At 38.7% G+C, this 242,374-nt stretch overlaps 4 protein-coding genes across 14 annotated transcripts; 1 reads left to right on the forward strand and 3 right to left on the reverse strand.

The window, feature by feature from the left end:
* Nucleotides 1-3,379: 3,379 nt before the first annotated feature.
* ZNHIT6 (zinc finger HIT-type containing 6) lies at nucleotides 3,380-36,470 on the reverse strand. Its single transcript, XM_039727108.1, has 11 exons — nucleotides 36,414-36,470; nucleotides 35,708-36,039; nucleotides 34,465-34,530; nucleotides 34,273-34,379; nucleotides 34,103-34,188; nucleotides 32,782-32,885; nucleotides 25,155-25,223; nucleotides 24,286-24,366; nucleotides 23,698-23,778; nucleotides 8,442-8,566; nucleotides 3,380-4,258 (listed from the first exon to the last, which is right to left on the reverse strand). Exons 1-11 carry the CDS (start codon nucleotides 36,468-36,470, stop codon nucleotides 4,173-4,175), a joined length of 1,194 nt encoding a protein of 397 aa, XP_039583042.1. The 3' UTR covers nucleotides 3,380-4,172.
* Nucleotides 36,220-170,466, reverse strand: COL24A1 (collagen type XXIV alpha 1 chain). Of its 5 annotated transcripts, XM_039727204.1 has the most exons (61): nucleotides 170,374-170,466; nucleotides 169,092-169,191; nucleotides 147,385-147,446; nucleotides 139,739-141,036; nucleotides 136,521-136,574; nucleotides 133,270-133,323; nucleotides 131,201-131,254; nucleotides 129,123-129,176; nucleotides 125,631-125,675; nucleotides 124,425-124,478; nucleotides 123,300-123,344; nucleotides 121,520-121,573; nucleotides 120,775-120,819; nucleotides 115,907-115,960; nucleotides 113,473-113,517; nucleotides 109,605-109,658; nucleotides 109,469-109,513; nucleotides 109,034-109,087; nucleotides 108,359-108,412; nucleotides 107,511-107,564; nucleotides 102,180-102,233; nucleotides 97,757-97,810; nucleotides 96,981-97,025; nucleotides 91,392-91,445; nucleotides 90,296-90,340; nucleotides 81,363-81,416; nucleotides 79,583-79,636; nucleotides 78,912-78,965; nucleotides 78,116-78,169; nucleotides 72,624-72,677; nucleotides 72,254-72,298; nucleotides 72,096-72,140; nucleotides 70,949-71,002; nucleotides 68,032-68,085; nucleotides 66,969-67,022; nucleotides 66,698-66,751; nucleotides 65,551-65,604; nucleotides 64,854-64,961; nucleotides 63,283-63,336; nucleotides 62,730-62,837; nucleotides 61,779-61,832; nucleotides 60,951-61,004; nucleotides 59,547-59,603; nucleotides 58,578-58,631; nucleotides 57,491-57,544; nucleotides 57,331-57,384; nucleotides 55,178-55,231; nucleotides 53,432-53,539; nucleotides 51,596-51,703; nucleotides 50,021-50,128; nucleotides 49,880-49,933; nucleotides 49,522-49,584; nucleotides 48,362-48,415; nucleotides 46,767-46,802; nucleotides 41,900-41,935; nucleotides 41,777-41,803; nucleotides 41,543-41,608; nucleotides 40,627-40,795; nucleotides 39,824-39,933; nucleotides 38,505-38,720; nucleotides 36,220-38,023 (listed from the first exon to the last, which is right to left on the reverse strand). In XM_039727204.1, exons 2-61 carry the CDS (start codon nucleotides 169,154-169,156, stop codon nucleotides 37,877-37,879), a joined length of 5,079 nt encoding a protein of 1,692 aa, XP_039583138.1. In that variant the 5' UTR covers nucleotides 169,157-169,191; nucleotides 170,374-170,466; the 3' UTR covers nucleotides 36,220-37,876. The 5 variants fall into 5 exon arrangements, 4 of the variants coding, with proteins under 4 accessions (XP_039583138.1, XP_039583136.1, XP_039583137.1 ...); XM_039727202.1 differs by lacking the exons at nucleotides 169,092-169,191; nucleotides 170,374-170,466 and adding an exon at nucleotides 152,946-153,112; XM_039727203.1 differs by lacking the exons at nucleotides 72,254-72,298; nucleotides 169,092-169,191; nucleotides 170,374-170,466 and adding an exon at nucleotides 152,946-153,112.
* A 13,075-nt stretch (nucleotides 170,467-183,541) lies between these two features.
* ODF2L (outer dense fiber of sperm tails 2 like) lies at nucleotides 183,542-209,113 on the reverse strand. Of its 4 annotated transcripts, XM_039727241.1 has the most exons (18): nucleotides 208,732-209,113; nucleotides 207,875-207,940; nucleotides 201,195-201,311; nucleotides 199,767-199,916; nucleotides 199,378-199,440; nucleotides 199,076-199,147; nucleotides 197,193-197,309; nucleotides 194,205-194,390; nucleotides 192,795-192,904; nucleotides 191,206-191,341; nucleotides 190,545-190,655; nucleotides 189,266-189,370; nucleotides 188,516-188,662; nucleotides 187,920-187,976; nucleotides 186,746-186,831; nucleotides 186,500-186,662; nucleotides 185,476-185,601; nucleotides 183,542-184,832 (listed from the first exon to the last, which is right to left on the reverse strand). In XM_039727241.1, exons 3-18 carry the CDS (start codon nucleotides 201,297-201,299, stop codon nucleotides 184,704-184,706), a joined length of 1,863 nt encoding a protein of 620 aa, XP_039583175.1. In that variant the 5' UTR covers nucleotides 201,300-201,311; nucleotides 207,875-207,940; nucleotides 208,732-209,113; the 3' UTR covers nucleotides 183,542-184,703. The 4 variants fall into 4 exon arrangements, with proteins under 4 accessions (XP_039583175.1, XP_039583176.1, XP_039583177.1 ...); XM_039727242.1 differs by lacking the exon at nucleotides 207,875-207,940; XM_039727243.1 differs by lacking the exons at nucleotides 207,875-207,940; nucleotides 208,732-209,113 and adding an exon at nucleotides 201,855-201,882.
* Nucleotides 209,114-209,462: 349 nt separating this feature from the next.
* On the forward strand, nucleotides 209,463-231,407 carry SH3GLB1 (SH3 domain containing GRB2 like, endophilin B1). 4 transcript variants are annotated; one of them, XM_039727037.1, is made up of 11 exons: nucleotides 209,463-209,578; nucleotides 211,709-211,850; nucleotides 214,328-214,456; nucleotides 216,069-216,202; nucleotides 216,589-216,681; nucleotides 218,718-218,804; nucleotides 220,170-220,193; nucleotides 224,128-224,217; nucleotides 224,682-224,782; nucleotides 229,730-229,961; nucleotides 230,930-231,407. In XM_039727037.1, exons 2-11 carry the CDS (start codon nucleotides 211,814-211,816, stop codon nucleotides 231,035-231,037), a joined length of 1,035 nt encoding a protein of 344 aa, XP_039582971.1. In that variant the 5' UTR covers nucleotides 209,463-209,578; nucleotides 211,709-211,813; the 3' UTR covers nucleotides 231,038-231,407. The 4 variants fall into 4 exon arrangements, with proteins under 4 accessions (XP_039582971.1, XP_039582972.1, XP_039582973.1 ...); XM_039727038.1 differs by having other exon boundaries at nucleotides 209,466-209,578; nucleotides 218,718-218,756; XM_039727039.1 differs by lacking the exons at nucleotides 218,718-218,804; nucleotides 220,170-220,193 and adding an exon at nucleotides 217,332-217,376 and having other exon boundaries at nucleotides 209,467-209,578.
* Nucleotides 231,408-242,374: the final 10,967 nt, after the last annotated feature.

Genomic DNA, 242,374 nt, shown 5'->3' on the forward strand with positions numbered 1-242,374 from the left:
AAAGCATCACTAGAGCAAAGTCACTATACCATGGGTCTCTGAGACCTGCTGGGGTATAATGAGAACACACTTCTGTTATCAAATCACAGACAGATAACAGAACAACCACCCCTCTTTTTACCTGGTTTTACATGACATCTCTAACTTCCCTTGCAGTTTCAGTATTTCTTTTGAGTTATTTTTGCTGCCATTTCTTGTCTTGCATACATGTGACTTCTTTCCATTTCACCAGAGATTTCCAGCAAATAAAACCATATGCACTACCATAGCAACATTTTAACACAAACACAGAGCAATCTTTGTTCACTGAAGTACACAGTTCATTTCTTTTTCTCTTATTAACAGAACCTGCATCTGCATACGGTTTAACTGAATGTCATAGCAACAACATAAACATCAATTCAAGATATTTTTTCCTTTGGATGGCAGAAGAATAAATGTTTTCAGGAAAAGAGTGTGGGACTTCAAGCAGAATGAAATGTTTGTGACTAAACAGGGCCTGAAGTTACATCATCATGGCTGTATATTTACGCTTGGAAAGCCTGCTCTTGCACGGTGTTATACATTCTCAGCTCCTACAGATGTCAACAGAGAACAGCCATATCTGGCAGGGCAAGGACTGAATCCCAGCTATGCTGATACACAACACGTAGCTGGAACTTGCTATCAGCACTCCCATGAACTTAGAAATCCATGTACTGCTTCAGACTGGAGTCCACGTTCTGCACCGCGCTTTCCTCTACTGCAGAGTAAAACTGCACTGTTGACTGGAGTAACAAAAACTGCTCCAGCCTGCCTCCAAGGACCAGTGCCAGCCACACATTCTGTGGCATGACCCTCTTTTCCTCTACGGATCAACAATTCCTAATGCCAAGATAAATGTAGCAAAACTTAGAATTCAAATGTGTTCATTCAAAACTGAGCTGTTACACTGACAGGGGGTACAACGTTGTTTACCCATGACAACTCAATTATGCCTCATTCCCCCAGGAAGTTATACAAAAAAGGAAAAGAACCAAGTTCTCTCCCATGGCTGACTCAGTCCTACCTCCCAGCTATTGCTGTGTGCTTAGCTATGCTCTATTTTTGTCCTTTAGGGTTTGTGAAAGGGATGACATCATTAAGCTTTTAATTTTTTTAAGTAGTGTTTTCATTCAAGACAAGAGCCTTTACTCTTTGTAAGCTGATAGTCCTTCAGCTCAAGCATGCTGAAAAGTCTAAACATTAAAAGAAATGCTGTAACGACACTACACAGAAATAGCTTGTTCCTTCTGTGACAAATAGTTTATAGAGGAAAATAAATGAGTAAGCATAGTAGGCATAAAATCAAGCACTCAATGCAAGCTGGTGTTGAATGACGAAGATTAAAACAACATCACACAGTTCTCATTCACAGACATGATCTGTTCTGAATCAAGGCAGAGTCCTGTAGGGATCTGTGTGTAATAGGACTACAATAGTATGTTTTCAAAATGGACAGAATGGAAGCCTTCTAGGAAGCCTCAGCTCCGTCTTTTAAATTTCTAGTTCTTGACCAGAAATTTAAAAAATACAGAAGATGCTTCTTCTCTCTTCTGTTTATTAAAAGGTGCCTGTTCCAGGTTAAAAAAAAATAATTTAAGAACTTTCCTTAACTGCCTATGACAGTGTTCAAAAATATCTGCCTAGCACAACAGTGCATAAACTTTGATTAAATCAAGAACCTTATTATTATGAAGAATTATGACTAATATGAAGAATTTTGATTTCTTATTATAAAGAAAAATTGAAAACGCTTAGGAAAACTGAATAAAATATTTGAATTGCATTTTGGTTTGTATTTGATCAATCAGCTCTGTTCAAACTAGTGTAACTGTAAAAATAGTTAAGGAGTACCCTAGAAAAGAATGGCAAATGCTACCTTTTACTCTCAGTTTGACTGAACTTTGGGAGATTATTCCCTGTTTTGTCTGGGAAATTTCAGTTCTAGTAACCACCACAGGAATGCTCCTTAATAATGTTTTAAAACCTTCTTTAAGGTAAATCTGAAGGACAGATTTAAAAGCATCTTCATTTAAAAATGAATTATGTTCTGTTTGATTCACAAGGAAGCTTAAAGTAGATTTATATAAGGAAAAAAACCTCACAGGCAAACCCTTTGGTACAATTAATGAAAACCCCCAAGAGCACAGGAAAATAATGCAAATCACAAATCTGTACTACTCAGCCAAGGACTAATCACACACACATGCAGATCAACACTACTACTTGCAGCACTCTCATTTTCACTGTGCTCTGGATCCAACAGAAGTGCCATGCTTTTACTCCAGAAGAAGCATTTTCTGGCAAATAAACTGTGGCAGTTTTGCTATTTGGCTCTTTTATTGGTATTACTATGAATGAGTTCAAGACTGGTCTAAAGTAGTTTGTGGCTACCTAGTCAGTGTGCAGCAATCACTGACTAGGAAAAGCTTATTCACTTTCACTAAAGAAATATGAAAGCAGCACCTATAGCTAGGAATCCTGGTCCTTTAAAAAGGGTTAAAAAAACAAATGTTCAAACAAGAGATGGGCAGAGAACCAACAATGACTAAGAAAGAAAACAGAGCACAGGTGGCTTTTGCCAGGTGAGAAGAAAATCTTTCCTGTTTCACCACAAGTTGCAAAACACACGAGAAAGGACACATGATACCACTGGGAGAAAAAGTAGTATGTGACTACAAAGGTCTGACACTGGCCAAACTTCAGTGGAGAGCTGACATGGTAAAAATCTTATTAACTCAAATTTCTTTACAAGGGAAAAAAACCCCTTCTAAAACTTTGAACATCTCAAAAATCCTCTCCATGCAGCATGACTGGTGAGGAGCCAGCAGCCTGGTGCTCTGAATCCCAGACTGAGAGTCCAGAAGCCTAAGCCCTCTCCTGTACTGCTCCCCCAGCCTCCTGGTACCTCCAGAAGTCCCTTCACTGCTTTCTGTTGTGTTTCTGCCCCCAACATCAGCACTGGTAGAAGACTTATGACTGAAACACCACCTTCATGGCAATTTAGCACACACCCCAGGCTACCAAGACACAAAGGTGCTTGTCTGAAGCAGGAGACAGTCTGGGAACTAAAGCAGCAGCAACCTCAGAGAACTGTTTAGAGTGAACATGTCCTGAAGACAAATGCTGGCTTGGCCAGACCCTTGCAAAACTAAGGCAAAGGCTGGTGCTGATTCCTGAGAATGCCCTGGTGCAGTGGGGAGAGGGGCTCACCTGGCTTGCACCACCTGTGGCATTGCTGTCCTCATCCTCCAACAGACCCCACAGGCACAGAGGACTTGGATACAGGATAGGTGGTCTGTGATCTAACAACCTTTTCAAAAGGTAAAAACTGTCAGCCAACAATACAATACAGGAATTTCTTTTCCTTTACAATTTATTTGTTTTTAAGTAGGTAAATTTAGCTGATATGCCAGTAAATATTTAAAATAACTAAGTGCAGTAGGTACTAGGAATATGAGATGCATAACACAGGCACTCTTTAGAAGTCCAGTGTTATTTGCATTAGTGCCAGTCTATGCATCCATTTCTATGGATTTAAAAACTCATGCTAATTTAGAAGACCTGGAGGAAAGACTAAACACACTTGCAACATAAAAACACAGTCTGACCTCTCCATTAACACATGGAACAAGATGCAACCAAGTAAGGAATAACAACAAAAAAAACCCCAACAAAACTAGTATTGCATCAAGCACCCAAAATGTCACCAGAGAAGATCAAAAGTAGCTCAGTGTTACACAGAAATACTGTAAAAGGAAACTGATCTAATGAAATACCTGTACTTTTTTTTGTCCAGTAAATTTAAGCATTAAGACTCAAATCAACATATAAATACAAATATGTGATCAGATATTTAAACCCAAACATTTGGCACTGAGCTGGTTAGGGAAAAAGGAAAAACAATGGTGCAATTAAAGACTGCAATTAAATTAGAATAGTATTTTTTTTTCTGAAACCACAATCCCCCATCTTTTTATTTACATCTCTAAATATGCATTATTAAATCCAAAAATAGTCAAGCACTTTGAAAGTGCTACCTTTAGTAAAGGAAGTTAAGCCAAACCTCTAGGAACTTAGTTGTAAAAAAAAATTTAATTAAATAATTAAAAAAATAAAAGCTCATTCCATCCTGTTCTCTCAAAGAACTGTCATGAACTGTCCTGAATCTCCCCTTCCTCCGCAGATGAAAGGGATGAGCTTTCACTGTCCGAGTTCTCTGCAGGCTCACTGCCATCTGAGGATAAAGAACACAAAAAACAAACAAGCAATTAGTTTCAGCAATGTTGTTTGCTCATCAAACAGAAGCAGTTTCGTATCTTCTTTTCCTTTTAATCATTCTTTAGAACAGCTATTTCATAAGACATAACCACTTTCAGGACTTTATCATAGGATAAAGCCCTGGATAGGACCTCAATTGTTGAAGGAGAAAGCAAGACAATGTTGAGAATTCCTTTCACCTTTTAAATCTTCGTCTTTCAGTCAAGTAGGAAAGCAGACTATTCATCCCCCACAAAACTACAGATCTACTGAGAATTTAAAAGTATTCTTTTGGCTTGTTTTAAATGTTTTCTGGGATGTCACAGACATATATCACAACTGCAATGCATTATAAATAGTTCACACTTTTCTTAGCATTTCAGTTGAGGAACTACGGAGAAATTAGAAATGGAAAATTAAAATTCCACGTGTTCCAGCATCCCAAAGATAGTGATAAGCTATTTAAGTCCATAAGCTAAGGCTGGTGAAGTTCAAGGTACACAATAACTTGTGCTTTAGGGCACAGCTATTGTGCTCTGCTGAGATCATATAGTGAAATTCTCATCTCCAAAACTGGTCTTCAGCCTCACACCCCGTGGATCCTTCTTTAACAAGCCCTGACCCTGGTCACCTTGTGCTGATGTCATCAAATGCCACTTGGTTGGTGACACTCAAGCAGCACAAAAATAAACTACAGCAAAGGAGGCCCATGATTCACACTGCTCTCATTGTTATTTTCAGTATTTGATCTATGAATTTGAAATGGTTTTGAGCATTTAGTATCAGAGGTTTCATTAAGAGAATGTTACCAAAAGGGAGCTGATGAAGTATAGCTACTGTCTGGTCAAGATAAGTTCTACACCTGGCAAATATGGATAATACACAGGACACAGTGTGCACCTGTACAGTTTCCAAGGAATTTGTTCAAGAAAATAGAAGCATTTCACCCAGAAACATCAGAGGTCACATTTTGTCTATATTAAATCTAGTGTATAATCAATTAACATTTATATGTCAGATATGTACTGAGTAATGCACAAAGTAAGGCCTGTGAAAGCTTCCATAATCCCCTGCTATCTTCAGCCATGACTGACCTTGTATGCTGAAATCAGAGCACCTGTAGTTTTTGCTGTTACACAAGTCAAGCAGCAAAACATCACATAAAAGAATGTGGCAATCTTCTGACTCACAGCAATACTCAACAGATAGATTTTACTTCTGTTACAGTAATATTTAACAGGAATTATAGATTGACATCACTAAAAAAGAGCATACTTGTATGGTGCTGATAGCATTGCCTACAAATTAAGACTGCCCAGTCCATGTCACCATAAAACTGTCTGCATTTTAGTTATAATGTAAAATTGAAACTCTGAGTTTAAGTTTTTCAGTGGCAGTTTCCTTCCTCAATCTTTATTTTCCTTATGTAGTTGAAAGTTTCAGCCAAAATACGTCGGCCATTTCTGCCAAGAAGAATAGAAGAAACGGGCTTTATACTCATTAAGTCCTAGCAGCTTCTCTTTGAAGGTGTCCAGCTCTAGCTATCCTCCAGTCCTTGGGGGTTACTACTTGAATCTCAGGGAGAATGCTGATGTTTCCCCAGCATGTGCCTGTTGCTGTGGCCATGAAAACTTGATTCTGTTGTTCCTGGGGAAGGGGGCAGATCTGAGATTGCTCAGGAAGGAAGCAGTATTTTAGCAATTAAATTCCCACAAGACTTCACTGCTTGTTCTAGCCTGGGTCTCCTGCAAACAGGGTCAGCAGGGTTATGGCTGCCTGAGCCCATGCTCAGCAGACACCCTGCCACATGTCCACTCAGCAGTGTGGCAGCTGTTTGCCTGGAATGCAAAGGGAGGTCAGTGCCAGGCTCCCAAGTGTCCCTCGGGGCATGCCAGCAGGCAGAGAGGAAAGACAGCACTGGGGGCAGTAGGATCAGCAGGATGGATGGCTTGGGAGGAGAGGGCCACTGATACAGAAAGCCATACATGGCAAAGAAACTGGACTGCAACGAACACAGAAGATGCTGTAGCAGAAAGGTCACTTCTTGGGAGATGGGAAGGGGCTAAAATACTTCTCTGATTACAATAGACTTCTCCCTGGACAGGAGGTTAACGTAACATTTGCACTCTTAGCAATTATCTGTGAATACAGCTGCAAACTGAAAACTGCTTTTTTCCTCCTATATTCTGTAAAGATGACACACAAAAGAAAAGCACAATGATTGTGACACACTAGCTAAAATGGTACTTTGTCTTCAGGCAGAGTAACAGCAACAGAAAAGTCCTCCAACTTTTATATTCATGTTGTGAACATGCTTTTCCTCAGAGAACCTGAAATTACTGTCACATACTTCTACTCTGAACAGAAAAAATACCAAGAACACAGGTTCCCAACCTAACTCAAGGCCAAAGTTGATTATTAACATCTTAACCAAGAAGATGACAATAAGTTATGATAAAAGTTGTGGAAATCATGGTATTTTTGCCATTAGCTGTAACCTTTGCTATGTCATACCCAAGACACCTTAACAGGGAGCTATTCATTTTTATGGAATTTATAGAAACAGTTAAAACAACAACAATCAATGGTTTTCAAAACCTGAAATGGCTGTTAGTGTTCTCAGAACCCCTGCAGGGATGACTACTCATCAAACGATTCCTGCAGCAGAGGAAGGAATGATTCCTGTGGCAGAGCTGTTGGCACTTCCCAGCTATTACTGGCTCTCTCTCTCTCTTCCCCTGCTCTTCTGCCTTTTACAGAGTCAGGTAGGTGCTGCAGCAGCATGACCTCAAAATACCATTGTTTCAATCAACACTCCTTGAATCTATACCCTTAAAAGGACAACCACCCTATTAGCTCAGGAGACAATGACAACCCTATACAGATTATCAACTTAAGTCAATCAACTGTAATTCCCTCCTGACCTCTAAATCATAGGAGTACATCTGAGTACTGAAAAGCAAGACTCCTAGACAAAGAAATAATGGATGAACTCAAAAGCAGCCAGCTTCATGCACTGCAGTGTCTGTATGGGATCCCAGGGTGTGTATCACAGTTACCCAGACCCGACCCTGCCTTATCCCCTGGTGTGCTCTCTTACTCTCAGAAGCCCCTGCAGTGCACAGCACAAGGAATGCTTGCATGCCAGATCTTTGGGTGCAGATTGCTCTCACCTAGGGGATCACTCAGTGTAATCCAGCCAGAACAGCCAAGCTCCATGGAGGTCCAGTATCACTGGTACAATATTCTCAGCCCTGTATTTCATCAGTCAAATTATATACATGTAGAGCCATGGCTGAGCTGCTGCAGGGAAACAGTAACTGCAAATATAGATCAAAGCTTTTCTGCAAAAATCTGTAAGAATTAAAGACTGGCCCATCACTGAACATCACAGGATATGATAACTAAGGTGACTAGGTGGGTGACTAGGAGATGAGAACTGATTCCCTATTTCAACAGCTGAAATACCCTTTAGCAATCTTTTAGCTTTAGAAACAGATGCTAGGACATGAAACCTTCATACTGGGGAGAAAAATGGAAATCAACTTAAAAACTAAAAGCAAATTCCTGCCAGATGTGGATTCTCTTCCAAATTAACTCAAAGTTAAGTAAGTAAGTACTCAAGAAAGTAATTTTTAAAACATAATACTGTGCTTTTAACCCACCCTAAAAGAGACTTTGCCATTATGATTTCTAATAATTATCATCTCACAACTCAGAATTATTTGTCCAATGTTAGAAGCTATGCTAGAAAATAATGAAGAATGATTCCTTTGCATGATTACCAGATTTATTTAAAATTAATCTTCCCCAGGCAGCCTGACTCTTCAGAAATAATCAACTCTGTCAAACTTTGCTACATAAAAAAAGTTAGCACAAGTCTGAATAGCTGTTTCACCTTAGTGCTAAAAATATATAAAAGCCTCAGTAAAGCACCAGTAAACAAATTTAGAAAAACCACATCCAATACAGCTCATGGATGGATGCCATCAGCCAGCAATTTTAAGACAAGAGCATTTGTAACAGCTTTTTCTATAGCAATCTTTAAGCTTCAGAAGGAAATATAAGACATATTGCTCATTCCTGGCAATATCCTTAACTACTGTATATATAACTAAAATATCCAAGTATAACATAACAGGAAATAAATACATGCTCACCTTGGCCAAGGACCACCATGTCATTCTTCATTGTTTTCAAGACCACAAATAATGTTGGATACTCAATTATTACTTTGCCTTTCAGATTATCTAGAAGGCTTCTGTTGGCATCCAGTTCATTGTACCTTAAAAATAAAAATTAAAACAAGAAGTTTATTTTGGGTTTTAATACTTGCAAGGACATCATGTACATTTGCTGGGGGGGGGGGAAGTAAAAGGCTTTCTGGCATTTCACATGATTTTCAGGTGATACCATGTCCAGAAGAAATACCTTATAATTCAAATTGCATATCCAGTCTTATTCTCTGACTATATAATTTTTTTAAACATTTCTAATATCTAAGCACAAAGAACAAAAGGAGAATGAAAGCCAAATTTCCCTAAGGATTGAAATGTTTTATTATGTCTTAATGTATATGTTTAGCAAATCAGATAAGGACATAAAGGTTATCAAAATTGATACAGTTATCAAAATCTGATTCTAAATTAAAAATAACACTTAATATTTTACTCATGGGCTTTACCACTACAGGTTTAACTTACTCAATGAGTAGTGTACCTAATCTATCACGTTTTGCTTATGAATTACCAGTGAAGGCCTAGGAAGATGAAATAAAACTACAAAAGCACAGGTATACTGGAGCTCTTAGAGCTCTGTTTTTGTAGGAGAGGTATCCTTGTTCTGCTAGAGGAGCATTACAGCAATCATTTCTAGAAGATGATACAACAGCTGCTGTGCCAGAGCAAAGCTCTGCTCACAGCACCATCAGCGAGCAGCTCCCTGCAGAAATCCCCACGGGTGTGTGCTGCAGAGGCACAGCACTGATGTGCAGCCCCTTCCCAGGAAGGGCTCCTCTTCAGCCCAGACAGTGAAACCAGGTGCATAACAAATGATACCACAGTAAGGAAAAGCAAACTGAGCATCCTCTCCACAATTACTCTCTCAAACTGTAATGCTCTCTCCCAGCTCTTGAACTAGAAACCTGGAGATGGAATTTTGTGGAAAGGAAGGGAAGTATTTCAAAGGCTTCTGAAAGAGGGACCTTGTTGCCTTCATTTAGCAAAACTGAGGCATCCAAAGGATGCTCTGATATTATTATACTGCAATCTGAGTTATGCAACTTTCTGTATGCAGCATTATTAAATTATCAGTAAGCTAATGTATTGGCTAAGGGCAAATGAAGTTCAAAACCAAAATACACTGTAGGCAATTCATGGGGTATTTCCCATAGCTGCTCTACCTCCTCTGATCATTAACATATTATACAGTTGTGTTTTCTTTTGCCAAAACCAAAGGGATAGGTGAAGGAAATTATATACTTTATGATTTACAATAATGTGTGATTAAAATCGGTACACTACGAGTCAGCACACAAGAAAAATATTGGAGGTAAACCAGGAATTGAGTTCCTGGGATTTAAGGGAAACTTAGTTTGAGCAAAAATTCTCTCAATATTCAACTTCAAATCATCACGAAAATATTTGGTTTCATGTTTCTCTCAAGCCAAAGTAATTACGACCTCTTCTTACTGAAACCCTTGAAAAGGGATAACAGTACATTACATGTCTTATTGCATGAATGTATTCATAAGCTGTGGATTAACACACATGAACAGAAACATATTTACTGCTTTATTTACAGTACTCTAAATGCAAAGTATGGCAATACCTTTCTATTGGCAAGGCCCTCAACACATTCCTTTCTGGTTAAGCAAACATTTACCACCAAGAGGCTAAAGTAATTCACATGCCACAATACACTTTCCATTATCTCATATTTTAGACAAAACATCTTTAGCGTCCAGCTTGGCATAAGATAAAACATTCGTACTTAAAATTATTTTATGATAGTAAATTACTGAAGTGTTAGGTCACTGAGTCAGAGCTTTATCTTTTTTTGTTAAAGTAAATTTTATTGGTTGACAGTGACAGGAAAAACATCTAAATTTTTAGCCCATAATGTGGGCCATAAACTTCAGGAAGAATGCAACAAAGGAGCTTAATGCTTCTCTTATTTAAACTTGTCTGTTACTGTATATATTATCCAAAAGACCTAAGTCTACCACACTTTCTACTTCATACACAAATGCAAGTTGAGGTTTTCTGCTAATCCACCTGTCAGGCTCTTCTTTGACTGTGCATGCTTAAAAGATCTCAAAATAAAACTACTATTCGTCACACCAATTCCGAAGTCTACTAAAAAACAGCTCTTAAGTAAGACTGATTTTTCAGGCTATCTCAGAAAGACCAGGTCATGATAAAAACCTTCCCAATTTCATCCCAGAGCTAGAACAAAGTCATACATAGAGGGTCAGAGGGTGAGCAATAGAAATTTTGCCCCTTCTATGGGCAAAAGAAGACTGTCCTGTAGGATTTAACCAGAAGTGAGGATGTAGAGCGACACTTGCATAGTAGGCCCTTCCAAGTACGCGCAGCAAATTGGACTCACCACAAGCAGGAGATAGAAGAAGAAGAACACCACAATCAGATATTACCAGATATCCTTTTATCACCACTTTTACCCACTAGTTTTGTTTCACTGCATAGCTTGTGTGAGAAGAACCCATAAGGAGCTGTAACCATCTTCAAACCCATCCTTCACTGTGCACTTCAACTGACAAGCCAGTGAAATGAAGAACAACCAGCGTAAATCCATCCTTTCACCTGGACTCCTCCATGCTCCAGGACCACCTGCAGGAACCAACTTAACTGAGGCTGTCATCCTAAATAAGGTCCTTCAGCCCTTCATGCCAGGATGGATTTGAGATAAGCCTGGCTCCAAACTGACCATGCCAACAAAACCATTGCCTTAACCCATCTTCACATCTTTCTTTTAAAGCCTCCCTCTGCTTTCTCTTTTCTCCCACTGTCCCATTCATGCAAATTGTCTGCACTATGGCTTCCTAATCCCTGTATTCAGCAAGACTTCTCTTTGCATGCTCCCCCTCCATTGTCTTTCCTTCCTGGTATTTACTTTCCACATATTTTCTCTTTCCCTTCCTTATGTTCCCTCAGCCTCTCTGAACAACACTCACTATCTAATAATACACTTTGCTGATTATTTTCTTGCCCCAAGCAAAGCTTTATGCCCATGTTGCAAAGCAATAAATAGGCCTGGATTTTTTCTTAATATGAAATGACTCCATTTATAAGGACCACAAAGAGATGATCTTAGACAACCGCTTTTGATTTTAGCTGGAATGAAATAACAATAACTGCTTTTTGAAGAACCAAAATTAAGTAGAATTTGCCTGCTAGCAGGCAGTTTAAAAGCCTACAAAAATTGTGACAATTGAGAAAATTTAGCAAGATTCAGCAATCCCACATCAGTTCCCACACAAACTGTTATATCTGCTCTATGAAGAGTTGTTACCTTCCACAAAATACTGAAATTAATGTGTCTCTGCACTTCTGATAGCATCTGTGAGTTTCTGCAAAGACTAGTTTCACTATCTATAGTTATTCCACCACCTTCCAGGAATTCAACAATTCAGTCTCCTAATCTGTCTCTCACAGGCAGGAATGCCACATTAGGTCACTGCATCACAAGCTCCCCTCAAATGGAGCCTGTGGCTATAATCTCAGTGGCGTAACTTGTCTCCATGAATTCAGACAGCAGGAAATTCCCTGCTGATCAGGTTTTCCTGAATGTCATCTACAGGAATTTTTTATTATTTTATAACAATAAAAAAAAATCTGTAACCTGGAATTAAAGATAAATTGTAGCCATATTATTTCTTAGTTTGGCCTTCTATACACTGAAAAGAGAACAAACAAGTTTTAGCTATCTAAATAATTGTAAATATTACCAAAATGTGGACGTGTGTAATGACATTCATGATTTCCCTGTGAGAGTGATCAACTAAACTGCTTGCTTGCACATATTTTACACAAAGATGACTTTTCTTCCTAGAACTGAGTGGAAACATCGAGGTATTTACTTGGCATAACTCAGATACAATAAATCATGCTATCTATTTTGGGCCTAGTCCTAAAAATCCACAACCAAGCTTACACTAATGTATGGGAAGAAAAAAGGATTTTTTTTCACCAGACCAAAGAGGGTAGCATTTCCTAGGTATCTGCATATGCCTAGAAGGGGGCAAAGACTGGGTACAGCATTTAAAGTCTCTCCCAAGCACTCATTCTGAAGTGCTGCAGTACTGCAAAGATAATAACTAACAGATGGACTTTCATTCCTAAGTGGTGAATAACCTCTTCGTGTGGTTATGATTTGGTGAACATCGAAGTAGGAAAATGCTCTCTTGAATTAGGTATGAAAGAAAATTGTATGGCAGAAAGCAAATACAATGTATTGAAATAATGCACGGTATTTATATTTAACTTTGTCACTAGAGTTCTGACATTCTAAAAAACCTAATCCAGTGAATTTGATTAGTCCAGACACATGACAAAATTAGAAAACTCAATGCTCAAAACAGCAGAGATCTTAGAAAACAAACTAAAAAACCCCTCAAGACTTGCCATAATATTTCCTTTATAACTAACTCTTACCAACAGCAAAACAATATGAAGGAATACTCTCCCTGAACACTTTTAAGGAAAGAGACCTGCTAGCTTCTCCTTTCACTCTTGGTTACATTTCTTTTCCTGGTCTAGGACCTCCATAATTTGCATCAACAGATGTTCATTAACCTCTCCTCCATACTACTGATATCTGCATAACTTAATCAATACCAGTACAGACCAGATGCCTGAAAAAATTATGACAAGAAACATTCTCTTATCAACCACGTGGACTACAAGTCCTGCTAGGAACCAACTAAAAAAGTATAAGAAGAAAAGTTGCCAGCATAGCAGGAAAGCCTCTTGGACATCATCACCATCTCCTAACTATGCCTACATTCACAGAGCACATAAAGGCACAGCCAATTAATGAGACAACTATGGAGCTGTTCCTTTTCCTTGTTATATTTCAGGCATAGTTCATCCTTACAAGCTGTAACAATCCAAGGTCTCCTCTATTTCATGGGCTAAGAAATCCAAGAACTGTTAAAAAGTCAAGTGTAAAATGGGGAAAAGAAAAACTGAACTCACAATCCCCCTCTTACGACAAATGCATTTCAGGCAGTTTAAACATCCTGCAAGAAAAAAAAAGTAATACCCAGGTGAAGATAGCAGGAACAACAATTGTCACCTAAATTATTTGACACAATAGTAGATGTCTAGAAAAACTCATTGGTGTGTTCACTTCTACCCTAGAAAATATACAAAACAGTTAATGGAGAGAGAAGCAAAGTAAGAGTACAAGTATGTCACCATAGATGCACAAAGGCTGTCCTTGTTTAAGCTTCTTGAGAATGGGGCAATTGCATAAAGGAAAAAAAAAACATTAAAAGTTGTTTAATGGCAGTAATGGAAAAATATATCAATTGAAGGCAAAACCCATTAAGCAGATAAGGCAACTGCTTCAACAATTTAGTGGACTGAGCTTTAAGAGTGATGTGGTAAAAGGATTCAGGATCACAATAATGATCTAAAGATTAACTGAAGTACAGAACATTCTGCATCTTTTAGTTATAAAACAAAGTACAATAAAACAAAAGGAAAATGTGAAACTAGCAAATGTCAGTATCTTGCATTTGGCAGAATTTGGTGCGAAGAATACAGAAATAAAGTGATTCTGAATTTCAAGAATGCAAATACTTTCCCCATCTCATAAGACATAATAAAAAAAGAAGAAAAATCCAGCAGCAAGTAAAGATGTTATAACTCAAGTGCATCACAGCAATAGCTCTTTACACACATGGGAATTTACTTACTTTGTGAAGCCAGGCAGCTTCACAAACTGCTCAAAAGCTCAAGGTTCACAACTCTTTAAATACTATAGAGCTGACATATGAAAAAAATGTAAACCACAATCATGTAAGGCCATTATATGACTTAGATAAAGAAACAAAACAGCCTGAGTTAACACTAGCCAGAAGACTTCTTGTGAATATGAAATTTCACAAGAAAATAGTTCTGATTAGTGAGAGAGTGAGTTGGCTACTGCAGAAGAATGCTTTAAGTTTCAAACACTGAAAAGGTATCAGTGGCATATTTAGCATGAGTAAAAGCTATGCATGGCCCCCCAAAAATGCAGAGAAGTCAAAACATGAATCTTGTATCACTAATACAATACTGGCATGGTCACACGGAAAAAGCAATGTCATAAATCTACTTTAGTGACAGCATACTGATACACAGCCCCATGAAACCTAACTGTAAATAATTTCAGAGGTACAAGGTGTACCAAGCAGTATTAAGAGATGAAATGAAAAACACTTAATACATCAAGTTCAGAAAACTAATACATCAAATCTCATTTGACAAATTAATGCAAGCAAACAGTACACTGCTAAAATAAACAAATATAAAACTGATAAGAAATCAGTCACTGTAAATTTGAAATACTTTTGTTATTATGCTTGGGTTAATCTCATGAACCTCCACTTCAGGAAGAATTGATCCTTCTCTAATTTTGAATCCCTAAACAGCAAGTATTAACTTCTGAATTTAGCTCATATGTAGAGAGCCTAAATACCTTCCACACTCTGTATTGAATGGTGGAAACATATTCACCAATGTTATACTTGTTTTCATGGGAATCATAGTATCACAAACATTCCATTAAGGTAAGAGGTTACCAATGCTTTACAATGAAAAGGAAAAGCTATGAAGTAAAGAAAACAAATTATGCTCTTGGGAAACAAGCAGGAAGGTCAACTCCCTACTTGGCAATGTTAAAACAATCAGCCCTTGCTCACTTCCGTCAAAAGAGAGGAAAAAAAAAAAGAGGGATTCCCTTTTGGCAGGATCAGGAGGAAATAACAGGTTTTCTCCTTCCTGACAAGAACAGGGAGAAGTTGCCCTCTCCTCTGCCTCTTTAAAAACACTGATGGCTATGCTGCCATGCTTTTACTGTGTTGCAGATTTCAAATTCAGCTTATCACTTAAACTGTCCAGAGCAGAGCTTGTATCTTTGCTTCTAGAAGTCTTTTCAGCCTTTTCATACTCCTGGTTCCTGAAATTTAGGAACTATGCTAACTTTAAGTCAGCATCTCATTTTATTTTTCTTCCAAGAAACCAGCAGCAAATCCTCTTGTTCCTTCAAAAGAATATTTTTAACAGCAAGCCACAGAGTTGAATTAAGCCCCTCAACAGATCTCACAACTCTTATTCTATACTGGAATAGGACAGAGTTTGAACATCACTTTGGCTCTACAGCTCATTTTCACTGGCTCCTTCCCTCATCCAAGGGGCTACCAATTATTCAACAGGGTTTTCTTGAATTTCATAGCCTGTTTTCCTGCCTTCTGTCTGCCTTATGTGTGCATGCTACACAGCAGATAAACTTGCATGAGGACTTTTTCCATACTACATGTTACATAGGTACATACATATAGGGCAGTTCCCCTCTGTTCTCCAGTAGAAATGGCAGGCTGGAGCAAACTGCAAGATTTGTCCTTGAAACAGTCTTTTCTAGCGGCACATTCTGAGAGAGGAGGGAAAATTTGCCTGTGCATGTGCTGGGTAGGCTGCTCCTATACTTTAAACCCAGACACAGTGAGAAAAAGAGGGTACTGTGTACAGTTTTTCTGGTTTAGAATTTGGAGTCTGACTACCTGCTTTGCAAGCATGAAACGTCTGGGGTCTTCAGACCTGCCTGTGGTGCTTACAGAACATCACTACATGGCTGGACAGGCCAAACTACAGCTGAAGCCAAACAAAAGTAACACTTTTACTGTTCTCTCACCCTCCATCTCTTTGCTTACATATTCCTCCTCTGTGAGTTGTCTGGATTTAACTTGCTGTACTATAGACAGCAGAATTTTGGAGTGGAGGCTGTGATTTCAAATAAATCTTTGTGCAATAAATGTCTCAGTCAGCAACTCTCTAGCTGGGACACTCTAGAAACCCTAATGCAATACCATTAATTATAAAACAGTTCATCCAAAAGAATGCAGCATGGATTACAAAACACTGGATTGTTACTTTAAAAAAAACCAGGCGTCTACTGGTTCATAAAGGAATCCCTTTCAAGAAAAAATGATTGCACAAGATAGTAAGATGGACAAACTCTGGGTGTTTTTGAAATCATCCCAAAAATCTTTTGAAAGGTCAAGTAATTGTAGTCAGACATCACAAACATTTAACTATGCATGCTACGGATTCTGACCATACACACTTACTATACTCAGCAATGAGTAGTTTCTTGCTTTCCATCTCTGTTGTGTAACAGGATTTCACTGAAAAATGCAAGTAGCTAGGAAGGAAAGTGACTGTTTTTTACAGTAAAAGCTGTGTAACCTGGCATCTGCTGCTCTGCATTGCTTTTGTCAACAGAGAGAATGATGCTCAGATAAAGAAGGAGCATGTGAAAAATGACACTCAAAAGGCTGCAGTAACAAACTAGGAAGTCTGAAATGACCTGCAGGAAAACATAAAGAAGCATTCAGTAAGAAAAGCAAGTTTTAATTTAAAGAACTTCACAAACCAAAATGCAACACTCTGGGGGAAAAACAGCAGCAAATTTAAATACACAGGAGTGCTGTGTTTAAGAAACAGACTACAGACCAAATTCTATTTCCCCCTGAACAGCACGAAGTCACCGGTGCCTGACTACAGTCATGCAGAATGTGAAGAATGACTATTGTAAGCTGGCTCCCTGCTTTTGTAAAGCTGGCAGAGCTGCTTTTGTGCCAGCTGCTGCAAGCTACAGAGAAGTAATGAATTCTACTGTCAATCTTCTGGCACAGGTTAAAGCCAGCTTGGGGTCTGTTCCAACTCATGCCAAGGCCAGCAGTTCAGCCAAGGATTTGTATCCTTAATTCCTGTCTCACGTATATTGTCTACTACACAAACGTGAAAAGAAATTGCTTCCTAAGTAAGACTAGAGAATCCTAAATAAAGCACACCACTTTTCCACATTTGCAGAAAATGCAAAGAAGAAATAATGCCTGAAATGTGCTAATATATGCTTGTTCTGAAAGATGAAGTTTCTTTTTAAAAGAAATTGAGTTGTGTATGAAAAGCAGAAAGCAAAGACTGTAAGTTCTCTTGGTTTTACATGAAATTATTCACAAATAATGCAGAAGGAAGTGCCTAAGGAAGAGAGCATGAAAAACTAATGAAAACATAAATAGCTCAATACTTGAGGCTACTGTCAATGTATTTCAATAACAGGGTTCTAAAAATAATCTTAAAGTAACTGACAAAACAAGTATCTAATAGACATTTTTAAAGATAAGGAAATAAATTCATCTAAATGCTACATTAAAAAATGTGGTTCCATTTTATTTCTACTACTTTTTGAATTCCAGGATAATTTTCCAAAAGTATGTTGGCTTATCTGCCCATACTAAGACAAAAAGCTTCACCTTCCTAAATCTATTACTGCGACTACTGCAACCTACTGATGCGATCTAACCCATAGTTATTTAAAAACAATAGACTACAAAAGAAAATTCTCTTTGAGCACAGAGCTAACTCATCCAAGGAAATAACTTTCATTTCTGCCAGCTGATCTTGAGACAGGGAAGTGATCCAAAATTACTAACATCATCCAGCCTTCTGGAAAGCAACTGAATTAAATCAGTTAAAGCAAAAGAAGTTCACCACCATAAAACAATGGCATTTAGTAGAGGAGAACCTCTGATGGTTGTTTAGCAGATTTTCTTCCCTGTGGTCCACAAGAATTAAGTGCCAAACATGCCATTATTCTCATGTGCCCCAGCCACTGCCACCACAGACAGTTAAGAAGCCCCTTGATGTTGGAACAGGCACAAAAATCCTTTTGGTATTTTTTGCTTTCTGAGTAATTGAAGCATAAGCTACACCAGTACTACTGATACAAAAACCAATTCCACAACTGATTCTGTATCCATCCCTGTATGAAGTGGCAGTTTCACAACAGGAAAGTGACAGGATAAAGTCTGGTACAGTTCTGTACTACAGCTCCTTCATGGTTTTGCTCTACTGAAAGCAGTGGCCTTTGCAAAGCTCTTAAAGCCAACCAGACTGTATTTTCCAGGCTCCTAAATATTCTGCCAGTGCATACTCTGACCATCAAATCCCCAAAAAAGTCTTCTGCAACAACTTATTCTGAAACAATGCTCACATGCTACTCTGAATAGGCCAAAAAAGAACATTACCATATAAAAGACCTAACATTGATGTTTAAGAAAGCATTATTTTTCAATTCTGTTAAATCCTATCTATGTGATTAAAGTGTCAACTATCTAAATAAGATTCATGCAAGATGTCACTGAACCCACTAAAACAGATATTCAATTTTTGTGGCTTAACCTCATTTAGATTTATTTAATTGTCTCTGAAAGTATCTACTGCAAATAAAGTTTAAGTTGCAGTTATTTATCTTATAGAAATAGGATCATCTTATATGATAAGGCTGAGTAAATTAATTTCTCATTAAGTATCTACAGTTACAAAACAACCTAACTCTGACTACTAACTTACTGATGAAAAAGACCAAGGATCTTATTGATTTTGGAAGGCTGGTTGCTGTTTTGGTTGAGTTTTTTGTTACACAAAGCCTGATAAGGCTATTCTCAGGAAAACAAGAAGGTGTATTTCCCAAACCACACTGTGTCATTTGGCTGTTGCACCTTTCCTTTCCTTACTGGAAAAAGCAATACTCTTACCATATGAAGTCACTTTGAAGGCATCCCAAATAAAGGTCTGAAGACAGTCAGGACACTAATTTATTCTGAAGAAAGAAAATACTACTTTATGAAAGAATGTAGACTATAAAAATCATCCAAGAGGCAGAAGTTAAACCTTCCTTGGAATAGTTACAGGCAAGGAGAGAATGGACACCAACACTAACTAAATATTGCATAACAGGTGATCAAAGCAAGCAGTACCAAATGGAAAACTATTCTGACCCATTCAAAGGTAGATTTTTTCCAAACTTCATTTAAAACCAAAAGGTTTTAAACGAAGAAGAGAGTTATGTAATGCTTGTTTTTTGAAACCCTAAGTTGCAAGACTCCTCATGAAGTAAGTGTAGCAAATGAGAAGATAAACAAAGTGTAACTAAGAGTTACAGAGCATGAAATGACAGGTAAAGCTGAGAAGACATAAAGAGAAATTATGCTTCAGGTTACCCCAATTAACTGTGGAGTGCTACCAATTCATACTGAATGCAATCCTTACAAGCTGGTTTTAGAAAAGACAGAAATAAGAACTTATTATAAATTTCTCTAAGAACTGTCACCACTGATGGTAAAAGACACATGGCAAGAAGAAAGTAAGGACTGTGTTTGGCTGCTATCCAGTATATCTGCACACCAGTGGCTTTCTGAAGTTCCACAGAACTCCTGTGAGAAAGCAGAAATCAATACTTCATGGCTAATTTATATTTCTGGAGAAAGAAAAAAAAATAAAACCCCAAATATTTAAAGCATTCTAGAGAGGACCTTCAAACTAAAAGGATGATTTGCTGTGAAACACAGAAAACAGCCAAAACTAAACCACAAACTCCTGTTTCATAAACAAGTGCAGGAAATACTAAAATCCTTCTGTAACATACTTATCTTAAAACTAGAAGACTAACATTTTATAATCCTGTTTAGATACTCTCTGAAACACCACTGCACTCCCTCAATAATATAAAATTGTAACTATGAAAAGGATTTTTTCCCCAGAAGGTTCTGCTAATCCTAAAACCAACAACTGACATAACAACATATCTTTTCAACTTTTCTATCATCTAGTGTAGCAGGCACAAGGCCTGCACGGCCTCCTTGGAGAGCAGAAGCCTGAGAGCTAGGAAATACCAAAGTCAGCATGACTAAGGTTTTAGAAACCCCTCTCTTCCGCCTTTCGGACCCTGTTATCTCCCTGTATATCCATAGGTCACTTTTCCCCTGACCCTTACTATTGGACAGTTTTCAATCCCCCTGTAAGGTATAAAAACCCCAACTCTGCCCGGTTCGGCAGAGAAGAGCTGTCGATGGACCCTTCGCGGAGACCCCAATAAACCCTGCGGAACCCACACAGCGCTGCTCTCTCTCTCTCTGCGTCTGCTGCGGGCGATACCCGGGGTGACGGCCCCAGGCATGCTGAAAGAGCTGAAATCACTAAAGAGCTGAGCTGCAAATCACTATAGCTTGCCTGGGGTGCCTGAGCCCCCCCCGCTGGGCGATCCTGACCCTCAGTGAGCTATCCTGGACAACCGGTTCCCCGCTGGGCTTCTGCCCCCCAGGAACCATAATCTAGTGCTTGTGGAGAAGAAATTATTCTGGTGGGCACAGGAGCTGTAGACAACAAAACATTCATGTAGACTTACATGTATCAGTAGCCTACACCAACCCTACTCCTTCAGCCTGCCCTCAATGTGATGGAAGAGCATTTTGCCATAGTGGAATATACACCCTAAAATCATGCAGAATGATGAGGCACAGGATGAGAAATGACACTGAGCTGACAGTGATATTCAAGGCTACACAAACCAGCAATTAACACTTCTCACTGTTAAAGAAACACAGATCAAGAAAGGTGAGTGAGCTCTGTCTCCACTCAGTTTTTGATCCATAGGGAAGACCACTAAGCAGCAAGCTGGTCATGTTTCAATCACAAGTACTTCCACTGCAATTCCAGCTATTGATTCACAGAGTATGAGCCAGTAGTCTCCAATTAACTTAGGGTTGAGGAACCAAAAGGACAAGAAAATCAAAACAAATTCTCTCTTACTTATCTGTAACGAAACTACAGTAAAAATCTGAATTCCCTCACAGCTCTCTAATTAACTTAGGGTTTAGGAACCAAAAGGACAAAAAAAAATCAGAACAAATTCTCTCTTACTTATCTGTAACGAAACTACAGTAAAAATCTGAATTCCCTCACAGAGGCTTTGTCACAACAACCGCTCTGAGCGCCTGCTGCCACAGACACAGCTTATGTTGACAGAAGTGACTTTATGCTGACACAGCAGTCCCACCATTTCAAACAAACTTTGTTCTTTCCTTTCACAGGAGGAATTTTTTTTCAGTATGCTGTTTCCTTGACCTGTCTGCACTGCCCCAGCTGGGCCTGCTCCACAAACTTATATGAAGAGATTCACATAATTTCCAAGTGAGGAACTGCAGTTGTCAAGTCAAGATACACCTCTATTTTAACTTTTTACTGGCTTTCCTGTACATGAAACTTTACATTCACTAAGTGGAATGAGTACCAATTACTCCAACCTCATTATCAACCAACACAGAATACAGATGACTATAGACTTGAGAATATTTAGCTTAGAGAATTCCTGCTCAAATCTGTGACATAAGGAAATGCTACAGATACTTCAGAAGAGACAAATGATTAAGTAATGAAAAAGCCTTAATGAGCACATGAGACAGTCAAGTTCTATATTAAACAAGTCTCTTTCCCAAACCTTCTACGCAGCTGTTAAATAAACAACTTTTCCTTCTTTTGTAAAAAAAAAAAAAAGTGAAAGACCACTGTTTATACTGTCAAGGTCTTTTCAGCTCCTCACACCACCCCACCTGCAAGTAGGCTGGAAGGCACACGAAGCTGGGAGAAGACACAGCAAGGACAGCTGATCCCAACTGGCCAAAGGGATACCTGACACTGTATCACACATGGTCAATATTAAAGGTAAATTAAATTAAATTAAAGGCAAAGCTGGCTGGGCGCTGCTGCTTGGGAACTGGCTGGACACTGCTCAGTGGAGAGCAAGCAACTTGGCTGGGCATCACTTGTTTTGTATATTCTAATTATTTCATCATTCTCATCCTTTCCTTTTCTGTCCTATTAAACTATTTTTATCTCAACAAAAGAATTTTTTTTCTTTCTGAATCTCTTCCCCCTCCCCCTGGGGATGTGAGGTGTCGTGTGAGTACCTGAGCTGTGTTTAGCTGCCTGCTAGGTTAAAACATGACATCCAGTCAACAGGGGCCTCCTCAGACCCCAAGGCCTTTAATACATGATCAAGAGGGGTCTTGCCACAACATCCAATACCTCTTTCAGTACTCTGGGATGAAACCCATCAGGCTCCATGGACTTTTGAATATTGAGTTGAAACAGCTGGTCCCTTACAATTCCTGTGTCCACAAATGAGAACTCACTACTCCCACACTTACAACACTCATAGGGTACTGGGTAGACCAAGGCCTTTCATGTTTTCTCCCTGCATATAAGAACCAGGGCTCTGTATCTTCAAATTCACTTAAAAACAACAGGTTTCTAGCTGCCAATTCTGATGACAAATGTTACAACCATATATCAAATAATGACTGCAAAGAGAAAAAAAAAATCAATCAAAATCTTTAAGAGTTTGCACTTGAATTTGAATTGAAATGTACATTACACATTTTTTAATATTACTAGGAAAAATCCCCAGCACAAACTGGAAGCTAAGTTACAGCAAAATTCTTGCAATATACCCTTATTTCCCCCTTAGAAATAATGTATCATATTTTAGGGAAGCATATTATTTACACTTGTTACATTTGAAGACAAAAATGTAATTTCAGATGCCTAACTAGGAATCACTGGTGAACCACAGTACATTATGCTCCTAAGCTGATACATATCTGTTTCAGTAACAATGACAACAGGGTGGAGTGTTCAGAATGGTATTTATACTAGCAAAAAAATATTTCTTTGAAGCTTAATTTTGAAGTTCAAGATTATTGTCTGTTCCGAAAAAAAAGAAAACAATTCTGCACAAGTCTGAATTCTGGAGACATAAAAGCCTACACCCAGAAATCTGGTAATATGAAGAGTGATGAGCAAGTAACTTTGAGAAAAATGTGTCATTTCAAATGCAGTGACTGGATTGTGATAAACACATAATTTTTGCTGCACTAATTTAAAAAGATAACTCTCCTTGACTATCATTTCAACTCCCTCTGGAGTTAACACATCCACAGCAGAACTTCCAGAAAGAAATGGATGTATGCATTTCTGTGGCTCAATACAATTATTTAGCATTTTAACACAAGGCTGTGCTCTGTTACATTGGCATGGACTGCTGCTGAAGCAGTTTAGGTATGGGCACACTCATTCAATAACTGCACAGAAATGTCAATGCTGACATAATAAAAGACAAAGAATTAGCATTTCTGTCAAATCATTTTTGTATCAATTCGTAATTACTCACTGAAGTTTAATCCATGAGATTATGTAATCTCCAACTGTAATATTAAGGACTAAGAAATATGTTAAATATTCTTGTTACTTTTAATTAGTAAGCATATAAACTGAAGAACCACCTTACCTGACAGAGTTTCGGCTCCTGTTTTCTATTTTCATTAAAATTCGTACATCTGATTGAGGAGATGCTGTATAGATTTTTAATCTGAAAAAAAACCCAGCAAAGATGCAGAAATTATGTACAAATGACTTTTCTTCCTGTCATCCATAAGAGATGGATCTCTTACCCATGTCAACAGCCAAAGTAATGTATTTTTTTAATTAAAACAGTAATTTGTCACATACTAGGTGTTTTCTATAAATGAGGGTTATAATTATTAGCATGTTTTTCTAATGATTGTGAAGGTTTACTGTCACCTCCACTGAAGTTAATTATGGTTACATTTTTCAGAATTACAGTTGCTTTATTTGGTCTTTATGCCATGAGTCAATTTCTTAATTTTTTTGGCTGTTTAAATTTGATGGCTGGACCCAGGGTTAGTTATTTGATGAATGTCAGGATGGTTTTCGTCACAGGAATTAAAGGTGTACTGCTGACTGGGAACTCAGCTCTGCAAGCTGATAGTGCAGCTAATTTAAGACATATATTCAGAACCATTCCCTTTTATTAGTGCATTAGAACAGCTCGGCAGGAAAGTTATTCAACACACACCTTTGACAAACTACAGGATCTGACTCCACTGGATCAATGTATGGCTTGAGGATATCAGCAAGCGTTTTGTCGTCAGGCACCCTTTCAGCAAAGATAAAAATCAAGCATGTGAGACATCCTTCATCATGTACACAAATCTATTGTGAGTCACCTGGAGGAAGCTGTATGTTAGCATGCTACAGTGGCACAGCTGAGTAGTTTATGGGAGGATCATAAACGTGTATCAATACTGCACAGATATGGGTAGCTTTATCTCACTTTCAGCACTGGGATTTCACAGGCACATATGAGGAGTAAACAGATGCATATCTCTAGTTTCTAACCCTGAGAAAGAAACATGCTGTTCCTGCAGCCCTAGGAGCAGACAAGCACATAATTCTCATCTCCCTTCAGGCTAGGAAAAAAGGAGAAACATTTGTCAATAAAAGCTTATTTTTTTCCTTTTCAGAATGTATTTGTGGACTTTCCTACAAAGCAAACAATGTAACCATTTCACCCTGTATGAAGGTCAGTTCCAGAGTGCAGGTGAGGAGGGGTGGCAAATTGTGCTGAACATCTGCTCCATGAGAAGAGAGTATGTCAGGTGTAGGGGTTATGAATATTATGCATATACAAACTCTCTATTTACACAGAGAAAAGGACTAACAAACATTATGCCTAATTTGGAAAGTTTGCTAGCTTTCAGAGAAAAAAGGACTACACAACTTTCAATATTTTTTAGATTGAAATGCTCTTTTATTTAAGACTAAAATTAATACCTGAGTTTACCTTGTATAACTGAACTCAGTAAGAACTGATCAAAATATTTTGCAGTACAACTTCAGCAGATTAATTTAAACTTCATAAAAATATTTTTTAAAGCTCTGTACCCTTTTAAAGTGTATTCAGCATGACAGTGAGGAAATACGAGCTTCAAATGCCAGTAGAACTTGTTCTCCCTGAAAACAAAAAGAAATTAATTTCAGAAAAGGAAACTGCTTTTTGGCATATCACCCAGGGCAGATGACCAAACCTCTACAATGATCATAGCCAGAGTCCCAGGTGAGGCTGGGTCCTACAGAACACAGGGGACTCAACCTTTTCCAGCAATGATGGCCTCAACAGAAAACGTGTCATGGCTGGGGAAGGAAGCTGCCTTCTGGCATAACATGGATAAGAGAAGTTAGAAAGAACAAACATTTTACAGAAAGATCGTAAAACTTCTGGTAGAGACAAAGTGATGTCACATTCCTTTCTTCTGTATGTCAGTTGTTATTTTTAAAACCCACCTTCCCTTTCCAGCTAGCATAAGTAATACCTGAGAACAGAAGCTACTGGAGCATAGGCTGAGAGCAGTATCATCTTAGGCAGTATTCTAGAGAATACTTTGCTACATCTCTATTTGCCTTTTTTCTCATTTGCAAAAAATCTGCAGAAACTTTTCTGAAAGAACTCCCTAAGAGAAAGCACAATCTAAAAGGCAGGGTCCTGGCCTTTTGCTCTGGTTCAGAAATTCACACTCATGACAAACAGCAAAGATTTAGAAATTGGAGCTCAAACACCTGTGAAGCACAGGGACATCTAATGGTGTCTTTTTTAAAACTACTTTTTAAAACATTATTATGATGAATCATTGCATCCAGGATAATCACCCTCAGTTATGCAAAGTTTCTGCTCTACAATAATAAGTAAACATGGTGTTGTTCCAACATGTTGTTTAATTTGTTTATTAGGCAAATGAAACATTATCCAGCAGGTTCTAGCTGGCTGCAGAGAGAAGTGTACGTGCATTCACTAGCAAAACAACAAACTTAGCTGCTAAGATCAAGTAACTGTGATATCAATTTTTAAATGCAAGCACTTTTTATAAAGTGAGCTTACCAAATAAGTAATTCCCTTACCTAGATGTTCCTAGGAGAAAAGTAAGCTTTGCAGCTGAACTACACTTTCTGGAGTATAAGTAAAATCATATGCATTAGTATTTACCAAATAAAAGAACAAGCAGGAACCCCCAGCTCCAAGAAAGTAATAATTAGATTAAAACAAATTAATGAAGTCCAGGGTCCCCAAAGCAATATATGCCTCAGCAGAGCTGTGCAGCATGCCTTGTGATTCCTCCCTTCTCTCTGCTCGTGTTTGTTAAAAGTAGAGAATGAGAATGTGGAATTAGAGAACATTAGGTCTGGAAGACATAAGAAGACTCTACAGCCAGAGCTGGAGGGTAACACAGAAAACATTACTAATAATATATATATGTATATATATATAAAACTAGAAGTTGACATAATATTTGGACCCATGAATTTTATGCTCTTTTGCACATTGGTATGACGGGATGCCCCCAATGCAGTCTTAAATTACCAAACTGCAAAATGTTTTGAAACAACTGAAAACCACTGAGTGGAATTTTGGGAGTTTTTGCAAGATAAGTAAAACAAGGTTTTGCAATTCTTATCTTGACAGCTGAAGGAAGCACCAATGGTACCACACACACAGCAAACAAATATCAATAAGGTTATGTAACCAGTTCACTTGTGATTAACAAGCTTGTGATTCCTCTCAGACACGTTAATATCTGCCATTTAACAGGGAATGGTGTTATTTCAAAGCACTTTCCCAGAGAGACTTAGTAAAAGTTAGTAAGCTTTAGACACAGAAATAGGGTCACCAACATTAGCCGAAGGAAACGCTTATGATGGGCACATTTACTAAAATGTTCATAAGGATTGTTCAGGTCAGGGTTTTGTTCTATGATATTAACTAACATGAGGCTTGGCAGCATGTTTTCATTTAATTCACCATCTTCCACAATTTTTGCAAACAGGCCATACTCATCTATTCCAAGTGATCCTTTCTGTGACACTTTGATCTTTAAATCAAGACAGCCAAAGCATGAGAGAGACAAATCATGACACAGCTCACAGAAACATGTACGTGGCCCAAGGACTGTCTCTAACACAGGCACTAGAAAAAGAAATACTGCAAAAAGAACTTCTAGCTTCTGCTACCTGTTGCTAGGAACACTCTGTATGTGTCTGTAAATGGCTGTCACACAGCACATCCTCATTTCACATGCAAGACTGATTCCCTGTGGGCTCACTCAGGCAGACTCAGTTCATCACTGCAGCTGTAAAATCAGCTTAGAGGATTCTTCCCAGACTTCCGCCCTCCCCCCCCTTCCAGGCACAATCTAGTCTATGGAATAGTGCACAGAAAGTGCTGTGAATCAGGGAAGCTGAAGTTAAAAAGCTCATTTCTCATAAAAAAATTCCACTTTGCTAAAACAGAAATGTTGATTTTTTTTCTCAGCAAACTAATAGCATAACTAGCATTTACTGACTTCATCTCTCTTCAAAGTACTTTTGCCTGGAAGTAAATGGCAAGCAGAAAGAGGCAAGACAGTTTAAGAACAGGATAGAAGTAGGCAAGAAAAAAAGAAGCTTGGAACAGGAATAGCCTCATACTCTTCACTGTATAATGAAGTCTTGAAAAACAACCTGCCGGGTGCCTGTTACTGAAGTGAAGCCTCCCTCACCATCACTGATGTGTGCCCAGAGAACTTGATGTCAGCTGTAGATGCTATCAAGGCTGCTTCACAACAAGTTCTGATCAAAGTTAGATATCCTGGCTCCAGGTCTCACTGACTTCATTTTCCATTATGGCTCACTGGGGTAATATTTCCTTCAGACACAATGGACATGTAGTATGTTCATTTTCTAAATGAAAATGCCTAATTGAGTAAGTCATCTGCATTTGAGTAACAGCTCACTCCATGAAACACTGCATGCCATTCTGCTGCCACGGAATGCCCCTCCAACAGTGCCCTGGTTTTTTGGATACTGACTTTAAAACTACCAAACAGCAGAGATGTGGGTGGAGCACAAGCACCTCAGTGATGTCAGCAAAAGCAGCATCACAGCCCATCCCTGCACTGCTTGGCTTCATCTCCTATTCTGGCTACTTCAGGAGCATGGAAATGGATCAGAGGGAAAAGGGGAGCCAAGCACCTCTCTCTCTGCATGAGATATAGATGCAAAATACACTGAGAACTGCACAGGCTGTTTCACAACTACAGTTTTACAAAAAGTGACTATCTACCTTTCATTTCTCTTAAAACTTCCAAAAACTTCCTTTGTCTTCAACCGTAGTTCCCCCAGAACTACATGCAGATGATTTAAAATTTTTTCACAGCAACAATGGAAACACTTTTACTTCTGATGTTACAAAGACAGCAGCAGTATATACAAAGTGGCTGTCTCCTCCAGCCGGCTCTCAGAAGAACTGCAAAAATTTTCACCACCTTTACAGTTACAGCAATACCTAAGAAGATGCTCAAAAAACTGTGATTGTAGACAGAACAGCTGCTGGGAATTAAAGGACTGATCTAGAAAGGATTCTGGTCATACCTGTCATACCTGTTAAGTGCCTTGGCTTAAGGCAAGCATAAATATTAGACACTTCCAGATTTTCTAGAAATTTCTAATATTTATGCATTTCTTTAAAAATATGTTAAATACCTCATAAAGCTTAATATTGTCACCTAGGCTTCCTTTGAGCATTTCCTCTCGGTTTTGTCTAGAATGCAGTAGAACTGTTTTAAACATGTTTAGAAGGTGTTTTTAAATGTGTGTGTAAATATATATACAAAGTAAAATATTGACAAACATTCCATATTCGTCACATCTTAAGATATCAATTGCAGTTCTGGCTCTACAGAAGTATTTCACTGGCAGCCTGTCAAAGATAGTGATTCACTGATGATTCTGTTTCAATTTAGCAACTAGTATTCTTAAAATATTAGTACACAGGATATCTTACGTCAAAGTGCAAATACTGTAGTATTTCCTGTCTCTTTCACTTTGAATCCATAAAAGTGATTAAAAGGACATGAAGTTTAATGACAGACCAGTTACCCTTTCATCTGACAATACCCAGTACTCTGTCAGAATGCACTGAAGTTTAAATGAAGTACTGGGCATTCAGCTTGTACAGTTTCAGATAATACTGACTTCCTTTAGCAACTTAACTTTCTCCTTCATGGGTCCAAGAAGGCAAGGAAATAAGTAACAACTAAATTCAAGTTTAACAGCTCCAGTGGTGCTATATTAAGTCAAAACCCAGCTCAGAAAACTCCTTGCTATATTCTCAAAATCAACACTTCACACAATAATTGGAATTATCTCCACTTAGCTAAGGATTAGAGCTGACATTTTAGATCCAGGGGTACCTCAAAGTGTAACAATAATGATCTAAATTATGCTAATCCCAAATCCCCACACTGTGTTTTTTTCTCACAATTACATCGAAGAGGTGAAGTAATGTAAAAACTTCCTCCTCCCACATATACCCCTCTGACCAAATGCTCCCAGGCAAGACAGGTTTGTAGACCTCTGGTCCTTCTTGGTGGGGAGGAGAGGTAAAAACGATTTTGTCTGGGAGATACATGCTGTGGAGTGTGGAGGAAGCTGGCTGGAGATGTCTGACAGCGCAAGCAGCAGGGAGGGCTGGAGTAGGGCAGCACAAGCTGCAGAGCTCAGGGAACTGCACTGCCCCATTTCAGCGTCTCACTACATCATCTCCTGCCAGGGAACAGGAGCCATGGACTTGCAAGCTCATTCCCCTCTTCCTGTCTGACCTGCTGGCTGGAGCTTCCCAGCTGGTGCTCCTGCCCTTGGTTTCAGCCTGGCTTCACCCTTCACCCTTTTCCCAGAGGCCCCCTATCCCAACAATTCAGCCCATCAACTCCATGGAGGAATGTATCCAGGGGGGAACTCTCAGCTGTATTGAAAATAAGGGCACCACAGGAAATGTAGGGTGAAGAAGCCCTTTAAAAATAATTTATGGATAAGAAGTCAGATGCACCATGAGTTCACACTCTGGACTCAGACACTACTTTCTAATGACCCTCCATTACCTAGATATTCAATATTACACATTAGTCTAACCCATCTGGTGCCCAGCACTGGCACGGATGCTTCCACAACATCGGATTTAGCACACAAATTCAGGGAATCCAGGAAGTGCAGAGTCTGGCTAACACTTCAAAACAACACTGATGTGTCCTCCAGCGCTGGCACAGGCAGGGGATGACACAAGAATACATCTTGTACTTCCTAGCTCTGGACTACTCTCCTTCCTGCCTTGTACTGCCCAACAGCTTGGCTCGCAGGAGGGTGTCAAGAGGACACTGGAGAAGCCTGTTCTCAGTTTTCCACACACAGATGTTGAGCAGCTTCCAGCCTCCACCCTCTGGAGCAATCTGCCTACAAATCTCAACTGACAAACAGAATGAGAAGGGGCTCACATCTACAGGAGAGCAACACACCAGGCCCTGAGCACTGTCAGGTGCTGAGCCCATATAATGGATATATGACTATTTGCACAGCTTTACCTCATTTCAATGTGAAGTTCAAAAAAATGTTATGGGTGTCATGAAGTCCTGTGACACAGGTGCTAAATGCCTGATAGTCATTGGTTTGATCAAACTTGATTCCTTAGAACCCATTTAAAGAGAGTAGGCAGAATATGCCAATTAAAAAAAACCAAACCAAACAATCAAAAACCAAAAAACAAATTCCCAAAACCTGGTGTTAATTTTTAATCTGCATCTGCATCTGCATTCAAACAGTCCATTCCTGACTGAATAACAGCAGCAGCAATAGAGAGGAAATACATCCTTTGTGTAATAATCACTGAGCATATTCCATACCCATGGACAGCATTTGCAAGAGAAGGACAGTGTTTTCTTATGCTCTTCAGGACAGAGAATGTTATCAAGTCCTTTCTGGGGGGATGTAAAAGTTCTATAGAAGCTACTATTCCACAGCAAGAACAAAAGTTCCCCAGGATCTTATGAATGACACCAACCAGTAAGGCATTTTACCAGAAAGCCTGTGAAATATTTCCATGCCTATTTACCAATAATTCACCTTCCTTGCCCCATTCTTAATCTGTCCTCAACACAAGCTACACTTCAGTGTGTACCAAAAAAAGCTTTCTAGAGGAAAAAGAAAATGGTACATGAAGCCAAATATCTGTTATTACAGCACTGTACCATGCTCAGGATCTTCCCAACCATGTCAAAGCTGCCTGTGTCTGTGTCCTCTTCTGTCCTCTTACCTACTGACCCCAGCATTCCTGGGCTTCCTGCACTTGCTCTTGAGGGCTGATCCTTACCCTGTACTTGTTAAGTGTGTTTATGTCATTTTATCTGTAACACTGAGGAAATTCCCCATTAAAGTGAAGCTCAGCTCTAAGCCTGAGGTATTTTTTCCAGCATGAGACTAGTAAAAGGGATCTGCATAAGGAACAGCATGCAGCCAAAGTCAGGGAAGTCAGTGCAGAGGGAAACAACCTCTGCAAAGTCTGGGACAGGCCTGGTCTGTTCTGAGAGGAGACCTATAAATCTGGGGCAGAGGGAGGAGAAAATACCTCAGATATCCTTTCTTTCCATTGGTTCAGAATGGGTTTTCTCTAACAGAACTGGTAAAATATATAACTTTAAAAGGTTACATTCTACATCTATTTGATGTCTAACATTCTGCTAAAATGCACTCTATGCACAAAACCAAACCTGCCTGTGTTTTTCCCTAGAGCAGCCTAAATGAACCAGGTGGGTGTGTTGAGCAGCTTCCAGGTGGGTTATTACTCTGTCAGAGACAGACCTCTGGTGGCCAGCCAGAGACCAGCACCATGGAGTGTACAGCTCCCAGCACAGAGGGAAAACACATCCTGAAAACACAAACTGCCACCAAAACTGAGACCATGAACAGAACAAGTAAAGGAGCCATCATGGCCATATGAGCCATCAGGGGTGTCACTGCTGTGAGATGCTCAGAAGGCATTTATATTTGACCCCAGTGTACCACTGAGCTGAACTGTACACCTGATCCCTGTCACAATGAAATATTTCATAATTTCTTTCCTTTTCACTGTGAAAATACTTTAAAATACAATCTCTGAATATCGGAGAAAAACCACAGCATAGATAAAGGAAGAAATATTTCAATTTTCCTCAGCCTTCTTCCTGAATTTGTATCTGTCTGCACTTGTCTCCCCAAGCTGTGCTGTACCAAACATTTCCATTCTCCAGCGCAGGAACTCCCACCACAGAATGCAACTCAGGTACTGAAGCACCTCTTCAGGTTTGAAGTCAGCCTTTTCAGAGACAGGGATTTGTGCAAGCTTTCTACATCAATCAATCCTCTATCATAAAACCTCCAAAGAAGCCTTTTCTTTTTTCAGAAAAATCCTCAAGTGTTAATTAAAAGAAAAGATTCTTCGTTCTGTTACAGTGTTAGCATTTTTCAAAAGAAAGCATAAATTATGTAAGCTGTTAAACTGAGCTCAAAGAACCAAAAGAAAATGAAAATGTAAAGCATGAAATATTAAACAGCTTTTGCAAAACAAGGTGCATCTAACAGATTTCAAAGCAAGCATATTGGTATGAAGTCAATTATCATTATATCATTATTATATGCTCAAAATATTGCTAACTGTAGCCAAATGAAGACTCACACAAAATTGAAGGTGGTAGAATTTTCTCTTCTTTTTGTGAATCCAATAGGCAGTGTTTTTAGGTCAATATTACACCCTCGAGCCTTGTTCCTCAAGCAGTATAACTGGAAAAAAAAAAAAATTGAGTATATAAACCCCCTGAAAATTAAACAATAAAAAGCTAACGAGAATTACGAGAATATTATAGAAAAGGCCATATTTAATGAAATCTCTAAATTTTTAAAAAACCATCCTGAATGAAAAAAATTAACCACACCTAGAAACTCTCTGAAACATTTTTGTAAGTTTTTCTACTATTAAAAAAGAACATGCCAATGACCTCCTCATAGCAGAAGTTCTTTCACATACCAAGGATATTGCAGTGTGGCCACTGTGGGTGTAATACCACCACAAGGATGCTTTTTGGCTTACAAACCTGCTGGCAGAATGGACACACAAGCACCACCCCAGCCAATGCCAAATTCTGATTGGAAGGCATCACTAAGGGCTTCATCCCATTAACATGCCCAGTACCACACCCCTAAAACTGGCACCCATACAGCATCTCACCATCTTCAGCACACCCTGTCAGGACATCACGGTGCTGAATACACACACATGGAATATGACTCCAGCCAGAGAGGAAAGTGGAGTCTTCTAAATTTATTCTGCCATCAATGTGAGTCCTGAGTGTAGGCTATATTTCAAGGTATCTTCACAAGACTAGAAAACAAAATGGCCTTGATGCTTTTTTGTGATTTATCAATGAGTCAAAATATTTTGAAGTAGAGCTGGTTGGGCTTTTTTGGGCTTTGCTTGTTTGTTCATTGTTTTTAGTTTGGGGAGTGTGTTCGGTTGCTGAAAGAGCTTCAGCAAAAACCCATTCTCCCTTAGAAGACTATCTTTTATGTCACTCTTAGTCTCTGAAGAGCTCCAGCTGTCTCCATTTGGTATATAGGGAACCACATGACAATTTTTAGGCGATTATTAAAAAATCCATTGTTTACCTGGGAAGTGTGTATTAAAAAATTCAAAAGTTGTGGAGGTATAAGGAAACAAACATTCAGACTTTCTTAACACACATCTATCATCCAACAGCAACAGTGTTCATACATAAATTTCAAGAAATGTTAGATATCTTTCCCTCCAAGCAACTTCCAATCAATACTATTGCTGCACAAACCTACAGACTTCTTTTGATTTCTGGCTCTAAAATTCAGGATCATTCATACCTTCATAAGAGAGGTATCAGCTCTGGATTCTGGACTGGGACTACCTCAATGGGAATTCAAAGGTAGCCAACCCTAATTCCAGCACAGCAAAAGGAGGATCAAAAACTTACAAGTCTTTTTGTTGCTGGACTGTGCACAATACAATGTCGAGCAGCAGCATCAGCTGTCCTTCCTACCTCTTCCAGGAAACGATAATCTGAAGGTTAAATAGAGCAAAGAAAAATGTAGTGCCAGCCTAGTAAAAACAGGGAGTTTTAGAACACACACAGTATGTTCTTACCACTCAGAAGGTTCAAGTCTGTAAATTCATTTACAGAGACAAATGCTGTTTTATCCCTGACTCCGTTACAGCTCAGTGCAAGCTTATGTTTCTTTACACACAAGAGGCTGAAACGACAAAAAAAAGGAATTAGCATGTTCAGTACATGAATGGGGGAAATAATCAAAACTATTTAGTTCAGATAACAGATACCTGCACGAATATTTCATGCATCGTGGACATCTGTACTTAGCTTCTTCTTTGCTACAGGTTTCACACCTGAAAGAAGTAAAAAACACCTCTCAATAAAGGAACGTTTTTGCACCTACTGGCTTATGGAAGTACCTGCTCAAAAACCAGGCACTAGGCCATTCATCAGCATTTTCAGGAAAAGCTATTTTAAGTCCATCTTGAAAGTAGAGAGAAAATGCAAATATCCTGAATTAGGAAAGGTGGCAGACAAAACAACACAAGGGAGTATCTCCAAACACACACATTACAAAACTGTAGATGCTTGAAAGAAAAAAAACCCCACATGCTAACTGAAGAGCTGGAAACATAGCAAGCCCTTACCAACTTATGTCTTGTAGCCTGTGCTTTTCTCCTTTTGCATCACCTGCACTCTACCATGCTGGCTTATAATACTCCCAGCTTTAGGCAGACGGAAAACAAATTTAATGGATTCACACTGAACCCTGGACAATACCTCCCATTTTTAGACTGGAACAAAAAGAGCATGACGACATGGTCAGCCAAACAACTCCTGTCTGTCAGCAGGGCAGACTCCAAAGTCAGGGAACCTTTCAGGCACAATGTGTAAGACTTATCAATTTAACTAATAAATATCAGTGAAAAATTATATTCCTCTACAAATATGACCACATGTTTTTAACAAGGCTAGCAAAACAGCCCTTTCTCCCACTCTTAAGAAAAAGGTCTATATATGTCAACTGAAATAATCATCATTGTTATTGTAAATCTGACAAACAGCAAAGAAAGAACAGCTCAGTAAACTTTCCAGAACAGTACAAACACACCATTTGCAGCTCCCAGGGGTAAAGGCCAGCCCCAGCCCATTTCCCTTCCTGTCCCCAGCACGTGCTCGCTGTTTGCTGCTAGCGAGGGCCTGAAGGACAAGCCCAGCAATCCCACCGCCGGGCGAGCCCTGTGAAACAGCAGCACAAAGCCATGCTAGGACCCGGGGAACAGGCTTTCAAACACTGCAAACCAGAAAGGGGGAGTTATTCTGAACAGGGATTCCCGTTCCCCTTCCTGCAGGATCTCAGCCGAGCCCGCTGCCCATCACCGCTCCAGCGAGGCTCTGCCCCGGGCGGAGGCAGCGCGCAGCCCCTCGCTCGGCCGGGCCTCACCCGCGCGGGAGCTGCAGGCCACAGGGCCACCCGCCGAGCCCGGGGAAGGCGCTCCCGAAGCCCGTGCTGCCGCCGCCGTGCCGTACCTGTGCAGGGACATCTTCCCGCCGCCCGCCGCTCGCCCGGGCCCGTCCCGCTCCCGCTCCGCCATGGCCGCGCCGCGGGGCCGCACGGCGCACGCGCCCAGCGCAGCCGCACGGGGCGGCCCCGGGCCCTGAGGGCTCCGGCACCCGCGGGGATCCGGGACCGATGTTCCAGCCAGGGAGCCTTTCCAGAGCACGGAGCAGCTTCCCGAGCCGCACACCAGCACGCTGCCGCTCCCCGGGCAGGTGACGCGGGCACCGCTCCTCACCTGTCCGCGTCCCGCTGCACCGGCCGCCGCCCCGCTGTCTGCGTGGGGTGTGCGCGTTTGCCTCAACTACGGAAATGCACCCCGAGCAGCCCTGTAAGACCTTAAACCCCTTGCTTTGAAAATAGATAATTTAGGAGATTAAGAACTCCGAAAAATAGGACAATGAGATGAATAAATATATACCTGAAGCAGACGTTTTCTAAAAATTTATAATTTTAGAAAATACCCCCAACATTTGCCAAAACATCACCTCCAAAGCCCAGCTAAGAGCAAATGTCAAACCATAATGTCACTGTATTGATCATGAAAATGCATAAAGTGAGACATTTTCACATTCTTCTGTAATCTTGCTTTGTTTTTTGTTTTATCAGATTTTTCTCAAAGTGGTCAAAAATGATGCTTTGATAAAAAATAAAAGATGGGATATGCACATACATTACTTTGTAAAAGCAAACGTTGTCCCTCTGGCAGTATTCCGTGGCACAGTGAATGTGCATTTCCCCTTGGGAGGAGAAACACTGCCACCTAAGAAAAGTGCCCTTCTAGAGGATTTTCACACCTTCTAAGGATGAACTGTACAATATGAAACAAATAGTAAAAGACAAAGAGACAGCTTGGAAGCTTATTTTATTATACTTTGGTGGTGTGGTTTACTGCAGTGAAGACAGGTTTTTTGAACACTCCCAGGCTCCCTCAAATACAGTCCAGTATCACCTTGCCATGTACTGCTGAGCACACTTTGAATTGATAATAGACAGAGGCATATCAATATAAAGAGTGCTTTTCCTAATAGTAAAACTCTTCTTTTTTACTTAAAAAACCACCTTCACTGAGCATTTTAGGCTTAATTTCAAAAACCTAAAATGATCTAATAAATTTTGCAAAAAAAAAAAAAATTCTAAGAGGATGAAATGCTGATTATAATTTAACAGGAGCCATTCAGAAGACATTATAGTGGATCTTTTCAGAAGTTACAAAATATATACAGAATATATCATCTTAAGATGGCTTTGGCATTAGCAATGTTAACTGAAATACAGAATTTAAAAGTCAAAACTACTTTAGGTAGAAGTTCTTACAGTTTTCACAATGGCTGTAACAGAAACATGTTATATGCATCATATACAATATGCTGTCTTATACACCATTTCCAAAATAGTACACAAAAATATTTTAAACAAGAAATCCACATAAATAATGTTTTCAATTACGTGAAGTATGTGACCAACGGTTTAAAATAAGTACCTTCACAACAGAAACATATCCTGATGTAACCAGCACATACAGTCTGAAAGGTAAAAAGGGACTCAATCTCTGCTAAGGCCACAAGCACCCTGTGTTATGAAGAGCACCAAGGCAACACGGACAGGAAACACAAAAGAGGTAGTGTGCCATCTGTTCAGATGTGTGTGTCCACCAAGGACTGGAATAAAGCAATGGTTAAGAAAAGAACACTTATTGTACTGTGGCATGGTTCACTTTTCATATAAAAGCTATTGCACATTTAGGAGCACTAGCAGGTATTGCTCCTCAGTATCATACGTCTCCAGCTTTCCTCAGGATGGTTTTTGTGCAGTGCTGTTGAAAAGATTGCTCAGAACACCTGACGTCCTGAAAAACTCCATGTTCAGATACTCCATTCCAGAAAATTATGCAAGAAAGCACCAAGAAATTTATTTTTAAATACTTTAAGAAAATTGCTTTAGTATTTTCTTTCTTTTATTTTTTTCAATGTCATTTCTCCTTAGGAGGAAGTCTTTTTCTTCCTGAGGTTCTTTAACCAACAACACTTGAAATGATTCTTCAGTTTCCTAGTAATTTTGCCTGCAATGGATCATTACATTTATATTCAATCTGTGCAGCAACTCCATGGTGATGCCACAAGAAACCCAGGACAGAAACCCTAAAGGAAGCATACGGAGCCACTTTCTATGAAGTGCTGCTGTCCTGGTTTGAGGTGAGGAAGTGCATTAACTTGAACAACTGGAAGCTGATTCGTGTCCTGAGTGTGAAAAAAGAACTGTGTCTTATGCCAGCTGCCATCTACAATCTGAAACACAGGAGAAACATATTAGAATCATATAAAAGATGAGCTTCAAAACACAAATGAAAATTGTGCTTACAGAATGAAAAAGTAGTGTACAGAAACATTCTCTCAGCAGGTCCTAAAGAAATGGTGTAATTTAACAAATGCCATTTCTGAAGCCTGAATTTTCATTTTGAGGGTAACTGTTTCTAAATTTTCCTGGAGGACCTCCCTATTTCTGTGCTGATGTCTCTGCAGTGTCTTTGTACAGCCTCAAAATACATGAGACACAATGCAAACAGCAAGTATAGATACCCTGTATCACTGCCATTGCTTTTACCCTTGAAGAGATGATGAATTCAGTATCTAAAGGCTGGCATATGCAGAACTATGTAAAGAAGCAAACTTTAAGAGATGTGAATCTAAATGATTATTTATTTGCAGATGGTTAGTAATGTCATCCCTCTGTCATTCCTTTGATAAAGTGATGCTAACAGGAATTTACCATGCATTCATCCAGCAGCACTTTGGGTTCCAGTAGCGCATTTGCTTTAAATATTTGACCATTCCATCCCTTAAAGGTAATTGATGTCTTCTGGCCACCTGCTGTGGCTAATCCCCACATCGGTGTGTTCAGACAATGGATTGTGATGCTGTGGGTTGCTTCTGAGCTCAGTAAGTGAAGGAAGTTCATCTGCACTTTTCCAACACCGAACTCCAGCTAAATTCCGAGAGAAAAGCATTGTTAGACTTAGAGCTGGACTGTGCTGAATGGCTCAGCAGCACAAAGTGCCATGGACGTGTCAGTGTGGTGTTCAGGCACGGGAGCATGCATACATGTTTATATACATTGGGGTCAATGCCAAAGAGCACGATCTGCATTCCTCAGCAGGATGTTAGGTCCTATTACAGTCATTACTATAAACAGAAGCTTTCATAGGACATTTTCAAAGCTTAAATATAAACATTGCTGATGCTTACAACATTGCTGAAGCACAGCTGGTCAGAAAGCAGTGTTTTTAAATAAGGAAACTGAAACAAATGCTTTTGTGATTCAAACAAAGATATTAGCAGCAGCAGTGTTTTAACTGAAGCCACATCAGTCTGCTGTTTAGTCTTCTTAGACCACAGGTTCTGGCAATACTGATAGTCCATTACAAATGCAAAAGATCATAAGTGTATTCTGATTTTAGATAGAAAATATAGTAACTCATTATCCAGAAGAATTTCTCCAAGACTGTTTCATATTCAGGGATCTTCCAAATATAGGAATGCATATGTGAACATCACAGTATTTCTGAAGCTCTTCAGTGACTACAGTGTATATACAGAACTTCACAAACATAAAATTTCTATTCCCAAAAGTTCAAGAACTACATGTAAAAAGGAGCATTAAGTAATGATGTACAGAAAACCAATCCCTCCCCAATGGCATTTAAAAGTTTCCAAGTGTTGGAAAGCAGTAATAATTTTAATTCTTTCTATTGTAACAACCTCAGCATCTCTATGCTTAGGTGTCCTGAGTGATGAGATACCAATGGAACTTAGAAGTATTTCAGGCTTATTTTTATGCCTTGTAAAAGAAAGTATAAAGCAAAACAAAATAATTCCATCAGCATACATAAGTTCTCACACAGTGAGAGTTACTAACATAAATAATCTCCAGAAAATCTGTAACTTCTGTACCAGAATACATAACATCCTTCCACAAAGATGCACAATAATGCCTCCCTGAAATCTAACTCTTTCAATGAGTTATGTAAATAAGCATGCATTTGTTTAGAATTCAAGCACAGACACAGTGTCTCTAAAAGCAATGCATACCTTCGTCACAGACAGTGGTGTTAAACATGTCTGACCACCTGCAGTGAAGTTGCAGAAAACTTCAATGGCATCAGAAGGACATCCAATATTTGGGTCAATCCAGTATTTTCCTAGTAGTATATAATTCCAGATAGAAAATAAAATCAAAATGTAATTACTACTAAGCAATTTGCTAAAAATATTAATACTTCTTGGCAAATATTACATGTATTTTCACTATACCTTCATAAGGAAATGAAAGGAACATGAACATGTTTTCACTATTAAAATTTTACTAATAACAGATACTGAGAAAAATTACCATAATAAACCATTTCTGACTGCAATTATACTGACATTACAGCTTTAAACAGGAGGGTTTTTTAATTTGAAATATTGATTCAGGAAATTGTGAGATATAACGACGGTCAGTGTATCTGACAGTGGTAATGTATGGTATACAATTTTCTCATTATGAAATTAGAATCTGATCCACACAAAATTCATTGCAAGATTAGCTATAAATACTTTGAAAACTTTGAATCGCAAAATTGCATTCAGTTTCAAATTTTCTGGATACATCTGTTTACTGATAGACATTACCTGTCTCATATTTATATATTAAATAGGTACATAGTTCCACCTTTAAAATTCAGAAATTTTATCTTAAAGATGAAATAAATATATTTGTGATAGGCACACTGCAAGAGAATACAATGAAAAAGAATAAAAACATTAAATCTGTCAGACCAGAATTTTAATGTAGAAAGCAACACTTGGAAGCAGCACCTTTCAAAGGTCCTTGAGCGCAAGTGGGCACTTACCGTCTGACACTTTCGGTTCACAATGGAGCAAATCCCTGCAGATGCGTGCTGGGTTATCCCGTGTGCCAAGAGGGTTCTTGATGCTGTGCAGTAAATTGCTAAGGTAGTGGAGCGTTTTGAGTATCTCTGTACTCTGATCTAGTAAAGTTACTTCAGTATTCTGGTATTTCTGCCAAGGGCCATTAGCAAATGTGTTACCACAAAGAAGCGTCACAACAACAGTATATGCAGCAAGAGTCAAATGTCAAATGGCCTTTGAATAGCCAGACACAATCAAAGTGTTTATATGAATGCAATCAGCCATGTAAAACAACGTAAGGGTAACATATCCCAATAAACAAATTAGAACATTTTATTAAAATTGTCAGAGAGGTGACGTTAAGGCAGCTCTAAGTCATGCAAATTTGTCATTATGATCTATTGACATAAAAATATGGATACAAGGAAAAAAAAGGAAAAATTGGTGCATTTTTAAAGTAAACTTAGAGGTTTCAGATTTGAAATAGTGAAATTTACTCTAAGGCTTAACCTAAAAAATATATGCAAATTTATTTGACTTCACCTACATAAGGGATTTTCATGCAACCAATGCAGCCAGACACCTATATGCTGATTTTTGTAAAATCGAACCCTAAATGCTGCTATTGCTATCTGTGTCTGAACAGATACAGTCCACTACGTGTGACAGTCAGTAAATTTTCACTACTGCTAATTATCACAAAAGGTAGAAGTCTTTCTGCTTCTCTTAATTTCATTTCAACTCTACCCTGTAAATCTTAGCATGTTTCATTACATTCTATAATTACTTGTTATCTATTATTAATTTAAACTACGTCTTTGAAAAGAAACCCTGTTATGTCCTCAAAATTATAATTGCATTCCCTGTATGATAATGTAAATACATTGAAATATATACCTCCATCTGCAAGGCAGCATTTGACTCAAACAAAGCTTGAACAGCAGCATTGAGATCCACTTGTTTCTAAAAAACAGGTATTTCAGAATATAAAAAGATGAACAAAAATATATGAAGGTGCATCTGGTAAATTCTTTGAACAGTGGAGCAAGGAGTACATTTGAAGAGGATCCTGTTACTTTCCCTTTCAATAAAGTACTGATAAGGGTAGGTTAGGGTTGTTACAGAATTTACCCTTGGTCCTGGTGGTCCAGGTGGTCCCTGGAAAATGGGAAAAGACAGATATTAGGTGCTTCACATCTTTATATAGTGCAATCAAAATGGAAAAATATAGGCACATTTTTTTAATGCACTTACAGGAGGCCCAGGCTGGCCCTGCCGTCCCTGAGGCCCCTAGAAGAAATGGAGATAAAATGCAATGGTTATACATTAAAATCTCTGGGTTTACATTTATGTATTTATTAAATCACAAACATGTCCCAGTCTGTATAAGGAAGAAGGTGTGATATCAGCTGTGGTAAATTTGTGGATTATCAGTTACTATTTTTAAAGCACCTTGCTCCATTTACCATATGAATATTCATGTTGGAATACCTGTGTTGTCTGGTTCCTTGTTTCTCCAATTACTTCAGATATGAAAGGAACAATAAAAGTAACAGAAAGTATTAATATATAACGTGCTCTGCATTGTGCCAGTGTTATATGTATGCTGACAATATAAGTACTAGAAAGGGTAAATAATCACAAGAACATTGTAAATAATGTTATCAGTAACTGCAAAAAACTAACTGATCCACTTTAATCCATGAGTTTGTGCCAGGCTTTTATCAGTTTAATTTATCAGCAGTGTCAATTTTCAGCCAGAACATGTTATGTTTATTGTTTTACAGTGATATGGCAGACTTCCTCTTTATTCAAGAAGTTATGCCCTTATTTTAGTGTGTAGGATGATTGCAGAGGAGATGAGGAGAAGGAACTGCTTTTCCCTAGCTTACAGTTCCTACAGTGCACATAAATCTGAGTTTTAGGCTGCCTTAGGATTGAACATGGACCTTTCTGATACAATAAGCCCATCTAAATAATTCTTTCTTTATTCAACTATTCACATTGAGCTGGAATGGTTGTGGACATTTATTAATATGCAGTGATACTTGTGTCTCTGTTAGAGTCTTATCTTCAATACTCAAAGCTTCTAGGAGCTATTGTAACAAACAGTGGCACAAATGATCACAGGAGAAAGAATAGGTGGCAGTGCCTCAAGAAGAGAAAAAGAGAAGGAATGAAAGGCATGGGCTAGATCTGCACCTTAAATTACTAAAACCCTTTCAACACAGCTAAGTCAATTTAAGCAGAACATTCTTTTGTCAGTGCTGCTTGTACCAATTACTTGAGCACAATAAGCTGTTCCAACAAAAGCCCACATACGTCAGTACGGTCACGCTAGTACAAAATCTCTGCCAAAAGAGAAATAATCTGATGTGACGTGGTCACGCTGACAAATGTTGTGAAACTGATCTAGCCAAATAGGAATTCAGCTGTAAGTCACTTGATATAGTAATAACAAGTGTTTCTGCTGTGAGATTTCACAGCAAGCAAGGTCTGTGTGAATGTCACTTCATGCTGCAACTGCTGAACTCAGGTTGTGCTCAAGCTGCCAAAAGCAAGGGCAGCTGAAAATGGTTAAAGAAAGACCAGATTCAATCTAACATTAATTCATGTATAGTTTAAAAAAAGGATCTCAAACCAGATAGAAGCAATGTACCTAAATAACCGAGGCGACAAATGTATCAGTTCTTAGGTCCTAATGCAGAGCATGCAGTAGTGCCAGGGAATGCATCTGCTGGGGGTTACAGGGACAGCTGCACGACTGAATTATGTCTGCACATCACCTGCCCTGGCCATGCCGAGGGGCTCAGGTGCTGGATGATGAAGAATGTGAAAACTGGGGGCCACCATAGAATTTCTAAGCACTAGCTCTATGCAAGGCTATGTTGATGGCTGTGTTGCCTCAAATGGCTTTGAGGCAAGATCCATGTCTTGTATGTGTTCTTTGGAGAATAGAGGAAATTAAAAACTGAAGCAATTTCTGGATGTTTAGGTAGATGATTTTCTGATACTTAACCAAGAAGACCTTAATAAGATAAGGTCTATGGATTGTAAATATTGTGAGCTTTTCAACTGACACATCCTGACCCCATTTATTTATATTTCATCCCCTTACACCTATTGAAGGGACTAGAAGCCATCTTTTAAGTGGATATTTAATGATTAGCATCTTTATAAAAGATGTTAATCATTAATGTTGGCAAAAGGAAATAGAAGAACAAGTAATTTTAGCATATGTAGTACTAATAGTATGGATATCCCTGTGGGTTCTGTGTGAAACAACTAGCTGTCATTACTTTTCTGAGTTTATTGCCCAGCTTAAAATTTTCTTTGAGATCCTAAATAGTAATATTTAATATTACTATTAAATATGCCTAAAATTTAGATTTATTCAGATTACATTCACTATTTTGGCATAGTTCCTCAGCTGTTGCAAATAAATTTGGTTCCACAGAGCTATGCTGTTGTATGCCAGCTGGGAAGGCTGACTCCACATTTAATTAATGAGGTCAGGTGCTCAGGTGCTGTTAGACTGCTCCAGGATACCTTCAGTCTCATGTGAATATATTACTGGCCTGTCTGATCATGCTTGGCCAAGTACGTTTAGAATAAAAAGAAAGAGAAAGTGTGAAAAAGAATCTTGAGAAACAAATTTGACATTGTAAGGATATATTTGTTTATCTTCGTTCAGGACTTGATTATGATAATACCAAATCAAGGAAAGGCACAAAGTCTTCAACAGTTTGTCCCTAAGTAACCACTGCTCTCGGATGAATAGGTGTCCTTGTTCTGAATGCTGAGATTTAGACATTCCAGTATATTTTTTCAGATGACTGAATGCTTCAGTTAATGTTCTATGTTCTTGGCATATGTCACCTTTTAAAGTCTCAAGACGTCTTGGGACAAGAGCAGCTCAAGTTTATAGTGGTTTCTGAGATAGAACTGAATGTTTTAAAAATAAAAACCTTCACTGTTCCAATGAGTTTAAGGTATTTTGCAAAAGAGGAATGTCATTTGTCTTGATCCACTGTCTCCCTGCCAGTAAAACCCATGGGAAAAAAAAAAAGAGGTAAATTGTGAATGCTGTTTGTGAACTACTTTGTGGAATATCACATTTCTTAAATGCATTAAAACTTCAGAGAGCTATAGCAATTATCTTTACAAATCTTTAAAATATAATGATACTGCACAGAGCAGGGATTTTACCAATGTTCTTTCTTTCTGCCGCAGAGCAGAAAAATGAGGCTAAATTACACTTTTCATGAACTAAGTTAATTGCTAAATGTTTTACAGGAATGTACCGGATTACTTTTACAAATCTACTTAACTTAACCTTTGGTCGCATGAGAATTTAAGTGAGAAAAGTGTAATTCCAGTCCAAGAAAACAACAGCAGAGACTAAACCAGTTATTTTCAGTGTGTTCTTAATTCTTTAATCACTCAATTTGATTGAACAGAAGTTCAAAGGCCAAAATCCCAATCTTACTAATGCTGAGAGGCCCTGATTTTACAATACTACATACAGTTAACTATGAAAGCATGAACAATCCCAAGGACATTCATATCTTCTAAGAATTTTTAAATTCTTGAGGAGTGTATTTTTAACAAAGAATGTGTGCTTTACCACTCAATAAGAAGACATGATTTTGCATTCCATGTCTTTCTGGGGATAAAAGGATGTTTCTTTCTAGTATGAACTGTGTAACCCTGACAGACTGAAAAATATAACTAAATATACTACAAAAAGGTTAAAATCTATATGATTCTAGGAAGAATGCCAACATAAATTTTAAAGATATAAATTAAAGCTCAGAATACACAGTTGGATGAAAAAAAAAATTCATCTCCTTTGTATGTGAAAGCAGTTGGAAATAAATCCCTTTCTTGGGGGAAAGAAATGCCACTGTATATGACTTAAAATTAAACATTCTTCTTCTGAAGACAGCCTTACTAGATTAACTCATCATGATGAATTCAAGAACTTACTTAGGAAATAACTTCTTAAACACCAGAACCAATAATGGAAACAGATGTTTCTTGTTCACCATTCTAGCTGGTTTTTTTAAGGATTATTTTTGGAGTTTTTTAAAGTGTCAGCATTTTTAGCTCTATGCTGTCATAACAATTCTCATGAACAAACAGAAGAAAAAGACAGCTAAGCTGGATAACAGCAAATTGAGAAAATAGTTTTCCTCTTATTCTGAGATAGCAATTGCCTCAAGAGCATTAGAATCAAAGGAGAGTTCTCCAAGACACAGAAAAGAAGCTTCATTCCAAGCTTTAGCTCTTCAAAATGTTTTGAATATTTCAGATTCATTTTTCAAAACTTTTATAAGGCAGTTTTATTGAATTTTTGGAGGTGGCTGCTAAAAGGAAAATAGAATAAGTGAAACTAAATAATTTTAAGTGAGATGGGATGAAAGGCAGGGTAAGAGAAACAGGAACAAGATCACATTGCTAGTTACTGGAAAAAGAACTAATTATACATCTGTCATAGAAGGTAATATCATAGTTATCAACTTTGTGTTCGTAAATTGCTGTAAATATGACAACTTAATGACTTTTCACGTAGCCATAATTAATTGGAGACTTTACTGGCTCTAACGCAAATTTAGTATTAAATCCAACATTCACGAATATACAATGACTTGCTGAAAAATGAAAGACAGCAAATTCATAACCCATCAGTGCTGCCCATAGTTCCTACAGCTGGAATGCATTGCATGGACAGCCGCCCGCAGGTCTGGGCTTCTCCTGAGCTTCTCCCTTTCTAGACAAGAGATCCAGATCTATGAACATGTGCAAGCTGTGAGGCACTAGATCTTTGACAGATCAAGATTTTCCTTTTAGATCTGAACATGGACAGATCTGGAGTATGCTCCAAACTGCTGTATGACCACGGCTCACAAGCTCACACCTACTAGGCATATCTGCTTAAGTCAACTTGAACAAGAAGGTCACACTTCTAACCCAGGCTACCAGCTTTCTTGGGCAGTGCTCTCCAGGAGCACAACACGACTGCCTGGCATGCACAGCATGCATGAGTACATTCAGTGTAACACAGAAATAGATTTTACACAGCCAAAAGAATAAAAGCACAAAAGTTGTTTCATCTTACCATTTCACCCCTCGTGCCCTTTTCACCTCTTGGTCCCTGTAAGAAAGAGCAGCTATTAATCTGATATGCTTTCTAGCTGCCTAGGACTGAAATAAGCAGATTAATATCCACGAGAATTATACTGCTCACATGAAAAGTCCACTCTCATCTGTGGAAGTATTTACAGCTCTGGGGGTTTAATTACCCTGTACTACTAGAAAATGAAATTAGTTGAAAACATCTTGTAATTCCTATATGTCGAAAGCTGTGTTCTTTAGCTTGTATGTATTCTCTCAGTAATTTTAACTGTTGTCTGTCAATCAGCTGTGTTCTCCACAATTTCATCCATATTCAACACACCAGTGCTTCACCATCTTTAGAGAACAAAACTCAATACTCTCCATCACTGAAGAAATCCTTTCATCACATATATGTTTCTATTATGTTATTAGTTCTACCCTCATAACCAGATTAGACACTATTCTTCTGTCCCCATTTTTGGCCAGTTTTGCTCTTGAATCGTGTTCCCAAGGATGGCAACAATCTTAAACTTCTTCTCTGGAAAAATTTTGTATCTTGTTGGCTGAGTTTCATAAAATGTAGAAGTAATCTTCAACTAAAATGCTTTCTTCATGATAATGACAAACTTTTACATTCAATATGACGTCTATTAAAAGCCTTCATACAAGTGCACACACTGTAAATTTTCTTTCCTCAGTGTAATTGAAAAGAATGGAGCAAGACAAAGTACTGCTTTTTCCAACAGGTGGAAAGAATTATAGAAGGAACATTCCCCTTCTTTCTATTTCACTTGTAAATATCTGCATTTATTACTTTTATTGTATATTTACTATTTTTATGATTATTTTGATTTTTAGACATTCTCATTTACTCCAAGTCTACTTGATCAGACAGAGAGTTTCATGATACAAAGAGTTCCTAAAACTGCCTTACATGGTTGGGTGGTCTGGAGACATGACCCACAGGGTTCTCTTGCAAAACAAATCTGGCTCTGACCGTGAGTGTGACAAGAGATGGAAACAGGGATGAGGGCAGAGCTTCCCCAGTGCAGGGAGCCTGGGGTGCATTGCAAGCTGTCAGAGAGGCCACAATGATGTTTGAGTTTTAACAGGGACCTCATCACCTGGAACAGTCTTACAAGGGCACACAAGCACTCCCAGCGTGTCTAGAGGGGCATTCTGGACAGTTCAGTTCACAAGAAATAAAAAATAAACTATATTGAAACTGAGTGTGGATATTTTCTAGATATATCTCAGTCCAAAGGCTGAGAAAGGATATCCAGGTGGTAATTACTGTGTGCTGTTTCACACCTTGGCTTGCCCACTGCCCCAGTACACATGCTCTCTGCATGCTGTACTCAGGCAGAAAGCCATTGCAATTACTTTTTTCATCACTGGTTTTGGTAATTGTTTTCTTGTTTGTACTACAAATGCTGGAGGCACATACATTAACTTACCAGCATGGTATAACAAGGAAGGTCCTGTTAGTTGCTATTTGCAAACAGAAAAATAAGAAGGTTGCTAGTTGAAAAACAAGATGATTAAACCAAAGGGTAATGAAATAAACAAATTATGTAAAAGTGAAGGGAAACTTACAGGCCTGCCAGCTGGGCCTGCTATGCCTTCTTGACCAACAGGGCCAATATATCCCTGTAAACAAGCAAAGAATTTATTAGTTCACCATGTTTCCAAAATGAAGAAAATCCTCATGACATGTCCTGATTTAAAGTTGCTCAGCACACAAACCTGTCAAATATCCAAAAGACCATGGTGGTACTCTCTAAATATTGAATGCAGGTTACAACAAAATCAGTAAGGTAAATATTTTAGTAATTTGTAATACTTGTGCTTGGAAAGCTCCCACACATTCTTTAATGTGAAAAGTGATGCACTAAAACCAGTGTAAACTTAAGTACTCTGATTACAAAAGGCCACATATTTATTGAGCTACAACCAACTCTGTCTTGACCTATATTATTGCCCACAAGGGCTCTTGTAAGGCTGCCAGTAAGTGCTGCTAAAATGCCACTTTTCAGTTCCATCTCACTTAGAGCAAACTGCTCATGCCCAATGTTTATCTCATATAGGAATGTTTAGAAAAATAAAGTAGCTATTAGAACCCTAAAGCTGCTGCTCTGCACCTGGTTAACTGAACAAACTCAGTTCTGTGGTGCCAAAGGCGGCAGTGAGAGAGGATGTTGTAATAAGGCCTCCCATGCTTCAGCTTTTCACACTTGATGCAAAAAATGCTAACCATGCTTCCAAATTTTTCGGTGAGTAGCAAAGCAGAATGGTCATGAAGAATGAGCTAATGAAGGTTAGGAACATTTCAGATGAAAAGAGAATCTTCATTAAAAAGGACTATCCATTAATCAATAATGCCTGAGCACCACTGTGTCTTACTGCAGGCAAAGTTTATCCCTATTTTCTTTTGCTGTAGAACACAGTTACACAATCAGCAGTTTTACCAGTAAGAAGAATGTTCAGTAGACAAAGAAATACAAAGTCATAAGATTACACTAGGAGATCCACATTAGCCAGCAGAGCCTGCATTTTCTTTCAAGATTAAGGGCCCAGCTCTGTTTGTGTGTCTGTGTTCATGATACAACCAGAGCAGTGTTGCACCTAGACTCAGACAAAGGTTTGGGTAGAGGCTTCTGGCCTTGTTAATAAGAAAAAAGATTATTTTCTATGTTAAAAATGTGTGCCACTTTTAAACCATCCTAACAATCTCTTTCATGTAGTGAAACACTTACAACTTGGCCTGTTGGACCTTTCGGGCCCAGAATTCCAACTAAGCCAATGTCCCCTGCAGGGCCCTGAAAATGCAAAGGAACAGTTTAAGCCAACATGGACATTAGCTATCCACCTGTTTCAAACTCTTGTAATCTCTGAAAGTAAGATAATTTATAAGAGCAGCAAGAGTGAAAATATCAAGTGCACTGACCTAGAATGTTTGTCCTCAGACAGGGAATACACAGTTCTGCCTACCATGTTCCAACAATTCAGAGATATTTTGAACAAATTAGTGTTAAAGCCGATTAATTCTATGCTTTCATAATGTTCTCACTCTGTAAATAGCTTACAATCTAATAGAAAAGAACAAGCACATACTTTTGGACCTGGGAATCCTTGAAACCCCATTAAACCTTGATCTCCATCTTCTCCCTGTAATAGGAGCAGGCATCCTTACCATTAGTTCACGTTCTTAACTCTTGGACTACTTGTTTTGCATCAAGCACTGTGATTACGTACAATCTGTCCTTTCAGCCCAGTGTCTCCTGCTGACCCTTGGTCACCTTGGGATCCTGGAAGGCCTCTTCTGCCTCGCTTTCCTGGATGACCTAGAAGCCCTTTCTCACCCTGCCAATAAGAAAAAATTACATCTTTTAATACAAGTATGGAAGTTACAGAGGCAAATACAGGTTTCCTGTCAGAAGTGTGGAACTTGCTTTCTCCTTAAGAAATAGACTTATTCCATTCCTTTTATTTCCCTCAGGAAAATAATTAAACATACACTAAAATGCAAATGTGACTTGACTGCCCCTTGAATTGGAAACATAAAAACCATACATGTTGGAGCAATTCCAGTATGGTATCTCAGTGTAAGCAGTAAAATTCACAAAATTAAATACAGAACAGACAGGTTAAAAGTGAATTTTAAAAATAATCCTCCGAGCAAGACACAGTGTACTTGTCAAACTCCCTGCTGTTAGACTAAAAATCCACATTGATTCAAATGGAAACTAGAAAGTTCCTGCAAGAGAAATCCTCTGAGGACTATCAAATGCACAGAAGACATGTCTAGCTCAGGAAGTTATTGAGGTGCAATAATGGCTGTGAACATACAGGTTTCATGCTTTGTGCTTATGCTCTTTCCTAGGTTTTATATTTGTGTTATTTGCCTTGAGTCAGTATGTGCATCATTAATGCTTATTCTGTAGTACATGTGGCAACAGTTTTCCCTCAACACATCTATTCCTTGCCTTTCTCAGATTGCAGGCACTTCTGAGCAGGAACTACCTCCTACAGCTCATTTTCTAGGCATAGAAGTAAAATTCAGACTAGAGGCACTGGCAATAAACACTGCAAATAATGAATACAGTTAATACTAAATAAAATTATAACAAAGACATTATCTCCAGTTTCCAAGTAACTTAAGGTTTTAAAGAATGGCTTACGAATAAAATCTCACAAAGAAAATGAATTTAGATAAAAATCATTCTTTTAGATTTAAAAAATCTATTCTAAATAAAGAAAATTCTATTCAAAATTAAGAAAATTATCTGTAATTGTTACTTGTTTTCTTGATTTAAAATTAAAATTAGTCTAATTTATATGAGGGTATGCTGATATCAAGTACCTGCGCACACTCAGATTTCTTTTTTGAAAGGGCTAAACAAAAACAGTTTAAGTCCTGTGATAAATGATGTACTTATTAGCCCCCAAACCAGGAACTTAGACTTGAAGTTATGGTAATTCTCTGCTATTAGATTGCTTAGATGTTTAAATAATCCTGACTGTTCTAGTAGCTACAGAAGTTTAGAAATAAGTCAGGCAACATCTGATCCTAAAGCTGGAGTGAATAAATACTGAGTGTTTTGATGCTTTCTGGAGTTGGAATAGCATTCAGATAGATGAGATCTTTATTTTCAAATTACAGTTTATAGAAATGTGGTAAACACAACTTGTAATCTTAGCCTCAAATAACACTTGATGTCTTTTGATTAACAGCAGTGTGGTGGCTCCACTGCCACCAAATGCAGCATGAAGAATAAGCAGCACCAGCAAAACTCTACTTGAACAACCAGATCCCATGTATGCACCCACCTTTAGTCCAGGTGCTCCCATGGGCCCTGGCATGCCTGGCAACCCCTTGGGACCTCGAGCTCCAGGATAACCTGCCAGACCTGGTAAGCCTGAGTTTCCTTTATTGCCCTTAACAAATTGAAAATAATGGTTTACAAGTAGAACAGCCAAGCATGTTTTTTCATTGTATGCTGAAACAGGCAAATAACATAAAATCAGCAAAAACCACTTAATACTGTCTGTATATATGGACACACAATGATAGTACATCAAAACATATAGAAAGACAATGATCAGCAATATCATGTGGATTTCTGCTAATATTCCAAAAGTAAAAGGCTGAAAGTTGTTTGAACTTCTCAGTATTCTTCTTTCAAGAAAAAGTAACTCCACATGAAACAGAATGACACTACCTTCCCAAAGAAATGTTCAAAATTGAACATGTTTATTTCTGAGGATCAGGCATACTGGTAATACTAGTATGGCTGTGTACACTCTGTAAAGATTCACACACAATAACATTACCAGATGAAGAAAGACCAGAACATTTGTTATGAAAATGTATGAGAATATCAACCTATCAACAAAAGCAAGTATTTAAAATGAAAAAACATGCTAGTGAGTACATGGAGCTAAGCCACTTCTGACATTTTCTGAAAATGGAAATTTGCTACCATACAAATGAATGTATGTGATGTAAGTTAATAGAAATGTAAGCATATATAAATCTTCCTTATTTCCTATGACATTCAGTTAAGCGCTCATAGAAATAAAAAGGTTGTATAAAACACAATTTTTGTATTAAATGTCATTTTTTTGGCTTTTGAATATGGTGATGTGGCTTATAGATTGATGGACTGATAAACTTACATAGCAAAAGTTCTGCTCTTTTTATTCATTGTGGCAAAAATCAGTTATAAGCCTCCTTTTATTACAAACTGTAATGGGGTAATGGAGTTGTCTTTACTATGATTGTATGACCTTTTTGGTGGAAAGACAAAAATGTAAAAATTCTTTGGGGTGATTCTCCTAAATCCAGCTCCAAAGAATTTTAAGAACTTGGAAGAGGCTCATGACCTGAGACTGGAGAAGCTTGAGTAGGGTGCACCTGCCCCCTACGGGTAACTTGTTTAATTTTCTCTTTGCTCAACCAGATTGGAAATTTATACCTGAAACAACAGTCCCTCATCCAGCATCTTGGTTAATTCCTAACTCCAAATCTAACTCACTAATCTTTTATAACAATCACTGGTCTGTCTGGGTAGAATTCTGAGAAATTCATGCTGGAAATCAAAATGGTCAGACTTTCAATGATGAGAACTACTCAAGAAATCTTCTCCCCCTCTCTGGAGGGACTAATTGAAGAGCTGTCACTGCTCCCAGTGGCAGCAGGTCACCACCTTTGGCCCACAGCAAAGAACAGTCAGACAAAAAAAACATTTCCAAGAATGCTTTTAGATACCTCACATGCCTGGCTTTGGACAAAGCTTCATAATTATTTAGGTGGAGAGACATGGATTAAAAATACTAAGTCAATAAGGAAATGTGGGACTATCTCAGACCCTAAGAGGAAATAGTCTCAGGTTAATTTTCAGGACCAAATGAAAAAGAAATTACTTTCTCTTAGCTGCAGTTACTACTGTCATATACCAATGAAACTTTTCTCACAGCACACTTCCCGTATGCTAACTTTGTATCTTGGCTGGAATATCAGGAGCAAAGAGAAAGAAAATTAAAAAATTGGTCTAATTTCCAAGATGCTCAGGGAACTGAGAATGGTCTTTTTGCTTTAAATACCTTAACCCTGGAAAATCTGTAATGCAAAATGACATGGAGGAAATGTGGAAAGCAACTCACCTTGGGGCCAGGCTTTCCTGACAGCCCAGTCTTTCCAGGGTTCCCAGGAATGCCTTCTGGTCCAGGGTACCCAACTACTCCTTTCTGTCCTGGTGGCCCTGGTTTTCCCTTGAAAAAAATTCAAATCAAATATAGCACTATTTGCTCCCTTCATCTTCACCCTCCCATAACTGGATTTCAGACACAGTATTTCCTAAACCCTGCATAACAGCAGACCCAGCGATATGAATGAATAGTTGCAGAGGGAGCTCTGAGTTAGGATGTTTGCTTTAGAGTTCTACTGGTTTAACCTTAGACTTGCCCTGCCATGGGATCTGAGCAACTTCAGCTGAAATCATGGGATTTGTGTGCCAGCCTGGAAGATGCCTGAGAGTGTCAATTCTTAAACTGAAGTGAGGAATCCTGATAAAGTAATCAATTTATCCCTGGAAAAAACTCAACCATATACCTTTTCAGCCTTTATTTTACTAAATCCTAAGTACTGGACTTTCATAAATTTATGCTGTTCAAATTTTAAAATATCAAAAATACAAATTTCTAATATGGCAAGTTTGTTGTAACTGTTGCTATACTTGCACAAAAAAGGCCTCATCCAACAGAGGAACACTGATTTATTTCCTTACAATTGTTTCCCTTTAGACTAACATAGACTGTCTTAAAAAGTTTGGAGTGCTGCACTAATCTCTCTATAAATGCCATTTCTCAGAAATGTAAAATGTTCTAACTACAACACATTTTGTCTGAAAAAGTATTGGTAGCACCAGCCATATAGAATATAAGAAGCAAGCCACCCTAATCTTATTTCTAATTTCTGGTTGCTTAAGTGTCTTCATTTGGAATGTGCTTTGAAACTTCCTCACATTCTAGTTTTACTGCCTTCTCCTAATTTCTCTGTGTGTCCCACTTTCCTTCTTTTCCTCTGCCTGCTGAATGATCCCTGCAGCTCTCCAAAAGAAAATGCTGAGTATTTACAAAGGACACACAGTTCCTTGTCTTCAAAAGGCTCCTCTTGCACTCTGCCCAGCAGGTACAAGCTCTGTGCAACAGCTGCTTTTCTCCAGTTACTGAAAATGTTTTGATGTGAGGTAGTAAAAGTTATTTACAATATGTGCTTGTGGGGCATTATTTATTAGGGGACCAAAATAACCTTGATGCATTTTGTTCTTCGTTATGTTTACAGGACACCTACTGCTTCCTGCTCTGTTTTCTCCCTCAGGGAGACAGGCATGCAAGTCAGCTCCTCTGCAGTAACTCAAGAAAAAACATTAAAAATTTCAGCTCAGGGCAAGCAAGAGAAATAAATAAACCTCAAGGCATTTGCCACATGTATCCATCATGGACATATGGATTCAAGCTCCACTGTAGGCTGCAGTGGATCAAAGAACTGCTGGGGTCAGAAGTGAACACAAGTACAGTTCTGTACAATATTACGTGATAACTTCCAAATGGGCTCCACAAATGAGCTAATTAAGTAACTTCACAAGTGGTAAGGACCTTGCTGTTAGTTGCACATCACTTCCATATACTGAGTAACTGAATATTATTCAGTATAATTTAACAAAATTTCAAAAATCATTAATAGTCAAAAATGACAGGGGTTCCTTTACACTTCCTGGATAATAAGAAGGTTCTTTAGCATGAACACAAGACCTTCTGGTAACCCTGACACGACTCAATTTTGGTTTTATTAGTTAGTATTTTCTTTGTTTTATAATTTGAAAATGGGCTGTAAATTATGTTACTTACAGGAATTCCAGCTTTGCCTGCTTGGCCTGTTGCTCCTTTCTTCCCCGTGGGTCCCTAGAAGTTACAAATATTTGTGAACTGACAAATGTCTTAAATTCAATCCCCTAAGAAGAGCTGGGGATTGTTCCCCTCTACAATTCATGTTCACATTGCCTGGCTTTGGACCAGATTATTCACATTTCAGGAGACAGCAGAAAGTTGTTCAAGTAAAAGCAAATACATTTTTGGCAGAATTGTGTGTGTTTTTTCTCCGTTGTGAACCAGTTTTTAAAACTTTTCCAACAATGATCATAAAATGTTTTTCATCATGAATCTGGTAATCTCCCCTGTATCAGCCCCCCCTCTGTACACTTTTACTGCATTTCCTGTACTCTTCGAAAGGGAAGTCATGAAAAGTAGGCAATGTAAATGCACTGAATGTCTGTGGAAGACAATACTAGAAAACAATAGTGTCACATATCACAGATGTGAACATTTGTTTTTACCTAAGATCTACACAAAATATAAAATTTGCTTAAAAACAGAATTTTTTTCATCTTGACAGATCTAGAAATTGGTAGTCTTAGAAAACTGAGAGATACTGGGCAGATAACATTCTTGTAAGTGACTCAGGAGGTCATGCACCAAGGAAGAAAAGCTTACAATGGTCAAAAGCTTCTCAGAGAACTTTGTTATAGGATAGTCTGCACAGAATATAAAGATTTACAGCATTTATAGAATTTTATTCTACCTCTAAAAGATGCAACCACTGAAGAACAGGGACAAGAATAACACTTGTTAGCACAGAACAAGTACAAAAAGTTTTCCAAGATTTTCCAAAAATTATTTCAAAAACCCCTCTTAAAGCAAAAGTTATGCTATTACTACCATGCTGCAATATGACACAACATGCAATAAGGTGAAAAAGCGTGGGTTATTTTAAGTGTAAATGTTTCATAATTATGTAAATACGACAAAAGCAGCAAAATGCTGTTCTGTTGTTAATTTGACACCTTTTTTGTTAAGAACGGCATAAAGAAGTCCACCAGTCAGAACTGGAATGTGCATATTCAAATAACTTAATGTTGTTTTCATTAAGATTTCTGGATGCATGTAAAGAAAACCCAGCTGATTCAGGGTTGCAGTTTGTGGGATTAGCTTTGTAAGGCTTGCTACAGCAGCACCAGTAAGGGCACTGGGGTTAAGACTGTGCCACTGTTCTCACTACTGACACTTCTGTGGAAATCTTTAAGCCCTCATGGGCAGCTCCAAGCTGGATATTGGTTCCACATTTGTAAATGGCAGTATTGATCTGAGGGGCATTTGCAAGACAAAGAAAACATTTCTTCAAGAGGAACTGCTGATTGTGTCCTGTGAGTAGTTTGTAAAAGCAATATATCTGAGTTCACAGCTGGAGGACATGTTCACAATGTCTCCACACCACGTTTCCTTTCTGTTACTTCATCCAGTCCCAATCTACTACAGATTCTTGTAGGTACCTACAAAATGCTTAAACTCTAACAGAGTCGCTTCATGGAACTTCTCAGACAAAATATCTCATTTAAATTGCAATGGTAATTGGTATTTTAAGAAATCTTTCAGCCTAAAGCTTTTGAAATCTCAAAAACCAATGACATTCAGTCCATGGAAGAACATAAATACTTTTGGCAATTGTCAACACATCACCAAGATGAGCTAATATTTCTAAAGAGAAAGATTTGGTCTTTGATCTTTGTTGTGACTTGCTCTGTCATTATTGCTCTAGTATTCTGTAGCAAATTCCTTATTCCCAGGTCACTGAAAACTCAGTGCAGTGCAGTACCAGGAGGCTTCATTTACAGATCAGAGAAGCAAAATCCCTCCAGAGCTACTTTAACACAAGAAAGTCCACTTTAGGGGGTAATTAAATATCACTTCAACGTTTCCAAAAGAGCTTCTCATAATGCTTGATATCACTCCAAAGTAAAACTACTTACCTATCAAATAACACCTATTTACTAACCAAGATCATTATGCAATTTTCCACTTTATATTTTTTTTGTCCCTGCAGGTATGAAAAGCAAACCCAAACACTCAGTTTTAGCCTTATGGAACAGTTTTCCAAGGGTAGCCAGTGAAAAAAAACCCTACAAATTCCAAGTAAGTGCAGTTTTGGTTTATTTTTTTCTACTTACTTCTGAACCTCTTTCTCCTTTTAGTCCTTGCTCTCCCAATTCACCTGGCTCTCCCTTTGAAAAGAGCATACATTAAATAAGTGCAATGAATCATTTTAATGCAAATGAAAACATATTTTCAATAGTCAATAGAGGACTCTCCCTTGTTTGAAATACTTACTGGAGGTCCTTGTTGTCCAATAGGTCCTCTAAGCCCTGGAAGACCTGTATGACCCTGAGGAAGAGAAAATAGAACATTATTGCAATAGAGTAACTCAGGCTGCCATGCTGAGTGAGGTGCAGCTTCCTGGTAAAGCCCATCCTTGGAGATGTCAGTGGACCCAGATTCACTGACACAACCCACATAAAGTATGGTCAGATCTCCAAGATCAAACTCTACAGAGATTTTATTCTTTACATTCTCTACTCCAAGCTGCAAGTGGGAATTGCATATTATTTAAACATTTCTGCACTTCTGTGAGCATAGATTTGGTTCATTAATTTATTACTGTGTCTGTCTGTATTACTGTGGAACTTGGATATTCCGTGTCAAGGACTGTCTCTCATATTTCAGTGAACTGCATCAGTGATAAGCATGAGTTACCATCCAATTTTTATGTGCTGAAAGACTGAATATAATTAATGAATAATTTTTAGGATTAGATTTCAAATAAGTAGTGCTTAAATTTCAGAGAAAAACGTTAACTAATACAGTATTACAGAAACACAGAACTGTTTAGGTTAAAAGTGACTCTTTCTCAAGCAAGGCCAGCTAGAAATGATTGTCCAGGACCATGTCCAGTCAAGTTTCCAGTATTCCCACAGGCAGAGACACTGCAATCCTCTGGGCAGTCTGTTCTGGTTCTCAGTCAACCTTCCAGTAAAAAAAAAAAAACAAAACAAAAAACCAACCAACCAAAAAAATTTTTTTTTGAATGGAATTTCATGTGTTTCAGTTTTTGCCCTTTGCCTCCTGTCTTGTCTCACTATAGAGACAGGTCTGTCTACCTCATCTTAATTTCCTCCCATCAGGTATTTATACACACTAAGGTCACTGGGGTCTTCTCCAGCTGAGGAGTTGCAGCTCCCTTTTCCCACAGGAAAGATGCTCCAAGGTGTTCCAGGAGTGCCTCAGTGCAGTGAGGAACCAGCACGGGCATCCCTGCACGCTTGTGAGGGAAGATGACACTGCTGCTGCATTACTCCACTGCACAAGTCTGCAGAGCCTGCCATGCCCAAACAAAAAGATAAACCCCAAAAGGTATTACCTTGTAGCCCTCATCACCAGGCTCTCCTCTATCTCCACGTTCACCACTTTGACCCTAGAGAGGAAACCAGGGAGCAAAATGAAACAGCTGAACTGAATATAATGCTGCAGTGAAATATGAACAGAAAGCTGGGATTTGTCTTAAACTATCCACTGAGAGGGAACTGAGAAATACAAACATAAAGGACAGCTTGGCTAAAGGAATAAACATGATTTTTTTCTAAACAGAATGCATTGCAGTCAGACAGTAACCACAGTTTAAAATTTTTTGTAACTGAAGACCAGAAGCTAAAAGATAAATATTACATGGTGCTTAATTGAAAGAGGAGGGAGGATTGACCTCAGTGGAACTTCTCCAGATTTATACTTATATTAAAAAAATTTTAAAATATATGAATTTAAAATCTCAATGGATAAATGCAGTGACTCTGGTTTCAAGACATGCAAGGAAACTCTCTTATAGCTTCTGTAAGACAGCCCATTAAAAATTGGATTCTTTTCTGAAATTACTTGGTGTCCTCAGAATCTGTTTTAATTTTGAAGTTTGTACTAATAATTTTGACAGGTTCATAAACGCTGCAGAGATACACTCCACATATGAATTCAGTACAAAAATGGAAGTTTCTAAATCAGCTGAATTAGTTTGCAGTGATAACGAAATAAGTCAAAACATATTTTTGATTAGTAAAGCAATGAAGTATAACTCGGGGTAAACAGGGAAAAATTATTTTCTAAAAATGGCTGATCTAAACACAGACTAATGGCATTAGTGTAATTAAACAGAGGGCACAGATCTTTAAGCAGGAAAGAGCACACAACAGCATTTTCAGACTGAGACTACTCATGAAAGAACCATCATTCTGTATTTTTGTACTGATTCCTGAGACAATGATATAAAGCTTCAGAAATAAATGCATTTGCTCTTGTCTTGAGATGCACTAGGATAAGTTTTTGAGAAAGAAAGACCTACTGGTTCACCTATGGGCCCAGGTAATCCAGGGACTGTATTGTCTTCGCCTGGGTAACCCTAAACCAAAGAGAAGTATTAATAAATGTTAACTTGGAAGTTCAACCTCATCTACCATGCACATAAGTTCAAATGCTAATAAGAAGCATTTGAACTTATGTGAACGTGACCCATAAGCATCATGTTCACTTTTAGCATCTATATCACTTTTGTATAGATGCTAAAATTGAACATAATGCTTGTGGTTTAATATCATGGATATGGTAACTCCATCTTAACATTCACCTAAATGTCCCAAAGACATTAAGGAATAAAAAAACCTAAATATTTGCTTTAGTCTCAAAGGCAGCTATAAGGAAACAAACTGATTAACTGAACAATATCCATGTCATCATGTCTTTATTTAATGAAAAAAAGGATAAACAGGATATTTGACAAGGGGAAAAAAGAAAATTTCTTCCACTACTTTGAGAAATACACTTAATAGAAAGAAAAACAAGAGTACAGAAGACTCCTACGTTAAGTCTGAAGCCAATTACAATTTAAATATGAAATAACTGCCATCCAAGTTAATAAACAAAAGATTATCTATTCCAGATGATACCTAGCAATAGTAATGCAAAGAGAATCACAATTTAAATATGATTAAAGACTTTTACAGCACATCAAAGTGGTTTTTCAGAAGTGACCCAGAAACCTAAACACCTAGCTGTCAAGAAATCAGTTTTCAGTTATTGTTTCTAAAATCATATCAAAACCTATTTACATCAGCCACTGAATGCCTATTTACAGTATTTATTGCAAAACTTGCTCCAGGTTCTAGCTCTGTGTCAGGACAACTCCCATCCAATCTTCATAAAGTGAATCCATGTACCTGCCCTCTTGGGGTCACATGGGTCTGAGAGAGCATACAAATCTGTTTTCAGCATTTGAGACTTGAGAGAAAAACAATAAATTTGACACTAAAATAGCAGTACTGAGGCCACATCCTGTCCCTAACATTTTATATTAACCACAGACATTTGTCCATCCTGGTTGGACTTTCAGGCAAATCTGTGGGTGTACTCACAGGCTCAGAGTTAAGTAAATATTTAGCTGGTTCTGCACTGATTATTTTTGTCAGCAGTGCTCGCTAAGGGCACTGGGGCTGTCTGATACAATAGACTGTGTTCTGTACAATGGGTACCTTGTGTTTTAAAACCTCAAACATTTTAACAGTATAATTTTGGACTCCAGCTCTGAATGACCCATTTCCTCACTTTGCATTTCTTTTCCTAGTCCTTGACAATACTAACAAATACTGCAAATGATGGCTTTTGCTGCTTGCTGTGGAAAACAGTGGGTGTGCAGTAACATTTCCTCCCTTTATAATTTCACAAAACAGAGCAGTAAAACCCATGTTCATACCTTTTCTCCTTTGGGGCCTGGGGGCCCTGAGGGCCCTGGAGGACCCTGGTGACCCTAAAGAAACAAACCAAACACAAATTATTTTAAAACAAATAATTAAAGAAATAGCTAATTCCAAAATTTCTTTTAGCTACTTGCTACATTTCTTTTTCTGCTTGACAATTATTCTAAATCTTGTTATGACAACAAAATCAATGGTAGGAAAAGGACTGTGTGTAGGAAAAGCTCTATGCACATTGGGAAACTACATGTTCTGATAGGGCTTAATGCAGGTGATGGGAGCTGGGCTGGCTCTTGCTTCAGGGTTAGGGTCAGTGATGGGTGTTTTTGTGTGAAAAAGAGACTGGACAGTCTGCTCTGTAAGAGGATGACTCAATCCATCTATGATGATTTTCACAGCTATTTTTCAGTGAAAGCCACAATATTTTTATGTCCTTCAACTAACCTTATTCAAACAGTTTCTGTTACTTAAATGGAAATTAAGTGGCCAAACAGTAAGCAGAGGTGAGATGTTTGCTGAACTCTCTTTACAATGAATAGCTGCAGTAGTTTCAGAGGAGTTTTATTCAGAAGGGGTGAGATACATTGGATAAACAAGAGTTTAAAGTTTGTGGTAAAACCCACTGCGAGCAAACTAACAAAAACCAGGCATCCTTGCTTAAGGCTAACATTTCTCAGTAGGCAAACACACCATATAAACATACGTGAGTATCTGGCTGTCCTGAAAATATTTGTGTAGTCTAGATATAGATTCTCAGGATATTTGAAATTATAGTACCACAGACTTACTTTGGGATGTATGTGTACCTGAATTCAGTAAAAACGTACCCCATAACCTGGAATTCCTGGCTCTCCTTCAGGTCCCATTCCTCCTAGATGTCCCTGTTAAATGCAGTAATCAGTGAGAGAGAAACGAGCTCCTTCGTAAAGTGCTACAACAATGCCTACTACATAAAGCAAGCACTTGCACAAATCTTGAAATATTGACATTTGACACCATGGACAACTTTCTTGTAGGTCCTACTTCATTTATTAAAGAATACTGGGCTTTTCATTCTTCTGTGGAAAAAATGGTCAATGTTTTGAGTCCTAACCTTATAGTCTTTGTGCATAATTAAATCAAAAAGATCTGAGTTTTGGGAGGTGAGGAAGAACTCTCTTTATAAGTGCTAGTATGCCAAGGGAAGCAGGGGGTCGTCATCACCTCAGGAAGTTGACTCCTTCTCTTGAAAACATTGGCCATTAGATAGTAAATTTTGCTTCTGTACTTCATGTGCTCAGCAGCACACAGCTGCATTCAGTGGCCACAGGACTGGACTGACACAGGCACTTGGCCTCTAGTGTGGAGCCTGGATGCTTCTGTGCATCTGTCACACTGTATGGAGCAAGCTTGGGGAGCTTACTATGAAAGGAGCTAAAAGTTAATGGAATAGACTTCATTCAGCTAACTTTGGAGTAGATTCCTATTTGACAGGAGTAGTAGCCTTCATCTGAAGTGCTTTGTTTCAGCCATGGCCAAGACTGATGGTATGTGACAGCAAACCCCTCGATTTTTTTTCTTGGAGCTGGAAAGGTTTATGAGCAGCCACAGCAGTGAGGCTGTATGTGCAGTGTGGGACATGAGTGCTCCATGGTATGCTCTGCCATCCCACCCACATCACTGTCAGATGACCAAAAGCTTGAGATGGCTCCCTCCAGATCCATGGCCCTTCTGGAAAGGTGAACAGGTCTCATTCTGATGCTGAAAGACTTCTGTAACTAAACAGGTTTTGTACTAACCGTGGGACCTCGAGTTCCTCTTGCACCTTTAGGACCAGTTTTTCCAGGTTGGCCAGAATCACCAGCAGGTCCAGTTTCTCCTGGAGGGCCAAGCTGCCCCTTTTCCCCCTGTTGGTATTATTGTATTAAAAATACCGAGAGATTGACACTAAGTTTCAAAATGCAGTTGATGCTTAATCAAAATGTGTAACAGCATTATTTAATAGGTATGACATTTACTGCAGTTTTTAGAATGTCTGAGCCCAGAACTCTGCAGTATAAAAGAGTCTCTGCTGAAGCCTTCCCATTATGTTTTTGGTTTTTTTTAGTCAAAGCTTAAAGCAGAAACTCTTCTGAGTTGCAAAACCACATCTTGATGCAAATTTAAATTTCCTAAGATCTTGAATGTTATTGATTACAGAATGATGACAATTCTAATTGCTATGGCTAACAAGTAAAAAATTGGCTTGAAGCATGACACACAACAGGGATAGTTTTGGTTCGATGGAATTCTGTAATGTAAATCTGAGTTTCAGATAAAAGGAAGGGAACTGGGGAAGATGAAAAATACTACCTTCTTTCCTAAACGGCCCCTCTGACCTGGATTTCCTGGTATTCCTTCAGGGCCCTATAGATTTATTAGGGAGAGAAAAAGAAATTATTGCGAAAGGCCTGGAAACATGTTTAACCTCTGCTCCAAAGTGCATAACTAAGTAGGCTTTGGTAAAGCAGAGAGGTGGGAGGAAAACTATCATAAACTGTGTCTTTAAGCAAGTTAGAAGGGCTGTCTCAAGTTTTAGGATAAACAAGTGGGCAAGTTTCAGGAATTATTTATCAAAGCAGTGGAAATGCACTGCAAATAAGGGAGAAAAAAACCATTAAATCTTGTCCACACAGAAATTATTACTTTACAGATTTGTGAAGTTTATTTGTCGCTTTGTAAGCTACTGTTTAAGGAAAATGTAATGTTACTCTCACCTCCAATGAAACACTCAGACAATGGGCTATAGGAAAATTATTTCCATGTTTAGACTAGGATATTATGATCTGTCTGCATCCCTAGAATGAGGTCAAACCAAAGCTGTGATGTGTACACTCCCAGATGCCAGGGAGGACAAGTGGAGAAGGAGGCAGCTCTACAGTTGCCTTTGGAACATGTAGAACAAAAATGTGAAAAATCCCTCCCTAACCACATCCTCCCAAAAATCGAATTGCCAGACCTGCCTGTCTCACTGAGGCACAGAAACACTGCTGATGTTGATTATTGTACACAAGTATAATTACATAAAGTAATGCCAGGATTGAGCTGTTTTGCAATAATGTCAACACATGAAACTTCAATGTTCCCCAAAACCACCAATTCAAAATAGAGAGTTGAAGAAGCAGAACTTGTTCTGCAGTGCACTAAGGGTGCCAACACCCAAAAGAACACTTTTTGCTTTCCCTAGAAAAGTAGTTCACAGTGAAGAAATCAGGACTAAAGACAGCAGAATGTACCACTGATGCTTAGAGGACAGAGTGGACAGTGCTCCCAGCCATGAACAGCTGGATTTCCAACCAACGTTCTGTCAGACCCCACCATCACATAAGAGCTGCACAGAAGGCAGCCAGAGGACTGCAGATGAGAACATGATGATTTTTGGTAAGGGAAGCTGATCTGATTTAAAGCTACAATCTTTGCTTTGGAAACTGTGCTCCAAAATTAGTTCTCATGAAGAAGTTGCATACAATTTCATGGATGGACTTTAGTTGCTAGGAGCGATGCCAGAACAAATAGGCAAACTGATCTAACAATGTTATCTGTGAATTCTAATGCTTGTCTACTATTTGATCTGTGTATGTTTGATGCCACATTGTTTGGAGAGGAGAGATCTGAAGTGAGAGGCTCCAGGCTGTGTGGTACGTGTGTCTGGATGACAGATGGTGAGGAATCACTATTTGCCAAGAGGTCCCATATTTAAGATAGGAAAAGCATTTGTCTCCTCTCTCTACTAATCCTGAACCACACTGGAAGCTTATTTAAATACAGTCATCTCTAATTATATAGAAAACCAGGAAAACCAAAAATAAAGGAAGAAAGAAAAATTAACTTTGTTTACTAAAAGCAAACAAGCAAGAAGTCCATTTCAACCAGAAAACACTTACAGGAATTCCCATTAGGCCGGGTTCACCAGGGGGCCCAGCAATTCCTGGTAATCCCATCTCTCCTTTCTCACCGCCTTCTCCAACAAGTCCCTGGTCTCCAGGGTCTCCCTAAAACACAGTAAAAAACCCTGAAAATCCCTTAGTCATCCTGCTGCTACAGAATTACTTGTTCATAAGAAAAGGGAATTCCGTATCTCTGAGTTTGGAAAAAAGCACGCTGAAACTGATGTGAACCTCACCAGTCAAATCCAGATCAGGCTCTAAGGGTAAAGCCTTTCTATCCCACTCCTGCACTCCTACAGCCACATTTTGCCTCATCCATCACCAGGTATCTGAGGTTGTTCTCCATGACATCCCCTGTCCTGGCACCTGCCACAGTCCCTGGCACAGCACTGATCTAATCTGGAAAGCAGAGCAGCCTTGGGCTTGCTTCCTCCAGCACTTCAGTCACCACAGACAAAGACTGTACTCAGGTAAAGCTTGCTTTTCTTTGTCAAGCCATTCAGCTCTGCAGCCCTTGCAAGCTACATATGTACCCAAAAGATACAGAAAGCCCGTGCTTTACAGGACCTCCTATGTTAAAACTAAGTGCACCAACTGGGCTCATCTGATCTGGTACTGACCTAGGATAAAAAGGGAGATTTGGGTCCTTAGACCAATTAGAGTACTTTACATCTGCTGCAAAAACTTAATGTACCTTTGGGCCATCTTTTCCTTGAACACCGTCTTCTCCTGGAGGCCCTGGCTCACCCTTATAGAAAGAAACAGTTGAAAACAAAGTTATTGTCTATATTTCTTGACTAGTTTTATACATGTTTATTATATTTTGGATAACTTTTAGTTGCTGTTACAGTTTATTTATCTTCAGTGTCACAATCCATGAATATCCAATCAAGAAAACATAAAAAATGATCAGCATTAGAAAAAAGAGGCAATACTATGCCCATATAACCCTGGAGATTTAGACAGTGGCACTGAGATTTTGTTTGGATTCAAAGTATATAGCATGTAAGTACAGTAACCTCAAAAATATACCTGTTCTGTCCTGAAACTTGCATGTTTATGTGGAAACTACTATATTTGTATGCTTACAGACTTACTGTATGGCCATTTACCATTAGAAATATTTCAACATTATAATCACACAGAATCATCAAGGTTGAAAGAAAGCTTCAAGACCACCAAGTCCGACCATCAGCCGAGCACCACCATAATCATATCCCCAAGTGGCACACCCAGATACCTCTCAAACACTTCAAGAGACTGACTCCAACACTACCCATGGCAACTTATTCCAATGCCTAACCACTCTTTCAGTGAAGATTTTACTCATAATCTGAAGGTTCCAATCTGAACCTCTCCTGGAATGCCATTCATTCTTTCATTCATTCATTTGTTAGCTGGTAGAAGAGACCTACCCCCACCTCACTACAGGCTCCTTTCAGGTAGTTATAGAGGGAAATGAGCTTCCTTTTCTTCAGGTTAAACAACCCCTGCTTTCTCAAGTGCTTCTCAAAATCTGACACCATTTCTGACACAGGCCAGGAGGCCACGGGCCTTCTTGGCCACCTGGGCACAGCTGGCTCATGTTCAGAACTGCTGACCAGCATCTCCAGGTCCCTTTCTGGTGAGCAGCTCCCAAGCCACCCTTGCTTGAAAGAGTAGAGTCAATACTCTTTCTATCTTGCTACAATATTACACTGTTTTGTTCTTTTTCTTTAAAAAAGAGGCTATCAGAAAATACCTTCTTATTGAATTCTTCTGTTAAAACAAGATTTCTCAACCTGCACTTCATTCGTAATATACTTCTCTGTTGTGGGAGAAGATTTGCATCCACAGCTTACCCTCAAACCTTGGTCACCTGGCTCTCCAGCCTTCCCAGCAGGTCCAATGTCTCCCTGGGATATCACAAGGAAAATAATTCAATTTGAAAGGACAACATCTGTAACATTGACAGGGTTTACAGCTGATGGAGTCATCACAACAATAATGGTATTTCTTAATGCTCTGTTTCCTGTATCACTGTCTACTTGGCTAATGAATCAGATCTCTCTGATTTGCTTTTATGAGAATTTGAAAATATAAACATCTTGAGAGAATGATTTCAACATTTACCTTTGTGCCTGGTTCCCCCTGCAGACCAGGTTCTCCCTCAGGGCCAGGAGGTCCCTGCATGGTACAAGAGCTACTGTTACATGATTACTAGTAATAATTTTGCAACAACTAAATGATACACCCAAACCTGAAGCAGAATAATGGCCTGAGACACTGGGAAAGATGAAAGGTCTGAGAAATCAAATCAAGACAACACAGTTCTTTGGTTTTTCTAGAGCCAAACCCAAAAGAAACGAGGGTATAGAAGGAGTTCAGGAAATACAGTGTGGGTCAAGAACATATTGAAGACTTAGCAGTACCATTAAGCCTGTACCTTTCACCATAAATTACTGCTGAGCAAACATTTATCTTCTGTAAATCTGACTGACAACTTCAGCTCTGTTTAGAAGCCAAGCAGACACAGCCTTTGGAGAACTAAACCCTTTTTTGAAGGCCTCACCCCCTAATGAGTTGATGATATCAGACTGCTTTTTGTGAAGTTTAATATAAACCTTTTCTTAGCAGTTAGTCAGAAGTCTGGACTCTGGGTGACTGAGGAAGAACATTTCTTTGAATAAGCCAAATCCCTACTGCTCTGAGTGAGCTCATCCCTCAGGTACTGCATTACAAATGTGGCTAATACATTCTGTCACATTTCTCTCAATTAAATATTAAAAATAAAGCAAAAAACAGAAGCAGAAGTGAGCAAGAAGGCTTTCTACAGCTGCTTTCCTTTATCTACAAATTGAAAGAACATATGATTAATGGTATTTTACTGCTAACTGCAAGGAGAACAGTGCTTTCAAAAAAATTGTTTGCTCAGTTAAACATTCACCTTCTATGACAAATGTGATAACTATATGCTCAAAGAGAGTGCTTACAACAGAAAAAGCTACTTATTTTAGACATTCTTTGGTAACAGCTTAAAGTAAGAGTCTCTGAGTAGCTCATGATATTTAAGTCAGCTGCTCATGATATTTAAATAATCCAATTTTTAAAATTAATATATTTTTTATAAACATTGTCCAGGACTAGTCATTTGTTTGAGTATTTGTAATTGCTATATAAGTGATTAAAATCTCACCTCAAAACCTGTTTCTCCAATAGGGCCAGCATCCCCTGGTTGTCCTCTTGGACCCTGGCATTAAACAAAATTTTGGATGCATTATTCAATTAACATAAATTACACTGTAGACTGCTCAATTTGTCTCTTCACAAGTCTTCCAACTGCAATAAAGAAATGTGTTTCATTGTCTTTCCTCCTGAATCCAACAGTGTATCCAAGCCCCATGATGGCATACAGTACCAACCTTGATGCACTGAAATAACAGATCTCGAATAATAGCACAGATGTCTTTTCTTTCAGATCAAAAATAAATTATTATCTGAACTAAGCTCTTCTCTTGACTAGCTGAGACTTTGTTTAATTAAGGTTTGTTAGACTGTCTGGTTTGCTTTGTGGAAAAGCCTACAGTCTGGTATGGAATTAACTGAAAACAACTACTTCACCATGGACAGAACAGCCACTGAGGCATGACAGACTAAAGGCTGGAGCCTTCTTAGCAATACTGATAACTACAGCATAAGCATTCATGATAAGCCTTACACGTAAGGAGTAGATTTACTGCAGTGACACCCAGGGATCATTTCCCAAAGTGGCATGTTCAAATTCTCTGCACATGTAAGAGCTGAGCTCACAGAGCAGGATTTGTGTGCTGGGCAGCAGAAGCTGCCTGTAACAACTTGGAGCTGATTCTACAGCCACTGTGAATGTATGTCCAGACAAATCAGCTCTCTGCACGGAACCAATCCTTGAACTTCAAGGAAGTTCATATCTATTTATCCCTTTGGGACTCATCTGTGTCTAAACATATTCTAAGTTCAAAACATTTTCTTGATCTACAATTCCTGCGTAAAGGAAAGATGCTGCTTCTATTTTATGACAGAAGCCTTTTAAACAAATATTTACTCTAATTTTGTTTCACTTCCTCTTACAGATTCTGCATATGGTTTTGCTCCTCCTGATGACCTGCGAATATTCTCTTCCCTTGTAAAAACAATGTAAATTGCATCTTACTGACAGAATTCTGGCAGATGCATTTATTTTACATTTTATCTGCATTTAAATATGAACAACTAAAACTGCAGTTACTTCCCTTTGATAATTCACTTGGTCCTAAACTAAGTTAATTGATTTTCACTTGCAGAAGCTCCTTGAAATTCCACTAGGCATGTGTCACAAAGCTTCAGTTTGCTTCACAAATCAAGTATTTCTTCACATTACCATGGAGATAAGGCTGCTGGATCAGTTACGTATCTTTCTCCCAAGACTTTCCAAAGCCAGAATTTTATAGCAGTATTGGAACTCCTTTTAACCATTAACATCAGGTAACTTGCAAAGGATTTTACTGAGATGTCTGGCAAGTAGATAAATTTTGAATGCAATTTAGAGCAATCCCATTAATACAAATAGTTCTAATTGCTCATATTTCTCTGCTCCTCCACCAACAATTAGGGCTTTTCTCTGTGTAGAACTAGTGACAGGCCCAGAAAAGCTCAGCAGCTGGCTTTCACACAGTGGCCAGCTGACAGAGGATGAAATCAAGCTGCTTGGATAGGCAGCTAAAAAAAAAGAGCTGCGTGTTTCATTGCGCAACATCTTCTGTCATTTTATCACTTCCTTCCAGCTCCACAGACCTTCTTCTGAAGACATTTCACTCTTTCAGCACTTGAAAGAAAAGATACCCTGTTCACAGGGCAAGTTTTTCTTCTGACAGTGAACATGTAGTTTCTATGATGGTAAGCACAAGAGAAATGTGGGATGCACAAGAGAAGACCACTTAGATTAGGTAAGGCAGACAGGCATGCTATTGATAGGAAAATTCAGACTTGGCCAGAAAATGGCAGGAATTTGACATATAAACCTTTCATTGTAAGGTTCTCAGATGTTGCAACATGAAAATATAATAATGGAAAGCAATGAAGTAACAAGAATCCAGTGATAACTACTGGAAAAACACATTTTTGGTGAAATATTTTGCCATTCCTACAGGTTGGGAGCTCAAGTTAAATATGCAATTTTATCCTAAAGAAAATTTGTTGGGGTTTTTCTAGCCCTGAAAATGTGCAATTACTTTCTATAAGCATGGAGTTGTAGAAATAATATTATAAATAACACTAAATACAAACAATACTAAAATTAATACAATTTTTATCAGCACTTCACTTTTGAGACTTAAATTAACTATGTGCAATTTACTTGCAAAATTACTTTCCAGAAGCAATGTAAACACACAATTTTTGACAACTCTATTAGATTTCTGCACCAGAAAATGGGAGCCTTATCCCAAATCCTACTTAACATATATTCTTTTACTGTATTTACATAATGTGATTTACCCCTAGAGATGGTGCTGCAATACTACTCCTGTCACAGCTATATCTTGCAGCTCAGTGCATATATTTGCTGCAGGTTCTGCCTGATCTTCTGTAACAATATTGGCCACATGAAAGTAAGCATGGCTTTGACACAATAACAAGAATCCATCCAGCAGAGGAATGTCTGAGGTTTATTATAGCAGTCTCTTCTTGAAAATTTAGCCTGCCAAACAGATGTGGTCCCTGTGTTCCTGAACAATTCTAATATTTGCCTAAAAAAACACCACTAAAGCACTGCCACATACATTTACCTAATACATAACACAGATATCCAGCTCAGTGTGGTGTAAAGCCACATTACACTGTAGTCTGTGCTCTGTTATGTTCTCTTATGTTGTGTCCCCCTTACTCCAGAGCTTCCCAACAACATTAACAGGTCTCTATGAACAAGGTACACTAAGCAAGGGAGGCAGACTCCAGCTCTGCAGTTTTGGAGCAGTCACCCCACAATTCCTACCTAACCACAGCTGGCAATGCTGGATCTTGGTAAAATGGAGCTTGAGTTGTAAGGAAGCTTGTATAATACATGGAAAAATTTGGAACAGGCATAAGGATCAACTTACTGGCTCTCCCATTGGTCCTCTGTCTCCTGTGGCTCCTGGAGGCCCAAGCAAACCCTGGAAGATTAAAATAAAATTTAAAAAATCACTGGAAAGAGGCTCCTTCATATTCTGAGCACAGCCACTTCCTCTCTTGTGCTTGCTCACACAGTAAGTAACGCAGAAACACTATGAAATATGTGCACTTTTTTCTGGTTGACATGCACTGACATATCACTGGCTTCTGTGGCAGGTGAGGAGGTCCTGAAGAAGTCCTTCCTCAGTTTCATTTACATACAAATGAATCTCAGCTGAACCACCATTTACCAGTTCATTGTAATTCTCCTTAGATCCAGGTGCTGCTTATATGTCCAAACTGCCCTAGGGGCTGTATTTTACATAATCAGGAAGGTTCACAGCACACTTTTCCTCTGTTCAACCTTTCTCACAGCATTTCTTTCTCACACTGTCTTCTAGAAACTGTAGCAGTAGGAGTAATAGATCAGTATTCTGTACTTTGCAATAATTGTGCCATTACACATTATTTCAGCCTAATGAGGTTTTGCTTCATTTATTTTTGTGTATATGAATACATCTAAAAGTTCTAGTGAATGAAGAGGTAATGAAAACCCTTTGTGTCAAACATGAGAGGCAACAAGCTCCTAAATCTGAGCAGAAAAGGCAAGAGAAGTATGGTGACAATCAACATTTTGAGTTTCAACTGCAGAACAAAATCACCACCATTACTGCTTTGTTTTTGTTTTTCTGCTTCTCTCTTTGTTGAAAATCCAGTACAATTTGGACTCACGGATAACCTGCTTTGTAAAAAAAGCCTCAAATACAACACATTAGATTTCTATTCAAAAAAGCACTAAAAGAAAGCATTTTCTCCTATACATGATATTCACTAAACACATTTCTACATTTAACCCTACATTGATAACACACACCTACCCCAAATTCTATCAAAGAAATTATTGTTCTATATTACAAAGACTTTCATCCTTAAAACTGCACTTCTGTCCCTGGCTCTTTGTATGAATAAATGCAAACTGTCAGAGCTTTCCAGCTGCTCTGAAATAGATAAACTTCCTCACACCCAAGTGTCAAACAAAGTATGAGATTTTCTGGATTTTTTTTTGGTAGAAGTACTAGTGAATTTCATACTCACAAGTGCACCCTGATCTCCTCTTTCTCCTGGATTTCCAGCTTTACCCTGGTTAAAGAGAAATACCAAAAGACAATGCTGGTTTCAAGTAACTTCCAAACAGCTCAAAAATCAGAGTTACTGTGTTAAAGCTTGCTAGAAGCACTGGCTCCAATACTTACAATGAGCCCAGGAACTCCTTTCTTTCCTGGATCACCTCTTTCTCCCTGACAAATAACAAACAAGGTGTAAATTCTACACACATTTGCTTGATAAGCTGCATACAGTTACTGTGAATTTAAATGCTGGGTAACTACAGAAAATGCTGAAAAGTGCCTGGAAAAGCCAGAAATTTGCAACTCTCTTGGATTAAATGGGAATCACTGGCTTCTGCCATGATGGGCTGGAGGTTTTTTTTTTCTTATTTACTTTTCTCTGTTAAAATCACTGGCTTCTGCCCTGATGGGCTGGAGGTTTTTTTTGCTTATTTACTTTTCTCTGTTACGGTCTACCTCAGTGTTTTATATAGTACTGAGCAATGCAAACACTCACCTTAACACCTTCTGTTCCCAGCTCTCCTGGAGGACCATCGAGACCTCTTGGGCCCTGAATATTGAACAAGTGATTTGGAATACTAATTATGCATTATTTTTGCTTGTCATTAAGGAGATGTTACATAAGCTTTAGGAGAGGAGAAATATTCTGTTAGCAGGAAAATCAATTCTCATTGAGTCAAGTGTGAAATAAAGCTTCAAAGAATAAAATAAGTTTCTGGTTTGTTGAATTATGAACTTAAGAAGAAAGATTTTTTCAAAAGTATGTAAACAAAACATTCAGTGTCTCTGTGGGAGCCAGATGGCAGGCTGATATTTTCTGCTCTTTTTTTCACCCATCTTGTACTCATGCAACAGACATGAACTTAGAGGGATTTAGATGATCACTGGATATACAGAGTGCTTGCTTTTGAGCACATTATAAGATGTATATGCAAAAATGAATCTTGCTAGCAAGACTCTAAAAAAAGCAGATAAAATTCTTCCACTAGTAAGACACTTTGAGGCAAGATTAGAAGAAATTTATAATTGTGAACTATTGTGCTCTATTGTTAGACTAAAATGTTTTTGTAAATTCATATTTATAAGCAATGGATGAACAAAGATAACCTGTTACATTATTGTAGCATAATATAGCAAATACCTATTGCCAAAACATTCAGAATTTTATTCTTTAAGATTGGTAATCTAAATCCATTAGTTTACAGGCAAATGAAAAATCCCTAAATAGATCTTGAGCAAAATGGAAAATAATATTTTATCCATGCTGACTTAGGAAATTATTTCCATAATTCTAAAAACCATGACTGTTTAGGTATGGAACATTAAATTAAAACCAGTTAATAACAACTTCAAACTAATGACCACTTCAAAGGAAGAGCTAGATAAGTATCAAGACAGGCTCTTTACAGCAGTGTGCATTGGGAGGATGAGACACAACAGCTTTCCTGGTGGCATTTGGGCTGGGCTGGCATCAGAAGGAGTTCGTGCACTACTATGGCAGTGCTAAGAGGAAAATAATCTCCATTTCTATGGTGAATTTCTGAGTTGTAGAGAACCTGACATCTTGGGTCATGGTTTACAGTGAAGGGCATCCAATCATGACTGATTTTCAGTTGTAAGACTGTTCTAAATGATAATAATAGGGGCTTGTAAGATGACTTTGTTGGAAGCACATCTGAGTTAATTTAGTTTACTTTTCCTGCAAAAATATCAGTGACTTCCATATCTCTCTTGAATATTTTGAGAAAAAACATACCAGAATTTGTTCTCTCTGACTCGGACTCACTGATCAATATCAAAACCTCTCTTGCAACACTTTTCTCTGGAGCAAAAGTGAAAATGACTGATTGGTAACTCAGGAGCTGTGTGTATCCAGAATCATTTAGGATTTCTCCTGAAATGAAAACCTCTCAGCAACAGGCCTTTCCTGTGAGCTGATATACAACTACCCCTGGCAAAGCCTGAAATGTCCCATGAGAACTCATCTGTCATCATTTCAGCACTGCCACTCCTGGTCAGCACAAAGGAGCACAGAAAGCATAGGAAAAGGAAAAAGGGCAGGCAGGCAGAGCTGTATGAAATACTCTGCAGCTTGGGACACAGCTTTTGTGAGGCAATCCTTGGGCTAGTCTGGCCACTGTTTTGTTTTGGTGTAAGCCAGGACTGAGCAATTACAGACATTTTTTTGGGCTAGAGAGGAAAAGAGGCTACAGAAGACAACACTGAGCTGCCACATGGCACTCAATGTGAAAGGTCCCAAACCAAACAATACCCAAGTCTATGGAAAAAAACCTGTGACTTCAGTGCCCTCAGAGATTAGAAACAAAAGACTAGTGGTGTTTCCAAAGGTGAAGGAGAATTTTATAAAAACATTTGTATTGGGACTCCTGTTAAGATTATGCAAATTGGGTAACTCAATTGTTGAATTACTGTATAGCATAATTCAAATGAAAGCTAAACAAATTGATCCAGTTAATTTCAGGTTACTGCTCTTCTGTTTTTTCTGTCACTGCTATCTGTAACACGGATATCAGTTGTGATGAAAATTCAAGGCAGATTTAGCAGGTTTATTGTTCCCTGATCTGAAATGTCTCAAAGAACAGGAGGAGAAGAGACAAGAAGAAACTGAGATGGATTGAGGACAGGTCATTCAGCTCTGGCCGTAGAAGGGACAGAAGCTCAGGACCCATGGAGGAACCACCTATAGCAACACAAGGAAGGGAGCAATTGAGAGCATAAAGTTAAGCAATTGCAGGATACTTTTTGATTTTCTCAGACTTTTTAGATATGTGACCTGTCATTTCTCTTTGTGCATTCTCCACAGGGGAGAATGACCAGAGGATAGAATCTCAAGATTAAATATTCAAGGAAGAAAAAGAACATGTTTCCATTTTACAGATTTGTGTAATAAGGAATTGTCTTTCTAGGTTTTATCTTCTATCGTTCAGAATTTCAGATAAATTATTTCAACACTTCCAACATAATTTTAATCATAAAGAGGATCATAGCTTGAGAAACAGGACTGCACAAGATTCTTAGTCCCTGTTATGCACATTACACACCACAACCTTTCTGGCACTCACACAGATCTCCATTTCAGTGGAGTTCACCTTGGCAGCCCATGACAACTGATCTGATCACTAACAGTTAAGCAAAAAACTACCATTTAAAACACCAACCTTCTACTATATAACTTTGAATTGAAAGCAAAGCAACAGAAAGCAACATGATCCTCTGGGCCATGCCTTCCTTTAGCCCACCACAGAACAAAGGGCAGGAATCCAAGGGAAAGGCAATTTAATATCCTGACAAAAGCACACAATAACATTCCTATAAATAGTATGGTGTGACTCCTTATTGGCACAGATGAATTGGATTGTACAATTTCTTACTAGAGCTAGTACAGAATGAGATATACTTGATTTGCCTGCTGTTATTTAAATTAGGTTCCAAAAGAGCTAGGGAGTGAGGCTGCCAAATGATTGCTACTGCTTTTTTTCTTTGGCATGTGTACAGCTCTGTTTCTAAAATGGAACATTTTACATTGAAAACTCTAGAATGATAATCTGAGAAAAAGTTCATCTAAGAAGGTAAAAAGCACAAATTAACTATTTTTATTCTTTCTCGTCCTGTCTCCCAAATGACAGAAGAGCAGAAATAACACAAACACAATATATAGCTACTTCTCTTTTTTTGGTGGCTGACATGGAAGAATATTAGAAAACTACATCAATTTACTCTCACTTCCTTCAAACAACTAAGAGATATAAACACTCAGCTATCAATGGACCACCAAGCACACTGGACAATTGTTTCACAAGTGCAAACAATTTGCTAAGTTCCATATTCCCTGTGAGAAATATGAAAGATATCACTCATTAAAACAAAGCACAGATGTCCTCTGGCAGCTGAGGTTCTTCATGCCAGTACGGATACCACTAACTAGGCACAATCCTACTGGCTGCTAGAGACATGAGCTGCTGCTGCCTGACCCCAAATTTACATCAGTTCACTGTGCCATTTATCTGTATTTTCAAGTACAAATTTCATGATCTGCATTCCAGGAAAGTAAGACCAGAAAAACTACTTCTTTTGCGCTTTAAAATACCAAATGCCAATATGAAGAAAACTAAATGTCAAGAATTTTAGCACCTCTTGGGAATTTTGCTTAGGTCTCACTTATGAAATGAATCCAATGATACAGATTCTCTTCCTCTCAAACTAGGAACTACAGTTGTGCTGGTCCAAGATTATGGTATGAACTGAAAGCAGTCTCTGATGTTGTAGTTTACATCACACACTAGCAAACAAAGACTATGAAAGATCATGCAACAACAAGTTCATGGCTGCTTATACTGCCAGACTTCCAGACTAATGCATTTCTTCCCTCTGGTCATGGAAAGAAATTATTTCTCCTACATATTGATACTCTCACCCTCAGTATCATTCTGCCATTGAAGTAGCTACAAAATGGTGTTCTCCCTGTGTGTATTAATGAGATTAACACTAAAAAATAAAGTGTAATAAACCTTCCACATGATTCTAGCCAAGTGCATCAAGTCCCAAGCATGAAGTGAGGAAGCTGTGCTAGTGCTGTGCTCAGTGGCACATTCCCTGACATCCCCCAAGGGTGAGATGCTCCACAGAGCTCCAGGCAGCCTGCCTTCAGCTGGCCAGAGCTCCTGGGTGTACTGGAGAGAACAGCTGGATACTCTCACACAGAAGTGAGCTGCTGGCTAATCCTGGATGCAAAACCATTGCTAAAAGGTCCAGAATTTATGAAGTGAAGGAATTCTGTTCTGTGACAGTGCACAAGTAGAGGGTCAGTGCTTCTAAGATTTCTCACAGATTCCAGCTGTGAAGACAGAGTATGTTCTTGTTTCCACAGACAATGAAGGAAAATTTCCATATGCTTCCATTTAACTTCTGTATCTGAGTGTGGTATGCATTTTCTGAGGCCTTCCACACAGAGCTCTGGGTTCTGACACTTCTCTTTCTGAATCCAGAGATGACAAACCCCAGGTTTCATGGCATCTCAGATATTTTCCTTATATGAGATTCCACTTTTGGTCTGACATTTTGATCTTGAGAGCAGATAAAATTCTCAGTGGCTTCAGTGGGAGTTTGTTCTCAGAGCCTGGGGACCTGGGTCTGTTCTGAGACCCTCTTTCACGAGACATTCCCAGTCATGCTGGCTAGAGGCAAAGGCATAAACCACAATTCCAAACTGGACTTTCACAGAGTTTTGGATATTTGGCATTTATTTTGAGTGATCTTTAATTATAAGCACTGTACTCCATGATGTGCTGCCAAAATCATAGAGACATTTATCAGGCATAATTGAATGTATCAGTGAAGACACACTGGTCCAGCCACTGGTATGAGCTGTACAAGTCTCTTGGGAATCATGGATATGGTGTCAAACTGGTGGGTGAGGTGAGAGACACTTCACTAATGTGGGCTTTGGATCAGTGTTTTGTGTACAGTGAAAAAATGGTTTCCATTTCCCTGATAACAGAGAAATGGAAATGACAATCTAAGAAGTGCAGGTTCAAGGTTCTAGCACCCACTATCTTCTGATTACACTTCTGCCTCCCTCAAAACGGTGTTTGAGAGATTTTTGATTGTATTTCCAAAGAACTACATGCAGGTGAAGAAAATTGTCCTTAAAACCTTGAGATAGTCCAGTGGTAGTTATAAATGACAACTTTTGCATGTTTACATGTACAGAAAAGAGTCAAGTGGTCATCTTGGTTCTAGTTTTGCTCTCAGCTGAAACCAATGGCAAAGCCCATTTCACTGTGAGGAGAAATGAAGATTCATGTTGTTTCCTACCTGGAAATACAAATATAACCTAATCTGATTTCAGCAGAAATGAGTTCAGTCCAGAGGAGAAAGGGAGCAGCGGTAAATGGGTTATATTTCAGATTCATGTTTGTAACACACTGCTCTCTGCTCTGGGTAACACAAAGGAGCATCAGTACTTACTCTTCTTCCCTTCGGTCCCTCTGGCCCCGATGGTCCTCGTGCCCCTGAAGACCCCTACACGTCAAACAAACTTATTATTCATTGTCTTCTAAACACAGGGTCCTGAAAATTACAAGGCTTATGCACCTTGAGCAACAATCAATGCAAGAAAAGCAAATAAATCACTTTCACTCATGGTTCAAATTGAATTCATCGTGTTTGTACAATTTATGTAGAAAAATCTAATTAACAGACTATGTAACATTCTTTTTACAAAACACTGATGTGACTGTCGGATAGATTACTTCTAATATCCCAAAATTTTTAGAAGATACTTGTATTTCAACAACATTATGTTAAAAAGCATGACTATTTTCTGAAAAAAGTTTCTTTTTTAATCTATATTGAAGACCCATATTAGACAAATTATAACAATTATACACAGCAGATTATAATATATATTTTTTTATTAACAATGAAACTAAACACATAATGAGTCTATTTATACTGCACTAGGCACCAATGAATTTTAAAAATATGATGCAATTATTAACCATCCTTGCAAAATTGCATTTCCCTACTTATCTAAACAGAGTGATTTTTAAATGGGTAAGTAAATCATATAATTACTTTTCCTTCTCTCACAGATCATCCTGGCAAAAAGCAAGTGAACAGATTCTTTCTGGATGGGTACATTTTCATGACAGTTTTATAGAATGCAGTACAAACTAGAAACCATTCTTAGCTTCACCAAAGCAAAAAGATAATTTGAAAATAGTTCATTTTATATCAAACCAAAGCACCACGCTATACCTACAGGTAGTCCTTCTGGCCCCACAGGTCCAGGGCCTCCTGGAGGTCCTGGATAGCCCTAGAATTAAAATAAACATAGAAAAGACAGAACAGTTTTATCTAAAATGCTATTACAGCAACAGCAAAGCCTGCAGCTCATTTTCTAGAGAACTTCAACCAGGACAAGGCCATGGGCACAGTCTGTCACGTCTGTCCCCCAACACCCTCCATGGAGTGACCTCTGGGCTGCATGGAGTGCCGTGTCCTGCTTTAGCACAAGGGTCTAGCAGGAAGCCAGTCCTCCCACCAGAGGGGCACCCAGGAGCTGTTTGGGAAGTGCTGGGCAGTGGAATTAGAGGTGATGATATTTACTAGTCTATCTACTAGAATAACCTGGGTTACACTGGTTAACAGAGGAAATGGTTAGTTTACTATCCCCCCTTTTAATTTTCCCTGCCTAGAGCCATTTTTCAAAAATGCAGTTGCTCTGCTGTTTCATTCAGCACATCACTTTGCAATATCACTGCTGCAGAGGGGATAAAGCCAGAAAATGAAACTTCGTAGGAACCATGCATCATAAAGACTACTCTCCCATGAAGTCTGCACAGCTAGAAGGGTGAGAACTTATTACTGTTCTGGAGACAAAGTGCCTTTGTAAGTAACATAATTGTGTATTTTACATTACTTGTAACTTACCATGACACCTTTTTCTCCAGGAGGGCCCACAGGTCCTGGGCTGCCTCGCTCTCCCTTTAACAACAAAGAAAGAGAAGAAAGAGAAAAGAGCATTGAATATTCTTCCCCTTCTTCCATGTCCACTGAGCAACATGTCAGTGCATCACACTACTGGTTGAGAGACTGCCCTTCAGAAACAGTACAGAGGCATTTTTTTAACTTTTCTTTTTTTTTTTTTAATTTCTGCATTCCTTCCTCCTACAAGCCCATCCATCTTTTGAAAAAATAACAAAACTGAATTTCTCTGTCTTCTCTTTCCTAGAAGACTGAAGAAGAGGTTTGACTACCTCAGTTTCTGAGAACTGCTGCTAGAAGATGTTTTCTTTCTATTGTGTGCATCATATTAATAGTATGTTCCTTAATCCACAATATTCAGGATAGCAAACAAAGAAAAAAGACAAATTTTTTTCTCTCTTCCTCTTTTCTTCAGTCTGTGTTAGGAAAGCACAGCTCTCAAAGGAAGGCCAGCCCTTCAACAGCTGGAAGCAACTGGAGTAGGGGAAGCAGGAAGGGTGTTTTTCTGGTCTTCCATACCATTTCACCTTTCATTCATGCCACATCCAGCCCAGACTTAGCTGTAGATTATCCTCAGAAGATTACACTTTTATTACAAATAGTGCACATGACATAGTAATAACACTATATTTTATATTGCATTCTGTAATTATGATGGAAATACATTTGTCATTTAAATCCACATAGCATGTGTTACCTTGCACTACTTAATCCATAAGAGAGGAAGACAATAAATGCTACAGGAACAGCATAGCAGTGACAATTATTGCACCATGAAGAAGCTTCCTTCCATTTGATGATGATAAATTAATTAGTCTTTTACTGCTTTTCCTCTCCTAGCTAAACCAGTAACAGTATCACAAGGTAATCTTTTTGAGTAAAGTGTAATTATGAAGAACAAGAATCATTTGATATGAAATACTATGATATTATCACTAAAACCATATGAGATTTGTCTAAATCTAAAACAGGGCTTTCCACTGATGTATTTCATTTCACAGATTATATAAATTATAATCACATTTTAATGGAATTTTTAATAGTAGATTAAGACTTCCTCAATACAATATCTAAATAGCAGACCAGTCTAGGTGAAATAATTCAGCCCTGCAGGAAAGAAATACAAATGGTGCTGCATCATTCTGACAAACAATTATGTTTTAATCATAATTAAAGATGACATGCAGTCCAGTAATAGTTTCCTGTTTTTCAGTTTTAAAATACTTCACCTAAATCAAAGCATGTCAAATACACTTAGGCTATTTATACTGCTCTAGTCACATTGAGCCTGCCAGACTTTGCTTTCACAAACACAACTGTTACTGCACAGCAGACAAAACTCAGTCTTGTCTTTTTTATTCAGTTCATGTATACAGCCAAGTTTTACCTTTCTGCTTCTGTCTTCATTATGTAGTAGTGCTACATATACAGTGAGTACTGTATAAAGCAAGTATAATTCCTGCCAGTTTGAAACAGTAGCAGTATAGTAAAGTGATATAAGAAAGGTATCACATCTATCAGCTCTAAATTAACTGTGGTGTAAAATCAAGGATATCAGATACACACCTCAAATAAGAACATTTGGATTACCAGTTATTACATCCCCATGCTCTGAAATAGCTGCAGGAATATTAGCTCTGACAGTGGTCAGTAAATGATCTCTCACCAGCACTTTATCACCCCAATGGTTTTCAAAGCTGCTGAGTAGCCAGGTACATTATTATACCTTTTCACCCAGGTTTCCAGATGGCCCAGCTTCTCCAGGTAAGCCAGCTGATCCCTGTATAAAAAGAAAGCAGACTTTAGCTTGCATGATGTCTGTACTAGTTGATGGTCAGCAGCTCTCCCAAGAGAGCAGGGCCCATTTGCTGCTGACAGAGAGCCCCAAGCCAGCCCAAGAGCACCCATGGGACAGCGAGGGCTGCACTGTGCCCTGGCTGCACTGCTGCTCACCCACTGCAAACTGCTGCTGCCAGAAGGGAAACTGCCTCCATTTCAGCACAATACCACCCCACCAACCCAGATCTGCCACTGAGCTCAACCTTGCGCTGCTAAAAGCTTTACAAAGGTACAAATAAAGGTGATAATTGCTCTGCTAGTGCTTCAGTCTGACCACAAATCTCAAAGGGAATAAATTCAGAGGAACAAAGTAAAATGCAGTCAAAACAATAATTATATTGGATCAGGTGTTGTCAGAATTCTCCCCTCAACAGTAGTAGCCCCAAATGCCTTTGAAGTCAGAGGATCAGAGCCTTTCAGGCATTCAAAAATGAAATAATTTTCTCCTGAGGCTCTCTCACAAATTTCCACTGGATAGAACAAGTACAACCATATGGGATGGGAAACAGGAGAGGAAGTACTTTTAACAATCTTATTCCCAGTAGTTACAATACCTACTTTTTTATGAAAGCTAAAAGAAAAACAAATTATAGCACAAAGTTCTAATTGAGAAAAATATGACACAATGAGCTTGAGGAAAAAGCACTAAGAGCCCAGAGTACACTGCACGACTGCTCTTGAAACATGGAAGAAATGGGGAAGCTCCCAGTAGTGATGTAACACACAACTGTATGATGTCTGTATCACTTTAAAAAGGGGGAAAAAAAGAAAGTGATGTCAATTCACACACTGGCATTGACATCTTTAGTGTGCAAGAAGGAACTAGCATTAGTAGCACTACAATGGCATTGGACTACAATTTGAAAAAAAAAAAAGGCATTACTTAAAAAAAAAATGCAGTCTTTATCTGTATAATCTGGATACAGTTCAGCCTCAAGTCCTTTAACAAAACAGGTGCAAAGTAAGTAGAGATTTTATGATTACTTGTTCTCTTGGACTGCTAGCTATGCTGGAAATCCCACAGTTTGAACATATGGCAAAGAGCCAGTGATACAGCTACTTTTGAGGCTGACAATACTGGCACAAATTACTTTATGGAAGGAACTAAAGAGATAAGCAGGCAGCTCTATGGCCACTGGACTGATATATTATGTGTGGGAACTTGTGTATTATATGTCAGAACTGAGATGTCTCTTGCCTTGGCAGCAGCCAAAGATGGGTCCTGGTGATACAGGCACTGAGGCAATGGCCCCGACGTCACTGGCAGCAATGAGGGACTTTTGTGATGAGTTCTGAGAGTGAGAGCTCCCAGCCAGAGCCAACAGGAGGCCTCAGTAGCAGGCAGAAATCTGTGGGACAAAGAATTACCCTGTACTCTTGCTTATCAAGGTAAGAGGCGTGGAGGTACAGTTTCAAAATGCTAAAGATTAATCACTTTGAGTCCCTTATTCCAGAAAGAACAGAAGACATAACGAGAGCCAAGGTGAAACTCAGAGCTATTCTCTTCCCACAGAGACACTCCTGATCTCCCACCCAATGCCATGCTGTTTACAGGACTGCAGATGCTGCTCAGAAAGATGGAGAGCTCTGCCTTGCCCCAGCAGTGAATCATTTAATATACAGCCTCTGATCAAATTCTGTTTTCAATTCAGAAGTACTGTCTTCCTGATTTGGTTGCCCTGAGCTGAAAGAGCAGGAATGACTGGGAAGCAATGACTGTGAATGTGCTCTTGTATTGCCTAGCACATGAGGGCAAGCTACGCACCCTCCAGGGAGAGGACAGAAGCTGGCTATTCAACAGAAAGTTTCTTATAGGTTGGCTATTCCCCAAAAGTAGTTAAGAAAATTTACGGCAAAACCACTAAGAAGGCTAAAAGGATAAAAAGATGCAAAAGAAACTTGGTATACCTGGTACTGTATAGCCATAGAAAGCAATACAATAGTCAAGATGACTAGAAGTGAAGTCAGTGAAATGCTAAAAGAACAGGGACTTCAGAAGGTAAGAAGGGGAAAGAAATTCATGACAGGTTAACTCAATGCACTTCCACCCCTCTATTCAAAACAGTGGTCAAGAATCTGAGACTGAGAAAATGCTAGGGCTGGTATGCACACAGGCAAGAGAGCCAAAATACTTAAGAATAGAATCTTGAATTTCAAACAATTAGTAGCATCCAGTGAAAAGAAAGCACAGAGAGCAAAACATCTTGTTCTGTCAACATATTAGCCAGAAAGTGATGTTTTCCCTACATCATTCCTGACAGACTTTCTGTAAGATCATGTGTCTTTTAAAATCCCAGATTTGGACTGGCTTGTTATAAAGATCAGCTACTAGGACTGGACTGAGGTTTCAACTCTCTCTCCATCTTATGTAAGAAAATGAATACAGTCCAAAGCAAATCTGTTGAATCAATGTCTTCCAGCATCCCTTCAAACCTCTGGAGAGCAGTGATGGATTCCAAATATAAAACTGAATGCATTAGAAAACAAAAAAGTGAAGCAAAAATCCTGAAGTGATTAAAAAAAGAAATCAGCAACTTATTAAAAAAATAGTAACCAACTTTCATTTACAAGGACTTGTGTAAAAGTCTCCAGTGACAATAACAGCATTTCAAAAACCTTCTTGACAGGAGCATTTTGTAGAAAATGAATCAGAGACCAGACCTCACAACTAATACTTGCCTGAGAAAGACAAAAACATCTTGCCAGGGCATATGCTCTGTGTTAGAAACTGGACTGTGGTTGAATAATTGAAAACACATTGTACACTTAATGCAAACCCAAGTATGGAGTAATCCATTGAAAAACCTGGTAGTGAGAAATGAGTATACAGCTAGTTACAAACATTCCCATGGCAGCAGTTACCTGCCAGGTTGTACTTTAATCTGTTCTTCTGTGATAGTTGAAAATTTTCCAATCCAGTGCTATTTCATTTACAGTTCAGCATTCTCAAATGTTTTTATTGAACATTCATTTAGTAAGATAACATAATACATTTAAAATACTATCTTGTCACAACGACATTTTCCTATTAATTTTCTGTCTGTTGAGAAAGTTAGTTCGTAATCAACCAGTGGTGATACTCTGAGTGAAAATCTGTGATTTCCTATGGCCAAATGAAGGAAGTGAATAAGAGCAGAGATGCACCATATTTGTACCTCGCAGCTGATATTTCACTCAATTCTTTAAAGGACTCAAAAATTCCACTACCCGAATATTTGAAAGGCAAAATGTACTGGCACCAATCACCTACTCAACAGCAGTTCTAAGAAAGAAATAAATGGATTAAATTTGACTTCCAGTGTACAGCAGGGTAATTCTGTTTGATAGCACTTGTAGGGGAATGCTTGCATTAAGGGAAGCTGCCTGGCCAGGTGGGGGTAGGATGTGCTCACCGACAAAACCTTGGAAGCTAAACCGCAGACACCATGTGCAGGCATTACCATGAACCCTGAAAACCAGCTGAAACCAAATGATAAAGAGAACCACTAGCAAAAAAAGCCTTTAAGAAAAATGAGCAACAGCTTGATAAAGCTAATTTCTAGACACTGTAACCTCTTTCTCCATGGGTCTCAGCAGGAACTGCAGCATATCAGGTCACACAGGGTAGAAACAAGAAGCACAAGGTAAGACACAGAAGTATCTTTATTGCCATTCACTGTTAAGTCCTTCATAGAACCCACAATAATCTCTATCCAACTGCTTTCTGAAAGCAGCTGAAGCAGTTCCTTCTTTGGAAGCCCTTGGCAATGTCCCATGCATTCACCAGACTTTGAAAAAAAAAAAAAAGACTTTCCTCAATTGACTTATCTTTTGGCCTATGGTTTAAAATTCTCTTTTGTATATCCCTAAAGCCCAGACTTTTCAGGATAATTCAAACAACTCCTTCTGCTGAGCATCCTGAACACATCAGTTAAAGTTCACTTAATCTTTTCTTCAAGCAAAAGGAATTGCATTTTCCATTCTCCCTGAATTATGCATCCCTGGTGCCTAATCCAGCTAATTTGTACCTCGCAGAAAGATGTGGTAATTACTTTATAGTAATTCTTCCCAAAAGCAACTTGGCTACAAGGCACATGGCCTGACTGCAGTATTTTATTGCCATTCACAGACTCCTGTAACTGCCATCGACAGCCTGAACATCACTGGTTTTCCTTTGCTGCATGGTAAGGTTTTTTTTTCATGGCAAAGCACTTTTTATTTCAGCTTGGTTTCCTTCTGCTGTTTCAAAAACTATGTGCAACCAGAGAAATTTGCTGACATGTAATTTCTGAAGATTATTTTTCCAGGATTTGTGTTCATGAACTCTGCCTTTTGACACCAGCTGCACATACTACAGCTGACAGTTCTACCCTTCTACTCTGTCTCAATGTGTGTAAAAACATCAAGGATTTCTAATTAAGAAGTCTACAAGCTGAATTTCTTTAGCACAGGTGGCAAGGAAAAATAGGAATTAACTTGAACTTAGTCATTCAGAGTGGTGCAGCCTGGGTAAACACTAGCATTATCAAAATAAAACAATCCTGGAAAACAACTGTTTAAAGCTCAGATGAATTCTGATAATAATAATTCAATAAATTATTTTCTTAAATCATCCCTAAAATTTTAATAAATAAATCCTTTGTATAAGGTGCTTGAAGTTAGTTTCAAATATTTGCTCTCCATCACTGAGCAGCATCTTATCTAAGCATGAAAAAATCCAGTTGCACATGTCAGCAAAGTCAGATTTTCCTCCCCCAAAATGTGAGGGGAATTTTCTCAGTAGCTGAAAGGGTTGTTTCTTTTGGCACAGCTTCCAAAAGATTTTGTCTCATCAGCAGTTCCATTTGTTCTGTCTGCTGTTCCCTTGCTTCTCACTATCTTAAACAACCCCTCTTCAACTGGACCTGTTGGTCCTGCAGTTAACCAAATATCCTGCAGCAAGGAACAGCTGCTGGATTCTACCAGAGCTCAGGGCTCTGCTGAACCAAGCAGCCCCACCTCAACAAACACAACACATGCAGTAGCCAGAAAACCAGTTTTTGTTGTAGGATTTGGTTAAGAAATAGTGTCTGAAGTCTGACTTGAAGCACATTCCTGATCTACTCTTAAATGTGTCCCATTTAAGCTTACAAGCACAGTGAACATTTTATAAATTTAGTCTACTCTGTTTCCACAGTGGACAAGCATCCAGAAATATTTTGGCAGAATGTGCTCTGAAGAATCAGCAGCTTCATGTGACCTAAGAAATGTTGGATGCTGTGGCTTCTAGCCTATTGACAGAGCTGTATTTCAGCACATATTCCACCTTACTAGGCTGAAAAACCAAGTGTTGTAGTCCAATCTCCTGCTGTTGAAATTCCCCTGCTTGTGCAGAGTTGCCATATGTACTTTTCTAAGCAGGTATTAAGCAGGAACTGAGAAAGCTGCTACAGAAAAGGAATAACCATTTTGGCACCTCAAACAGCAGTGGCAGATGTTTTAGTCAATGACAATGGTACCAGGGAAGTAAGCAAATTAAAAAAAATAGAAGAAAAATATTGGTACAACCCTTTGGTATCAATAGCAGACAGGCACAAGTGGTCATGGCATAATTTTCTATGAATTCAGCATTTACAGGATTTATTATTGCAAAATTGCTTCTTTGGACAGCTTATTCAGGAAATGCACTAGCTGTCATTTGGAGAACTGGAATGCTACGATGGAGTCCCCATTGCTAAGAACCAGTATAATATACTTTAACCATGGACTTAAAATATGTGTTATATCCTGTAATTTGAAGAAGTCTGTCCATAGAGATAATGAATAAACAGAAAACCATAGACAAGCCAAACAGGGAAGCTGATGAGGTCACAATGCAGAAGGGAGAAACCTTCTAATCTAACCTAAAAAATACACAGAATTTTTTAGACATTGGGCTTATTATCAACATTTTAGCAACTTCTTTTTCCTTTTGCCTTTAATATTAAATAAACTTTATGGTACTTGCACATTTCTACTGCTATTTGTACAGTTCCTTTCTGTATTTAGTATCACCAAGCACCTGGTGGCACATAAAATGCACAAGGCATCAGCAAGGACAGATATGCCCTTCCATACCCTTTTTGACTCAGTCTCAAAACCTGTCCCAGTGGTTGGTAGCACTTGTACTTTGCTCTTGCACTTGGTTTTTCAAAGTTTTTTTTTGTTTATGGCATGTTTGATGCCAGAGATCTCCTCATGGCACGGGAGCCAATTACTTGGTTTTTCAAACTTTCTTCTGTTTTTCAAAGTTTTTGTTTGTTTGTGGCATGTTTGATGCCAGAGATCTCCTCATGGCACGGGAGCCAATACTGAATAGCAGGGAGTGAATTAGGAAGTCCATACTCCACGTGCATGCCAAGGGAAAGAGAAATTATTTGTTACAAACAGAAGCTGTTGAGAAGCTGGAAGCAAAGTCTGTGTCCAAAGCATACAGAAGTGAATATTTTGCATCAGGACTCAAGTCTGGAAAAGCATTTTATGCATATGAGAAAAACCATCTTCTTCCTGTTAGTACTTTTCAATTCTTTTTGGAAAAGCTTAACTGTTACAGATTGCAGTGGTGAATAAGGTGAAGGAAAGGGGTTTTGAAAGGTCTAAGAGTTGAGTGTGCTTGTGTCCTCTCTTGGTGTTTCACCACTGGCCTCAATGACAACAAAATATATATTATCCCCCCAAAGATCGTGTAGTGGGCACAGGTCCTCTGCTGCCAGAAATTGCAAAGTTAATAACAGATCAAGGCCCTATGAATCTCATTTGATTAGATGCATGTACATAAATCAGAAGATATCCTACAATCCACAGGTAAAAATAAGAAATATTTATCAATAACTTAGGAACTATTTTGGTTTTCAGATATCGTGTGCCATTTTGTATCACATGTAAGTTCTCCAAATATCACATGTGGGAAATGGTAATTAATGATGAGCCATAAATATTTTTCTTTCCAACACTGTAACAGGGCTGCAACATCCCCTTGTTAGGCATAGAAAATATTATTTAACTCTTGCAGCTCAACCCTGACTACAGTTAGCTGGTACGATGATTTTATTTAACATCACTGAAACATATCATCATTGATTATGTGTTTGAGCTAGTAATTACTACATAGAATGGAGCTCTTTTAGTGGTGAAAGACACTATGCTCATACAAAATATCTGAGTTGTGGAAAATGTGTCCACTGAATTCAAGTTCACTGTGGAGCAAAAAAAAAAAATTCTGTGTGAAATTCAGAAAGTTAAGGTTAAGTAACTAGCTCCTGTGACTGTTTCATGTACTAGTATTGATGTAATGATTTAAGCTTGAGCCTAGCTTTGTCTTTTCTTGAGGGTTTTGGTGCATGTCACTGTAAAACATAGTAAATGCTATCAGTTTTCCCTAACATGTTACAGGCTGAAAAACAGAACTGACATGCAATAAAAGCTACACTCAGATATATGCTGGGTGACTTTCAAGGGGACCTCATGGCATGTCAAGGCACTGTTGGTTCCTGTGTAAGCAGATACTTTTAACAGACTGAGATTCCAGCTTCTCAGTCCCCTTCCCAAGAGCACAAACTCCAGAGTGCACAGTGGAGCAGACTTTTCCAACAAGCAGTTTGTAGCATTTCTGCAGTAACCCAGCACTGGATGAGGTGCCTCAGGTACATCTTAGTGGGGAGCTAACTCCGACTACCCACAGAGTTTGTGCGAGCAGCACAGCACTAAGCCCAAACCAGGGTGTGGTATCTCTCCTCAGCATAGGTTAACTCCAAAATAAAATCAAAAATCAATTTAATAGTGTTCTACACAATATTTGGGTAACTCAAGCATGGGCCAACAAGCTCACATCTGCTCATAAATCCCAGACAAAAGTTAAAAATACAAAAGGGCAGGGGATGAACTTAAGTAGAGAGAATTCCAAAGTGAGTGTTTCAGTGACAACTACCACCTTAAAAAGCACCTGCAGTGGAAGAACTGAGAGAGATCAGGGCATTAAAAATGCAGGATAGGAGGCTGTGAATCTAAAACTGAATAACAACTCACTACTGTAAAAGGGAGCACATCTATGCAAGAAGTAGGCTTGTAAGAAGCAATGTTTCCTTTATTCTTAGCAGCTTGGGCAGTGGGCTGGAGTCACAGAGGTTTGGATGAATTAGAAACAGACTAAAGGGGAGTTAGAATATGACTTAAATGATCTCAAAAACATAACAGGCTAATTGAATTGGGACTGTTAAGCCTGAAAAGAAAGAATAAGAGAGGCACAGAATAACAACCACCATATGTAAAATGCTGTTTCCAGCAGAAAGGAATCAGGTTACACAATGAAATAACTGTTTAAAAAATAGAGAAGCCCTGGTCTTGGCACTTTTTAATAAGTGGTTAGACAAATATTTGTCAAAAATTATGCAAAGATAACAGGTCCTGGCTAGGCAGAAGAGGATGGACTACGTGTCACCACAAGGGCACCTTGAGCTCTGTGATTTTATGGAGCATAGACAGAACAAGCCTGCAAAATACATCTCAGGCTAAACGCAGCCTCTCAAGAGATGTAGTGGAAAAGGATCACTTGTTCACCTACATGAACGTGCCTTGGAAAATCCCTACAACCACCTGCAATATTCACACCACATACTGGGAGAAAAGCAGAACTAATTTTGGAAAACACTTTAAATGGGAAATTTCTTTAAATAGTATGAATCTTAAAGACTACAGAGGTATAACTGACATACTACAGCTTCAAGTACAGGCAAACTTCATCAGACAATGTCTGCAACCAGTTATTAATTCGCTCTCAAATGAAACAGAGTTAAAAATTAAACCAGAAAGAGAATTCAAACTTACTGCTTCACCAGTTTTTCCAAGGTTTCCTTGGTCTCCTTGTTCTCCCTGTTAAATGTAGAAAACAGATGATCTAGTTCACTAGAAAAGTAATTTCTTTCATCTGTGTATATTAAAGTCCTCTGTTTTCCTAGGAACCTCTTTATTTTCTAACTTACATATGCCAATTAAAACTTTAAAAGCTAAAATTAAGTGACCAAAACCAATTTTGTCAGTCACTAATTTTGATTTGGTAAAATGATGTTCTAATGTATTCAGAATTTGCCTGCAAAAATAAAAACTATCAATTTACTGCTGATAAAAGTCATTAGGTCAGCAAACACTATAAGTTAATTATTCTATTTTTATTTAAATCTTTCTTTCAGCAAAGTACCTTCGCTATTTCACTACTGCTTCAAAGACAGATAGTGCCTGTGTCCTTTATTGATTACTGTAATTTTGTTATGAAATATTATGAAAACTGACATTTGAATGACATTTGAACAAACCTCTCCCACTTCTCCCAAAATCTTGAAACTGTCATTAAGTATTGATTAATTCTGTTCTCCAAAATAACAGTGTTACAGAACTGGAACGTTTTGCTGTGTGTTTCACAGGTGGAAGCTGGGTGTGCAAGCACTATTGATTATCTGGCTGGGACTATAATCTCAGTTAGATAACAACTGAAGAACAGTTATTGGCATACATCTGCAGATTGCAGATCAGCACTGGGAAATTCTGCTGCCAGGAGCTCCTCTTTTGAGCTGCAGCACTTCACTCATCCCCATTCACATTTGCAGAGTCCTGCCAGGGTAGGAACTGCCCTGAGTCCCTCGTTGCACCCTGGTCCAGGCACCCTCACATTCCCAGGCTGCTCAATTTCATTCTAGCAGGGGCAGTCTTTGCTCACACATCCCTGTCTCCTAGAAATCCTCTCTCCTGCACAATTTTCTCCTTTTTCAAAATGGGATCTTGCAAGAAACAGAATCACCAGTATGATACACACTTATATTCTTTGGAAGCATGAGTGCTCATATGCTTTCACTGATATGGCACTGTAAATAGCTGTGTATAACTCTGTTCCAAATACATTCTATTTCATAATAAAGCCATCACTTACCTTTAAACCTTCTGGTCCAAGATCACCTACATAACCTTTCTGTCCTGGTTTTCCCTAAAATAAGGATTAGAATAAAATACTGTAAATCTTTTATTTCAAAATGGTAATTTCATCCCAGTTTATCCATTTATCAAAATACATGCACTAAAAATGTACAGTTTAGTAATATTTAACACAAAAAAATTTAAGTGTATTTAGAAATCTGTATCTGAAAATACACTGCTGAATATTTCATCAAATACTGGAACAGTAAGCAAAGTTTGTATTAAGTAAAGTTTGTATTAAGTCCTACAGCAATTAACACTAAAGAAAAACTGTCACAATCCAAGACTGAAATACATTTAAATTTCACTTTGAAAAAACATATTAGGGAGACAAAAAAAAAAAAAAAAGGCAAGGCAATGTTCTCTCCTGGTTTATTCCAGCAGAATAGGGACTCAACGCTAATAAAATTTGATGCTTAGACTTCAGGGACTGGTGTCATCACAGTCCTTCCTCAACCAGACAAAATCACCCTCTCCTCTTTACTTAGAAAACTGATGATTTTGAGCCTCATTTCTCTCCACTAGCATTTTGCTGCTGACAGATCTTGTTGCTATGATACTGTGGTAATAACACTGCTAGCCAGAAGAAATACAGCAACATCAATCAGAGCAGGAGGCCACGAAGGGACAGGATCTTTGAAGCACTTTACAACATGCATCCCTCCCTCTGTCATCACTCACAAAGACTCACAAAGGCACACAAACCAGAAAGCTTTCCCCTTTAATTTTCAATTAGATGCTTATAAGGTAATTATGTCTCCCTTTTAAGAAATTGTTTTCCCTCCCAGTATACTTGACTTCCTCTACAACATAAAATATGGCCTAACCATTTGTCTATCTGGACAGCCCAGCCCTGCCTAGACAAACTTTCCCCATCTGCCCTGAGGAAAAGGCCCTGGTCCAGCAAACTGAGGTCCAGGGGACTGGACCTGGCCCCTGAGCAAGCTGCTGATGAGATCCCTGGAGGCTGACAACTGGAGAAAGAAAATTAATTCAACTAATGATTCAGTAACAAAACCATGCAGATTGGTCCTAAAAAGAAATCACCAGGGGCTGTTCCAGCAAACTGAATAACTGGAATCGCCAGAGTCCGTAATCTGAGTTTTCCATCCCACATAAGCTGAGAAAAGAGCAACTGAAGCAACAGACAATAAAACGTTTCTTAAAAAGAGATGGCATTTTTTCATTTGGCTCTTTTGCTTCAGCTGCTGTGCTCCTGTAATTCAGAGTACGTGTGTGTCAGTTTCTGGGCATATGAGAAATTCTCTATATGGCTTAAAATGGTATGAAATTGTCTTAGTGGGTTCCATGATTTCTCTTTCTATAACTCTCCGTAACTCTCTCCTAACTAATCCCATTCTATAACTCATTCTCTTTGCCCAACAAGTTCCAACAAATAAAATCACTTCAGGAACATACTTTTGTTTTTGCTAGTGGACTAATATATGCTAAAGCCAAGAATGCAGGGAGAAAAGACCACGAAGAGAAGTTCTGAAAGAACCAGATAAAGCGAGTCATGTCTTTCCACAAGGCTTAACAAAAAAACAAGTGATGGGCTTCTGCAGGTCACTACATACTGTTTGAATACTTTGTTGTCAAGAAACTTAATGTCTTTCTATACAGCAAGACTGTAACATAAAAATATTTTAAGTTAAATTCATCAAAAGGAAACTAGTGGCCCCTATTAACTGCCTTGATAATTTTAAGCCTTATGAGAGCTGAACTGGAGTTACAGCTTGTAAAGGTTTCTTGGCTGTCATTCCTCGGCTGTGTACTAGCTGCTAAGGACACAGAACAGATGGAAGTTGATCAGAAAATGGAACAAGTGGATTTTACTGGTAAAGCAATCTGAAACACATGGATTTGGCTTTAAACAGAAATACAATACACTTACACATGGAGGAAAAGCCACTGACAGAAGGGTAAAGTAGGGATGGCTGCTTTTCTACTTGCAAACCCCTGAGAAAATTACTCTTCCAGGGCAGAGTAATCCCAAAGGAAATGTCTGTTTCCTAAAATATTAACTGCAAGTTCTACCCTTCTCTTTCAGGAAACAGCAACTGACTGTGCTTCCTTTCACCTCACAAGAGGTAGGTACAGGTGTGGATATAAATATCTCTCACTATCACTCTACTTCAATCCCTCCATAAGCTTTGCACATGCCTTCAGCCCACAGGAAGGCACTTGCAAAAAATACTGCCCTGGGGGTGTGGGGCAGATCTGAAAACATTTTCACTATCACCAGGAGAAACTGCTCAGCTTGTGACTATATAAAATCCAGCTTCTGTTTAACACAGCCAGCTCATAAAGGAATCAACTTGCAACAGCACCTTTTCACTTTCTGGTTTAAAACAATCTCCACTCTTTTAAAGGCATTTTCTTCCCCAGCAATGAAGATACAAAAAAAAAAAAACCCCACAAAAAAACACCCAAAAAAAAAAAAGAAAAAGCATCAATGCTTGCATTGCGTGAGCTGAGCTACACTGACAGTCACAGTGTTAATATTTGGATAGCCTTTGAGAGAGAGGGTTAAGTGGGAGGACACTGAATAAACAGTCACATCTTTAGCAGCAACTCCTGTATTTTCATGGGACAAATGAGGAAGCACCAAAAAAAAATCAGCTTTTTTTTTTAATGTATAAGGATTAATTTAAGAGAATGCAAGTATTTGACTTTGGAATAGAATGGGTGGGAAGGTTTGGAAAGGAATTAATGAAACATCAAATGATGCAATCAGACTCAGCTCAAACACCTCTTCCAAAGCTGAGGCAGACTGAGGTCTTTGGAACTGAGATATATCCTGAGTAAGCAGGAAACATCCTCAGTTTTGTCTCTAGTTGGTTTAGACACTGGGAAATTCTTTTTTGAGTGGGGACTGAGAACCCCTGTGCAGGTTCATATTCACTTCTGTTCCAGCAGAAGATGATCTGTTTTGATGGCAGCATTGGTCAGGTGGGTCCCAGGGGTTTTTGGTCTCTTTCATGTTTTTTAAAGCAAAACATGATAGAAACAAGAGCAGGGGAGGGAGGAGGACGAAAAATGAGGTGAAATTTAATGGCTGCCAGCTTGCCACAAGCCTAAACTTGAACTAAGGATTGGATATTTTGACCCGAAATTGTAAAAGAGATGAGGATCCCAGAAGCACTAGAAACCTGCTCTGTTATTGTTTCAAAAGAATAATGAAAGCTTTACAGTACATCACCTACAAGGATACTTTACCTACCTCAGACAAGCCCAGAAAATTAAGATAACAGTGGCTGAAAAGAGGACTAACCTATTTAACCATGCCCACAAATAAAGTCTGTGGGGCAGGAAGCAAAGCTGTGGTGAGAAAAGGCAGGCAAGACTTTTAGATAGAAAAGCTGGACATTCGAAAAAAGGACAGTGAACCAGGCAAGCAGCTGAAGCAGACTGATGAGGAAAATGAAGAATTCCCACTCCTGGAGGCTGCAAAACACAAGTTAAACACATCTGTCAGCTAAAGACAGAGCTGACAGCTGATGGTGCCTTGGGGCCATGCATGGCCAGACCACTGCTTCAGGTCCCTCCTCTGCCCCATGGCTATTTAATAGTGCAGTGACAACACAACTGGGACAGAGTTACTTTGAGGTGTAACAGCCACTTTTAAAAACTCCTTTCACAGAAGATGGAAGCAAAAGCTATGTAAATCAAATGAACATCAAATTGCAATCAAGGAAGCATAATTTAAAAAGACAGATGTGTTCAGCAGCTTGTTGACTCAGTCCTGCTACACTGTGTGAGATCCCAGTCCTGGTTGTGATTCTCACCCACACAGCCTCAGTGTGTGTCACACGTGGGAGGGAGCACCAAGGACAGGCAGAGGTGGGAGCAGAGTGCACAGCAGCAGCACAAACAAGTTGGCCTGGAGCTGTGAAAGAGCTGGAGTCCAGAGAAGCCAGAGAATCCAGGCAAGAGCCTCTGGGCCCCTGGACAAGGAGGAAAAACAGGCAGAGCTGCCCATCAAGAAAAATTCCCTTTTCCCCTACCTCTCATTTCAGGAGGGGATGTTAGCCAGCAAGCTACTAACAAATGTCAAGAGCCAGCAGCCCTGGGGCTCACTTCAGATGCACATACTCTGCTCTCAACAACTTGTTGTGAGAGAGAAACCAGAGAGCCATACGACGTGCCAATGATGTGCACATTTCCCACTGAGAGGAATAAAAACCTAAATAATTTAGGTCAAATTGACCCAAAATACATTAAAAATATTTCAGTTTGCTTGACATGCCAATGATGTGCACATTTCCCACTGAATAATTTAGGTCAAATTGACCCAAAATACATTAAAAATATTTCAGTTTGCTAGGTTCCACAAAAATGTTTCCTCTGGGGTCACTTTGACAGCAGCTGATGGTGGCCTGTGCGTGCCTGGTGACGTGGAGGAGGGAAGGTGGGTGTCACTGCCCATGAGTCACCCGCTGCAGCATCTTCTTTTCCAATTGCCACAGCACAACATGGGAGCTGCTGTCCAGCCATGAAGCCCTGCCCAAGGAGGAGACTCAAAGGATGATGCAGCCAAAATAAAAATTTCCGTGAGGCTCTCGGCAGAAGCTCAGACAGATTAAACTCAATATTGAACTAAGTTACAGAATGTTTTGAAATTCTGTTTAATTTTTTGCATGTTTTCCTCAGCTAAAAAACAAAGAGACTTCTGTGGGAAGGTTTTGTGTTTGGTCTTTTGCCTTTTTTTGTTTTGGTATGGGTTTGTTTGTGTATGTGCAAATAAATATTTTAATATAATTTTTAACAGAAAGCAAATTCCCAGCTTTAACGAGCTACTGAACAGGGAAAATGACATATGCATATATCCACTCCAAAAGCAGAAAACAGTGGAAAAGATTCTCAAACTCATGCAAGAAATGGGAAGTCATCCAGAATGAAAGCCAAATCAGTGATTACCACACATAATCAAATCACGTAAAGGCAGGAGATCAAATTGCATTCAGTAAACTTAGAGACACTCCTGTAATCCCTAGAGCAGGTTAGCATCCATTTTAGCCTAGAAATTTTCTAAAAATAAGCTTGAAGTTCACTGAAACACTCTTAGACAATAGTATATTTTATAACTAACAAAAAAATTGGATGATAGCAGTTTAAAACTATCTTTTAAAACTTGTCAGCATAAACAGCATTGCGACCTTCCAGTTTATTGTTTTCAGTAATTATCTGCCAGGTTCCTGGTAGATTTCTTAGAGCATACAATCTTTATATTTCTCCCTGTGAGCTGAGTAGGTTCTTCCCCAGTTGAAATATTTTGATGTATCAGCTGGTGCAGTCCCTAGGAGGTTGCATCTGTCTCAGGGGAGCACTACATTTTGTGCACTACAGCAGTGATTTCCTTTCAAACTCTTTGTATGGAAAATCATTCCCCCTCCCAGCTCTGCTTTGAGCATGTTCTGAGGAAAAACACACATTCATTCAGGAGATGCCATTTCATCCCAGTCCCTTCTCACAGTAAACTTACATTTCAAAGCAGTACTGCTACTGAAAAACAGCCTGCCCTACCAAAATTCCTCATACTTACTCTTGGGCCGACTCCCCCAATGGGTCCAGCTGGTCCTACTTCTCCCTAAAAGAAATCAGCACTTAATGATCATGATGACAAGTCTAGTTTTAGAAAAGAAATTCTGCAGATAACTGTTCATATTTATTCCATCATCCTAAGCTTCATGTGTGTTTGTCTGAGTCCCAGCCTGATAGGGACTCTGACAAACAGACCATTGTGCCACTGCTAGCCTTCACTCACTCAATATCTGGCACAGAATCCCATTGTTTAGCTGCTTAGAAGTCTAGAGATCCATCTTCAGAATCACCAACTAAATTATTTTTAGTGTTAATTATTTTTAGCATACAAGATATAAGCCTTTGTTTTTATGATGCTGAATTAAGAATATTTGATGAATCTGTAAGATAAGGAACTGTCTTTCTCCCCTTTCAGTTAAGAGGGGTCTAAGTGTTTACTTAAGAGTATCTAGGAGACTGTAATTAAATTGGTATTTGCTTTCTATTTCCATACAGCTCCCATTCCCCTCCCTCCCATCTCCCCAGTTTAACTAAAATAACCACATACAGCTCTGGACATATATTATCTGAGACTCCACTGAAATTAAAATAAACCACATAATGGATGCACATCCCCATAAGGCTGCTAAAAACTTTTTAAAACACTTTCCAAAATGCAAAAGACACGTAAAATTTTGCTTGACAACATCATACACACTTAACCATTGTTGTCTAACCCTCTTAACCCCTCACAACTTTGAAACATAATCTCTTAATTGGATAATTTTTTCATCTTACCTCAACTCCTTTGGGGCCTTGTGGCCCTGGAGGCCCTCGGTCACCCAGAGCTCCCTAAACATCCAAACAAACACAGGGAGAACTTACATCAAGCGACAATCACATTGGTCTGGTTGCTCTCCTCTTACAAACCTGGACTGAAACCCAAAACTGAGGTAGCAGACCTAATCTCTTACCATTGTTCATAGTGTTTCCCATAGAAAGCCAGGCAAAGATGCAGAAAACCAAGCCTCCTAAAAACTTCCATATAGATTTTGCTGAAGCATTATTTTTTTATGTTATAAAAAGGAAGTAAGAAAATATTTGAACATGATAGAACAACTTCTCTCTTTTGGAAGAGGTAAAGTATATCACCATAGTAAGGTTAAAGCACCATCAATGTGCAGACCTTGTATTAGGGAAGTCTTTAGAATAACACATTTTGACAACATTGTAATGGGAAGAAACTACAAAGTGAATTTAGACCACTAGCTTGTCCAAAACTACTTATGATTTTCAGCTCTTACTTTTCTATTAGGATTAGAATCAGCTACCCAGAGATAAAGCACCTTAACCTCTGCCAGCTCAGAGTTTTCATGACTGCTCACAACATTTTCAAAACTTTGTAAAAAAGACTTTGCAGCTAGCAGTGTATCAAAAACCTCAGGCACCCCAATTACAATGGGATAATTGGGAAAAGCACTTGATCTGGCATAGTACAGCAAAAAAAAGTGTAAACATATTAATGTTCTGGGAAACCTAAGCTTAACAATAGCAGATAAAGCAACAAGAACAAAGAAGCTGCCCTTTAGGAGAGATATGATTATCCTCTGAGGAAAGCAATGGTGTAAAGTGTAAGCCTTATTAACTGTGTACTAATGAAGCTGAAGTCTAGACTTTGGTCCAGGCATTGGTCCAGCAACAATTTACTCAGCAGGCAAAGTAAAATGGAAGAGAAAAATGGATCAGGCCATCTCAAGGTAGTGAGTGTCATGGAAGAGCACATCAGCCTGGAAGGACTGGGGTGGAATGCTGGGGGACACACCACCACAGAAGTGACAGGAGGGCTTTCAGCAGTAATTAAAATATTACTAGATAAGTAATATTCTCCTGTGGTTAGCAATGACATTTTCTCATTGGCACAGCTGTTGTTTTATTCCAGGTCATCGGGAGATAGGGATTTCAGTGCAGTGTAACTGCACAGTGGAGATGGCAGCAGCACTGCTACTCTACACACCCTTCCACTGCCCTGAACTGAAGCCAGCAAAAAAGTTCCAGGCTGTAAACTGAAAATTAACACTAAATGACATTTCCATCTCCTCCTTGGGGTTTCAGGCAAGAACAGAATATGAAGGTAGTCAATACACATGAGCCAAAGTATCTGGAAAAAAAACGGGAGTCAGCAAATGGGGTATCCTGTATTTCATACACATAACTTCCCAGCTGACCATCCCTTCCAGAAGAGGTGAAACTCCTAATAATCACTTTATTAAAATGTGTTATACAAACAAACATAAGTTAACAGGGAAAGGAAGCTCTTAGCTTATTCCATAGTACAACACACACTGCTGGAAAACCTACAGCGGTAGTCAGGATATTCTGACCATCTTTTCCTCTCACTTTTCTTGGTTAGAGAGCATAAATACTTGCAAAGAATAACATAGGGAACAAACAAAGTTATTTCAGAACTTCTTTAAAACATTCTTATTCCCTTTTTTAAAAAAAATGTGTGTTTTGCTATTTTTTTAATAAGTGGTGGATCAAGATCAAACACCTTCTAAAATATTGTTTCCAAGCTGAGTAAGGCTCTGTAGACCAAATTACACAATAAATCCTTTGAACATTGAATTAGAAAGATCAGATTTGCTGATTATGTCACTAATTTGGGAAAAATTTACAATCCAGAACTTCTACTGGCATTTAGAGACAGCTGATCACACTCAATGGAGCCTAAATGTCCAAGAAGTTGAATTTGTCCCACACCAACTGCTAAAAAATGAAGTTTATCCTGCTTTCTTGGCTTTTAAAATGGGTATTGCTTCTGAGGAAGCATAAACAAAAACATGAGGAAAATAGCAGCATAATGAGAACAGTTTTCTAAAAATAAAAAGCTGGAGGAAAATTTTAGAACTGCAGTCAACTCAAGGCAGCTGGGAATCCCAAAAGCCAAACATTTCCAAAGTTATGCAGACCTTCTCCCTCAGTTCTAGGAGCAGTACAAGAGTTTTTCCAGTTTGGTAATCCTTCTTTTCAAATGTAAGCCATCAGTTCTCCCTGACTAGGGCAGGCTGTCTAAACTTTTTGTCTCTAATACCAAATGTGCTGGCGAGCACCGAATCTGGTTCAGCTGTGTAATTTCTGTAAAGGAACATGGAGTCTCAAACTTTATGGTCCACCTCTTAGTAACTTTTTTCTCTGGAAGCTGTGAAATGGCAACAAATCTGTAACATATGTATTAAACAGAAACAGAATTCCAACAGAAACTCCTCAGATATGATGTGCAACAATTTGATCTCACTGAAGAAACTGAGCAGCAGGAATCAGATCTGTTACACCATTCGTGTATAATCTTGGGCAATTAAATCTGAACTGCAGCACGAGAATTGTTGCATTTCTCTTCTAGTATTTTCCCCAGACCTTAGACAGAGTCTTTTACCACCACAGGGGTGTTTTTGGTGAACATTCTGGTAAATCAGAAACACAAGAGCAACAGCCACTGCAACGGTGGGACAAACTCACTCACATAAGGCTGCTAACATTATGCATACATGCCAGTAAACACGTTAGGAAAGCAACAAATCAGAATAGAAGGTGGACACCCTCTAGAAACATATTTTAACTTCTCAATTTGCCCCATCAGATAACTAGCTCTCAGCCTTCCTAGTCAATTCATGTCCATTTTGGTAAAAGGCTCTTGTCTTGGTTGAAAGAGAAGAGATACAGCAAACACTGGCTATGGCTTCAGCAACTGGATTATTTGAGAAGTAATTAAGAATGATCACCTTTGGCTTGGAGGTATTGTTATAATCTTTCAGGTACAAATAAGACCCATATCTTTAAATTATTTACTGCTCCCCATCCTTTGTTTTCTTGAGTAGTTTAATACAGAATTTCACACCTCTTGATAGAAAATATTGTAATTTCCATGTCTGTTTATTCATAGACAATCGGCATGATTTGTTCTTGGTCAAATGATATTGTGGGTCTTGCACAGTTCTTTTGCTTCACCAGTTGCTGCCCTCTGGTTTACTTAAGGGTCAAAAAAGGCCTTCATTTTAGTCTAATAAACAAACTATCTCTCAGAATAAAGCCATTCAAGCATTATTTCTGCATCTAGTCTCACCCGATTGAGTCCTTCTGGAATAAAAATGCCCAGTAATGGAGTATAGAGATAAAGCTTTCTCATGCTTTGAGCAGTGGCATTAACGAGACATCTTGCCTCATATGTTCTACAATTTCACTTAATTTCTAACTGCATTATTGTGCTTTCATTTCAAAGAGATCTGGCAATGTCCTTGGTCTAAGTTTATAATGGGATTTATTGTTTTAGTCCCTGCATGAATCAATCTGAAATAACTGAAGTGGGATGAATTCACAAAAAGTGCATTTTTTTACATAATCTAAAGATGCTCAACTTGGTTTCATATACAGATTTCATATATGAATACTTGTGCCTATTCACCACATAAAATACAACGTAAGAATAGTCCCAAGGCTGATGAGTAAGAAACTTCATTGGTATTTGCCTTTCAACAAGTAGTTAATCTTTACATATCATTCAATCATTTTCTTCTGGTTAATTTCTGAGCTACCTGCACTTTTTCTATTAGTCACTACCATTTCCAATTCAACAGAAATTTCCTATATCTGCTTTTATTCCAAGCTTCATTGAGAACTCTATCCACGTGAATTACTGCCTAAGCTGACTCTAAAATCTTAGTCTACTAAAAGGCAGAAGCTAAATTATTCTGGCACAGTTTTGTGGTTAAATTTTATCCTTAATTGTTATATCTATTTTATCTATAATTTAAGCTGGCACATGAATTTTACACATTTTCCATACCTTTAAATACTATTTCTTTTTAAAATTGTTAAAAACAATTCTTAGGGCAGGTGGAACCTGAATAATGCAAATATCTTCATACACTTGGCATGCATTCTATTTAAGTACAGGTGAAACATATGCTACTTTCTATCTACATAGCATTTTCTCAAACTTATTTTGCCATTACATGCTTCCACCTAACACTGTAATTACTCTCAGAACTGTGTGGACAGCATTAAACATTCAAATTACTCCCTCATATAAATACCTGAGGTAAAGTACCCAAATTCTGACAGCAGAATTGTCTTCTCATAATGCCAGTGTCCATTTCTCAGAGCCTGTTCCTCAGACATTAACACTATTTACTGTTATTTTTAATAGGTTTTCATATAATCTTACCTTAGGACCTTCAGGGCCATTTAATCCAGGTACACCAATATCTCCTGGAAAACCCTAAAGAAATCATACAGACAAATTATTTGCAGAGTAGGAATGTTTTCAATGTACTTGTTTTGATTCTGTTCATTCATTTAATAAACCTGAGTCACAGAAACAAGAAATAAATTTGTTCTACCATCCCAAAAAATGTCAACATCCATTATGTTTCCTTGAAAGGACTTGGATAAGTGACAGATTTTAGGCAGCTTTTGTTAAACTCAATTTAGCAGATGTCAGCATGGATTTAATTTCTCTTACGATAAGACTTTTTATCCGCTAAGCAATGTTTGAAATTAAACCATTGGACTGGTTTGGAGGCACAAAAAAATCACCACAGAAAAGCCTGCACCAGTTCCTGCACTTGTGAATTCAACCACTCTTCTCATGAAGTTGTGAGAGCAGCTGAAGCCCTTTAATCCATGGCCACACGTTAAGGACAAGATCACTGCAAGATTAAGAAAAAGGTAAGAGGCTTTTGCCTCCAATCAGCAGGTGGTAATCGAGGTCTGGCAGGCACTAACTTAAGGTCATCAGCATGTGGCATTATTCAGAACTGACCCTTGTGAAATACACTCCAGAGTAGGTCAAGCTGTTAATAAAGAAGAAGTACCTATGCACAGAAAAGGAATCAGCTGAAATATTCACTGTGAACCACCTGGCCAGTAGGCACTGACTTGGGACACCATGAGGAGGCCTCTGGGTCAGAGGAATTCAGCTCCAGTTAGATTGCTTTAGAAGAAATGAGTCTATTTTAAGGGAAAAAAATGGTGCCACTAACCTTCATGCAATACAGTAGTAGTTAAGTAGTAGTGAGTTAAATTTCATAAACATCCAGAGAGGATACATGATCTTACATTTGTAGGATAAAATAAAGCATTGGTAATTAACCCTTTAGTTAGCACACTGCTCATTCAGTCTCCTGACAAGATTTTGCTTTTTTAATGAACTTCCATATTTCATTAAATTTTGATGATCTGAAAACAGCAAGACTGTCACTTCCTCTAAGCAAAATATTTATTACTACATCTAAGCAAACCCATGGTCTAGCAGTAGGAAGAACAAGCTTCCTTCTTCATTGAGAGAAAATCATTACAGATTAAAATATATATGCATACTTTTTCCAATAATGGAAATAAAAATACACAGAATGATTTTTAAAAATCAGGTTTAGCACTTTAGCTAATGAGTCTGAAAGAAAACCACTAAAGAGTTAAAATGGTCTGAGTTTGCAGAAGAAGGGCAAAAACTCTACCACCCAGCATTTCACAATAGATCACAGTTTCCCTTTCATTTGCCATAAATCAGCAATTACAAGCAGAGTGTGCAACAATTCCAACATGCCTCTAGGTGGCACAGAGCATTTTATTTACATGTGACCAAGGCCCTGAGACTCACACCTAGAGCACTCACTTGCATCACCCTTGACTTCTACACAGTTCAAAAGAGGAGGTGTTGTTTTGAAAATCCTGGCCACTGCTCAAATACATTGAAGAGTTAGGTCAATTCCTTGGAACATTCTTTTTCTTGTCCTTTCTTAATTTTAAATTTACTTATTTATAGACCTTAAATAGTTACCAAGGGGTGAGTTGTTTCATATATCTGTAAATCTGCACGTTTCTAGTGTGTGAACAAGTGCTAAATTGCTGACACAATTTCCTCTTAGCAATAAACATTCCAGAAAATCTGCCTAGAAAAATGTTAGTTTAGAAAGATTCTAATGATTTTATAAATGAGTAGATCTATTTTATTTATTTATGTGTTTAAAATCTAGAGGGAATTCAGTAAGGACCATGAGATGTAGGTGCGGACAAGTACTATTGCAGGTAGGACAAACATGGTATATTGAAATCTTTTCATGTCAGGCAAAGTCTTAGAATACAAGAGGGTTACTGGCCTGAGAACATCAACACTAAACAATGCATTTAAAAATTTAAAATCCTTATAATTTTTATCTTTGCCGTGAAGATGGATTAAGACTTTTCTTCTTGAGCACAACCATGAAGAAAAGGCAGATGCTCTGACAGTATTAGAACACTGATCCTAAGATGTTCTCACATTAATAATCCATGAAATAAGTGTAATAATCCAGGACACAAACAGCCACTTTAGACAATTCCAGAACAAGAATGAACCAGGGAGGAGCTCTTGAAATACCTCAGCAATGGTGTTTGCCAGTCAGATTCCTCATAGTGAAGTGGGATACATCTCTAGCAAAACCTAAATTTGAAGTGAGTTATTCAGCAGCCAGCTCCCTGGGAAGTTTCTCCAGATTAAAAATTCATTATTCTTCCATAAGCGAAAGACCAAGAGATTAGTGTACAGTGTCCAGCTGCAACGTAATTTTCAGCAGAGACTATTCAGAACCAAACAGCCCTTGGTATTATGACTTGTAAGGAAATGCAGTCTTCATTTCCATCAGCCAGAAGCCCAGCAGCTGGTAGCATACAAATTATTTTCAAAATCTTGCTACAGATGTGGTCTTTTGCCAGCAAAGCACTTTAGAATCTGCTTCATTTAATCAAAAGAAATGTAGCATCAGAAAAACCTGAAGTGCCAACTATCTTAACACAAATGTGCTTTAACCTTGCTGTGGGAGTGTTTCTTTTTGTACTGAATACTTAAATATAAAATTAACATATTTATTGTTCTTATTTATAGATATAATGTTTAATTAAAAAAATGCAGAGATGACAAAGTTGTTACTATGTTGGGGCATATATCAGTGCCCCAGAGATGAGCACTCTGCCAAAGCTTTTTCTTTTCTGTTGTTTTTCTGTGTGGCTGAAAATATGGAAGCAGAATATCAGAAATATTGAGAGACATTACACCCTATTTCCACAGGGAATTTTCTCTTTGAAGTGGGATTTGCAGAATCCCACTTCAAACTGCTTTCACATGACATTTTCCAGCATCACTGGCCACCCATCTTCATGGCCTTGGCTGCCCTCAAGGGATCAGGACAAGCACAGGTGGAGGGGCACCATGGAGGGAAAATGTCTCCAGGGAGTGCAATAGTCCTTCAGTCACCAGGTTTCCCTGCTCCAATAAGAGTTCATCTAATCAAAGATTGCAATTCATTTCAATGAGAATTTAGAATAAATTTTCTGAAGCAAGACTGACTGGATGCAGCTATTCAACATCTTCAACAAGATGCCTTATTAGAGGTTCGTTACTAATTATTATAATAAAATCACCAAAAGAAGGTTTCTGCAAAAACCTGCAATTCTCCAATAAGTGTTTTTTATTCTTCTGAAAGCATATGTTATGCAGACATAGAACTTTGGGAAAGGACCAGATGAAAATTCTATGCAAAAGCAAGTAGAGAGTATAAGCAATTTCACAACAAGAGCATTTCCTCAGATATATGCCAGAACACACAATTATTCAGCCCTTAAATTATCTTTATTCCTATATTTCCTACAAGTCATTTGCATGCAACTTATTTGATGCAGCATTGAAACAGAAGGCTATATTATCACTGCACACCTGGCTTTGTTTGCAAAAACTAAAAAAATCATGTGATAATGCATGTGAAACAGGCACTAAAAGTAAAGAGACCTGATCAGACACATGACAGTAGGCTTTTCTTGTGGAAAAATCTACATTATTTGCTCATACTTAATATATTTGGTTGTGTCTAAATAACTTCTGGCAACAACAACTAGTTTATTTTTATAAGACAATGTAACTGGAGGGACACATACACTCTTGAGTTTTAAGCTGCTTCTTTTAAATTCCTTTCAATATAGAACTTCTAATATCTTCAATTTGTCCAAAATCCCAGTATGCTGCTATCCTACATCCCTTCTGTTTCTATCTTGCCATATGGTGACCATATTTTTATGATGTACAAAGTGGAAAAACCTCTGACTTTATTTGGAACTGTCTTGCATGACTGAAGTTAAGACAAACATTGCTTTGCAGTTTCAAACTGACCATTTTGCAGATAATTACTCAAAAAAAGTAGCTGGACACCCAAGTTTTAATTATCTAACACCATGCACCTTTTTTGCCTTCTAATGATGAAGCAATTCTGCACTCCTGAGCAAGGAGAAATGCTGAACTTTTCAGACAGAAAGATTCCCATCCATGTCTGCCCGGAGGGTAACCAGCCCAGGATGATCTTTTCCCCAGACACAAAGGAGTAGCACGTCTGCCCTGGAATAAGGAACTGTGAAGGACTACCAGCAGGACACAGGCCTCAAGACCAACAATTTGGGATTAACCTGCCTCAAGTCTCCCTTGCTGGAAGCTACGCAAAGAAATCATGCAATGAAGTCTCAAAAAGTCCAAAATGCGGAGCCACAGAGGTGGCAGCTGTGTACAAGATCCACAGGCTTTGTCTTCTGCACATCCTCTGACCAAATGAGAGAGACTCATTCTCACAAGACCACCTTGTGCTGCTACAATGCACTTCCCAGGGAGTTTTCTCCATGAGGGCTTCTGCCTCATAAGAAAGGTAGGAATATAGAACCTTGGTTTGAGGAGATGTGCTCATGTAAAGGCAGAAAAAGGATCATTGCTAGTATATGTCTTCCATTCATATTTTTTTTAAAAAAGGAAAACCCACAAACAAACAAACAAACCCCACCACAAACCAAACAAAACCCAAAACACATTCATTACAGGAGGCTGATTAGAAAGAACAATCCACAATTTCTGCTTTCATCTCTCCAGCAAATACATGTGTCTGTGTATAAACATGTCTTTCTGGTACAGACCACAGCATTTTTCCTGAAAGCCTGTGGTATGAATGCAAAAAAGCACTAAAATGGGACAATTTGGAGACTGAGTTTCTGCACAGACTTCCATAGCACTGAGGAGTTCTTAGGAAACTTCACTTCTAGATTCAACTGCTTGGCAACACTTCCCAGGTGACTGGGGTTTATCCTCTGTGTTTCTTGTGATAAATATGCAACCAGGCCTGGACAATGGAAAATCCCATTTGTAAACATGTTTTAGTATTTACAAAGGGAAGCGTGCCTGAGAAATCACATGAGCCTCATTCCAGGTGTACCCCATAACAACAGGATTCAAGAGACAGCAAATCCTCATCACATAAGCAAATGAAGAACTACTTTGTATGCAAAGATCCTGTACATTAATATTTTGCAGAAAAAAATGAGCTGGAATCTTTTGTACTTCATGGAGAAGAATGAATTCATCAAATATGACTGAATAAAAAGATTTTCCTAATTCAACTAAGAAAACAGTCCTTTCTGAAGCAAACCCATTTAGCTCTTGTTTTCATAATTTAGAACTGACATTTACTGCTACCAAGCAATTCCTTACCTCAGGTCCTTGAGGACCCAATGGTCCACGGGGTCCAGGTTCTCCAATTTTCCCCTTGAAAATAATCCAAACAGTTAAGATTTCTGATGATAATTTATTTTTAACAGCTGGTTATGAAGATTTTAAAAACATTTATTGACAAAAGGGCCAACAGAAAAGTTGAGATGAATTTTTCACTAAATAGTAAATTTTATACCTGCCTCTCTTTGGACACTATTAAAACTAGTTCTTCATATCTCTTTGAAGTCACAACAAAAAAAATTCAAATTACTTTAGGACAGAGAAAATTGGGAATTTTGGGAGGAACCATATATAAACCCTTTAAATATATAGCTGTTTTCACAATAAAAACTATATATTATTTAAACATCTAGAAAGTAACTATTACAGATATTGGTTTACACACTAATATATATTTAAGTATCCAATCATAGCCAAAGAAATGGCAGTTTTGTGATTAATAACAACAAAATTAGGTCCTACCCACATGTACTGGTAGCTTCATTATATACATATTTCAAGCCATCTAAAAATGGGCCCAATTTCACTAAGTTATATCTGTTCTTCCACATTTTCACAATATTTTCCAGAATATATAATATCCTAAGCATTCTATTAAAATTTGTCACATATACTAATCTTGGTAATAAAGTCTCACATCTTAGGATCTGAGTCACTCATTAACACCAGTCACTAGAAATAAAAGCAGCTTAGACCTTATCCTTTGTGCATTTTGAATTAGGTCAGTTCTAGGGGATTACATGCACTGTGAACATAATCCAAAAAAGTGTCAAATATCAATAACATACAGAGATATACTGAGGATAAAATTTGATGTGCAAACTTACTGGGGGTCCTGGTTTTCCTCTGATCCCTGGAGGTCCTGGTAAACCAAGAGCACCCTGAAAAAAGATAGCTATTAAATACAGATGAAAATTGTTGTGTTATGATGGAAGCAATAAATTGCTATACTTTGACACCTGAAACAGGCTTCAAAAGAATTCTTCAGGTTGAAAACTATCTTCTAACATTCAACTTTCATCAAAAGAGTTCTCACAGGATGTGCTTTTTCAGTGATTTCTGATGTACTAGCCAAACAGGAAAGAAGATCCCTATTTATCTCGGTGTGATGATGTGAAGGAGCATGCCAGACCGTCTGCTGCTGCTAACCACAGTAGGTCCAGGTGAGCTGCAGATGAACCTCAAGGGTCAAGGGAAAGATACCTTTTCCAACAGTTCCTCAGAAAGACTGAGATCACACCATAATCCTTGTTTGATGCCTCTCAGTACACACAGCAGCCAGAGTTCTGCTTGTGTGGAACTTGTCTTTGTGCAGACTTTCCATTACTGAGTTTTAATTAGCAGCGAATTTCTTAAAAATATATTAATACAGTGATATCCAGATAGTATTAATACTGCATTCTATTTTTATGTAACCAACCTGCAGCATTTTAAGAGACTCATAAGCCTGATGAAGTTGCTGAAATGGCATAATTTTGTAAAACAATGTAGTTATAACTTACCTTGTCTCCTGGGTAGCCCTGATCTCCTGGCTCTCCTGCAAGGCCATGTTCACCCTAAACAATATATAATTTTATACAGACATATGTGTGTGGCTTAAAATGGGGTCGTTTTTAGAATTGAGAAAGATTAATTCAATATTCACTATTTAAAATTAACACAGATCTTTGGCAATGCAAGGTGCTGCACTGAAATACCTCCTCCAGGAAAGTCTAAAGGCACAGACCTGGATATTATTATGTTCAGTAGTTAGTGTTCTGTTCAGAAAAAACCTTGTCTAAACTACCAGATCATAAGTCTGACATAAATTTAAAAAATAAAAGTCAGAAGACAAGAGAAATCAAAAGAAAAAAGAGAAAGCACTTTATGCTCAAGTTTTAATGAAGGGAGCCTGAAAGAACTATGTATCTCCAGGATAACGAAAATATTTAAATCACCTTATCACCTTTCATTCCAGGCTGTCCCACACTCCCTGGGAAACCCTGTTAAAGTAAAGAAAACATAAATCCAATGCTTGACTATCATTTGGAAAGCAGCATGAGCATCTGGCTCTGGGGTGATTAAATACCATACCGTGGGCCCTGGAATTCCTGATGGTCCACTCGGTCCTGCTGGCCCAATGTCTCCCTATCAAACAGCAAGAAAGGTGACTGCATTTGGTGAATGGAGTGACCTAAAGACTCCTAACAGAAAGTGGCATTTTTATGCACCACAGAGAGAAACCAAAATATTTTTAGGTTAATTTCTTAGGGGAAAAAAAGGTATTGGTATCATAAGCCCTCCATGTTTACAGTTCCCAACATCATCAGCAGAAACACAAGAAACAAAATTTGCCTCTTCTGTAGATGATAAATTCAAAAGATCACAGTGTATTAGGCAATGCCAATTAAGGAAGCTTTCTTTTGTACTGGAGCTGCACATTCACTGGTCATCACTGCTGTCCTTAGGGTTACTTAATATTACTTCTCTGTAGGCATCAGATTTGGCCCAGAGACATTATTCTGTGATGAGCAGGACCATAATAAAAGTGGCCTTTTTAATGGTCCTTTTACTCAATTTCTCATCTACCAGTGACTTCTATGAGTTAAAAGAAAAAAAAGAAAGAAAAAGAGATGTGACTGTAAATACCACGTGTGCAGGTTCAAACCCATGTTCCCATGGGCATGCTAACCTTTTCTGTTCTAATGTACCTTCAGAGCCCTTACTACAACTCTTCTTTCTAGGATTTATTTAGGCAGTTTTATGACAGAAAAAAATAAATTTATCACAAAAATAAAGCATCTTTAAAGATCAGCACAGCAACAGCAATAATATTAATGAAAAAGCTAAACATAAGACCTGACTCAGAATAGTTAAAAGTATATTACAAAGGGAGAAGACTATCTACTTTCTGGCTATTCAAGCTTGGGAGGAAAAAACCCCAAAAAGATAATGTTATGTCTCTATGGCTACTCAGAAATTTAACAACACATACAACTAAAGAAATCATTTGCCACTTGCTGAGAGTGATATGGAAAAGATGAGATGCACATCTATGCATTTCCAGTTGAGCACACACTCATTGCTCTCTGGAGACTCTTTCAGCAACCATCAGACTTATGGCTCAGTGAAGAAAAAGCAAGACCAATCACTTAGTGTCTTAATGGTGCTTGGTACAGCTCCCAAGAAAATTGCCACCCTACATTGCTTTAGCCTTCCATGACTGCTTAAATGATATATTCTGTTACGCTAGCTGATCAAGGAAATGTTTACATTGCTGTCTCTGAGCTGTGCTACACATTGTAGTTCAGCAAGGCATTCATGCATTCATGGTACTGAATGTTGAAATGCACACTTATGGTGACAACAGCACTGATTGGAAAATCACAGAGGGATACTGAGCTGGGAAATTTAGCTTACAACAGCAACAGGAAGTAATTCCAAAACAGCTTTACAACATTCAGGTTCATTAAACACCTGTCACAGTCTCCAGATACACTGAGTGACTTAATTAACACCAAAGAATGGGAACTGCACAAAAATAAAACTGAAAAAGTGTTGAATTAGTTAGTCTGTGAGTTTTTTAAATCATTCCCCACCTACAACAGCCTTGCTATATGTTAAGATATGCTTATCACTTTGGATAAAACTTGCTGATCAATAAAACCTGCAGCTACATAAAGTGTACATTTTCCAACATTTCTATGTGACAAATGAAATTAAAACCAAATTGCTTTTTCCAGGCAAAAAGATAAAATACCAGAAAAGCAAAATTGTTTCTTAGTATTAAGTGGGTTTTTCAAAAGGAAAAAAAATTAAAAACTAATTCATGTATCTAGAGGTGAATTTTCTGCAACTCTTCATCTTATTAAAACTCATGGCCTTGCTAAGTCTTGAAAGACTGACTATTCAGCCAGTCAAAACTCTGAACATGGCAACAGCTTTGTATATTGAAAAAAATCGTGGATGGAAGGAATTACTGGACTCAGCTTGCTGATGCTGCTCATTTTGCCATTGTTCTCATGAACAAAGACAAAAATACAACTAACTCTTGACACTGACCATCTGGGCTGGACAAGCTACTTGAATTAATGCTCTTGGTTTCTGTCAGAAAAATACATTTAATCCCATGTTCAATACTGCATCTTGTAGTAGTAAGTGTGTTATTCTTGACTAAGTATTTTAAAGCAAACATCGAGGGCTGTAGCTCTTCACTCAGTTTTGGATGACCATCAGCATCTGCCTGGACAAGAGCAGGCTGAGGCCAGGGAGCACAGACCCATTTGGGGAGCAGGGCTGGCTGAGGAACAGGGCTGCTGGGGTCACCTGAAACTCCCCCAGAGCCTTGGTGAAATTCTGCTGCAGATTAAAGAGTGCCATGGTCCCTTGTAAAGAAACTCTGGAACAGAGCACAGCTCTTCCAATTATGTGACTGTTAAAGAGGAAACCAGACTAACCCATATACTGGAACCATGAGAAAGAGTCCCACATATAAACAAGAGAAGGCCACTCAAATGGAGCTCACACTCCAAACAATTGTTAATTTTGTGCTGTTCAAAATCTAAACATTTTTCCCCCCAGTAAATAGCTCTCATTATGGTTATATTCCATCTGTGTACAAATGGCAAAAGCTTTGGACTGGTTAGAGATAATTATTTTTCTATTTCACAAAAAATTGACACAATCTCTCTGTAAGTGACTGCAGCTCAGCAAGATGGCACATGCAGCTTTGATCCTGCAAACATTTATGCTCATAAACTCTAGATAGGGCTAAACTGCTAAGTTTCAAACAAAATATTCAGTAACAGAATCTTTTTGAAAGTGACATAGTGTTTTAAAACCTCAGGTACATTTGTACAATTATCAAAGCCTTTGAGATTAAATTCCAAAGACAGCCATGTAAGAGAGAAAGGCAAACCACAATTCTAAGCAAATTCTCAAGAGTGCAAGCTCCAGCCTCATGAGTGTGTCAATTGGCCTGAAGAACACAGAAAATCATGTTTGCATGGTGAAGGCTGAAAGCTACAGAGTTTTCTTGACCAAGCTTTTGTTTTCACTATAGCAATGCCATAACAATCCTAATCAGACAGCCAGGGATGACTTACAGGATTTTTTTTTTTTTTTTGTTATGAACATATAATTACAAAGAGTAACAATTGAACTCAACTGTTGTGCTTCAAAGGAAAAGTAAGATGATCATCAGTGTACAGTGTAAACTTATCAAGAATGTTTCAGATCTGCAGATATCAAAAAAACCCACAAAGCAAACACTGGAGACAATCATGGCTTTCTTAGCTCAAGTGTAAACACTTGCTATTTCTCCCTGGTTAAGAATGTGGCCGTGTAGCCAGATATGACTGAAACAACATCAAGAATCAGAGGTCCTCTGTGAGCAAATACATGAATTAAAAACATGAGGGAGTGAAACTACTCACAAGGAAAGTCTTTCCCACCTTCTGTAGGACTCAGAGCTCCTCTGGCACAATTGCTAGATACAACTACTGTGTGCAGCTCCACAGTGAGCATCACAGCCCTATTCTACATATATTTAAAAAAATATTATATTGTAAATATGATAAAGTAGTTTTTCTTAGAAATTAATTCTGCTTTGAATTTGGTAGCTATGGGCAGGAACCAATAAGGACTGCTGTTGTTAAAATGTTTGAGACCATTTCACCCTTCACACTGGCTTTAGTGCTATAAACTGGCAAATACGGTAATTTCAAATAAAAGACCAAAACAAACTGGATGAGAAATAAGCATACAAATCCACACCAAGTATAGAAGTGCTCCATACTGCCAACATGATAGTTTTGGGAGTGATACTATTTAAAATCATGGCTATCTAAAACAGAAGCTGTTTAAATCCTTGAATTTTCATAATTGCTTTTATATTTCACAAACACACAAGACAAATTCTCTAATGCAGCCATATCAAAGTAAGTAATAAAGGTATACTCACTCTTAGTCCTGGAAATCCAAGAGGACCAACACCACCAACAATTCCCTTTAAAGAAAGTTAATCTTAGATTATCTGAATTTTACCATTTAAAAAGAAATCCCTGTGATAAGATAAAAGCAACCTACAAAGCAAATCAATTTTGATTTTTACAGAATTTCCACAGAACGGCACTGTATAGAGAAATATGTTCAGTATATGAGAAATATGATACTGTGTACACTTACCAGTGTATAGAGAAATATGCTCAGTAAAATCCCTGAACTGTGGAATGAGGTCACCAGATATTTGCATCATGGGAACATTTCTGCTGTTAATGCAGGAATATGAGATTCTTTTTTTACCATGATACTTAAAGTAGAAGGAAGGAAAAACAATTTTTTGAGGGTGAAAAACAAATTTATTAAGATTCCATAGAAAAATAAACAAGAGCACCACCTCAGTTTAACTGAGAAGAGGCTAGAACAGAAGAGGCTAGAACAGTTGCTAAGTCTCTTTGCCCGTGAAACAGACATTGCAGTCCTCCAGGTCACCGTGTCTCATGCAAGCTGTCCCAACACCTGGGACCTGCTCCTCAGTGGATAACATTCCCAGGGCCCACTGCAGCCTGTTGGAGCCCACGGGGAAGGGGAAGGTTTATGCAAGCAAAGCTAAGCCCATTCTGAAAGTGCCCAACTGGGCACGGCTGCTGGACATGACCCAGAGGACACCGTGGTGCTCTCCTCCCTCCTTGGCTGCCTTCACACTTTCCCCAACCTCCTGAAAACTATCCACAGGGGAAGCTGAGTGCTCCAGCAACATCCTCCAAGGCAGAGTGACACCCTCAGAGAATTGAGAGGGTGTTGTGGAAATGAAGGATGGCATTAGCCAGCTAAGCAGAAGAAATTAGGCATGGAGACAAACACCATAAGTGTTAAGTCAGCACATGGGAAGAAATGTCTTCCCTTCAAGTTCCTGCTGCCACAGGCCCCCCAGGCAGCCCCTGGTCTGCAGTGCCAGCTCTCAGAGAGGCTCTGTAAATTTGCCATTAGCATTGCAGACCCCTGCAGCTGCAGCACTGGCCCCTTGCCTGAACAAGCCCTGCAGGGTGAGCCTGGGGGAGGAGGGGAGATGCTGCCTGTCAAAGGAGGCAGTAAGATCAGCAGCTGTCTTGGCAGATTAGATGGAACTTGTTTGCAAATGCTTGCAGTGAAACAGGCTTCTTTGTAACGTGCAAGTCTGTAATTTCAGACCCAGGCTTTCTGAGCTTGTTTCTATTAAAGCACTGTTCTGCAGATCTGGTGGAAAGACAATATCTGCTTTATCAGGAATGGAGGGAGACTTGGGAGTACGAGGAGGGGAAGGAAGAACTCACCTTTTAATACTTTTAATATCATTTGCAAAGCAGTTGGTGACACTCAACCCCTCAGTGGGTTTTCAAGATGAAAACCATACTGATATCACCTGACATTCCAACAAGGGAAGCTTTGCCTTAGGGACCAGAAATGTGCAAGAAATGTTTTCCTGTGTTCCAAAATGTTGACACCAAACATTGATAACCCACCAGCAAAATCCATGTAAGCGTTCTAAAATAAGTTTCTAAGATGGGCGTCAAGGCAGACCTTCAAAAAATAGAGAAACTCTGTCTAGTTGATGACTCTGCTCCACATCAGAAACATCTTTAGATGCAAACTGACAGCAGTTTCCAAAGGAGCACCCAACAATGCAAGATGATTTAAATCAGCTGCTCTTTTACCCAGCACTTATTGCTGTTCTCTTCAATTGCACAGAGCCTTTCACTGGCTTCTGACACCAAAGGAAACCTGAGTTTGGAGTCTGCAGCCAGAGTTTCCCTACAAATAGAGCAAGCCAGCAAAGCTCCCTCGAGGGCAGCCTGTGAAGCGAGGTGACTGTGCCACAGGCTGGACACCACCCTGCCAAGGACAAAGCTCTTACCACACTGATTACAATGCACTGAATGACATGCTGGCACAACTGTGTTCAGTACCACTTCAAAGGATGAAATCAACTATCAAATGCACAAGCACACAAAAGCTGGGGTTTCACATGCAGGCCAAATCCTATTGTGTTAAGGTGATCTTAGAATAATGGTTTAAATAAACAACACAAAGTCATAGATAATGCAAGAACTTTGAAACACAGAACATTCATCACTCATGCAATGAGGACAGCAAGAGATCTGATTCTCAAGGTAGTCAGCACATGCTGCAGTGGACAATGTGTTCTCTTGGCAGCTTTCTGAGTATTTTCTTCCTCTTTTTTGTACTTATTATAGTAGTTCCCTAGCAATTTCCATGGGAAAGTTAACAGTCCATAATTTTCCTGGGGACTTCAAGACATTTCTTTTGAGGCAAAAGTCTCCTTTAATTTTGGAGGAGAGTTAACATTGAGTTTTACAAATTTTAGCATGTCAATCAACACACAATTCAGTACTTACAGGACTTCCATCGGGACCAGGGGGGCCTCTATTTCCAAAGTCACCTGGAAAACCCTAAAGCAGAATAGAAAATACCTGTTCTTTATTATTCAAGACACGAAAGGTGGTCTGAGCACTGAATCCCTATCGATTTGGGGAATTAAGATAACATAAATAGATTCAGGTAGTGTGATGGAAGAATGGGAAAAGCAGAAAGTTTCACCTACACAGTTAAAATAAAGAGATTAATGCTATCTGTTGGCCTCCTGAAGTCGTAAACTCAAAATGATACAACTATACACAATGGACACATGGAAAAAGCAGACAATTGAATTACTTTCACAATATTAAAAATTGTTGAATTGTTGAATTGTTTTCTTGGAGCCTGTTTTCTTATTTCTTAACTCTTTTTTCTTTCCCCTGTTAGCTTCAACATTCACCAAAACATCCATCCTTCTTTCCTTAACTCATCCCCAAATATTAATGGTTGGCATCTCAGTATGAAGTCTCATATTTATTAGAAATCAAAATTTTCATCTTTCTAACCAACGTGGACACTTGCCTTAGTCTGCATCTAGACACTGAAATAATAACTCAAGACATAGTAAAGCCTCATTTACTTTATGAGAGTTTTGACTTCAGAGACTCGAGTATCAGAACAGGAAAGAAATCTGATTTGCCAAGTCAAGCATTGAAGCTTAAAACAGAATTTCCATTTCTTGCTTCAGAAAGAAAATGGAATGGAATTCCACCACTTTACTGGCTCTAATCTTCCTTCCTTCCTGTTAGGGTTTTGAAAATTGTTTTACTTCTTTCAGATGTTGCCCACTGCAGAAGCATATAAGTTGCTGGGGAAAAGTTATTTGATTTTTTGTTTGGGTTTTTTAGGGGGAATGGGGGTGGGAGGGTGTTTTTTAAATTAATTTTTATCTGCTTAGTATTGCTAGGCAGATCTCACTATTTTACTAGAAGAGCCACGTGTAGCTAACTAGAAACTCATGCTATTAGTTTGAAGCAGCACCATGAAATATTTTCATGATTGCTATATATTCACTGCATGAAATTAGAAGAAGGGAGGTAGTGCAGATAACTGAGTAGTCAAAAGCATTTTTTAGCCACAGTGTAAAGTCTATACAGAAGTTTACCAGAAAACTGGCAAAATACTAAGCTGGAAAGGGATTCTACCTGGAAAAATCCAAGCTATGACACGCAGAGAGACTTTTCTTGGAATTGAAAAATGTCACACAGTGTTACTAAAGTACTGAGATAACAGAGAGATGCACTGGCCTCAAGAAATCAGAAATGGTCTTCTTTGTATTTTCAGTGTCTTTGTACCTCTCCATGTGTAGCAGAACAGTTCTTGGAGGCATTAACCTTTCCCCTCAGTAAGGCCATGTTCAAACCTGCTGCAGCTCCAAGGTACAGCTCATTTGGCTTTTTAAAGCTGCTCTGCTCAGAGAGCATCCACACAGCTGCCCAGCCCAGGGCCTGCTGCAGCACTGTCTTTCCTCAGTGGAATGGGGGGATCTACGTCACCATAAAACAGCATTCCAACAGTAGTCAGGAAGACAATATAAAACTGTGTCAAGGAGATGGAAAAATCATATCATAAATCAAAGAAGTTTAAGCACTGCTTAAGCCATATATGGCTTTAGTAACAAGCCAAACTTTTATAATAAGGAAGGCAACATTTTATACACATATACACATGGATGCACACTGCCAAAATATGTTGAAACAACAATTAATTATCATCATGCATGATAATGTGAAGTAATCTGAGACAGCCTTCTGTAGCATCTTTCGAGCTGATTTTAGGTGGAGATTTTTTCTGCTTTCTCCTGTTAATTCAGAAAAGCTAGACACAGGAATTCCTCTCACTGCAATGAAATTTTGTTCAGCATCAGATCACAGAACTCACAAATAAGAATCTATAGTTGTAGGATCTGACAATACAGGTCTTCATATTTTTGCCACTTTAAAAAGTAGAGGTTCTTAGGTAATGGTCAATAAAGCAGATTTAATTGATTCTGAAGGTTGTACACCATTGGTCATTTTTTCCCAGCTGTCAAAATATGTGTAAAATTTCACATATGCAAAATGGATATTTGAGAATTACTATGTTATTAAAAGCTACCAACTGAAGATGAAGCCAAAGATTAATTTATGACCCTTTCCTAAAGAGCATAATTGGGTTGTACTGCCTACCATTGGTAGATGTTGGAAGAAGCAAAATTGTCATAACACACATGTATATTCTTTTGAAACAACAGATACGGCCTCAGAGGGGAAATGAAGGATGCCATGGGACAGAATCACAAATAATACAGCACAACCCCAGCACAGCAAGAGTTACAGAAGCGACAGATCACCCACAGTCATTGCAATCACATTCTCAACAGCATGTGTTTTTGAACTGATACTGAAAAATCTATCTTAGTAAGTAGAAAAATAAAGCAAAATGAACAGTCACAAAAGTATAAAACTGGAAGCAATATAATAAAACTACTGTGCAACAACTGTTTTATTAAATCAATACTATCATTTAACATTATTGTTAAGCATACAAAGGATGATTATTCATAACTTTAATATAAAACAGAACCTGAACTGTTTCTACAGTTACAATGGACTTGATTACTGAATTCTTGGTAAAATTTACACGGTCTGTTCTAACACATTGACAACTGGTTTTAACTAATCACAGATAGAAGAAAACTATGTAAAAATCTTCCCCCTAATAAAAGCAAAATGCATCACACTACCAGGAAATAAATGCATTAGAAATACTGCAGAACTAGCCAACAGAAAGAAATTGAACACATATACTTCTACCATGAAATATTTTCTTTAAATGATATTGTATGCAAAACAAATATAAAATTAAAACGAATCCTCACTCTATAGATTCAGACAATTGAATCTTTTGTTCCATTTCAAATACGTCAGAAATGTTACAAATATGAACAACTGTTCCATAAACCTACTAAGTAGCAGCATTTTGTCAATTATAAATGTTTGCAATCCCTTGCATGATTCACTTCTATACCTTAAAATTGTTTTCCAAAAATGATATTATACTTCAGATCTCATTTCTTTCAAAAAGATCTCTGCCAATCAGACAGGGTTTTTATTTTCTCAAGTATTATTAGGGACAGTTTTGTCCAAAAAAAAATAAGCTGCATCCTAGAACAAAAGGTGAGGATCCTGACTTCAGGCACTGTAGAATTCCCATGCCAAATTTCTTTTAGTGCCCTGTCCCAAAGCATTGTGAACTCCAGGGCACTGTGCCAAAAAACTTTGTCATTTCAGCTATCATTGTTTTGGGGGTTAAAATAACATGTCTTCTCTAAGCTTGTGATCCAGCAAAGTACTTCAAGCCAGGTTCCCATGCGATTGCTGTCCTGGCTGGTCTCCACATTAGCAGCCTTTAGTCAAATAAGTACTTTATAGATCATAGAAATGAATTGAAAGGAACCTTGGGATTGAGGAAATTAAAATGTTACAAAGAGATCAGAACTGAATGAAGGTAATCTCAGACATCCTGCAGAGGTGCTTTTGGTGCTCTGCCACCTATGTGAATCCTCTCTGAGCAGATTTATACAAAAAAAAGTCCTCACAGAACGTAGTCTGGCACTGACAAAAGCTCTGCTCTTACTGTAAATGGAAAATAAGTGCTGACCACAGCACCAACAGACTGCTGTGGGCTGGGACAACTCCTACAGGAACCATTGCACTGGCAGGCAGAAGCCTCAGTGAAACCTGCCACAGACTGATGGCAGAAGGCAAAATGTGTTTCAGCGTGCTCTGCTGTCACCTCCACTTCCTATTTCACACTGAGCACGAGCCTTTGATTCCCACCCAGGTTCTTCTCCTCTTTAAATGCTGCGTGTGACTCAGGGGCACAAGACACTGGCAGCTTCTGCAAGGGATTGATGGCACAGGGCCCTTCCCACCCAGCACTCAGATGCAGAGCAGCATTTCATCCAGATTATATGTAAACTGCAATATGGTCTCATGGCAGCTTCAGAAAGAGCAGTCTATAGACTTAATGTAATTTTGCTTGCCTTTCTTTATATCAAAGCAATTCTTGTAGGCTAGTGACTTTTTTTGGCTGGTGTTAGATCTCACAGAAAACAAAACACAATGAAACAGAATCCTCTACAACTTCCATAGCATACATCAAGGGCCAAGTGATGATCATCATGCTACTGCTGGACAAATTTGTTCAACATGGTAGATGAAAATCATCTGAACTGCTGAGCACAACTGACTGCACAGCTGGAGAGCCCTATGGTGTTTTCCAATCTCAAACCACAAGAAAGTTAAAACTGGAAACTCCTGGATAGCTTCAAAGACCTAAAATAATATGGTTCCAACAGAAAACAAAACATTTGACATTGAAGACACACCACAGGAAATATGTAAACCTTGATAATGTGTACTTGGCAGATTTGTGTTTATTCTCAGCTGTAGAAATACATGTTAAGTAGAGGACAGCTTTAATTTACTACAGTCCAGAAATATCAGACATTAGAAGAAGCTGATTTTCATCCAAACCAACACCAGACTCATGAAGCTTGCATCATATCTGCACCTCATGCTAACACCAATTTTACAGAATATTTGTGTGTTTCTGTCACCTTCTAACCCTCCTCCTAGCTGATATCACTAACCTGCCACAAAGCTCACAGTGATAAGTCTTCCACACTTTAGTGCTTACAACCTGCACAGAATCCGCAGTTCTGAAAAGTACTAATTGGAAGTGATAGAAAGCCATTTATGGACAAAAATAAAACTAACATTTTTCAGCTGATTAAAGCTACAGAGTTAATTCCAGGTGGATTTACACTGGCAGCAGGAATTGTAACAAATATTAGATTCTTTACCTGTCTCCCTTTAGGACCTCTTTTTCCACGGAGGCCTGGGATACCCTGGGAAAGAAATAACCCATCATAAACAGATTTTCTTTTCTTCAATACTTAAATTCAAGTAATTAAACCTGCATTTGATTGGAAAAAAACACAGTGTGAGGAGCACCATTTAAAAAAAAATACAAAAAATGGTTGACCAAAGTATCATAGAGCCAATGTCCTGGAGTGGAAAGACAAACTTTGTCTTTCCTGTGGCAATGCCAGAGCAATTGTGAGAAAAGCCCTTGACCTGCTTCCATCACAGTACATCTCCAGACAGCCTTTTTGCTCAAGTGCAATAAGGAAAGGCTCAAGCAGAGTGATAGAGATAAACACTTCCATGGCTGGTTCTACTGCAAAGATCATCCAACAAGACACAAATATTAGTTATTGTCAAAAATAAATTGCTTAAATGAAAAATTCACACTTTGCTGAAGAAAAAAAGAACCCTAATCCTTGCAGCTGTAGTTTAAAGTGAAATAATACCTTATAGCTGCTCTCCATTTTACTTTAGCACCAAGACATTTCATTGATTAGACTAATTGGGTATGTCCTATTCATCTTATTTTCTTCAAATCAGTTCTCTTTTTAACAAAAAAAAAAAAAAAAAAACCACCAAAAAACAAATGAATGGTTAAACCTTGTACATTTCCCCCCATTCTAATATATATTGCATTACCATAAAAACATCAACATTTCTTTAATGTTCTGTTAGCCCTACCCTTTCTCCTTCAGGTCCTGGTTGTCCTGCCACACCTGGAGGTCCAATGAAACCCTAAAAGTGCAAGAACAGTGCTTGATTTCAAGGCTGCTTGTCCCTCAGTACTGGCCAGCTAGAGCTCATGACACAGGAAATAAATTCAGGCTCATTTGAAACTATCAGTGAAACTCTAGAAATTTAAATGTGACTAGGATTTAATTTCTTGGAGGTTGATCTTTTTTTTTAATTATGGAAGATGGTGCCTACCTTGTCATCCAGACCTAAGGAGAGTAAGGAAAACAAAGGCACATCTACTTTCTACAGTTACTTAAAACAGCTGAGAAGCAGAGCACAGTTTGATTATAGGAATATTTTAAACCTAAAGCTCTAAAGATACTTCCTAGCCTGTTGATAAACACCTCCAAGGCACAGGAATATGTGTCAAGAGGGCTGTGTCGTCATTTTTACTGGAAGTTACTTTTAGAATTCACACACAAGATTCAGCCTTAAGGTGTTTTCCCCTAAAATGACTCAGGCATTGGCCAGTTTTAGCTTTGTGTAAACAGAGAAGCAGTAACTTTCAGGAAAGTGACTGGGATCACTTATGTCTTGTTCACTGAAGGGAGAACAAGTCAAAATGCAGATGAGAATCTGAACAAAAATAAACTGAAGAAACATAAATGAAACAATCCCTGAGGGTGCAATGTCTGTTGGCACTTGATCCTGCCAAACTAATTTTTCCCCATCACTGTAATCAAAAGTGGCATAAAAAAAAACCAACATTCCAAAACCCTCAGACATGTGTTTGAGAAGCTGCTGCAGGTAAAGGCTTCTAGCAACTACACTAAAAAAACAAGACAAAAGCAACTCTTGCAACACAGTAAGGTGATAATAATTGACACTTGAGAACACAATACACTGCTGAGCAACCTGCACATGAGCTGAGGGCCTGAAAACACCCACCAAAAGCCTCCTTCCAATCCTAGATGCTACCAGCAACATACAGGTTTCTGGAAAACTTTGCCTTCTCCTTGAAGGTGAGAGTCAGTCTGAAGAAATACTTATCCATGCACAAGCATGCGTAGGCATGCTCATGTGTCTATTCACAGAAAACTAAATTACACAGCACCCACCCAAAAGAATCAAACCAAAACAAAACCAACAAACCCACAGCCCTCAAAAAAACCCAAACCACCAAGAAACAGAGAAAGAGCATGATAAAAGGCACACACAGAGAGAAAACCCCAAACCAGCCAGGAATAAAAATCAATCTGTTTTGCTTCCAAGAGTAACCAAAACCAAACCTTGGATGCGTGGAGCACTGAGAACCTTCAGTACCTGGGATACATATAACTATGACTGAATCATTCCAAAATCTCAAGATCCCTTTCATGGTTTTTATGTGACAAGACTGTTTCCCTTTATCTACTTCTGTAGCTGTTACAGATTGCAAATGTCAGATCTGTCTCCCTTCTTGACAGCCTCCATGATGGAAATAAAGCTTCAGGCCTGAGAAACATCCATTCAGCCCTCACACCCAGCAGGGCTTTCTTTTCTCTCCTCCATGCAAGTGAGAGGAAGGGCAACAATGGAAAGCTGCTGCTCACCACGGGAAAAAAATCAACTCTTGCACATATTTTGAAAGAAGCTCTGAGTTTTCTCATTTGTGGGTTCTATAAAGGCAGTGTGGTTCTGCAGGCATACAACTGGCACAGCTGAATTAAATTCCTCACCCTCTTTCCCACCTACTATATGGGTAAAAATAGACATGGATATCAAAATGCTTAGGATGCTTACTTACTCTTACTCCTTTAGGACCTGGGTTACCTTCTGGTCCAGCTAGGCCCTGTTACAAAAAGATTGTAATTAATTTTAAAAAATCAGATATGCTCTATGTAAAAGAACTGCAACAGCACTTGTTAACTGTAAGCTGGCAACACAGTCTTGAAATTTTTAAGACAGAAGAAAGTGTCATCAAGTACGCCCCTGGGACTGTGTTCAGAAAGGTCTCCCATTAGTGCATGGCTGTGACATAGATCATGACTGAAACTTCCATTACATTAAAATTATTTCTTCTGGGAGAAAATTTTTTTCCAGACACAGTGATCATAATTTCACAGGAATTTTTATGAGCTTTTGTATTTGGACACATTTCAATTACGTTCAAGCTAGTGTCAGAATTGCATATGTGGTCCAAATGCTCTAAACATTTTATGTGATTCAATACAAAGCATGTTATCATCCATTACTCTACAAAATATTGTATTGAAACTTTGAAAGATATAGCCGCTACAAACTTAATCCAACAATACACTGAATTGGTGAAATTCACCCTTTAAGCAGATACAAAACCACAAAGTCAGTTGTCAATTGGCTCACATACCTTTACAAGGGGAAGATGCTGAGCATTTCTACTTTTTATCTTATTTGTATTGCTGCACTGAGGTATCTGTTACTTTATACATAAATCAGTATTTATATAATTTTAATGTTCCCCTTCCCTAATGGACTGAAGAAATAAACAGCAGTGAAATAAACACCTTGGTGAAAAACCAGGAGGAAGAGGTAGTTTCCTACTGCCTCTGGACTTGAAATACAAATAAGATAAACCACCCAGAACCACATGAGTTTTATGAAGGGAGTATAAAGTATTCAGACATCCAGTTCTTTGGAAATGACTTCTATATACACCAGAAAGGAACAGCATTACTGCATCTAACACATCTAAGTTTAAAAGACATGAGACTCAACATTCCCTCCAACCACTACCAGGGAAAAGAGCTTTGTTTCAAAGAAAAAAGATAGGATGTAAACAAATACATTTTTACAATTAGTAGTTTCAACAGAGTTAGATATGGTACTTTTGAAAAGAGTAAATGAGAAAAACAAAAAATAAAATGCAAAGACATTTGTATAGTTACTGCACCTGCCTGCCAGGGTAACCAACTGCCCCAATACTGCCAGCCATTCCTGGAATTCCCTAAGTGGAAAAGGAAGAAATAACAGGATAATAAACAACAAACATGTTTAATGTCATGGTTTGGAGTCTGTTCTATCATTTCTCTTTTAACATCTACTCGTATGACACAGCTTAAGCACATGGAAAAATTACTCTTCAAGCAAGCTACACAGAACACCCAAAAACTGACTCATCATACATAAGTAACTCTGCCAATTTCAGTCACATATCCTTTAAAAAGTGTCTAAGATTTTGTGAAATACAACAGTGGATGCCTTATTTCCATAATTCAAAAATAATTCAGGAGGGCTATAGGAGGTAATGAGGTAATTGCACTGGTCTTAGATGTATTCAAAACAAATACATTAAATTTTCTATTAAAGAATCCTTTTGTCCTTACAAAGCCAATTTTTGTTTTGTTTCTTCCAGAATCAGGTCAATATAGCACTGGATAAATCATGAAACTCTCCACCTTCCTCTTCTGATGTTAAGAATTAACTTTTTTTTTCCCCACTAGTTATCTCTGTCTCACTGATAGATTACAGTCATCACAGAAAACATCCTGTGAGGCTGTAATAAAAATCAGCACTCATTCAGTTAAAGTTTGGGCATAAAACTCAGCAAAGTCATGAATGATGCCTTTGAGTTTTCATCTCCTTTCAGGTGTTTACCATCAGTTATCATCACCATTTCCTTTTCAGTGTGATCCAAAAGGAGACTCTTTCCATCTACTCTGCCCTTAGGAGCACCATAAATGCTAACAAGAGACATTAGCAATTGGATGTCTTTGAAATTACATTCAAATTTCTTCCTGAACTGACATGGCAGTTTAAAAAAGTGCTGAATAACTATTTCATTTCCCACATGCTCGGAGATGTAAAATGCATTAAATCAGTAGAGGTTTGAAATGTGTCTCATAAGAATTTTACATCAACACCCTCCCAGTTGGTGTGGTAGTAAAAAAACAAGCTGAATAAGCTTTTCCATTTCATTTAGACTACTTTTTTACCATACGGACCACAACACAATCTGAATTCTTGTTCAAAACTTGTCCAACATTTCCTTAAGCAGTTTACACAGCTTGCTTGTATAGAACACTTACAATGGATTATACATTCTCCTATTCTAATGGTTCACCTGCAGAGTACAGAGCACGGTGCTTGCATCCCTTACCTGCTCACCCCGTGGCCCTTGCAGTCCTGGGTAACCCTTAAGACCCTACAGGTAGAGAAAGATATCTGTGATAAATACAATTAAACAAAATGCACCTTCTCTTTCTATTCTATTCTACTCTATATCAAAGAAAAAAATCCAGACTTGTCTGCCTGAAGAATTGGTATGGTTTACTTTTAGCAGCTCATATGAAAACCAAGCTAGAGAAAAGAAGTAAGGAAACTTGGCAATTTAGACAATTTCAAGACATCAGTATGCTTAAAGGCAGTTTCAGACTTGTACTCTTTCAAACAAATGAATACATGGGATGCTGTCTGTGGATCAGATTCTGTACTGTGCATTTCCCCATCCCAAATCCTTGTCACAATGCCCTTTCTGAACAAGGCAGCTCAGAGGAAGGGTACAGAGGGTCATGCCAGACTGTTCAGGACGCACTCAGGAAAGACAGACCTTCCAGGACACAAAATATCTCTTTTTAAAATCCATATAGAACAAATTTTGGCTCTTATACTGTGGAATTTATATTGGTAGTGAGAACATAATCCCAGGAATCTCTGTGGGGCTAGAACCACAGAAAGAGATGAAACTCTTGAACTTCACTCCCTGTGCATCGGCTATTTCAAGCATATTTTAACTCTCTAAAAAAATTAAGAATTAAAATGGAGCTGGAGTCTGCCTCCTCCATCAGTGCACTTGAAAGAGGAACCACCTCCTTGAACATCTTGCCACTGCACTAAACACATCCAGACAAGCCGGCCTAGAAGGGAGCCTTGACTGTTACATGACAGATGCAGAAGCCAAGTGTCTGGTCTCCACATCCCTTGCAAGAGATACTGGGAATACACAAATCCAAAAGCTACAGCTTGAAAGACAAAAGACCAAAACAATCCTTATTCTGGCTGGAAATCCATCATAAACTTGGACTCAAAGGCACTGCCTGAGCAGCAGGAGTGTCTTGGCTGATGCTGAACATCCATCTGCCTTGCAGCATGATGATACTCATCACTCAGCGGAGACTTGAGGCTCACTGGCATAAAAAGCAATTCTGCAACTGATTTCAGCAGATCAGGTATTCCAGAGTTTCAGATAAGCTTCTGTGTGACCACAACAGTATTGCTGCATGAAATAATCTTATTATCATATACAAAGTTAAAAGATAAATTTATTTTGCTTGGTGACAATTTTGGCATAAACTGGTGACTCCTCTTTAGTTTTTGAAGTATGCCTCAGGAAACTACAATTTCTTACAGTCCCAGCCAAGCCTTTATCTCCTGCATTTTATCCATTACAGAATTTTATCTTCTCTCTATACTTAAATGATCAACTGAAGTAGGCGTAGCTAGAAGAGACCCTTCAGAAGTTTCCTTATTTGTACTACAACAAAAGGAAAGCTATACACAGAAATGCTCAAAGAAAAGTTTACCACAATTATTTCAAAGTGGGTCATTTTAGCTGATTAACACCAGTACAGACAGACCCAACAGAAGGCACACAAAAAAGGGAGATGAAGGACTGATTTCCGATTTTCGTGTTTCTACACAACAGCATTTTACCTCTGTCAGAGTAAAACTGCTCTTAACCCATGTTTTAGAATAGTATGCCCATATTTTCATTCAGAGTTAACATGACCTTAATTCATTGTAACTCACTCTGTGTGGGTTGGGAATGGAACTAAACCATGGTAAAGTGAGTACCATTCCAAAGAGACAGTTTTCACACATGGGTTCTTTTCCTGTGACTTAGCTAATCCCATTCAAATTCTTAGTTTTTTATCAGCTTGAATTTGTATTCTTGAGCATACACACATAACTAAGTTTGATCTGAGCTAAAATGAAAATGAAGAATAAGAATACAAGTTCACATGCACCAGTTTGAAAAATTAATTACCTTCCAAATGCTAATGAAGATTAATTGTCTGACTTAAAAGCTCAATATGGAACAGAATGGTTTGAAGCTTCCAAATACAAACTTCAAGCACATTTCAAAAACACTGCAAGTTGTAAGAATAATTCAGTCTGCGTGAGAGAAAAAATATTTACTGCCAACTAAAACGTAGCAAGTTTAAATGTCTGACTTCCACCATGTGCAGCACAGTGGGACCCAGACTGAGTGAAGTCTCTATACAGCAGTCTGTACATGACAGCCAGGACTATTTAGGCTGAGCCTTTCCATTTTACTGCTATTCATACTGCTTTACCAGAATTTCTAGGTATTTGTAATTAAAATCTAGCACAACATTGGCAACTACACTAGAGTGCCAAGAAGTCCCTGTAACCTGTAAAAACCAGTAGGTAAAGTTGTTATGACTAACACTACAACCATCAGCTACAGAGGGAAAGTAAGTGCAGCACATAAAAGGACTCCCATGTGCTGTCAGGAGTCCTCACAATGCTGACTTTTGAAAACATGTTTCATCAGAGAACAGCTTTGTTTTATTTTTCCTTAATAGTTCCATTCTATCTTGTTTGCTGATCTTTATTCCACAACTAAGACTTCACCTAGCAACTGAGCCCAAATATCCCAAGGAATGGAAATACTTCTTTTCTCTCACAGGACTGGAGTTTCCTTCTGCTCCAGGAACATAGGATTCTGTAGAAGCAGCACTGGGAGACACTCAGTAGCATAAAGCTGACACTTAATAGAATAATGCTGATCTTACCATAGGTATAACTGCTTTTGAAATTTGCTTATTAGCCTTACCCTTACATGATGCCAAAATAAAGACAAAATGAAATATAGAGCCCTTCTCTGGTTGAAACTAACCCTTTTCCTTTCACAATTCCTACCATGTTCTACTTCAGTATGCAAATTTTATCACGATTTTATAGACCTGGACTCTCATGATTTATTGTCACACAGAGATAGGGAATAAACTAGAGCAGAAATTGTAGCCAATCTTGGCAAAGCTCTTTCCCAGAGCCATTGCACAGCACTGTAACCCCGAGCACTGCAGTGGTTCTAAGGCACTGCCATGGCCTTGGCAAGCCCCTGCCCAGGAGGGCTGACTTTGGTGCCAACCCTCCCCCAAGTGCCCTGGCTTGCAGGGGCAGGTACTGGCCTCTCTGTACAGCCCACTCAATTCAGGGGAGAGGGAAAGGGAGGTCTTCTGTCCTATGAGGTCTTCAGACTAATATAAGGAAAAACACATAAAAAACCACTTTATATGCTGTGTTATAGCATATAACTGTCCTGAAATTGAGCACAATTGAATTGAAATGGTTTCATTTCACAGGTAAGCCTGCCTTCCCTAGTAGCACTTCTCTCTGAACAGGGACACACCATGCCTTTTGGAGAACCCAACATAAACAGCTGTGATTTACATCCTGCTATGATGATCCCACGGAATTGTTGGAAGGGGAGGTTTTGCACGGTAGACACAGTGCCAACAGCAAGCCTAAAGTTCTTCTACCACCTCCTGACCATCAGACATCCACCTGGTGGGCACTGATTTGAGCCAGGATGAGGTACATGGAAATGGAAACAGCATCTTACCTTCTGGCCTTTGGTCCCAGGTGGGCCTGGAGAGCCCATGGGACCTGGATCACCCTGAAAAACAAAACAGCCAGAATCAATACGTTTCACTGCAACATCACCCAGGGTTATAAACATGTAGCACTTAATATCTTCTCTGCACTCTTGGACATTTGGTATGGAGAACTAGCTAATGTTGTTTGATTTTTATTACTTTTTTAGAGCAAGAAAGTTGAAAATGCAACAGTTCCTCAACTGCAACCATTGGGTGCAACATGTCTGCTCCTGCAACATGGCCAAATCATGGCTGGAACAAACCTGGTTCACAACCTCACAGTGTTTACTTTGAGCCAACACAAACAGGAGTGAAGAAGCCATACAGCTCTTGAGGCAACCCTTTCCTCAGAAACAAGTGGTTTCACCTCAAATTAATACATACATATATATATATATCTAACCACTGCTGTGGATTGTTTGTTTTTAATGTTATGCCAACAATCAGCAGCCAAGGGCCAGGACACCATTATGGTGTGTGCTGTCAAAACACAGCATGAATCTGATCTTTGTGAAAGGTGCACAAGGACAAAGAGGCTGTGGGGGAACACTGCTGCTCCCTTCAGGTTCTTTAAACTCCACAACAACATGATGGTCAATGGCAATAAGAGCCAGGGAATCTCAGATGCTGGGGAGATGGAAAAAAGACACAAATTTTCATGGTTGTTGCAGATGGGGAAGGAAGGAAGGTTTTTTCAGCTCTTCTTCTTGCCCAGGACTCACAGTGAAGAGATTCACTCTTTCATGACTAGTGCCCGAATTCAAACCCAGTAAGTCAAGGAATGCATCCTGGAAGTGAATTACTGTCCAAGTAAATGTAAGCCTATTAATTAGAGCAAGCAAATTTGATTTGAGAGAAAAAATTAAGAATGCAAAATAATAAGAACTATAAAAATGCATATCAATCCCAAAATTCAGGATTATAGATGCAGTCTATATGTATTTAGGGATAGTCATACAAATACGGGCTTTAGATGTTCTGTGGCTGCTTGGGTTCATGCCAAAGAACACAGCTCGAGTTTCAGGCAGCCATGTACAGCTCACCACACTATGATCTGCTTGCCAAAAACCTGGCTAGATTAAGATATTTCTGTGGAAGGTGCACTCCAATTTCTCATTGGTGCATCAACACTGACAACAAATATTTGTGAATTTTAGGGTTTGACAGCATGGATGCACTAAAAATAAGTTATGTACACATCAACAGCTAGTAAACCATAATTATTTGCTGATGTTTTTTCATAACAGAGAGTAGTCCTCAAATCTTACAGTGCTTCCTACTTGGCACAAATATTCCACAACTGATCTACTAGTAAATGCTCATAATAGAACTTAACATAAATGCAAGATATCCTTAAACATACAGCACAGACTAACATATTAGAATGCAAACATCCAACTACATTTTAAGTGCTATCACATTACTGTGTAGGAAACTGTAGTGCCAATCTGAAAATGAAACAATCACAAGCTTTCAAGCCCACAATTTCTATGAAGAACGGAATATTTGAATATTTATACTCAGATATTTGGGCAGAGAAAGCAACAACTAGTTTGGCTAAAGTTGCTTAGGAGGCAGTAGCAGGAAAAGCCTCTGAAGTGAAAAGACAAATTTTAGCTATTTTGAAAAGCAGTTAAATACAATACAACGTGCAGTAATTTGTGCACTTGTCATCACCAAATTCTGTTTTACACAACTTTCTGGAATAATGCAAGGTACTAAGGAAAACTGGAATCTGTACTTTGTTATACCAGTGTGAATCTAATCCAATTTCATTGTTCTATAATCCTTACATTTCATTTTTATAAATTAAATCAAATACATAATTTAAGTTTCAACTTTTCATAAATTTTTTAATTTTCCGTGGATTCATTATGTCACCTGTATCTACAGTGGTCACTCTAACATAATTAACTGCTAAAATATATCAGTGTTAAATTAAATACAAAGCATTTTTTCTGTTATAATTTATCTGACTATTAAACGAGACTTCACACAAGAATGGGACAGACAAAACATTGTTCTATAATTCAGTATATAATACCTTTTCTCCACATTTTGCTCGTCCTGGAGAGAATCCTGGGTCTCCTTTAGGGCCCTGTCACAGAGAAATTAAGCTCAATAATACCATCAGGAGAGAATTTCTAATAATATATGCTATAACAAGTATTCTCAACTATTACAGCATGAACAGAAAAAAATGTGAATGTGCTTCCCATTATAGATATTTTTCTCATAACTTTTTCAGTAAAGAACTAGAAAATAAAATAGCGCAGGTTTACACTGAAATGAGATTTACCTTTTCCAAATTTTGTAAAGTCACAAAACTTTGAAAAGCAGATTTTTAGTAAATCCAAGCAGGATTAGAGCAGATGCTCCAGCCAAATTGCTCTGCCCCAGTGTCCATCACTTGAGGGCACCAGTTGTTCCTCCAACAATGTGCAGGATTATCAGGCTGTATTACTGCATGAACCATAACCTTGTTCAGGTTTCCTCAGGCTCAGCCTTCCCACAGTGCTAGAATCCACAAAATTAGATTTTCTTAACTAATCTATTTTTCAAAGAGCCAAGAATAAAGCCAAAGCCCATGGATACCTTACATTACTTTAAAAACACCCCAAGTGTTTATCAGGAATTAAATGCTGAGGGGTTGGACATTGCTTGGAACTGCTGGCCCTCACTCAGGGCTGGACACTTTGCTGCAAGGATATTAAAGTTGTGCCTTGTTTCAGGAGCAGCTGCATAAAGGATCCTTCAGCACAAGAGGGAAACATTCATGCATCTTAAAGACAGAATACAATTCTGCCTTCATCTACTGCTGGAAAATTCTTGCAACTCATCTGCCAGGTTTAATATCAAACAAAAGTGTTTGTTTCAGTGTGGTCAACTGGATCTTCATAGACAAAGCTTCAGGAGCACCTAGTTGATTTTTATTTAGAGAAAACCACTTAAGAATATGCCTGTATCAAAAGCATAACTTGTAATCTAACAGAAATTACAGAGATCATTAAGCACCTAGTAATATATACTTAATAAAAAATATATACTTATATTGAAATAAAATATAGGTACATACACACATGTACAATTCCTTCTATTCTTAAACTAATGGACAGAGCTACAGAACTGATCAAAATTGTCATCCAGCAGAGGGAGAAAATAAATTATAAAACAGAGCCTAGGAGTAATTGGTTAAAATTAATTCTTTTCCTAGCAATGTATTCTATTACAAAGCCAGCATAAATATAGTAAAAATTAATTATGAATCCTTAACTGTCCCTATAGAACTAGATAAAAACAAACACACAAAAGCCAGAATCACTTGGTTTTACAGCACTTGGCACTGAAAGCTTTATTCAATTTCTTTTTATGTCCTCAAGCAGATTTTAGCACCTGTCATGACATGTCAGATTCCTGCAATTAGGAATCATACTAAACAAATCATGGTGCTGCCTTTTTCCTAACAGATCTATCAAGTTGTTCAAACTAAATTTGAGTTGAAGGCATTCTGCAACTGCACAAATCTGTCAAATCTATTTAAAGGGCCCATGTTACACAAGGTTGAAGATGTTATTTGAGCTTTAAGTCCAGTATTTTGTCTTTGACTATAAATATAACTTCCATAAATCTTCAGAAAATTATTCTAGCATATTAATAAATAAAAATGTCGCAGATATTAGAATATTTAAATAGCAAAGCTTGGACATGGACAATAAAATACCAATTGACAGGGACTGACAGTCTACACTTTTCCTTTTTTTTAACAAAGCAAAAGTTTACAGCAGTTAAGCATTTAAACCTCAGTTTATCAGAGGCTGAGGTGATTTATAGGAACTCTTTGGGGAAGTACAGATTACTTGCAAAGATAACCACTTCCAAGTCATTATTCTGCACACATAGGTGATTTTCTTTCTACTGAATAATCTCCTATTTTGTTTTGATCTGAAGTTCAATTTGATTGATTACATTTACTTAAAACATGTTTATAGTAGCAGTCTCCACGTGTAAACAAAAGTAGGCCAATTACTTCTATTGTAGGAAACAGTTCTGGGGCTTCCAAAAAGCATCAAAAAGTTCATGCATTTACATGTCACCATGGATAAATAAACTCACCTTGGGACCTGGCAATCCTGGCAGACCTGGGTTCCCATGTGGTCCTGGAATACCCTATTAAAAAAAACCCAAACAAATGAACAGAACAATGACTGGGATGACTCTGTACACCACTGAACAAATGTGAATGGATTGCAGAGAACAATTCTACTGCATCTTTCCTGTTTTTAGAATCACTGGTTAGGATTTTCAAACAATTCACAAGAAATAAAACATACGCATCTTCCTAAAAATTAAAAATGAAGGAGAGTACCCCCTTTTTATTACAAATCTCAGTTTCTATTGTCTTCCCAGGTAATTCTTAACAGGTTTGGCATAGTCACTGCAACGTTGCTCTCCAGCTACAACACTTGAAGGCATGGAATAAAAATCAGAAAAAATCACATTCTGAGGTACCCAGCTACACACTGAAAATGAAGGAAGTGGATGAGTTCCTGCTGACTTAGAAGGTGTCTCAAAGCAATGTATCCCACCTTCTTTAAAAAAAAAAAAAAATCACAGACTCTCCTGATTCTCCCACAGCCAGTGTAGAAAATGGACTTGTTACTAAAACAATTCAACTTCAACTGTTCCAGGAACAGAATAAGCTATCAAGACTATCTACACTGTCCAGTATAAATGTTTGTTCCTGCAACACATTCAGCAATCTTCACTCCTTGAAAAATTGCACATTAGGGAAAATATTTGTTGCAATGGTTGTCAGCAGCTATTCATCTTCCAAGTGCTGAAGGACCCAACTGGTGAAAATCTGTCCCTGAAAAACTGGCAACAAAGCTTCTGTTGCATTCACTAAGGCCAAAATTCTTCCAAAATCCAAATATAATAAGAATACTTTTGGACTTTCTTGTACACTCCGTGGTGTAACAACAGATAAACTCAGTGTTTGTCTTTCCCCCAAAAGAGGGCTCATTTACCAATTACACCTTGCAGTAACACTGAAAGCTGCATCTCTTCAGTGCTCCCTCTCACTCATGACAATGTTGACATAACCCCACAGAAATGCTAATCCCACGTGCTGTTTGAGAGATTAATTTGCACACTGGCAGCTCTGGAGGCACTCTCAGGGATTTAGGAGAAAGGAAACAAATAGAAAGTGCCAGCAGTGCTGCAGTGGCTCCTGCTTTTGCTGCTGCAGCGTTACTGACCTGGAATACAGAACTGCAAAAGGATTCTCATGGAATGAGGCATCAGAGGAGTTTCATGACATCTCTACTTCTGAAACTTCACTATCAAGAAACTTGGAACAAGCCAAGACACTTAGAAAACACTGTCACACATGAGCTTCTTTACCATACAACTGCAGGAGTCAAAATCGGTTTTCAATGTATTCTCTAACCATTAACCATACATGCCCCAAGAGTCCCAGCCATGTGGGTCTCTGTCAGGGTCACTTTGGACACACACCCTGAAGAAGGCCCGGGCAATGCAGCTCTGCACTCTGCTGTTTCCCTTTGACACCTTGAGTCACATTTCAGGATCACAAATGGCAACTCATGCAAAGGAAAACAGATGTCACAGGGCAGGCTGCTAGATGAGGGTCTGAATTTTGAGTCAACAAAGGTTACACAGGCTTTTGGGCTCACAAAACTCCTGTCATAACTTACATCATCACTAGCTGCACCTGCCTGAATTTATCAGTATTGTACAAAGTAAAGAACACTGACATTTCAAAACCATTTATTTTTTTATCAAATAAACAGTTTTATAGACTTGCTTGGCCTGTATAAATATACTTTAAACTCAGAACTACTAGTAAATAGTCATCTCAGCTATTTTCATACTTCTCCAGGCACCTTACTGTAAGCTGTCCCTTCACACTGGAAAGTGTATCCTACACAATAATTACCCCAGAGACCTCACACAGTAGAGCACTGTGCTTTTAAATACTCTATACCTGTAAAAAGACCTTCAGAAAAAAAATCCCAAACAAATTGCAGCTGGGCAAGGGCAATCTTACCAACAGGCATGGCTTTAAACATATGAACAGCCTCCTCTAAAACAGAGAAAACTTTCCAGTTGTGAGGATCTACCTGGATATGTGAGATCCTGCCTCTGATGCCAGACACATCCTTGCCAGAGGCAGTGTGCAACACAAAAAATCTGACTTGTAAGAATTGTCAGCTCTTTCACAGAAGGATCCAAGAAGTTGTGAAGAGATTAATTTGAAGGAATACTTTTCATTTTGTACTTTTAAATGTGCCTCTTCTCCCTTTGCTTCCAAAATGCTCTGGAACATCAGTTTGGTTTTTGGTCTCTTTGACCAGTGCCCTTCCCACCCATCAGGCCAAGTTTAGAACACCCTGTGCTGTTCTGGCTTTCAACAGGCTATTGAGCAGCATCTTGTTTAAACCTTCCTCAAAGGCTGAACCAAAACTCCTCCCACACATCTGATGTGAGCCCCTTTTCTCCCACTTCCCATCTGCCTTGCTGACTCCAGCCACAACCATTCACATCCCCAGCTACCACAGCCTGAAATCATCCCCACACCAAACCTTCAGCTGCTCCCCCCAGCTGCCCTTCCCCTAAAACCCCCCTGATCAACCACAACCTCAGGGACTGCTCAAGGAGTTTTAGTGCACAACTGCACAAACACAAATTCAGCCTCCACTGCACCCTGTTCTCCCCTGCTCATGGCAGTGGGGGCACAGGTCACTGGCAGAGCCCCTGCTCTGTGCCCAGGCACAGGGCAAGGCTGCTGCTCCTGCTCCTGCTGGGCTGCACCCACTCACACCAGATAAACCATTCCCTACTGTAGCTCATTCCTTAGCAAAGCAGCCTGACAGCAACCTAGCATCAAGCTGCTGAAGCTCAAGAGACTGGAAGAGATTTTTGGGATTACTTTCCCCCTCCACGCTGTCTTGCAGTGGTTAATTTTGTATCTGTGCCTGCTCCTCTGAGGCTGCATTGCTCACTCCCCCTCACTCCAAAACAAATGAATGTGGCTTTAGATTGCAGCAGATGGGAGCAGCATGGAAAAACTAGAAGTTAATTCTGGAGCAGCAAAAGCCAGGTACAAATATAACAATGCTCAGTGTATGCATCCATACATGGAATTAACTATGCTGGAAGCTCAGAGCAGGAGAAACAGTCTGTTTATCTTGCTTTAACCTATCTGCCAAATGTTCAGAATCACACACTTTCATAATCACTAAGCATATGAATAAAGTTGAGAAAAACAAAATTATGCAAACTCCAGTCTGATTATTAGTGACCTGCCTAGAGGTGCAGAAGAACACAGATGTTTTACTCACCCGAGGACCTCTCTTCCCTGAAGGACCAGGTAAACCTGGAGGACCTGGAGGACCCTGGTGATAGAAAATCAAAGCAGGTGAGGCTAAAACCTGGCACAAGGACAGTATCGCATGAGACCAGTTTTGCTAACTGACAACCTTGTGCTCCTGCTGACCTCAATTTGAAAACCAATTCTGAAACTACAAGAAAGTGTGTTTTTAATCTGACTGCAAATCAGATTTCTGTGTAGAAAGTATCTTGTATCAGAGGAATTGGAGCTAACAATCTGGATAGTAACTTTTACTCAAGTGTATTGGTACTAAAGGAAGAAAAGATTTGATAAGGAAAGCAAGTGCAATGTGTTTCTAAACAAAGGATAGAGAATAATTAAGCCTCTTCAATAAACTTGCTGGCATCCCAGACATTTCAGAAAGGTTGAAGTAACTGTGAAAAAACAAAATACTACCTCACAGAAATTACAAATATTAAATATAGAAAATAAATGTGGACAAATTACTGTTCAGTTTCCTATTAAAAGCTTCTACTAAGAATAACTGGTAGCCCATTTGCCCTTCTATATAATGAATATCAGTCTCTTTAAAGATAATGCAGACTTATCAAGATGCTAGTATATGACTAAATGTTTATTTTGCAAATGAATTAGATTATTAGTCGCCATAAGAGACAGTGTAACAGCCCCGGCATATCTGGTTGTTTTGAACACAGCAACCTTTCTTTTTCTATACAATGACTGCTGTTCAGATTTGAAACCCCAGGATCAACTTCACTGTACTCAAATACAAATGAGTGCTCTAAACTAAAATCTCCACTACCTTATATTACATTTCCCTTATCAAATGAAGGGAAATGAAGAGCCCCAGCTGTAACAGGAGCCATGTACTTTCTGCAAGGGCATATGGGCATCAGCAAAGCCAGATCTCTTGGAGAAGGTCAGTGGATGGCAGCAGTCAGGGGTTCAAGCTGCTCTTTCACCAGGCTTCCTCACACTGCTCTGTAGGTATGACACCCTCCCAGCTGAGACACCAGGCAAAACACTGAGCACCACACTGCCCACCACCACACAGAGCTGAACACTGGCAGAAAGGAATACCAGGAAAACCAGAAGGGCCATTATGGTGGCTGAAATGACCAACAGGAAGGTTTTGCTAAACAGGGAAGAGATAAAAAAGGGAAGCGAGGAAGGAAAAAAAGACAACCAGCCTTGAGGGTTTTATTAGCAAGCAACACTTCATTAAGACAAAAGCTGGATTTTTGAAAACCTCCCGTTTTGTGTGATACTTTTTTTTTCTTAGAAAGGTAATGTCACTGCAGAGAAGACAGTGCGGATTATGGAATTTAGGCATCATCAAACTAATTACATTAATTTGGCCAAAATACTGATCACTTATGCACAGTTCTGGGAAAAACACTGTTGTTCTAAGGAACTAAAAATATGAATTATTTCCTCTCCAATTAATCACAATAAACATAGGAGTTTAAACGTAGTTGGGAATATCTGCATGTCCCTACATGCTACATTAAGTCACACTGAAACCCATACCTGCACTTCCCCTCTGTGCAATTTAAAGGACACAAATCTGTGTAACAGCCCTGGTCTTTAGATCAAACCATAACACATCATGCTTTTAGCATAGGACATCCTCTATTCATTATGATTGCATAAATGCCCACTATTTTTCTGAAATAGAAAGGCCCCACGTTTAATAGCACAAGAAACATAGCAGGGAGATATATGGACAACTTTTGACCTGGCATTCTTGTCCAGGTTCAAAAATGCACTTGAAAGGGCACAGAGAGCTCCCACCCCACCCTGCTGAAGGGTTTTTATGTTTTGTATGTTTTTTATGTTTTGTATGTTTTTAATATCTCCTCCCAAAATGTAAGTTAAATGATGCCTTTTGATTAGATAATTATCCTGGGACTACCAGTGTGTTTTTAATATCTCCTCTCAAAATGTAAGTTAAATGATGCCTTTTGATTAGATAATTATCCTGGGACTACAAGAGAAAACATATTTTTGTTAAGTGAAATAGTTGCAATCAGTGTGGTTTCTTTTGTAATTTGTCTTCTTCCCTATCCCTGTTTCAGACATTTCCTTGAAACTACATTAATAACTAAACCCCATCATTTTCCTAAAGGAATCTTGCTAAGTATTACGATCCCTGATCTTTGTTGCTGGTTTATTGAATGAGGGCTGTGAGAACATTTTTCTGTATGTGGCTTCTAAATTTTCTTAAAACACTATCTGCTTCCTTTGCAACAGAAAACAAATAAAGAAACACCCAAATCCATCCACCCTTACTTTGATTACTCTAATTCAAACATAACTATCTCTTTCCATACAAAAAGAAAACTATAAAAAAAGGAAAATCTAATCACAACCAAACAAAAAAAGCAAGTGAAATTGTTTAGTTCATGCTACGGTTAAAAATTTTAACCGAAGTATCACACAAGCACAAAGCACGATCGATCATATTTCCCAGGCTAAGCATGAACTGATGTTCTTTCTGGTCTGTAGCTGCATATATATGGGCACATTTCTATGTACTAAAAAGTTTATGAGCCTTGTGCACACAATAACAAAGGATTAACGAGTTTCTATTAAAACCACTACTGTGCATTTGCAGTTGTATCAACAATCACTTACCCTGTGAACTGAAAAAATACCTCAAAATCTTGTAAGACTGTTCTAAAAAGCGTTTTCCATGCAGGTTTGCTTAACCCCATAACCTTGGGTTGATTGCAGGCTAGATTCTGCAGCTGGTCTATTTCTACAACTATAAATTGTGACTGCCTTGCTCAACCAAGACAACTGTGTCAGTCTTCTAAGCAGCCTGGTTGTTCTTTTTATGGACCAGCACCCTTATTTGTGAACTACATTGAATTAGCCTGCAATTTTATTACGTGAGCACTCTCTGTAATTAGTAGTTACAAATATCCAGCTGCATTCCAAGTTTTAAAGAAGTCTGGGTTGCCTACCACTTCACCAGAGGTGAATATCTTGATGTCTTTATATTCTTCCAGTAAATAAAAGTACATAACACATATTAAAATTACATGTGAGAAAAAGACACATTTAAGGCAGATAAACATTGGTACAATACAGCTGGGAGAAACCACAGTCACAGCTTTGGCATGCCTGGAAAGGTTCCTTTCAAAGCCTCTGTTAAACGTATGCTGCCTCAATATAGTAAAAATAGTAATAAAGATAACTTACAGGAGGTCCAGTTTCCCCCTTTGGACCTCTGACACTTCCCCTTTCAAACATTTTGCCAAGATCTTCATAGTCATAAGCATAATTATCAATACCATTTGCATAAGTGTTTTCTGTATGGTAAGTCTCTTCAGCATCTAATGCACCTTCCTGCCCCGGATGGAGTTGATTGTCCAGAGGGAGCTCAGCAGGCAAATTGTACGGGGTTGTGCTGAAGGTTTGCTGCTTTTTGTTTAGTACATCCAAATGCTGTTTTGCTTTTTCCATTCTCTTGCTTTTAGTTTTACTCTGTTTTACAGAGGAGATCAGAGAAGGCTCACTATGTTTGCCTGCATCTCCTGTGGTATTAGCTGAACTATTTGGATATGATCCTGCAGGGGTTTTAGTGATGTTTCTTTTTCTGCTCATCTCCTGCTGCTGAAGAGCCAGGTCGATATTCTCCTGGAGTTCTGTTTGAGGCAAAGCTTCCAGCAACAGAGGTTTGTTCTCTGCAAACTCCCATACAGAGGCATTTCTTAACTCAAAGTGGTCTGGTAAAAAGCGAATCTGAGCAACGTTGGTAACAGGCATGTTTGATACCTCTTTCCATCTATAAGCTGATATATCTTCCTGGTTTTCCTCATCAATGATCATTGCAAAAGCATCCAGCCCCTCTGGCAGAAGCGGAGCCCCAGGCAGGGATCGATAGGTTTCAGCCTGGCGACACTGCTGCTTCACATACCGACAGTAGTTTGCAGAGGCTTCTGCAGAGGGAATAATATCGAGCTGACATATAACTCCTTCAAAGCTGACAGAGTGAGAGCTCATCCTTCCCAGGGTAAATACACCCTCTGAGTCAAATGTCTCCACTTCAGAAATTACTTCACTGCTGTAGCGCTTGTTCCCACACTCAGCAAACAGCGAGACAGTCTTGTCCCCAATGCCAATGGCAAATGAGTGCCACTGCTCATTATGAACACAATAATCAAAGTACACGGGCTGCTTCCCTCCGGTGTACACCGCTACCTTCCTGGGCAGCAGCTGCACACCAAACTGCAGCCTGCTCTTGTTCCTAACGCTGAAAAGAAAAGCATCACTGGCTCTGTAAGAGTACAACCCAACCAATAAGGTGAACTGATGCCCTAGGTTTGATGGGATGACTTGAGGGACGCGGGACTCGATATGTGCATCATTGCTTAGCACCACTCCTGATGCAGTCAGACGAACACCCTGAGGTAACAGAGAGGATGTTGAGGGCACTGCTGTCTCTGAAGGCTCTTGGACATCTTTCACAAGGCCTAGTTGATGAAGAACATCTATTGCTGTAAAAAGAAATAAAGGCACACTGTTGATTTAATTTACAAGATCATACATTCAGATTCATATAAACAAAGGTATACACAACATTTTACCAAATCTGTACCTCTCAGAGCATATACACTTCACCCAGTAAGGCCACCAAATCCCTCCTGGAAGGCACTGATCTTTCACATAAATCAAACAAATAATTAAAGCCAGAGCAAAATTTCCATGTTAAAAAAACCCCAGCTAAACTAAACAAACATACAGAAAGGTCCACAAAATGTTCATTGTAGGTAAATTTACTTCTGAAAGTGAGAAATCCTCATTTGCTCCCTTTAAACTTTCCAGTGATCAGTGAATATACTTTGGTTAGTTCCTTATTTATTTAGCTAATCCTGTCTACTTTTTGAGCAGAGAATTACTCTTTTTTTTTTAGAAAACTTTTTCTGCAATAGATCCATGCTGTTGCTCTTTATAAAAAGTTCAAATCATGAGGGAAGGGTTGCTTTGTTTATAAGAAAGGACTTTTTCTGCAATAGATCCATGCTTTTGCTCTTTATAAAAAGTTCAAATCAAAGCATGAGGGAAGGGTTGCTTTGTTTATAAGAAAGGACAAGCTATTTATAGCACAGCAATGCCTCCTTTCCCTCCACACAGTTTACTTGTTAGAGCCACAGATAAGGTGAACTCTGGAGCAGTGGAAGTGGTGAGGAGCAAGGAAAGAGAAGAATTGTCAGGACCCAAGGGTAATGGTCCTGTCTTCTGGCTCATCCCTCCCCCTAAAGTGCATAAGGCTGCAGCTACCATGACAAAACATGGAATTAAAAATGCACTCCACAGAGCAGACAGCTGTCCCACTGATTGATATTCTATAGATTTGGCTTTGACATATAGAAATCTGGATAGATCTTCCTACAGGGAAGAATGGGCAGTGGTTTATTCAGGGCTGGATTCTCTAGTTTCTCATTCAATGTGAGCAATATTCTTTAAGCCTTTCCTCACTCTGGGCCATACAGTGTCTCCATTTTTTACCTGGCTAAATATCTTCACCAAATGGGTAGAAACACAATTATCTAAGATCCTAATAAACTGAAATCCTATCTGTTCTGGGAAAAGAAATCAAAGCCACCTTTGGGTAAGTCAGCAGTTGAAGGTGACCCAATTAATTTCTTATTGCCTAAATCAGATTTGGGCAAGCTGAAGTTGGTGGGCATAGACACCTTCCTTCAGGATGAATATAAAGACACTGTTACACCCCTTATGATGCAGCTGAAGCACTACAAAGCCTTGAGTAGGAGCTAAACCACATATCCCAGGAACCTTTCTCTAGGATCTCAAAGTAAGACAGCATTTACGGCATTGATAGGATTGATTGGTAAAGCTGTCTGCCTGAGTGTTTGTGAAAGGTGCAGAAATATTGCAGATGTTGAAACAAAATGCAGTCATGGAAACATGGAACAAGAAGATCAGGAGCTAAAACATACTGAAAAGGCTGAAGAAACAACATTTGCTTGGCTTAAAGACAGGAAGGTTTGGGGGAATCTAAATAAAATTGTCCATGGTCTGAATTGAGGCCATAGGGAAAACAGAGAAAAGCTGAGGAGTAACAGTCACAAGCTGCAGCACAAGAAATTTCAACTTCCTACAAAGAAAAAGCATTCCCACCACAAAAGTGGCCAAGTGTTGGACCAGGGGGCAGAGACATGGGATAATCTCAATTCTTGGAGATTTTCAAAGATCAATTGGACAGAACCAAACAACCTGAAGTGACTTCAGCATTGACTCTGACCTCAGCAGAAGTTAGGACCAGATGAGTTTAAGGTCCCCCTAACTTATATTTTAGGATTTTTTTTCATAAGGGAAAGCTGAAGACTAGTTTTCATAAACAACATTGCACAGCAGCATAGGAGATCATCTATTTCCACCTCTCACTGGAACAACTTCAGAGAAACACCTATATTAAAAATGACTTGTAGTATCTAATAGTTGCACTGATTAAATAAGATTGGCTGGGCAGACAAAGGCACTTTCTACAGCGTTTTGCTGAGGCTACTTTCGCTATGGACATGCTTACACTAAGTAAATAAAAATACCTTAAGACACAACAAAAATTTAGAGTAAGGAAAAGTTAAGGATTTGCTGCAATATTAAAAGAAAAGAGCCACTGAAACAAATGGATATTTACACTTTAAGTGGGAAAAAGGTCACCTTTCCCAGTTTCCCTTTCTCTGTTTACTGAATGTATTCATAGCAAACTTTAAGAATAGACAGATGTTGGCTTAGTTTCAGTGCTAAATTATGAGAAGTGCCTGAGATTTCCTTGAGAGTGATTTATAAGTTGGAACCAAAAGCATCAACCTGAACACACTGTACATCTTGAAAATTCATTACACACCTTGTAGTGTTTCTAGCCATGTTTGAGATTCACGGACGAGCCAAGATGGTCCTGGCGAGTAGCCAGGGCAGACAGGGTATGGAGAAAGAGCATTTCTGCAGAAAGTCCTGTGTGTGCCAAGTTCTCAAGATGTTTTGCCTCACAGCAATTAATTCACCATGGCTGTATTTTTATCTGTCAGGCTGCTAATAGAGGTCAGATTGGAGTAGAGTTCCAAAGCACAGTGCCTCTGCTAATGAACCACCATTACTATTTAATTAATAAAAATTAATCTTTTTATTTTTAAGTAGTAATGCATGTGATCTGTCAAAAGTATTATAAATTCAAGTGTAAAATAAAAATCTTAAAGTGGTTTTAAATAGTCAGCTAAAAATTACATTCAAGCCTATCACTAATAAAAGGCAACCTGCAAGCAAAATGGCCAAATTTTTGGCAGTTCTGATTTGAAAAGAGCACATAGTTTAAATGTTATTAAAGAAAATCATGAGCATGATGAGGAATAAGAATTTTTTTTTCTATTCTGCAAACACTGACAGGTCTTGAGAGAGCTAAACACAAATAAATATTGTGTGAAAAATGACATTAAATAAATAAGTATAAAGGAATTACTCCTTGCTGACTTACTGCTTGTTAACCCACTGTCAAGCCAAAAGACTGTTCCAAACTTTTTTGGCCAGTCATTTCACTTCTGGTCCAACATGCATATTTATTTTATTTTAAGGCTTTCAGAAGCTCTTGGCAGCACACTGGATTTTGGGAGCAGGCAACCTTCTCATTCTTCCTCCCAGCTTGACAATCACTATTTGCTTTACCTATCAGTTGTCAGTTTTCTTTGTTTACTCATGTCTACAAAACATCTGTCTTCACTTACTGCTTATTCAGTCCCCCAAATTGTAACAGCTCAACTTCTTGAAGGAAAGGCTGTTTTGGGTTTTTGGTGTCAAGTGCTTTCCTTCCACCTTCTAGGAGATCTTTAAAAATTCACAACTTTACGGCATCATGAGGTAAGGCAAAACCTTACACCAGCTTTGGCAAAAAGCCTTCTGACCCTTGTGTGGCACAAAAATAACCCCACAAAAGAACTGGGGAGGGATGAAGGGATTTGACTACAGGATTGTTTCACACACAGACTCCATTCAGTCTCTCTTTCTCATTTCCCACGTTGCTCCATACTCACAGCTACTCTCAAGGCAGTATCTCTGAGATGCTCTCCCTGTCTCAGCAATCTTAGTACACACATTTCTCCCTTTCCCTTTTCCAGTGTGGGTAAGGGAAAAGAAAAGGGCCATTCAGCAATCAGCTCCACCGGAACCAAGAGTAATTTTTCATCAGATTGCCCATTTTCTAGGTGATGATGCATCTGCAGCTGGGTACATTAAGATACCTGGCTGCAACAAATGCTCTCCTGGGTGCCAGATCAGATTACTGGCATAGGAAAACCAGCAAGACACATTAATTCTGGGCATCCTTGAGCCCCACTCAAAGTATTATTTCTAGAGTCTGAGACTGTATCTTTACACATACTTCACTGAACATAGTTTATAGCAGCATACCAAACTGAACAATGTGTATCTTCCCAGGTAAAGCATGCAGAACTCAGGAGAGAAGGCACATTAATTAGCTAGCATCTTCGTGTTTGGCAGAATATTCTTTTTTCAAAATACAACTGCCAAGGTGTAGCCATGATATTTTATGAAAAATCCTTTCCTAGGATTTTTCCCGTCCTGAGGAGCTGAGAGCCTCAGGAAAGAAATGTAAACAATAACTATCTGCTGCTGTGGAGTGCCACAGGTGCATCTTCCATTGGTCCATGTGGATTGTTTTCAACTAGTGACCAATCACAGCCACCTGTGCCAAGGCTGTGAGCAGTCACAGGATTTTGTTATGCATTCTATTCTGTTCTTGTTCTTTGTAGCCGTCTGATCTTTCTTCTCTCTCTGTTCTTTTAGTATAGTTTTAATGTAGTATTTTACTATAACATAATAAATCAGCTTTCTGAGAAAAATGGAGTCAAGCCTTGTGTCCCCACACTTGGATGGTCCGCTGCAACACCAAGGAAGTCTAAAAACCAAGGTGTTAACATGTTGCTAATGGGCATGCAGTCCTGTTCCCGGACAAACACTAAGCACCACAAATGTAATAATGCAGCTCTGCAGCTTACATACTGAAACTGAAGGTTATACTTGAAATGCACTGTTTTTTCTGAGGAGGTTTCCTTCTCTGAACTGCTTTTTCCAACTTTGTTTACACGCTGCCTAAATAAAGCACAAGAGGAACCCAATTCACTCATGGGAAGAAAGTTGCATCAAGGTTCAATGCATCATTTTGATCCCAAGCAAGCATTTAAAGAAAATAAAGTCATGTATGGCACTTGTGCATCAAGGATGGAAAAGAGTTTCCATTCAGTAAAGTTTCTCATATGGCTACCTAGAAATGCTGTTGAATAACAGTAAAAACAACAACAAAATAATAATACAAAAAAAAATGAAACTCCTTCATCTGTTGGTAACAAAATAAAAAATAATGCAATATAAGCATGTTGAGACTGGAGCCTTTACCCTATTTCTGCAAAGCTCTCTGCAGGGAGGCATTCTCAGCCAAGAGGCAGGTAAGACTCAGTCTCCACCTGCTCCCCTGTATTGCTCACCCCCAGCCCTGCAGCCCTCACAGTCCTCGCCTGCAGGGCCAGTAAAAGCAATTTCCAGACTGAGAGACATGAGGAGTGAGAGAAAAGGTTTATTTCTTTGCAGAGGAGGAGGGTGGGCTGGAGGGATGAAGACACTCAAATTGTCACCCCACAGCTGTCTCTGGCATCCGCCACCTGCTCCCGCTACACCAGGAAACTGTAAACTGCCTCCCTAAAACTGCCTCTTCCCTTTCCATCCCTGCAGGCCACACACATCTAACAGTGCTGCCCCTCCTCCAGTGAGAACTTGGCTCAGCTATTATAAAAATCCTGGAAAATCCCATCATCACAAAAGCATATGGCCCCCATTGAGCTGGATGTGAAAAATCAACAACCAACCTTACCAGGCAAGCAATGGGCAACACTGGAGGGCAAAACTACAAAGGCAAAGCTGGGGGGAGCAAAACAAAAAATCCCCAAGTGAAGGAAAAACCAAGCTTTGCCAATCTCTGGGAATGACAAGCAGGAAAAACACATTGGTGAGAATAATGGTGAGAGGCTGCTGAGATATCCCAAAGGGCTCTAGCAAAACATTATCAGGAATGAGTCTTGCCTTAACCACGCAACCCATCTGTTTGCATTCAGATGAGTATTTGCAGTTAGTTACACACTCACCAGCCAAGGATGACCTGCTTCAGGCTTCACCTGCACAGCAGAGGACCATGGGGGAGAACTGATGCTGCCACTCTCATGGCAAATAAGAAGTGACTAAGTGGCATGTTGGCCTCCACCACTTCAGGACGCTATCGTTCCCACAACAGTCTCCAGAGCAAGCTGCACATCTGGTGCTGTTATAACAGCTGGCAGATTAAAAAATAAACTAAAAACAAGACAATCCTATTTCCTCACAACATCTGCATCTGAATGCAAGGCCAAATAAATACCAAATTTCACATTTTGCTCTAGCGATGCCAGCCTGTATTATGCACCATGGTTTGCCTGCCTTAAGTGGAAAGGTAACTCAGTCATAGCTTGCCACCCCCAAGGACACCCACATGCAGAGAAGACACAATCAAAGCCTTTTCACTGTACAAGGCTTCTTTTTTATTAAGAGCTTGCTTAAATATGTAAGCAATTTCATAGACAGAAAATCTGAGCAATTTTTGAAAGGTCATCTTTTCCAAATGGTGCTTTAAACTTTTGCTCTCATTATGCTGTAATTGGTATTTTATTTAAGTCACATGAATGAATGAACTGAACCCAAGGTCACAAGTAACAGCAGCCATTTACTCTTTTCATCTACTAACATATTAAATAAATGTCCTATTATAAACAAAGCATTCTCACCTTGTTTGGATACTTGTGCGACACCCACAGCTATACATGTTGCAATGAAAAGGAGAGCTTTCCTAAAAGGGAAAGAAAGGGAAAAAACATGTGAGAAAATATGTACAGTTTCAGAACTCCAAGGAATTAGAAACCTGATTCAAGATCCAAATGGCAGAACACCACTGACTTCAGCAAGTCCTGAATCAAAGCCATCACAGTGTACAACTTTCCACTGATACTGAGAAGGTGCTTCACACAAAGATTGAGGTTGTGTACACCCTTAGATATAGCACATATATTTTACACTGGTTTTTATTAATAAAATGACTGCATCTGCTTTATATTTTCTTGCAGCAGCTTTCAAATATGAATGCCGCCATGTAGTAAATTTCTTCCTGGAAAGAAAAAAAATGTTGCCATAAAAAAATAATAAAATAAATGACAAGTTAATTCCTGTAGAGATCATTAGGTACTTTAGATACTTTTGATGTCCTATCAGTCTTCTCACTAGATCACATCATCATCCCATAAGTGAAAATGTTGTGTCAAACTTTGGTTCTTGTATTATAAAATTTTATCATGCTACAAGCAAGTCATGCTCTTCACAAAGTAAAAAAAAAAAAAAATTCCATTAAATTTCAGCTTACAAGTCCATGCTCAGTTAGAAGAGTGTCATACTGATAGCTACCATAGGCTCACTGCCCTGGTTTCAGCCAGGGAGATAATTTTTCCAGTAGCTGGTGGAGTGTTGTGTTTTGGATTTAGTACGAAAATAATGTTGATAGCACACTGGTGTTCCAGTTTTTCCAACAAACATATATAAGATTTATCTAGATTATGTGCTCAAAATTCACTTTAGGAGTGTTGAATGTTGTACAGACTACATTTTTACTGTGATTAAGAACAGATTGTTTGCTGTTTCTTAATTATTGTTTTAGCCAGATTAATATCTAATCACTCTCTTATCAGTGACTGAATCTTCTAATAAATGAGAATATATTGTCTGTTAATGTCAGACAACCAGGCACAGATGCATGTAACAATTATAGTAACCTCTATCTACTCAGTTCTAAGAACAAATATTTCAAAAATATCAGAAATATAGTTCTGACACTAATCAACTCACACTCAAGCTCTTGCTCATTAATGTTTGTAACCTCAGCAATTTTTCATAATATGGAATGCTAGAGTGACTAAAAAAGTTTCCTGGACCTGGTCAGAGAGCACTTGAGCATCTGGATTCAAGTCTATTTGAAAGTAACAAAGTTGCAACTAAACATATATAACTTCAGGTCACCTAATTTTTGCCAGCTAATTAATCAGATTTTCACATGAAAAAAAAAAGTAGGAAGAAAACACTATCACACTCTTTACAGGAACATACGATTTAAACAGAAAGATCTATAAGTACATGTGCATACACACACACAGAGCAGTATTTAGTAAAAAGTCTTACTAATTCTTTAAAGGGTTTGGAATTCAAACATTTCAGAAACATCCAAGTACATGAAAACCACAGAGCAATAGCCTGGCTTTATCAAGTGGATTTGTATATTGAGAGAGCTTAAATTTTGGCAAACAGAACAAATTATTAATTTAAGGAACAATAAGGCGCAATAGTCACCTGTGCAACTGTAAAATGGTAGATACATCCTGTCCTTCAGAAGAAAATACACAGAACATATAGGATATTCAAAAACATGCATCAGTGCTTTAGCTCTGATCACAGAGGGAGGAAAAGGTGGAAACTATGCCTTACACATCCCAACATGCTTGTAGGGGCATGTTCTTTAATTAACCACCACTACAACCCCTAGCTATTCCTCCCTTCAAGCTTTCTCCTGCTACAGCCATGAAATGTCTACTGGAGCAGTTCTGCCACTCCTAAAAAAGACCTAAGACCAACTGTTGTCCAAGCAGCTCATCCACTACAGTACACTCAGCTCATTTTTTCAGAGTTCTAAAGCCCAGAATTCAAGTTCAAAGTTTCTGCACCACACAATGTGTCATCTTTTGATCAGTGACAGGAGAGAGCTCTGCCAGAAACAAAGTCCATGCATTGCACTGCATCAGTTAAAATGCTGGACAACCCTTTATTTCACCCTTATTATTTTCAAAGGTGCAAAATGGATTTGCCATTAAAAATCACACTAAACATTTTAGCTAGCTACAAAATAAGGATGCTCAAAGAACCCCAGAGCCCAAAATTTAAAGATGACTCCTCCAATAATTACAACAGCCTCTTCTGCTACATCAGCCAGGTACAAAGCTGTGTCTGTCAGGTACCTGCCTCTGTCACTTCCCAGCAAACATTGTAGGAAAACAAGAAATCACAACATGTTCCCAGGGCTGTAAATCACACAGATGTAACTGAATATACAGAAACATTTAGTGAGAAGTAAAGACAAACGTCTGGCTTACACAGTGCTCTCCAGCTAATGTCAAGAACAGATGAGTTATCAACTAAGAGAAAAAACAGGGACCAGAGACAACCAGAGGGCTGGGGGTCCTCTAATGCGTGAGAAAAGTGAGACTTCCTTCTATCTTTTTTCACAAGCAAAATTTTTTGTAAATGAAACCATGTGCAACCTAATCCATGCAAACCCTCCCTCCTGGTTGAGATCACCATTCTGTACATTTGCAGAACAGTCAGTTCCCAGTCTTCACTCTCACACCAGCACAGCCACTGAGACACCAGGCTCCAGGCACACACCAGGCATAATGTGCATGTGGCTTGACCCATCATCTGCCACAGCTGCATGGAGCTTGGCTCCTTGTCTCAGCTGAGTCCACAGCTCCTGGAGATGTTAGGACACACCAACAGAAAAACGCAGAATCATGTGGCATGGAAGACTTCAGCTGACCCAAATGTGGCTATTTTTCCCCATTTAACACCACACCTGAAGCTGTTCCAATACCTAGGCTTTAGGGCACAGCCAAGGGATTTCATAAACTTCTTCCCCTCCTCCTATCTTTTGGTTTGCTCTATTATACTTGCTGAGGGTCACTAGTGAATCATTTTGGAGGAAGGCACTACCAAATGTGACTGAGCTATTGTACCACTAAAAACTGAGTTTATCTTCCTGATAATCTTTGACATCTTATGGCCATTTGCCTCTTCCTACAGACTGGACAGCAACTATCCATGGAGGTTTTTTTGCATTAGGAGTGATGGATGGATGAGAAAACTGACAAGCTTCAAAGCAAGTTGTGGCAAGCTACAATGAAAAATTCCACCCTCTGAAGACTACCCAGCAGCATACAGAACTCAGGTTTGGTCAGTGCACAGCAGTATCCTCTTCATTCCAGCCTAGTTTCCTAAATCTCAAGTTTAAATGAAGCAATAGCACCAGCTGGCTGCTAGGAAGGACAAGTGAACCTGTCTGCAGTGTGACTGCCACAGGTGCACTCAGTCCTGCACTCCTCAGGGATGATGGTTTAAACACCAGCACCTGCCCCACACACCTCCTCCACTGCATCTGTCTGGGACTGCTGAGAGAATGGCACAGTCTGGGTCCATCAGGCTTCACAAGGGCTTTGGAAAGGTCACAGCACCTTGTGGACAAAGATGCCCTGCAACTCTCAAACTGATCTTTCAAGATGTAAAAAGAAATATAACTTTCTTTGCTACTATAATTAAATTAGCCAGCAGGTCCAGTGCTGCTGGCTAATTTAAAAGACCTACTAGCAACACAGTCTGAGGGGACATAACAGCCTGCAAAACCTCTCTGGTGTGACACTCACATGCCCTTTGGTCACAGATGGCACCATGCAATTAGCCATTGAGGGGGGAAGCTCCTGAATCCTTTGCCAAATTTCACAATTTGAATGAATGGAAAATGGGAGAAATACAAGTTGAGGTGAGAGGTAGAGGAGCATTGTCCTAAGAGGAGTTCTACAACAGGACTGGGGGTGAGGGAGAAGAAACTCCCTGCCTGGTGGCCCATTCTTTGGGCTTCTTCTGGCTTAAAATGAGAAACTACCACATCCAGAAGAACAGTCAACTCTGTTAGTATTTCTAAAAGAAAGAAGAAAAATTGAAAAGATGTGATTTTAGAACAGTTCTATGAGTAAATCTGATTGCTTACACTAGTTCTCTTCTCCAGATAGCACACACCATTTTTTTCTGTATGAAGTAAAAAGTATATACCTTGAATTCCTACTCATGTGAAATACTGTTCTTTCACAGGGTTTGTCTCTGTATATTTTGTAGATCATTCTTCAAATGAACTACAACTTGGGTGACACAAGGCTGCTCTTAGTTTAAATCTTCTGTCAATAAATGGGGTGAGAGATTTAGAAGTCATGCAGCTGTTTTATTTATTTAACCTGCAGAGACACCCTTATACAGGCCTGACCTAAGGGTGTTTCAAGGAAAAGGTGGTTGAAGTTGCAAGGGATTTACTGGTTTGACATATGCTAAGGAAACCTGATCCTTTTGTGAGGAATTCTGGGTTCTTTATACAGGCAAGTGACCAGGTTGCTTGCTCTCTATAGAAGTAAATTAGGTAAATATCATAGAAGCATATAGATATATTCTGAAGCTATCTCATATTTTAAACTTGAGTAAACTGCATCTCTGCTACTGTACCTCTTTCCTGTAATGCAATTTATGTTTCTCCATCAGCAATACTCCTTTACAGATTTCAAATAAAACCTTTGAAATTCTTTGAAATTGCACTCAGTTGATGAAGAAGTCCCAAAGACACAGCCATTAAAAACAGATTTCCTAGGAAGGCAACCTTCAGGAAGCCCCTTAACTGCTCACAAGCATTCGAGCACACCCAGATTATACATCAGGCACACTTTAGCAGCACAATCCTCACTACAACACTAAACAAATTCTTCTGTCCTGCTCAGAACGCTCAGTAAACTTAAGACACAGTCAGAACAAAATCAGCCCTTGACAAAGAGAGACACATACAAGTAATCTCTCCAATATCGTTATAACTATAAATTCAGTCATTTACCGAGGCTGCTTTTAGGTACTGTGTAGAGAGCAGAGCTCTACCTTTGCATCACAGGCGAGGATGCACTAGAAATACCTCTGCCAATTGCAAAAACATGCAATACAGAGCAGCTCATCTGGCTGTCTCTGGTACTAAGAGAGCAGCCTTAGCTCTTTAGCTGAAATTCTACATGCTTTTGCTTGTTTGCCGCGTTTTACTAGCTAGGTACCAAAGGGGCGCGGGAGCTGCCGGTTCCTGCGGAACGCTGGGCCCCGGGATGCTCGCTCCCCCTCGGGGATCAGGGGCACGGGGCAGGGGACACCAGAGCCAGGCTGCCCGGTGTGGGCGAGGGCAGGAGACACGAGGGTGCTGGACGGGACGGAGCACATCCAGAACGACACCAGGGGCGCGGAGGAGAGACAGGAACAGCCAGCGATCCAGGCGGGCTCCGTCCGAGCAGCCGGCACCCCGCGGGGTCACGGCTGGCGCTCGGAGGCAGCGCTGGGGACACTGCCCGCCGGGCTCGCCGCCCCCTGCCCGCGGTGGGAGCCGAGCCGCAGCCCCATCCCCTGCCCGGCCCCGCGGCGGGGCGGCGGAGCGGTGCGCCCCGTCTCGCCGGCTCCCGCTTACGTTTGTGCCGCGGGAGAGACGCGTCCTCGCCTTGTGCTCTCGGCTCCCAAATGCATTTGTATGCATCTGCCCGGGCAGCGGAGATCCGAGGGAAAGCCGAGCGCCGCGCCGCCGCAGGGGCAGCTCCTGTCCATGAACGCCCCGAGGTCTCCGCCGCGCTCCGCGCAAGCCCGAGGGCGGCCGGGCCGCGCACAGCCCGCGGGGGCGGGCGCGCCGGGGGGCGCCGAGCCCGGCCCCGGCCGGCCCAGGTGCGGCCGCAGCGCCGGCACAGGTGATGCCCTGCGTGCGGCAGAACAGCCCTCGGTGCCGCTGGGCTCCAGCTGGGGACACTCGGCAGGAAGCTGCAAGTTAAATTGAAATCTGGGGACGGGCGGGGAGAGTTGATGAAATGAGCTAAACACAAAAAGCTGAGTGCGCTGGACGTTTTCTATTTCCAGGATAATTGGAGTTGGGTCTAGAAATCCTCCCTCTGAAAAATGTTTGAGGAGCAGATGTAATTTAGCAGCATTACAATGCCAAAGAAATATGACACCCTTCAGTGTCTTCCTCGAGAGACAAAGGTCTTTTTCGCTTTAATTTCCAGTTTTCTTACCTTGTCCCCACAACAAAGCCTATTTGTACCTTTATCCCATAAGACGTCTTTATGCAAACTGTCACTAAAAACAAACACGGCAGAGTTAAACAATACCAGACGCTGCAGTACACACTGTACAGCAAACACGTGGTCGAGTCCTGCAGCCTTACTTAGGCAAAACTTCCACGGATTTCAGAAGTTTGCTGTGAGTTAGGGTTAGGGTTATACTTATCTCTTTCCAGGTGCTACAAGAATGAAGATTTCACATCAGGCAAATACCTTCCAGTTGTAGATAAGTTGAAGAAAGATGTCATGAAATAAAACCAAAGATATTCCCAAACAGCAGAAAATAATGGAAGCACTAAAACAAAAAGAAAGGCTGTAAAAGATAAAAACTGTATATTGTTGTCACTGAGGGTGCCCCCTGGGTGATCCAGGTAGCTGCAACTGGCAAAAAGATGGGGGCGTGGGGAGGGAATTTAGAGGGAACCAAGAGCAAACCTATGGTGCTGAATTTTACTGGGGATAGGAACCCAATGTTAGAGGGGGGAAAGTTATTTTCAGGCAATACAGCAGAGTGTTTGATTTCAAATTCAAATTAATTTTCAATATCTTAAATCATTCTGAACTTGTATACTCTCATAGACTACAATGGGATTTCCTGTTTACTTCATTTTTTGAAAGCCAAAGGGAGAAGCTGACAGCATTTTACTTTCTTGTCTTGCCAAACTTATGTTGGCCATTCTGACAGCAAAATATGAAAATGTATATTTTCACTGGAGAGAGCATGGTACCTGCCCAGGCAGATATTGGACATTTCAGCAATAAAGTATTTGTCAACTTTTCTTTTTTAAATCACACTTTAATGGCTTCCTACAACAGAAGTGTTGTATTTTATTAGGTTTTGGTTGTCAGCATTACTACCACACAAACATTACCGGTTGGGTTTGGTGCCCTTCCCTGAAATCTATCAATCTCTTACATAACATGTCTTGTATGAAGTAGACAAATAGTTGTTTTCTTAACTTTTTAGCATCAGCATTAGATACTATGGAGATAGATATTATCAGATATCATGGAGAGAATTCTTCCCTGAGAGTGACCCTGGATGAATCCTGTCCTTGTTGCAATGCAAATCTGCAAGTACAGGAGCCATCCTGCAGCACATGGTGAGATGGGCTGGGGACATTTTGTGCAGAGATCTCCCTTTCTAGCAGCATTTGCACTGCAAAAGGTGCCATTTGAGATTCTTGCCAGCTGCACACACACAATGAAACTTGCTGACCCTGATTATGCACTTACTAAAGACAGTATAAAGTTTAAAAATTAGCATTGGATGTCCAGTTTTCTATATTCAAAACTACCCAATTAATTTCTCAAAGTAGGACTCTTGACTTCTTGTTGACTCTTTGCTCCTCGTGTCCTTGTTGCAGCCCCTGCTGGGGTTGATCACAGCCTTTTGGCTGCTTGGACAGGTTCTTTGGCCATGGGGAGGCACAGGCCAGGAGAAGGGCTACCTGTGCCCTTCCATTGCCTCACTGCACACAGCTCACACATTTCTGAATCATGTATCCACAAATGGGCCAGGAATGTGCCAGGCATGCTCCTTCTCCCCTTCCCTGTGTCCCTCTGCCTGGAAGATCTTTTTTGGGAAGTGGCTGATGCTATTCTGCACCTCAGTTGCTTTCCTTCCATAATAGGACCCTGCAGAGCTGCTTCTCTTCTAAGCTTCATAGCAAAAATCAGTACTAGTTCTATTATTATCCTTGCTTCTTCCAAGTGTTCTTAAAGTCTAATAAGAAAACTAACTATGTTTAAAGCTCTCAGATTACATGTGTTTATTTCCAGAGCTATATTTAGCAGTCTGTATACTTACACACACCTAAGACATGGTCAAGCTCCAGACCTATTAGCACTTATTGCAACATAGTGATGGTGGAGGTTTCATTTCCTATGGCAAATGTCCCAAGATCCCATCTTTCCACATCTGCTGTCTCCTGCTTGTTCACAGCCTATCCCCAGTTTATCATCTTTCCAAGTAAACTCAGGGATTACTGAAATACAAAATTAATTCTTCCGAGATATCACTCCTTGCCTTTCCGATACGATTACAAGATTTCCTTCTGTTTTTTTGCTCCTTTTTCAGCAGCTTTTTCCTCCTTTCATGATCTGACTTGCTCATCTGTCACTCCAGATTACAGCTGCTGAGTTCCAGCTGTGCTTTGGGGCACAAAACAGGAGCTACTCTTAAACAGTGTGAGAGATGAGGGAAAGGTTCCTATCTATGATTCACCTTGCAGAAAATGTACGGGAAAGCGCAAGGGTTTTTCCAGAGCCTAAAAATAAAGGAAAAAAAGAATTTGGAGGAAAATGTGTGAAATGGGAATGTGAGGACTGAGTGCTGGAGCCTGAACTTTATCCCTCTGCAACTGGGAGGACTTTGCCTTTGAATTGAGTAGGAGCAAAATGGGACCCACACAAGTTTCCTGGTACTGTCCCAAAATTGGGAATTTTTGGCAAAAGGTTCATGCTGCTATTGAGCTCCTTTTGGAGAACTGATTTTCTCTGCACACCACAATATATGGTGTTAGGCTACATACCAAAACTGCTGGAACCTAGTTCAGCAAAATTGTTTAGAATACTGTGTGGCAGCCAAAAAAAAGTTTAACACATTGCTCTGGTTAAAGAAAGTTACTAAGTTATCAAATGTGATTGAGAAATACAAGAAATGGAAAGGATTACAGCATGTCTTTGACAACAATTGGCTAAGGTTGAAAAAAGGAGGACTCTAGGTCTGAAACCATTAGACTTACCTATTCTTTGTAGAAAATGAAAGAAATTGTTATGACGATCATTTGTCTTCTCTCTCTAGTTATGCCTGTTACCTTCTGAGAGTTTTGAACATGCCAAAAATCTGGAAATGCCTTTAAAGAGAACAGCTGATGACTATTTGGATTAATCCTATCCCTTCTAATTTCCTACCAAGAAACTAAAGAGAAAATTAACATCAATTTACATTCTGAAGCATCTGGAGTGGAGAGGATTTTCCTGCCTTACAAGACCAACACACAAAAACCTGTGACAGGAAGGAGCTGAGAGAGGAAAGGAGAGGTGCTGTGGGTACAGGGGACCAGAGGCTGGCATGGTAGAGTTGGGACTGACAAAAGTGCCAAGCCACAAATAACTATATAGACTAGTGAGATTCCTTAAGACACTTAGTTAAAGCAAACAAGGGAATATATTCAGCCAGGAGCAAGAAACAGAAGAGAGGCTTAGGGAACCACAAGACAGGGTAGAGACTCCAGACCACAAGACTCCAGCAGCTCCAACTGAAAGGTGTCTCACTGAAGCCAAGATACTTGCATTGTTTACAAGTCCAGGTATTATCCATTTTGGAAAGTCACTGCTATAGCAGAAACCCACCATGGAGCAGAATAAAAACTCACGTGGAGAGAGCTCAAACAGGCAACTGAGGCAAAGCCTGCTAGAGGAATAACCACACACTCAGCCTCTGAAAGGCTTGCTCCAGTGATGGCACATAGTATGCCATACCAAGAATGCAGAGAGCCTAGCCAAACACACAAGAAACATTAAAGGAAGAGAGGAGCCTCAGAAGCAGTTATTAGGAAAGTAATAAGGGACCACAAAGTACAAGAGCAAGAATGAGTGTAACTAGGGGACCATGGGAACAGCTCACCAAATGAGAAGACTCTAATTACCAAATAGGCCAAACTGCCAAGAGAGAAGCACAGGAAATTTCCATGTTAAAGAGGGTCTCTGGAGCCTCAGAACAACCAGTAAGTCTAAAACCAGGAGGAGTTAGAGAAAACCCAGTGACTGTCATTTTTGGTTAATCTTTATCCCATCATCGATGGAGTGTTTTGCCATCCAGGCAGGAAGTGGAGACACCCACTCCTACAGGCACTAAGATGTATGAGACATGAGGTATTTTCTGGGATACTCATTGAACTGAAAAACTCCTCCTAGGCAAAGTCCATAAACACAACTAAGAGTCTGATTCCTGCCATCGCTGCTGGGTTGTGCTGAGACACACAGAGCAAGATGGGCTTCAGTGGGTGTGTGAAAGGAGCATTCCCCCACCAGTATGGTGGCTCTGACCTCCTGACATGGACATTCAGGAACCTTGACAGGGGCCCTGCATCAGGGCTTCCTCAGCTTGTCTCCCCAAAGTCTCCTCCATAGCAGCAGCCTTCCCCAAAGGGTCCTGGTTTTCTTGGTCATGGTATAAATCTTGCTGTATCCATCACTAAAAAGAAGTAAAAGACTACATTTGCAAAAGGATAAAATCTGTATTTGGCTGAGGTAAAAAGCCCACAAGCTTACAGCAGCCAAGGACACTTAAGCTGCTTGGTAGTGCACTATAGCACCCTTTCACACTGGAAGGATGGGTCAAAAAACCCTTTGAGACATCATATAAGTCATCTTTCTGCACACTAAAATCTACAGGTATTCCTGAAAACCATTCTCTGCAGTATAAAAACAGAGCCCATTTGAAGTTAAAGCAGCCACACTCCTATGCTCTTAGCTGGCTAGCAAAATCTCATCAGCACTAAAAATTGCTCACACATCTGGAAGAAGCAGCACAGTCATCTGAGAACTATTTCATTCCCAAGCCACGGAGGGCCCTGCATTAGGCCAGTGCTTTTTGAAGACATTCCCTTCCTTTTGTCAGCAACTGTGAGAGATGCTTCATTCTGCAGTTCATCAGTCCTAGAATAATTTCCTGATCATCTCTGCTTCCAGATCTGTAGCTCCACACTGCTGCCCTGCAGCCAACAATATGTGTTCCTTCTGCAATAATTAAAAGTACAATGCTAGCTTGCTTCTGCAAAATTAGCTTCTGGCAACTGCAAGGGGTGTTTGCAGGAGCCTTCTCACCTGATGAGAAGTGAGATACTTATGCTTGGTGGCTAACACCATGTTAAATCTCTGCCTTGGAATAAGAAGGCTTGTTCCCACATTAGAAATCTTATCAGAATTTTCTCACTAATTATAAAAGCAGAAAATTCTGCAAGACTCCTGTTTAGGACCTTCAAAATGATACAAAATATAATTGTTTGAGACAACTATAAGTCCATTTCCCATGCTCGAACTTTGAAACTGAGGAATATCATCATACCATGAAGAGTTTGAACTCCATCTTCTGGAAGTAAGACATTTAATTGCAAGACATAAATAATTCGACCAATTTCACCTAGTTGGCTCAACCATTAACAATAAATGATTGCTCTGATGTGTCAGAAAATTTCCTCCAGCTTCCCACCAATTCTCTCTAGTAGTTTTTAAATATCCTGTGTCTTTTAACACACAGCCTACCTAAATCATGTGGAACAATGGAGTAATTTAAGGCTGACAACAATTGCTGATTACATTCAATAAAGCAGGAGTTCCCAGGCTATTTCCAGACAGGCATTACCATTATCAATGAAAACAGAAATTGTACTTCCCACTTCTGTTGTCTCTCACATGAGTAAGTGATCATTGGACATCTTCAGTACTCTTTCACTCCCAATAAAGGAAAAAAATGTGACTTACTGTTGTCTGGTTTCTCGGAATCTCTGGATTTAAGAAAGCCAAAAATACAAAATGTCAATAACAACATGGTATTTTTGTATGAGGAACATTTAACTTTCAAATCAAGAATTTTAGATCAGCCATGTATAATGTCAGGAAAAAAAAATCTATAGAGAAAAATTTTAGGTTGATTGCTTTTTCTGAAAATACCAGACAGACGAAAATGTGGAATCCAAGACCAAAATACATTGGCACTAACTTCAATGCTGATATTTTTACAATAGTTATATAATTAATTTTCATAAATCCCTTACAGCTGTACCACCAATATAGCATAGTATTTTTAATAGGCTGTTTCATCACTTTATTTTTAGAGATGAAGTTTTGATTGTGTTCCTCAGTCTTTTAAAATTGACATGTGAGGAAGAACTACTCTTGCAAGAAAGTAAAGGACTAAGACTTTCACCAGGCGCACAATTACTTCAGATAACTCTTCCCCCTGCTCCTCCCACTCATGTCATGCAAGAAACTGAATAAACACCTCCTATAAACACTCACTTTAAAATGAAAAATTAGAAAAAATATTAATACATCAGAGAGATGAGACTTATTTTTTTGCTGGGATCAAAGAAGTTAATTAAGCCAGATGTGCCTGGATTATTCTTATTACAGAGAGCCATAAAAACCTCATGGTTGCTTAGTTATCCAGTGTTGGCTTAGACATAATCAAAAGTTGAACAACAGATGAGTAACTGCATCATGTTGACCCAAACACACATGCAACAGTTTAATGAATTAACTTCTTCAAAGCTGAGAAGTTCGGAGCTTGTCAAAGAACCGGCATTAATTTTTGTTTGCAAATTCAAATTGCACACTGGAGTCCTTACAGGACCCTGGATTACTTTTCACTGGCCACCAACCTTCTTCTGGTGCTCCAGGTCCTCCAGGTGGGCGTTACACCTTAGGTCATCCTGGAAGTACAGGGGGGAAACCTGCAGCACCTCTCCTGGACACAGCTGAGCTGCTGCTCTTTGAAAGGCTCCAGCCCGTGTGGGCTGCAATGGCACAGCAAGAGACACCGGGCTGGCCCAGCCATCTGCTGCACCACCACTGCTGCTCCAGCTGTTTGCAGGGGAGCAGGAGATGCCAAACCTCAGCTCAGCCTCCATTTTCCACCACGGGCACAGTATACTCTTTACATCTCTTCAGAAACTACTGGGGCTGCTTGAAGTTTTCTGAACTATCCAGCCTAGACAGCCATTCATGCATGTCAAAATGTAGACATCTCTAAAACCCGTAAGAGGAAAAAAAAATCAAAAATTCTACAGTTTATTATTTTTCTGTGTTGTTGTTTGGGGATTGCCTTTTTATCTTGAGTACTTATGGCAATAGAATGTGCCTATGAAAAACAGCATGTATGGTTATCAGATGTTCAGCTTTAAAGTGGTCAGCCAACATGTGTAAGCTGACTGCCCTTTTCAAAAGATAAATATTCTCTCCTAATAGCACGCTTGCAATGATTGAATGTTATGTATGCAAATGTAACAGCATTCTTATTTACCTGTTGGGAAAAAAAAGGATTTTAATTAAAATTCTCAACAAAATTAATATTTTTGCATCTCAGAATTTATATAAATACACATTAAGTTGGGCAAATATCACTAAGTGTTTTTGTAATATTTTCACCGTTCTTGTAGTGACCCCAGGCTTAAGGAAATAATTTTCTAATCAATAGTAGTTTTGCAAGTGTTTTTGCTTGTTTGGTTTTTTTGGGGGGTTTTGGGGTTTTTGTCATTTACTCTAGTCTTTGGGTCATTTCATTTGGAGTGTTCATAGAGTCTAAACAACCATATTTGTTAAAGCAGACTCCTGAACAAAGAATGGCAATCAAAAGGTGTTAAATTTTTTTAACAAAAGTAACAATAAATAAATAAAAGCCTCTCTTAAATCCATCTGGATATTTCAATGACACTTCTTTATATGAACATGACATTCATTTTCAGAAATATCATCTATCCCAGGTCCAGTTTACTTTAGCAAAATGCCAGTAAACTGTCAAATGCACCCAAGGGTTTTATGTTGTGTCATGGAAGGAGAGCATTTCACAAGTGCCTCTGACAGCCAGCACCAGCTCTTTGTCTCTATTTGGAGGATGGAAACGATTTTGAATACCTTTGGTTTAACAAGTTCAGGAGTAAGACTTACTTTTGGGCTTCATGTGGATTGCTGGAAGAAATGACATGTGCTAGTTACTGCCAGGCAAAAACACTCTTGTCCTGCACATGGAACTGGAGATGATGTGTTAATCCAAAGAAATGAGAACATGCATTGAGAAGATCATTTTGTTATCCTCATGATACTTTTGAGGAAATGCTGGTGCCAGCAAGAGCACTGGAAGTCTGATCCCTGCTGTCAGACCATCACCAAGAAGAATCCAAGTGGCACCAAAGTGTCCAGTTTTGGGCCCCTCACTTCAAGACAGACATCGAGGGGCTGGAGTCTTTCAGAGAAGAGCCGTGGAGCTGGGGAAGGGCCTGAAGCACAGGGGTCATGAGGAGCAGGGGGGAAGCTGGGGGTGTTTAAGCTGGAGAAAAGGAGGTTCAGGGAGAACCTCACTGCTCTCTACAACTGCCTGGAAGGAAAATGTCATGAGGTGGTCATGGTCTTCTACTGTGTCCCAAGTGAAAAGATAAAGGGAAATTGCCTTAAGTGGCACTGGGAGAAGTTCAAATTGGATATTAGAATAAAGTTTTTCATTGAGAGTTGCTAGGCATTGGAATAAAGTGCCCAAGGAGGTGGTGGGGGTCACCATCTCTGAAAGAATTATTTCACTTAGAAGTCTGACAGGGAAAAAAAATCTAGTCATCATTTTGCATAGCAGCAAGTAACATGTTACTCCAGATCTGTAAAGAAATTTAGCAGAATAGTTATCAGGGAAATAATTGCTAGGACTGACTTCCTTGTTGCTTCCTTGTTGATGTCAGGGGATTTATTTTCCATTATTTTCCTACGTCTCTCCAGTTCAGCTGCTTCCCTCATTTTGACAGTCTTCCATAAAGACGCTGAAGAAAATGATACCACAAGGCATTTGGAAGAGGGAGTGTTTACAAAGCATATAAATAGACTGTGCTGTATCCAGAATAATTAGCTGTAAGCAAAGTAATAAAAAATGTGGAGAATTTATAAATATGCCAGATAATTGAAAATCCAACATTTACTCAGATGTTAGGGATAGGTTGCATGCTATAAGCATATAGGATGAATGCCACTGCACAATCTGAAGTGAAAAAAATAAGCAGTGAGCTACATTCAGGCCAAATGCATGTAATACATCTGAAATATCCATCGAGCCAGATGTTAATTTAGCTCACGACCCTAAAAATACATTTCTGCAGTCTTATGCACGATGTGCAATGCAGGATGCATTTTCCAGACTATTTATTGAAAACTGAATTATTCTGAAATACAAGCTTTAAAAACCTTAGAATTCTTCAGAACTTTGCCATTGCAATCACAGTTTCTGGGGAGAATTATTTAGGAAAAAAACCCAGTAAGCACTGAAAATATACCTCACTTCTATTGTGTAAGCAGCTAGGTCTCAGTGAAAAACCCTGTCCCCCCTTGCCCCCTGCTGTTATGTTTTAAAAATTAATGCAGGACTCCATCAGATCAATGTTTATTTCAGACAGGGAGCTTTTGGCTGAGCTGTAGCTGATGTCCTTGGCATGTTTTAAGTAGCATATCAGAATGAGTCATCTGCTTTGCTAATACCACATTACGTTTCTGTAGCTTGTTTGGAGAAGTAATGTGTAACAAGGGAACCTTTAAGGATTCAGTTTGGGAGACAATTACATGTACTCATGGTGTGATATGTGACTGCAGCCCATTAAACAGCAGCAACCCTGGACTTACCCACTCCATACACACACCTCCTTGATTTACTTCCTATAGCCTAAAATATTAATTAATCCTCTCACCTCATGTTTCTCAGAAAAAACATGATACAGAACAAACCCTCAATGGAGTAATTTAAACCATTTTGTTTTACCAAGGGTCTCAGTGCATGATACAAAGAGGAGCCTGCAGCACTTTCTAGCCACAGGCTGAGGAGGTGGATGAAGAAGGAAGCAACTCAGGTCAGGGGAGTACATCATCCTGTTATCCTCCAGCACCACTTGGTAATTCCTAAACAGAGTATTAAATACATGCAAAACATCACAGATGCCGTTGTTTGTCATAATGTATGGTGATCACCTCAAACTGAATGGCTTCTTGGGCCACTGAGATCCCTTATTGCTCTCAGAAATGGCCCTTTTGCAGAGGCACACTCAGCCCTTGAAGCAGCCCTGGCAGCTTGTCTTGTAAATATGTCAAATCTCAAGATATTATGCTCCCAAACAATACCAGCTATGTTAGTGACTTTTTTAGTTGTCATTTATGTGGATTGACATTTCCAACACCACATGAGAGTTCACAGCACAGGCTTGCTATCATCTGCCATATCACACATCCAAAAGTTTGGCAAACAGCAGCATACTACACTCTGATAACATTCCTGCCCAATTTTAAAACAAAACCAGGAACAATCTACTATGGAAGGTACTTAGTTTCCCTATTTAACTCAGCTGTACCTCCTGACCTTGTCCCAAGATCCCCAGGGAACCCCATTCTTTTGTATCTCATTTCTGCACGTGCCTTGCTCCTTTTCCTGCTCTTTTCCTCTCTGTTTGTGCCCTGTGAAGCTGCAGGCAGTGTTTGGTACCCTGTTTGGCTGAGCTTCCCTGTGGGGGGAGGAACACACACAGAGGTAATCAGGGAGCCAGAGGTAATCAGCTGCACTCCCAACAGTGAGCCACAGAGCTGTGTCTTGTACATGGCTCTGTTTGTAACTTTTGTGGTCCTCAGGCAATAACCTTATTGAAGCATTTTGACAACCTCTCACAGAAGATTTCAGCATAATCAGCAAAGGTTTCCTTGGCAAAACAAACCAGTATTTTACCTCTTGGCTGTATATAAGCATGGACTTATTTTCCATGCTGATTTTTCCCCCTCCCTCTGTTGCACACCCATCTGTAATAAGGTTTCATCAATAAATACTATGCTGTATAGCCTAGTATTATAGCACTACATATAGGGATTTAAAATAGAAAGTAAAAAAGAATTTTTGGTACTATAATTTTATTAAAATTTATTGCACAGACATGCAAACCAGTGTCATTCAGAGGTCAAAGCATGACACAGCTAACTCAAAGGGAACTACGACATAATTTTTAAAACTTTTTCTTCACCTGTCATACTAGGGGAAAAAATCTTGCCCTTCCCCCACTGAGCATATTTAGAGCAATTCAGCCAGCTGGGTTATAGCTACACAAAATGCTTTCAGAGTGTTAGAAGCAGCTCTCTCCATTGCTGATTCTCATGACAGATGATAAAATAGCTTTATCCTGCCCTTGTACTAGTGTGTTTTGGTTTTTATCTTTTTTTCCAAGATGTTCTCACATTTGTTAAATTAGTTCTATATTGTTTGCTGACAGCATAATTGACCTCAGGAAATGTTATCAATAATTGTATGGAAGTCTTGAATTGCTTTCCCAGCAGCAGGTAATGACATCTCACACCAGGACTTTTGGTCTGCTTCCCTTTGTCAAATTTTCAGTCTTCATTTACATTGCAATTGTGGATTCCTAAATGTACTACAGTAGGAATTCACAGTGAGGAATAGCAAATAACTTAGAAGTTTTCCACCACACAAGTTAGATACTGGTTCATATGTAAAGGAGTAAAATAAGTACTTACAAATAAGTACATTGCAAGAGATTAATTTTAGTCTCTCAGTAGAACAAGTGAAGCCATGCTCTGGAATGATATTCAGAAGTATAGCTCATACTTTGCATGTCTTATCTTCAAGAAGAGTGGTTAAGAAACCTTATTTTTTGCCTAAAAATGATATATTCACGAGTCCTTGTTTCACACAGCATACAGTATTTCAGCATCCTTAACTGACAGCAAAATGCTGCATGCTGTTGCTCCAGCTCCTTGTAAACACCAAGCCTGAAAGTCTTTATCCTGTTTTACTTGAAGTTTAATCAAGCTGAGAAAGTACACCTCTTTTTTATAGAATTGCTACTTGCTAAAAGCAACCTATTTTTTTTAAATTTACAAATACGTAAGGAAGATGTTGCAGCCTATGGTATTCTTCTCAAAGAGGCAGATTTTAACTTGTTTTCCACAGAGGCATCTCACAGGGATATCTCAACTCTACCAGTTTCAAGTGAAATATTTACAATGGGCAGCAAAGGCCCATGAGGAGAGTGAAGGTTCAGTGCTTTCCTCTTGTGTTTTGGATTCAGCCTCAATAAAACCAAGTAGGCACCTGCTTTCCTTTGTGCCATCATGACTGAAGCAATAGATGCCAATATGTTATCAACATCCACGCCACTACACAACATCATCTAAAGTAGAACACATTCCAGAGCAAGAAGAGTCACAGATAATTTTAGTGAGATATTTGTATGCCTGTGACAGGAATATGAAAAAACACTCTAAGAAACCATGGGGGGGACATAGCACAAAGATGCTGCTTAGAAAGCTTCTTTGGGAACATCTCACAGAACCACTTCTCATCTCACATCTACCCTTCACTGAACATTAAAGCTGCTTATGGAAAAAAAGCACAAAGAAAACTCCACAAAACTCAAAATAACTGTGTCTTTAAAGATCTAGAGGTGTTTCAGGCTGATGTAATAGTGGGAATGAGAAAACTTGGGGTGACAAGCTGGCATACCTTTCTGTGTTATGGGCTGGTGGGGGTGAGACAGATTTGATGGGGGTTTCCAATGCCAGTCTCAGCTGAATCCTGTCAGGAGATCAACACCACCACCAGGACAGCAGTTCTTTAAATTCAGTGCCACAAGTCACCCTGAAGGGCTGCTTTATCCTCCCCAACACATTCTCCATGTGATCTGACCAATGCAAGCACCAAGAAACTGTGCTGAAGCCCATTTTTACTGCTAGTTTCAAACCTCACTGCAATGGAGTCTGCACACAGGCTCTACAAGAGCATCAGTCCTGATGGCAAAGACACTTCAGACACTGCAGACAGGTGTGCAGGGCTCGTTCAGTGGACAATGTTTCCTTTGGACAGCAGAGTCAAAGGCAAATATAATTGATAATGCAGTCACTGCTCAGGTCAACTGCTTATATTTCTCATGTACAATCAATCAATTCTGTCCTCACTTAAATTTGTGCTCCACTAACTGTGCCAATTTTCATGATGTTATCCTAGACTTACACTAATGAGAAGAATAGAACCAGATCTGCTAAATTCCCTGAAAATTGTCTTCATTTTGGTGTTGGCTTTTTATAGCTCATCTAATAACAAGACATGTGACAGACTTACTCAGTAACACTTCCTCAGCCAACAACTGACGGTAACAAGAATAATTGAAGGAGGAATTGCTGCTCCTGACAAAACATTTATAAATGAAGAAAAATTCTTTACATCTGGCATTTTCATTTAACAGCAGGTACTTTTCATAATTTTCTAAGATATTATGTCCATAATAGAAGGGTATTAAATGATCCAAGAAAAACAGTTGATACCTACATAGCATATTAAATTTCTGATGTCTGGCTTGGGACAGAACTGAACTGGTGACAAAGCAAAGGAGCCATCTCCCAAGATACTGCATAGTAAAAACCAGCATTAATTCATTTTCCATCTCATTTTCCATCCTGATTCAACAACCTTTTTGAAATGAATTAATGCATCTCCCTGATGACTTTCCCAGCCTTGTTTTACAAGAGGAAATGGAAGAGACTGTGGTTGATGCATTAAAAACAGCTTACACAAGGAAAGCTGTACAAGCTTTGTCATGTTTCCTCTTAACTCTGGACAAGGTTGAACTCTTTTTTGTAGGAAGCTTATCAGAATGGGCAAGTATTACAAACATTCTGGAAATTAACAGTTTGGCTGGTGACCTTTGATGGTGAAAGACTGCTCAAAGGGCCAGCTACAATAGGAAGTTTGTAATAGCAAACATTGTAATTGAAAACAGATAAACCCCTTAAATTAATTATTTTCTACTGGTTTGTGCTTTTGAGGAGACTCTCCCCTTTTATCCCTCTCAAAATCAGGATAAACTATATGTGTCCTTCACTATTATAAACATAATTTCCATGAGAAGCATCCCAGATGGGGAGGATGGAGATAGCTCCAGGGACTACACCTCAGAGCAGGGCCATTGCACTCAGACATTGGTACTCTGAAGGGTTTCCATTTCTGCCAGTCCCCCAGCATTGCTTTAGTAGAAAACACCACCACTCAAGCTTCAAATTCCTTTTTGCATTCATGTAAAGCAGCTTTACCATAAACAAGAATCAGCCCCAGATGTCTTTACAGGAAATAGTACATGGGAAAGAATGCATAGTGCTACAAAGATAGAAACCTTTTCTCTCTCCATCCATTTTCAAACCTGAAATTTTCCTTAGACATAAAAAGACACATATAATTAAGGACATTGAGCTGGCTGTAGAGATGCAAATTTGTAGCCCTGCTCTAAATTAGGCGATTGAAGCAGAAGCAGTAAAGACAGACCACTAATCAGGGAGGGAACCATTTATAGAAGGAAGGAGGGAACACGTGTGCCCAGAGATCATGAAGCAGCCTTGCACCTGCAATGCCCCCATTACACAAGTGACACATTCCCTCCCTCCAAGCATCCCCATATTTTTTGCTTGGGGCATGTCTTCACCCAAGTGCCCTCAGCAAGGGCTGGGGGGCAGGAAGAAACACCTTCTGAATTTAGATAGTGTGATCAGGGGTTTCTGTAAGGCTGAAAGGTCATATTCCCAGGAGCTTACAGTGAGGACATCCCAGACGGCTTCCAGGCTTCAGTCTACAAGGCTTCCCCGAGTTCATTCCAGAGTTTGAGCAGGAAAAGGGGGATCACTGGCCTAAAGTTCACTGCAATAACAATTATTATCAGATTACCCGGTGTTTCATGGCAGAAGAGGAATTTGTGAAGTAGCAGTTCTGCCAGGGTTGCTGCTGAGCAGTGTGCAGCTGTGGGGGCAGCAGTGGGGCAGTGGCCCCCAGCACAGTCCTGTCAGCACCCACACATCTGCCAGGCTCCAAACACCCTCCCTGCATGACCACTGCTCAATGAAAATCCATTGCAGAGCAGCTGCTACATGAAGCTACAAAGGAACCCTGTGTGCAGCCCTATTGATACTTACAGACCAGGCAAGGCTGACTCAGTGAGAAAATAGGTATTGTGGCTATTTATAATTTTCCTCCTTTATCAGGTGCAGGCTGACAAAGCTAGTGTGAGCATCAGAGTTGAGAAAGCTTTCTTCTTCTACATAAAAGCCTGCACTATGCAGCTCTCAAACATGTAGTTTGCCATGTTTGACAGAAATAGTTTGGATGAAAGAGGAACTCTTGCGCAGTTCACCCATTTGTTGCAAAACCTGGGCTTGCCCCTGTTCCAGGAGTGAATCTAAAACTAGCAGTGAACAATAAGTGACACACCAAACATATTTGTCTTCCAAAGCATTTCTAAACTGGTTAGATGTGAAAAAGCAGGCTGGAAAAAGAGAGATGGAAGCACACAGTTGAATTGCACTTCAGACCTTCTGTTCTCTTCTATGGTGCTTCACCTCCTCCTGAAAGGCTCACTCCCCTTCCCTCAGAGTTCTGCTTCCTCCAAAGACCACAGTCCTTCTTTCTCATGTCCCCAAAATGATACTCCCAGAATAAACAAGTAATCTAGCAGCCATGCCAAAACAGTGGAGATACTTTCCTATAATAATGTTGCTTGCTGAGCAATGAATTTAAAGGTGGATAAGGTAAATCCAGCCTTGTTTTTCTCCCTGCAGCAGCAAGGAGTGGAAATAACAATATTGCTACTGCAGAGTTAGTAGATTGCTATTTTGCAGCCCATCATTAACTGTTTCCCCTGCCCTTTCGAGACCACAGAGATATTTTTATTCCTGGCTCAGTGAATGTAAATACTGCCAGAGGTGAGCATAATTACCTTAATGCACCTCCATGCCACTCATCTGCTGCAGATTTAGTAGGGCAAGTCTCATGAGCCACCATTGAAGGCTTCCTATTCTTCCTGTTCTTCTTCCTTCCTGCAAGAGCATGAAAGAAAGTAAAGATTTGCCTCAGGAGGCCATGGTGAGATTGTTCTGTCTGCCCCCCTGCAGTGGGCATGACATGAGACAAGGTGGGAATATTGTGCAACATACCTTACTCTCACCAGCTGTTCTTGGAAAAGTTTCTGCCCTAAAACTAGACATGACCCTTACTTTTCTGTTAAAAGCTCTAAAAGCACATTAATATGTTTTATCAATTAGTGGTATAGAGCTTTTGATCTGAATAGTGAATAAAATTCATTAATAAAATTATTGCAGTCTGCATCAGCAGTCAAATTGAGTTGCATATTAGCTTTCAGAAATAAGCCTTGTATACTTTGCCTTTAAAGGCAAAAAAAAGCAGATTTTTTCCTGATGCTGTATTCACTCAAACATATTCTATAGTTTTAACATGGCAAAGCAAGTCCTTAATACAACAGAATACTCTCAACTCCCAACAACCTGAACTGTTCAGCACCCAAAAATGTTGTTGAGGGTGTGTATTTGAAGAAATATTTAAAGCATTTAAACTAATTCCCTTGATGATGCAAGTTGAGGTAAAGACACTTTAAACATGAAAATTGAGAACCAGTTTCAGTAGGAAGGAGTTCAAATTTTGAACTTGATAGAGAATTTGGGCTCTGAACCTGTAAAATCCTTTTACAGCATTGTCTGTGATTGAGACAGACACATCTTGATTCCTCCCATCTGAGATGAGTTTCAAGATAGAGTGCTAGGATTTAGTTATAATATAGAATTGTACGTGTGTGTTATGCAGCACAAGTGATTTCAGCGGTGGAAGCTCAGGGTGTAGAGCTGCCCATGCCCAGAACTTGTGCATAAAGTAAAGAGGCATTGAGCTATTCATATATAAGTATCATAGAATAACATTATCATATTTATATAGAAGCATTATAGAAAGGAAAGAGTAGAGAGGAACCAAATAAGATTCAAAGCCCCATTCATATGCAGTAGCAGCCAACCAACTACTAAATTCTAATTCAATAAACTGCAAATTCAACCAACCACTAAAAACTGCAGGATGAAGCACATCCCTTTCCCCCTAAAAAGACAGAAACAACCCCAACATTATTTTACATTGAATCAACTTTGTTCCAACATATCGTCCCTACTAAGCAGGACATGCCAGCCACAACTCATTATAACAGCCTTACTTACACATCCCTTCTTAGAAACACACCCAAAATAGCTCCCAAGAACCAGCATTCACCCATCCAAAGAGCAGCAGTTCTGCAAAAAACCATCTCATTAGGCACCCCAAATCAAAAGGAGGACTGCTTGCGCCTGGAGGATATATAGGTACACCAGGTGATTGTTTGGGGATGATCACTGTAATTGGAGAAAATACATCTCAGCTGGAGCCTCATATGGAAGTCCATCATGTGTTTAATCATCAGTCTGTGTTTTATGTTTTTCATATCTATGTTATCTGCGTTTTTCTGGCCTATTGAAGGACAACCCACATACAAAAGGGTGAGGGAGCACAACCCTCTGTCATCAAAACACATCACCTTCAAAATTTGCTAATATGGAGTTAAAGCTTTTACCCAAGCAGCCAGCTTCCCTTTTCCCAACTGTTTTTTTTTGGTTGTTTTTTTTTTTTTTTTTTTTTTTTTGGGGGGGGGTGTTGTTTTTTTAAAGTGGAGGGGGGAGAATAGATATATTTACATTTCTTTTGAACTTCTAAATCAAGCTGGAAAGAGTTCAAGTGCCCAAGAGCAATTTATTGTAAATGCTGGGGACAGGAAATTTGCATACACATTCCTGTTAATATGAGTAAGCATGAAAAGAAGGCAGGAGCTCCAACTCTGTGTAAAGCACATCCACCTTTATGCTACAGTGATTTATGTGGTAAAACCATGTGCCTGTAAGCATCTTTTGAAGCACAGTCAACCACTGATAGTAAACCAGCTATTTAGAGATTGATAAATACACTGGTGTAAGCAGATGCAGCTCAGTGTCTTCCACACCACAGAGAGACCCTGTTCCAATGGTGAATATGGGTCATTGTAAATGGCACCTTCCAAAGTAGGTTCAGAACTGTATCCAGTACTGAGCACCATCACTGTATCTTCCAAAATTATGTATGACACTGTTGGGCTTCTGTGAGCTGCAAAAATCAAAATGCTTCTCTTAAATGTAGTGCACTTTATTGTGCTAAATGACAGCAAACAAGGTTTCACAATGTCCTCCAGTCCTGGGTTTGCATAGCTAAGCCAGGTCTGGGACCAAAATAGGACAATTGGTTGATAACCCAGGTTTGTCTCACTACAGGTGACATTGTTACTCAAAACCTAATTTACTGAGCGGTACACTTTACTTTGCTAAATGACAGCAAAAAAAGATCTTGCAATGTCCTCCAGTCCTGGGTTTGCATAGCTAAGCCAGGTCTGGGACCAAAATAGGACAATTGGTTGATAACCCAGGTTTGTCTCACTACAGGTGACATTGTTACTCAAAACCTAATTTACTGAGAATATTTCTGAACTGACACTGTGTGCCCAGAAAAGCCTGGAACACACACTGCACATAAGAAGCTGTTCCCAAGTTTTTTTCCTGGATCTTTTTGCACTTGTGAGCTGAAAGAACACGAGATTATTCCAGGCTGGGATGTTACCAGCTTCACCAGACATGTTGTGAAACATAGCCGTGCACACCCTCCTCCCTGAGCCGCCCACCCTCGGGGTCTGGCACCTGCCGTGTCTGCTGGCTGCCCTCGGGGGACGCCTTCCCAGCCAGATGCCTCTGAGCTTTACACAGTGTGTTTGTGGCTTCCAGATACGGACTTGATAATATCTGAACACCCACTTTTCACCTCTTTGGGTGAAATGGGTTAAGTCCATATGTTCAGCTTTTATTTCTCCACATTCTAGAGCATAAATCCACATAAATCCACTCCAGATGTGCATGAGAGGGGATGGACTCCTGTCAGTCATCGAAAGGTGAAATGGGTTAAGTCCATGTGTTCAGCTTTTATTTCTCCAGATTCTAGAGCACATAAATCCACTCCAGATGTGCATGAGAGGGGATGGACTCCTGTCAGTCATCGAAAAACTGCATCAGAGCCCATCTTTACATCTGCAGCTCCTTCTGAGGATGCTTTTGCACGGGCTGCTACCAGCTGGTGGTTCCACTCATGGGCTCTCAGGGAGCAGCTCAGTGTCCAGGTGTGGTCAAGGGCTGACCACCCTTTGCACATTTCACCACTGAGGACTGGAGAGCATCTCTCCTAAATATGATACCCCAAAGGTGTATTTCACTGCAGGCTGTGCCCTTTGGAACTCAGCTAGAATTAACATGCCAGTAAATTTAAAAAGTCAAATACAGAAGATAGAAGTCATATGAATCTTTTAACCCAAATGAAGAAGATATCACAGTCTTGCCTTGACAAGACTCACATGGCAATATCATACACCATTCTGCTCTCAGTAACTATCAATAAATACTATGAATAGATTTTGGTAATGTTTTAAAAACTTTTCTCTACTTCATAGATTTTCCTCTCTCTTTACAGGGCACAAAATTCTTAAGGAATTCCTTCTGCTGTAAAGATTATTTTTTTGTAAAGAGAACATGTGTCTTTTATTTCCAGAACATTATATACAGACATATTGCCAAGAACTAGATTTTTTTCACAATAGATAATAGCTAAAAAAAGAAAAATTGCTACAGACTTAAAATTAAATTTTTCAAACCAGTAAGAACATCAACAGGAGCTCATTTATGCTCCTCCTATTTATTAGAGAGATGTTACTAATACCAAATGGTCAGGATAGATTCCACAGAAAAATGTTCTCTAAACATCGTAAATTTTAATTATAATTTTGCTGAAAATTAAATATATTTTTATATAATGGCCAGTGCAGGTAATGGCTCTGCTTACTATAGGATACACTTAATCAAACAAAAGCACTCCAGAAACACTCTTGGAGTGCCTTTATTTCACTGAGTCCAGCTGGGAGCTCCACATATGTTAGGAATAAGATTTGCAGTCAATTGGCAAAAGCTTAAAAGATTTGAGAAAGCTGCTTCTGCACAGGAGGACATAAACCATGTCCACAGAAAGTCATATTTGACTCACAGATGCAGCTCCATCTTGAAGATGAGCTCCTGATGACTATTTCCAGCAGGAAACAGAGGAGGTATCTGGAGCTGTCACACAACCACCCATTTGCTTGAAGCCTTTTGGGACTGAGGCTCCTCCTGCACGTGAGAACATGCAAGAAGTGCCACTGCCAAGGAACCCCTCACAGCAGCCGAGTCACTTTTCTTACGTAAAACTTCTAAACAAAACAAGCTCTTAGTAAAACAACATTTACTGGAGCCATTGGCTTGTCCTAGAGACAGCAGAAGCTTGCTAAATAGCTCTAAGCCAAGAGGATGTTTACAGTTTAAGATCTGTTTAGCACTTATGGTACGATTTGTGCCATATGTTCTCTTCCTTAGAGTTTTCCTTGCAAAGCATTCTTATTAGATGTGGAGCACAAGCTCCAAGCACAAACATCTTCCCATGTCATTAGAGTGGCATCATCCTTCCAGGGCAATCTGTAACCCAGTAACATGTACCTTGAATTCTTTATTGGGTCTCTGGCAGTAAAGTTGCAACTGATGAGTCTGAACTACTGAAAGCTGATCTGATAGAATGGAGCATGCATGGCATATGGAACATAATTGGTTTTTTCATGACAGGCTGTACTCATCCAGGGAGAAAACCTCCTTTGGAGACTGTTTCCAGCAGACAGCCTGGGACACTCTGGAGTGAGCTTTTTGGTAAAAAGCAGCATGCCTTATGTTATTAACCCTCCTGAAATTGCAGCAGCAGTAGTGCTTGAGTGAGCATAACCTGTCATGATTGCTCTGAAGTGAAAGGCTGAGACTGTCAGTCACCATGGAAGGGCTTTTACATCCTTCTGAGCCTTCCTGAAGGGACTGGGTGTTGATGCTTTGGCATACAGTGGAAAATCCAGGAGTAAGCTACAAAGGCACAGGGACAAATATATGTGAAATAAAATAATGTCAAATTGACTAAGGAACTGCTTTTCTTCCATTTCTGAGTGAGATTTCACTCCCACAATACAGCAAGTACTTAAAAAATCTTTATTATGTCTGAAGGCTTTTCCTTTACTGACAGAAATACATTTCTCCTGGTCCTTTCTATTAGTTAATGCATTGTCAAAGAGATATCCATGCAGTAAAAACAATGGGAAACTGAGGGTTTTTATACCAGCAGAATTTTTAATAATAATCCTGTATGATATTTTCAAAATCATAGGTGAATAAAGAAGCTGAGCTTTTGGTTCACTGGGGGTAATAACAAGGCAGCAATTGGATTTGAAAAGTCAGAGTGAAAATAGATCAAGGGCGTTAATTTGACTGTAAATATAATGCATCTGGCATCTTTGAAGTAAGTTGTTTAATGATTTCACTGAAATCAAAGCAGCTTACTAACTGTTAATTAAGCATCTTCATTTGGTGGGTCACAGCCCATAGAATTAAAATTGTGAATAGTTAAATGAAAGAAACACAAAAGAGTTCTTTTGATCTGGATATTTTCCCCACCAGAATGAGATTCCAAATGCTTAATGGTGTTTCATAAACTGATGGAAGTTCAAAGCTAACATGACACAGAAATTAGCTGTCCTTATTGGATTAAAGTATTCAATCAGATACAGTTAGTACTTATGATAATTCCGTAAGAGTGCAAGAGTGAATAAAAACAGCAAGTGTGGTAATCATACACAGTCACAAAAATGTTTAGACTTTCCTTGGAGCACCATTACTACTAGTGGAAACAATTTTATGGTCTTTTTGAAACACTGTCATCCCTTTTGTTCATTTTGGTGCCTTGATAGGAAAGAAACAGGAGATGGATGTGAGTGAAAGCTGCATCAGATGCAATTTTACTAAAATTAGGGTCTGTTTAGTGCAAGCACCACTTTACAAGAGTTCTTAGTCTGATGCATGAAACATAGATCATTTCAAAGCAAATAGGGGCAAATGAGCAAAGTCTGATGTACAGTGAGTATTTAAGAAAAATAAAGTGGAATAATAAGGAAGTAATTTCTTCCAGGGTATTGGCTGTGAGTCTGGGATTTTCTGTGTGCCTTATATAAAGTTGTACTGTTCAATGTGGGTAAAATTTTCATCTACTTTTACCAGCTCCGATCATTACTTCCTCTCCTTTATAAGATCAATACACTCAATAAGAAGAGTTTCAGCTAATGAGTTTTACACAATTGAAAGACTATGCAACATCCTTTTTCTTAAGCAGATGCTCCAATGAGTCAACCCTAACTCATAATTTGGTCCTACAGAGTTTAAGATTGTGTTAAGAACTACAACCTCTCTGATTATTTGTTTAAAGGAATCCAAATATAACCTCTTTTAATGTTTTAGTACCTAGAGAATAAAACAGCTGTCAGCAATATGTTCTCCTGAGTGGCTTTCAAATGAACACTCAGACTCTTGTTTGTAATTTAAAAATACAGCCACAGTCAATTGTCACCCACAGACAGGTGTGCAGTCCAGATATAAATTTTATATTTGCATATAAATATGCAAATTAAATATGAAGATGGTAATACTAAATTTTACACAGTGGAATAGTAAGAGCTCTATAATTAATATCAAATGCTTTGACACTGTCAGATGGTTACCATGTGCCTTACGCTATGAATTTCCCATTATTAAGGACATATTTAAGAAATATAAGTTGTGGTGCAATGTGTCACCAAAATTGCCAAATTCAGACTTGAATTATGCAGGGTAAAATTTCTCATGCTGGACAGATTTAAGTGGCTTAATGCATGGATATTTTTGTCCCATGGGCTCTGTGAGCACTGAGATATTTTGAAGTAGGCAAGCTGAGGATCCCTGAACAGCATCATTGAGTAAAAAGGCGACACCCTGTAAGTGTTTGGGTTGAATAAATCCACAGTTGACTACAGTTCTGAATAAAACAGAGTCTCAGCTTCAGAAAACAGTTTTTTATTTTGCATACAGCAAGTAGAAAAGTATCTGATTTATGCCTGGTCATGTTGATGTTACTGGTAAAGTGCCTATAGAGTTTTAATAAACCCCTGTCCACTGACTCTAAAAGTAGCTATTATAATATCAAAAAATGTTTTAGATAGAGACCGAGCATAGCAGTAGGAGCTGCCTCATTTAATATAACACATTGTGTGAATTAAAACTTACTTTTCCTTTGTTTCTGCTTAACCAACAATAATGTCTGAGGATGCGTGGAAGAAATTGCATAGAACTTCCAAGTTAAGGTACTGAAGTTCCCATTGAGATTCTCTTCTCATGAAATAGTGCAAAAACATTATTTTTGAAGGAGGAAGAGAGGGTAAGTTGAGGAATGAAACCAAATATTCTAAGATATTTCTGTATGAGAGTATTATTTCATCTAGCCAGGAATAGTGGGCATGCCAGAAAAAAAGGAGTGTATTTTGACATGAGGGCACAATAGCTGCAACCACAAACATCCACACTCTCACTTTGCTCACAATCCCCTTTTTTTTTTTTTTTAAAGTTTCTGCCCATGCCTGGGATTCCTCACATGTCTGCACATTTCTGATGCAGCACACTTCTTGTACAAGTGTGGGGCTGGGAATCACCACCATGTGTGCTTCCATCTCTAAGCACAGGAACCACTATCCAGTTCCAGTGGCCGGGAGCACCTTCCATGAGTAATGCCATGAAAAGCCATTGCAGATTCAGAATAAACACAGCAGTTTACTGATAGCAGTTGACTGCTTTGAAGGAAATGCCTGAGACGGGTAGTGACCCAGAAACCTCTATTATTGGTCTATGTTTTTTAATTTAATAAAATTTTGATAAGGCCAAGTTAATCTTGAGTAATGTACTGGTATGGAAACAATCTAGTTCAAAGGACGATTAATCTGTTCCAGTGTGATAAATGTTAAGCAAGGATAATTAATTCCAGATTTTTACATTCAAGAACTTAAGCTTCTGCATGGCTAATCAAATACATAAAATGGTAAGATAATGCAGGAAGTCTGATCACATCTCACATGCCCCACCAGAAGCCTCATCTATCATAAAAGAAATAAAAGAAATCATATTATTCTTGAAGCAACTTGACAGCACAGTCAGACATTACACCTAAAACCATCCACATCAAGCCATCCATTCTAAGCATACTGTTTGGACATTCACCTCAGAAGGACCTCTGTAATCCACATGTTCTTTCACACGACTTTGCAAGTGTATGTGAGTCTTCATTTTGATCTCTGTTTGGAAGTACTCAATTTATATCATTCTAGATCAAAGCAGATGTCAAATCATTAAAATCTGCAATCAAACCTGGCAACCTTGGACATAACTCTAAATAATTTATCCATGTTTATTGTACAGTTCTTAGATGCATCTTTTCATATTTTGTGGAAGTGGAGTCTGACATGCACAATGAAGTACGAGGTTGACTGCTATAAACCAATATTTATCCAGGAGGTAATAGTTACACTAAAGTACACTTCTCCCTTATTTAAGTAAATGATACTGTGAGACTAATAAGGTTTTAAACCTTAAGGTTTTGAAAAAAAACCCCAGGAAAACCCTGAAAGTTTAGGATGATCCTGAATAAGTAAGGAGATTGGTAAATGATACATTGTGTAGGGGCAGTTGCTGTTGCAGTCTATATGTAAGATCTGGGCTACTTATGTGGAGACAAAGAGGAAAATTATCACCAGAGAATAATGAATAAGTTCACCCTGAGGAATTTTTGGCATGATTGGCTTGTTTCTGATACTTGATTGGCCAAATTAGAGCTGTCACTGAAATGTGCAATTTTTGAGAAAAATGAAATGGTTGTTTGAAATAAACTCTTCATTGTCGAGTCATGTAATGCCTGTGAAATACACCATCCAGAATTTCTGAAACTTCCACAGCTGATGGAAATAGCAAGACGCAGAGCAAAGACAAAATGGAATTGACCAACAAGTCTTGGGGCTACATTACATCTTCACTTGGACTAGAATATTCAGGCATTCGAGTCTAATGTGTGCAAAGGTGACTCCAATGTAACTCTGATCTGGCTTCCAAATTAGGTTTTAGAAAATTATTTAAAACTGTTTTTTTCTGCCTTGAAAAAATTTAAAAGGAAGGAAGTCACTTCAAGAATTTCCACATTGTTCAAAGAAAGCACAACCACATCACCAACATGTCCTTTAGAAACTGTAGAGAGTAATTAGACCAAATAATGTGAGTTTGCCAAAAGGTTCCTTATTAACACAAAATTGCAGTTCATTAAATACAGTGACAAGACACAGAGAAATTAAAAATTTTATATTTACCATTTGAAGCCAGCTATAACGCTAGGAACTGAGAAATTATTAGGCTGCTAGAAAGAAAGGCTTATTTTATAAAATTTACCCTTTTCCAGACATTAACTTGGGTTAACTGAAGCCAGAAGAGTTCAGATCTAGCAAGTAGTATTTTGTGAAAATTATGAACTGCAGTACCACTGTCCCCAGTACCCCTAGCAGATGGAAGTAGTGTTTAAACACACTAAGTTCATGGGTGGAACCCTGCCAAAAATGCTATCCACAAACAGGACCTAGGAGGATTCAAAGATTATCTTGCACTACACAGCAGCATGGAGTTTTTGTTTCAGCTGCTGGGATTTATTTCATTCTGTTGAGCTTCTTTTTTGTTTAGATCTTGGAATGATGGGTCTATTAGAAACATGTCACTAGAAGACAAGATTTCCCCTTCATTATTATATGTGCACACTGAAAGAGAAATCCACAGGGCTTCCACCTCTAAATGCTCCTGTCTGGGGAAATCTCCCATGAAATACAAGTATGCAAAGAAATATATAAATGTCTATTCCTGCATCACACATGCTTCACAATATGTTGGTGCTTGACTGTAACTGCATTGAGTTACAAAGGATTGGAATGACAACAGTAAATGTCAGAACAATATTTGAACACTCACAGAACTTGAACTCCATTTTTGTCTATTCATAAATATCCATGAGAAATTTCTCCTGAACCACAATCTTAATAAAACAAGACTTAATAAAAGAAGGAAATTTATTTGAAATGGAAAGAAACTGGATATTTTTTCCACTCTTGCAAAGGATTTGCAGAAATACTTGAAAGATCCTAAGTTTGGCTATTTCTTCAATTTTCTCCAGATTTTTTCCTCTAGAAGGGAATGAAATATTGATATAAACCAGTTTGTGTTTTGCAGCATATTAATATACTGATTTTCTCAAGGAGAGAGAAGAAGGGGAAACCTTACTGTGGAAGAACAGTGAATGTCCTGAGAACAACCTGAAATGCCAACTTAGCGTTTTTGCACTTCAAAAATGTCTTTAACTTTTATAAACAGCCATGATGGTAAAATTGAGGCTGTTAAAAATACATGGTTTACTTCAGTAGTTTATAATTCACAGTGGCATTTAGTGGGTGGAGTTGTAAATTAGTAAGTGGACTGTTGCCACAGCAGAGTAGGCTGCTGCTCTGCAAAGGAGAAGCTTTGCTAAGAATAGGAGTGTGGTCATGATGATAATGAACAAGGGCTCCACATGCCTGAAACGTTGATGGAGATGGTTGTTGGATCTTTAACAGCTGCTCTAGAAATTAGATGTTATCAAAGATCTGTCTGAAAGATTGAACTGGATGAAAAGCACACAAAACTTAACCAGTAAGGCCTGGTTTCAATTTTTAGTAACACTACCGAAAGGCAGAGTGGCACACAAAATGTTTATGCTGTCAATAAATTGGAAGGTACAGTTTTACAGCCAACAAAATGCTATGTTTATTCTGCTTCAAGAGGGAGGCAGGATTGCAGCAGTCTCTACACATAAAAGTCTCTACTTTTTCCCTATTGCTTTCACATTAAGTAGATTAATGTGCCAAGAAAGCATTACAATATGTTAATCAGGTATTTGATCTGGTCTGTCAAACACTCCAAGAAAAGAAGTCAGTTACTTCCTGGAAACCATATAATGATCCAAATAAACCAAGCTTTTTAAAGGCACTAGATTTCTCTGAGGGGGATGATTTACTTATCGCTAGGATGATTTGCCTTTGGACTCTTAGTATCTGTAACAGCCTTATTTAAAGGTTGAAAGCCAACAGCAGAAATCCTGAGTGAAGGGTGCAGATAGATATGGATGGCAATATAAAACATGCCACCTTCAACTTTTGGAAGCTTTACTACTGAGTGACAGCTGCTGTGTGATTGCTGTTCAGCCAGAAGTAGACAGGAAAATATTCTGAATCCAAATGCACGACCTGCATGACTGCAATAATTTCATGTTTTTGACTGCTTAAATTCCCAGTTGGTGGACATCAACACAGTGCTCTCAGTTTTCTGGCATTAAGATACAAGTTTGAGCTATGTCAACCTTAAAGTGATCCACAGGAAACTGAAGAGCAAAAAAAAAAATCTGTATGAAATCATTGTGTCTACTTCACACACTGCACAACCCTTTCCTATGGGGCCCTGCTTTGATCCCTGTTTGTGCTGGCCAGCTCTAGGCTCCCCAGAGCAGAAAGAGCTGCACACAGATGTTACACTGCTAAACAGCTCATCATGGAGGAAACCAGATCACTTCTCCTGTAGGAAGAGCATCAACAAAGTGATTTTGTCACAAAAAATCTAATCTGGCTGTTTTCTGAGTCAGAATATGGGACACATTTCTAGCAGAAACCACTGTGAGCTGCAGTCCCTCCCGAAACTTTCCAAGAAACCCAAATTTCACTCACTATTAAATAGACAAAAGAACTTCTCAAAAGGATTTCTGGGCTAGTAGCCTATTACATTCTGAGGACTCATCCATACAGAGCTCAGTGATCACTGTGTATCTTCTATAGACATGTCCCTTAGGGAGTCATGTGTCTGGTAGCTGGGCTAGTAGCCTATTACATTCTACTGAGGGCTCATCCATACAGAGCTCAGTGATCACTGTGTATCTTCTATAGACATGTCCCTTAGGGAGTCATGTGTCTGGTACAAAATGGAGTATCTCTGCTCTTACTGGAAAGACTTCCTCTTACAGGAGAATTTATAGCTTTTGTGACATAGACAGGAAACAAAAAATATATTTTATCAAACTGAAGGCACAAATAAACTACTTGGCAGACGGGAGTAAAGAGGTAGTTTCCCAAGTAGCCCTAAGACTTTTGCTCTTTGGTTTAAATTCTGTGTTCCCACACACTAACAAATCTAAAGCATATAAGATTACAGTAGGGAGTAGGAAATCCAGGACAGCTCTTTGAGATTTGCCAGTTTCAGGACTCTACATGCTTACAATTTAACCTAATTAAAGCCATGAAATTATAATTAAATATGGAAACGTACTGGCTAGAAAGTGAATGTGTCACAACCTCAAATCACTTCATTCATTATAATTCTGAAATCCTGTCCCATTATGGAACGTGTGCAGCACTGTATCCCACGCTGACAAAGGGGCACCCTACAGATTCAAATGTGGTGTCATCTCTGAACCACATTTTAAAAGGTGGCATTGAAAGCTGCTAGCAACAGTTGGATTTGTTTCCCAGAGCCCGAGTCTTCCTGCCCAGCTGATGCCTGCCTGGCCAGCAGGAGCACACTGCTCACTTGTCCTCACCCTAACAGCTCCTTAACTCCTGGCTACCTTCTGTGTGTGACTCATGGGGGGGATTGAGCACACTGGTCCTCACCCTAACAGCTCCTTAACTCCTGGCTACCTTCTGTGTGTGCAGACCAGTCAAGAACTGAAGTATCCTTTTAAATTGTGCATAGTCTACTGGCAGAGTCTCAACAAACTGATTTAAAAGCAGATCCATAGCAATCAACTGAAGTTGTTCCTGGAAAATTCCACAGGAATACAAACAAACAAAAAACCCCCAAACAAACAAAAACAAACAAACAAAAAAACCAAACAAAAAACCCAAACAAAACCAAATTAATTAACAAGCATAGCAAATAAAGCAATATACAGATATAGGGGGAATATTGTAACACTGCAGGTGGCTTTAATTTGATTTACAAGAACACTTGGCATCAGTTCAACCATGGGTTCTCTTACATACCTTGGATCATACTGAGCCAGCTTCTGCAAAAAATTACTACAAAATCCTTTCAAAATCAAAAAGTTCTACAACACACACAATGTACATTTGACTGTGTACCTTAGTAAGCCTACAATAAAAATGGCTTCTTACTAGGAAATTTAAATAAACTGGGATATAGAATATAGTGTTTGAATCTTTTTTTCTTTCTGCTCTGTTCTTAACCAGCTAAAATCTTCTATTGGAAGAGCTCATTCACTGAAAGCATGGTCAAACTTTTATACAGAATCTCTGGGTTTTACTGCTTTCCTGGCCAAGGACTTTCTGCACAGCAGAAGAGAAACATTCCTGCTTGCTAAGGGCCCTGTGAAAGAACAGTATCTGACTAAAAACATAATCACAAAAGCAAGCATGGTATGGACCAAGAACTTTGGGTTTCATACTTTTGCTGTCCATACTTACAGCAATAAAATCTTTAATCTTACTGTATTTGAAAACTGCAACAGCATATTCAGCTTTTTTATTTTGAAAATTACAAAGTAAAATCACATTGGAAAAAAGGCTGAGAGGTGATATGTGGCAACACTATCCTTACCAAAGGCTTCTAAAATTGTTAGAGATGACAACACCCTAAAAAGCAAGCATAATTAGTCTATTTCTTACTATAAAACTGTGTCACTTTGCTACGTGATGCAGATGGTAAAAATAAATTGCTTTAAAGAAAAATAGTAGAATACCAAAATGCAGTCAAATCAGTACAGCTGTATCCAAGAGTTTTGTGGCACAGCATACAGATTTCTATACTGCAAAATGAACAAAGCAGGAACTAATTTAGCTATACATTACACAGTTACTAAAAATACAAGCAGCAATCTCAAGTAAATGCTCGATCCCTCAGTAGTTAGACAAAATGTTATTCTTTTCCTTATCAGAATGAAACGATCCACAATAACTTGTCCTAAATTAATTTCTAAAATGCAAAAGACATGATAAGCTAACACCAGTTCAAAAAGGAGCTGAGTAAAACCAAATTATTCTTGTGACTATCAGCCCTATTTCTATCATGCAAAAAAAAAAACCCACACAAACAAAAACGGAGAACCATAAAAAGAAACAAAACAAACTAAAAAGGAAAAAATAAAAATCTAATTAAAGGTGTACAGTTTTTCAGTATGAGCTCTGGAAAACCACTAATGAACTGGATTGAACAATTTATTTCTAAACTCTTTCCTTCATACATGATGACTTTCAAAAGGTTTTGATATTTTATAAGTAGCACAATCAGAACTAAATTAACCCAAATATTTGTGTGTGTGTAATGCAAATCCCCCAAATTTAAAATAAATATTTGCTACTAGCATGTCATATAGAATAAATGACAATTTTATTTTTAAAAAGTGAACAGAGGCATATTGTATTTGTTAAGATGGATAAGCATTTGCAAAAAAGAAAGGTCTGTATTCAACACATTACTAATAACTAACAATGAAATAGAATGGGTATTGTCTACGCATAAACAAACTTAAGGTTTTGGTCAAAAAATAAATATTATTTAAGTACACATTGTAAATCACCTATATTTAACTGTACTATTTTTAAAAACATAACATAGCATATATCTACAAAACTAATTAGAATTTAGAACTGAAATTAAATCAGGAATTGTTTCTTGTATTAATCCTGCATCAGCTGAATGTTTACATGTGTTTTACTCGAGGCACAAGTCAGTCTTATTGAACAGCAGCCCTTGAACTGAGAAAAATACTTAAATATCTCACTGGAGCTGCGTGAGATATTTAAGGGTATATCAGCACCTTCAGAGCTTAAACTATACCTGTATCTAAAAAATTTTCCTGCTCATATTTATAAAATACTATTATAGTGAATTCCTGAGCATAATGATGAGATGTAGAGGAAAATGGCTGGATGGGACAGCCTTGTGGTGGTAACTCTCCCATGCAGTGTAGGGCTATACTGGGGCTAAACTGCATAGGAAAAAAGGGAAGGAAACTAATGATCTCAATTTTTGCCTGTTTTAAAGGTTAGATGTCATTGAATTGAAAGGTAATCTGTGACCACCTGCATTTACCATGGACTAAAGGCACTCAGGTAAGATTTTACAGCCAGGACATTGACAGACCCATTTTGTGTGCACACCCCAGACATACCCACCTGCTGCTGCTGTCATGCACTGGCCTTTGCATGCTGTGCCATGGACAACACAATGGTTTCTGACAGGAACATCAGCTCCATTCCCCATGTGTGCCCAGCCAACAGGACACACAGCCATGGCTGACCTGTTTCTCCTGCCCACAACAGATGTTTTCCTAGGGAAGAATTGACATTATAAAATGTTATCTGTCAAAATAATGTAAGGCCTCAATGGCTTTGCCTCCGACAAGACCAGGAGCCCAATCTTGACAAGTTTCTCTACTATAAAATAGATTAAAGAATTCAGCCAAACATTGTTACATATGCATCTTTCAAAAACTGCACATAATTCTGTATGCTCTGGTTCTTGATCACTGACTTCTGTAGGCTGTTCTCCAGCTCTTTCAAATGTACTTCATGGTGCTTTTCATTCTAATGAAAAAAGAAAAATACATAGAAACTTAGAAACAAAAAATAAATCAATGAAAATAATAATCTGAGACACAAAGTACCTACTTTTTATAGCTTTATTTACCTGCAAAAGTTTTCAGAGGCTCCACAAAAGCAAAGGTGTTAAAAAAAGCTTCAAAGGATTGAAGCTTTTATTTATGTTCAGTCAGGACCAAACTGAACATGTTAGGATAGACTTAGAATAAAAAAAAAGCCTATAATAATTCATAAACATTATAAATTCAGATTACTGTTTAACTCAGGAAAGAAAAAGAAGCTATCACTACATCATTATGGGATTGTTATGCATCTAATCAAATGTAGATATGCTTACTGAACACAACTGATCTGAGGGAAATTACAACTTCATACTTTTTTTTTTGTCTTGCAGGGAAAACTTGACTGAGTAAGAGTTGTAAACTGAATGCTCTTCAAGTGATTCAGTTAGACTGGACATCTGTTAGGTTGTTGGGAAATGTCCATGTACAAAGTATATTGTCAAGTTGAATTAATTCACTGCTCTGAAAAGTGTGTCTCAAGTGTATTTTCAGTAAAAGGAACTTGTTTTTGTAAATGGTGACATGGTAAGTGATTTCTTAAATCACAAACAGCATTATTTACTCACATGGTGAAATAAGCAGAGGAGCTGTTTTTTTTCTTCTTGCCTCTTTCTCACTTCAGCTTCAAGAAGCAGCAGTTTTGTCTGAAAGGCTTGTTCTTTGTATGACATTTTTTCCCATTCTTCAGCTACCTATAAAAGTAATGAGAGCGAAAAGATATATATGTTATATATATACACATACAATATATTTTTAAATATATATGTATTACCTATATATTTACTCTTAAAGCCCAAATCAAATTCTTTTCTTATCTCTTAACATTAATAGCTCTATTTCCTATTATTTAATCTACTACTGAATTTATTTCCCATGCCCAGGGCTTAAACAAACCTGAGAAATATTCTGGCTAAATTTGAAAGGTGTTTCAATTTGGAAAAAAAAAAAGTAATACAGTGGGAGAGGAACACTTTTTAGCTCAGTTTTCTCAAAACCAAAAAAATATCCTCAGCAGTGAAAAAAATCAGATGGTTATTTCTACATTTTTAATCTGAAATTACAACTTCATACATTTTTTCTGATTAAATATAATTCACTACAATCTAAATTCGTACATTTCCTCTTGAATTTGATTAACTGTTTACATAATTTCTACAAATGATAAAATTCTACTTAATATAGAAAGAATGCAAATTCTTCATCTAAAAAGAGAAGTATTTCAACACAAACATTCTTGTGGGCTTTTATAACAAAGAAAAGAAAAGGTAAAATTAAGCTTTTGCACAGAAACTTTTTGTGTGGGATTTAATATAAGGTGGTTAAAGAATTTTGATTTGTCAATTAAAATAATGATAATAAAACATTGGTAAATTGAAACTTGGTATTTATTTCCATAGTATCCAAACCTGACAAAGAAATTGAATTGTTCCATCCTTATTTAAAATATGCAGAGATTCACAGTAACTGTTTAGTATTTCTCCCTAACTGCAAAATAGTCTCGTCCCATAATTTTTTCTCAAGCTATTTTTAATGCTCTTTTTAAATAGAAAGTAGCAAACAAGATTGAGAGATGTATTAAATCACCAATACCATTTTTCTCCCTTCTTCCAAAGCAGATTCAAGTTGTTTGGTCAATGCATTATATTCTGCAATTTTCTCTTCAAGCTGCAATTTGCTGCTCTGAAGACTCTCATCTTCTTTCCTGAGCTGGTAAGCAAGTTCTTCATTCTGATATTCCACCTGTTCTAATTGCCTTTATGCAAAACAGATCAGTGCATTATAATTCTCTATAGCAGAAAATCTAGGAATTAATTTTAATCAGATTCTTCAAGTTACCTTTGAAGATCTTCATATTTCTTTTGAATGTTACAGATCTCTCCTTCTAAGCAAAGACTGCCCATAGAAGTTACACTATGGTTATCCTGTGAAAATGACAATTTGTTTCTAGTTGAAGAGACCTGTATACAGGATCTTACTGGAGAAAAGTCTCTCCATTAAAATCCAAAAAGAAATGTCATTTCAGATAAATGCTATGTTCATTTGGACAAACGCTATACTATAATCAAGTAAACATTATCTTGTACTATTGTACCTTGTATAATTATGTTAAATTAGTAAAATACAGCTAAAGTTGGAGACTAAAGTTTTGTCTTTCAGACTTTTCAAACTTAAGGCTGAAAACCTGCTATGCAACAAAGTCTTCTCCTGCCCAGCATCCACAGTGCTAAACTTTTACATGTTTTCTTTCAAATCTCAGTAGCAACGAGATTATTGCTCCTTCTTCCACCCATCAACAGCATGTTGGCAATAAACAGGCACATCAGCAGCCTGTGGGTGCCAGCATTTAAGGGGTGACCACCACCATTCTTTGGACTACCTCAAGCAGTCCCATCCAGCAATTTGAGCCCATCTGATTGTGTTTATCAGAATTACAGACTGTTCAGGTAGCAGCAGACTGGTGGTAGCAGAAATTAGTCCAGCTGAACTCAGGAGAGGTTTTCTGCAGAGAGAGCAATTGCTCCAAAAGGAATTTTCCAAAATTCTGGTCATAGAGTCAAGGGTAAAGTACATCAATCACAAAGACTTAATCCTGAAATTTAACTACTGTTCCACCAGACTAGTGCTTATATTCCCAATTATTTTGCTATACTTAAGAGGTTTTTCTGCACTTTTCCAAGTAAACACGTAGTTAGATTAAAACAACATACATCATTTTATATGATGTATAAATTTTGCACCTCCAAATTAATTATTGCTTAAGTACTTTAAAATTTAGGAATTGATAAACATTCCTGGAAGAATCAAAAATCAAGAGCAATGTTTTATATAAAGTCTATAGGACCACAGAGATTCACAGTACTTCACCTGCAGTTTTCCTACTGACATAGCAGGGTGATTAGGCCCCTTTCCCACCCCACTAACTTAAAAACCTTTGGCATTTGTGCTCTTCTGACTTAAAAGGACATTAAAATAAAGACAAAAAACAATAACAAAAAAACCCCAAACCTACCCTGCCATAGAAATTGATGTCAGAGAAAAAAAGAGTCCAGGAAAATTCATTTTGAGGCTTTAGAGAAAAGACAAGCATTAGTGTTAAATACAGCTAAAAATGCAATTATCCTATTAAAGCATATTTTAAAAGTACTTACTCAACTAAAACATTTTAAAATATTATACATCATGAAGAATATAATTTATCTGATTAAATATAAATTTGCCATTAAAACCAAAACTAATGTATAATAAAATTCTTGTACTAGATACAAAAACATCTAGACTTGCATTTATTTCCAAGGAAGAATTCTGCAACACATCTCAGGACATATGTATTCAAAAAGATCAAGAATATACTCATTCTAAAATTTACAAGTCTTGCCACATAATGAATTCACATAAATACCGTTGGCAACAGTTTTATTTGCATTATCCAATTTCCACAGAAATTGATTTATGATTTATGAAGATGTCCACCGAAATTTTGATTAATGAAGAAAATAACAAAGGAAACCTCACCACTGTCACACACACCAATAGTAAAGTGCCCCAGTGATTTTTTTTGCACATAATTTTCTCATTTATCTTTAGAAATCAGCATGTTCTAACCACCTGAAGCTCCAGCTCCCTGAGGGTTTTGCATTTCTGCACACGGATCCTTTCCCAAGCCAGAAGCTTTTGCTGGTTCTCCTCAGCTGCTTTCAGCAAGTCACAAACATGTTCTAACTCCTTTAACTCAGCCTCTGTTTTGTGCCTCACCTACATCACAGGAGAAAAATGTAAATGTAAAACCATAAATTAATTGTAATACTTAATGGATTTTCATGTAGGTAATAAAGACAAAATTCTGTAGAAATTACATATCATCTATTTTATAAAATACTGACAAAGAGACAAGTTCTTTTCTGATGCTTAAGAATGTGCTGTCTTCCAGTGTTCAGCTCCATCTGCTGAAAAATTTATAACTCATCTCTGTATGGAGTCTCAATCTTAACTGTTAGTTAAAAAAAAAAGAACTTACAATAGGTTTGCTTCCATATACAACTTTCACAACCGTTCTGTCAAAAAGATATTTTGAAAATCACCAACAATAAAATCACACTTTTGAAAGTGATAAAGGAATTCTGGAATTCTAAAATAGTACCCAAACTACTTAGTAATTGCACTAGGAATCATTGCTCAATTGTTTGCAATTGTGTAGTATCCAAAAAGCACCAGCTTTAGATAGCAGTGAGTAAAACTCTCAGAAATTTAAAACCAAGAGATGGTACCTTGTGACTTCTAACAATATGACAGAAATATAGAAAAGATCTGTGTCCTACAGAATTGTTTGGAAACATTCTTTATTACTGCAAAACTTACCTTATCTGCTTCTAAGCATTTGTTTTCTGTTATTTTTCTGTTTTCATTTAAGACTGTTTTATATCTGGATTTCAATTCTTTCACAGCAATTTGTCTTTTTTGTACCTAGGACAACATACATTTTTCACATACATTTGCAAGGTCCTTCATTTAAATATAGAAAAAATAGCATCATTAGTATGAAGCATAAAGGAAAACCTCTGCCTTCTAAATAGTATCTCAAAATTTGTCATTATTTTCATTATCCTACTCGTCACAGCAAGTACAAAAGGGTTACCAGGTAAAGAGCACTGTCATATCAGCAGTGTGTTATCAACAATGGAGAATGAGCTACAGTTGTGCTGTAGAAGCAGCCAGTGTGACTCACACCTCTCTCCCCACATAACTGTCACTGACACTTCCCATCTGGAGTCACTACAGCCCTGAGCTAGGGAATTTCACTCCACTCACTGCTTAAGGCTGGCTGTTAACTGGAACTACATCTACCATCTTAAAGCTGGCAGCAACTTTAGTTGTGATGATGCATTCCAAAGACAAGGCTCTCTGGCTCTACTCTAGGTTTTGTATCATGTCTTTCTTTTCTCTTGTCAGTGATTAAAACAAATCAGTAAGTGAAAAATGTCAGTGAAATTGTGTCTATACTATAGCATAAATAGATACATATTTGAATCAATGTTCTAAAACTTCTGTGTGAATAAAGCCAAATACAAAAAATTGATTTATAAAAAGCCCATTATAAGTTTGGTTTATATGTTTCACTGGTATTTCTATGTTGATTTATCCACTGAAATAAAAGAACTCATATAAACCTATACTCATAACCCTAATATATATTTCTTCAATGAAGTTGGATTTCTTGAACTTACTTGAATATTGATACACTCCTAGGAATATGAAGATAAAATATGGCCAAGTAGAGGTAAAATATCATCAGTATATCCACTGAAGACACCAGACTCAAACTTTTTAAATATCTAGTTTACTGGGTCACTAACCTGCTTTTTAGCAAGCCAATCTTGTCAAAGCAATCTTGTCTTGTTGGCTTCAAGTGGGCTTCACACAATTCAGTACAGACAATGTGTACTTGTAACTGTGTGGAGACTATTCTTCCCCATGGTCTGTAATAGCCATTTCTTCTTTCATACTCAATATTACAAAAATATTACAATCCCCATGACAACAAAATGGATTTATTACAAACAAAACCTTTACCGTTTCCTTAAAATGGCTTACAAATTTTAAAAAAACATACTTGAAGATTTCAAACATGGTAAGTCACCTCATTTTTATGCTGTTCTACAAGGTTTTCCTGCAGCTTTGCTTTTTCTTGCAGATGAAGCAACTCATATTCAACAGCCACTGTACTTTTCTCCAATGCAGCAAGGGAAGCCTTGATCAAAAATAGAAAATATAAAAAGTTAAGGGTGTTACTAAAATAATGCATTCTACAATATGATATTACCAGCAAGTGACCTGCTGGCACTAGGAAGAGTGATGTAAGTATTTTTCCTGTCAAACAAAAAGGACAGCCTATAGCTCATTTGTCAGATCATGAGAACACTTATATCAGATGATAAAAACCTGCAAACTATTTCAAAATTGAAATTAATAACCGAGGTAACCAGTTCTTTAATTTGAAAGAAAGTTTAACAAACATAAAATAACAATTTCTACTTAAGCAATTGTGGAGTTATTGACAGTAAAATAAACAGCATCCTGATTAAGTAGATATATCATCAGACAACCCTGTTCCTAGCTTTGCCATAAATTTCCACTGGAAAATTCAGTATCTCATTTGTCCTTACTATTACAAATGGATGGCAAACCTTATTCTGCAGGTTTGGAGTCTCTAGACAGAAGGTCCAAGGAGAATTAACGTGGTTACTTCATTAATGTATGAGAAATGTAGAGCCATTCAACAGAGTGATTTATAATCTCACCTTTAATTTTTTGTTTTCAAGGCAAATATTTTCATTTTCAGAGTTAACGGCATTTAGCTTTTCAAGAATTTCCTCTTCTGAGCTTCTTCTCCATTCCTCCCTTCTTTCCACATTTTCCATCAGGCCTCTGATCTGACTGGTAAGACAGGCAAGTTCTTTATAATACACAATGCTTCCAAAACTCTCAGTATGAAAATTAAATTGAACCTTAACACATTCTACTTCATTGTGTATATATATATAAAAAAAGGAGGAATGCATTTATGCATCCAAATCTACGTATATTCTGAAATAAACTCTCTGAAAGAGAAGAGTTTCTACTCTTCCTCTCCCAAGGAATGTGTCTTAGCTCAATTAGAGAACACCAAATGATACTTCCAAGAAAACTCTGTACATGCACACTGTACAAAATGTAATTATATTGAATTTATAGGGTATATCACATAATGTCCTACTAAGAACAGTCCTTAGCTACTTTAGGAATGTTGCTTTCCATTATTAAAAGCAAAATTATGCTATGCCCCATTTTTTGGGGTTTTTTTTTGGTTAATGAAGTTCACAACATTTGTTTTGCTGTTGACAAACAAGTCTTGTTAGAATGGCACATTTCAAACAAAGACTTGTATTTTCAGCTGAAATGAAAATAGCAAAACCCAGATGGAAGCAGAATGAGTATTTGTTGTTTCTTAGATGCCTTCCTATATACACTGGACCAACAACGGGCTAGACAGATTTCTGGACTGATGTCATCCACCTGCTCTCTGGTTAAATCTTAAAATCTACTGCAAGTATTTTCAGAAATGCCAGATTTTCTGGGGCAAAACCAAAATATTTAAGTAATTTTAATGTGAGCTGTTAAATACTTGAGCATGAAGCAAGTTCTTTGTGAAATAAACATTTCCTCAGACCTGGAATAAAGACATATAACAGTTTCTTTTGCTGGCTTAAATCATAGTCCATATTTCTAACAACAGAAATGTTAAAAGGATATTTGTCACTGCCTGCCCAAAAAATAACATATCCTTCATGTACATTAAGATTTGGCTGTGTAGTTTGGATAATTTTATTCTGCTTTTCCTTACATGAGTGAACTGTTTGAATGGCATCTAAGAGGAACCCTTCTCTATCCTTTACTGAGGTTAGTGGACATTAGTGGAACTGTAATAATTAGTGGAACTGTAATAATTTGACCATCACTAGTCAGAAGTAGGACCTAGAAGACAAAGAACCTTCTTCTATTCTGTAAACACAAGGGTTAACACTCAAGCTGTTGAATCAGTTATTAATCAGTGGTTATGTGGAGGCTGCACAGGAGCTGCCAGCAAGTTCAGGCTGATCAGAAGTATGCAGGAAAAAGAATATGTTCCTTAATTGTAAAGAGAAATAAAGCTTCAAAAGAAGTGAAATTCAACAGAGAGGAGGCTAAAGATCTTAAATTTATTCTTATTTCCAACTTCCAAATTTTGCTCAGAATTTTAAAATATTAATAAACTCATTTACATTGTCAACACCAAGTATTGCACTACTAAATATCAATATCCTGTGACCACAGAAATAAATAAACAAAAAAGACCAACAATCCAACTTACTTCTCAAGATCTTCTATTTGAACTTCTAACATTGTCTTTTCTTCAACTATTCTATCGTGCTGGTTTTTCCAGACATCAGAGGCTGACAGTATCTCACCCAGTTTGACTTCCTAGAGAATGCAGAAATTATAAATTATGTAATGAAAGAATGCCACTGAAGAATGCCATTTAATTCTACAAATTTGTAGATAATAGAGGTATTTAATATAAGATGGTTTTATTGGATCTCCCTTGTACAAATCAATATCAATTTTCTCTCCTCTCAAAAGAAAATCAACAAAATTACCCATATTTTTTAAAAATCAAAGTCTAACTATAGACTTACTTTCAAGGCAGAGACATAGTTAAACCATGGTACTGTATACCAACTGTAGAATACAATACTTCAAAATTTAAGATGACAATCTTTTCTTACCAAAAAAATTGTCTTCAACACATCTCTACTACATATAAATTACATCAATTAATAAATGAATAAAATTGTGCCGAAATATTTTAAGAATAAAAAATGCTAGCTAGATAAGAAATGAAACATTAGGTAAAATCCCTTAAATTAATATAGATAATTAACCAATACAGGCTATCTTGAAAATACACCAGGATTTCAATGAGGAATGAAACAAGTGTGACTACAAAACATCAGAAGTTCAAGAGGTATTTGCTGTCCCTCTGCACTGCTAATTTTAGTTAAAGATTCACTACTGCCTTCTCACAAAGATCCAAGAACACAAAAACCATTATTAATCATCTCCTGGTACACTAAGTGGAAAAATATACCTTTAATACTGACATATCCAAAATAATTATAACACATCTAGGAGTATGAAAACATATTCTTCTTAGGAAATCCAAACAGGACAATAAGCACAGTTCTGATGCAGCTGGCCTTTTTGAACAATTACAAACTATTGATAAGCAAAGCAGGGAACAACTTGGATTTGGATTTTGAAAAGGTTCAGAGTAAGCAGCTTGGAAACTAGAAGCTAAGTAACCACATGAGACATCACACATTAATAAATAAAGAAAAGTAACACTTCAAACCTCAGTCATGGACTCTCAGTTAGTACACTGTATTTCTGAGTGAGTCAGTGCTTATCCATAGAGGACTAATAAGAAGAGCAGGAGAGGTTTAACCAAAAGCTGATGTCACTACTCTTACTTCCTTCAGCTTAAAATGTTCAACCTCTTGACTTAAGACAACCACTAAATTTTAACAAAACAAAAGCAGTTAATAGTAATAGCTTTCAGGACATCTATAGCAACCTTCTCCTTAACAAATGAGCAACAAAACAAAAGACATACTAGCACAGCATAATCAAACAAATTTTTCTATTTTCCACGGGTGAAAGTATTTCAGTTGTTCAATTTCAAACAATACAACACAGCATTGCTCACAGCATAGTCACTCACATGTTCTTTTATTTTAGAGGTTACATCTTTCACAGCTTCTTCTAAGCTCTGAGCTCTTCGTTTCTGGGACCTTATTGCTTTTTCCAGAGCTATCTTCTTTTGCTCACTTGTCTCCTTTAAGGCTAACTTCTGGCACTTGTATTCACCAATTTGATGTTTCCACTCTGCTATTTTATTTTGTAGAGTCTGCAGCATAATTAAAATCAACTCTTCAAATTCCAAGTCTTACAGATAATTTTGTGCTATAAAATAATTAGGAACAGCTGTTACATTTATAACATCTGTTTCCATATAATCTTGGTATCTCAAACCTTGTGGTTGATACAAGGAGCTAGCTAAGTACAACAGTCGACAAGAAAAGCACAGAAAGTAATTACAAAGATGAAGAGGCTGAGAAGGTGCAGGAGAAGGCAAGAGTAGGGGGAAGACAGCAATCTAACCATGTCTATGTGCTCTTGCAAATGAATGCAGAATTTCCATGTACAAATGTAGGACGTTAAACCTATCTATGAGAAGGAAAATAAAATAGTGTCATCAGACTATTTCTGTAAAGAATATCACGTTAATGATATGCACTGATGTATTAGAGTATGTCTTAATGATGCTACCAATGATATGCACTGATGTATTAGAGTATGTGCTCTGAATCTAGTGACACACACATTACTAGGTCTGGAGATAGGCTGTATAACTGTATATGAAATTTTATTATGAAAGTTAATATCTTGGATTTGTGTTTTTTTAAAGTCAGGAAGCTAGGAAAGGTTGGGATATTTTCCTAAGTATATGTACTATGATATGGTTTGTGACTAGATGACAATATACTATTTTCTTGTAAGATCTCTGATTTTTTCTTTGCATAAAATGGCCCCACTTCATTAATGACACAGATTTGTTTAGTGAAGAAAGTATTTTTTTTAAACAATGAAGCAGAAATGCATTTTAATGCATTTAATAATACTATGAAACATGTACAAAGCAGCCAAGATGGGAACTGGGCTCTATGATGGCCATTATATTATCTTTCCTATTGCTGTTTTTATTTCTGACTAGCTAGATGTTTACATCACTCTGATGAAGACTGATCCTATTCCATGCAGGAAGCTGATCTCTCTAACTTCATGACTTTCATATTTTTCATCTATATACCATATAAATATGAATGGAAAACAACTACAGACTTTAAAACACTACATGATGATATTCATTAACAGCAATACCAGACTGTTTCAAGAAGAATCTCAGATCCACTTATCAAAAATGCTACTAATAGAAAATTAGTTTCATAAAGACAAGTTTAAATCCTGTTCATATCTCTTACTATTCTTCCATCAAACTCCAATAATGTAAGCAAGCCAGCAGTGTCAACTTTCTCTTCAGTGATAAATATCTGAATTGTGGGAATGATTAATGCATTTGTTTCCTTCCTTTTTGCCTCGGTCTGACACTACATTACTACTACTAGTTAACTACTGAATTTGTGACTGTGCCAGTCTTATTCAAGACACTCACTGACAGTTGCTATAAAATATGCATATTATGCATGAGGGGATATCTCTAAGTACAGGTCCTGATAATGGCCCCAAAACTTTTACACAATCAAAGCAAAATGTATGTGGTTTTCCAAATGAAAGAAAGATGGTCTCAGGTACTGGGATTCAACAAAAAGCAGATGCACTACTTCAAAAAAAGAAAAAGGAAATTACAAAAATATATAAAAATATATAAAAAGTGGTTTTTCTGTATAAATGCTTACAGGGCACCTAATATACAAAGATGTGACTTAAGGTGGTGGATAAACACTTTCAATAAACACAGCAAACAAAATTTCAGTGTATGTATGGATCTCAACTGTCAGTATAAGTCAACAGCTGCTATCCCCTATTATAACCACAGGAGGTCAGAATCACACTAAGAATAATTGCTTTGGGCATTAGTGGGTGAGGTAAATTCGAATTGAGAACTAATTTCATAGTTCTAAGCTTTTGCAAGCTTTTGTCTAGTTATTAACAAAATCATCTCCATAATTTAAGATAGCAAACGACTTCAGCAATTTCTGAAAGTGAACAAACCTTTTAATTAGAGATTGAATGACAATACAGCTGCATTTCAAGTTATTTTATCTAATGAAGATGTTGTTGGAATTCTATAATTGTACTGGTAGAACAAGAAAGCAATTTTTATTTAGAAGAAAACATGAGGCATTTATGTAGACATAGACGTGATTTGAAATTGCCTTGATACAGGTTGGGTAAACATCTCAAATTATTCAATTAGCAGGGGATGTATGCTAGTAAAAAAGTTTGAAAATTAGAAATACATTGTTTTTAGCCAATGTTTTCTCATTCATGTCTATGTTCTTGACAAGTTTCATATACTGTATTCTGAGGCCACATACAGCTCCAGCCTTTCACACATGACCTCCTCCTTGCCTCTTTCTAAAGCCAGTGACTGATTCAAACACCCAAATTTAACTTGTTCTTTTTAGAACAGAAAATGGAAATAATTTAACCTACCTTAAACAAACTGAGATTAGGCATTAGTCTTATGTGTTTCACTTTCAGTCAGTATTAAGAGACTTATCAATTTTTCACAGACAACAAGAAACAGGGTGTGGCTGTCACTTCTTTTAGAACAGGAAGTCACCATAGGGACTTGCTTATCTCTTGGCCATATGGAGACTTTTTTCTAGACAGTACAGTTAAGTGAGTGCAAACACTTCTATGCATGTTTCACTTTGCTTCACCAGCACTGTACAAGTGTGCATAAGTTGAGAAAACTAAAAAAAACCCAAACCAACAAGCAACCTTGCAATTCAAATAGTGGTCAGGCAGATCTTGCAAAACATAAATGCTTATGATTTTAACTGTTTGGGATTTTTCTTTTGCCAATAATTTGATTTCAAAACAGGCCACAGCAAGGCTTTGATTTGTTTTTTGTTTTTTTCTTTCCTCCAAGAAACTGAAACACAAGTAAAAATATTTTGACCTGTATTTTCACTTTTAATTCATAATTTTCTGCTTCTTTTCTTTCAATCTGACGCTGCAGGTGAGCTTGTACTTCCTTTACTGATCCTGACAAGCGGTTCCTTTTCTGTATCTTGATCTAGGAAAGATAAACAAATTTATTAGACTATGCTGTATGATGCTCTCTGTATTTTTTTCTACTACGCTGTAGTTTCTAACTGACATTTGAATGTCCTCAAAGCCTGGAAAAGATAAAACATGCTCTACGAGTACATTCACAAGCAGTAACTTGCTACTAACTGTATTAATGTTAAACAGAAACCACCAACTTGAAACCATTTATGTATAAATTTATGTATAATATTTAATCTGAGTTTAAGTAGCAGGAATAAGGCCTGGAAGCATGAACTCAGGCTAAGGAAAGGCATCCTGCTAGCAGGATGACTAACACTAAGCCACACTGATCAGCTGTGCTTTGACTAATTAGACCTGAACTGACCTTCATTAAATTCCAAAGACCACCATCTCCTATTAGAACTATTGATGCATTTAATTCAAACTCTAACTTTGGGGGATATGCAAAACATAAGGGAAGAGGAAATTTATGTCACCAGCACTCAGGTCAGATGATTCTATGAAATATTTTTCAACTTGATTCCTTTGGCTCCTTCTAAGTCAGAAGTAATAAGGTAGGTAAGTACTGTATTATCAGTATAGACTGTAAGAGACTACAAGAATGTACCAGTGGAAGTGTTCATTATAGACACCAGTAAGAAAGGCAGATTCACTCAAGTGCTGATGGAAATGCCATGTATTAAAATTAATGTAAGAAGGAACAAGGGGATAGCATAGAAAATTATTTATCCTTTCAGATGCTAGGCACCCTAAATTGTTCAACATTAGGTAGTCTCCAGTCAGGGTATGGTATGCCACATAGATCCCCATCATCACTGAGGTCTTCTGGCATTGGGGTCTTCAGAATTTTATAGGCTCTTCTGTTCAGCATTTCTGTTCTCAAGCAAAAAAGGTGTTTCTATGAAAATATGCTCCTTCAATTCAAAAAAAAGACAAGGACATGATAAGAACCCCCACAGGCTCCTCTATTATGACCAGCTGGTTAAGTTTATTGAGCAGCCAAGGGATATGTTCATTTGGTTAAGCAAAAAAAAAAAAAAAAAAAAAAAAAAAACCAAAAAAAACCCCCCAAAACCAAAAACACCACCTCTTAAAGAAAACCACGGCTCTTAAAAACCTGCAAGGAGTTACAAATATCAAAGTACACTGCTGTCCCCTGAAAGGTTTAACTGAGCCCATGCTGTCCCTCACTAATGCTGAACCATGCTGCATGGCACACACACAAAGTGCCCTGGAGGTATTCAATCTGTAACACATTGCCAAACTACCAGTAAAATAACTTTCAAACTTTTACAGTCCCCTCTTATACAGGACAATTCTTCCCTTTCAGTGCTGGTTTTTGCACTGAGCCCCTTCTTTTTGGTGTAAAGAATGAATGAGCTCTTGCCAGACTTGTCAGCCTCAAATGATATTAGCTCTGTTGCCTGTACCACCTTTCCTAAAAGAGCCATGGAAACCAACTGTGAACAGTATCTGTTTAGCTTACTCCCTATTATTCCTTATAAGTACTTTTTCCCCAGAATATTGCAAATCAGTAAATGAGAAGTCAAAAGCTACCTTAGGATATTAGTGTTAAGAATAACTGTAACCTTAGTTGATTTGAATACAGTTTTGATGGTTTTAAGATAATTCTGTAGGAAATACCTTTCATGATCTTACTTTTTTCACAGGTCTTTGAAATAATTCTTTTACTTAAAATTTATATTTTTTAAAATTGGGAATCTAGTATGTTGGAACAAAATATTCATTCTAATGGAACTGGTCACTCACTTTTTCACACTGGAGCATGGATGAAAGTTCTTTAATCTGTTTCTCCCTTTCAAGTATTTTTTTCCTGAGATTCTTCATGGGAAAAAAACAACAAAGATATCATTTTAATGTCTGTATACAACAAAGCGTCAGAAATGCACAGTGATGAACATTTCAGATGTAAAACTAAGATCCCATTTTGTGATGGTAAATCAAAAATACTCCCACTTTGCCACTCTTACTGGAAATTTTATGACTTTCTAAGGTAGCCAATTTCAGGTATTCAGCATAGAACAGAGAGAATCAAATTTTAATTTACTTACAGTATTCTGAATTTCACTTTCACTTAGCTCCTGCATCCAAGTGTCAATGCTTTTACTGTTTAACTGCAACACAGGAAACATTAAAAATTTCTTCTGATTTGAACCGATTTTGTATTTTTCAATGGTTTTAAATTGTTTACACATATTTTGCTATATTTTTAAAGCTGGTACATATGACTAGAAAAGCTCACACACTCACAAACTACTTGGTGGCTAAAAACGAAAGATTTTAAGCTCTAAGAACTTTCTTAGTGCACAGGACATAACAAAAAAATCTTCCCACAATGTGTCTAATAAAGAAGATTATATGACTACATGTTTCTTTCAGACTAGTGTAAGAAATGCACATTTCCATTGATTCTTTGTTTATGCCTTATATGTTTTCTTACTTGGTGTTCTAGACTGTCAGATTCTTTGCTCAGATCAGTAAAATACTTCCCGTCTTGGATGGCTGTTGTAGTTCTGTGACAATCCTTTTTATCTGGCTGAATCTGTGAACAGAGTTTTCCTGTTTCTTCAGGTGGTACACATGTTTTTCCCTGAAATAGCATTCATAATTATGTAACATTTCATTTCACTCACAGTTAGGTCACTGATATTGCTAATTCAAGGATATCAACATAAAACAAGTCAGCTCCTCCAGAGAATCCTTGAAGAGAAAGTTTAAAGATCAAAGAATCATTTAGGACTTTCAACAAGGATAAAAGCCTGACATACCACAGGATGCACTCTCAGACAGTTTGCTCACAGAACACAGCTAATCCACAAGGCAAAGGCAGACTACCTCCAGTAATGGTGAAGGCCAAGACCTGCTCAGATTCCAATGTTGCTGTTTTTCACAATAGACTTCTTCCAGTTTGGAGCAGCAATGGCTCTCCTCTTTTCCCAATTTGGAAAAGCTTTTCACCAGGCCTGGCTGCTCAAGAAAATGATACTACCCATGCCATGACAAGTCCAGAGCCATATCAGACCTAAATGAATCCCATTCCCCCCACTTCCTTATCAGGTACCAGCAACCTGTCATCACCCTCACCTCTTCTCCAAACACCTCTCTCCTGCCTCTACCCCAGCACTCCAGAATGACTGATTCCTTCACCAAGCACAAAGTTATCTGTTTACTTCACTCAATGTTCCACTGACTACTCATTCTTTTTTTCAGAAGCAGATTGTGTTGCCTTCTCCACCCACCAGGACCCATTTCTCCTGTGCTCAGCCTGCATCAGGCGCATCTCCATCAAAAGGATTTGTCAGAGTAAGAGTTTCAGTCCTTATATCCATATTGCCTTTCATATAATTGAGAAAATGAGTAAGAAATTCGGGAAGTTCCCATCTTAAATAATCACTTCCTCACAGAATCAGAATGCAGACTGCTCTGTTTCCAATTGTTGTCTGACAGCAAATAAGTACAATCAAACATCTAAGGTTTTTTATTTTACATGTGCGTATGTGTGTGTCTTGTTTTATTACAGGATTAGATTCCTGGCAGACCTCAACTTGTGTAATGTAATGCAACTGTTGTAGCTTTTTCCTGGATATAAAACCAAAACCAAGTTCTTGAATTTAATTACTTCCAGTGAAAACAGCACCTTGGAAGATTAAACATCATGCTTGATTTATCATAGCAAATCAATGTAAGCAGAAAAGAACAAAGAAGAATTTTTGCCATAGTTTCTGTTGCCATGTCCAGCACTGTCATTTAGCCAGTTTTTGAAATATCACCTACTTCACGTCCATAACTAGGAAGTATATTTTTAACCTTGTTAACAAAACAAATACAATTTAAAATATCAAGCCCAACAGGAACAGAAAGAACTTGCCTCAACATTGTGAAGAACAAACTTTTCCTGAAGATCAAAGTCCAAGGAAGGAGCCATACAGTCATGTACAGGTAAACATAAGGATGCTTGTGATAATGACGACATTTTGATTTAATGCTGTATAACAAGACAATATATGTTAACATATATTAGAGTTCCACGAATCAGTAACTGAAATATTACTGGCATGCCAGGTTGATCCTGCTACAGTAGGACTGCTGGACTGGACCAAGTAAATCTCAGTCACAGCAGAGATATAACATAGCTAATGCACCTGAAATCTTCCACAAGAATTCCCAATTGGCAATTGCTCAGCACTGAATTCACAAGCAAGGTTTGCAGAAAGCAAATCCTTCCACAGCAGAAAACGGAATGCACTCGAAGGACAAAGTAAAGCTCACAACTGCTATTTCCCACTTCCACGCTCCCCAGCACCGAGGGGAGGTTCAGGGGCACAGGCCTGGGCCCGCTCGGGCTCTCACCTCACCAAAGGCCCCCGCGCCCGCTGCCGGCGGCTCCCGCCCCTGGTGTCCAAAGAACCGGCACCCCAGCACCGCTCCTACGGGGCAGTGTCCCCTCAGCACCCGTCCTGTGGAGCACTGTCCCCTCAGCAGGCCGCAGTGGGGCAGTGCCGCTCAGCACTCCTCCCGCAGCTCCCACCTGCGCCCGCCGCTCCTCGCCGCCGCCAGCCGTTGCCGGAGCAACGCGCCGGTGCCATTGCCGGTGCCATTGCCGGTGCCACTGCCCGTGCCATTGCCGGTGCCAGCGCCGGTGCCATTGCCGGTGCCATTGCCGGTGCCGGTGCCAGCGCCGGTGCCATTGCCGGTGCCATTGCCGGTGCCCTCCGCGGGCCGGCCGTGCCCGTCGCTCCCGCGAGCACCCGCTGCGGGCCGCATGGGCCCTCACCCGGGAGAAGAGGGGCGCGCGGGTGGGCGCGAAGGTGCCTCAGGAAGCGGCCGTGCCCTTACTCGGTTGGGACGTGTCCCGCGCACCCAGGAGATTACTGTCAGCAGGACAGAAACCTGGAGACCTCTGGGGAACTTTAGATCCTCCAGATGATTGCTTTCTGGGTGTTTCCATTAATTTTTAATTTTTTTTTTTCTAAGGTTAAACACAAAGTATTCATATAACCTGACTGTATGTGACGCTGTTTTGGCAATACATTGTCAAACACTGTAGAGAAGACACATATTTTTAGATAACCACATTCAGACGAGGTGGCAACTCATAAAATATCTGAGACACTGCAATAGATGTGTGGAAAGATCACTTGCAAATCATAAATTGTGCAAAACTGAGTGATCATGTGATACAAATATGATCATTTGTACAGGTGCAAAGGCAGACATGTACATAGACACATATACTCATACATAATTATAATTAGTACATTTTGTTAAAAATTCATACTGATAGAAATATTACTTTTTAATATTCTAGGTAATAGCAGTGTCAGCAACTTATACTAAAAATAAGCTTGAGAGAAATAATCAAAACAAAAATCGAACACATCCTTTGGCATCCTTTGTAAATATGCCAGTCTGTATTTTTTTCTATTGCTGGCAAAGGAAGTTCAGAAAGCAGATACTCACTTCATATACTCTTTAGAGAATATTACCTCGCCCTGTGTGCTTGGTTATAAAAATTAAATGCTAAATTTCAACCTTTTAAATTCAAGTAGACATGAAATCACTTCATTATCCATTCTGGAGTGAATGCCCGATTGTACCTGAATTCCAAAGGAGATTTTGTCTTTGCATGTGCAAAAGGCCTAAGGCTTTGTTCTCTGTAGGACCCACAGCCTGGAATTGAGAATTCACAGTCTCTGACAGACCTTTGCTTCAGCACCACTGCTACGAGCTGTGGCTTTGGTACCCCATAGCCACCTCAGACAAAATTCCTAATTTTAGCTGCCCAGAACTTGCGGTAAGATTGGCTTATTTTAAAAAGAAAGCAACAAGTTTTCGGAACTTTCTGGTCATAGTTTATAAAATACCACAAGCACTACCCAGCAGTGAGGGCTAATTAGCATGATAATTAGCATTGCACTCTGTACCTCCTAAACAAAGAATGAATTACAAGTTTCAGTCCTCAAAACCACGTTTTAATGACAGTGGCACAATCGACAGAGTAGAAAATAATTAAAGGAAATGGGACACACAGCTCCACAATGACATAATTACAGGTCTTATTAAAAGAGATGTGCTTGAGAGAAGCTTCTTTAGATACCACAGGAACTGAGTATTTGTCACAGCTTATGACTTCATCTGCTCTAAAGGTATAATTGAACCTTTCATTTGCACATCAAAAATTCATTACTCCAGTGTGTTTCTTTGTTCATTGGTTAATTTTGGCAATAGTCTGCTACTGCAAAAGCTGCAGATTTGCTGTGACACTGTTAATATACTGTTCCTTCCCCATCCTTGTATGCACTGCTCAGTGCAGTACTGACCAGATTTGGTTTCTCCAGCAATTCTTAGGCACTTGCTGCCTCACACAGAAGTGGACATCAGGCAGAGACAGAGTACCATGTGTTCAGATCTAAAATTTCACTTTCCCAAGCAATAATCAAAGCTGTAACTTCAGTTCATATCAAAGCCAGAATAGCTGTCATTTTAGAGTAGAAAGATTCCTTTGGAGAAAAAAGTCAGAGATGAAGCATTATTTGCTAGTACTAGTTCCCTCTAATTGCTTTTATGTCAGTGAATGCCATTTCAGTCTGAAATATCTCCTTTCATTTCCTTCTGATAAATCTTCTTATTCCATAAGGGAGTTCTGCTGCATACAAATTATTTGATAGGAACTACATTACACAATTTGAATAAATAGGTTGCAGCATTGTTCCTGTAACTACTTCCTAGAGTTATGTAAAAAAATGACATTACATAGACAATCCCTGTGATCCAGGACAACTCTTACTTCTCTGGTACACCCAGTCCTATCTGCCTAACAAGCACAGAGCTGCAGTAGTCTGTGGCATGGAGGCACTGACATCTAGTGGGCTTCAGCTACATTTCCAGTTTTTCTAAATGTTCCAAAAAATCTGACCTTTATATTAATGCTTATTTAAAAGTACAATCAAATATGAACAGTTGGAGGTTGAATTTATTAATTAAGTATGACTCTTACTATAGTAGCAAGAGGAAGATTTGTTTTAATTAGAAGCTCATGTTCACAGTGCTGTGTCCATAGTAAAAGCTCTGAAGAAGTCAGTTCAAGTAAAGCAGGATTGAACATTTCCCAAACACCACTGCAAAAGAGAGAAAAAATTTTGCTGTCATGCTTTCAAGTTTTTTTCCCCCAAGTTTTTTTTTTTCTGTCGAGTCATGCTTTCTGACAAGCAGATATAAAATGACAGGGTAAGGCTTCTGATTTCCATTATTATGCTTATATGTATATATGTGTGTGTATATATGTGTATATATATGTATTTCCAAAAGCTACATGGGCTGCAGTCCCAGTTGCCAACACAACTGCCACATGCCAGCTCAAGCTAGCAAGAAAAGATGTGCTAGTTGATGTCAAAACCATAAAAACTGTTCTCAATCTGGTCTTCCAAATTCTCAAGATATTTTCAGCTTCCAGTTTCCTACATGGACTTCATGATGTTCCATGAAGAAGAGAAGTTTAATTATTCCTATGCCACATGTGGAGAAACTGTAGAACCATGTGGTGAAACAACTTTCTCACAGTCACTATTAGGGAAGTGGTAAAGCTGCAAATATACCTCCAGTTAGTAAACTATAATTGCATAGTAAAAGGAAGAAGCCCAAAAATTTTATTTCTATTTCCACAGGGGTCATTTCCTCCAAGTATAAGATAGCCAACTTCTTCTAAGATAGACAGCTGGGGTGTGGGACTAAATTATTATCCTTCATGCTCCAGGAAAGGACAAAGACCATGACAACAACATATGCTATACCTAGTCCAGTTCCCTGAAATATCAGGACTTTTGCCTACTGAATGTTTTGCCAGTTGCTGCATGCAATCCTAGTACAACTCCAGTTCAAGTGTTTAGGGGAAGCACAGCAACAGCTGCCACAAGGACCACTGAAAGGGTGCACTAATGTGAAAAGGAGCATGAATTGTCCCTCACATCGCTGCAGTTTCCGAGCGGAAGTGTGCTGTTGAGAACAGCTGCTTTCTGGCTCTGTCAAATCCAGTCCCCACATTTTCCATGAAAGCCTGATTGTACACAGGCCAGGCAGCTGGCATTACTGATTTTATAATCTTTGCCTAGTTATTATCAAGCTAAGCTTACAGTTGTTAATGTTGTCAAAGAATCTACAGACACACACAAACAAATGCCCTTACCTATTTTAGTACAATAAGTTTTGATTATTAAATAGAGATTCTGCTCCTTTTATTTTTATATATCTTTTCAATACATCAATAAATGGTAAATCAAATTTACACACATTTATCTGGAAAATCTGGTTCCAGGATTGCTACTATTCTTCAAAGTATTAGCTGGAGTTCTGCAGGGTCGTGGCTGGTGCCGGTTGTGACTTTGCCAAAACTCTTAATTTCCCATTGCTAAACTGCATTAAATGATTACATAAATATGTTAAGTATTAATAAAAAATATATTATGCAAATATGTGCTTCAGTTACATAATCATGAGTGGGAATAGAAGTGGTGTACATACACACAGTGACACAATATGTGACCCTCAGTGTATTACAGAATTAAATAGGTATGAATTCCAACAAGGGCACTACATTATCGGGATTAGATGTGCTACCAGAGTGTGTCTGCTTCCTTTACGGTGTTTTCACAGGATATAAACTGATTTATGAAGGCATTTCTGGGATTGAATTTTTCAAATCTTTGACTCCAAAGCCTTTGGCGTAAACATTACCTTCCCATACTGTCAAAAAGCAGTACTGGGATTCATTTCAGATCTAAGCTATTACTCTTTACATCAAAATATTTTAATTACACTCTAAACCTTTATATTAACATAATTTTCATTGGTTAGTTTGGGTTTTCTGTGCAAATTCTATTTCTACTCATAGGAAGGGATGCTTCAGGGTCCATTTATATCCCGCAGTAAAATACTATGAAAGGTTATTTCTTCTTTTGGGGTATGTTACAAGAAAGGCTGAAAATCAGACAGTAGGCCAAGTTATGTTGTTCACCATACTTTCTGGTACAGTGGTCACCCACCTCTTAATTCTCAGAGATTGTGCACATGGAAGGCTTTAATTTCTTTTTCAGCCTGAGACAATTCTTCAGCCTGACAATCTTATGGCTCCAGCACTTTTACAAGTGACCTTCCCCAGACTTCAGAGCTACTGTTTGATGCTGTTCCTCCAGCACAGCTCCCCAGCCCTTGCAACTGATTTTCTCAGAAGGCATTGATGTATATCTCTACACACTGTGCACGCTTTGAATTCACCTTCAGCACTCCCTATGTCAGTATCTGGCTTGTAACTAAGCCTCTGTGCTAAGGTATGGCTTTCCATACCTGGGCCAGATACATCACTTTATCCCAAACCCAAATCCTGACAGTGCTTTTGGGTCTGAAGAGTACTTGTAGAGAGGGACCTGATTTCCTACTAGAACCAGCTGTTGAAGCTTCCAATAAGAACTAGGCAGACAGCCTCTATGTGGTAATTTCTCAAAATGGCAACAGCAATCTCCAAAATAAGGCTGTTAACACCTTCTAGAATGCCAAAAAAATTTCCAGAGTTTGTCCTGAACAGTACATAACAGGCCTACAACACACAAAGAAAGAGAATGACAAGGAAGGGAGAAACACAGTAGTGTTTAAGAATAGTAGAATACTGCAGAATTTCAAAAGCATGGAAATCCAGGTTGTGATCCATTAAATGAATTTATTTATAAATTAAATACAAAATGGGAAAAATTATCTGAACTAGAGTTTTATGTCAAATGTATGATCATGCAGTATAACAGATCTTCCTCTTGAATAAGTGTAGTAATCACTAGCTGGAGATTTATTTTTTCCCTCTCACTCACATTCTGAGCACTTAGCATTCATAAAAAGGGGAAGGATGTTAAAAGTGAGAACTGAAACACCAGATCCAGTGCCAAGCAACCCATCTGTTAGTAGTGGAAATACTTGCTACATAAGGCATTTTCCTAAGAAGCAGTACCACTCTGTTTGGGGTTCCTCAGGAAGGCAGCAACTAAAAGTAGGTTTTCCAAATCCTACAAGATCACTCTAACCCATGGGGGCTTAAAGGATGGGAGTCTTGTTCCTCTTCCAGCCAGCCATTTTCAGAAGGAAAAGCAATACCAAGGACACTGGGCAATGTAACAGAAAGCAGCACTTTCCTCTGGCAGGCAAGGCTCAATGTCATGGGCAGCAGCAGGCTGCAAGTTTCAGGAAGAGACAGCAGTGTGTTGATTTGGGAAGAGTTAGACCAACTTGATGGCTGTTCACTCCAGCCTGAAAACACCACACAGCAGGGCGTTACTGGGGTACTGCAGCTGAGCTGGTGCTTCTGCTACAAGCTCAGGCACCACTGCTTTCAGTTGCTGGGCATCTCGTTTTGTGGAAATCCACCAATGTGAACTGCTGGAACTTAGTGCCAATGGAAGTTATAAAGTGAAATAATTGCATCTGTAGATCCAAATTTAAAATTTTTGATGTTGATGTCTTTTCACATATGCTAAATTGATATCACAATGTATTTTAACCAGCACTTACATGACTGTAATCAGCTTTCATCAGGTCATATAGTACTGGGCCTTGAAAGAGAGACTCCTTGGACTTCTGTATGCCAGCAACATTAATTTTAGGAAATAGAAAAAAATTTGTCATATACCTTTTATATGCAAACATTTATACCCATGTATAAACTAGACAAGCTGAAAAAGGTAAAATTATTCAAGAAAATGAAACACACACACACAATAGCTTTCAGGCCCTGTTCTTAGCAGGATAAAAGGTGCAACAGGAACTGTACACAGCCTGGGTTTTGTTTTGGTTTTAATTCCTGGAATCTGACCGGCATGTAAGCAAGATTGCTTTGATTGTTAGCTATTTCCCTTCTCTGGAATTCACCTCTTGTCATAATGCCATAGGATTTCCTTTGACTTTATCAAATTCAGCCACACATTACTCACTATTTGGATTATGAAATAAATTACTTTACTGAACAACCAGGATTATTTTCAAGCTGGGTATATTAAGCTGCTGCCAATGATGCCACAATGTAAATGTTTTCTAATTCCCGGCTATATCAAAGGTCCTTTCTTTTCTTCTTGAATATTCAATATACATACAGAGAGATGTTAAAATAATGGAAATTACTAAAAGTAGAGACTACCTTCTCCTGATTTGCTTGATTACAGCTATTGAGTTTTGCTACTGTACTCAAGGTTCTCAAAACCTCTCTTTGTGATGTTTTGGTGCTAATGCCTAGTTGCATCTCAGTATATGTTTATCCAAACGTCTTTTAATAAATGCTTTCTTTCTGAACGACTGCTTAAAAATTCATCCCCAGTTTACATTCTGACAGTTTATCCGAAAACTATTTTTCGTGAAGACAAGGTATGACTTACTAAACTCAGGACACAAGGAAAGGGAGGGGAGGCGAGACTTGTCCTCTCAAGGGCCGGGTCGGAGGGGCGCAGCCCCCGGGTCAGGCCGGGCCGCGGTCCCTGCGAGCGGCGGCATTTCCACGCTTGCGGCACGGACAGACGGGCCCGGGGGTCACCGACAGACGGGCCCGGGGGTCACCTCCGCCCGCCCGAGGGGACTCTGCCGGTGCCGCCCGCTCTGCTAGCGAGTCTTCACGGCAAAGGCCGCGGCCGGCTCCCTGAGCCTCCTTCGCTAGCGGGCAGGCTGACCCGGCCCCGAAGCAGCCGCAGCCTCCGGGCCCCCGATAACGCTCGGGGATAGCCGGCAAGAAAATTCCGCCGGGCCACCACGGTCCGCTCGGCCACACCACCCCGCCCCACACCGCCCCGCCCGGCCGGGCCCGCCGCGGGCTCCCGGCTCGGAGGGAGCGACAGGCCCGGCTGTGCTGGCGGGGGCGAGGCCGGAGCATTGGCCGGGCCGGGCGGCGATGGGTTGCTGCGAGAGGTCTCCTGCAGCCGGGCCCTTGGGCCGCGGGCTGGGCGCGCCCGGCGGTTCGCCAGGCAGGCTGCACAACAGCAGCCTCGGGGGGCTGGCGGGGTGAGACAGCCCAAGGTCAGACGGGCAGAGAGGGGAGAAGGCGCCAGCACTGGGAGCGCGAGATGCGCAGGCATCAGCTGCCGGGAGGGACGGCCGGACTTTGTGCGTGCAAGGGACAAAGGTGTGTCTCGCCCTGAAATGAGCACCTGGGTTTTACCGGCTGCTAGAAACGTGATCATATCGCTGCCTGGTCGGTAAAAATCGAGCTCTGATGCGGCACATGAAAGTCCGGTATGTGTCTGCTTAGGCTGTTTGATTTGTTTTACTTTTAGTATCGTTTTAAAGCTAGTTTGATAGCCCATTGTTTCAGATTTGGTCTTCCCCTTTCTCCGCAGTAAGGGCACTGGAATTGTCTTTTGTTCCTTAGCGCTTGTCTTGAGCCGTAATCCCCTTTCCTTATATAATGAAACTTGAACAGATTTGCTGTATGGAGATGAGCACCCAAGCAGTATATAGTAATTCACTTTGGTTTCCACAGTCAGGTTTGGAATGTGGTAAGCGTTGTTATGTGGTCTGGTCAGTCTGATGTATTGCCCTGAATCTCAATATTCAAGCAGAACCAATGATCAGCAGCACAGCAGAGCTCTGAAAATGCGAACTCGTCAAAAATATTGTTCAAATTTAAATGAAGGTGAAGCAGTCATTATAGCTTCTCTTTGTGGTGGAGGCATTTCCATGCTTCCCACACTGCTTCTGGCTTCTTCCACATCTACCTGCTTCCCAGACCCACTCTTGCTTTCCTGCCTCCGCTTTTTCTTTTCTTGTTGGACAAGGGAAAAAAAGGAGATGCAGTTTCACCCTTCATTGTAAGATCTTGTGATGGGACGTTGTGATTTCATTTAAGTGTATGTGTGAAATCTAACATTGTGGTCTTCACTTAGCAATCTTCACACTTCTGAGAGGATTTATGGAAATATTAATAAGAAATATTAATAATTTTATATAAAAATATTCTTATCTGTAATTAGTAAAAAATAATTCCACACCTATTGTAAAGTATCTGTACAAAGTTTCTGAGAACACCTGGCATAGTTTTAAAAGCCTCTTAAATAGTAGTAGTAGTAGATCTATGGATAAATTCTGTTCTTCCCTATACAGCAGCTGAACTTTCTCATGACTGCAGTTTGCTTTTATGTAGAACTGCAATGCCAGAAGCATTTATCAAGATGTGTATGCTATAAAAGTTAATATGTAGTTAATCTACATGTGACAGAAATGAAAACAAACTTGGACAATGCAGTTTACTTCCATTGTATTCTGTTTCTTACTGACCACCAAAGAACTTAAGAATGAAATTGGACAGTCAGAATGCTTCCAGTCCTGTTAAGTTCCTAATTGGTAAATTTGTTAGTGACTCAATCATAAGGCAGATCCTCCTGGGAATGCCTGACTGACCAGCGGGCTGCGGGGATGGGATCATGGCTGGGAGGAGCTGCTGCTCGGAAGGGGCAGGCGAAGCCCTCGCTTCCGGCTTTGCTCCTGCCCTGGTGGGAAATGTGTGGCTTCTCCCTGGCTGGGATTGAAAACAAACTGCTTGTGGGTTAGTAAAACGGCATCAATTTTGTTTCGAGTCAAATGAATTGTCTGGTGGATTTATTTAGCTAAATGGAGTTATATTGTACTTCATGGTCACTGAAATCACAGAACAGCTGAGGTGGTCTTACTGTTTCTGTAAGGCATAACAGGACATCTAAAGCATTTATGAGACACTGCTTTGTCCTATTCTAAAAACCAACACACTCCCCACTCCCAAAGATCTATAATTCACAGCTTCCCAAGAAAGTTTGTTTTAGCTTTTAATCCTTGTCTTTAGAAGCTTTCTTTAATGTCTAATTATAATTTAAATCTTCTTAGTGAAGTTTAAACTCCCTATTTTTGTCCTGTTGCCTCTGGACAGGACATTTTTTCAATATATTCAAGGTAGCTGCAATCAGAATTTGTTTTGTCTTCAGGTTTTAGACGAGGTTAGTTGACAAACAACTACAAAATATACAAGATTGAAGTAATATTTTAATTTTCTTTATTACCTCTGGACTTCCATTTTGGTTAATGTTTTAAAGAACACTGCAGAATTGGACAAAATGCTTCACATGAGAATTCTCAGTACCAAGTTAAGCAGAGGATTTCTTCATAATGTTACAAATAACCTTTCGCATATTTTTCTGCCTTTTTTTATCTGATAGTATGGATGTGTTGGTGTACTTACTAGCTTTCAAATTTGTCCTTAGATTTTTACTGATGACTGGGGGATGGTTATATCTTTTAAAACATCATCTTCAAACTAATATAAGTGACTGTTTTAAATTTGTTCTGGAAAATTATTTCTGTGAACTGGATATTTTTAACCTGACTAACTTGCAGTTCACAGAAGAAAAGCTTGGTCAGGCGGAGAAGACTGAACTGGATGCTCATCTGGAGAACCTTCTCAGCAAAGCAGAATGCACTAAATTGTGGACAGAAAAAATAATGAAGCAAACAGAAGTATTATTACAGCCAAATCCAAGTAAGGAGCCCTTCGGGTTTTTGTTTTCAACTTTTGAATTCTAGATATGTCAATGTAAATATTTCCTGCAATAGCTATTTTATAAGTAATGACTAAATACAGCAGTTTTAAAATTTGAAGGCTGCAGTTATGGAAAGCACATTTTGAAGAGCTGGTAGGAACTGGAGATGCTGCCAATTGCTGATACTTCCTGAACCTTTCAAATGGGGAAAACTTTATACAGAGCTTTTTAAACTGTTCCCATTCTAATTCCAGATATCTTGGATAGCTGTAAGAACTCTGAAGTTCTTCATGGGGTAGATATAGTGGTTCAAGAATATTTCATTATTTAAACTCTCTGCACAATACCAATCCACTTGAAGCAGGCAAGATCAACTACAATACCTGTCTTTAATCATTCCATTACTGAAGAATTAGCACTCTACTTAAGCAATACAAAAAAGTGTCAAGTATGATTGCATCACTGTTGAGTCTCTTACTGTAACAGTAACAGAAAAAAACCATGGGCATAAGTAATGAAGTTTTATTGTGTGCTAATTTTATTTGTTTCTGAAATTGCTGCTATGAGTAGTAATGTTGAGGACATCAGTTTCAGACTCATCCTGCAGCTGTACTAGAGTTTAGAGCTATAGGAATTTGCTTAGTTTATAGATCTAGATTTCAAGTCAAGACCTGATATCTAGTCAGTGGGTGAACTACTTCGCTGAAAAAAATCTAATGATATTTTATAAAATGATGCTCAAATGATAATTTTATAAAACTGCTACTATCTCTGCACTGAAAAAAATATTCTCCTTGTAATGACGTATTGAGCTAGAATTTATTACTAAAGGTAAATCATACACTGCTAACACTTCTCTGATGCCAAGTGGATAAATTCTTTATTAGAGAGATGTTTGAAGTGTTACTTTGGAAGTGTGTTGCATCTTTTAGTTCCATAAGAATAGTATTTTAAAAATAAACCAACTAATCATGTGGGAAGGATGCAGTAGAACTTGCAGAATATTCTAGCTCAGATTTCTGCTTTTGTCTAGGCCAGAGGAAATAGTTGTCTGTTTCATTCAATTCAATATTTGTAGTATCTCTTGGACTTTTTCAGAAACTTGTAAACTTTGAATATTGAAGCACTGACTGGAGGCTAGTGGAAGTGTTTAAAGAAGTTTCAGTAGAAGGAGGATATATAGTAGTGTCTCAGTTCTGCTCTTCAGTCCATTTTCTTATGGCTAAAAATACTCAGCATTGAGCAGTGATCTTTGTGAATGTAACTTCAGCTGTTTGCTGGCCTACTTGGGAGAAGGATCACATGCTGCAGGGAGCTGCTTGTGGTGGTTGTTAATGGAGTGACCCTGTCTGGGGGAGGAAAAATCACTTTCAGTCCCATTTGTAATTGTACCTGTAGATCAGACCCATGTCCAATAATTTTAGATTACTTTAGTAAAAAATAAATATTATGGCTTGAGTAAAGAAAACAAATTACTTTTGATAATTTCTAGTTCACTCTTGCTGCCAGGGAATACACTAGTACCCATAATCGTCTGTCTTAGATGAATTTTTGTGACCTTCATGAGAGAGTAGTTATTTAATCCACTGCTGTTGAAAATTGTCTAATTAACAAGTAGTATTAAAGTGGCAGGTTTGTTCACTGGAAAGCTTCTTTGTGGTAGTCTGTACTATTGTAGGCTGAAATTAGTTGTTACTGACTGTATAAATAAAGCCAGCTAGGTGAGAAATGAAAGCAGTTGGTCAGAGAAATTGGGTGTTGTACTTGAGGAGTTTGCTTTTTCAGTTACAGAGTCCCCATTGAGGTGTGTGAGGCCTTTCCACCTAAGAAGCTCCCTGTGGCTTAGTGTTGTGATAGATGGGTAGTAATGCTCACATAGTCTCTACACATTTTTCTGCTAATTTTATTGCTCGGACTAAGGAAATATGAGAACACGAAATGAAACATTTTCTAATAACTTTTAATGGTTTCTTTCAGAGTGTTTCAAGGGAGCATGGGGCATGCGAAGGAGGATATAATTTCTGGGGCTATTGAACGTTCAGAATATCTTAATAGGGGACTTAGAGTAGTTGTTGAACTTAATTCCTACTGCAAATTATAGTGAACAATTTTGGTCTTTTTTTCTGGAGGGGGAACAAAAGACTGTTTTTTTTAAGGACAAGTGTTCTGTTATTGCTCTTACTGTGGAGACTTCTGGTCAAAATTCTGAAAATCCATAAAACTATGCTAATGGAGAAGAAAAGTGTAAATTTTCACTTTCCCAGATGGCTCTAGGAAGCATTTGAACATGGCATGGCAAACATGGAACATGGTCAGTTTCCAGGAACAGGATCTCCAGCTTAGCCTTGTTCACTTATGTTGAGTTTAATGGCTGGATTTTGAAATTCTTTTTTTGCGTTACTTTTTCTTATTTGTTTGCTTCTCTTTCTAGCTTGTGCTTTAAATGACAGTAATTATTTCAAATAAACATTTTTAGATGCCAGAATAGAAGAATTTGTCTACGAGAAGCTGGACCGCAAAGCACCAAGTCGCATGAATAACCCAGAGTTACTAGGCCAGTATATGATTGATGCTGGGAATGAGTTTGGCCCAGGAACAGCCTATGGTAAGAAGTAAAAAAACCCACAGATACTGGCTTTTTAAACAATATGAAGTTATATTTCTTGTCTTTCTCTAGATAAAACTGTTTAATGACGTTTGTATCAGTTTGAGTTGACTTGCTGTATAACTGAGCATTAGGAGATCAATGGTATCCATCTTCATGGATGGGTAATTATCTTACCAGAGCAACTACTTTTGGAGTTTAGTTTCCTTGTTAAAGGAAAACGTCTGCACATTTGACAGTATATATTGATTTTATTTGTTGTTGGGAATGAGAATGTTACCTGAAATTGACTTCTGTATAAGAAACCTTTCTAGCTGTACAATATTTCTGCTTTTCTTAATATATAATATTTTGGTAAGGATAGTAGTGTGGAACAAGTCTTAAGTTTTATTCCTTCTCTAGTAAATTTATATACCTATGACAAGATGGTTGGGGGTATTACCTCTAATATTTTTACACTGCTGTTAATTTTAAAGTCTAATTCTAGTCTTCTCTACAACTCTTTAAGTTGCCGATACAAATTCTGCTGTTGATTTAATTTAAACAACTGAAAAATGCAGGTGTCTGAATTTGTTATGATATGCCAACTCTGATAGTTCACTCTCTTCAAGTTTTTCTTCAAAATTACTGTGGGAGAGAAATTTTGTTCTGTGAAGAATGAGTTCCTTGTATCTGTAAATAATGATGTCCTTTTTCAAAAAAGGAAAACACATTAAAAAAAAAAAAGGCAAATGTTTTATAGAATTCTTATGCCAAAATCAATAACAGCAAGCTTTGTTCCTATTACTTCCATGTGATTTTATGTATCTGTGGCCTTCCTTCTGATCATCAGTCTCAAGTCTTGCTCTTCAACATCAAGCAGAATTGCACTTACAGGCACATGGTCCCTTAAGTTGTAGAATTTTTTGAGTTCGGGCAAATACGATAAAATGTTAGCATATAGATAGACTTAGGGTTTTATGTGGTGTGGTACAGTCTTCTCTGAATACTTAGTGTCCTTTCTAACTAAGCTGTATCAGGCTGTTGAAATTCCTTTTGATACACTAACTTCAGTTTCAATGCTCAACTTGCAACTAAATTTCAAAGCTCGGTTAATGTGCAAATGCATATTTAGAAGTTTGAGTAAACGGGGACAAGGAAAAGCACATTATTTTCCAAAATCTTAATAAGCTGTTTCCTTGCTATCAACTACTCCTGTCTTAAGAATGTTGTGTAGGAGAGGAAGTTGTTGGATTAAAATAAGTAGGTATGATGTCCAGTTCTGAAATAGGAGTTGCCTTAATATGTGGTCTCATTGAAATCTTGCCTTGACCTGTGATTGATTATAATAAAAATGGTTTGGCTTGTTGTTTTTGTGATGTTTACTTTGGTGTGGGGTGTGTGTTTGTTTTTATGTTGGGGTTTTTTGGTGTTTAGTTTTGGGGGGTTTGGAGTGTTTTTTTTTTGGGAGGGTGGTTTGTGTTTATTGCACATTATTTTCTTTCTTTTGAAGGCCCTTTTCGTGACATTGGATTGTTTTTCAAACTGCTGGCCTAAACTTTCCTGACTGTAGCAACCTGTTTTGTTAACCTCCTGCCTGAACAATATGATTAACATATTTTTTTCTTTTCAGGAAATGCACTCATTAAATGTGGAGAAACACAAAAGCGAATTGGGGCGGCAGACAGAGAACTCATTCAAACTTCTGCTATAAACTTTCTCACTCCCCTAAGAAACTTTATTGAAGGAGACTACAAAACTATTACTGTAAGCTGAATTGTACATTTTTCAGAATTTCACAGCAATTTTAACTGTCAGTCATCAAAATGTAGTAGTAGATAATGGTGCATTATTACTTTCCTCCAGGTAATGCAGAAAAAAATAAAGTGAAATTTGTGCCTTTGGAGTATTTTCTGTTTTTTTGCCAAGCTAAAAACAAAATAATGATGAAAGCATTTGTTTGTTAACTATTGTTCTATGAGAAGTATGCATATTGAACATAAGCTGTGTGAGAATAATTAGGATCTAATTCTGCCCGTCTTGAACTGAAGAACTTTTTTTTATGTGGAAACTTCTTTAAAAGCATTTCGAAGTAGACAGTCTTTTGCTTGTATGTGTACCCATTCTCACAAACTAACCTAACTCACTTTCAGAAAGAACGTAAACTGTTACAAAATAAAAGACTGGATTTGGATGCTGCAAAAACCAGACTGAAGAAAGCAAAAGTTGCAGAAGCTCGAGCTGCAGTAAGTAGAGGGGGTTTTTTCAGTTGGTCCATAGCTTTCAGACTTATTCATACATATTTATCAACTTGACTGCTTGGTTATGTTTCCAGTCCTAGCTTCTTACCCTGGTTGTTTTCTAGGTACTTTTGTAAGAAATGCCTTAGTGGAACACAAGGAAACAGAAGTGAGTTACTGATCAAGGTGTTAGTCTTCTACTTTTAAATATTCCATCAAGTTAGACTTACTGTCTTCTTGTTTTATAGTAGATGAGCCTATACTGTCAAAAATTAATTGATACAACCTGCCAATATGGGTGTAAATACAAATACTTGAATCTCTGCAAATACTGATGTGCATGTATAATTGTTCTCAACTGATGAACCTATCTATACTTAACTTCTCTATGTCAAAAATATTTGTGGTTTCTCTTTATGTGTTGCTTACTATTTTACACCACCAAACAGAGGTGAGATGCTTCAACTCACATGACTTAACCATTCTGATTCCCTCAGAAAATGCTTATTCAAGGAGATTAAATTGAAAAAAAAAGGTTACTGCTTTTTAAACTCTTAAAATGCTTTAAGTGAAGGAATGGGCTGCTGACTGTATGTAGTTTCATCAGGATATATTTACAGTATTTTCATAGCTGTCTTTTGACTTCATTTTTAAAGGTTCAGCAGTTAATGATGGACAATGAAGTGATTTCTTCTGTGAAGGTTAATGCAGTAAGGGTCGTGCAAATAAAGAAATCCAGTCAATTTAAATACACAGGGACAGTGTGCATGATGGAGAGCAGAAGAAAGACTGACAGATTTTGCTGGCTTTTCAGAATACACGTTTGTCCTGAAAGATCTGAGAGACATCATCTTGAGCTTTGAAGTGCGTTGCATCTTTGCGATCATGATCCATCTAAAAACCAACATAATCTCTACCTGACAGTTCTGCCCTTGTGTGTCAGTCCATGTCATGCACTGTCCCTCTGTATTTAAATTATCTGTATTTTTAAGTCTATGCATGCATTTTCCCTTGTGTAAATTCTATGCAAAAAGAGTCACTTCTGTATTTTTCAAGCTTTCTTAATTTGTAAGACTGACTATGGAGAACAGAGAAGGTGTTGATCAGCAAGTAGTGCAATTTTGGAGCAATGGATAGGGGAGCATTGGATAGTAAACAATTCCTTTGCTTGACTTTGTTCAGAGTTAAGTTAATAAAAAAAGTGATTTTATTATTAGCTTCCTTTGTGGTGTAGTAGCAAGTATGGACCTTACTTTCTAAAGCAATGAAAAGACTGTAAGGAATTGTTCCACTTGAGCCTGGTATTAAAATTATATATATATATATATATATATATATGTATGTATGTATATATTATACTGAAGTTTTAATTCCATCACTGGTGCAATCATTCAGAGCTTGGTGCCAGTTGCTGCTGCTACTGCTTGATCCTAAGTATTCATACAGCAAGTATGGAGTTTTATGCACATAATTTAGTGCTAGAAGAGCATGAAACTCTAAACCTCTTCACTATTTTGCTTATACTTTGCTGTCAAAATGTAATTAAAATTAATATGCATGTATAAGAAATATCAGATTGTAGAATGCCAGCAGATATAACAAAATTGCAGCTCTTCTTTATCCTTTGCAATATAGCTAACCTGGATATAAGTGTGATGCAAATGGGTTAGGTTCTGCTGTCTCCCTTTACTGATAAAGGAAGAAACCTAACAAACAGGGCTGGTTAGTGAAGTGTGTTGAGTTGTGACACAAATTTTTATGCTTTACTATTTTCTGTGACAGGTTAAAGTGCTAAATTTTATCTACATGTGATTACATATTTTTATAACTAGGAAAAATAATTTGAAAATTACTTGTCCTTTGCTTACTATACAACTGAAACGGCTTAGTTCAGTGTTTAAAATAAAAATCTAAACTGTTTTATTTATCTGTCTTCACAGTCTTGTTTAGCTTAAACTTGCAGTACTTTGTGCTGATAATCTAGTTACCTGCTATATTTGCAGTTTTGTAACTTGCTTTTGTTTTTTATCTGTACACTTAAGCAACTAAACATCTCTCAGCCTGAAGAGAATAACATTATGGTAAATGTCTCTTACATGCTCAACTTGCTGCATGTAAAATGGCTAAAGGTTTGTTGGCCTCCTGTGTTCATTCATTTTCCTGTCAAATGTTTCCTCTTGCTATCCAGTTCATTTTGCTGTTTTCCATTTGAAAATGGATTGGTGTAATGCAAAAAATACACTTATGTCAGTACAGCACTGGATGTTATTTTTATCAGATTATTTCTGATAATTTGAAATACACAGTATTGGATTCTAATTTCTGTGATTTTTATCAATGTAAACTTAGGATACAAAGGAGTTAATTTTTCACTTCTGAAATTATTTTCAGCTATTAGAGGAAAGGAATTTAATTTTCCTATCTTTTTAATATGAGTTAAAGTGAATTACGTGAAATGGTAGGAATATGTAGAAATTATTCCCTTCAAGCAATGTGTTACAAAGAACTGCAACTAAATAATGTAACTGAAGTTAATGGCTTAACTTAGAGTACAATGTATCCTAAACTGGTTGCAAAGACTCCCTAGTGCAGCTGGTTTTTGTACTATAGTTGTGGAAGTGGAAGAGAAAGGGATTAATTAGTTTTGTACAGCATAGACTGTGCTGTCCAGCCTGTTCTGGTTGGGATTTGGATCTGCTCAGCATATTGGGTCTCATGTCAATTTAGAGTTCCAGATTTCTCAGCTGTGATCAGATTAAAAAAACGAGCAAATAAACTTGTTTGTTACAGTTTTCTCCTGCAACCTTTATGCACATTTCTTCCTGCTCCTGATTGTGTCATCATCTTACAATGGCAGAAGATGAAAATTAAAGAACCACATTGCAAGAGGGAATTGAAAGAGCAAGCTGAAGTAATTAACTTTTAGACTAAATCCCTTGCAGTTCTATGACTTTGCTGTGCTGCTTGCTACTACTCTAATATTCAATATGAGATACCTCTGTGGCAGTTTCAATTAAATTTAGGTTTCAGTCAAAGTGCTTGTGAAATAGAAAACTGGTAATGAAATTAGCAAGAGAAAGCATTCATCTGTTTCAGTGTAAAAATGAGAATAGATTTCCATAGTTTTCCATTATTATAACACATTAAGGTAACTTAAGTTCCTCCTAAGGTAATTTGGTTTGTCTGATTCATGCCATTTTTTAAAGTAGTTATGTCTTGTGTTGTAATAGCTTGTTTTAAGTAGATTCTTGTAATACATGAGTTCTACAAGTCACACTCTCTTCAGTATCTAACTTGTTTCATAGCTGTAATGTTATCCATATTCATAATGGATTCATTGTGTATGAAGGGCTTTGGGCAACTGACTTGTAGCACTCCTCAAATCCCTGTGAAGTTCTGAAGACAGGAAAGTACATATACTGTAATAGAGTACCACCAATGTCTTAAGTTTGTATGTTTTTATTTTCTCCTCCCCCACTCTTAATGCTGACTAGATATGGGCTGAGGAAGTGACAAAAGTAAGTAAACAATTTTAAAATCGCAGAATTCTGAAATCATGACTTGTGCTGGTCTGCTGTAATAAGGGATATTACATGTTGTTGATTTCAATCTGATGCTGGCAGCCTGGTGCATTACATCAGAGTACACTGGGCCCCTCCAGGCCCTTTCAGGTTTCAGTGGCAAAGCAGTGCCTGGGGCTTGTTTTGTAGTAAGCTGTTTCTGGCTGTCACTTAGTACCACTACCATATGATTCTCGTGGGACGAGATACAAAGGACAACTACAGGACTTCTCTCAAAATTTACTGGCATGATATCCTTGTAAGAACAAGCTTATTTGAAAATTTTCAGAAATATTGGGGTCTAGTAATCTAAACTCTCCTGAAAACACTGATATTCAAGTTTTACCCTGAGCATGGAACACCTCACCTTTATCCCCAGTGTCATTAGATCTTCAGCAGCTTAAGTCAGGGGGTAGGCACATCTGAAAACTGCACCTGCCCTGAAAGCTTGTTTGTAAGCTTAGCACTAGCCTTGGCATGGGCGTTGCAGCCTGCTCTGTTGAGCCATCCCCTGCTCAGGGACGAACTCAGAGGAGCTAATGGGGTGCTGGGCAGTGGCTGCTGTGGTCCCTTGAGAAGGGCTGTTCATAGGCTCACTGGCTCTGACAAACCAGCTTTGGCAGCAGGCTGTGAGGGGTGGTGCTAGCAGGGAAGGAGGGGTTTCTCAGTGGATTTCTGTAGAGGAGGGGTAATTAAAATTATGTCAGTAGAAGGAGAGAATGGGCTTTGGAGTATGGTTTTTAATGGGGAACTAGTTAGGCTGTGGGAGGTGTAGGGAGAAGCTGGGATATGCAGCTTCAAGTGAATTTTTAGGAGTTGTGGGAGTTGCTCTTCCAGTTTTCTGTGAGTTATGGTGTACACAGGTGAGAATGAGTGTGAGTTCAGAGGGAAGGAGGCATTTAAAGTAAAAGGGGGGGGTTAACTGTAAAAGGAGGGTGAGGTCAACTTTGATCCCAAAGTTTGAGAATTATTTAATGAATTAAGTAAGGTAACATTTGGAAGCAGGAAACCTGTCTGCTGGTCCTGTATTGGGGAAAAAATGGCAGGGAAAAAATACTACTGTAATGAAAACTAATCTTGAAGTTATCTGCTTTTCAGAGATAAGGACAAGCAATTTTAAGGGTAGTGAAATTTAAAAGATTATGGCTTGGAAAGAAGAAATTAAGTGCTTAATTATAGCATAAAGAAGACAAAAAACTTTAGCTCTTGTAATAAATGATGTAATTCAAGGTCTCCTTTTTATTTAGTAGATAAATAGCAGAGACTATTGAGAAGAAACTACAGCATTATGTGCAGCCAGCAGAACAGTAATCCATCCACATTTCTAAAGGCAATCTGTCCTTCTGTGTTTGAGAGTTGGAGGAGGAGATTCATAAATGTTTTCAATGTAAATATAAGTTTCCCAGCAAGGAATTCAGACCATCCAGTCATTCTGGCTCAATTAGTTGTTGGTGTGGTTTTTTTTGGGTTTTTTTTTTGGTTTTTTTTTTTTTTGAGTTAAAATAAAACATGTGCATGGTGGCAATGACAAACTTTCTTCAGTTTAGCTTCCTCTAACTCTGCATTTCAGAAGGAATGTTGAATACTAGGCACAGCTGTATATCCACTACCAGCGTTATACTAAAAGCATGTCTGGTAAAGCAATATTAGCAAGGTGATTTTATTTCATATGCTGTTATGTGTGTTGTCCCTTCACTGCAGGATTGCACAGAATTTCTAAGAGGTCCTGTACTCCTGTGTTAAATCTGGGGAGATTATTTACATGTGAATATTCAGATTCAAAACCTGAGGTCATATTCTGTAGTTGCAGAGCAAGTACCATTTTGAGGGATCTTCATGAGACATACCTAGTGAGGCCTTTTAATGGTCCTAAAAAACACAATACAGCTGCAGCTGGAAAGTCTAGTCTTGTATTTTTGAGCTCTCCACTCTGTTCAGAAATAAAGGTGATCAGGCCATAAACTTCCCAGATTAAAAGTCAGCTGGTTTTCACCTTTGCCTCAAGGTGCAGAATAGATATGCTGTCCTGCTACTGTTCACTTAGCAGTACTGAAATTAGGATGGGCAAAACTCATTAAAGACATCATCACAATTCAGTTAATGTAAATCTCTATAAAACCAGTACACTGGGCTTTTGTAAATATATTTTAAGTCACTCTGTACTAAGTTAATGTGTCACCACATTACCTACTTTTCCTTTTCTTACAGAAAGTAGTTAATTTGCTAGAATGTTGTTGAAACAAATAAAATCATTCTGATGGATATGTCCCCCTTCTTGTAAGTTCCTGTTCTCCTGTATTTACTTACCTGACAGGGAGACAGAAACACATTAGCAACTGCTGACTTTAGAGAAGCAAGAGACAAAACTATTTCTCTCCAGATAAATGAGTTACTTATTGCTTTGATGGGTTTTAAAAAGAAAATTAAGATGCTGCTTTTCTTCCCCTCTTGGCTATCAGATTAGCTTTTTTCATCTGTTTGTTCTTACATTTCTCTCAAAGATTGACAGATGCATTTCACTGATACTAATTCAAATTTAATCAGAAAATTCAAAGCAAAGATTCTTTCCTCAACAAGCTTTGAAGACCTAATTAATTAGAAACTTGATACAAACACTGCTATCTCAGTTTTGAGTAAGAGGCACACAGTTCTCTTTAGGTACTTCTTCAGTGTTTAATTACTGTGTAAGCCCTTCCAGCTGCAGTGACTTCAGATGGAAAAACATTTCTTAGGTAACTGTGTCATTCTTCTGTGCCCTTTTCTGAGGTTCCATGTGACTTTTCATACTGATTAACATTAGCTGGCTGCAGGAGCAGAATGGTTGCAAACACATAAAATGCTTTTGAAACCAGTGTTTTACTGGTGTCACCTCAGTAATTTTCCTGAAAATATATTCCTCCTTTCTGAGAATAGTTTTGCTGCATCTTGGACCTAATGTAGATTTTTGCCCATGGGTTTGGTTTAAGAAACAAAGCACTAAATGAATATAAGTATTGAGGCCAGGTAATCCAGATTCCAGGCTGAGAACATTCTGTTGTAGAGCAATGATTATAAGAGCACATACTCTGTATATGTGTATTTAGTGTAATTTTTTTCTTTCCCCATCAAAAAAGTATTCTATAGTAATTTTGGCTGTGCTAGATTGAAGTAATTTAAAACTAGTGTAACACTGATAACTTACTTAAAAATCATTAACAACTATATGTAACAAGGAATAAATTTGAATTATTGAAATATGGAACTTGTATTACATCATTGTAATAGAAGTTTTACTCTAATTGTAGTGCCAAGTGTTGGAACATTGTGTATAGCTCAGATTTATTTATTTCAAAGACGCCTTGATTACAAGCTCCAGAAATAGTTGTAGTAGTTTAGTGGCCTGTATAAGACATTAAATTAATGGTAAAACTTCACATCAAAGGTTTATATACAGCTGATTGCTGTGCAGTTACCTTGCAAAAATAACGTGAGATTTACCCTGAATTATTTAATCAGGGACCTGATAAGTTCGTATATAGAAAAAAATTACATTACTCTTGGCTGCCATTGGTATGCTGACTAAACCCCTGGTGCAGACATGGTTGTGCCAGTGAACACTTGGTTTGTTATTGGGAGAGGTGGGGTAATACTGCTGGCAAAGAAATGCCTTTCTTTTGCATATGTAGCAGATGTCTGATAGTAAGCTGCTTGCTATGTACACAGGGCCTCAACATTTCTGAACCCAGAATGCAATTCCTGTTTTGCTAGTAGAGATCTGCAAAGAAAAAACCCATTTCAAACACCTAAGCTTGTGATTTGTGCATTTGTATGAGCAGTTCTGCATCAAGTGGGGCTGTTGCAGTGGGCAGGTGTAGCACAGAGCACTGTACCTGATGTGCATTCTTGCTTTCAGTCTGAACAGGAGGTGCGAATTACTCAGAGTGAGTTTGACCGTCAAGCAGAGATTACCAGACTGCTGCTGGAAGGCATCAGCAGCACACATGTGAGTACCCAAAAGGTCTTGAGGAGGAAAGTCAATATCAGGGTGCCTTCTAAAAATAGCTGTAGTAAACTTCTTGGGAACTCTGATCTATGAGGTTTCACTTCAGTGCATTAAAGCATCAAACCACAGTGGTTGTTTTTGTTTAAATTCTAATTTAGTATCCATGAATTTAACTTTATTTTCCCATTAACCTTCAGAATGCAGGAGCTTTCATTTTCATTCTTTATACCCAGCTTCCTATTCATCAGATCAATTGAGTGTTGAAACCACAAAAACGTTTACTCAAGTATGTTAATTTTTGTCACGTTTTATCCTGTTTGCCTGGTAAATCCAGGCACTCTGCCTATCTGGTGTTTATCCCTAAATGCCAGTAGTGGCATTAGCACCTGACTAGGTGCCTACTCCTTCTAATGCACCTGGGTGCCCCTGTAGACTAAACTCTTGAATTCTTTGCTGTGTTGCAGGCACATCATCTCCGCTGTCTGAATGACTTTGTGGAAGCTCAGATGACCTATTATGCACAATGTTACCAATATATGTTGGATCTCCAGAAACAACTTGGAAGGTAGTAATACTGTATAAACTTTGGGGAAAAGCTCAGTTTTTAATAAATGCTTTTGAATAGTAGGAAAACTTACACTGATAGAACAGTGGTGGACACACAGGCATGCTGGACTGAAAGGAAGTGTATCTGTTCTCAGGTAATTAATATGTAATTACCCAGTGCAACTACTTCCCTAAGCCCACACACAGCACTAAGGCTTTTTGAGAGTTGATCTACTGAGATTTTATAGATTGTGTAATTGAAGAAGGTGAGCTCTTGGTAACCTCATTTAATGTGAAAAAAGAAATTTCTAGAGATTTAGTTGTAGTCTCAGTTGTAGTCTCAGTATTTCAGTTGTCTTATGCTACTAAACCACTTTGCAATGTGGGAAAAGTTTTTATACTTCCTATAAATTCCTGTTGCCTCTTAATCAGATAACAACCTGTAGTGAATTTTCTGATGAAACTCTGTTTTTCACTCTTAACTGAGTTGCTAGCATAGATACTGTATAGAGAGAAATCTACTTCATCCTGTTTATTATCCAGAGCACACACAGTAGAATGAAAAAGTTTCTCTTGTTTATGGGTTTAGCATTTTTAAAGTAAGAGAAGAAGCTGACATTAGTTTGTGCTCTTAATCTTATTTGTGTGATGGGTGGGAATGTAGAGAGATCTACATACTTACATTTCATAAAGTTTCTCTATTGTAATTCTTCACAAATCACCCTTTCCTAGAGTTACACAGATCATGTTATTTACATGAGTGTAGGCACTGAAGAATTGTCTGTACTTAGAAGTTTACTGTGGTATCTGTTCTAGGTAACTGTCTCTGAGATATGTGTTTATGTTTTCCCTGACAAGGAAGTAAAAACAAACGTGTTCTTGAGTCTTACCCTTTTCCTGACTTGCAACTTCCTGTGGCATTTGATTTCCTTAGTTTGTTTAAATGTGTAGTTTAAAGATTTTTTTTTATCTTGAAGAAGACTAAACTACTAAATTGTAATTTAAAATATTTAAAACTTTGACCTGAAAAAAGCTGCATCTTTAAAGTTACATCCCAATCTAATACATTCCAGATAGTCAACTATAAAATATGGTAGCACATAAATACAAGGTATGGAATTGAAAGCTTGAAAATAAACATTTACAGTATTAAGGAAAAACAACTTTTAAACTAGAAATTAAGTGAAATATTTTTACACAAATATTTTGAGAGGATTTTTAAAATGTATACTCTTATCTTAGTGTATTTATCAAACAGCCTTAAACATAATACCCTTATTCTAAGGAAGAACATGTTCCTCTTTAAATTCTGCTTTAGGATGTATAGCTTGTCCCAGAGCTGCTGTTTTTGTTTAGAATTTGTGTAAGTTGCTACCAAGTATAAAAAAAGTGTATTTGAAGAAAACAGTGCCATTAGGAAAACAGAAGGATGTATCTTTGTGTGGCTGTGATCTGATTAGCATTTTTAGTAAAATGACTATAACTGGTAGAAAACAAAAGCATGGAAGCTTTGCAAAATTCTAAATGCCTCTAACAGTGACGTCTCTCTGCCTGTGTGGATTAAAATAATTATGGTATTAAATGTTGGGTGTGTCTTTCCTTCCTTGCGCAAGGAAATCCCACTGAAGTATAACAGAGCACTGGGACAGGGTCTCAGGTTGTGCTCCTTGCTTCCATTTATAGGGATGTGGTGTGTAGCCCTTGCACTAAATAAGCAGGGTTTGTGTTCTGTGCTCCTGAGGTTATGTGGGCACATACAGACCAAATAAACAACTTAGGCAGCTCAGATGTTGGTTGTGCTCTGTTGGTTAGCACGTAGTGCTGAGTTACACAGCTTTTCACACATCTAAGAATGGTGTTGTGCAATATTCTCACATAAAAGCCAAGAACTGTGAAGGACTGAGTTTTGTGTTGAGATTGTTGATGGACCAGAGGCATTCAGCCTCTAAGTGAGATCAGTTTGTTGCTTGAAAAAGAAACCTGGTTCTCAGAGGAGATGCTTATGATGTTTTACCTGGGTCAGAATGGGCATACACCTCTTCCTGGTTCCAAAACTCAGCACTGATCTTCCTGATGTACTCTTCAGAGGCAACTGTAAGGAAGGTGGGAGGAAAGCTTGTACTCAGTTCTCTTTATATAAATAGACATATTTTTATGGATGTTTCTCTTCATGGCAGCACCAGCTGCTTATCTCTGCACTTCCTTCCCCTCCTGTGAGGCTGGATTGATTCTTTAAATCTCCCTTTTTTCTTATTTTCAGTTTCTCAGAATCAACTAAACAAATCTATTTCAAATATTCTGGTACTCTGGCTGCTTTTTTCCTTCCTGATAACTGCTTTTGCTCTGCAGTTTCTCAGCTTCCCTGACAAACAAATGTAAGCTGTGGCATAATTTTTTCAGATTATCTATTACTAGTATCTTACTCTACAAGCTGTGAGACTCCTGTTACTCAAGCATTCAAAATAAAAAACCCTGAACCAGACAATCTCTGTATAGCTGAAGCCTTCCAGAAAAATGCCTTACATATGGCTTTGCAAAAGGAGTGAGACTTAATGCTCCACTGATTGACAGGCTGGTTATAAGGTTTTGGCTTTCTGTTTCACTGACTACAAACAAGTGACCCTTTGAACTGAGCAGAATAACTTACAGGTAATTACTGTGTTAACTGAGAACAGGTTTAGCAGTATATTGAACAGTCATTTAACAATATTGAGAAACAGCCGATTGTCATTTAAAACTAAATCCCTCTGGTTGAATGCCCACTAATCATGTAATAAATACATCATGAGGCACAGCTGAGTTATACCTACAGAAATGTGGGGGTCTGGTTTTGGTTCCCTTTATTCTGCTTGTTAGATTTGTTCAGTGAATATGATGAACTAGTTTGAAAAACTAATCTAGCAAATGAAAAAAAAAACAAAAAAACAACATTTGGTGGAGTTGCCTTCTCTTGGTGAGTTGAACCAGCTCAAGTGGGGTCAAGGTAAGCCACAGTGGCAAATGGGACTTCCTCCTTTGCACTGTAGTAAGCTGCTGCCTAAATTCAGAACAGTTTCCTGAAAGTCTTGCCAATTTTTACATGCAATTTGCTCTGACTGTCATGGGGCTAGTGCTGTCCTCCATATTACACTGCTGCTCTTTCCTTTCAGTCAGATACAATTGTGACTGCAAGATGAACATGTTTAAAAAGCTATTCTCATGGAAAGTTAGTTATCTTCCTGATTTTTGGTTAGTTCAGGTTGTTGAATCAAAAGCAGCAGATTGCTAGATCTGACTCAAATTATGGAGAATGAACGTTTGTGCAAAAAAGGGTTAGGAGTGGGTCTACCCTGTTTGGTGGCACTGTGCATTTACCAGGTTAAGTATAGTGTGAACCTGGAACCTTGTGTGCAGGACTGCTGCAGCTGTTACAGATATGAGCTGCATTTGTTCCCACTATTTACTGTCACATGAACCAAAAATTCGTTGTTGCATTGATGGATTTGGTTTTTACCTGCATCAGCTCCCTAAAGCAGCTCCTCTTATGATCATATGAGCACCAATAATGCTGCAGACATGGTTATGGGAATATGCTGATCTGGATTTACATAGCTACAGTTGCCACTGAACTGCACCTTCAGAAAAAAAATCTGACTGCACAGGTGGTGTGGGCAGAGGTGGGATGAGGCTGTTTTCTGGTGGGTTCATATGCATGGTATGGATAGATCCTCCTTATGTCAAAAGAGTAGACACAGGAAAGGAGGGGGAGGTAATATGCCCATATCCCAGATGTTAATGAAGAGGCATCCATGTAGAAGGACTGATGAGGGGAGTTATGTGTGGGAATTCACTGGTCAAAAGAATGGAAGGAAATACAACTACAGTTCCAGGTCACCATGACTCAGTCTGACTCCTAGTTGCTGGCTGTTTTTTACTGCATCAGCTCTGTCACTTTTTAAGATTTCTGTTGACCTACCCTTAAGGTCAAATCCAGATGGGTGTTAGAACCAAGTAAGGCAGCAAAGGGACAAGAAATTGTTACGTCAGCTGCTAAATAAATGAGTTTAGCCTGCCACAGAACTGCATCCCAGAATGGCAGAGTGGCATGAACTGTTCTCAGAGCTTGTCATTGCTGATCCATTCTTCCTACTCCACTGCCCCAAAATCTCTTGCTGCTTTACTCTCCTTTTTGCTCCTTCCATTTTTCAGTCATGTTGTTCTGTGCTTTCCCTTGTATCTGCTCTGTCACTCATAACAGTTTTTTGTGACTGAGCTCATTAACTAAGTAGGATATTATACACTTTTTTCCCCTCTTTTTCAGTCAGGTTAATGAATTTAATTGACTTCATGGGAGGGTCTGGCAAGCACTGTGGCTGGCACTGAGCAAGTAGCAGCCTGACCTAGAAATGAGGAGCTTAAGTTGGTATAAGTTCATTTTTAGTGTAAAAATATTTTTTGCTTTACAGCATGAAGTTAGCTGAATCAATGAACTGATTTAGATTACAAAAATAGTTGTGTGGTTTTTCTTGCTTTCAGAGGGAGGCTGTGGTTTTAAGTTGTATTATATTTCCCTGATCTGGTTCGTCAGCACAATCTTTTGTGTAACCACATAATTGAGGAATGAGCAGGAGGAGGTGGAGGCTACTTTTCCTGGCAGAGCTGTCAAAAGAAATGTTTATCAAAGTACAGTCTGAATTAAATTTGACCAACAGTGCTTTCTTGGTTTTGCCTTTTTTAAAGAGACAAATATCCAGGGTTTTTTAAGGTGGCAGTATTCCTTTTAAATGATACTGATTTGATTTATGCTACTTATCAGGAACAAGTATCTTTATTTACGTTATAGAATGCTCAGTGCTGTTCTCTTGCTGCTGTTTACTGGTGTTTATTGCTGATAAAAATAAGAATGCTAATTTAGGCATGGGAGCATGTATAATGCCCTATGTAAAACAGATTCACTCAAGTATTTTCTTTTTTTTTCCTCTCACAGCTTTCCATCTACTTTCCTCTCTAACAACAATCAGTCTTCCACAACTCCTGTGCAGAGCGTTTCTTCTCCCTCAGTCTTGGCCTCAGCCTCTGCTTCATTGCCTTCAGTAAGCAATTCAATGGTTACTTCAGGCCTCAGTGAACTGAAGTCATCAAGTGGCAGCAGAAAAGCAAGAGTTCTCTATGATTATGATGCTGCAAACAGCAGTGAATTATCTCTACTTGCAGATGAGGTAAGAGTTTTCTATGTACCTTAATTATTTGAAAGTCAAATGGGAATGTTTGTGAGTAGCCAGTTAAGATAGGCTTCATCAAAAAGTCTGTGTAGTTGATTTTTTAAAACTAAATTTCAGTAATACCCTTGGAGCATTGTCCTGTACCTGTATATCCTCATATTCTGTAGTGAGAGTCAACATCTGTGACACCATCTTAGCTTGCAAGAACATTTGCTGGACAGTCAAGATGCAGTTCTGCTGTCTACTTTTCACCAACCCTTTAGCACTATTTTCAATATGATTAGTCTTTCAAATGTTGAATATTGCAATGTGGGAAGAATATGAAAATACAACAACTTCTTGCTTTGTGAAGGTTGTGCTGCGTTTATTCCTGTTCCAGTTCAGTTGCAGTTGTAAGAGAGTCTATACAAAGCAGATGGAGATAGATGGTGAAGCGCAGTGCTGGAACAGAGTTCCACCTGGTAATGTGAATGTAGCTTAATGCTGAAGAAATTTAAAAAAGCATATTCAGGATTTTTGGGTTTTTAAATGTGCATTACTTCAGTATTTTTATTTAAGTTTTTTCTTATCCAGAGAGTGGCTTAGGTAGAACTGTGGACTCAGATTTTCTGTGAAGATGTAGCACATCAACACCATCTGTCTTTCTATCATGCAGAAGTCTCTTTTAGGCTGCCTGTTAAGGGTGAGGGTGGATATACAAGTTAAAGATAAAACATAATAGAAAATAAACAATAATGAGTAGAATTTCAACAGAAAAAAGGTACTTTAAAATATGATACTGTGTCTGTTCCATGGACCAGTGAAAGAATTTTTATGAGCATTAGATTATGTTCCATGGATGATCATATTAAATGCTCTGTTTAACCTGGTTAATCTCAATTCCAAGACACTGGGAATCACATGAAGATAGACTAACTCTCTTTCCTGCAAATGAAGTTTATAATAATGTGTTTCTCTTTTTGTAGGTGATAACAGTGTACAGTATCCCTGGCATGGATTCAGACTGGCTGATGGGTGAAAGGGGAAATCAGAAAGGCAAAGTGCCTATTACTTATTTAGAACTGCTAAACTAAATGGTTGGCTGGAATAGAGACTGTCAATTATGGCAACACCATATTTATATACAATTAACGTTATGTAAGCAGGTTTATGTGTCTTCCATGTTATTGTCTTGAGGGACAAATACCAGCCATTAAAAACTGGCTTTTCTGCCAGCATGGTTGCACGGTCAATACTCTATTCAAACTTAATGTGTTTAAAGCTTTTACTTCATGTGCCAAGAACGTTTCCTACAGATTTGTTTCTACTGAAGTTTTCACTAATACAAGCTTCTACTTTTGAGTAATCTAGATTGAAAGCAGGAGGTACTTTCTTGTTTTCTACTGAAATTTTTCATTAATGGCAAAGCTTTTCTTCACATAAAATAAACTTATTGTGAACTGATGCAGGTGTAATGCATGTTATTTGAATAACCAAAACCAAATGTGAAACATAAACCATGTGGTTCTGTTCCCAACAGTTGTAGAGCTCAGATGTGCTGAGGCACACATGGCTTCTGCTGAGTGTCTTGTGCATTTAGTCACCTCTGAAAACTTAGGGCAATTTCTCAGTATGCTGAGATTTTAAGTTGCATCTAGGTGGATTGACACAAAGTATGGACATACATTCCGACTTGTTTTTAACCTTGCCTTGTATTTTTTCCTTTAATTGCTTTCCAGAAAAGAGACTAATTCAGTTTGATTAGTAATTATAAAAGTTCTTTCAACTGCAAATCAGCCTTTATGTTAAATTAAGCACTGCATTTTGCTAACCAAATATGCACTGTCTCCCTACATTTAAGTAGTTGTATAGATGAGCATACAATTGTTCAGATTATAGGTTGTAATGAAATTCTGCATCCCCAATTCTTATGCACCAGTTTATTGTCATATTCTAATTGGATTCAATTAGTGTTAGGTATTTTGCTTTGCAAGAGAATCTCCTTTCAATACAGGAATGAAAAAATGTTTTAAAACTAATAACTGCTGGTTTCGATGCTTTTTTAGCCAGGCCAAGCTTGAAAATTAATTCCTACTGATTCTGAACAGAAATTCTGATTTAGACCTCTTGCAAACCATGAGATTTTAATAATTTCTGTTACTTCTGTTTCTTTCTAGAGTAGTAGTGTCTCTTGGAGCAAAATTCTCTACCATACGGAAATGCCACAGGTAAACCCATCAGTATTTGGTGTCTAATTGAGACAAATACGTGTGGGAAGGTGGAAAGAAATATCTGTGGAGTATGTGACTGTGCAAAGATACTGAACTTAGCACAGAGCTCTACCCAAACTAATTAGTCTTCTGAAATGCAAGCATGATTAGCCCACAAACAGCAGTGTGTTAGTAATTGGAGCTGGCATCCATACACATCTCATACACAGTGCAGGAATTACTGTGCTGCCACAGTGTCACCAGGGCAGGTACCAATTTACTGAAGGTTACGGAAGTTGTAGGAAGGGATAGAGTTAAGCCCTTATATTCTAGTTGTGAGGATATCCCATATCTTCACGGAGCACTTTAGGGAGAGTGTCTTTCTTGTCACAATGCAGATACTGCAGCAGTAGACTAAAGCAGGCATTTGAAGATTGAAAAATATGAAGTTTAATAACTGTAGGTGCTCTGCTAAAATGAGAGAATTGCTTACAAGCTGTTTAGGCAATGACCAGCAAGTCCATGTCCAACAAAAGCTACCAAAAGATGGTTCTGATGTTTTTGGAAAAGTGGGAAATGCCCAAATGTGAAACCTGAAGATATTTTGACAAAACCAATGAAACTGTCCATCAATGCTTTCAGAATACTTCCCCCTCAAAATGAACTCAGGTATTTAGGAGTAAATAAGTGGCTTTAGAAGGCAGGAATTGCTAATTCCTAAAGAGTCCAGTATTGGAAGAAAGCCTGAGTACAGTCTGTTGGAGATGTTTTACAGAGGGCACATACACCAATCAGAGATAAGGGACTGAGATTTTTTCCTTGCATTGTGTACAAAATTCTCCACTGGTGTAGGATATAGTCTCTTCTATGTACACAGGTCTGTAGGTGAAATATAGAGGAAAAGCTCATTTCAGGCTTAGTTTGCTGTAAATTAAAGGGCTCCTGTGAGCTTTGGTGAGGGCTGAACAGCCCTGGTAGCCTACTGATAGTCTCTCTTTACTCATGCAGGTGACATCATAGCCAGGGATTTATACGTGATGGTTTTAAAAAGCAAATTGGGCAGGATTGGCCTCATCTTGTATTTTGTGGCATGCTTCAAATTTTACAAGAGGCTGACATGGGCTTTCTGATTGTTACAACATACCAAGAATATATTGCAACTCAGAAAACAGAAGAACAAATGTAAAACTTGTCAGAACTTGTGCTGGCTGTGTCTGTGCTGTGTACACACCTTGTCTGGGATTTCAGAACCAAAGGTATTATTCACGGTTAAAAATTTTGGTACTGGTGTCCACATAATATCATCAGTATTGATTGGAATAGCTGAACTGGGTCTCATTCTACCTTGAAAGCTGAGTAGGGGGCTTAAAAGCTGATGTGGAATGGATCTTTGGTCTGGGCTTTAGCCAGGTACTCCAGTCCTGTGAAGTTGAAGGAGAACAGCACTAGGCTACTTCTTCCTGCTTGCATTTTAGAAGGCCCAAGAATTCACCATTTCAGTGTTGTAGACAGGCACTTATGAGTCCACAAAGTTGAAAGACTTTTGAAGCAAATGTTTTTTATTCAAAACCCACCATATTACTTCTCTGACTCAAGTTTCTGGCAGGAGTCCCATAAGTAATCTTTATGCTTCCACCTAGAATGAACAGGCATAAATATTCCCATATGTATTCAGTGTAAAATACTTGAGCATAGATTTTCAGTTCCCCAAAAATGTAGATGAAATTGTCAATGGAAGGTAGTGAAGCTGTGTGAAATTCTGCAGTGCAACATGGTACCTTTTAATCCCTCTTTCAGAATTTGTGAAGTTTCTCTACCTTACCATGCAACTCCACATGAGACTTAGAGCAAAAGGATTTAGTGTTTAAATGCCTTATCAGTAGTTATATTTGGGCTTCCCCTTTGAATCCCAATTCAAAGCTGGTCTTTCAGAGGGTCAGGTAGTCATCTGGTCTGAAATAAATACTTCTGGGAAAGGGAATAGGGCTACGAAGCCCCATGAGCCATAAATAAAGTCCTGGAATCCTGTGCAATGAGAACTCCCGTGAGAGTTTGTACCCTATAAGAGGTGATGGCAAATTAGTCACTGCCTCTCTGGCACTATGGCTGCAAGTCCTGTCTGAACAAGGAGTGCAGAATTAGGCTGCCTTATTTTCCATGGACTGCCAAAGGTATGTATTTACTCAGGCTCACAGTACTGAGTCCTGTGAGGCTGGTGTAGAATCCCTCTATCTCAGACCTCCTTGAAACTGTTTTAGTTTTTTTCTTCCATTTCATTCATCTCAAGAATTTATGAACTGATGAAAATCCTTGCTTAAACTCGGCCTGCAGCCCAATCCTGATTCATTTTCTTTAAGCAGAATTTCTGGGTGTTTGTTCTAATATAATGGGCTGTAACAAATTAATCACACAGCTATTAATGGAAGTACAAGGCAGTACACTGCAAGCTTGTTAGTTTGGCCATGCAAATTTGTGTTTGGTGAGGATGCAAAGAACATCGGTCAAGCTGACAGACAGCCTCAGTTGTCTTCTGTGCTGCTGCCCTTACCATTGAGCCGTGACATGGAGCATTCAGGGTGGCATCTGGGGGGGAGAAACCCCTCCAAGCTGGGTAACTTGATGAATTCTGTACCTTAGCTGAGGGAATGGCAAGAAAATGTACCATGAAGGCAAACACTGAGCTACTGTATGAATGTTACGCCTTTTAAAAATAGTTTCCTGCCAGAAGTGAACGACAGAAAATACATTAGCATGGGGAGCTTACGTGCAATTAATAATCTAAACTTTGTCCTCCTGACAGCACAGAATTGTTTTATAAATTTTTAAATACATGAAATAGATGTTTGACATGAGCAATTAAGGAAAGCTATTTGGAATTACAAAATTAATTAATGCCTTAAAATGTCTTTTCACAGTTACAGACAGAAGCAAAAGTACTGGAAATAGAGTAATGAAGGAGGAAATTGTTAGAGAAACATTTGAAACAAGAAATCTTCCAGTTTTTCTTCTGAATTAAATTGCTTTTAATTTTAGATGCTCAACAGTGATATTTGTATACATTGGGAGTCTCACAAAACCAGGGAGGTTTTGTATGTTAGAAGTCTTGAAAATGTTCAGATCCCCTTTTTGGAGGTATTGGGGAGTTATGTTTTATCTGTTGTTGGAAAAGGGAAGGGCACGTGTCACTGAGGCTTAATTTCATGTTTCCCCACATCAACCTTTATACGCCTTCCAATGGGAAAAGGATTGGTTTTTCTCCATTGAGTGCATTGAGCAGTTAGGAGAATTTCTAGGTCTCTAATCCTCTTCCTTGTGCAGGGAAACTGTTCATTATTTTCAGTTTAATGCCTCCATATTGTTGATCATAAACTTCCCTTACAAAGGTGAGTGTCATTGTCTGTTTACCTGGGAGAATGTGCAGCACAGAAATGGGGGATGATTCATCCACATCATCTTAGTGATCTGGTGATTGAGGCTGCTGTTTTCCTGGTGGCTTGTGCCTTAATCATATCCTCCTGTAAAGGCTGGCTCAGACATGACGTCTCAAGGGCTCTGCTCACATTTTATATTAATAACAAGAAGAAAAAATTACTTTAGATAGAATTCTTTCTCACTTGTTGGAATGAAAAGAGACCCTAATATTACTTTATAATTTTCACAAACTTTCATTTTGCTCTGTTGTTTTGTTTAGCACCACTTGTGAGAAGGTCTGGCAGCCACTCAAGAGAATACAGAAATAGACTGAGTCCAACCTGGATCAGGTCAGACATATTTTTGCCCTGTGCAAATAGAATCACTGCTGGCGTCAACTTAGTAAGGATTTTCTTTTCTTTGTCAATTCAAAGCTTTCTAGATATTTAGATTTTAATATTGAGATTTTTTTTTACATCTTTAGATTTTAATATTAAGATACTTAGGGAGGCAAGAGTATTTCACTCCAAAGCAGTATACAGTGACTAGTGCATCAGGTGAAGCTACCATGGCTACCCCAAGGCTTTTGCAAGTCACCCGTGGCTGACCTCAGGCCAGTCCTGCCTCGAGCTGCTGCACTGCTCACAACCACAGCCTGAAGTTTCCCTGCCCCACGTGTGCCACAGGAGACCTTCTCTTAGAAGAGCAGATTCTTCTTTCCTCCAGCTTCCCAGACAGGCTCAAACCCTGCCAGTATTCCTGAGCAAGAAGGTAAGAGGTTCTAGGCTATGGGTGATGGGAAATTGCTGATTAGAAAACTGAAATCCCCAGCAGTCAGGGTGCAGCAGGAACGCGGTGGTTCCAGCTGCAATCCCAACTGGGGCCATTAGGTAGCATGTGTTCACTAATGTGCTGAGAGGTTTGGAGAAATCACTGGTAACAAGGGCAGGACCTAAAGCTTTTCAATTGTTATGTAAATCCTGTATAAAAGTATAGATCACACATATTTTTTTCTCTCCTTTTCTTAATTATATAATTTAAAGACATGCCTAAGGATAAATAGTGTTCAGCTAAATTTGGCATAAATAAGGAGAGTGTTTAGAGGTGAGGGGGAGGCTTTCTGTGTTAGTTCTTAGATAAGTGTGATAGGCTAGATTGGAAACTTACTGTCTTTAAAGCATTGTACAGTTGGCTGGAGAGCTATTTAAGATTTGGTGCCAAATGACTTTTGAGCAGGTGTGCAGGAAGCTTCATTTAATTCTCAGAGTGACTTTGATTGCTGTGTATAAGACTTGCCTAGAGAGCAGCTCTCCCTAGACTGCACACTGCCAGACACCTTTTGGCCCAAGAGCCCCTCTTCTAGCCCTGTTGCTTCTCTGGCTGCAGAGGACTGGAGCAGTGGCATTCGTGTCTGTACTCCACTGAACTGCTCTCAGCTTATGCAAAATCCTCTACATTTTGAAGCTAACCTTTATTTGCTCTAGTTTAAAAGAACACTGATATCTCTTCTTTGCACTTGCAAGGGACAGCATTACCAGTCTGAGTCCAGCAGACCTTTTAAATGTGCCCTTGTGAGTGGGATATTTGTGCCTCCAGCTTATGGGTATTTGTAAGGTGGAATTAAATGCTAGCTGCCTGGCAGCAGTAACTATCTGAAGAAAAAATAAATGGAGAACAGTGTTATGTTAGCCAGTCTGGCCCTGCTGCTTGGTGCTGAGTCAATGGTGATTACTGTAGTTTGTCACCCAATCAATTCTGCAGCAAATATCAGTAACAAATATGCTAATTATACTTTTTAATCCTCACAGTAGGATCCTGAACAATGGTGTCCTGCCTTAAACGTACATCTGAAGGGATCAGGCAGGATTCTTTGTCAAATGTCTGGGCTCAGGGAAGGGAGTCTTGGACTGGGGAGTTGGGAGTTTGATTGCCTCCCTTAGTGTTTTGTGTGCTTTTGATGTGAACCTCACACTTGTCCTTGCTTAGTGTGCATTGGTTTGTGTCATTGTGTTCTTAGTAGGTGGTCCAGGTTCCTTTATTGTGAAATGAAAGTGGGAGATGTTTCCTAGGAAAACACCTGAAATGTGCTATCCTATAATATTGGATTTTCAGCACCAGCTCTTTGGCTCTGTACATCTCTCCCTTTGTGCTACACTTGTGTAGACTGGAGGTCAGAGACACCAAAGCAATGAAAACTCTTCTGAAAGTCTCACAGCATTCTGAGCTTAGCTGAAGGTTTTTACCTGAGTTTTTAAGTCATTCTTGTAATGATGCTGCTTTAAGAAAAATCACAACTTCTGCTTGTCTCACAAGCCTTGGCCTTCTGCACATAGGCAAACACCACATCACTTCAGAAGGTTGCAAGTGTCTGCCCTTCTTGCTCTTTGTCCCAGCCTTTTATCCCCTCATGCTGATGCCCTGCCCCTGTGTGCCCCCTGCTCCCTTTGGTGCTTGCTCAGTGCCCCTGGGCACTCCATGGCTCATTGCTGCCAGTGCTGCCCACCTGCTGCTCACAGCTGCAGCCCATTCCCAATTACCACAAACTGTGTACCTACAGGGAGATGTGACTACGTGTATCTTAAAACCAAACACACTCAGGCTCAGAGAACCTGTGAGAGCAGAGCCCTGGCACTGCCTGTGTGAGACAAGCAGCAGCTGGCAGCCTGTGTTCTGCTGAGAGCAGAGTTGGTCCTTGTCACCACATTCCCATCCATAGGGCAGAACATGGCTGGGGCATGGTCCCAGAAAAGGTGAGACATAGGGTAACAAATGCTCTTAATATTACTAAATTCTGTGACCTTCCTTCCAGTGCTTGTACCTGCATAAATGGTGAACAGCAGCATTGCTTATGTTAGGCCCATGGCCGTGTTTCACTTACACGAAAATAATTTATGGCAATCCCTAGCTATTACAATGATAAATGGCAAAAATCACATAGTTTCATGGTGAAGAATCTGTCAGCAAACTAGGAAAAGGGTGAGCCAGGGGGGCTACAGCTGGATAGAGCTGAACCTGTGTGCCTGTGTGAATGTAGGACAAGAAAACTCACCTTATTTTATTCAAAAGACATAAGTAGGAAAAGCCCACTCTTACACCCTTCCTGACATGATTGTGTCTCTCAGGTGCCCTTAGGTAAACACTTCAGGGCAGTGCTGACAGTGGTGCCCCCCACTGCTGCAGTGGAGGCTGGTCCCTGTGCAGGGTCAGTGCGGGGGCAGCCAGGACGAGCGGAGCTGGAGAACAGCTGTGCTCTCCCTTCGCTCCTACCCAGCTCCTCGGGTGGGTGTCACCTGTCCCCCAGTTTCTTTGACAGCAGTAAGTGCATTGCCTGATGGCAGGATCTGCCTTTTGTTCCAGTGATGCAGAAATGATCTGTAAGGCTTATTTCTTGGCCTGGCAAATCTGTTTTGAGGGCTGGTGACAGCTGCCATGCTTTTCTTCAGGAAACCTGAATCTTTGCCACCAGGATTAGGAAGTAAAAGCTCTGTTTTGATTTAGTTTCTCTGCATTTGCTGTTCTGGTGGGCTGTCACCTCTGGTGTGACAGGAATGGGGAACCAGTACCAGCTCCAGAGGGAGATGCTGCTCTGGGGTCAGAGGTCCAGGCTGAGCTGAGGGGTCATGGGGAGACTGTCCCATGGCCAGTGACACACCTCTGACTACTGCATACAACCAGGAAAATCAGGTTGTGGATCTTTTTTGTCACAGTCCCTTCGGCAGCCTTTTGGAAAGGTTGAAGGTGGCGCCTGGCCGATGCCCTGGGGTCTTGCTGCATGAGGTGCCCCTCCACAGGGAGGCCAAGTGTCCCGTGTGAGGAAAGCCTGGCCAGGCTCCCAGGGAGGCGTGTGGCACAGGAGGCCCTGGAGTTCAGAAATGACAGCTCGTAAAACTTGATACTGTGTGACTGATACAGATAATTGAATAAAGAATTAGCAGGACTCCACTCTGGAGACAGCTGCTCCAGCTGGGCATGCCAGGCTGAGCATGGTTGTTGCAGCATGGATGTGGGTGTTTCCTTACTGCTGAGAGTGGAGGGAAGCTGTGATTGTCATCTTGTTACAGCTCTGCTGTCAGATCCCAGAGGGGAAAAATCCAACCTGGCATTATTAGAAATCACAGTATGACTGGAAACTCCACAGGTTGGAGCCTACCTGCACTGAGAACAGAGGCTTGAGGTGTTTCACCTCAGAAGGTGTGTCTGTCATCAATACCTTTCCTTATCAAAGATCAGTGCTTTACCAAAAACTGTGCCTAAAATCTAGAGTAACACTGCGAAACCAGGTCATTGAATGCAGGGGTAAAAGGCAGAGCAAAAATATTATCTAATGATCCTGCTCTCTGCTTATCCTCCTGCACCAAACACATGTGTTTGCCCATGGAATTTCCTAGTCAGGAACAGTAGCCAAGAGATAGGTTTGACAGACATCCTGCCTTGAAATGACATACATTCTGCAGCAGAAAAAAGCAGAAATTTTACTGTGCTCATATTTAAGATGAAGAATGCTTTAGTCTGTCCTACAAGTCTCACTTCAATTTTTAAGGGAAGAGACAGAAAGGTGCCTAACTAACCTAGTTAAATCCAACCTCAAAAGATCATTGTGAAGAGAACATCCTGGAGTATCTTTCCTGATTCTCCTCCCATCCCACTGTGGAAAGCCATGTGGTACTTCAGCTGCCAGTTGGGCTTAAACCATGACAGCTTGACAACACAGCCAGAGAGCAGACAAAATGGACTATGACTCAAAAGCAGTGCTGGCTTGATGCAAGAGTAAATAATGGTCAACTCTTTTGATCACAGTTGCCTTAGTAGTGGGAAGTGCTGAGAGAACTCTTCCATGTCCCAGGGTTCACACACTTGCACACTGGTGCACGCATGTGCTGAAGTCAGGCTTTCACTCTATGAGGGGCAACTGAAACACGTTGTTGGATACCTTATTCCTTGGACAGCAACAAAGCTGATGGGCATTCCTGAAGATGAAGGCAGCCTATTTCAGAACATAAAGGATAATCAGGTACTCTTTGAGACAGTCTGTGTTCACTTGGTGCTATGGTTCCAGTTTACATCAATAAATACTAGAATACTCTGATCACTTCTGTTGTCTGTCTCCTGTCTCAGCTCACTAATGAGTAGTTTCATAATGTACTGCCTTCTAACCATCCTTCATGACCAATGATAGGAAAAAATTACTGATGATATTCTCACAGAGTGAGGCTGTGTTCTGAACCAGTGTTCAGTAACATAGCAGCAGGCTGGCTCACTACCTTCTGCTTAGACTTTTTATAACAGTGCATTTAGGAGTGAGGCTGTGTTCTGAACCAGTGTTCAGTAACATAGCAGCAGGCTGGCTGCTCTGTCTCCTTGGCTATCTTCTCCCTTGGGTTCTTCTCTTAAGACATCACAGCAAATTTGTTTCAAAGTAATTGTGTTGAGCATTAACAGTAAACAACTTAAGGAAAATCACACAAGTTCAGGAAGTTTTCTTTAGCTGTTTTGTACAGAAATACTCTTGTGTTTTAGCATTTCATGGACCCTCCTCAGGCACACAGTTGACAAATTTCCAAGTCCATTTACTTAAGTGACCAAAGCATCCCTAGCAAAGAAAATTTAATGCTTTGTCTGACCTTCCTTACAGAATCCAAGAACTGGCAAATGCCAGTTTTCCTTGCAAGGCACTCTTGAAAACCATCTTGATAGATTTCAGCCTGCTTGCCTTTATGCACAGAATGTAGAGAAATGCTACTGCAGCTCTTACAATCCAGCACCCATGCTAATTAAGTAGAATGACACCTAAAACTTTTTTTTTTCCATGAGGTGTGGTGTCTAATCTCCCTGGCTGAACACTGTAAGATATATTCTGCTTCTGAAAGCTCAAGTTCAAAACCAGAGACATTCTCAATAGGGGCTCAGGTTTCTGAACAGTTTTTTGTGTGTGCTTTTCATTAAGTTGGCTATCTGTTCTTGTTCTATCTGTCTGCTGAAACAATAAAACAAGTACAAAGTGGAATACTTGCTTTCTTCCCATGATCTTAATGTCTGCTGGAAGGCTTCCCTTAGCTCTGAAAGAGATTTTTTGCTTGCTACAATCATGTTACTCAGGTTCACATTACAGGAATCTATGACTAAGCAAGTACCCAGGAAACTCTTCCAAGTGGTTTGTACACTATATTTCAAGTTCCTCTACATATCATATATATATGTGTAAAATGGAGTGTACAACACACTTTCTTCTTAAAAGCACAGACATTCTCTCCTGCAAAAAGACTGCTTTTTTTCCTTCTTAAAAGAGAGGAGTCATAGATGGACAGTTCAAGTTCCAAATCAGTCATGCATGCTTGCTGCTTTTATTTGTCCTTTCATTAACTCTGAAGATTTGGCACAACAAGAGCATTATATAAGATTAAATAATTCTTACATAAGTCTGAGTGAATGCCTTTCATGAAGTACTGGGTACTTATCATGGCTATAAGTAAAAATGAATCACTTCCTTTTTAAACTGGAGCTTTCAACCTTGTATTCTGTGTGGTTAATTGCCACAAACCAAAATAACCTTTTGAGCTCTATGAATTTTCACAGCTGCAGACTGGAGGAAAAAACCTCTCACCAATAAATAGAAACTTAAGAATTTCCAAAAGAAATTATTCCCCACTCTAATTGCTTCTTTTAGCACAAAGCCCAGCTTATTTATGCCAGAATGTTAAATGTTCCTAACAGGTCTGTAGAGCCAAGAACCTAAGTATCATCTAAAGGACAGAATGAGAAAGAATAAAAGCAGGACAGTATGAATTCCACACTTTAGAGCAGCACAGAGCA

This window comes from Passer montanus, unplaced genomic scaffold (genome assembly GCF_014805655.1).
Source record: "Passer montanus isolate IOZ18808 unplaced genomic scaffold, ASM1480565v1 scaffold60, whole genome shotgun sequence".
NCBI classification, from domain to species: Eukaryota; Metazoa; Chordata; class Aves; order Passeriformes; family Passeridae; genus Passer; species Passer montanus.

Excerpts from the sequence above, each read along its gene's own strand:
- ZNHIT6 (XM_039727108.1), bottom strand. The coding sequence starts at position 36,470 with ATGCACATTCACTGTGCCACGGAATACTGCCAGAGGGACAACGTTTGC. Across the intron at positions 34,380-34,464 it reads TGCATGAAATATTCGTGCAG|CCTCTTGTGTGTAAAGAAAC; the intron begins GTATCTGTTATC and ends TTGTCGTTTCAG. Across the intron at positions 24,367-25,154 it reads GCTGAATACACTTTAAAAGG|GGTGCCTGACGACAAAACGC; the intron begins GTACAGAGCTTT and ends CTTTGCTGAAAG.
- COL24A1 (XM_039727202.1), bottom strand. The coding sequence starts at position 153,079 with ATGGACAGGAGCTGCCCCTGCGGCGGCGCGGCGCTCGGCTTTCCCTCG. Across the intron at positions 113,518-115,906 it reads CTGGTCCCGATGGAAGTCCT|GGAATTGTTGGTGGTGTTGG; the intron begins GTAAGTACTGAA and ends CTTTCTTTAAAG. Across the intron at positions 64,962-65,550 it reads AAGGAAAAGATGGCCCAAAG|GGAGACCCTGGAGACCAGGG; the intron begins GTACATTAAGTT and ends ACTGTGTTTTAG.
- SH3GLB1 (XM_039727037.1), top strand. The coding sequence starts at position 211,814 with ATGAAGCAAACAGAAGTATTATTACAGCCAAATCCAA. Across the intron at positions 218,805-220,169 it reads TGCATGTAAAATGGCTAAAG|ATATGGGCTGAGGAAGTGAC; the intron begins GTTTGTTGGCCT and ends AATGCTGACTAG. Across the intron at positions 220,194-224,127 it reads GGGCTGAGGAAGTGACAAAA|TCTGAACAGGAGGTGCGAAT; the intron begins GTAAGTAAACAA and ends TCTTGCTTTCAG.
- ODF2L (XM_039727242.1), bottom strand. The coding sequence starts at position 201,299 with ATGTCGTCATTATCACAAGCATCCTTATGTTTACCTGTACATGACTGT. Across the intron at positions 199,441-199,766 it reads CTGACAGTCTAGAACACCAA|TTAAACAGTAAAAGCATTGA; the intron begins GTAAGAAAACAT and ends CCTGTGTTGCAG. Across the intron at positions 190,656-191,205 it reads TTGAAAACAAAAAATTAAAG|GCTTCCCTTGCTGCATTGGA; the intron begins GTGAGATTATAA and ends TTTTTGATCAAG.